Source organism: Perca flavescens, chromosome 10 (assembly GCF_004354835.1).
Source record: "Perca flavescens isolate YP-PL-M2 chromosome 10, PFLA_1.0, whole genome shotgun sequence".
Taxonomy (NCBI): Eukaryota; Metazoa; Chordata; class Actinopteri; order Perciformes; family Percidae; genus Perca; species Perca flavescens.
In genome coordinates this window covers 19,415,144-19,678,785 of record NC_041340.1, presented here as the reverse complement: position 1 = coordinate 19,678,785, position 263,642 = coordinate 19,415,144, and the positions used below count along the sequence as shown (strand labels likewise).

The 263,642-nt window shown below is 41.1% G+C and overlaps 32 protein-coding genes, 1 long non-coding RNA gene and 7 pseudogenes across 36 annotated transcripts; 39 read left to right on the top strand and 1 right to left on the bottom strand.

The window, feature by feature from the left end:
- The first annotated feature begins 35,611 nt into the window (after positions 1-35,611).
- On the top strand, positions 35,612-41,882 carry si:ch73-233f7.1 (protocadherin beta-15). 2 transcript variants are annotated; one of them, XM_028589391.1, is made up of 5 exons: positions 35,612-37,930; positions 38,021-38,134; positions 40,659-40,717; positions 40,912-41,039; positions 41,459-41,882. In XM_028589391.1, the coding sequence occupies exons 1-5, from the start codon at positions 35,612-35,614 to the stop codon at positions 41,773-41,775; spliced, it is 2,937 nt and encodes a 978-aa protein (XP_028445192.1). In that variant the 3' UTR covers positions 41,776-41,882. The 2 variants fall into 2 exon arrangements, with proteins under 2 accessions (XP_028445192.1, XP_028445191.1); XM_028589390.1 differs by having other exon boundaries at positions 35,612-38,134.
- Positions 41,883-46,549: 4,667 nt separating this feature from the next.
- pcdhb (protocadherin b) lies at positions 46,550-48,989 on the top strand. The gene is given in 2 exon segments (XM_028588793.1): positions 46,550-48,240; positions 48,242-48,989. Coding segments are annotated over 2 exon segments (2,439 nt in total).
- Positions 48,990-49,407: 418 nt separating this feature from the next.
- On the top strand, positions 49,408-52,109 carry LOC114562414 (protocadherin alpha-C2-like). Its single transcript, XM_028588792.1, has 2 exons — positions 49,408-51,822; positions 52,038-52,109. The coding sequence occupies exons 1-2, from the start codon at positions 49,408-49,410 to the stop codon at positions 52,107-52,109; spliced, it is 2,487 nt and encodes an 828-aa protein (XP_028444593.1).
- A 209-nt stretch (positions 52,110-52,318) lies between these two features.
- On the top strand, positions 52,319-54,775 carry LOC114562413 (protocadherin alpha-C2-like). Its single transcript, XM_028588791.1, has one exon. It carries the CDS (start codon positions 52,319-52,321, stop codon positions 54,773-54,775), a length of 2,457 nt encoding a protein of 818 aa, XP_028444592.1.
- A 407-nt stretch (positions 54,776-55,182) lies between these two features.
- On the top strand, positions 55,183-60,497 carry LOC114562412 (protocadherin beta-16-like). The gene is made up of 2 exons (XM_028588790.1): positions 55,183-57,597; positions 59,145-60,497. Exons 1-2 carry the CDS (start codon positions 55,183-55,185, stop codon positions 60,495-60,497), a joined length of 3,768 nt encoding a protein of 1,255 aa, XP_028444591.1.
- A 1,040-nt stretch (positions 60,498-61,537) lies between these two features.
- LOC114562411 (protocadherin alpha-C2-like) lies at positions 61,538-64,109 on the top strand (annotated as a pseudogene).
- Positions 64,110-64,484: 375 nt separating this feature from the next.
- Positions 64,485-66,935, top strand: LOC114562410 (protocadherin alpha-C2-like). The gene has a single exon (XM_028588789.1). It carries the CDS (start codon positions 64,485-64,487, stop codon positions 66,933-66,935), a length of 2,451 nt encoding a protein of 816 aa, XP_028444590.1.
- A 4,261-nt stretch (positions 66,936-71,196) lies between these two features.
- On the top strand, positions 71,197-80,216 carry LOC114562657 (protocadherin alpha-C2-like; annotated as a pseudogene).
- Positions 80,217-84,801: 4,585 nt separating this feature from the next.
- Positions 84,802-87,174, top strand: LOC114563171 (protocadherin alpha-8-like). The gene has a single exon (XM_028589994.1). The coding sequence runs from the start codon at positions 84,802-84,804 to the stop codon at positions 87,172-87,174; it is 2,373 nt and encodes a 790-aa protein (XP_028445795.1).
- Positions 87,175-88,230: 1,056 nt separating this feature from the next.
- Positions 88,231-90,597, top strand: LOC114562409 (protocadherin alpha-8-like). Its single transcript, XM_028588788.1, has one exon. The coding sequence runs from the start codon at positions 88,231-88,233 to the stop codon at positions 90,595-90,597; it is 2,367 nt and encodes a 788-aa protein (XP_028444589.1).
- A 2,112-nt stretch (positions 90,598-92,709) lies between these two features.
- Positions 92,710-95,076, top strand: LOC114562408 (protocadherin alpha-8-like). The gene has a single exon (XM_028588786.1). It carries the CDS (start codon positions 92,710-92,712, stop codon positions 95,074-95,076), a length of 2,367 nt encoding a protein of 788 aa, XP_028444587.1.
- Positions 95,077-96,020: 944 nt separating this feature from the next.
- Positions 96,021-98,481, top strand: LOC114562407 (protocadherin gamma-C3-like). The gene is made up of 2 exons (XM_028588785.1): positions 96,021-98,372; positions 98,473-98,481. Exons 1-2 carry the CDS (start codon positions 96,021-96,023, stop codon positions 98,479-98,481), a joined length of 2,361 nt encoding a protein of 786 aa, XP_028444586.1.
- Positions 98,482-99,471: 990 nt separating this feature from the next.
- On the top strand, positions 99,472-101,927 carry LOC114563141 (protocadherin alpha-3-like). The gene has a single exon (XM_028589949.1). The coding sequence runs from the start codon at positions 99,472-99,474 to the stop codon at positions 101,836-101,838; it is 2,367 nt and encodes a 788-aa protein (XP_028445750.1). The 3' UTR covers positions 101,839-101,927.
- A 940-nt stretch (positions 101,928-102,867) lies between these two features.
- LOC114562406 (protocadherin alpha-8-like) lies at positions 102,868-105,234 on the top strand. Its single transcript, XM_028588784.1, has one exon. It carries the CDS (start codon positions 102,868-102,870, stop codon positions 105,232-105,234), a length of 2,367 nt encoding a protein of 788 aa, XP_028444585.1.
- Positions 105,235-106,319: 1,085 nt separating this feature from the next.
- LOC114562404 (protocadherin Fat 4-like) lies at positions 106,320-112,253 on the top strand (annotated as a pseudogene).
- An 898-nt stretch (positions 112,254-113,151) lies between these two features.
- On the top strand, positions 113,152-115,517 carry LOC114562403 (protocadherin alpha-8-like). The gene has a single exon (XM_028588782.1). It carries the CDS (start codon positions 113,152-113,154, stop codon positions 115,501-115,503), a length of 2,352 nt encoding a protein of 783 aa, XP_028444583.1. The 3' UTR covers positions 115,504-115,517.
- A 617-nt stretch (positions 115,518-116,134) lies between these two features.
- On the top strand, positions 116,135-118,501 carry LOC114562402 (protocadherin alpha-3-like). Its single transcript, XM_028588781.1, has one exon. It carries the CDS (start codon positions 116,135-116,137, stop codon positions 118,499-118,501), a length of 2,367 nt encoding a protein of 788 aa, XP_028444582.1.
- A 1,175-nt stretch (positions 118,502-119,676) lies between these two features.
- On the top strand, positions 119,677-122,034 carry LOC114563167 (protocadherin alpha-8-like). Its single transcript, XM_028589987.1, has one exon. It carries the CDS (start codon positions 119,677-119,679, stop codon positions 122,032-122,034), a length of 2,358 nt encoding a protein of 785 aa, XP_028445788.1.
- Positions 122,035-123,094: 1,060 nt separating this feature from the next.
- Positions 123,095-125,458, top strand: LOC114562401 (protocadherin alpha-8-like). Its single transcript, XM_028588780.1, has one exon. It carries the CDS (start codon positions 123,095-123,097, stop codon positions 125,456-125,458), a length of 2,364 nt encoding a protein of 787 aa, XP_028444581.1.
- Positions 125,459-126,074: 616 nt separating this feature from the next.
- LOC114562400 (protocadherin alpha-8-like) lies at positions 126,075-128,450 on the top strand. The gene has a single exon (XM_028588779.1). The coding sequence runs from the start codon at positions 126,075-126,077 to the stop codon at positions 128,448-128,450; it is 2,376 nt and encodes a 791-aa protein (XP_028444580.1).
- Positions 128,451-128,873: 423 nt separating this feature from the next.
- LOC114562399 (protocadherin alpha-3-like) lies at positions 128,874-131,560 on the top strand. The gene is made up of 2 exons (XM_028588778.1): positions 128,874-131,237; positions 131,528-131,560. The coding sequence occupies exons 1-2, from the start codon at positions 128,880-128,882 to the stop codon at positions 131,558-131,560; spliced, it is 2,391 nt and encodes a 796-aa protein (XP_028444579.1). The 5' UTR covers positions 128,874-128,879.
- A 549-nt stretch (positions 131,561-132,109) lies between these two features.
- Positions 132,110-134,526, top strand: LOC114562398 (protocadherin alpha-7-like). Its single transcript, XM_028588777.1, has 2 exons — positions 132,110-134,470; positions 134,518-134,526. The coding sequence occupies exons 1-2, from the start codon at positions 132,110-132,112 to the stop codon at positions 134,524-134,526; spliced, it is 2,370 nt and encodes a 789-aa protein (XP_028444578.1).
- A 715-nt stretch (positions 134,527-135,241) lies between these two features.
- Positions 135,242-138,017, top strand: LOC114562397 (protocadherin alpha-3-like). Its single transcript, XM_028588775.1, has 2 exons — positions 135,242-137,548; positions 137,937-138,017. The coding sequence occupies exons 1-2, from the start codon at positions 135,242-135,244 to the stop codon at positions 138,015-138,017; spliced, it is 2,388 nt and encodes a 795-aa protein (XP_028444576.1).
- Positions 138,018-138,827: 810 nt separating this feature from the next.
- LOC114562396 (protocadherin alpha-8-like) lies at positions 138,828-141,429 on the top strand. Its single transcript, XM_028588774.1, has 2 exons — positions 138,828-141,185; positions 141,409-141,429. The coding sequence occupies exons 1-2, from the start codon at positions 138,828-138,830 to the stop codon at positions 141,427-141,429; spliced, it is 2,379 nt and encodes a 792-aa protein (XP_028444575.1).
- Positions 141,430-142,661: 1,232 nt separating this feature from the next.
- Positions 142,662-145,037, top strand: LOC114562395 (protocadherin alpha-8-like). The gene has a single exon (XM_028588773.1). It carries the CDS (start codon positions 142,662-142,664, stop codon positions 145,035-145,037), a length of 2,376 nt encoding a protein of 791 aa, XP_028444574.1.
- Positions 145,038-146,032: 995 nt separating this feature from the next.
- Positions 146,033-148,408, top strand: LOC114562393 (protocadherin alpha-8-like). Its single transcript, XM_028588772.1, has one exon. It carries the CDS (start codon positions 146,033-146,035, stop codon positions 148,406-148,408), a length of 2,376 nt encoding a protein of 791 aa, XP_028444573.1.
- Positions 148,409-149,800: 1,392 nt separating this feature from the next.
- LOC114563421 (protocadherin alpha-3-like) lies at positions 149,801-163,765 on the top strand. Its single transcript, XM_028590292.1, has 2 exons — positions 149,801-152,158; positions 162,146-163,765. Exons 1-2 carry the CDS (start codon positions 149,801-149,803, stop codon positions 162,161-162,163), a joined length of 2,376 nt encoding a protein of 791 aa, XP_028446093.1. The 3' UTR covers positions 162,164-163,765.
- On the top strand, positions 152,677-155,053 carry LOC114563283 (protocadherin gamma-A11-like; annotated as a pseudogene).
- LOC114563422 (uncharacterized) lies at positions 155,335-156,095 on the bottom strand. The gene is made up of 2 exons (XR_003693611.1): positions 155,849-156,095; positions 155,335-155,419 (listed from the first exon to the last, which is right to left on the bottom strand). It is a non-coding gene; the product is annotated as an uncharacterized LOC114563422 (long non-coding RNA).
- A 9,122-nt stretch (positions 163,766-172,887) lies between the features above and the next one.
- Positions 172,888-175,370, top strand: LOC114562392 (protocadherin alpha-3-like). The gene has a single exon (XM_028588771.1). The coding sequence runs from the start codon at positions 172,983-172,985 to the stop codon at positions 175,368-175,370; it is 2,388 nt and encodes a 795-aa protein (XP_028444572.1). The 5' UTR covers positions 172,888-172,982.
- Positions 175,371-176,192: 822 nt separating this feature from the next.
- On the top strand, positions 176,193-179,767 carry LOC114562391 (protocadherin alpha-10 pseudogene; annotated as a pseudogene).
- A 323-nt stretch (positions 179,768-180,090) lies between these two features.
- Positions 180,091-183,097, top strand: LOC114562390 (protocadherin alpha-10 pseudogene; annotated as a pseudogene).
- Positions 183,098-183,300: 203 nt separating this feature from the next.
- Positions 183,301-196,079, top strand: LOC114562389 (cadherin-related tumor suppressor-like). The gene is made up of 6 exons (XM_028588770.1): positions 183,301-185,791; positions 186,702-189,182; positions 190,026-190,029; positions 190,137-192,550; positions 192,725-192,732; positions 193,673-196,079. Exons 1-6 carry the CDS (start codon positions 183,410-183,412, stop codon positions 196,077-196,079), a joined length of 9,696 nt encoding a protein of 3,231 aa, XP_028444571.1. The 5' UTR covers positions 183,301-183,409.
- Positions 196,080-196,729: 650 nt separating this feature from the next.
- On the top strand, positions 196,730-201,981 carry LOC114562388 (protocadherin alpha-3-like). The gene is made up of 3 exons (XM_028588769.1): positions 196,730-199,246; positions 200,694-200,831; positions 201,970-201,981. The coding sequence occupies exons 1-3, from the start codon at positions 196,877-196,879 to the stop codon at positions 201,979-201,981; spliced, it is 2,520 nt and encodes an 839-aa protein (XP_028444570.1). The 5' UTR covers positions 196,730-196,876.
- A 1,986-nt stretch (positions 201,982-203,967) lies between these two features.
- LOC114562387 (protocadherin alpha-2-like) lies at positions 203,968-206,463 on the top strand. Its single transcript, XM_028588768.1, has one exon. The coding sequence runs from the start codon at positions 204,064-204,066 to the stop codon at positions 206,461-206,463; it is 2,400 nt and encodes a 799-aa protein (XP_028444569.1). The 5' UTR covers positions 203,968-204,063.
- A 513-nt stretch (positions 206,464-206,976) lies between these two features.
- LOC114563420 (protocadherin alpha-C2) lies at positions 206,977-262,009 on the top strand. Of its 3 annotated transcripts, none has more exons than XM_028590290.1 (4): positions 206,977-209,473; positions 246,146-246,210; positions 249,220-249,305; positions 258,861-262,009. In XM_028590290.1, the coding sequence occupies exons 1-4, from the start codon at positions 207,095-207,097 to the stop codon at positions 259,166-259,168; spliced, it is 2,838 nt and encodes a 945-aa protein (XP_028446091.1). In that variant the 5' UTR covers positions 206,977-207,094; the 3' UTR covers positions 259,169-262,009. The 3 variants fall into 3 exon arrangements, with proteins under 3 accessions (XP_028446091.1, XP_028446092.1, XP_028446089.1); XM_028590291.1 differs by lacking the exon at positions 206,977-209,473 and adding an exon at positions 210,297-212,774; XM_028590288.1 differs by lacking the exon at positions 206,977-209,473 and adding an exon at positions 240,035-242,898.
- LOC114563282 (protocadherin alpha-5 pseudogene) lies at positions 213,444-216,035 on the top strand (annotated as a pseudogene).
- On the top strand, positions 216,880-220,078 carry LOC114563281 (protocadherin alpha-2-like). Its single transcript, XM_028590128.1, has 2 exons — positions 216,880-219,356; positions 220,031-220,078. The coding sequence occupies exons 1-2, from the start codon at positions 216,978-216,980 to the stop codon at positions 220,076-220,078; spliced, it is 2,427 nt and encodes an 808-aa protein (XP_028445929.1). The 5' UTR covers positions 216,880-216,977.
- LOC114563279 (protocadherin alpha-3-like) lies at positions 220,203-222,590 on the top strand. The gene has a single exon (XM_028590125.1). The coding sequence runs from the start codon at positions 220,203-220,205 to the stop codon at positions 222,588-222,590; it is 2,388 nt and encodes a 795-aa protein (XP_028445926.1).
- LOC114563278 (protocadherin alpha-5-like) lies at positions 223,708-237,680 on the top strand. Its single transcript, XM_028590124.1, has 4 exons — positions 223,708-223,807; positions 225,019-225,629; positions 226,256-228,640; positions 237,516-237,680. The coding sequence occupies exons 1-4, from the start codon at positions 223,708-223,710 to the stop codon at positions 237,678-237,680; spliced, it is 3,261 nt and encodes a 1,086-aa protein (XP_028445925.1).
- Positions 262,010-263,642: the final 1,633 nt, after the last annotated feature.

The following is a 263,642-nucleotide window of genomic DNA, read 5'->3' as shown; positions in this document are numbered from 1 at the left end:
ACAAAGACACCTGCCTCAGTCAAGTGAACATCTGTCTAGCGTACGTCTTGCCCTCCATTATCTCCCCTGAAGATAACCTTACCCCTGCAGCCTCAGTGGCCCCGGACTCAGGGTGGAGGGCAGTGCACTCACACACCCTTCAGAGCCGCACCGCTTTCAAGTGATGTATTTTGACTCCCCATTTCATAACTTTTAAGTTAAACCTTAAGAGGGAGAAATGAAACGGAGAATGAGAGACAGTCGGGAGGGCGGTATGTAAGCACGGATACGGATCCAAAACGAACATTTCTCAGGGATTTCGGCAGCAACGCCCGCTCTGCGCTCCCAAAACTCCCTCTCACCGCCGCACAACCGCAGACGGTCAGCCAAGCCAACACAACACTCCAGCCATACCTTTCATTCACACACAGACAGACAGACAGACAGACAGACAGACAGACACACACATATACACACACACACACACACACACACACACACACACACACACACACACACACACACACACACACACACACACACACACACACACACACACACACACACACACACACACTGCACAGAGAGAGTGAATAGAGTAAAAGAGAGAGAGAAAGAGTCATCAGGGACAGTTATCTTGGCTCCAAGTGTAAGCTTATTCTTTTCAACATTGTACTTTCAAATCACCTACCAACCCCCCCCCCACACACACACACACACACACACACACACAAACACACACACACACACACACACACACACACACACACACACACTGGACAGGGTTGAGCTGGGCTGGGTATGGGTACTGTGGTTGAATGCCTTTCCAGTCATGCTCCATAGACAAGCCTCTGGCCTTCTTTCCTACTACTGGCTCTCTGTGTCTTTGCACCTGTGTCTGTGCTTTTTCGCTGCTCACCGCACTGCTGCAAGGGACACAAGTGTAAATGTTGTGGCGAGGGATTTGAACCACATTCTGGTGATGAGGAATGAGGCCCGTCTGGTACTCTTAAGCCCAGATGAAAGGGTTCAGAACAGGGACTATAGCACATCTTGGTACAATGGTGGAGTAAGAAAAAGCAGACAGAATAGCTCAACTCCATTCACATTGTACACAAAAGCCTGATTTAACAGTAGTAGTGGATTTGCAGATATAGTAGATTTTCCAAAAGGATCCTGATGCTGAGATGATCTTCCCATTGTAAATCTGGCAAATGTATGTTACACTAGGATTCTTCTGGGAAACAAGACTTAGTGTATCTGGCTCAGCAGTATGAACATGTGTTGTGGTTGAAATACAAAAAGAAAATAAAGGACACAATTAAACTGAGCCCCATTCACATCTGGAGTCACAGACAGTTATAATAACATATTGTTCATACCTCAATTGTAACTGTGATTGGTTGCTCACTAAACAAACGTGCAGCAAGTCTCAGAAATTACTTATAGCTTGCTTTTTCTGTGGAGTTTTGTGCAGAAATGTTACCTGGGTTTGGAAATCACATTTCACGTACCTTATCCAAAAAAGAACAAAGTTAGGGGGAAATATTTTTTTTAAACCAACCAGGCACACAAGGCCTTTTCTTCCTCCCTCTCTCCTTCTGTCACATCACTCTTTCTTTTTAATTTTCTGTCCTCCCTATCTGTCTTTTTAATCTCCCCGGCTGTTTTTTATCTGCTCACTCTGTCCCTCCCTCTGTTTGCAGCCAGCATATTGATTGCCCATGTCTTTGCCTCTGCAGCTCCTGCCTATTGATCCCTAGCTAAGACACACACACATACACACACACACACACACACACACACACACACACACACACAACTTGTGTGCACAACACACATCCTAGAAACACATGGATGTCCCCTTTCTGTTTCTCCGCCCTCAAAAATCTTATTTTTATGAAGACCAACTTTGCCACACACATTATTCATAAATGCACACATGCATGCACTCACATGTGCACAAACACACACAAAGAGACACACAGCAGGACACCTATTTTTTTGCATATACCCTCTGTTGTGTTGAATAGATTTGGCATTGATGGACGTTATGCCTTTGTGCTCCTCTCTCGACTCATTAAAGTGAATGAGAGCCTTGTGTGTGTGTGTGTGTGTGTGTGTGTGTGTGTGTGTGTGTGTTTGTGGGGCCCTAGCTGCTGTAGGTCTGGGCCCAGCAGCTTTTACTTTGTATCTCTCTCTCTCTCTTTGATTGGGCCTGTAGGGTTCTTCATCCAGGGAGCCTGGTCAATATGGCCATTCTGTCTAGCAATTAACATCGATCAGTGCTCGTCAATACCGTCAACACCCAGACAAAGACCCAGGGTGCATTGCGTGTGCTTGCCCTTTCTCTATCACAGCCCAACAAATCCCCAAACAGCACTCTCATTATATGAGAGCATTCTGGCCTGACCCCAAGGTCATCGTGGATGAGAGGCATGGTGTGCTGGACTCTATGTTATGGGTGACTGGAGTGGAACCTAATGCAGAGCTCAGAGCGTTCTGAGCCACGGGCCAGTTGTTGGCTCATTATGACAGTTGTGTGTGTGTGGTGTGTGTGTGTGTGTGTGTGTTTGTGTGTGTGTGTAGAGGTGTGGGTGAGGAGTCAAGTTTAGATATTCCTTGGTTTGGATGTAGTCAAATACAAGTTGGCAGACAGGCAATATCATCCCCCCGCTGTGTACTCTTAAGTGTTAGACACTGAGAAAACTTTGAACAGTATAAATGCAATCCATCATTCTGGTGACACACAGATTTGGAGTTTTCAGATGTGTCAAGTGTAGTGGATTGTGTCAAATTAGCTGTGTCTATGAGGTATTGGCTGTATATGTTTGGATGGGAGGAGGGACCAGGGAAGCAGGCCTGTGTATATGTGGGATCTCTGGAGGGAGAGAGGCTTTTGGCTTTGATTAATACCTGCAGACATGGGCCTTAAACTTCACATCAGATGTTGAGATGTCAGGCTAACATCGGTTTCTGGGATAGATATCCCTACTCTGTTAATCACCGGCCAAGTTTAAACTGTTCCCCAATGTGTAAATGTATGAGACACTTAATAAAGGCCCTTTGATGACAGGGGGGCCCATGCAAAGTCAAGGAATGCGTACAGTGTGCTGGGCTTTGAAATGAGAACCTGTTCGCCACTTGTCCGCGTCTGCGAGATGAGAGAATCGACAGCTGCAACTAAGTGAGAGCAGAAATTAATTAGCGGAGAGTCGTTTGTGCGATAGTGAGCCGCGGTTGAGATGAAGAGAAAAGCAAAATATTGTTTTTATTAGCAGCGATGTTGGTGGTGCACAGCCTGCTCCCTTCTCCTGCAAGATTAATCCAGTGAGTATGAACGTTTACTCTCCTCCGATGCACAATCCATTGCAGCTGTTGTCTCTATACATAACACAGCTGAAGCACTGGAATAACTTTACTTTGACACTTTCAAGTTGGACGGTTTGATGCTGCTTTGGACTCGTGTCAGGGTAATTATTCATGTAATCTAGCTTGTCATTGTAAGGCCAAAGCCTGGTTTTGCAGAGTGAATCAGGTAGTTGTGTTCTTTGGGCTACACCTGCCTTCTTAGCGTGATACATGATACAATTTTCATTATGGAAGTTTTTCAGTGGCTTCAGGAGCTTATTGTCATTGTTGTGAATGAGGTTTGCCAAAATATCTAATAATACAAAACATCTGTGATTAACTACATGCAAAATACTGACTTCAAATCCAACATTTGAAATCCAGCAGCTAGATTGTCTCATCTTCATCTCGGTGCCATCTGGCAAGGCCGCTTGCTGAAGTTTGGACAGTTTGCATTGATGAGATGGTTCATAAAAATCATAAAGACATCAAACTTGGAAGGAGCAATCTTCATGCACCTGGATCATATATCCGCATCATCAGGAACTCATGACAGAACCTTAGGAAGGGGCAAACAATTCAAGAACCTCTGACCATCCCAATGAAATTATTAGGCACCTAAATCTAAATATTTTATTTTACTTTACACAAAACTAAAGATAAAATGTTACAACACTGCAGGGTAAACACAAAAAGTCCTGTGCGATTGAGATTTACTGCAGCAGTGGCACTGTATGCTGTCTGACACTGATTGGCAGGGGCTGTTTAGTGCGCTATGTGAGGATGTAGAGAAGAAGAAAAAGATAATTGCTTTTGACCAATGAGGTTGTACATAAATATGCAACACTCAGCGACTGGGTTGATGTTTGTGTAATTATGGTCCTTGTGGTTGTGTGTGTTTGTTTGAGTGAGAGTGTCATGACCCTCAGTGACAGAATGTGCACAGCTGAGTATGTGGAGTTTGTGGCTATAGTTTAAATGGTTACAAGTATATGCAAATATTGCATCAACAAGGGTATGCACAAAGTTGTGTAGGCATGTGTTTCATGCACGGGTGTGTGTTAAAGAGAAAGAGAGAGAGAGAGAGAGAGAGAGAGAGAGAGAGAGTTATCCTGCGCTCGCCATGCATAGTGATGTGAATTGCAGCTGTGGCTTGTGTTGGACGCTGCTCCAGCATGTTTTTTTTTCTTCCTGTTTCATGTTCAAGCACTCTGCGATGGAATCCATGATCATGGTAACCTTCACTCCTGTCATCTTTTCTGTTCATCTCTTCCACACTCCTCCCTTCTCTCCTCCTCCCCCTCATCCACTAAGTGCCCTTTACTCTTCCATCCTCCTCTCTGCTCTCCTTTGTGCTGCTTCTGCTCCCTCTCACTGTGTCCATTTCTCTCATTCTGTTTTTTTTCCCCTCTTTCTGCCCCTTTAGCCTTGCCACCGGGCAGAGGAGGAACTGTAATGTTTATGAAACCCTTTAATGTGCTATGTAATTACCCTGGCAACACCTCCCATCATTACTCATGCCAATAAAGCACCTTCAAATTGACATGTCAGAGTGGGAGAGCAAGAGACAGAGAGAGAGAGAGGGACATAGCACACGCACTTTCCATCATTCACCCCCCCACCCCCATTAATCTTTCCTCCTTTCTTGTCTTTCCTCAGTCTCCATTTGTTCATCTGTTTTGTCGTTTCTTTCATTCTTTCCAGCCACAGCTCCTTCCTCTCCTTCTGCATCCCCTTCTCTCCAGCTCACTGTGACTTCTGCCAGATGCCCAGGTGGTGGTCAATTACAGCACAACTCCTTTTGGAATAACAAAAGCATTCTTAAACTTGCTCCAGTGAGCCTATTTTAGGAAGACTTCTCTGTATGTTGGAAACTGGGTGAATGGGCTTGAAGGAGAGTAAGAGAGAGAGACAGAGGGTGTGTGTGTGTGTGTGTGTGTGTGTGTGTGGGGGGGCATTATAAAAAAATCTTACTTTTCTTTATTTCTTACTGAAAGAGTGTAAATGACAGCTACAGGAGTAGCCTGAATGGTGCATTCCTAACACAACTTGTTGTGAGTAATGCAGAAATGTTTGTTAATGTTAAAAACTTCCATATGAAATTAACACATACTCACATCCTCTTACAGTAGTCCCTCCCTTTCCACTACACCCACCCATGCTAGTCCTCAGGTCACGTACCTCCCACTTAGACAGCTGAGGCCCTGGCCCTTCTTGTGTTAGCACTTATGCTAAGTCCCAGAGCTTTTCTCTATCTTCACTGCGAATGCTCAAACCCCATTTGCTGCCTTAACATTGGGCTCTTACTGTAATACCCTTTGCTCACCTCTGTTCATCTGTGGTTGTAGCCTCTTATTCGTCCTCTGTCCTTGCAAAATCCTCATTTATAAGACAAATATTATAACGAATTAAGCAGCAAAACAATGGGTGGGTGTCTGCCTGACGTCAGCCTGCATTTCATTAGCAATCGCTAGGCTAACGCGTTCCATATGGAGGAGCCTGCAGGGTAGCCCCCTGCTGCCCAGCCTCAGCCGAGCCCAGCCCAGCATGGCCCAGCTCGACTTGGTTGCCACGGTCTGCCCCCACCCTCAGTCAGCCCCAAGTTAGGACCCCATCCGGGCCCCTGCCATTATGTCATCTTTAATTTGGACTTGTCACACATCACCTGACACCTACCCCCGTCATGCTGTAACCTTTTGTCCCGTTGGAGCGAAAAAGCACTCCGGAGGCTTTCTCCCTCTCCTTTTCTCTCCCACTTTGCCTGTTGTTTTATTCTCCCTTTTCTTCTCATTCTTTCTCTTTCTCTCACGCTCTTTCCCCCTTGCTCACACTCTCTCTGTTGGCTTCTGTCACTTCCTCCCTTTTCTCGCTTCAACCTCTCACTACATGTACACCCACCTGCCTTTCCACTCTGCCCTTTGTCATTCAGACTTAAGTTAAATATGTGAGTTTACATGTGTGTGTGTTATGAGCAGAGGAAACAACCAAAAAAAAGATTCAGACAGGAATCTGATGACACCTCAGCTCAGTTACCGTTTTCCCAGACCCCCGACAGATGAGCTGAATGACAGTGATATATGGGAAGTGACAGTCAGAGGGAACGTAAAGTGCTCTGGAAAGAGCTAAATTATAGCACATGTCAGGATTCTGGAGTCAGACTGGTGTGTTGGACAGAGCTTTGGACTTCTGGAGAGCGGCAGGGCCGTGTGGCTGTCTCCTGTGATGGAAATATGGAATGTGACGGATCTCTGGAATTTAATAGAAGTAGAAGGACAAAGATGGAAGCACAGAGAAAAGGTTGAGAGGAAACATTCATGATCAAGCATGAATTTATGTGCTCAATGTGCACCGAAACAAAGGTGGATATGCATGTGCAATACAGGTGTGATGTGTGCAGGTACTTGTGAGCGTGGCTTGGTGTTTGTGTGTTTGCACGCTTGCCCTTTCCTGGCGTGTGTAATCATGTGTTCTTTATGGCCCATGTGCACTGGTGTTTGTGGGTTGCTGTACGCACCCATGTGAGTTGATGGGTGTCTCTGGTAGCTGTCCCTCATCACTGGTCTGTTCCCCCAGGTCTCTGCTGTTGGCTTTACTCTGCTCTCCTGTTCTGCCATATGCTTTGTGTGCTCAATTCTATTCTATTTTATTGCTGAAAGTATGACTAACTAGAGCAATTATACAGATAATTGTTGGCTTTGACTGGTTTGAAGCTCAAAGTTGGATGATTAAATTCATGAGTTCTGAAAGCTCTATTTTTATATCTTGCAAGTAATAACTCCCCATTGCTTCTGCAATACAAAAATGAATAAATCAAGCAGTGACAGCTGGTGGACAACCACTTGGTTAAAATGATTCTCTTCAGCTCAATGGCCTGTATTCAGCTTGGATAGAGGAAAATAATTTTTTTTTATGAAGGAACTATTTTGTACCCAAATGATCTGGTGGGAAATGCGCTGACCAAAGTAAAAGGAAATTTCAAAGGCTATAAATACCTAATCAACTACATGTTGGATAAAACACTGAAAATGGAAAAGGAACAGAGAAACTCATAATATACACAACTAAATTATCTACATTGAAATTAATTTGTATTGTGCAAAGCCAAGAGAATATTCCCACACATTTTCAAAGGTTGCACAGCAGTTAAGAAGCTACTCGAGCCTCGTCGCTTTATGAACATTCCTATAAAACTGATAATTGTCATTTTCTATACAGACAAGTGACAAGTTAAAGAAACCTGAATAAACGAATGGAGAAACATAATGGATGCAGATGTTTTCACAGAGGGCACGAGGGGTCACTGAATGGTTTGATGAGCATGAAAATTATGTGAATCAAATGCTATGGCTTTTATAGTCACAATCTCAACACAATGAAATACCTGAGTGAGGTATGAATGAAAAAATCTTTTGGTAGAACAGTGTTCATCCCTCCAGTAGAGTTTAGAGTCTGAAACAGCTTCAATGCCAACTATTTCATACATTTTCAGTGCTGAATAAAATATATTAAACCCAAAATGATTTTTTTTTTTGCTTCAGTATTCAATCAAGTGGAGTGATATCGTATGCATCTTTTAATACACAGTTTCCTGTACTCTGCATGACAGATAATACAAAAGTTAATTCTTGACTTGGAAATGGTAGTTTGACAAAACAATCTTTACTCAAGGTCCACTCACTTAATTGTTCTGGTGCTTTCATTCAAATCTCAGAGTTGTACACTTCCTCAATAGATAGAGTTTGCCTGACATGAATATATCATTAGGTGACAAAGACCATATCTGAACAGCGACATGAGTTACGGTCTCACTTGAACAACAACCACTTGAAGACTGAAGTTCCAGAAAGAGGTGAGAACTGAGCCATCTCCATCTGATGAAGAAGACCATGAGATGTGGTTGAAAGTTCTATAAAAAGTTAAGTGGACCTTGAGTTGAGATTTTTTTGTAAAATTGTAATTGTTTGAACAAGAACAGAATAATTAGAATTTTAGGATTATGTGTGGCAGAGAGGATGCAGGGAGGTGTTTTTACTTTAAGGTCACTGACTTTGTTGTTGTGTTGAACAGACAGAGGACTGTGTCTTCTGTGACAAAAATCACAATCTCTACATCAACACTTCAGGTTCTGAAGTGTTTTAGTAGATCACTAAAACATGAAGTTTTCACTTTTGTTTTTATTCTGCAATGTAAACCGCGTCGACGTAGTGGAATTGTAGCACTTGAGCTCTTTTTTTAACCAATAACTGTCACATTATGTGAGCTGTACTTTTAACATGCAGCTAAAATCACAATGCCTGCACTTTCAAAGTAGTGAGTCTGGCTTATAAAATGACAGTGGTGGAGTGGTAAATACCAGAGTGACAACATCAGACATTTGTTTAGTGAGTTTGGAGTGTCTGGTTGTGCGGTATGCTCAGTAGCAGTGTGTTTTCAGTGTCGTATGTGTGTGTATGTGTTTGAAATCATGGTTTGTTCATATGAGGGCAGTTTACAATTTGTGTGTGTGTGTGTGTAGACCGTGTCAGTAGCTTGTGTGTCCAGTAGCATGGTGTGTGTGTTGGCTCTCTGTGGGGTTGTTGGTTGCTCATGCTGGTTGGAAGTTTATGATCAGTATTTTCCGGCTTGCATGACTTAGCGTGTGAAAATCCATTCACACCCAAAACACACACACAAACACACACACACACACACACACACACACACACACACACACACACACACACACACACACACACACACACACACAAATGGTGTGGATCTTGATGATATTCCATGGTGTGTTCGTTACTGTATGGTAGTCTTGGTAGCGGTACAATGTGGGGGTAGCCAGGGTGTGTGTGTAACTTTGTGTGTTTGTGAGTGCAGCTGCATGTCAGTGTGTGTGGAATGAGTGTAAAAGACATCAGACACCACCGTTAATGGGCTTAATCAATGACAGATGAAATTCCTGTTGTTTTTCTCACCGCAGCACTGTCTGCTCCAATAGAAACAAGGCACAGAATGTGCAGAGAGACTGATGGGGATGACTGAGGTTGGAAGTCTCACTTACACTCACACACACTCACACACACACACACACACACACACACACACACACACACACACACACACACACACACACAAGTGCTGCGAGGAAAGGTTCTACATTGGCATGGACCTGCCTGCATTTTGCTTCGCCACAGAGTTTACGAATTGCATGAAATATGCATATCACAAATAAACTATGCATACAGTGGTCTTTGACTTTGTTACAGACATACGTCCACACTCTTACACACATACTTGCCAAAGTCCTTTCTGTGCTCCAGCTGGGGACCCAGCTGCAGTGATGTCATTGCTTGCTGCCACTTTGCTGATTGTGACTCTTATTGAAAGCAGAGCACTTTGATTTGGCTTCAAGAGCGGTCACTGTGCGCACGCATACACACAATACACAACCACTAAAATAGATTGCACGCATTATGCACATACGTACATGTACGGTTCATACCATCAGCATATTTTGAGCCCACACACACACACACACACACACACACACACACACACACACACACACACACACACACACACACACACAGTGCTTGGATCATAGTGGCCACAGCACTTCAACAGAACTTTTCCAAAGTAGACAAACAGCTTGAATACTCAGTAGATGAGATGGAAAGCAGGATGAGAGGGGAGGAAAGCAAAAAGGTTGTGCCCCTGAAGACTTGATCCAGAAAGAGAGAAAGAAAAGAGAGAGAGAGGGAAAAAGTGAGGGAGAGATGGGAACGCAGCATTGACAGTTTGCTTTGAGAGCAGAGATAAGAGAGATGAAGTTACGCAATGAGGGAATGTCTCCTTCGCCTCTCCAGCTATCCCCAAACACATCTATCTCCCTCACACATGTATGTTTATTCACACAAACACCTTTCACACAGCATGCAAACAAACAAACACACACTCATAACTGTGGGCAGATTTATGTACAGACATACACACACCAAATAATCTTTGCCAGAACCGTTTTCTTAACTATCAAGATCTGATATGAAACATCATTCTCCTCTTAACCTCCCCAACAGTCACACATGCACACACTGACAAAATCAGTTACAAGACTATGTAAAAGTCTTGCCAGTGTAAAAAGCTTCAAACATATGAGAACAGTTCTGAACAGTTTCCCCATATTATCGTCCATCTGGAATTGTCCCAGCACCCCCTTTTTCCTCCTGCGCTGGCCTTCGCTCTGTGTCCTCACTGCCAGTGGCACAATCTCAAGTTCTCAACCCTCCATCAACTCCTCCACCACCCCCCGAGACCTTTTTACCCATTCATGTCCCTAGACCCTATTCGTTTGCCTTTCTAAACCTTTTTGCCCTGTCCCCTTCACGTCCCCCCTTTCTCTCCCAACTTCCCCCTCCCCTCCTTTCTCCTCTGCCTTGTATACACTCGTCTGTTGGCATGTCCTCTGTCTTTCCAGCCTTTGAAGGCTTTTCAGGCTGCTAATAAAAGACAGGTCCCCACCACAACAAAAGGGCTCAGCGCTGCCTTTGAATAAACAGTTTATTTCGCTTTTTTTCTCTCCCCCCCCCCCTTTCACTCTTGGCTAAGGGGGAAATATGTGCACTTGCTATGTTTTTTTTTCATGTGATCACAATGCTCTGTAACAGATTAACAGAAGACGAGGGAGGGAGAGAGAGAGGGATAAAAAAAAGCTGGAAGAAGGAACAGAAAGAGAGCAGGTAACTGTGGCAACCTTGGCCTTCAGAGTAGAGCTGTGTGTGTGTGTGTGTGTGTGTGTGTGTGTGTGTGTGTGTGTGTGTGTGTGTGTGTGTGTGTGTGTGTGTGTGTGTGCTGTCTGTCAGTCAATCTGGTTGTCTGTATCTCCGTGCTGACTCGGCCCATATTGTTTAGGGGTCGTGGGACACATGCTCACCTCCCATCTCAGCATCTTATCTTCGGAGCAGGGCAGCACACTCCTATAAGCACCTGTAGTCTGCACTCTAAGGTAAACTCCCCAAACCACATTAGGCCTGTGTACACTGGCAACACCTGGCTTTTCCCAAGGGGATTTGAATAAACATGTAGTTGAAGAGAGACCTGTTTTGTTGAATAAACTGGAACAACCTGGCTTTGAATCTGAGCGTAATCCACCAAATCCAGGGGATTCACGTCAAAGTAAAGTTGACAATTTGTCCTGTTTACAGTGTTTTCTACATTTCTACCTCTGTATTTATCTGTGTAGAAATGACTTATAAGGCATATTTGAAAAGGTGTACCCCCCCTCCTACCTCCCTCCCGAATGTAAATAAGGAACTGGACCAAGAGTGGCTGTTTGCTGGAAAGACACTCTGCTACTGATTGGAGATCCAACAGCCGGGCCAGGCTGGGCAGGGCAAAGTGCTCCCTCCAGCAGACCTGGACAAACATAAACAGCTCAAAATATTTGAAATATATGAGGTGAACCTTAATTTGTCTCATCAGACACTTTCACAACCTCAATGTGGACGGAAATCACTTGAAAGATACATTTATTAAGCACTTCTAATGTGTGTTTTCAAGTGCTCAGAGTGAATTCAGCTACTTTCTTGCCCGGGTGTATTTCCCTGCTTGTTTCAGCCCAACCCACACAAGCCACAGCCAGACTGTAACACAACCAAATGCTGCACTGGACCAAACCACAGCTCGCAACTCCACATCCACCAGGAATTTCTCTCTCTCAACCTGTAACTCCTTCCGGCTCATTCTTTTCTTGTTCGTCCACCACTCCTCCCTCTGTCCTCTTCTGTTGTTCGCCTACCTTTTGCCTTTTTACTCCCTCCTCTGTTCTGCTCTTTGACTCTTTCTTTCTTTTTTTGGTACTGGCAGGCTGTGTTGCCGCAGCCCCAGAGCTCAAAGTAAATAAATGGTCATTTTTCGGCCTCTTTCTCTTGGAAGAAAAATATCAGCGAGAGGAGCATGTGTGTAAAGGTTTGTGTTAACTGTGCACATATGTGTGTGTGTGTATTCATCCGCCAGTGTGTGCATATCTGTGTATATATGTGTGTGTATGTGTGCATGTGTGTATGAGGCAGCAAACCACAGGCTTATTGGAGCTATTAGAGAGCTGACTGAGCAGCACAGCATAGCAGCACCAGATGGGCAACTAGGAGTAGACACAAACACACACACACACACACACACACACACACACACACGCGCACACAAAACACAAACTATGTACACAGACACATGGTGCACATTAATATTGACAGACAAATTATTAATACATACAATACACACGTGCATAAACAGACTTTGAAATGTATGCAAACAAATTGATTACACACGTACACTTGCACACAGCTAGCATGCACAGCTGCCACATACTCTGGAGCCCCATGATGCTCTTGATGAATGATGGACGGAGTGAGAGTGAAGACGGGTGACACCAGAGAGCATCCCTTCATCTCTGTCACCCAGCTAATCCCCCTATCCTCTCATCATTACGTCACTTTGCCTCTCGCCAGACACCCCCTCTCCAAACCCTCATCCTGCTCTGTGCGTCAGTCGCTTACTCTTTCCCTTCTCCGTTTGCCTACTTTCCTCGATTAGATCCGTCTCTCTCTCTTTCCCTTTTTCTCTCCCCTCATTCCCCAATGCTCACTCTCCTTGGTTTGGTTCTAATTTATTTTTTTTAATTTTTTTTTTTAAATGGAACTTCGGTTTATGTTTTTGATTTTTACACTGAAATACTGTACCATCTGTGCAAGTACTGTAACACTACAATTTTAAAATCCTCAAAGTTGTGCATTCAAAGTTCAAGTCAAGTTAAGTAAAAGCACAGAAGTCTTATTACCAAAGTGAACTTAACATATCAAAAGTAAAATCCTTGATTATGCAGAACGTTTCACTATTCACTAACTATTCAAGTATAATATTATTAAATAAATGCAATTATTGGATTATTATTTCCAATTTACTAACATATAGCAGCATTTTAATGCTGAAGCTGGTTATGGTGAAGTTAATTTGATGCACTTTATACAATTTGGGGCTGTTAAATCTTTAACAATGAGTCATATTTTATAAACTGGTGGTATATTTTGAATATAAAAACTTAATTTGCAAAGTAACATAAAGTTGCAAGATAAATGTAGTCAGTTAAAAAAGGACAGTATTGTACAAAGTAAGTAAGTAAGTACAAAGTCACATAAAATACTATTATATTATTACTTCACATGCACCCTCACTCATGGACCTGCACAAATATGTGTATCTATGGACACCTAATGTACTGTATGTATGCATAAGGATCATTGTAAAGGGCCTAAAACATAACGTATCCTCCTTTTCAAATTGTCTTTAACATTCCTCTGCCTTCTTATTATTCAAATAATTTGTATCTGCTACAGCTGTATGCTTTATTGCAACCTGTTTTGTGAAATGTATCTTACTTGCATAGTATTAGGGATAACCTGTCCAAAAAGCCCTTTATATTTATTACCAGTGTTTTGAATCCCACAAAATATTACAGCTTACACTTATCAGCTTCCCAAAGGTCATAGTAGTTTTTCTAGAATTTCTTATTTTCCCTGCAATGTTCCCTTTGCATCTCCCTCTTGGCCAGCAGGAATGTACTACAAGCTCCAGCGTTACCCCTAACATTCTCCCATTTGTTATCCATCAGGCTCGGCACAGTTATTGGAACGTTGCAGTCGTGCTTCCCGTGGCGTGGATGCGGCCGGCGGGCACGTTCTTGGGGTTGCAGTAAAACAAGCGTCTAATGGCACCCCCTGTAACCACAGCAAAGGGGGGGCACGCGTCACCAGCGCTAACCCAGGAAATGCTTTGGTTGGCCACAGGGTAATTGGGACTGTCCCATGTAATTTGGGCGGAGAGGCAGGCAAGTTTGGCCGGCACTCCTGCACTTGTCTCTCCCTGGCTGTTGGTCAACCACACAACACCACATAAATGACAAAGGGATGGAGGGAGGGGAGGAGGAGAGATGGAGAGATAAGAGATAAGGGTGGGTTTAGGGAAATTGGGAGAATGAGTGAAGACAGAATACTGAGAGGCTGCATGGAAAGAAATCAGTGAATAGAAAGCAGAGGGAAACTGTAGAGATTGAGGGAGTGGATTAGCAGTGTGTGTGCATGTGCATGTGTGTCTTTAAAGGAGTGTCACAGCGAGTAGAGAAAGTGAAGTGTGGTGTGTGTATGGTGGGCATTATTTTCCCCCAGGTTCTCCTACGCTGAGGCGGATGGAAAATAGGAAAGGGGAGCAGGGGGAAATTCAGCTTAGTCAGGTCTTCTGCTCCAGCAGTGTACTCATCGCAGTGTGTGTGTGTTTTCTCTGTCTGTCAGGTCCTCTTCACAAGCAGCGCTCACTTTAAGTGGGACAGACAGCTCGAAGACTTAAGAGTTCAGTGTTCGAGTCTGAAACCACAGGTGTGTCTTTGTGTGCACACCTACTGTGTGTGTGTGTGTGTGTGTGTGTGTGTGTGTGTGTGTGTGTGTGTGTGTGTGTGTGTGTGTGTGTGTGTGTGTGTGTGTGTATACATTTTCTGTGGGTACACATTTCTGTTTTGGTGTGAGTAGGTTTAACTGTGTTGATCATGCATCTGTGTTTTTTTCTACATGTTTGTGTTTGTATGTGGTACTATACATGTGACTGGCTATACGGTGTTGAGTGTGTGTGTGTGTGCGCGTACCTATTTGAGTTTAACCTTGCTAAACACACGACAGTGTGCAGTAGAGTGTCTGTAATCTATTGTGTTTGTAGTGGCTGCTGTGTCATACCTGTCTGTCTCTGCAGATCTTTTGGTATTAGTGGAATTAGATGGCTTGTTCCGTATGTTGTCTCCGTGTGTGTGTTCTGTCTGCCTATTTGTCTGTGTTTTCTTGGCTTGCTTGTGTGTGTTTGAGTGCATGAGCAGGAATATGTCTGCGCTCCGCTTATGTTTATGTGTGTGTGAGCGTGCATATTGAAATGTGCAAGAATGTGAGTGTGTGTTGCAGGCTATGGGGTCACCGGCAGGTCCTCATCTCCTCAGACCAGACCAGACGATGAGGAGGGGAAGCGGCTTGGTGCGGTGCAGAGCGCAGCGGTGTGCTGTGTAGCAGTCTCCAATCTGGGACATGGCCTTGGGCTGCGACTAAATGAAAAATGAAACAGTGCAGCAGTGGGGCCTTAAATGTTTGTAAATCGGAGACTGGCTAAACCGTGCTAAACACAAACACACACACACACACACACACACACACACACACACACACACACACACACACACACACACACAGAGCAGACTCCAAACAGATCTCCCACAGAACAGCACCCTCTGACCTGCTTTCCTGGCCTGGTTCTGGCCCGAATCCAAACCTTGTCAGGTACACACCAAAGGCGATTTCTCCACCAGTGGCCTGCCTTGGGTTTATTTTCCTGTTAAAGGCTGCTTTGTTTTCATGATTAATCAGAGTGAAGGGTTCTTAATTGAATGCATTTTTAACTTCAATAAACAAAATATTTAGCAAGTGTTGTCGTTCTTTGCCCCAGATTCTTGCGTAACAGTGATACTGTATGTTTAACAAAGCACAAATGCTGTATCAGCCTGGAAACATAGGTCTACATTACAGAGGGAAAAAGACAAGGAGGGAGAGAGACTTTTTAAGAATGTCCCCACCTTTGGTTCAGCCACAACACACACATCCTCATCCAGCCAGGGCCAAAGGCTGGCCGAGCCCAAGAAACACTCTGACCTCTCTCTGGGCAATGCTGAACTATTCAGCTGGTATCATGTTTTCTTTGTGACATTTGGGTTCTGCTCTCCACATATGGCTGTGGGGGGATTTAGGGTAATACAGGAATAAACTTAAGTGAACACAGGGGAAGAAGGGATGAGGAGGTGTAAAAGGCGATGAACAGTAGATGAGACAAAATGGGGTGAGGGGGAGAGGGTCCTACCATAAACAGAGTGAGTATGAGGTACAATTTGCGCTAGGGACCAAGAGAATTTTAAGCCTTTTTTGCTGCAGTTGAGGTTAAGAGTTATTTCAATTCAGGAAGGACTCGCCAAGACAAAACAATTCCAGTTTTCCTGCACCAGTACAGCAGACAGCGTCAAACCTCTGCACAGCTGGGAAAGTCCAATCTGACTCATTTGTGGATTCCATTCAAAGTCTATGCATCTGCAGATGGAGAAATACTGCTGCAGTTTAAATAAGACTGGAATAGTGAAATACAACACCATGCAGCCCATCCTTTCCCTTCATCCATTTCAACACTTAGCCCAATGAACAGTAGCTACCAACCAAATGTCAATCATGTGTGACCCCAATCACATAACCGACTGACATTGAATTGCTTTTCCTCTTTTTAAAAAGTAATTTAAAGAGTCTTTAATGTACTGAGAGTGATAGCTTAGAGAGTATTAGAGAATCAAGTAGAGAGATGTGGCAATAACCTCAGTTATGTTTTGAGATTTATTAATTTCCAACAACAAGTCTCAACACCCATAATGTTTGTTATTTATGTGAAGAAAAGGCATTATCATCTTTTAGCCTTGCATATAATTCAGTTATTTTTTGGGAAAGAAAGGCTTCAGTAACAGTTGCGTGAGATAAAAAAGAAAGCAGCAGTCATGGCTGGGACACAATTCAATATAACTACAGATGACACTCTTTCAACTATGTGTGCTCTCATCCATCCATCTATCCATCCATCCATCCATCCGTGAAGTCTGCGCTCTTCCTTGTCTCCTTTACTCCTCTCTTTGCACTCTCATCCCTCCTTCCTGCTCCCTCATTCTATGTCCTCTTCCTCTTTCATCTCAGGCCAGACATGCCCAACTGTAGCCAATTAGCATTTTCTCCCTCTCCTTTTCTCTTCTCCCCCCCCTTTTCTTCCCCTCTGTTTTTGCCCTCTCTTCTCTCCTCTCTCTGTTTGTTGTGTAAATTAGATTTGGGGGCTCTAGACAGATTTTGTACTGTTTAAGCTCCCGCTTTCTTCTGCTCTCTTTCTCTTAACATGAATAAACCTGCTGGCAATTAAATATTTATGGAACTGGCATGCCCCCATTTATCCCATCTCTCTCTCTCTCTCCCAACCGCTCTCCCTATCCATTCACCTCTAACTTGCTTTTATCCCGCTCTGTCACTCTCTCTTTCTCGGGTTTTCGCTCTGACGCTTACATTGTCTTCTGCCTCCTCTCCTTTTAACACCTGCTACACAGGTCGTCAAGTCCCTGCACTCATCCACTGCATCCTTTAGTCCTCCACATCTTTCTCTCTCTCTCTCTCTCTGGGTGGAATAGGGGAATGATTAGTGAGAACACATTCAGATTTTCCTTCCATGTGTCGTGCCAGTGAAACGCCCGTGTGCCCGCAGCATTTGGGACAGCTGTGCCAGGGAAGAAGTGGTGTTTAAGTGTGTGTGTGTATGTGTGTGTGTATGTGTGTGTGGGCATGCATGAGAGTGTGTTTGTGTGTTACATACAGTAAGCAGCACTTGCATAATATAAATGAGGAACTGTACACATCACAGATGTTTGTGTACCGATTGTGGTTTATCAAGGTGTGTTTAGATGCATGTGAGTGTCTGTAGGCTATGTGTTTTCAGTCGTGGGAAATGTAATTCTGCTCTCGCAGCCCAGATGTGCTGTATGGTGCTATGAAACCTGACCCCCCCCACCCCCCACCCCGCCTCCTTCCTCCCTTGTCCTCCAAACCCGCCCAGAACTCTGCGTTAAGACACATGTGGAAACAATTCAGTCAATGCCCTGAGCAGGGTAGCCCTCACACACACAAACAGACGTATACACACACTTCACTCATACACTCACACACACATACACATACACACACAAGATACAACATACTCATTTCACACTCAACCCTCTCATATACTATGCGCAGACATACACACGCCCAGCCTATGCTCACATGTTGCTCTCATCTATCCCCTGTTGAGGTGCTCATTGCATGGCATTTGACAGTGTGTTAACTCTACTGTCATCCTAAACTGCTATCAGGTTGTCTACACTCAATCAGTAAGTCATGTGTATCCCTGGAAAAGCTCAGGGTTTATGGAGGAGGTGAGCAGGGGGTTACACTTTCAGAACAATATGTGCAAAAGGTAGAGTTGTAGATTTTTGTAGATGTTGTAATGCTAGCCAATAATGCTATATTAGCCTGTAATGCCAGTGTGTTGTCTGCTGTACAATCAGATGTGATATGAAGAAGGAGAAAAGATTCGATTATTTCTTGGATTCCCACTCTTACTGACGTACACATATTTTCATTTCTGAATACAAATATGAAGAATTCCTCATTTTTACCCAACTTTTAGATTTAGCAGGGTAAAAATATATTCTTCACCCTGCTGACTGAGGGTATGTTGATTGATTGTATGTTAGGACTGGCTGTTTACAATCTTGTATTTGCCTTTAAGTCTTATTATCTAACTGTAGTCACTAGTCATTATGAAAGTACGGAACTCTTGCTTACCCTTCGAACTGCTCTTGACTCATCATGTTTTTTGTATCAATACTGATCAGCAAATAGCGTTTGTTATGCACACTGACAGTGGCAAACTGTCAACAACACTACTAGAATTTGGTTTAGTTGCAGCAATAACCACCAGACACGTTCCCATTGTGGCTGTACTGAGGAGCACTGACTTCAATATATCCCTCAAATAAACTAGTCCCTGTTCATCACAACACCCAAAAGCCCTTGTGATGTCACGATGCATTCTGGAATGCCACTATGACATTAAGATCATTTTGTTCAATTCAGTGATTCCAGTTCTCTAAGAATAACTGTTTTTAGTACTCACTATTATGATTGTTTTCGCTAATATTTTAAGTGACATCCACCTTACTGAAGTGTATATCTACTACATCCTGGCTATGATAATATCGTTTCAGCCTAGACTGAACTCAGCTGATATCACTTTTCATCCATTTTCAACAACCAAACTGTGCAACTATGAGTGTCTCTTGGTCTGCATTTCTTGTAGATTGACTTTGAGCATGCAGAAATTTGACTAAAATGGCATGCTTATGTAAAACTTATACTTAGTTATAACTTGCTAAAATTATCTTGAGAAGAACTGCTGATACAGTAATATGAGTTGACAAAAGTACTGTTTTAAGTAAAAACTAACTATTTTCATTACACAAGGTAATATTTTTAACAGAGCTTATGTATATATGATTCAAACTTACATGATTTCTGTCATGTAAATAAATAAATAACAATCAAAATAAAAAATTTAAAAATCAATAATAATTACAATCATGAGACAAAAGCCAGTTTACCATCACTGCTTATTTTTCTTTTCTTGATATGGGCATTGGTGTGGCTCCAGGTGAAGCTAAAGTAAATGGAGCAAATTGCAACCACCACAGTGGAGTGTGATAATCAGAGATAATCACACAAATCAATCAAGCAAATATACCCTCCAAATAATTATGAATGGTATTAGTAACATCTGTGGTTTTACCAGTATGAGTCAAAATGTCTGCAATGGAAAAGTCTGATAGTGATCAAGAAAAAGGGACCTAAAGATAACACAATTTTTTTACCATTTAATTGGAATTGCTTTGCAACAAAGAGTTTGGGTCCAGTTTATTACCCATCAGCTACTGACATTAGCAAGCCCTGCAACATTAAATAAACATGAATCCATTAACATTCAAATTTGTAACTAAATGGTCTGTATATATATATATATATATATATATATATATATATATATATATATATATATATATATATATATATATATATATATATATATATATATATATATAAGGGCTTTCATGGAGCCAGCATCTAGTGGTGTTTACAGGGAATGCACCTCGAGGCACTTTTGCTACAAGATCCAGCTGTGGTGGTTGCTGCTTGACGCTGATGCAGTGTTTGTGGATACTGAAAAGAGTACCAGTACACTCAATACGTAACAAGTATAACTGTACTTTGCGCCTTTCACCTGCAGGGTATGGTCACACAATTTGAAATGTGATTATCAGAATGTGAGAAAGTGTGTGTGTCAGATCAGGAGAGAGCAAAGGCGGCGCAGTTTTTGATATAAAGTGCAGAAACAAGCCCATTTCAGTAATTTAATATTTCACTGCCTACACATCTGGAGCTGCATGTAAAAATGGAAAATAGAGGGGTGGGATATAAGACTGACATGGAGAGAGGGAGGAAGAAAGAGGAGAGAAAAAATACACCCTCCTCTCCAGCACACACATTCATAGCCTTCACTCACTCACTGCTCACACTATGACCACATGCCCGTCTGCGCACACACACTTTTGACGATAACACAGGATGCATACTTGCTGCATGCATATACTTCTTGTCTTTCTTTCGTTTTCTTTCTCCTTCTCAATCAGTATTTTTTTTTTTTAAGCAAACACACATACACACACACCCCTCTGGGGTGACTGGTGTTGTAAGTTGGCGTGAGTGTGTAGGTGATCTGGGTGTGATTACTGCTTGGCTCTCAGACAGCTCTGATGATGACATTCAGTGCTTTGAGCTCCTCTGGCCTGGGCCCGCTCCAAACACAACCAGGCAGCACACTCTCTCTACCTCGCAACCATGCACTACATACACACACACACACACACACACACACACACACACACACACACACACACACAGTGTATTGTACCTAATGTTCAGCTGCACATTCAGGTTCTGGTTCGGGAGTGTGAAGTCCAGAGACAACAAAAACATGTTAGCTGTGTACTTTGTGCTCCTTTTTGTCAAATGATGTGCATCTCTTTGTGTTTAAAGGTGAGATGTGATTTCAATAGTCAGGTCACCATCTCTATCGTACACACACTCTTTATGCTCATCACTGTTATGTTGTTTACAGCCCAAGAATAAGTGCAACCTGCTCTTGAGTCTGCTGCTGCTCCTCAAATCTCTTCTATCTGTCTGTGTTGTCACCGACTCTGTCTGTATTCCATTTGCTCCAAGTGTCTGTTTGCCTCATTTAAATGCCAAGCTTAGGGAGCAGCTGTGTGTTGAATCGTTGCTATCAAGACTGAGTCAACATAGGGACACACACATTGCACACACAATACAACACAACACACTACACCACACCACACCACACCACACACACATATCGCACACACACACACACACACACACACACACACACACACACACACACACACACACACACACACACACACACACACACACACACACACACACACACACAGTTGTGGGGCTTCATGCCCAGATTGTGTTAATCCTCTCTGTCCTCCACATATTTCTCTACACTCATCAACGTCAATGCCGCTTTGATGAAGACCCACACACGCGCACACACACACACACACACACGCACACACACACACACACACACACACTACTCTCCATCATTATCATTGTTACAGCTGGAGAAGAGTCAGCGCTTTTGTTTGTAATTACAGGGGTTTGAAGTGAAGCATTTTCAAGAAGAGAGAAGAGGATAGATGGAAAAGGGAAAAAAAGAAAGAGTAGGTCAGAAAAAAACAAACCAGCATGTCTGTGACATATTAGTCACATTTTACCGTAATTGTTGTTCGACCCCATCCCACACTTGTAAAAAAAAGAAGAAAAAAGAAATACTTTGGGAATGTGTTTTGCAGTGGATGGCTTCCAAGGTTTGTCTGGTGTGTTCTATACAAAGGGCAAACGGAGCTTTGTGGCTGGCTGGTATGGCTTTAAAAACATTACAGCTATGGGTAGAGGCCTGTTCCGCTTCCTAAGCCTGCGGCTTCAGTTAGGATTGACCCCATCAAAGCAGAATAGATTGTACCATTTGTTGAGGTACTAAAGAGTCTTCAACTGTAGTCTTTCAGTTTCCCTAAAATCAAAACGAATCCCTCAGTGCAAAACCCAAGATAAAGGAAACATGAAACCAACTTCATTCCCTTCAATCTGGATATATGGTGATAAGCCAACCTGAGGATCGTAAAGAAAGAAAAAAACAATTGATTGATGATTGATTGATTTACTTTTCAACAGACCAATCGACAACATCAATAAGAGCAAGCCCGTCTGTCAGAAGCACAAGCTTGTTTGACTGAGGCACAAAACTGTTCAAAAACAACACTGCTGAATGATGACACACAGCAACATCCACACAGCCTGTAGCGATCCCTCAGGGTTCATAAAACACAAGCCTCATTAAAGCCCCACGCCCCCACTGTGACGAGCAAGCAGAGGTCACAGTTCAGGGATAAGGGTCGGCATAAGTAAAATCAGAGGATGAGGCAGACTTACTGTAGTAAACAATACTTTTCCGTCCTACCCAAATTTTATTTTTGTGCTCTGGATATTTAATGATGTCAGTTTTTGCATCTGGTGAGCTCTTCCGTCTCTTTGATCCCTTGTTTCTTAGACAATTCACACACACACACACCTATCCCACCTTAATCACACGTATTTCTGGCAACATTTTGTGCACAGGCAGATTTCTATGAAAGGAAAAACTGGTTATGCAAAAGCACTCACGCCTAAACCATATGTACAAAATGCGCAAACACACTTGCACACATCCTCACATACAACTGCTTTCAAACTCAAAGTGCTTGGGGAGGTGTGTGATCCATGTACGTCCTCTCCTGACTCCCAGTGTTGCCCAACAGGGAGTGTTTGTGTGGTATCCAAGGGCAACGGCTAGAGAGGGTGGGGGAGGCTGATGTAGAGAAGCAGGGCTGCAGCCACACTTTTTACTCTGGTTTGTTTGCATGTCTGATTGCTGTATGTGTGTGTGCCTGCAGAGCATGCAGGTGGGCTTATGCAAGATGTCATTGTGTGGCTATGTTTGTGTATGGCTGTGTGCACATGTGTATTTGTGCATACATGTGTGCCTAAGCAGTGTGTGGAAAGTGTTGTTGTCTACAGGCTAACTGTTACTGACAAGCACACACTGACTACTGGAGTCAAAAAGTTAAACGCACTCTATGCTCTTTTCTCTCCCCCGAGGCTCCCTCGTTCTGCCTCTCTAACTTTCTCTCCTCCCATTTTTATTTTCTATATTTTTCTCTCTGTCACACTCTCCTGCTTTTTCTCTCTCCCTGACAATTTCTTTCTTTTGCTCCCTCCTCCCTCCCTCCATCTCTGATGATTTTAGCAGAGGTGTGACTCATTGGGCATCAAGCCACAATGTCAGGTAGTTAGGGGAGGGCAGGGATGAGGTGGAGAGAGAGAGAAAAAGAGAGAGAGAGAAAGAAAGAAAGAGAGAGAGAGAGAGAGAGAGAGAGAGAGAGAGAGAGAAAGCGAGAATGAGAGGGGGAAGGAGAGTTATTTTATAAGTAGTGAGGTAAGGGGGGGTAAGAGATATGCAAAATGGAGTGGAATGTGCAAGAGGAAAAGAGTGAGAGTAAAAGTGGGAGATCATGGAGAGGGAGGGGTGTAGAGTCAGCACAAGGAAAACATAAAAAAGGAGGGAAATGAATAATTTCTGCAAATGGTTTCCGTCACGATTTACTTTTTTCCTCGTTGCATGTTTTCTCGATTGCTGCTCATGTTTTGGCCATGGAGCGCACTGTGAGCTGACCAATGTGTTTATGTGCAAACCTGTTCATGGGCAGGCCTCCACTCATGCCTTTTTATGCTTTAAAGTAGCTAATTACCGAGGGGGTCATTAATATACGCACGTCTCCCAATAAAAAGACCTGGAAATAGGGAAGTGGAGAAAGGAGGGATGGTTGGGAGAAGGGAGCAAAAGATAAAGAGAGAAGGGAAGGAAGAAAAGGAAGGGAAGTGGAGGTATAAGACAAAAGAGAAGTGCTGTGATTATGAAGATTTGGAATGGAGAGAGGGTTACACAGGCACAGGCTTGTCAATCAACTGTCTTTGTGGCCCCTACGGCAGGGGCTCTCCACTCTCATCTCAGCATTGGCACTCGTCCACAGTACACACACACACACACATACATGCACGCGCACACACAGACACACACACACACACACACACACACACACACACACACACACACACACAAACAGGCTGATAATATGAACATTCTTGTATTTTCTTTCTTGTGATGAGACATTGTACTGAATGATTTTGTTTAATATGCCCAATGGTTCAGGTCACCCTGAGGACATACATACACATGTGCACACACACATGCACATCCACACAAACAAACTCACACACACTTGAGCTTTGACTTCTGTCCTCAGTAGACACTGCATTTGTGCCAGCGCCATGTCTCTGTCTCCTCTCTGTCTCCCTTTTCCCTTCCTTTTTTCCTTCCTCTTGTTTTTCTTATCTTGTTGAAAATCACAAGAAATTATATACGTTTAATGATTAAATGGGATTGTATTGAAAAATGTCACTGATTGAGACCAAAACATTCCCATGATGTTTGCAATGTTTCAGGTATAGCTGAACTCAACTCCCTGGAGCTTCTCTCAATAATGCTGCCTTCAAATCACTTTATCTTACTGAACTCACCACTCAGAAAAAGAAATGCCACTGTTTGTCTATCTCTGTTTTACTTTGGACAGAACACAAGGAAGCATGGGTAGACAAAAAGACAGCTTTGCATAACTTAAGATCCATTTCAGCTTGTTTTCAATGTGCAAATACAACCTGATGTGTACTCACTCAATCAAAACTACAATTTTACTGTGGTGCTGGTATTACATCTTGGCATGCTAAAGCACATCATATGATTAATTGGAGACAGGCCTGATCCATCCAGTGTATTTCAGCAGTGGTGACAGAGGCATGGGGAAGATCAAAGTCATCCTGATAGATTGCTATCGCCACTCCCACCTGTTCCCTCTGGAATTTCCTCTCTTCCCAGCATGTGTGCATGCGCGTGCATGTCTGTTATGTCTATCAGACTGTTTGTGTTTCTGCATGTGTGCCTAAGTTTGCATTTGTTACCAGGTGGACCTGGACCTGTGTGTGAGTCTTTGTGCATGTGTGATTGAGTGTGTGTGTGTGTGTGTAGTCTGTTTCAACACGTCTACAACTTGCGGGAATCTTATAATCTGGAGCTGGAATATGTGCTCATGTCTGTGTCTGTCTAGCCCTGCTCCACCTCTCTCTTGCTTTCTTTCTATTTTTCTCTCACTCTCTCTTTTCTCTCACCATTTGACAGCTCTAATAAGTTCAGTAGATCAGGTTACACCCCTCGATACATGCCAACTTCTCCCTGTTTTTCTGCACTCCCTCTAATTCTGTCTTCTTGCTTCTCTCTTTTGCCCATTTCATAAAAATGCTTTGTCTCACTAACATACACTTTCTCACGAACATGAGGACACAGACACACACATGCATTTACAGGGAGTGAGACACTGTACATGCACGCACTGTCTCTAAAGGCCTCTCAGGTTGCTGACATTTTCCATTTTTGCGCATATAAAGTAATAATAATAATAATATTAGTGGGTGTGACAGAGCAAGGGTCCATTTACTGCCACTGCCAGCCTCCTATAAATATCCCCCTTCTTCGGGGGAATTGGAGAAGCAGCAGAGACCTTCAGTTTACACAGCTGAGGAGCATGTGGACGAAACCCTCTATTCTCTCTCTTTCCCTCTTTTTCCTCCCTCTCCTTTCCCCTATCCCCGCTCTTCATTTTTCTATCACTTCACCACTTCTGCTACTGTGTGTCTCTAACATTTTTGTGTTTTCTTTGTATGTATTCTCTTATCTCCTCTCACCTGCCTTCCTCCCCCCATGATTTCTTGAACCTAACTCTTTATCTCACCATTCCTCTCACCCTTACATCTCTTTTTCTTTGTCTGCTCTGATAGATATTTTGGTGACACATTAGACAGAGTTCAGCAGGTTATTATGGAAACTGTGGAGAGTGATGAGGTGAAGCTAATTGCAGATGGAAGTCACCCTTCCTTTTATCACATCTCTGTGTTTTGTTGTCTCTTCACTTCCCTTTGCCCTCTGTCTCCCTCTGTCTCACCTCCACACACACACACACACACACACACACACACACACACACACACACACACACACACACACACACACACACACACACACACACACACACACACACACACACACACACACGGAAAACATAAAAATATATAATTTATGTATAACATAGGCTATAGGCCTAAATATCATTATGGCAAGAGCGTTCTTCATCATATATGTGGGCCTAAATCCATGTGTATCTTTCAGACAGACAGAGAGATAGGTGGAAATTGTACTTTGGCTCGTCTTTTATTGGTCTTTAGCTCCTCCTAGTGGATCGTATGTGTCAACGTGATAACCCGCCTATTCCTCTCCTAAGAAGATGACGTCATTCAAAACTCGATCCGGGCATGCCGTGAATTTGCCCGGTTTCACTTTGCGGAATATGCCGAGCAATATAAATAAAAGACACATTGGCAGTAGACAGTCAGAATCAGTCACGAATAGGTATTTCGTAAAAATAATAAAATAAAGGAGATTCAGTAGGAATAAATGCCTTTTCTAAAGTCTTGATTTTGGTTTCTTTATTATTGTGGCGCAATTAATAAGATGATCCTCTACTGAATAGCTCTGCTGATTTTTTATGAATCATCAGTCAGGTATTACAACAGACCAAAGCTGTGGTCGCGTTACCTATTCAGCACATGTCGGTCCGTTTCCAGCCGCGTCATCCCTACTTTTTAATTTCACTTTTCTGTTTCTTTGTAAATGTGCTCGTGTTTATTCAACATTCACGCATTGCTTGCTTTTGAATTGAACTTAGAAAACAGACTATCATCGGCATGTCCAGTAACTTGCTTCATTATTTATAGAAGCTGTATTCTTAATCCCGTTGCATCGGTTTAGCTCAATGGTTACTCTGGATACTTCTGTTATGCTCTTTATCTCAGGAATACAAGCTAAAACCCCTATTATCCCAATAAAAAGTTATATACGCGAAGAAATAATCTACTATGATTGTGTTATGGTATTTTAGGATCTTAAACCCACACTATGAACCACCACGTGACGTTTGTGCTTTGCCCAGAATTATATAGCCTACTCCGAATCTGATTTAGAAAAATATATATAAATAATTGCGATTTATCCTCCAAAACCCCTTTAGAAATAACATGTCACTTTAGTTTGTGCTATGGACGTGTTGGTTAAGGTTGAGAGCAGCTCAGACACACTTGTCTCCAGTAGAAGTCGCTGTATAGCCCAACATGTTACCGTTGATTTAACCTGGATTTAACCTCCTTTAAAGTGAGGTAGCTCAGTCTATCAATTGGTTAAAGTCAAAATGTAGGCTATTATATTATTTACTGAAATATAAGGTAGCTAAAACGATCAGACTTTATAAAATTAGCTGATTATTTGAAGCACTTAAACCGATTTGTAAGCAGTCCATTCTGATTCTCTAAGCTGTCTGGCAAAGTCCTGTTTTCCAGTTGTTATAAGCCCACTGTTATTACATAGGCCTACTCTGACACAATAATAAATAAATAAATTAACAAGTTTTATAACGGGCGAGGCTGGTAACACTTTACAATAAGGTACACAAAAAAATAGGTAGTTAATGATTAGTTACTGTTTTTGAAAAGGGTACTTACCCTTTTTCAGAAGGGTACTTACCCTTTTTCAGAAGGGTAACAAATGGTTAGTTACCCATTTTCAAAAGGGTAGTTACCCTTTTTCAGAAGGGTAGTTACCCTTTTTCAGAATGGTAACGAATGGTTAGTTACCCTTTTTCAAAAGGGTAGTTACCCTTTTTCAGAATGGTAACGAATGGTTAGTTACCCTTTTTCAAAAGGGTAGTTACCCTTTTTCAGAAGGGTAGTTACCCTTTTTGAAAAGAGTAGTTACCCTTTTTCAAAAGGGTAGTTACCCTTTTTCAGAAGGGTAACGAATGGTTAGTTACCGTTTTTCAAAAGGGTAGTTACACTTTTTGAAAAGGGTAGTTACCCATTTTCAGAAGGGTAGTTACCCTTTTTGAGAATGGTAACGAATGGTTAGTTACCCTTTTTCAAAAGGGTAGTTACCCTTTTTCAGAAGGGTAGTTACCCTTTTGAAAAGAGTAGTTACCCTTTTTCAAAGGGTAGTTACCCTTTTCAGAAGGGTAACGAATGGTTAGTTACCGTTTTTCAAAAGGGTAGTTACACTTTTTGAAAAGGGTAGTTACCCATTTTCAGAAGGGTAGTTACCCTTTTTGAAAAGAGTAGTTACCCTTTTTCAGAAGGGTAGTTACCCTTTTTCAAAAGGGTAGTTACCCTTTTTTCAGAAGGGTAACGAATGGTTAGTTACCCTTTTTGAAAAGGGTAGTTACACTTTTTGAAAAGGTTAGTTACCCTTTTTCAGAAGGGTAACGATAGGTTAGTTACCGTTTTTCAAAAGGGTAGTTACACTTTTTGAAAAGGGTAGTTACCCATTTTCAGAAGGGTAGTTACCCTTTTTGAAAAGAGTAGTTACCCTTTTTCAGAAGGGTAGTTACCCTTTTTCAAAAGGGTAGTTACCCTTTTTTCAGAAGGGTAACGAATGGTTAGTTACCCTTTTTGAAAAGGGTAGTTACACTTTTTGAAAAGGTTAGTTACCCTTTTTCAGAAGGGTAACGAATGGTTAGTTACCTTTTTTCAGAAGGGTAGTTACCCTTTCTGAAAAGGGTAGTTACCCTTTTTCAGAAGGGTAACGAATGGTTAGTTACCCTTTTTTTTTCAAGGGTAGTTACCCTTTTCAGAAGGGTAGTTACCCTTTTTGAAAAGAGTAGTTACCCTTTTTCAAAAGGGTAGTTACCCTTTTTGAAAAGGGTAGTTACCCTTTTTCAGAAGGGTAACGAATGGTTAGTTACCGTTTTTCAAAAGGGTAGTTACACTTTTTGAAAAGGGTAGTTACCCATTTTCAGAAGGGTAGTTACCCTTTTTGAAAAGAGTAGTTACCCTTTTTCAGAAGGGTAGTTACCCATTTTCAAAAGGGTAGTTACCCTTTTTTCAGAAGGGTAACGAATGGTTAGTTACCCTTTTTGAAAAGGGTAGTTACACTTTTTGAAAAGGTTAGTTACCCTTTTTCAGAAGGGTAACGAATGGTTAGTTACCTTTTTTCAGAAGGGTAGTTACCCTTTCTGAAAAGGGTAGTTACCCTTTTTCAGAAGGGTAACGAATGGTTAGTTACCCTTTTTCAAAGGGTAGTTACCCTTTTCAGAAGGGTAGTTACCCTTTTGAAAAGAGTAGTTACCCTTTTTCAAAAGGGTAGTTACCCTTTTTGAAAAGGGTAGTTACCCTTTTTCAGAAGGGTAACGAATGGTTAGTTACCGTTTTTCAAAAGGGTAGTTACACTTTTTGAAAAGGGTAGTTACCCATTTTCAGAAGGGTAGTTACCCTTTTTGAAAAGAGTAGTTACCCTTTTTCAGAAGGGTAGTTACCCTTTTTCAAAAAGGTAGTTACCCTTTTTTCAGAAGGGTAACGAATGGTTAGTTACCCTTTTTGAAAAGGGTAGTTACACTTTTTGAAAAGGTTAGTTACCCTTTTTCAGAAGGGTAACGAATGGTTAGTTACCGTTTTTCAAAAGGGTAGTTACACTTTTTGAAAAGGGTAGTTACCCATTTTCAGAAGGGTAGTTACCCTTTTTGAAAAGAGTAGTTACCCTTTTCAGAAGGGTAGTTACCCTTTTTCAAAGGGTAGTTACCCTTTTTCAGAAGGGTAACGAATGGTTAGTTACCCTTTTTGAAAAGGGTAGTTACACTTTTGAAAAGGTTAGTTACCCTTTTTCAGAAGGGTAACGAATGGTTAGTTACCGTTTTCAAAAGGGTAGTTACACTTTTTTGAAAGGGTAGTTACCCATTTTCAGAAGGGTAGTTACCCTTTTTGAAAAGAGTAGTTACCCTTTTTCAGAAGGGTAGTTACCCTTTTTCAAAAGGGTAGTTACCCTTTTTTCAGAAGGGTAACGAATGGTTAGTTACCCTTTTTGAAAAGGGTAGTTACACTTTTTGAAAAGGTTAGTTACCCTTTTTCAGAAGGGTAACGAATGGTTAGTTACCTTTTTTCAGAAGGGTAGTTACCCTTTCTGAAAAGGGTAGTTACCCTTTTTCAGAAGGGTAACGAATGGTTAGTTACCCTTTTTCAAAAGGGTAGTTACCCTTTTTCAGAAGGGTAGTTACCCTTTTTGAAAAGAGTAGTTACCCTTTTTCAAAAGGGTAGTTACCCTTTTTGAAAAGGGTAGTTACCCTTTTTCAGAAGGGTAACGAATGGTTAGTTACCGTTTTCAAAAGGGTGGTTACACTTTTTGAAAAGGGTAGTTACCCATTTTCAGAAGGGTAGTTACCCTTTTTGAAAGAGTAGTTACCCTTTTCAGAAGGGTAGTTACCCATTTTCAAAGGGTAGTTACCCTTTTTCAGAAGGGTAACGAATGGTTAGTTACCCTTTTTGAAAAGGGTAGTTACACTTTTGAAAAGGTTAGTTACCCTTTTTCAGAAGGGTAACGAATGGTTAGTTACCTTTTTTCAGAAGGGTAGTTACCCTTTCTGAAAAGGGTAGTTACCCTTTTTCAGAAGGGTAACGAATGGTTAGTTACCCTTTTTCAAAAGGGTAGTTACCCTTTTTCAGAAGGGTAGTTACCCTTTTTGAAAAGAGTAGTTACCCTTTTTCAAAAGGGTAGTTACCCTTTTTGAAAAGGGTAGTTACCCTTTTTCAGAAGGGTAACGAATGGTTAGTTACCGTTTTTCAAAAGGGTAGTTACACTTTTTGAAAAGGGTAGTTACCCATTTTCAGAAGGGTAGTTACCCTTTTTGAAAAGAGTAGTTACCCTTTTTCAGAAGGGTAGTTACCCTTTTTCAAAAAGGTAGTTACCCTTTTTTCAGAAGGGTAACGAATGGTTAGTTACCCTTTTTGAAAAGGGTAGTTACACTTTTTGAAAAGGTTAGTTACCCTTTTTCAGAAGGGTAACGAATGGTTAGTTACCGTTTTTCAAAAGGGTAGTTACACTTTTGAAAAGGGTAGTTACCCATTTTCAGAAGGGTAGTTACCCTTTTTGAAAAGAGTAGTTACCCTTTTTCAGAAGGGTAGTTACCCATTTTCAAAAGGGTAGTTACCCTTTTTTCAGAAGGGTAACGAATGGTTAGTTACCCTTTTGAAAAGGGTAGTTACACTTTTTGAAAAGGTTAGTTACCCTTTTTCAGAAGGGTAACGAATGGTTAGTTACCTTTTTTCAGAAGGGTAGTTACCCTTTCTGAAAAGGGTAGTTACCCTTTTTCAGAAGGGTAACGAATGGTTAGTTACCCTTTTTCAAAAGGGTAGTTAGTCTTTTTGAAAAGGGTAGTTAGTCTTTTTGAAAAGGGTAACTAACCATTCGTTACCCTTCTGAAAAAGGGTAACTACCCTTCTGAAAAAGGGTAACTACCCTTTCAAAAACAGAAACTAATCATTAACTACCTATTTTTTTGTATACCTTATTGTAAAGTGTTACCGGTAAAACTTTGAAGGATAGCTGCCCGGTTACTCAGGTTACTGGATCAGACAATACAATTGATTACAGTAGAAATACTGAATTGTGTTTTGGCCATAGTAGATGTTATGCCGATCAACATCCGGTAGATGGTGCACTAAGACCACAGATTAAAAAGAAAAAAGAAAAAAAAGACCCAAAACACTACAGGCAATAAATAACGGTCTCTGATGGGGACAAAGTGTCAACGGCAGAGAATTAATTGACAAATCCTGATTTGTGCTTCGGGAAATGTCAATTAATTAGCTTTTAATGCGTTTTTGCCCCGATTTTCTTTTTTAATATTAAGTGCTTGTAAGAGGCATGTTCTGGGAGGGGACCCCTTCAGGGGTTGTTATATTATCTATTTATTCACATAAATTGATCTAGCCTGCTGTGTAGACTAATTGTCACATCCAGCACCGGTATCACACTTCATCCTCACTCTCTCAGCAAAACACCCCAGATGCTCAACTCATTTTGTAGTCATATGTACTGTATGTATAAATGCCCTGCTGTTTAAAGTGTATTGTATATCGGATTGGGTTGGATTGGGTATATTTTCCCAAATGAGCCTGATGAAGACTATAGGCCGAAACACATTGGTTTCAACAATGAAGCCCCATGAACTGGTGGTTGATGAGTGGAGTTGATATTATGACATGTGTTTATGTTTAAAAGTCCTGACTCAAACTATAGTGGTTAAATAAGCAGGCCATGATGTAAGTTTAAAACTCAACATTATGAAGGGCAGCTGTATGTTGTTATGTATGGAATGGCAGACTATAATTGCATTGTGTTTTATATGGATGACAGTTGGTGCCTTAGTAATCCTCTCTTTAGTGGCTGAGCAAAAAAATAAAAAAATATATAACATATTTTGTGTGTGGATATTTCTGTTATAAGTGTCACTTGCTTGTAAAATAGATTGGATACATTCTAATCTATACATGTTTGTGTTGTCTTATATTTGTTTAGTTGTATGTCTATATGTATCTTACTCTAAATGTGTCCTCTGCACGCTGCACTTTGATTATGACTTTATTGATAAGGTAAAAGAAACGAAACTTTTGTTTTTATACTATGCCTTTTTTAATGGGGCCCTTCAATTGCTCAGCACCCTGTTGCTGTGATGCCACTGAGATTACAATAGCCGTTCTGATTTCCACACATTGTTACACTGTCGGGCAGTACCCAGTAGATGGCGCCACACGATCACAAACGAAGTGAAATTAATCAGTTGGCCTCGCATGTGCACATTTGCCCACTTCTTACTTTTGAAGATGAAAACATGAAAAGTTTCCTACCATTAATCCTTTACCATCCATGATCCACCAGGTGGCTGTTGAGTGGTAGTTCAGAGAAAGTAATGGCTGTCTTTCTGTCGGACAATGGGGTGAGCGAGGCGATAGGGGCGGGTGAGACCGGCTTAATGCTGCGTGTAATGCATGTTAATGTAACAGGCACCGAGGGACCGCTGGCCGGAGTGCTTTGGGATTATTTATCACAAAACATTTGCATTCTTCCGTCGGAGAACGGTTGATCCCGGATAGCTGCCCACTAATCCTTCACTCCGTTAATTAAAAAGAACAGGAAAGCAATGGAACTGGTGGTGGTGATTTTTTTCTTTTCCAGAAATGTAATCATTTCTGGAGAAGCTTAACCATCTGCTTGAGGTTAAGTCTGCAAGCAGATTGTGTTTTCTGCTTATTTAAACCTGAGGATTTTGGTTTTTTTTCCTGAAAAGGGGAGGGTGTTGCACTTCGGGGGCTGCTTACGAGACAGGTCGGAGGACACTTTTTTGTGCCAAGGGGAAAGTATAAGTGATACTTATTATTTAACATCGTTTTCCATCATGAGCACTTAAATCATTTAATAGTATGCCGTTTCTATCAAGAAATAAGTCGTGACCTCAGTTATTAACCTTTAAATACCAGACTGAGCATGAAGTAGGCCTATACAGAAACCACATCCCACCCCCATTCCCTGAATCCTAAAGTTATTATTCTCTTAAAAGAGAAATGTCAGAAACAACCACTCTCCAATCTGAATTATTATTCCCACTACCCCCGTTTGATTTAGTTTTCAAGGGAAAATATCACAACAACAATAGACATCAACGACGCTTGGTTTCCCTAAATATTGTCACAGAGGAGCAACCATTAACACAATTTTCGACAGAGGTTTTGGGTGCAGTTGGTCAGAAACTGTAGCGTCTAGTGTACAATAAAAGGCTGACCCTGGGAAGTAGAAATGTTTGTTTCTTGTTATTTCTCTCTCATCTCCCGCTTTCCTCATCTTTTTTGGTAGCTAACAAGCTCAGCGCTGCCCGGAGGCCAAGGCTGTGTCGTCAGTCCCAAAAAGAGACTTTCAGATTTCAAGCCACGGTTTTACATTAGGATGCCACTCGTGTCTGTCTGGAGACGAACCCGAATTCACAAAGGCATCCTTTGGTTTCTCTCTCTCTCTTTTCCCTGTCTTTGCTGTGGTTCAGTGGTTTTCTAACTGACCAGGATTAACAGAAAAAGATTAGATCTGAACAAACATGTGCCGCACTCTAAAGAGGCCCGAGTTGTCCTCTTTGTCCTATAAAAACTACACTGCTCAGTGGTAGTACTTTAATCTACTGAAGGCACTTATTACAGTCAACGATTTTAGTCCTCGAAAACAGCATTCATGTTCTCCTCTTTCTGTCACCTGAAACTGTAAACACATCACCTATGGGATATTTATCTAATCCCAACTATAATACCTGATTAGAGACAAGTATGATTACAGCTTTATGACATAGCTTTTACGTTGATTATGTTGATACATGTTCAGACCTACTTAAGTAAATTAAAGTCGTGTAACGCGCATTTGTATGAGAGTATCGCTTTGATTGTCACTGTATTAATTTAAGCTGCAGCATGTAGCTCACACTCGTTTAAATACTGATTGAAATTGAATATCCTGACCCATCAAAGGTTGTTTTTGTTAAACCCAATTTCGTGTGTGATGATTAATGAATGGGACTGTTTTTGCAATGTGGGCATTCATCTTCAAAGAGCTCTCATTAAAAAGCATATAATTCCAGGAGCCTACTGGCAGTGGCCACTGGCCCATTCGTATGTTGACGAGTTGGGGGTGAGAATGTGTTGCAAGGCACAGCGAATGAGCGCTTAGGCTAGTAGCTATAATGGAGGTTACAACAAATCAAGGTAAAATAATGTTGGCTACCACTGCCATCCTGGGCCTGTAGGGCAAGTGGTCACCATGACAAATCCTTGTCCATCCTCATCTGTTAAATGCAGCCTAGAAAACGACACCCACAACACAATTTGTCCCCTAATCCAAATCTAGCTCTGGCGTCTGGTGTCAAATGTACGCCTTGTCGTCTCTTTAGTGGGTCAGAGGAACAGAGACGAGGATGTGAAAGGGTTAAATGTCTCCAGTAATTAGAGTCGCACTTCGCGTCAGCGTCCTCCAATAAGGAGCTGCGAGAAGCTACGTCCACCCACCCACCCACCCTCTCTCTCTCTCTCTCTCACACACACACACACACACACACACACACACGCCTACCCACCAGCTCCTCCGAGTGTCTAATACACAGGAAAATCAAAGCGCGCGCCTCCCCCGTTCACACACCACCGGTGTTGCGCGTGGAGCACAACACACAGAGAGAGAGAGAGAGAGAGAGAAAGAGAGAGAGAGGTGCTTTCACTTTCTTCACCTCTCCCGTCCACTAAGCTTAACTATCCAGTAAACTTATCTGTGCATATAGGTGTTACAAACTTAGATCTGAAGATTTTTTTTATTTGGGACAGTCTGTGCGTTTGTATTTACTTTTTAGCTACAGTTGAATGGCTTTATGAGGCGAAAGATGTCTGGGTGAGGTGATTTTACGCACGCCGCTGAAATGGATCACAGACTCCCCAAAGGCAGTTGGGTACCGATGACTGGGCTGGTTGTATGTCTGCTTCTGTGTGCGTGTGTAGTGGACCTGGTTCTTGCGCAAATTCGGTACTCCATTCCAGAAGAGCTGGAGCATGGAGCTTTTGTGGGCAACATCGCCGAAGACCTGGGCTTGGATGTGGCCAAGCTGTCAGCCCGCCGGTTTCGTATAGTCTCCGGCGCAAAGAGGCAGTATTTAGAAGTGAACTTGGAGAATGGTATTCTCTTCGTCAACGAAAAGATAGACAGAGAGGAGCTGTGTGAACGAAGCCCGAACTGTTTTTTACACTTACAAGTGGTCATTGAAAATCCATTAGAACTGTACAGAGTGGAAGTGGAGATTTTAGATGTGAATGACAACTCCCCCAGTTTCCCATGGAGCGAGTTTAATCTTGACATCACAGAGTCGGCTGCGCCAGGCTCTTGTTTCCCGTTAGAGAGCGCACAGGACCAGGACGTGGGAACCAACTCTCTGCGCTCCTACCAGCTAAGCGCAAACGAGCACTTTGTACTGAATATCCAAACGCGCAATGATGGCAGCAAGTTTGCGGAGCTCGTGCTGGACACCCCACTGGACCGGGAACAGCAGAAAAAGCACGAAATGGTTTTGACTGCCTTTGACGGTGGGTCACCGGAACGCTCTGGGACAGCACTGATAACTATTACAGTGTTAGACGCAAACGATAACGTGCCCGTATTTGACCGATCAGTGTACCGGGCGAGTCTGGTGGAGAACGCACCAAGGGGGACTCTGGTGCTGAAGCTGAACGCCACAGACCTGGATGAGGGCTCGAATGGGGAGGTGACCTACGCGTTTAGCGGGCACGCACCCCTCAAGGTGCGCGAACTGTTCAGCGTGGACCCGTACACGGGTGAAATCCGAGTGAAGGGCATTGTGGACTATGAGAAAGCCAGCGTATATGAGCTGTATGTGCAGGCAAAAGACAGGGGACCGTCGGCTGTGGCTGTACACAGCAAAGTGCTGGTAGACATCCTAGATGTGAATGACAACGCGCCCGAAGTCATCCTCACATCAGTGTCCACTCCTGTCCAAGAAGACGCGCCACCGGGCACGGTGATAGCTGTTATCAGTGTAATGGATCGGGACTCGGGAGAGAACGGAAACGTTGACTGCCAGATTCCGAGCAACGTCCCCTTTCAGCTCCATTCATCTTTTAAAAACTATTATACTCTGGTTACAAGCGAGTTTCTGGACAGGGAAACTGTGTCAGAGTACAACATCACTCTCACAGCCCGAGATTTGGGCTCTCCTTCGCTCTCTACCAGGAAAACTATCCTTGTTCAAGTATCAGACATTAATGACAACCCCCCGCGATTCTCTCAACCTTCATACACAGTTTATGTGACCGAGAATAATGCCCCGGGCGCTTCCATTTGCTCTGTAACAGCATTCGACCCCGATTCTAATCAGAACGCCTATCTGTCTTATTCTATTCTCGAGGGTCAGATTCAGGGCATGCCCGTGTCCACTTATGTCTCAATCAACTCTGACAATGGCAATATCTACGCACTGCGCTCTTTTGATTATGAGCAACTTAGAAACTTTCAGATTCTGGTACAGGCGCAGGACGCTGGTTTTCCCCCTCTCGCCAGTAATATAACAGTCAACGTCTTTGTCTTGGACCAGAACGACAATGCACCTGTTATTGTATCCCCGCTGCCTAAAAACGGCACCGTGGCCACAGAGGTGGTTCCGCGGTCAGTAGATGCTGGGTATCTGGTTACCAAAATAACAGCGTTAGACGCGGACGCAGGGCAAAACTCCCGGCTGTCCTATCAGGTGTTGCAGGCTACAGACCCAGGGCTGTTCAGTGTGGCGCTGTACACGGGCGAAATCAGGACTATTCGCCGGCTAGTGGAAAAAGACGCAACAAGGCAAAGACTGGTAATATTAGTCAAGGACAATGGGCAACCGCCGCTCTCCGCCACGGTCTCCATTGTCCTCACAGTGGTGGACAGCGTGCCTGAGTCGCTGTCAGATTTCGGAGACCTCACACTCAGCCCACAGCCCGCCTCAAACCTCGCTCTCTACTTGATCGTGTCACTGAGCACAATATCTTTAATATTCCTTGTGGCTATTATCGTGCTGGCTGTGGTCAAGTGCTACAAGGACAGGGAGACCATCAGCGGGTACAACCTCCCCCCGTTCGCCTGCTGCTGCTGCGGGGGGTTTCAGCCCGATCCGCCTCCGGAGGTGTTCAAAAAATCCAACCTCAACCTGCAGATTTCATCCGCGGCCAAAGTGCCCACGAACTGTATGGAGGTGAATGGAAACAGCAGTCTCTCTCAGTCATATTGTTATAAAGTCTGCCTGACTCCCGAATCTGCCAAAAGTGACTTTATGTTTCTGAAGCCGTGCAGCCCCGGCAGCACGCCGAGGAACAACGAAGCGAAGAGCGCAGAAAACTCGTGGAACGCGCAAAGCCGGAGCGCATCTGTGAACAACGGAGCAACTACTCCCAATGAGGTACAGTGAAATCAGCGTATAGTACAAGACGCGAGAGCTTATGTTCATTTAAATGCGTCTGTTTCACTCACTGCCACAACAAAACCCATCTCAGTTTTCTATCTGATAAGTATCTAGACTGTGACATTCTTCCATGAAGGTCAAATTACGCATGCCAGACAGATTTAAACTCAACTTGAGCAAAGCAAAACCAGGGTTCTTCTCTTCTCTCTCTTCTTAGTAAGTGTGTTACACAGCATGTTGTCTCGACTGTTTTTATAATTATGGCAATAATGTATCCTATTGTGCAGCCATAGTAATGTTTTGCACCAGGGAAATGAAATGAGACGATGTGAGATAACATTTTAATTGACATGGATAATGAAAGTGTAAAGCCCTATCTTGCAAGGAGCATATTCTGTGGGCATACCGTGTCTTATCTCTGAAGTGAGATTTCAATTACTGTGTGAGAGAAAGAGGAGATGTAGTTCAAGTTGTGCGTTGTTCAGTCTGGGTAACATTTGCAGGTGTCTTCAACGACACGTTTTCGCAAATTAATTACACGTGGAAAAAGCTTTGAAGAATAATTAATGAACTTAATTATAATAGGTTGTGACCTGGGAGATTAATATATCCTCCAGTGTCATTGACACGTGCTTTTCATGCAGTGAGGGGGCACACACCTGCTTCCAGCACATGTACCTGAGTTTAAACAAAAAGTCAAGGTTATATATAGGGCGGACAAGGTGAATGACAGTTATCTGAAATCCTCTGCTTGGGTTCAGACTATTCTTTTTTTACCAGTCGGGTTTGCGACAAACCTTCTTGTCCTCAAACTAACAATATAGGACAGATAACCTCACTAACTATGCCTCAAGGGCACAAGCACGGCTGGACCATTATACTACACACAATGTGGCATATTCGCAAAGGGGGGAGGGGGGCTGTCCATTATTGATGAAAAATGGCAAATGGACGGTTTTGGGAAGACAGGGGAGGACATCGAGAGGGGAGGGGGCAAGGAGAAGAAGGGGTTGCAAAGACATGACTGGAATGAGACGTGGGCCGCCTGTAGATCGGCCCCGACGTTGTCCTCTGAATGCGAGGAGAGAGAGAGAGAGAGAGAGAGAGAGAGAGAGAGAGAGAGAGAGAGAGAGAGAGAGATGTGGCTTCATATTTGTCGAGCAAGGGTGGGGAAGACAGGAGGGGGGGCATAGAGGTAGGGAAGGAAGGAGACAAGGCGAACGAGAATTTACAGAGGGAGGATGTCTACACTAGTGTTTTCTAATTCTAATAGACGGGGCAGTAGATCGTAAATATGTGCGTATTGCTTATTGTGGCCTCACTGTTTTCATCAAAACGCAGAGCGACAAAGACTCAGGGCCATGGTACCAGACTTTACCAGACAGACTGAGAAATGTCAGTCCAGTCACTGGCACATGCACCTCTGGCCACAAGAGGGATTTCGAGGTCACAGTGATTGTTCTGCCTGCAGCTATGCTCCTTCAGGACAATGTGTCCTTCCTGTCGTTAATTGGTTCCCGTAATTCACCCGGTGGTGTCCCTCAGCGTACCCATATGAGTCGTCGTAAGGTCGTCAGTGACACATTAAACCTCAAAGACAAATCTCAATGAAACAATTTGAGCATTACGCAAAGCAAGTACATAGGCCTGCTTAAGTTGATGAATTGAAGGTGAAAAGAGAGATTAAACACACATTCAAGCGTAGGACAGGTGCGTGTACGTGTATGCGTGCGGCTGTGTTTAGCTGTCTTGGGTTGTGTATACAGCTGCAAGGACCTCAAACTTTTCAAGGCTCTCTGTGAGACTTTTAATTAAAAACCTTGCTCGAGGAGCATCAGGCAAATATTAATGTAAAAATGATGCATAAAATCCACAAAACAATGACGTGTGTAATTTTCTTAATTTCCTCCCTGGCACGGTTTCCTTTGAAGATCAAAATCATGTTTCGTTTCATCCCGGTGGGGTTCTAATTGGTTTTGTGCGTAGTTGGCGGGACGTGTATTTTGAATAATAATACGCTTACGTCGCATTCTCCATGTTAACAACTTTTAAGGGAATTAATAGAGCGTGGAATCCATACTATGAGACTCAGAGCCGGAATAAATATGTCTCGGGTGCTCTCATTCACCTCTCACGCTGTGCCACAGACGATAAAAGCAAAATTAAGTGACAGGCGAGTTGTAGCTGAAGGCAACAGCATCTCCGCTCTTAAAAATGCTATTCTGCCAAACATCCACAGGGCGGCAGCCGCGATCCATTTAAAAAGAGTCATGTCTCCATTTCAGGACAAGCACAAAGATAGACCGATCCTCATGTCAATTATCACTGACCTCTACTGATCCAAGGGGATAGAATGAACAGGCGTCGTTTGTTATCAAGACCGGTTTGATTGAAACTTATTTTGAAGAAAGACATTTCTCAAACTAGACTTGGACAGTGACACTGCATTGCATGTGACTTTACATGGGGATTTTGTATTTTCTTTTTGAAATTTAATGATGTCATGCTATTTTTCCTGCAGCTGAAGCAGCCAAACACAGACTGGACTCTCACAAAGAATCAAAACTCCTCCATTAAAAGGTACAATATTTTAACTTTGACCTTTGCTCTTTTTCAACCCAGATTAAAGCAATTGTACTAAAGCATACAATGCTCACATAATGAGCTGAAGTATAAAGCCTGTATAAAGATCACTTATGTTAGAATGGATATAGATATTGCATTTACATATGAGTAAAGTACGTTGTCATTACAGACTGGTATCTTGTTTGCAGTTATAACTCTATCAACATGGATGGCACCCTCATGCGTAAGGCAATGCATGCAGACCCAGAAAACTATGTCACGTCCATGGGGCCTGGACAGTACTGGACTTGGGGTACTCACATGAGAGGGATGAAAGGTAAAGAGAGGCCAAAGAGTGGCCCACAAACAACTTTCTTCAACACTTTAGGGTTACGTATACATTTACAGTATGTTATGTACACACAAACACAAGTATTCTATACAACACAGCACACATCCATGCGTTTGTGTAATATCTGTTTTCTTTTGTTTTTACCTTAATTGGTTCGTTGGTATATACTTAATTTATCTCCACTACCACTAACAGAAGCAGGGCTATATTCATACCCCATCATTATAGCTCTGTTTTGTATTTTTGTTGCTTATGTCATTGTTTACTGTCCTGACTGCGAAGCACTTAACTTTGTTTTAGAAAAGCGCTATGCAAATGAATATAACACTCCAGCCGTAAGTCAATATTGAATAATTAAGTAGCTGCTTTTCCTCTCCTTTCTTCTTATCTATGTCATACTACAGACTATAAGATGTCTCCTTCAACCAGTGGGGTCCCCTCTCGCCCCTGGACTCCTCGGTGCACACCTCCTCCACAACAGCAGCAGCCATCAATCCCACCCCACCCTCACCCGCATCCTCCCCCACACCCACCACCTGACTACCACCACAACGTGTACATCCCTGGGACACCATCAGGATTTTGCACCCTGAGGCCTGCAGCACCCCGAAGCGAGCTGGATGTCCACAATTCCTTCTCTACCTTTGGCAAGAAGCGACGTCTTCAGATGTCCCCCCAGGGAGAGGCTGCGATTATAAATAATGACCTGTACAATGACTGACTTTTCAATGACTTTCTGAATGGATGATTAAAATGACGGATAACCTCATATGAATAGGAAGAGACCATTCAGTACATACATTTATGAACAAATGATTTACAAGTGGGATGAAAAATACAGAGCATTTGCAAAAGAGAAATAATGAATAAACAATCCATTATGGCTGAATGGAAATGAAGTCTGATGGCTATTTATGTGACATGCAACTGTAACATGGTCAATATGTGTCTGCCTATTATTATTATTATTATTATTATTATTACTATCATTATTATTTAGACAATCAAACTGGAGCAGCAATTACATCCAAAATGTTTTGAAAAAGCATTAGTGGACAATAATTTTGCACATCCTTATGAATTTATATTTTTGATTTTATGAAAAGAAAAGGTGTTTTCTTTTTTGGATGTTTGTTTGCTAACATAGTTTTTGTGAATATGACACATAGTAGGATAATGTATATGCAAGCTGCAACATGATGCAGACAACTGTAAAGAGGGGAGGTTCCCCACACATGTACTGTATACATTTATGAAAATAAAGTATTTTTTTCATATGGTCTTCCTTATGTCTCTTGAACATGCTAATTCATAAAACTCAAGGCCTAACCCAACCCATGCTTACTGATACATGCACGCACTCAAACACAGATTCGGTCGATCTACATTCATAAAGCATTTAAATGTGAGCTCCAGATCTATGTTTAATTAGCTTGAGTCAATTATTTTGGGGTAAAAAAGTTCCACAGCTCCTCTTACAAGGGTGGAAAGCTTTTCGCCTTGGTAAGCTGTTTTCCACAGCGAGGAATAAACATAGTAAAATGCTAACATATGCTAATTGGAGTGCTTGCATTTCCATTTGCCCGCAGAGAATAGTGAGGTTCATTAACTGAACAAACAGAACCTCCTATCTCTCTCTCTCTCTCTCTCTCTCTCTCTCTCTCTCTATCTCTCTCGAAATATCACTTTAATTAAGACCACAGACATGAATACAAGCATCAGGGGAAGGGGGGCTCAGCTCAAATGCCACACCTGGATGTGAGCTTGAGGGTCTGTGACTTCTCTTTCTGTGCCCTTTTACATCTTACTTCTCAGGGAATTAGTTTCTATCATCAACAGATGAGAGCTGGCCACTGGCCAGAAATGAGCAGGATAATTAGGTCGTCGTATGGCTCAGATTGAAAATAATTCAGTTAATAAGGAAACGGGTGTCCGTAGAAAGCATGGAGGGGAGCAGGCTAACCTTCTCTACGGTAAGGTGATCCATAGGGACGGATGAAGGGGCAGCCACATTTAGGTCAGCTTGGCTTACTTTCAGATGAGTGAGGAATAAAGCTCTGTTCTAAAAATAGAGGTGTAGGATTATTCTTACTCTCTGCAGCAAGAAAGTTAAAGTTAAACAAATAGTTATTTTAGGATCATTAAACAAAACATATTCAGAATCATCAAATACATGTGTCCTATATGTCATCACCTGAAGACCAAACCAATAGGCTCACGCAAACTTCGGTATCTAATAAACTCCGTGTTTGGTGAACTACTGTAACTTCCCATCCTTTAACCATGTTGGTCATTTGCATTGGGAGCTGTCCATGGTCATGGTGCTGAAATAGTTTTGACCAAGTTGTCCTTTCCAAGCCAGCTGCAATTGCATCAGACGTCCACCAGAGGGCGCATATGATACTATTCAATGAAGACTGGTGCAGAATGTTGGATTTAATGTTATGGAGGCGAATTAGCGTTTCCTAGGATGGCCAAGGAATGTCCTGCCCTACTCTGCCTTACTCTGCCTCTGATTGGCTTACCCTGGTATTCTTACCCTAAACCTAACCAATCCAACCAACGATGGCAACGAGTACTATCAGCACTAGTTTGAGGCAGAGTAGGGCGTTAGGGAGTTATTGACCACATTCAGGTGTACTTAGGTTTTTTATCAAAATACTGGATGTAATTGTATTCATCCATGATTCACACCCAGTCACAATTAATGTGCCTATGATGAGCATTTGCACCATCTGGCTTAGCAACAGATTTCTCCAGCAGATGGCATCATTGAGTAAGAATCATTGCACACCAACGTTGATTCATTTTACATTGAAAACTCAGGGTGTGTGGGGCTGGGAGGTAACAATGACGTAAGCCAAAACACTGTCAGAGAAAAAAAACAAAAGGGAGCTTGGCTGAATTATTATTATGAATATGGCAGAGTGGAAGCAGAAGGGGCAGAGAAATAGTTAGCTCTCTCTTTTTGGGACAGACACACAGATTGAAACCACAAGCAACAGTAGTCAGTAGTATTATGAAAGCTCTGTTTCTGATCTCACTTTAATATATGAAAATATAGCAGACAAATGTATACACAATTTACATCTTGCAAATGAATATCCTGAAAACGTGTGCAAATACAGACTTGGTGTGTGTGTGTGTGTGTGTGTGTGTGTGTGTGTGTGTGTGTGTGTGTGGAAAGCTACAGGTGTTAAAAGGTGTGCTAAATGTTTGTGTTTAAGGTATACAAGAGTTTACAGATTCACAACCTTTGCCTTACACAGACAACAGAGGCTCTGATTGGCTTCACTGACATAAGAACAACTTTCCCAGATGCTATTAGCCAACAGTATGATTAATGATTTTAGCTAAGCCACTATAGCACAACCTGGTGCTTTGTTGCCACCAAATGACATAAGAAGGTAATACAAATTGGGTTGAAGATTAAGAGTTTGTTTTATTTGTAATTCATTTTATTTCAGTAAATGTGTTAACTATTCTCAACCCATTATTATTATTTTTTATTATGTATTATTTCAGGACAATGCACATTTGATGAGCATGTACAGCAGTACACATAAAAGTGCCAGATTGCAGCCCAAGGGCTAATGTCCATCTGTAGTCCATTAGGCAGGTAGAAATTACAATAAAAAGGACAAAAGATATACAGTAGTAACATTTGCTATATAAAACAGAGTAAAACAGGACGAAGGAAAAGAAAAACAGGACAATTCATTAGTAAATGTTAAAACAGAGACACAATTCATAAATATGCTCTACTGAGCTATTACGGTACAGCATACAAGTAGAGGTGACCCACGCTTGGTTAGCTCTAAGACAAAATATTTACAGTAATAACATTTGTTATATAAAACAGGGAGAAACAGAATGAAAGAAAAACAAAGAAACAAGACAATTTATTAGAAAGTGTTAAGACGGAGACGCAATTATTAGTACACTCTACTGGGCTAATATGGTACAGCATGCAGTCAGAGGTGATTGCACGTTTGGTTAGTTCTAAGCCACACCTTTACCTGGCTTTTAAAGGTGGCCAGAGTTGGACATTCCCTTATAGTTGGGGGTAGTGTGTTCCATAATGCACTACCTTTAATAGATAGTGCATTATGGCTGAAAGAGGTTTTTCTAAAAGGAACCTCACAGTCCCTGTTTACAACAGCTCTAGTAATCCGAGTCTGTCTGTATTTAATAAATTCTTGAATGGGGGTGGCGCCCATTAATTAAGCATATTGAGGAAAATTTTAAACTTTATTTCAGTTCAATTTTTTATTGTAACCACTTTCTTTGTTTTTGTAGCCTGTGTTATCTCCAGTTGGATTAAAAGCAGCCAATTTAGACAATTTTAATTTTCTGTGGGTCCTTTGTTTCAATGTTTATAAATGTGCACACCCAGCAGCAGAGAAAATCCCAAGACAGAGAAATACAATCAAACAGTATAAAATAGTTACTTAAAATGCAATATATCTCCCCCAGTTTTAAGAAAACAACACCGAGCAAGCGATTCAGGTAAATGTAATTAGACAAAGCTGTAGAAAAGCTATGCATTGCAGCAGAGGGTTTGGCCTAACTGGACAGGAACACCTTACAATATACGATTTAATATGATAACCCTGCAATCAATAATTAAATATTTTGGAAAGCTTATAATATTTACTTTTTTGAGATTGTGATATAGGTGTTGCTTAAGCTCGCAGTAGGTTTTGATTCTATAGGTTGTGGTGTTATTGAATTACATCATATTGTAGGTGTTCCTTTTAGTTTTTCTACCACAATATGAGTGGTGAGTGGGTTTTTGTGTTTGAGGGGAAAACAAACCTTCTGAATACCAGCTCTACATTTCTAGTACTAAGTAATGACTTAAAAAGCTGAAAGAGACAAGTTAAATGATAGTCACACTGTATACATAGTTGTAGCAAATATACAGAGAAGTTGATGCAGCAACTTCATTTCTGTTATGATCCCTCACATCTCATAGTAAATGAGTTTTACTCTTGGGGAGGCCTTATGCTGCAGACATATAGCAGCATAGTATGCAATCCATGGCAACATGGTAAAATACAGTGCAGTTTTAGTACGCCTTTAAACTGAACCTGCTATTGTTTGTCAGAAAGTACAGGGGTAGCCCTTCCACAAAAAATAAATAAAATACATGAGTAAATCCTGCTGTATGTCACTGTCCTGTGAGAGCATATTTTGGCCAGTTCTTGGGCAACAAAGCTGATTCTAACTGCATAGTTACTGCACTATGTACAGTCTCTGTCACATGGTGTCACTGTTGACCACTAAAGCATAATGCGTCTCCCTTCTGGTAGCCATGACACACCCATTTGTAAAGGGTATAGGACACAGCTTTCTGGAATATGTGCTTTTTATGCTTGAATTAACAGCACGACCCTAAGACATGTTCTAAGATGTTTTTTTTTCTGATCTTAAAGATCAACAAAAACAACACGGTTTTAGAATCTGGATTATTGTTCCCTGTAGACGAAATTATGAATTGTTGGGCTACTGTCTTTGTCTTGTATGCAGTATGGCCCAGCGCTTTGTCTGTGACACGGTACTCCATAGAGGAGGAGATGGAAAGGGGCTCTGTTGTGGCTAATCTCGCTGCGGATTTGGGACTTGAGCCTGGAGGTTTGGCACAACGAGAGGTAAAACTTGACATTTTCCATAACAAAAAATATCTAGATGTCAACAAAAAGACAGGGGAGTTGTATATCGTGGAAAAGATGGACAGGGAATATCTTTGTCCGACAAAAACCACCTCCTGTTTTCTGAAGCTTGATGTTATAATAGAAAGCCCCTTACGTATCTTCAACATTGAACTTGGAATAACGGACATAAATGATAACGCTCCACATTTTCGACGAGACAGAGTGGAGCTCGACGTTTCAGAATCGGCAACACCGGGAGAGAGATTCTCCCTGCCTAATGGAGTGGATCCAGATGTTGGGATAAATACAATTAAAACATACAAACTTAGTGTCAGTGAACATTTCACCATCGAAATTCAGACGGGCAGTGACGGAACTCAATATGTAGATTTGGTGTTGACTAAGTCTTTAGACAGAGAAGAGAATGCTGTTCATAATTTAGTACTGACTGCTGTGGACGGCGGGGTCCCTGTGCGCTCCGGCACTGCCAATATTATTGTTAGAGTACAAGATACAAACGATAATCCTCCTCGGTTTGACAAGCAGACTTACACTATTAATATGACAGAAAATTCCCCTATGGGGACCTTAGTGATGAAGCTTAACGCTACAGATCTCGACGAGGGTCCAAATTCGGAGATAGTGTACTCATTCACCCTTTACACGTCGGAAAAAACACAAGACGTATTTGCATTGAATCCAAACACAGGGGAGATAACTGTGAAAGGTACTATTGACTATGAAGATATGAAATTGTATGAGCTGCACATTGAGGCCAGAGACAAAGGGACACATCCCTTGCTGGGGCAGTGTAAAGTAGTCGTCCACGTGACGGATATGAACGACAATTATCCAGAAATTACCATACAGTCGGTAAAAAACACAGTGGAGGAGAACATCCCAGTAGGAAGTGTCATTGCTCTGGTAGGCATAAGTGACAGAGACACTGGTGATAATGGTAACGTGAGCCTATCGATAAATCAGCCTATGCACTTTATTCTAAACAAATCATCAGATAGACCCTTGCATTACAAGCTCATAGTTTCTGAACCCTTGGATCGAGAATCAGTACCTGAATATGACATCACACTGATTGTTTCAGATGCAGGCACGCCGCCTTTAACTGATAACGAAACAATCACTGTGCATCTATTAGATGTCAATGACAACGCGCCACAGTTCCCTCAGTCATTTTATACCATACGCGTAATGGAGAATAACGCACCTGGGGCCTTGCTCAGTTCCCTCACTGCGTTTGACCCTGACCTCCATGAAAACCAGTACCTAGTTTACTTCATCCTAGAGAAGGAGATAGCCAACACCTCCATGTCCATGCTGTTCTCCATCAATCCAGAGAACGGTAATCTTTACGCACTAAAAACGTTTGACTATGAGATCGAGAAGGAGTTTCTTTTCCACATCGAGGCCAGAGACTCTGGCTCTCCTCCACTCAGCAGTAACGTGACGGTCCACATCATCATTGTGGACCAGAACGACAACGCTCCGGTTATTGTCTCTCCGTGGCGCGCACGGCTCGGTGGTGGAGGAAAAGATCCCCAGATCCACCGATAAAGGCTCTCTGGTTGCCAAGGTGATAGCCTTAGACACCGACTCGGTGCACAACTCTCGGATTACCTACCAGTTTCTCCAGGTGACTGACGCCACCTTGTTCAGTCTGGACCAGTACAACGGAGAGATCCGGACTATGAGGATGTTCAGTTACAGAGACCCGCGCCACCAGCGACTGGTTGTTGTTGCCAAGGACAACGGGGAGCCTGCTCTCTCTGCTACAGTCACCATCAAGCTGTCCACAGTGGAGACTGTCGTTAAGGCCTACTCTGACATGACGGAGGTGCCTCTGGAATATGACATCTTTTCAGACCTAAACCTGTATTTGGTCATCGGTCTGGGCTCGGTGTCGTTTCTCCTGCTGATCACCATATTGGTCACCATCGTGCTCAAGTGTCAGAAACCCAAGCCCAGCAAAGCGGCTCCTCCCTGCAGGAACAGTGTGATCAGTGAGAGGAACTCCACCATCGCAGATTCCACTCTGGTCTCCAACGATGCCTACTGGTACAGTCTGTTTCTAGCAGAGACCAGGAAAGGAAAGCTGGTGGTTAGACAGCCTGTGCCAAAGGGCTCCAGATACATCGTGTCCAGTTTACCAAGGGGAACAGGACTGACAGACACTAGTGACTCAGCAGCCTCCACTCTGCAGGTAATTGACCAATGTTCACGTGTTTCTATCTTTATCATGTACTGTATCAATATTAGGTGACATTTTCTTAAACATTTTAGACATTTCGAGATTACAAATTTGAATCAGTCTGACGATTTTTTTCAGTAATATCTGCAAAAAAAGTCATTTTAAATCCACATAAAATCTATGAAATGCATTTCTTATGGGCTTCACGTCATCCATATAGTCTTTCAAAATACAAAGGTGGCGCTGTTTTCTTAATCAAAGAACGGCACATGAACGCCATGACATCAGGGCAGACCGTGAAACAACCGGAGATCTCCGTGGTGCTGAAACTCCACTCCAAAAACACAGTTTCCCTTTTTAGCGCAGAAAACAATACTCTGGAAAAAACAGCGAGAATATGTTTAGGATGAAGGCCGTGCCGTTGCAGCAAAATTCAATAATACTGGAAACCTACATTCTATCGTTTAAAGCGCGGTGAACCCACACAACAATGAGATCCTTTGTAACAATGCAGTCTTGCAAAAGGTACGTGCTGTTCGCTATTCTTATTCTTTGGTTTTTCGTTCACAATATTTCGACATCAGTGACTCATTATTCAATACCCGAGGAGATGAAAGAAGGATCAGTCGTCGCTAACCTTGCTACCGATCTCAGCCTGGATGTTAAAACACTGAATCAGAGGAAGATGCGTCTTGACATCATTGCAAATAAGAAATACCTGGATGTGAACAAAGAGACTGGTGAACTGTATATTGTTGAGAAGATTGACAGGGAATACATTTGCACTACAAAGTCATTAGCGTCTTGTTATCTCAGACTGGAGGTAATATTAGAAAATCCACTACGAATTTTTAATATAGAAGTAGAGATTTTGGATATGAACGACAACGCCCCACAATTTCGACGAGACGCCATACATCTAGATATATCTGAAGCAACGCCGAAAGGGGAGAGATTCTCTCTCAGTAATGCAGTTGATCCGGATGTTGGAAGCAATTCAGTGAAAACATACCATCTGACTGAAAGTGAACATTTTAATATTGAAGTTCAGACTGGCAGAGAGGGGTCAAAGATGGCCGATTTGATCTTGAAAAAGACTTTAGATCGGGAGCAGCAGGCTGTTCATAATTTAATACTCACAGCTGTAGATGGAGGCACACCTGCTCGTTCTGGCACTGCAAGTATTATTGTGCATGTTTCCGACACAAATGACAACGCTCCTAATTTTGAAAAAGTAAATTACAGTTTAGAAATAATGGAAAATTCTCCCATAGGAAGCCTTGTTGTTCATCTCAATGCAACAGACTTAGATGAGGGGTCAAATTCTGATATTACCTACTCATATAGTCTATATACGTCAGAGAAAACGCAGGAAACATTTAATTTGAATCCTTCCACTGGTGAAATTACTGTCAAAGGAATGTTGAATTATGAGGATTTCAGGATTTATGATATGGAAGTTATAGCTACTGATAAAGGAGCGAATAGTTTATCAGGACAATGTACTATAAAGATTATGGTTGAAGACATGAACGACAACCATCCAGAATTATCTATTAAATCATTTCAGAGTCCAGTCAATGAAAACATAGAGTTAGACACAGTAATAGCAGTAGTTAGTGTCAGTGATAAAGACTCAGGTGACAATGGAGTGGTTGATCTTCATATTCCAGATAATATGCCTTTCAAACTGAGGGAGTCCTCTGATAACTATTATGAATTAGTAGTGTCAGAGCCATTAGACCGTGAGAAGGTTCCAGAATATGACATCACGTTCACTGTGACAGACAGAGGTTCTCCTCCTTTATCTGACAATGAAACTATGACGTTAGAGCTGCTGGATGTTAATGACAATGTCCCACAGTTCCCTCAGTCATTTTATACCATACGCGTAATGGAGAATAACGCACCTGGGGCCTTGCTCAGTTCCCTCACTGCGTTTGACCCTGACCTCCATGAAAACCAGTACCTAGTTTACTTCATCCTAGAGAAGGAGATAGCCAACACCTCTATGTCCATGCTGTTCTCCATCAATCCAGAGAACGGTAATCTTTACGCACTAAAAACGTTTGACTATGAGATCGAGAAGGAGTTTCTTTTCCACATCGAGGCCAGAGACTCTGGCTCTCCTCCACTCAGCAGTAACGTGACGGTCCACATCATCATTGTGGACCAGAACGACAACGCTCCGGTTATTGTCTCTCCGTGGCGCGCGCACGGCTCGGTGGTGGAGGAAAAGATCCCCAGATCCACCGATAAAGGCTCTCTGGTTGCCAAGGTGATAGCCTTAGACACCGACTCGGTGCACAACTCTCGGATTACCTACCAGTTTCTCCAGGTGACTGACGCCACCTTGTTCAGTCTGGACCAGTACAACGGAGAGATCCGGACTATGAGGATGTTCAGTTACAGAGACCCGCGCCACCAGCGACTGGTTGTTGTTGCCAAGGACAACGGGGAGCCTGCTCTCTCTGCTACAGTCACCATCAAGCTGTCCACAGTGGAGACTGTCGTTAAGGCCTACTCTGACATGACGGAGGTGCCTCTGGAATATGACATCTTTTCAGACCTAAACCTGTATTTGGTCATCGGTCTGGGCTCGGTGTCGTTTCTCCTGCTGATCACCATATTGGTCACCATCGTGCTCAAGTGTCAGAAACCCAAGCCCAGCAAAGCGGCTCCTCCCTGCAGGAACAGTGTGATCAGTGAGAGGAACTCCACCATCGCAGATTCCACTCTGGTCTCCAACGATGCCTACTGGTACAGTCTGTTTCTAGCAGAGACCAGGAAAGGAAAGCTGGTGGTTAGACAGCCTGTGCCAAAGGGCTCCAGATACATCGTGTCCAGTTTACCAAGAGGCACAGGACTGACAGACACTAGTGACTCAGCAGCCTCCACTCTGCAGGTAGGAGCCCAATGTTCGCATTCCTTTCTCAAATTATGCTATTTAAGTTTCCTATGTAAAATGTTTATAGTTCCAACGTTTAGTCACTCAGACAAATTGATAAACTGCGTTTCTTTTGGCAACATATGCAGCGGTTTATAATCTTCAACTCATTTCTGAGTTAAACCTACTTCGAATCTTTTTAGCACATATGTCTCAACTGCAAGGTCTTATAGTATGCAAAGAGTGGCGCTGTTTACTCGAAAAAACACCAGGCCATGAACGCCATGACGGTGAACCTTTGTTAGTGGGGTAGAGGTTGAAAAACAAACAGCTCCGTGGTGCTGAAACTCGCACGAATAAAAAGCAGCACCATTTAACTCTGAAATCCGAAGAAACTTTTTGGGGATTTAAATCGCAGGAGAACGTTTTCATCGAGGTCATAACAGCAATTGTACAGACCATTAGAAACATGCATTAGATCGGCTGAAGTGCTTCGAACGTTAAACACACAACAATGGGGACCGTTGTTACCATGCAGTCACACAAAAGGTACGTGGCGCTCATTAGTCTTTTTTCAATCGTGTATCTTATATCTGCATCAGTGACTCATTATTCAATACCAGAGGAGATGAAAGAAGGATCAGTCGTTGCTAACCTTGCTACCGATCTCAGCCTGGATGTTAAAACACTGAATCAGAGGAAGATGCGTCTTGACATTATCGGCAATAAAAAATATGTGGATGTGAACAAAGAGACTGGGGAACTGTACATTGTTGAGAAGATTGATAGGGAACATTGCCCAACCAAGATGTCAGCATCGTGCTATCTTAAACTAGAAGTAATACTTGAGAATCCATTAAGAATCTTTAATATAGAACTGGAGATTTTGGATATTAACGACAACGCCCCGCAATTCCGAAGAGATGCAATTCATTTAGATATATCTGAAGCAACGCCCGTTGGAGAGAGATTTTCGTTAAGCAATGCAGTGGACCCTGATATTGGAACCAATTCAGTAAAAACGTACAATTTGACTAAAAGTGAACATTTTAACCTTGAGGTTCAGACTGGCAGAGATGGATCGAAGTTTGCCGATTTGATCTTGAAAAAGACTTTAGATCGGGAGAAGCAGGCTGTTCATAATTTAATACTCACAGCTGTAGATGGAGGCACACCTGCTCGTTCTGGCACTGCCAGTGTAATTGTACGTGTTTTGGACACAAATGACAATGCACCAACATTTGACAAAGTTAGTTTGAGTGTAGAAATTATGGAAAATTCTCCCATAGGAAGCCTTGTTACTCATCTCAATGCAACAGACTTAGATGAGGGGTCAAATTCTGATATTACCTACTCATACAGTTTATATACGTCAGAGAAAACGCAAGAAACATTTAATTTGAATCCTTCCACTGGTGAAATTACTGTTAAAGGATTGTTAAATTATGAGGATTTCAGGATTTATGATATGGAAGTTATAGCTACTGACAAAGGAGCCAATAGTTTATCAGGACAATGTACTATAAAGATTCTGGTTGAAGACATGAACGACAACCATCCAGAAATATCTATTAAATCATTTCAGAGTCCAGTCAATGAAAACATAGAGTTAGACACAGTAATAGCAGTAGTTAGTGTCAGTGACAAAGACTCAGGTGACAATGGAGTGGTTGATCTTCATATTCCAGATAATATGCCTTTCAAACTGAGGGACTCCTCTGATAACTATTATGAATTAGTAGTGTCAGAGCCATTAGATCGTGAGAAGGTTCCAGAATATGACATCACGTTCACTGTGACTGACAGAGGTTCTCCTCCTTTATCTGACAATGAAACTATGACGTTAGAGCTGCTGGATGTTAATGACAATGTCCCACAGTTCCCTCAGTCATTTTATACCATACGCGTAATGGAGAATAACGCACCTGGGGCCTTGCTCAGTTCCCTCACTGCGTTTGACCCTGACCTCCATGAAAACCAGTACCTAGTTTACTTCATCCTAGAGAAGGAGATAGCCAACACCTCTATGTCCATGCTGTTCTCCATCAATCCAGAGAACGGTAATCTTTACGCACTAAAAACGTTTGACTATGAGATCGAGAAGGAGTTTCTTTTCCACATCGAGGCCAGAGACTCTGGCTCTCCTCCACTCAGCAGTAACGTGACGGTCCACATCATCATTGTGGACCAGAACGACAACGCTCCGGTTATTGTCTCTCCGTGGCGCGCGCACGGCTCGGTGGTGGAGGAAAAGATCCCCAGATCCACCGATAAAGGCTCTCTGGTTGCCAAGGTGATCGCCTTAGACACCGACTCGGTGCACAACTCTCGGATTACCTACCAGTTTCTCCAGGTGACTGACGCCACCTTGTTCAGTCTGGACCAGTACAACGGAGAGATCCGGACTATGAGGATGTTCAGTTACAGAGACCCGCGCCACCAGCGACTGGTTGTTGTTGCCAAGGACAACGGGGAGCCTGCTCTCTCTGCTACAGTCACCATCAAGCTGTCCACAGTGGAGACTGTCGTTAAGGCCTACTCTGACATGACTGAGGTGCCTCTGGAATATGACATATTTTCAGACCTAAACCTGTATTTGGTCATCGGTCTGGGCTCGGTGTCGTTTCTCCTGCTGATCACCATATTGGTCACCATAGTGGTCAAGTGTCAGAAACCCAAGCCCAGCAAAGCGGCTCCTCCCTGCAGGAACAGTGTGATCAGTGAGAGGAACTCCACCATCGCAGATTCCACTCTGGTCTCCAACGATGCCTACTGGTACAGTCTGTTTCTAGCAGAGACCAGGAAAGGAAAGCTGGTGGTTAGACAGCCTGTGCCAAAGGGCTCCAGATACATCGTGTCCAGTTTACCAAGAGGCACAGGACTGACAGACACTAGTGACTCAGCAGCTTCTACTCTGCAGGTAAATAGTCCTATGTTCACGTGTTTCTATCTTATCATGTGTCAATATTAAGACAATTTTATTTCACAATTTAGACATTTCAAGATTACAAATCTTTCACAGTCTGACGATTCATTTCAGCAATATCAGCAAAAAGGTAATTTTAAATCCACATGAAATGCATTTTAATGTGCTTCACGTTAACCACAAAATATAAAGGTGGCGCTGTTTTCTCAATGAAAGAACGGTACATGAACGCCATGACAGTGAATCGCCGTCATCAGGGCAGCTCATGAAACAACCGGAGAGCTCCGTGGTGCTGAAACTCCACTCCATAAACGCAGCTTTCCTTTTAGCGTGGAAAAATCCTCTGGAATAAAACTGCTTAAATATGTTTGGGATTAAGGGCTTTACAGCTAAATTCAATATTAGTGGAAACCTACATTCTATCGTTTAAAGCGCGGTGAACCCACACAACAATGAGGTCCTTTGTAACAAAGCAGTCTTGCAAAAGGTACGTGTTGTTAGGTATTCTTATTCTTTTGTCTTTCGTTCACAATATTTCGACATCTGTGACTCATTATTCAATACCCGAGGAGATGAAAGAAGGATCAGTCGTCGCTAACCTTGCTACCGATCTCAGCCTGGATGTTAAAACACTGAATCAGAGGAAGATGCGTCTTGATATCATTGCAAATAAGAAATACCTGAATGTGAACAAAGAGACTGGTGAACTGTATATTGTTGAGAAGATTGACAGGGAAAATATCTGCACTACCAAGTCATCAGCGTCTTGCTATCTCAAACTGGAAATAATACTAGAAAACCCAGTACGAATATTTAACATAGAAGTAGAGATTTTGGATATGAACGACAACGCCCCACAATTTCGACGAGACGTCATACATTTAGATATATCTGAAGCAACGCCGAAAGGGGAGAGATTCTCTCTCAGCAATGCAGTTGATCCGGATGTTGGAAGCAATTCAGTGAAAACATACCATCTGACTGAAAGTGAACATTTTAATATTGAAGTTCAGACTGGCAGAGATGGGTCTAAGTTTGCCGATTTGATCTTGAAAAAGACTTTAGATCGGGAGCAGCAGGCTGTTCATAATTTAATACTCACAGCTGTAGATGGAGGCACACCTGCTCGTTCTGGCACTGCCAGTGTAATTGTACGTGTTTTGGACACAAATGACAATGCACCTACTTTTGACAAAGTTAATTTGAGTGTAAAAATAATGGAAAATTCTCCCATAGGAAGCCTTGTTACTCATCTCAATGCAACAGACTTAGATGAGGGGTCAAATTCTGATGTAACGTACTCATATAGTCTATATACGTCAGAGAAAACGCAAGAAACATTTAATTTGAATCCTTCCACTGGTGAAATTACTGTTAAAGGATTGTTAAATTATGAGGATTTCAGGATTTATGATATGGAAGTTATAGCTACTGATAAAGGAGCAAATAGTTTATCAGGACAATGTACTATGAAGATTATGGTTGAAGACATGAACGACAACCATCCAGAATTATCTATTAAATCATTTCAGAGTCCAGTCAATGAAAACATAGAGTTAGACACAGTGATAGCAGTAGTTAGTGTCAGTGATAAAGACTCAGGTGACAATGGAGTGGTTGATCTTCATATTCCAGATAATATGCCTTTCAAACTGAGGGAGTCCTCTGATAACTATTATGAATTAGTAGTGTCAGAGCCATTAGATCGTGAGAAGGTTCCAGAATATGACATCACGTTCACTGTGACAGACAGAGGTTCTCCTCCTTTATCTGACAATGAAACTATGACGTTAGAGCTGCTGGATGTTAATGACAATGTCCCACAGTTCCCTCAGTCATTTTATACCATACGCGTAATGGAGAATAACGCACCTGGGGCCTTGCTCAGTTCCCTCACTGCGTTTGACCCTGACCTCCATGAAAACCAGTACCTAGTTTACTTCATCCTAGAGAAGGAGATAGCCAACACCTCCATGTCCATGCTGTTCTCCATCAATCCAGAGAACGGTAATCTTTACGCACTAAAAACGTTTGACTATGAGATCGAGAAGGAGTTTCTTTTCCACATCGAGGCCAGAGACTCTGGCTCTCCTCCACTCAGCAGTAACGTGACGGTCCACATCATCATTGTGGACCAGAACGACAACGCTCCGGTTATTGTCTCTCCGTGGCGCGCGCACGGCTCGGTGGTGGAGGAAAAGATCCCCAGATCCACCGATAAAGGCTCTCTGGTTGCCAAGGTGATCGCCTTAGACACCGACTCGGTGCACAACTCTCGGATTACCTACCAGTTTCTCCAGGTGACTGACGCCACCTTGTTCAGTCTGGACCAGTACAACGGAGAGATCCGGACTATGAGGATGTTCAGTTACAGAGACCCGCGCCACCAGCGACTGGTTGTTGTTGCCAAGGACAACGGGGAGCCTGCTCTCTCTGCTACAGTCACCATCAAGCTGTCCACAGTGGAGACTGTCGTTAAGGCCTACTCTGACATGACGGAGGTGCCTCTGGAATATGACATCTTTTCAGACCTAAACCTGTATTTGGTCATCGGTCTGGGCTCGGTGTCGTTTCTCCTGCTGATCACCATATTGGTCACCATCGTGCTCAAGTGTCAGAAACCCAAGCCCAGCAAAGCGGCTCCTCCCTGCAGGAACAGTGTGATCAGTGAGAGGAACTCCACCATCGCAGATTCCACTCTGGTCTCCAACGATGCCTACTGGTACAGTCTGTTTCTAGCAGAGACCAGGAAAGGAAAGCTGGTGGTTAGACAGCCTGTGCCAAAGGGCTCCAGATACATCGTGTCCAGTTTACCAAGAGGCACAGGACTGACAGACACTAGTGACTCAGCAGCTTCTACTCTGCAGGTAAATAGTCCTATGTTCACGTATTTCTATCTTAGCATGTGTCAATATTAAGAACATTTTATTTCACAATTTAGACATTTCAAGATTACAAATCTTTCACAGTCTGACGATTCATTTCAGCAATATCAGCAAAAAGGTAATTTTAAATCTACATGAAATGTATGAAATGCATTTTAATGTGCTTCACGTTAACCACAAAATATAAAGGTGGCGCTGTTTTCTCAATGAAAGAACGGTACATGAACGCCATGACAGTGAATCGCCGTCATCAGGGCAGCTCGTGAAACAACCGGAGAGCTCCGTGGTGCTGAAACTCCACTCCAAAAACGCAGCTTTCCTTTTAGCGTGGAAAAATCCTCTGGAATAAAACTGCGTGAATATGTTTGGGATTAAGGGCTTTACAGCTAAATTCAATATTAGTGGAAACCTACATTCTATCGTTTAAAGCGCGGTGAACCCACACAACAATGAGATCCTTTGTAACAATGCAGTCTTGCAAAAGGTACGTGTTGTTAGGTATTCTTATTCTTTTGTCTTTCGTTCACAATATTTCGACATCAGTGACTCATTATTCAATACCCGAGGAGATGAAAGAAGGATCAGTCGTCGCTAACCTTGCTACCGATCTCAGCCTGGATGTTAAAACACTGAATCAGAGGAAGATGCGTCTTGACATCATTGCAAATAAGAAATACCTGAATGTGAACAAAGAGACTGGTGAACTGTATATTGTTGAGAAGATTGACAGGGAAAATATTTGCCCTACAAAGTCATTAGCGTCTTGCTATCTCCGACTGGAAATAATACTAGAAAACCCAGTACGAATATTTAACATAGAAGTAGAGATTTTGGATATGAACGACAACGCCCCACAATTTCGACGAGACGTCATACATTTAGATATATCTGAAGCAACGCCGAAAGGGGAGAGATTCTCTCTCAGCAATGCAGTTGATCCGGATGTTGGAAGCAATTCAGTGAAAACATACCATCTGACTGAAAGTGAACATTTTAATATTGAAGTTCAGACTAGCAGAGAGGGGTCAAAGATGGCCGATTTGATCTTGAAAAAGACTTTAGATCGGGAGCAGCAGGCTGTTCATAATTTAATACTCACAGCTGTAGATGGAGGCACACCTGCTCGTTCTGGCACTGCCAGTGTAATTGTTCGTGTTTTGGACACAAATGACAATGCACCTACTTTTGACAAAGTTAATTTGAGTGTAAAAATAATGGAAAATTCTCCCATAGGAAGCCTTGTTGTTCATCTCAATGCAACAGACTTAGATGAGGGGTCAAATTCTGATATTACCTACTCATATAGTCTATATACGTCAGAGAAAACGCAGGAAACATTTAATTTGAATCCTTCCACTGGTGAAATTACTGTCAAAGGAATGTTAAATTATGAGGATTTCAGGATTTATGATATGGAAGTTATAGCTACTGATAAAGGAGCGAATAGTTTATCAGGACAATGTACTATAAAGATTATGGTTGAAGACATGAACGACAACCATCCAGAATTATCTATTAAATCATTTCAGAGTCCAGTCAATGAAAACATAGAGTTAGACACAGTAATAGCAGTAGTTAGTGTCAGTGATAAAGACTCAGGTGACAATGGAGTGGTTGATCTTCATATTCCAGATAATATGCCTTTCAAACTGAGGGAGTCCTCTGATAACTATTATGAATTAGTAGTGTCAGAGCCATTAGACCGTGAGAAGGTTCCAGAATATGACATCACGTTCACTGTGACAGACAGAGGTTCTCCTCCTTTATCTGACAATGAAACTATGACGTTAGAGCTTCTGGATGTTAATGACAATGTCCCACAGTTCCCTCAGTCATTTTATACCATACGCGTAATGGAGAATAACGCACCTGGGGCCTTGCTCAGTTCCCTCACTGCGTTTGACCCTGACCTCCATGAAAACCAGTACCTAGTTTACTTCATCCTAGAGAAGGAGATAGCCAACACCTCTATGTCCATGCTGTTCTCCATCAATCCAGAGAACGGTAATCTTTACGCACTAAAAACGTTTGACTATGAGATCGAGAAGGAGTTTCTTTTCCACATCGAGGCCAGAGACTCTGGCTCTCCTCCACTCAGCAGTAACGTGACGGTCCACATCACCATTGTGGACCAGAACGACAACGCTCCGGTTATTGTCTCTCCGTGGCGCGCGCACGGCTCGGTGGTGGAGGAAAAGATCCCCAGATCCACCGATAAAGGCTCTCTGGTTGCCAAGGTGATAGCCTTAGACACCGACTCGGTGCACAACTCTCGGATTACCTACCAGTTTCTCCAGGTGACTGACGCCACCTTGTTCAGTCTGGACCAGTACAACGGAGAGATCCGGACTATGAGGATGTTCAGTTACAGAGACCCGCGCCACCAGCGACTGGTTGTTGTTGCCAAGGACAACGGGGAGCCTGCTCTCTCTGCTACAGTCACCATCAAGCTGTCCACAGTGGAGACTGTCGTTAAGGCCTACTCTGACATGACGGAGGTGCCTCTGGAATATGACATCTTTTCAGACCTAAACCTGTATTTGGTCATCGGTCTGGGCTCGGTGTCGTTTCTCCTGCTGATCACCATATTGGTCACCATCGTGCTCAAGTGTCAGAAACCCAAGCCCAGCAAAGCGGCTCCTCCCTGCAGGAACAGTGTGATCAGTGAGAGGAACTCCACCATCGCAGATTCCACTCTGGTCTCCAACGATGCCTACTGGTACAGTCTGTTTCTAGCAGAGACCAGGAAAGGAAAGCTGGTGGTTAGACAGCCTGTGCCAAAGGGCTCCAGATACATCGTGTCCAGTTTACCAAGAGGCACAGGACTGACAGACACTAGTGACTCAGCAGCTTCTACTCTGCAGGTGAGAGTCGTTTGTTGATCCCATACCTGTACAGCTCTTACAAATATGCCAATTATTTGTTTTATTAACAGACACTATTTTAATACCAATATAGGAATACGTAATTTGCAAACGCCTTTAGGAAATTGTCTTAGAACAAATGCATATCAATTTAAGACATACATGCGCTCATATATTCTCCTTTATACAAGAGATTTTGACGTTTTCATTTTAATAGTAAAATGTATTTGCTGATTTAATTTATATAGTAATAGAAACCGTATTATATAAATACATTATCTTAGAGAGAACCACCCAGATATGTTTTGCCTCAACATTTAAAGGTACAATTTGTCATTGTCGTTCTTTACAAGTTATTAACCAGGGGTTTCACATGGCAATGCAAGACTAAATGCAATTAGCCAACAAAAACGCAAAATTATCTTAGACAGAAGAACATAATTTGATTCTAAACGTGTTAAAACGGCAAACAACCAACTTAAGACAAAACGAAAAAGTTTAAGAAAAAGAAAACTAAAACTGACCATAATCCATACCAGCAGCACAAGACGATTAAAAGAACTTCCCTGATGTAAATAATATGTTATGGTTTGAGTTTGAGTCGTGGTATTTTTTTTTTATTTGATTTGATTTATTAGACAGTAACAGAAATAAATGCATAACAAGATACCATCACAGTGACATTGTACATTTATCAGAACTGTCGAGGATAACACAAGAAAGTTACAAACTTATTTCCATTGTGGTCCTACACAACAGTAATTTAAATCTTCATATAACAAACGCTGATGAGAGGTACTCCTTCCTGCACGCAGCGTCGCTGTTCCCCAGTCATATGCTCTTGTGACATCACGGTCGCCCAGGCAGTCATCATTTAAGGGAAACGGAGAAAACGACGAATGGACAGCTCCTGGTGCTGAGTGAATTTGGATCTGATGGATCTCTCAGTGTCTCTACTGGCATTCCTTTTAGGAATTTGACTGAAGCTTCACAGTTGTGCTACATGTTGTGCGGAATAATTTAGACCACGTTGAAGAAAACAAAGATCTGGGGTAACAATGGAAGGCTGGGTCTGTTCTCAATATTGGAAAAGGTATGTGTCGACAATTCTTCTTTTTGTTGCCACCTTAAATTCCACGTCGGCTGTATCACACTATTCTGTTCCCGAAGAACTCGAAGAAGACTCTGTCGTCGCAAATCTAGCTGGGGATTTGGGACTAGATGTGAAGACATTAGTCGAACGGAAAATGCGCATAGAGATTATTGCCAATCGGAAATATCTGGACGTGAACAAAGAAACAGGGGAGCTTTACATTGTTGAAAGAATTGACAGAGAGTCCCTATGTCCCGCCAAGACATCCTGTTATCTGAAAATGGAAGCAATAATTGAAAACCCAAAACGAATATTTTATATTGAATTAGAGATAATGGACATAAATGACAACGCACCTCATTTTCGAAGAGACACGATAGATTTAGACATTTCAGAGGCTACGCAGGCTGGTGAGCGCTTTTCTGTGAGTAATGCAGTTGACCCAGACGTTGGTTCAAACTCTGTGAAAACATACCATTTGAGCGAAAGTGATTATTTCACAATAGAAATTCAGACTGGAAGAGATGGATCCAAATTTGCTGATTTAATCCTGAAACAGACATTGGACCGAGAGCAGCAGGCTGTTCATAATTTAATACTTACAGCTGTAGATGGCGGTATGCCATCTCGTTCTGGTACTGCCAGCATTATTGTTCATGTTTTAGACACAAATGACAACGCCCCTACATTTGAAGAAGAGAGCTACCAAATCAGTGTAATGGAAAATTCTCCGATCGGAAGTCTTGTTATTCATCTCAATGCGACGGACTTAGATAAAGGGACAAATTCTGATTTGATATACTCATACAGTTTATATACATCGGAGAAAACGCAAGAAACGTTTAATTTAAATCCCAACACGGGTGAGATTACTGTAAAAGGAGTGTTAAATTATGAAGATTTTAAGATTTATGATATGGAAGTTATAGCTACTGATAAAGGAGCCAACACTTTATCAGGACAATGTAAACTCAAAATTATCGTCGAGGACATGAATGACAACCATCCAGAATTATCTATTAAATCATTTCAGAGTCCAGTCAATGAAAACATAGAGTTACACACAGTGATAGCAGTAGTTAGTGTCAGTGATAAAGACTCAGGTGACAATGGAGTGGTTGATCTTCATATTCCAGATAATATGCCTTTCAAACTGAGGGAGTCCTCTGATAACTATTATGAATTAGTAGTGTCAGAGCCATTAGATCGTGAGAAGGTTCCAGAATATGACATCACGTTCACTGTGACAGACAGAGGTTCTCCTCCTTTATCTGACAATGAAACTATGACGTTAGAGCTGCTGGATGTTAATGACAATGTCCCACAGTTCCCTCAGTCATTTTATACCATACGCGTAATGGAGAATAACGCACCTGGGGCCTTGCTCAGTTCCCTCACTGCGTTTGACCCTGACCTCCATGAAAACCAGTACCTAGTTTACTTCATCCTAGAGAAGGAGATAGCCAACACCTCCATGTCCATGCTGTTCTCCATCAATCCAGAGAACGGTAATCTTTACGCACTAAAAACTTTTGACTATGAGATCGAGAAGGAGTTTCTTTTCCACATCGAGGCCAGAGACTCTGGCTCTCCTCCACTCAGCAGTAACGTGACGGTCCACATCATCATTGTGGACCAGAACGACAACGCTCCGGTTATTGTCTCTCCGTGGCGCGCGCACGGCTCGGTGGTGGAGGAAAAGATCCCCAGATCCACCGATAAAGGCTCTCTGGTTGCCAAGGTGATAGCCTTAGACACCGACTCGGTGCACAACTCTCGGATTACCTACCAGTTTCTCCAGGTGACTGACGCCACCTTGTTCAGTCTGGACCAGTACAACGGAGAGATCCGGACTATGAGGATGTTCAGTTACAGAGACCCGCGCCACCAGCGACTGGTTGTTGTTGCCAAGGACAACGGGGAGCCTGCTCTCTCTGCTACAGTCACCATCAAGCTGTCCACAGTGGAGACTGTCGTTAAGGCCTACTCTGACATGACGGAGGTGCCTCTGGAATATGACATCTTTTCGGACCTAAACCTGTATTTGGTCATCGGTCTGGGCTCGGTGTCGTTTCTCCTGCTGATCACCATATTGGTCACCATCGTGCTCAAGTGTCAGAAACCCAAGCCCAGCAAAGCGGCTCCTCCCTGCAGGAACAGTGTGATCAGTGAGAGGAACTCCACCATCGCAGATTCCACTCTGGTCTCCAACGATGCCTACTGGTACAGTCTGTTTCTAGCAGAGACCAGGAAAGGAAAGCTGGTGGTTAGACAGCCTGTGCCAAAGGGCTCCAGATACATCGTGTCCAGTTTACCAAGAGGCACAGGACTGACAGACACTAGTGACTCAGCAGCTTCCACTCTGCAGGTATGACCAAAGTTAAACATTTCTCCTCTACATTCTAGTGTTATTTATCTTGTAACTTGCCATTTAACATAGTATGAGTATTTCAGACTATAACGTCACTAAAAATGTTGAGAAAGAAATAACCAACATAATTCCTTTCAACAAAAGGTGCAGCAGTCACTCGTCTTGAGGTCACCTTTAAAATTTAAAACGTGTTTTTTTAAGATACCTCATTTCAAATAAACCATCCCGCAATTTGCAAAGTGTGGCGCTGTTCACTCGATAAAACAGTAACCAATGGTCGCCATGACAGAGAATCACTGTAAAAATATCAGAGCTTCAAACCGCCGGACAGCTCCGTGGTGCTGAATCTTACATTAAAAACGAAAAAGGCCGACTTCGCAGTTCTACACTTTAAAACACTGTCGGAGTTACACATTTTCATTAATCGGGTTGGATGGAGAATTTAATGGCAACGTTGTAAATCTGTGGATATATGCTTTGTAACGACTGGCGTGCTATACGTGCGGTGAACAGAATAACAATGATGCGGCCTGATGTAACAATGCAGGCACGGAGAAGGTACGTGGTGCTTGCGATTTTCTTTTCTTTCGTAAATCATGTTACGGCCTCAGTCACTCATTATTCCATACCAGAGGAGATGAAAGAAGGATCAGTCGTCGCTAACCTTGCTACCGATCTCAGCCTGGATGTTAAAACACTGAATCAGAGGAAGATGCGTCTTGACCTCATCGCCAATAAGAAATATCTGGATGTGAACAAAGAGACTGGTGAACTTTATGTTGTTGAGAAAATTGACAGGGAATATCTTTGTACCAAAACGCTGACATTGTGCTACTTGAAAATGGAAGTAATACTTGAAAATCCCTTACGAATATTTAATATAGAACTAGAAATTCTAGATATGAACGACAACGCCCCACAGTTTCGAAGAGACGCCATACATTTAGATATATCTGAAGCAACGCCAAAAGGGGAGAGATTTTCATTGAGCAACGCTGTTGACCCTGATGTTGGAAGCAATTCAGTAAAAACGTACCACCTAACTGAAAGTGAACATTTTACTATTGAAGTTCAGACTGGAAGAGATGGTTCAAAATTTGCCGATTTGATCTTAAAAAAGACTTTAGATCGGGAGCAGCAGGCTGTTCATAATTTAATACTCACAGCTGTAGATGGAGGCACACCTGCTCGTTCTGGCACTGCAAGTGTAATTGTGCATGTTTCCGACACAAATGACAACGCTCCTACTTTTGAAAAATTAAATTACAGTGTAGAAATAATGGAAAATTCTCCCATTGGAAGCCTTGTTGTTCATCTCAATGCAACAGACTTAGATGAGGGGTCAAATTCTGATGTAACGTACTCATATAGTCTATATACGTCAGAGAAAACGCAAGAAACATTTAATTTGAATCCTTCCACTGGTGAAATTACTGTTAAAGGAATGTTAAATTATGAGGATTTCAGGATTTATGATATGGAAGTTATAGCTACTGATAAAGGAGCAAATAGTTTATCAGGACAATGTACTATGAAGATTATGGTTGAAGACATGAACGACAACCATCCAGAATTATCTATTAAATCATTTCAGAGTCCAGTCAATGAAAACATAGAGTTAGACACAGTGATAGCAGTAGTTAGTGTCAGTGATAAAGACTCAGGTGACAATGGAGTGGTTGATCTTCATATTCCAGATAATATGCCTTTCAAACTGAGGGAGTCCTCTGATAACTATTATGAATTAGTAGTGTCAGAGCCATTAGACCGTGAGAAGGTTCCAGAATATGACATCACGTTCACTGTGACAGACAGAGGTTCTCCTCCTTTATCTGACAATGAAACTATGACGTTAGAGCTGCTGGATGTTAATGACAATGTCCCACAGTTCCCTCAGTCATTTTATACCATACGCGTAATGGAGAATAACGCACCTGGGGCCTTGCTCAGTTCCCTCACTGCGTTTGACCCTGACCTCCATGAAAACCAGTACCTAGTTTACTTCATCCTAGAGAAGGAGATATCCAACACCTCCATGTCCATGCTGTTCTCCATCAATCCAGAGAACGGTAATCTTTACGCACTAAAAACGTTTGACTATGAGATCGAGAAAGAGTTTCTTTTCCACATCGAGGCCAGAGACTCTGGCTCTCCTCCACTCAGCAGTAACGTGACGGTCCACATCATCATTGTGGACCAGAACGACAACGCTCCGGTTATTGTCTCTCCGTGGCGCGCGCACGGCTCGGTGGTGGAGGAAAAGATCCCCAGATCCACCGATAAAGGCTCTCTGGTTGCCAAGGTGATTGCCTTAGACACCGACTCGGTGCACAACTCTCGGATTACCTACCAGTTTCTCCAGGTGACTGACGCCACCTTGTTCAGTCTGGACCAGTACAACGGAGAGATCCGGACTATGAGGATGTTCAGTTACAGAGACCCGCGCCACCAGCGACTGGTTGTTGTTGCCAAGGACAACGGGGAGCCTGCTCTCTCTGCTACAGTCACCATCAAGCTGTCCACAGTGGAGACTGTCGTTAAGGCCTACTCTGACATGACGGAGGTGCCTCTGGAATATGACATCTTTTCAGACCTAAACCTGTATTTGGTCATCGGTCTGGGCTCGGTGTCGTTTCTCCTGCTGATCACCATATTGGTCACCATCGTGCTCAAGTGTCAGAAACCCAAGCCCAGCAAAGCGGCTCCTCCCTGCAGGAACAGTGTGATCAGTGAGAGGAACTCCACCATCGCAGATTCCACTCTGGTCTCCAACGATGCCTACTGGTACAGTCTGTTTCTAGCAGAGACCAGGAAAGGAAAGCTGGTGGTTAGACAGCCTGTGCCAAAGGGCTCCAGATACATCGTGTCCAGTTTACCAAGAGGCACAGGACTGACAGACACTAGTGACTCAGCAGCTTCCACTCTGCAGGTATTGGAAAAATATCTATTTGACACGTGTTACACACAGATGCACTTCGTGAATGTCTATTAAGTCCACTCAAAAGTGACCATTGCAGCCACTTGTCATATCAGCGCTTGATCATTTTACTTTCCTCTTCCCTTATTTTTACGATATTACGCCTAAAATGAACCACGTATCAAAAGTAAAAATGTAATATTGCACATTGGTCTTCAGACACTTGCTGGAAGCTGGCTTCCACAAGAAATCTCTATAACATTTTATCAAATGTAACAAGTAAATCTATACTCTCTTTATTGACAGATGTGTCTTGCTATTTCAGCTTAGATATTTCTGCATACATTCTGGGAGGATAATTGAGGCTAGATGTGGGGCAAACGGATACTATATTCAATAAAAGTAACTGTCAGCAGAAATTATTGATGATACACCAGGTTGCATTGCAACACGGTCTCACGGCAGTTCGTGAAATGGTCAAGTTATTTATGTTTGGCGTTGTTTTTACGCAGAGATACCCGTGCGTAAAACTCGCAAAACACGAAGGAAAGATGATACTCTGATACATACTCTATGCCTTTACAATCACTTAAAAACAAGACGTGAAACAAAACAAAAACAAACAAAACGTCTAAAAAGTTTTCCAAATTTATAATGAACGGAAACTAAATAATACTTGACAGGTTTTAAGAATTTCACCTCCCATCCATGAAATAAAAGTTTAGAAATCAGAAATACAAACCTTTACCAATATTTCCAGTTCGTTAAACTGTCATAAAAATCCACTCACACTTTTCATTAATTCAAAATAAGATTATTTGTTTTAAAAAGTTGCAAAGGCTCACACAAGACTAATTTCGTCGCTGCTCTCCACGAAAACACACTCACTGATGATGTCATCGTTCTCACGATAGTTTATTGGATGAGAGACAGTCAGACATTGCATTACACGGAAGCCACTCTCGGTCTCAGCGTAAAGAAGCGTTTCATTTTTTGAGATCCTCGTCTCGTTTGCTCTTTCAACGAGAGAACGGTGTATCCACATTTCAGGTCATAATAAGACTATAACGACATCTGCACGATGGCGCATCAGATCCAACTGTTGTTCGGGAGAGGGTACGTTTTCGTATTTCTCTTTCTTTCTGCCATCATGAACACGGTATCTACCGTCACCCATTATTCTGTTCCCGAAGAAATGGAGGAAGGTTCTGTCGTTGCTAATTTAGCAACTGATTTGGGATTAGACGTGAAGACGCTAAAGGGAAGGAAAATGCGCGTAGACGTTGTAGGCAATAAGAAATATATCGATATCAACAAAGACACAGGAGAGCTCTTTATCTTTGAAAGGATAGACAGAGAGTTGTTATGCCCCTTGAAGACAACTACATCGTGCTTTCTAAGATTAGACGCTACAATTGAAAATCCAATACGAATGTTTAATATCGAGGTGGAAATCACGGATATTAACGACAACGCTCCTCATTTTCGACGGGGGACGATGCACCTGGATATCTCTGAATCAAGCCCAGTTGGAGAAAGATTCTCATTGAACAATGCTGCAGATCCAGATGTTGGAACGAATTCTGTGAAAAATTACCATCTGAGCTCAAGTGAACATTTCTCCATTGAAATTCAGACAGGGCGAGATGGGACAAAGTTTGCTGACTTGATTCTGAAAAAAGCTTTAGATAGAGAGCAGCAGGCTGTTCATAATCTAATACTCACTGCTGTGGACGGTGGAGTTCCCACGCGCTCAGGTACAGCCAGCATCATTGTTCGCGTGCTTGATGTGAACGACAACGCCCCTTCATTTGACAAAGACATATATATCGTAGATGTAATGGAGAACTCCCCGATTGGCAGTCTAGTAGTAAAACTAAACGCCACTGATTTAGATGAAGGCTCAAATTCCGACATTGCTTATTCATATAGTTTGTATACATCAGAGAGAACACAACAGATGTTTAACTTGAATCCAGAAAATGGCGAAATCAGAGTGAAAGAGATGATAAATTATGAAGATTTAAAGCTTTATGAAATGGAGGTGATTGCCAGTGATAAGGGGCCTAACTCCTTATCTGGACAGTGTAAACTGACAATACAGGTGACAGATATGAATGACAACCACCCAGAAATATCTATCAAATCATTTCAAAGTCCAATAAAAGAAAATGAACCAATAGACACAGTGATAGCAGTAGTTAGTGTCAGTGATAAAGACTCCGGTGACAATGGAGTGGTTGATCTTCATATTCCAGATAATATGCCTTTCAAACTGAGAGAGTCCTCTGATAACTATTATGAATTAGTAGTGTCAGAGCCATTAGATCGTGAGAAGGTTCCAGAATATGACATCACGTTCACTGTGACAGACCGAGGTTCTCCTCCTTTATCTGACAATGAAACTATGACGTTAGAGCTGCTGGATGTTAATGACAATGTCCCACAGTTCCCTCAGTCATTTTATACCATACGCGTAATGGAGAATAACGCACCTGGGGCCTTGCTCAGTTCCCTCACTGCGTTTGACCCTGACCTCCATGAAAACCAGTACCTAGTTTACTTCATCCTAGAGAAGGAGATAGCCAACACCTCCATGTCCATGCTGTTCTCCATCAATCCAGAGAACGGTAATCTTTACGCACTAAAAACGTTTGACTATGAGATCGAGAAGGAGTTTCTTTTCCACATCGAGGCCAGAGACTCTGGCTCTCCTCCACTCAGCAGTAACGTGACGGTCCACATCATCATTGTGGACCAGAACGACAACGCCCGGTTATTGTCTCTCCGTGGCGCGCGCGGCTCGGGTGGTGGAGGAAAAGATCCCCAGATCCACCGATAAAGGCTCTCTGGTTGCCAAGGTGATCGCCTTAGACACCGACTCGGTGCACAACTCTCGGATTACCTACCAGTTTCTCCAGGTGACTGACGCCAACTTGTTCAGTCTGGACCAGTACAACGGAGAGATCCGGACTATGAGGATGTTCAGTTACAGAGACCCGCGCCACCAGCGACTGGTTGTTGTTGCCAAGGACAACGGGGAGCCTGCTCTCTCTGCTACAGTCACCATCAAGCTGTCCACAGTGGAGACTGTCGTTAAGGCCTACTCTGACATGACTGAGGTGCCTCTGGAATATGACATCTTTTCAGACCTAAACCTGTATTTGGTCATCGGTCTGGGCTCGGTGTCGTTTCTCCTGCTGATCACCATATTGGTCACCATCGTGCTCAAGTGTCAGAAACCCAAGCCCAGCAAAGCGGCTCCTCCCTGCAGGAACAGTGTGATCAGTGAGAGGAACTCCACCATCGCAGATTCCACTCTGGTCTCCAACGATGCCTACTGGTACAGTCTGTTTCTAGCAGAGACCAGGAAAGGAAAGCTGGTGGTTAGACAGCCTGTGCCAAAGGGCTCCAGATACATCGTGTCCAGTTTACCAAGAGGCACAGGACTGACAGACACTAGTGACTCAGCAGCTTCCACTCTGCAGGTATGGGACAAATATCTATTTGACACGTGTTACACACAGATGTACTTCGTAAATGTCCACCAAGTCCACTGAAAAGTGACCATTGCAGCCACTTGTCATATTAGCGCTTGATAATTTGACTATATTCATTTATTGTAAGTTATACGCGGAAAATGAACCATGCATTACATGTAAAAATGTAATTGTGCACATTGAAAACGTGTTAGATAAGTCTTCATACACTTGCTGGAATCTGGCTTCTAGAAAAATCTATACTAAAATAATAAGCTATACTTTTTCTTAATCTTTAGATTTTTATCTCTGCCTGAATCTTTTTGCATAACCCCCTGGGAGGAGAAACTTTCTAGATGTGGGACACCCGGATACTATATTAAATAAAAAGTAACTGTCAGTATCAAATACACACACGGTCACTTTGGATTCATTATGTTTGGCATTGTTTTTACGCACAGACACCCGTGCGTAAAACTTGCAGAACATGAAGCAACAGATGATACTCTGATACATACTCTATACTTTTAGAAACACTGTGAACACATTTAACAAATAAAAAACAAAACGTGTATTAAGTTATGCAAATAAAGAGCGGAAACTGAAAACTACTTAACAGCTTTTTAGAATTTCACCTCCCATCCAGGGAATACCAAAATAGAAATCAGAAATGAAAACTTTATCAAAAGACTTATTTCCAGTTTGTTAAACTGTGATAAAAACCTACTCACACGCTGCTTTAGTTCAAAACAAGATTACATATTTGTTTTAAAAAGTTGCAAAGGCTCACACAACACTAATTTCGTCGCTGCTCTCCACGAAAACACACTCACTGATGATGTCATCGTTCTCACGATAGTTTATTGGAGGACAGACAGTCAGACATTGCATTACACGGAAGCCACTCTCGGTCTCAGCGTAAAGAAGCGTTTCATTTTTTGAGATCCTCGTCTCGTTTGCTCTTTCAACGAGAGAACGGTGTATCCACATTTCAGTACATAATAAGGCTATAACGACATCTGCACGATGGCGCATCAGATTCGACTGTTGTTCGGGAGAGGGTACGTTTCCGTATTTCTCTTTCTTTCTACCATTATGAACACGGTATCTACCGTCACCCATTATTCTGTTCCCGAAGAAATGGAGGAAGGTTCTGTCGTTGCTAATTTAGCAACTGATTTGGGATTAGACGTGAAGACGCTAAAGGGAAGGAAAATGCGCGTAGACGTTGTAGGCAATAAGAAATATATCGATATCAACAAAGACACAGGAGAGCTCTTTATCTTTGAAAGGATAGACAGAGAGTTGTTATGCCCCTTGAAGACGTGCTTTCTGAAATTAGACGCTACAATTGAAAATCCAATACGAATGTTTAATATCGAGGTGGAAATCACGGATATTAACGACAACGCTCCTCATTTTCGACGGGGGACGATGCACCTGGATATCTCTGAATCAAGCCCCGTTGGAGAGAGATTCTCATTGAACAATGCTGCAGATCCAGATGTTGGAACAAATTCTGTGAAAAATTACCATCTGAGCTCAAGTGAACATTTCTCCATTGAAATTCAGACAGGGCGAGATGGGACAAAGTTTGCTGACTTGATTCTGAAAAAAGCTTTAGATAGAGAGCAGCAGGCTGTTCATAATCTAATACTCACTGCTGTGGACGGTGGAGTTCCCACGCGCTCAGGTACAGCCAGCATCATTGTTCGCGTGCTTGATGTGAACGACAACGCCCCTTCATTTGACAAAGACATATATATCGTAGATGTAATGGAGAACTCCCCGATTGGCAGTCTAGTAGTAAAACTAAACGCCACTGATTTAGATGAAGGCTCAAATTCCGACATTGCTTATTCATATAGTTTGTATACATCAGAGAGAACACAACAGATGTTTAACTTGAATCCAGAAAATGGCGAAATCAGAGTGAAAGAGATGATAAATTATGAAGATTTAAAGCTTTATGAAATGGAGGTGATTGCCAGTGATAAGGGGCCTAACTCCTTATCTGGACAGTGTAAACTGACAATACAGGTGACAGATATGAATGACAACCACCCAGAAATATCTATCAAATCATTTCAAAGTCCAATAAAAGAAAATGAACCAATAGACACAGTGATAGCAGTAGTTAGTGTCAGTGATAAAGACTCCGGTGACAATGGAGTGGTTGATCTTCATATTCCAGATAATATGCCTTTCAAACTGAGAGAGTCCTCTGATAACTATTATGAATTAGTAGTGTCAGAGCCATTAGATCGTGAGAAGGTTCCAGAATATGACATCACGTTCACTGTGACAGACAGAGGTTCTCCTCCTTTATCTGACAATGAAACTATGACGTTAGAGCTTCTGGATGTTAATGACAATGTCCCACAGTTCCCTCAGTCATTTTATACCATACGCGTAATGGAGAATAACGCACCTGGGGCCTTGCTCAGTTCCCTCACTGCATTTGACCCTGACCTCCATGAAAACCAGTACCTAGTTTACTTCATCCTAGAGAAGGAGATAGCCAACACCTCCATGTCCATGCTGTTCTCCATCAATCCAGAGAACGGTAATCTTTACGCACTAAAAAACGTTTGACTATGAGATCGAGAAGGAGTTTCTTTTCCACATCGAGGCCAGAGACTCTGGCTCTCCTCCACTCAGCAGTAACGTGACGGTCCACATCATCATTGTGGACCAGAACGACAACGCCCGGTTATTGTCTCTCCGTGGCGACGCGGGCTCGGTGGTGGAGGAAAAGATCCCCAGATCCACCGATAAAGGCTCTCTGGTTGCCAAGGTGATCGCCTTAGACACCGACTCGGTGCACAACTCTCGGATTACCTACCAGTTTCTCCAGGTGACTGACGCCACCTTGTTCAGTCTGGACCAGTACAACGGAGAGATCCGGACTATGAGGATGTTCAGTTACAGAGACCCGCGCCACCAGCGACTGGTTGTTGTTGCCAAGGACAACGGGAGCCTGCGCTCTCTGCTACAGTCACCATCAAGCTGTCCACAGTGGAGACTGTCGTTAAGGCCTACTCTGACATGACGGAGGTGCCTCTGGAATATGACATCTTTTCAGACCTAAACCTGTATTTGGTCATCGGTCTGGGCTCGGTGTCGTTTCTCCTGCTGATCACCATATTGGTCACCATCGTGCTCAAGTGTCAGAAACCCAAGCCCAGCAAAGCGGCTCCTCCCTGCAGGAACAGTGTGATCAGTGAGAGGAACTCCACCATCGCAGATTCCACTCTGGTCTCCAACGATGCCTACTGGTACAGTCTGTTTCTAGCAGAGACCAGGAAAGGAAAGCTGGTGGTTAGGCAGCCTGTGCCAAAGGGTTCCAGATACATCGTGTCCAGTTTACCAAGAGGCACAGGACTGACAGACACTAGTGACTCAGCAGCTTCTACTCTGCAGGTACAGATGACCTTTAAATAAACCCTTATTCCTAACTTTACTTTTGTGAAGAAAAATATCTGGCCTCCATGAGGATCTTAATTCTAAATACAACAATTAATTAATGTATTTAATGTATGAGGCCACATACATTAAGCAAAACAACAATAAAATAACTAAATCAGTATAAAAGCTGGGCATCGATGCACAGTATAAGCATGTGTAATGTATTGTTTTATCCCTGTTATCTGTTTAAGGATACTCTGTGGCTTCAATTTTCGTATGTGTGTGTGACTTGTTTACACATTGGTTTGCGGTTAAATACCGTTTCGCTCAATCTCTCTATATGATACTATAAAAATTCAGTGTAAAACATATAAATTATTCAACAGGTACTTACTAATAATGAACATAAAAGACTCCCAATAAAACCTTTTACATTAAACCAAGGGAGAAGCCAAACCTTTGTTAAAGATGTTAAAACATCCATTAGAAAATGGAAGTAGAACTAATATACTACATTTTTCATTTAAATAGATAGCAAAAAAAATGGTTACATGAGGTCACACCTCTGCTTCATAAAATATCCTGCAGCTGTTTAAAGTTTTGCTGTCATTTTACAGCGCGGCATTTGCTCAAAAAGGCTTTTCATCTGAAACTGCTTCAGAGTAATTTCTGTGTGACTTCGGTTTGTGACGTATGTATCAGTGAAATGTATTCACTGCAAATAAAAACACAATCAAGTCTAAAGAAAGACATAAATGTTATATCCCGAGCTAGCTTAACACTATTTTTCAAACCGTGAAAGTCTGTGAGTAAGGATTCTTTGAACTAATAATCTGGTCACTGTCATGCATGGCCCTCTATTTGTCTTCAAATATCTGAAATGAAAGTGCTGATTGCTATGTAATAATGTTTAAAGTGCCTTTTTTCCAGTGTCAGCGTCATTTGATTATTCTTTTTTTTTAAATAATTATTTGTATTATTTCCATCAAGAAGTAATACATATACCAGCATATTGTGTAATTTCATACTTCAATCAGAATACAACTCCTACTAGTAACAGTATTCCTCTACTCCACATTTTTGACGCACAAACCCAAACACGCACCCACCCACACATACACACTTGGTTTCCAGCTCTCAATCACCATACCTACAGTGGGGGAAATAAGTATTTGACCCCTTGCTGATTTTGCAGGTTTGCCCACTTACAAAGAATGCAAAAATCTACAATTTTAATCATATGTACATTCTAACAGTGAAAGACAGAATCCCAAAGAAAATTCCAGAAAATCACATCATATGAATTTATTAAAATTGATAACCATCTGATGAGGAAAAACAAGTATTTGACCCCCTGGACAAACACCATGATAATATTTTGTAGAAAAGCCATTATTGGCCAGCACAGATGTCAAACGGTTTTTATAGTTGGTGACAAGGTTTGTGCACATTTCGGCAGGGATGTTGGCCCACTCCTCCCTGCAGACAGCCTCCAAATCATTCAGGTTCCGAGGTTGTCGCCTGGCAACTCAATTTTAAGCTCCCTCCAAAGATTTTCAATCGGATTCAGGTCTGGAGACTGGCTAGGCCACTCCAGAACCTTGATGTGCTTCTTCTTCAGCCACTCTTTTGTTGCTTTGGCGGTGTGCTTAGGGTCGTTGTCGTGCTGAAACACCCATCCTCGACCCATCTTCAGCTCTCTCACTGAGGGAAGGAGATGTCGGTCCAGAATTCCACGATACATGGCCCCGTCCATCCTCCCCTCAATACGATGGAGTTGTCCCGTCCCCTTGGCTGAAAAGCACCCCCAAAGCATGATGTTGCCACCCCCATGCTTGACGGTGGGGATGGTGTTCTTTGGGTTGTACTCGGTGTTCTTTGCCCTCCAAACACGACGAGTTGAGTTGAGGCCAAAAAGTTCTATTTTGGTCTCATCTGACCACATCACCTTCTTCCAGGCCTCTTCTGAGTCGTCCAGGTGGTGAATGGCGAACTTCATGCGGGCCTGTACATGTTTCTTCTTGAGCAGGGGGACCTTGCGTGCGCTGCAGGATTTCAATCCATGACGGCGTAGTGTGTTACCAACCGTTTCTTTTGTAACTGTGGTCCCAGCTGCCTTCAGTTGATTCATCAGTTCCCCCCTTGTGGTTTTGGGATGATTCCTCACCGTTCGTATGATCAGGGACACCCCACGAGGCAAGATCTTGTGTGGAGGCCCAGACCGAGGAGGTTGGCGGTGGTGTGGTGCTTCTTCCATTTCCTGATAACTGCACCGACAGTTGATCTTTTCTCTCAAGTTGCTTTCTGATTCTCTTGTAGCCCATCCCAGCCTTGTGCAGATCAACAATCTTGTCCCTGATGTCCGTAGAAAGCTCTTTGGTCTTGCCCATGGTAGTGATGTTGGATGCTGGTTGTTTGGGTGTTCACAGGTGTCTTTTATACAGGTAACGAGGTGAGGCAGGTATATTTGATGTAGATAATTGGTTCGGATTGGGGCTGTGTCTTAAAGAAAGACTAACTGGCTTGTAGGAGCCAGAATACTTGCTGTTTGTCCAGGGGGTCAAATACTTGTTTTTCCTCATCAGATGGTTATCAATTTTAATAAATTCATATGATGTGATTTTCTGGAATTTTCTTTGGGATTCTGTCTTTCACTGTTAGAATGTACATATGATTAAAATTGTAGATTTTTGCATTCTTTGTAAGTGGGCAAACCTGCAAAATCAGCAAGGGGTCAAATACTTATTTCCCCCACTGTAGTTCTTATTTCTTAGCCATTACATTTACAACGCTTCATATATGTCCTGCCACACCTTCTTGAATTGTTGCCTTTTGTTCCGGTCTTCAAACATAGATTTTTCTATAGTTAAATAATATTTCATTAGTCCCTTCCATTGCTGTAGCGACGGGGGCCTCTGTATCCTTCCAATATTGTAAAATTATTTTTTTATATACCAAAGAGGAGAAAAGGACCATCCATCCAATGGGGTATTTTAGCTTGTCTGTATTTTGGAAGATACTGCTCAAGACTGTGAATTCAATTTAGATTTTACAAGTGTTGGTCATCCATTTTTGGATCTCTAACCAACCTTTACAAACCTTCTCACATTCCCAGAAAGCATGTATTATTGTCTACTTGTGTATACCACATTTTACACAAACGGGGGAGAAAGAGGCATCAAATTTATTTATTTTTGATTTAGTGTAGTCATGAGCTTGTATTTTATGAGATGCAGATTATCATTGGTGGTAATGGTGTTGGTTATATTTAGGCAATCTTTCCAGGTTATATCAGAGTTATTTATTTTAAGATCTTTGTTCCAACCCTCATATTTTTGGAGAGAATAATTATATGCCTGTGCTTCTAAAAAGTGTTTGTACACTTTCCCTATTCATTTCTTGTTTTCTCCCAAGTTTAGGAATAGCCTCTGAGTAGCTGAGGGTTCTGTAGACCTATTATAGTTCAAGTCAAAGTTATCTGTTATCCAGCTATTTAATTGAAGATATCTAAAAAGTTCCTTATTAATTAAATTTAATTATATTACCAATTGTTCAAATGGCTTTATACTGATATGAGAAGTAATATCTCCAGTAGTTGTTATTCCTTTGTCACTCCATGATCTCCACTTCAGCTACTCCTTCTGTATGGTGATGGAGATGGATCATTTGATTATTCAATGCTGTCTATCTATCTATCTATCTATCTATCTATCTATCTATCTGATGGTAAGTATTCTGCTATAAAAATGAACAATAAAGCTAAATGTAAAACTGCCCACTTTAATAGAACAGAATGTAACAAGCAGCAGTATCTGTTATAAAGGGTCACAAACCATGCTTAGTCGGTGGTATTTTTTAAAGATAACATGTCATTCATTGTGCGTCAACGCCAACTCTGTGATCACTGGATACATACACAAATAATTATTTTTTTGTGCTTGCAATGGCCTGACCATTAAATTGCTTGTTTTGTTTTTCTCCCCACTCTAAAGTACCCTAAATGAGGAAAGTCCACTCTGCAGCTGGAGGTATGCAGGAGTCTCACACCAGATGCCCTTTTATGAATGATGTTACAGAACTTAGTGTTTGAATGGCTTTTTTGTGTTTGTTTTGTTTTCAGTGGATGTTTTTAAAATTATTTTGTCCTTTTTAGTTTATCTTGGAGAAGGAGATTTTTTAATTGCAAAGGGTCACTCAGTTGGCATCAAATGCAGCTGGTCAAATCTCCTGTGTTAACCTCTTCATGCCTACATTTTGGTATCCGTTACTCATTTTACAGCCTCATCACTAAATCCCACTAAAATGTGTCTATGCAATCTAACTACCAAAGTAATTAACACTACTTCTGTCAGTACTTCAGAATCATGTCCCCTCTCAAAGTTTTTTAAACAATTTGACAGAGCCTAAAAATATGGCTTGGATGATCAGGATTGACCTCAGGGGACAAAGACAAAGTAATCATAATACTGTATACTGAGTCTGACACTCACTGTGGTCAGTTTTGCAGACAAAGGCAAACATTTTGGTCCAAATGACGTAGTATTGAAACATTATTCCTGTCCTAGTCATCAATTTTGGTAAAACAAAGTGAGAGTCAAGTATAGCCACTCCCTGCACACACCTGTATCCTAGGCTCATAGAGCATTACTCTTTAAACACAAAATGATAACATCAACATGCTGCTCTGCCTAAAGGTAATTGATCACAGTTCTAAAAACTTTTTTACTTCAACTAACAAATGTTGCCATTTGCTGGCTTTGCTTTTTTTTCACAATCTGGCTTTTGCTGTTTCTATACATGACAAGAAAAACTGTCTTTAATTGAATCACTGTGTTCTCAAAAGGATCCTGTGCATGTGTAGATTAATTTGTGTTCATCCCCTACTGACCCACCCCTAATAGATTATAAGTATATCCTAATTTTGAATGTTTATTGGAATTGGACAGTGCTATTGTATGATTGGGTAGTTATACTGTAAGTGTTACTGAATGACACGTTGAATTTCTGCTGTCTGCTGTAGTGTGAATTGTGACCTAATTCTTTGTGCAGGAGAGGCGCAAAGTGAAACCAGTCAGCCAGTTGCCTAGCAACCACTCTCCTTCACATAATTTTGGAGCATGGTATTCATTGATAGACCCGCCACCTCACCACTACATGTTCAAGGATCTGCCCAACCCCTCCACCCACTCTATCTTCTGCCTGAAGCCCCTGTCTGAATGACAGACATCGACTGCATGAGATATGTCAGTTTGGCCAGTCACAAGGCTGTCCGTACTGTGGTTCATTTCTAGATGTATAATTGTCTTTTCTCATTGGCAGGGTTCCACCAGCAGCAGCAGCGGTTCGACATAACACCCCTCCAGCTGCGTACTGGATTGACCCTGACAGGAGCGCTTCACAGAGGAAAGGAAAAAACTCTACCCATAACATAACCCCACATCCATCCTGCTCAGTCTGATCTGTGTTTCCTCACAATCTGTAGTTGTCATGCTATAACACCGAATGGACTATGGTGGCTAATTATGGACACAACCCTCCTCCTTTCTTTCTTTAAGCACATGAAAAGCCAATCAACAATGCCTCTATGTCCATTCAATATGCATGGCTTCAACCACACTACAAGACTTTCATACAAAAAAATTCAAGAGGAGATACTTGCAAAGAAGAAGACTGAGAAGAAGAAAAATTGCACCTGTGGATTTTTAAAGAAGCCTCAACAAGGACTATTAAGAGTGGACATGGAAATGTTGAAATGCCTTTAAGAGACAGTTTTCTCTCTCTAAAAATGAAACACATGTTGGATATTACATTTGTAACCTCTGTGTTTGTCTTGCTCCATAACAGCATTGATGTATAACAATAACTTAACTGAGAAGTAACACAGCACAATTAACTAAATGTCAGAAAAGCAACAACGTAGAATTTTAAAGTATGTAAACAAAAGGGAATCAGTATTTTATAAGTGTGGTAGCTTTTAGTCATTTTAAGTTTTGTACTTGACTTTGTGCTTTATATGTGAGCTAGGCCTAAATATATGAATGAGAGTGCTGAGAGATTAAGTTAAGGAAACCAGTACATTAAACAGATACAATTGAGGCCTTCAGCCATTATGTATCTGCCTTTCAGTTGTTTCTGCATGAGATAATCAAAGTACTTGAATAGCTTTAGATATTTTATAATATTGCAAAATCCATTTTCTGTAGTTAGGCCTTACTGTTTTATTTTTAAAAACCATATGTAAGATTCAATTTCAATGACCACAATGAAGAAGTACAACAGCATAATTTGTTTGTCCCAGTGGACAAAGAAATTATGCTGTTGTACTTCTTCATTCCAGTTTCCATCTATGGATTCAGAAAGTTAAGTGTACTCTCAGCTTAAATGTAAGTTAACAGTGTGCTTCAATATTATGCTCACATGGACATTTCTGGATAATAAGAGTCTATGGGATTAAACTGAACACAGTGAGTTCTTGAGAATGGTTGGATTACTCTGTCCTTATGACTACTGTATATACATCACATGTACTTTCACTTTTTTTATAGCCAAACTCTGGATGTTACTTAATTCCAATGTCTTCTGAGATTGTGTAACAAGTTGAAAATTCACGTCATGACTTAATGTTTACTTTACAATAGTGAAATCCTGAATACTGCTCGTGTGTTACTGACTACTGTATGTATCTGCATATGCAACACACAAATAGTGATATAGATATGACTGACATCTATACATCTGAATCTATAAATATGCTTTTCTTTTTCAATACCAATGCTAACATTTTTAAGGTGAACAAAAACAGTGGAACTCCTGTGCCATCAGATTTATGGGCCAACTAGTATGTGCAACACTAAAATACATTGTGTTGTCACATAACTCTTTAGCACAGTTCACATCGCATTACTTGTATAAAGTTGTAATGTTTTACAGGCAAACATATACAATAAGTGCTTTTTGTGGTACAGTGGTACCTTTATGGTGCAGTATGTAGTAACTTGTGTAATGTGAGCTTATTGTATGCTATGGTTTGGTATGTATGATCTATTAAATACAACAACAAACTAAATGGTGAACTTCTAAATCTCGTGAGTTTTGCATCAAAAGGCATAACACTCCTTTGGGGCTGCTCCATTATTGTAAAAGGAAGTTTAGTTTTAGTTTATAAAGCAGGTCCACCTTTAGTGAATCTACACTTAAAGAACATTTGTATTGACACCCTGATGTATATTATCAAGGATCACTGTTACTAAGTTAAAGGCTTACTTTACTTAATCATAATGCCTCTCCGACCCTTGTCAGCTAGTTAACCAACTTGCTTAAGTTTTACATCACTTGATATATCAGTTAATCAAAAAAACATTTAGCTAATTTCTAAAACAATTCACAGGCACTACGACAGTACCACTCCGTATGATTTTCCTGCCTGAGTCACTTTATGGAACAGTAATTTGCTTGAATGCACATTGCAGAACAGTTTATGGAAATGGTAATGATGGAAATGTGTTGATTTTGCTGATTCAGAGGGCTCACATAGTGATTCGATTAAGGGACAGCTGTACTGCAAGCTTGCGTTATCAACTCTTAAGACTTACTGTACCTGTGGCACATTACACACAAAAACCTTTCTGATAAGTATAACTAAGGGTTCCTACCAGATTTAAATGAACCTTTTAGTGTTTCATATTTAGGTTCTGTGAGACATAAATAATAAACACAAACAGGAAACTATGAAAAATAGTGTATTGATGATGCAGAATTGTACCAATAGTACATGAATTACTGGTCTATGCCATCTCATTACTTAACTGTTGCATCCTACAAAGTTGGATTCAAAGTGCAGTATGATAATGACAAAACATCTGCAAGGCAACTTCAATAATATCAAATTCGGCATAATTAGACTGTTATTATCTTCACCTTCTATAACTATTTTAGTAAAATAATCAATTGGCTTTAGTTAAAAAGGTCTCTTTTTATCTGAAAAAAATAAAGAGTAACAATCCACACAGGCTGAAAATTCTGTTTGTGCTTCGGTTGAAGTAGAACACTCTCCCCCAAAAAATAAATGACCACTAAATCACATAAATATCATGCTTTGTATGCATGTTGTTTAACATCAAACAAACCCTTGCACTTTTCTAAGAACAAGTTACCTGATACACGATAATATTTTACAAATTCTAACATATTTTCATTTCTCTAATTCACTTGCAGGCATGTAAGGCAGTGTTGATTAGAAGACTGTTTCCTCAAAAGCTTTAAACTATTAAAAAGAGATCATGTCACTGTCTTCAGCAAAACATGTTTTGTCTGTGTGTCCTTGTTTATGTGCAGAAAGAACACATTTGAACATTTTAAGGACTGTTTTTCAGTAATACTAATCCAGGAGGCAATACTCTCTACTCTCTCTACTCTACTTTCGGTAAAAGGCATTTGAGTCATTATGTATTCTTATTTTATATCTATCTATATCCATTTCTCAACCGATTGAGGATCACTAAGGCTTGCAGATCACTACATAAAGGTCAAGGGTTCTAGTCCAGGCTTTTTTTTCTAATACAAGCATAATTTTTTATTTTTATTTTAAGATTATTTTTAGGCATTTATTATATAGGACAGCTGAAGATGTGAAAGGGGAGAGAGAGGGGGAATGACCTGCAGCAAAGGGCCACAGGTCAGAGTTGAACCTGCGGCTGCTGTGACAAGGACTGAGCCTTTGTACATGGGGCGCACGCTCTACCAGGTGAGCTATCCAGGCACCCTGCAAGCATCATTTTTTAATTGAGTGAATGATTTTCTAAAACATTTCAAGTAATTCAAGTGCACAATATGTGTGGGTCAAAACATGAGGGGCCAGGCAATTGAGGACGCCCATGACAATACCTCTCGAATGTACTATGGCAGACAATGTATGTTAGCAGGATTTTTTTTATGAGGGTGGAATGAGAGTGTCTGTCTCTGTGTCTGACCTCATCTCCCCAGAGAGATGATATCATGTGTGAGCAGGAGAGCTTGAAATTCAGGCCCACACATGATGAGCTATTTTGATTTAATATCCCTCACCCTAACATTTCAGTAGCACATTTTAGCATTTCAGATGTGTGTGTGTGTGTGTGTGTGTGTGTGTGTGTGTGTGTGTGTGTGTGTGTGTCTTTGTAAAAACAAAAATAAAGGTTTTATTTGGGATTGTTGTGATACAATTGTGTTTGTTTGGAGCAAAGTGAAATGAAAAAAAGCTTGAGATCAGAGACATTTTTCAGTTTCACCACTTGACACTGAGAGGAGACTGTCACACTGTCTGTTGTCTGCTGCCTGGTCCACTGGCAGACTAGCACACTGATACACAACAACGCACCAATGCGGAACAAAACACTAGAACAACCACCAGCTGGCACTAGGAGGCTATCAAATGTGCATCATACATCATACCACATGTATTTTTATCTGGGGTCTCATTTGCTATGCATAATTTTAGTTATACTGAAGGGGACAATGGGATTTTAAGAGTGATATATTATGTGTTTTTCCACTGATACTGATAAGGTATTAATGGATACAGCTCACTTTCTTTGTCTGCAGCATTCACAGCTCCTGCATCCCTCCCCCTCTGCTTCCTTCCTTCCTGCGCACTGCTTGCTTTCAGCACCATGGACAGTGGAGCTGCGTTGCCATGGTAACGTGCTGTCTGTTCGCTGGAGGTCGCGGCGAGCTCTGAAGCTGCGTGCAATTTAATATTCTGACATGCCCCCCCCTCCACTTCATCCGCAGCATGCAGACATTATCTGAGCATCCTCTGTCAAATATTATCGCTACCTCTGCCTACCAAGGGCTGATAATAATAGGAAATGAGATGCTCTGGAACAGTCTGGTAGCATTGATGCAGCATGAGGGGAAACGATGGAGGCAGAAATGGGAGTAGGTGTTGCACAATGCGGCAGCGCTCGTGCACGCGCACGTATACGTTTGGCCTAATTCCAGAAGCAATACGTAGCGTTAGTATGTGGGAGGGGTGCGGAGATTCGGATTTTACTGTGTAGGTCACTTTGTTTCCTAGCTGCTGGTAGTGTGATTGTTATTTCATATTATGATTTATTCTGGATATTACCCTGCACTGCAGCAGCATGGAGCACACGGTACAATTGCATATGAACCACAATGTACAGCAGACATACAAATGGGTTCATCATAGCTGCATTTGCAGGTTTAATCCATGAGATGTCACTGCTCACCTCTTCAACAGGAGAAAGATTGTGGGAGTGTGCTGAGTAGACCACACAGAGGAGAATGTGACAGCTTCCTAAATTAGAACCCACACGATAGAGAATTAAATAACGTTCTATTTTACACATTTTAGTAATACCTTTTTAAGAAGAAAAAAATATCTAAACAATAAAATTGCTGCCGTGCATTCATTTTCTAATTGTTCACGTTCATTTCGACACAATTAGTTGCCAATAGTTATTCTCTGAAATATGTGTAGAAAAATTAAAATTAGTATTTACTTTCTTAAAAAATAATGGGAGGTCGTGTATCTACTGTGGCAACATTACATATTGGCTGGCTAATTGTGGGAAACGGACATTGCACTATAACAGGTAACGAAAATAAAACAATAAATTAACATCTTGAAATATGATATTTGAGACATTTCGGAACCAAGGCAGCCTTTAACACAGTTTTTTTTTAAATGACCTTTTTTCACAACTTCAACTCCCTACTTGTGTAAATGCAGATGTGGGGAAGAAATTCAGCAAAGCCACACACGCACTGTAGCCTAAACTGGAAGAAACCTTATCGTCACCGCACCAGAGTGAAAGTGACAATGGGTGGTGCTGTTACACTATATATCACCACAGTGTCTGTGTGTGAGGGGGGATCTTTTTTACATGTGCATTCAGTAACGACTCAAAGAGACGGGTTGAAAGACCGGACTAAACAGCCTTCATTCAGAATGGTGGTTCCCGCAGACCATTATTGTTTATTATCCGTGAGAGAATACTAAAAAATCCATAACAATTTTGTTGACAGATTTAAGACTATTTTTTTCTCCAGAAATGGCGATAACGGACATCAAAGGACAATGGCTGGATGTGTGGATTTATTTTTGTCTGGCCCTGCTGATTGTCACTAATTTGAAAGGAATCTCTGCTCAGATACGATATTCAATTCAAGAAGAAGTCAAATTAGGCACGGCAGTTGGAAATGTGGCCAAAGACCTTGGATTAGATGTGGGACGATTGACGGATAGGAATCTTCGTGTCATTTCAGGAACAAAGCAGGATTTGTTTAAGGTAAATCCGAGAGATGGAGTTTTGTTAGTCAACGAGAGAATAGACAGGGAGGAGCTGTGTGTAAAAACGGCTCCATGCATCACAAATCTGAAAGCAGTTGTAGAAAATCCTCTCGAGATGCACCAAATAATAGTTGAAATACTCGATGTAAACGACAATTCTCCGAGATTTCCAGAAGAAAACTACACATTAGAGGTGCTAGAGTCCGCCATAGTTGGTTCTCGATTTCAAATGGAAGGAGCACACGACTTGGATGCTGGTTTGAATTCCTTACAATCATATAAGCTCAACCATAACCAGTATTTTCGCCTGGAAACCGACGAATTTGGGGAGGATGGAAAGGTTCCATTTCTCATCTTACAGCGACCTTTGGATAGAGAACACCTCGCTCAACACTGGTTACTCTTAACAGCTAATGATGGAGGTAAACCTTCAAAATCGGGTACTATTAATATCACTGTCATTGTGTCTGATGTAAATGACAACTCACCCAAGTGTGATAAACAGAAATACACCATAACAATAAAGGAAAACGCACCTGCAGGGACATTTCTGCTGACAGTAAATGCATCAGACTCAGATGAGGGGATGAACAGTTTGATTGAATATTCTTTACGGAGTAAACTTAGAAAACTCTCATCTGAACCGTTTGATTTAAATAGGAGCACTGGTACACTTACATTGAAAGAAGGCCTTGATTACGAGGAAAAGCAAGTCTATGAAATCAAGGTACTGGCTGCGGACAAAGGTGCTGTGTCTCTCTCCACACACTGCAACGTTGTTGTTAGAGTGGAAGACGTGAACGATAATAAACCCGAAATAGACATCACATCCCTTTCAAGTCGCATTTCAGAGGATGCACCTCCTGGCACGGTGGTGGCGTTGATGGATGTGACGGACCTTGACTCAGGTGTGAACGGACAGGTGGTCTGCAGTGTGCCCGGCCATTTACCTTTTGACTTAAATCCATCCCCGGACGGACAATCATACTCTTTGGTCACAAAGGACTACCTAGATAAGGAAACCATGCATATATATAATATTACAATATTGGCTAAGGATTTAGGGAGCCCCGCCCTGTCATCTACGAAGGTAGTACAGGTAGATGTGCTAGATGTTAATGACAATAGTCCTTTGTTCACTGAAAGCCCATATACTTTTTATGTGCCTGAAAACAACAAAGCTGGAATTTCAATTTTTTCAGTGAGCGCGGGAGATGCTGATGAAGGCGAAAATGCGGCAGTCACATATTCACTCGACCGGAAGATTCCAGGGCCCACTGCAACTTCTTTTTTGAATATAAATGAAGCCGATGGCACCATTTCCGCACTAAAAAGTTTTGACTTTGAAACACTGAAAACATTCCAGTTCCAAGTTGTTGCCACAGATTCTGGAACTCCGTCACTAAGCAGCAACGTCACAGTGAACGTGTTCATTCTGGATCAGAACGACAACGCTCCAGTCATCCTGTATCCAGTCAGCTCTAACGGTTCTGCTGAAGGTGTGGAGGAGATTCCCCGCAATGTGAACGCAGGACACTTGGTGACTAAAGTCAGAGCCTATGACGCTGATATAGGATATAACGGCTGGTTACTGTTTTCACTGCAGGACGTTACTGACCACAGTCTCTTTGGTTTGGACCGCTATACAGGACAGATCAGAACACTTCGCTCATTCACAGAGACAGACGAGGCTGAGCATAAACTGGTCATACTGGTGAAAGACAATGGGAACGTTTCACTCTCAGCAACAGCTACTGTGCTTGTCAAAGTTGTGGAGCCCAAAGAGGCTTTTGCTGCTTCTGATGTTAAAAGTGCAACAAACGATGAGGAGGAGAATAATGTGACTTTTTACCTGATGATAACTTTGGGCTCAGTTTCAACACTTTTTCTCATCAGTATCATCGGGCTGATTGCAATGCAGTGCTCCAAAACCACAGACTATACTTCTAAATATCTACAAGAGACTAATTATGATGGGACACTGTGTCACAGCATCCAGTACAGATCTGGAGACAAACGGTACATGCTAGTAGGACCCAGAATGAGTATAGGATCTACTATAGTTCCGGGCAGCCATGCGAATACTCTAGTGCTCCCTGACAGGAGAGGGACATCTGGAGAGGTAAGACTTTAAAAACGTGTAATACAATATGTTTACAAGCATACAATTCTGTGTTTTTGCTTTGCTTAAAGTTTGCTTCTCGTTGTGTCTTAAAAACATTTTGCACAGAGAAAAGTACAAAATATAAGTTGCAATACACTCAAATATTTCTTGCACGAGTTTGTTTGACATTCTATTGTATTTTTGTCTCTTTAATCATAGGAAGTGTTCCTTTACATAGGGATGTAAAAATGCAAGTTATTGCAAACTTTTGGATGTGGCATAACTCCGTCTATAACAGCCACTAAAAGCCAGTCTCTCTTCATAAACATATAAGCTTATAATCATGATGAATACTAATCAATTTGAAACACATACAAGCTCATTCGTTGTCCCTAATTATGACCGCTGTCCATGGTGCTGAAATGAAACTGGTACCGTTTTCCAGCTAAACAGAGCAATTCTAGACTGCATTTGGGGATTTGTGGGTGGGGAGTTTTTGAATGTTAGGTCGCAGAACATTAAAAACTCTCAGCATTCAGATATCAGATGTAAACGGCAACAGTCCGCATTTCGACCAAACCCCTTCAGAGTTTTATCTTGTAAAAAAATAACATTGTTGTTCATACAGAACATAGTGCACAACCAAGTTGAATTAAATTAAATTTACGTAATAAGCATTATTTTTTAGAAGACTGTTAACTGTAGTATTTTGCGTTTTTTTTCCCAACGTATCAAGAGTAATTCGATGTACATTTTATTTGCCACATAAAGTGAACAACTTGATGATGTGTCTACATGCTTTAAATTGGGTAGATGCATTTTTAAATTAGAGTATAACAGTCTTAGTCCTACTTTCTCAATGACCTCTAGATGTCAGTATTACATTGGTAAACCAAAGGAAATCTCGTCCCTCCCCTCATAAAGCTTTCGTTTGCCCCCTGAGAAAAAGCAGAAAAAAAGATTTGAATAGAGCTCGCCACTCGACCGAATTGTACTGTGCTATATGTAAATATGCACGCAGTGGGTTTGATATAGACTTTTATTGCCGTTACGGATTTTTGTGTATTAATGTGTTGTTGGAAAACAATGGCGATCGAAAGACACACTAGAAGAAGGTTCTGCTCATGGATTGCTTTTCATTTGGCTCTAGTGTTGTTCGTCGGAATACGGGCTTTGGCAGAAATAAGATACTCTATTCCAGAGGAGGTAAACGATGGAACTGCTGTTGGAAATGTTGCGAAGGATCTTGGCCTTGATATCACCTCTTTGTTTGGCCGACGATTCCGCGTTGTTTCTGAATCTAAGGATGCATTTTTTGAGGTAAACCAGAACAATGGGGCTCTGTATGTCCATAAGAAAATCGACAGAGAGGAGCTCTGTCAGGGCAGCGGTGCCTGCGTAATGGAGCTAAAAGTGATAGTCGAAAACCCGTTGGAAATACACTACGTAATTGTAGAAATTACTGATGTAAATGATCACTCTCCTAGCTTTCCAGAGAACGAACAAAGATTTGAAATAGCTGAGCACACACTACCAGGAAGGCGATTTCAACTGCACACTGCTCGTGACCCCGATGCTGGAATTAACTCTATTCGTACATACACTTTGACGGTCAATGAACATTTTGAAGTAGAAATCCGTCAAAGCGATGAGGATAAAATACCGTTTTTAGTGCTGAAGAAATCGTTAGACAGAGAACAAAAGGACAAACACACACTACTGGTTACAGCAGTTGATGGAGGCAAACCTCCAAGATCAGGGACACTAAATGTTTCCATTATTGTTCTTGACAGTAATGATAACCGTCCGATATTTAGTCAGGAGATTTATCAAATTGAAATACAAGAAAATGTTCCAGTCGGTACTTCAATATTTCAAATGAATGCGACAGATCCCGATGAAGGCACCAATAGCGAAATTGAGTACAGCCTCGGAAATACTCTGAAGAAAAAAGTCTATGACATTTTTGAATTGGACAAATTAACCGGAGAGATTAGAGTTAAAGGAGCAGTGGACTATGAAGAAAACGACGTTTATAAACTGGATGTTGAGACATCCGATAAAGGAACACCTCCACTGACAGGTGAGTGTAGAGTTATTATAAAGATAAAGGACGTTAATGATAATCCACCGGAAATAGAAGTGACATCACTGTCAAATACAGTGTCTGAAGACTCAAAACCTGGCACAATGATTTCTCTTATCAGTTTCAAGGATAAAGACTCTGATGTCAATGGAAAAATTATGTCGATCATAACCTCCGACGTGCCATTTGAGTTAAAGCCCTCCTATAAGGAGAACATTTATTCAGTTGTCACGAAGGGATTTTTGGATCGAGAGGAGGTGTCACATTATGAAATAACAATAAAAGCCACCGATTGTGGTGAACCTCCCTTATCTACTTTCAAGACCCTCAGTATTCAGATATCAGACGTAAATGACAACAGTCCACATTTCGACCGAAATCCATTACAGTTTTATCTGGTAGAAAATAACGTTGCTGGAGGGTCGATATTCTCTGTAAGCGCAACGGACAATGATTTGAATGACAATGCAGCTATTTCATATCATATAGAGAGAGGAGGGAGTCAAAATGACATAATGTCTTTTCTCAATATACATTCTGATAATGGACACATTTCAGCACTAAAGAGTTTTGACTTTGAAACACTGAAAACGTTCCAGTTCCAAGTTGTTGCCACAGATTCTGGAACTCCGTCACTAAGCAGCAACGTCACAGTGAACGTGTTCATTCTGGATCAGAACGACAACGCTCCAGTCATCCTGTATCCAGTCAGCTCTAACGGTTCTGCTGAAGGTGTGGAGGAGATTCCCCGCAATGTGAACGCAGGACACTTGGTGACTAAAGTCAGAGCCTATGACGCTGATATAGGATATAACGGCTGGTTACTGTTTTCACTGCAGGACGTTACTGACCACAGTCTCTTTGGTTTGGACCGCTATACAGGACAGATCAGAACACTTCGCTCATTCACAGAGACAGACGAGGCTGAGCATAAACTGGTCATACTGGTGAAAGACAATGGGAACGTTTCACTCTCAGCAACAGCTACTGTGCTTGTCAAAGTTGTGGAGCCCAAAGAGGCTTTTGCTGCTTCTGATGTTAAAAGTGCAACAAACGATGAGGAGGAGAATAATGTGACTTTTTACCTGATGATAACTTTGGGCTCAGTTTCAACACTTTTTCTCATCAGTATCATCGTGCTGATTGCAATGCAGTGCTCCAAAACCACAGACTATACTTCTAAATATCTGCAAGAGACTAATTATGATGGGACACTGTGTCACAGCATCCAGTACAGATCTGGAGACAAACGGTACATGCTAGTAGGACCCAGAATGAGTATAGGATCTACTATAGTCCCGGGCAGCCATGCAAACACACTAGTGCTCCCTGACAGGAGAAGGACATCTGGAGAGGTAAGACTTTAAAAACAAAGTTTTATACAATGTTTTAAAGCATACGATTATTAGTTTGTGCTTTACTAAAAGTTAGATTTTTATCGTGCCTCTAAAGCCTTTGCCACAGAGAAAGTACAAAACATAACTCGCAACAAACCCAAAAATGTCTTAAGGCTATGTTCATACTTGGTGTCTTTTTGACAAGATAAAGTTGACTAGGGAGCTGTTGTAGTTAAAAAAATAAAATAAAAAAAAGCTGGCAGCGTTTTGGTTCCAATATGCACCCGAGAGCGTCTTTTGTTGCTATAAGACAGCCCGGTCTCATGGAAGTTCGTGTAAATGTGACGTTATTTGAATCTATTGATTCGTGTTCACGGAGACGTTTTTGTCGGTTTTTACATGGTGGACAACACGAAAATGTAAAGTAATGTATTTCAATGGGAAGCATATTTTGTGGCCACAGCACGAAATTGTAGGGAGTAATATAAAAAGCCGAAAATCCGCGTAGGGAGGTGTGTCGGGGTGGTGGATGGGTCAAACAACACAGGACTTTTACCCGGCTTATGGAGCGACCTTTTCGGCCGCCTCCCGGCGTCCTTTCCCCGAGAAAATAATGTGACATTTACACGTAAAAAATAATGTGACATTTACACGTAAAAAAACGAGAAAAACGTCTCCGTGAACAAGAATCAATAGATTAAGAATAACGTGGACATTTACACGAACTGCCGTGAGACCGGGTTGCATAAGAACAGCTACTGTATCCTAGAGCGCCATGTGCTAAAGTTAGATAAAAAAAAAAGCGGTGAGAAAGAGAGAGAGAGAGAGAGAGAGAGAGAGAGAGAGAGAGAGAGAGAGAGAGAGAGAGAAGAGAAAGAGCGGTACCGGTACATTGAAGAAAGCGAGTTCCCTGTACAGGGACTACCCGGTCATATCATATAACTGGCTGTGCTCCGACTCCATTTTTCATTGTTGTTATGGAAACGAAAGGTCTGGCTGCTCCGCTTGTCATCGGTCGGCTGTCAAAACGCGCTTGACGTAGGGCGTTTCTTTTCTTTTTTTTTTTAAAAGTTGAACTTTTTTCAACATCATAAAGACGCCCTGAGCTGCAGAAAAAAAGTCGGCGGTGGCGTTTCAAAAAGCGCTCACGACTTTCTTGAAAACATGGTTTACTCCATATGATAATAATGTAGCAGCTTAAACAAAGACGCCAAATGTGAACACGTGTGTGTTGCTTTTTTGTACGGTTTCTAATAGGTTTATTTGAGTTAATATTATCTTTACTTCATTGTTCATCATACAAAGCGCTTGTTAACATAGAAATGGATGTAAAACTGCAAGTTAATGTAGCCAAATATTTGATGTGGGAAGACAGCATCGTCCATAACAGTCAGTCTGTGATCTCTGCTCTCAGTGTTTTTGGCTTTTGTTCAGGCACATACGCACTCAAAACCATGATGGATACTAATCAATGCGAAATACATAAAATAGCTAATTCTTTGTAAAGAGGGCAGTCTTTCCCATGATTACGGCAGCTGTCCATGGTGTTGATATTGGCATGTTCCTGTTTTCGTTCCAAAAAGAGTAGTTTGCATTTGGGAATATGTGAGACGTGAGTTTTCTAACAAAACGTTTCAATATGTTGCAGTGTTTCTGTTGAGTTGTTTGGCAGTATGCATGGCTTTTGATATTAGAGGGAAAGGCTGGGCGACTACTGGTTTGCTGTCCATGGTGCTGAAACGTAAGGACATGCCAAACGTTATTGCAATGTTAAAGAAACACAATAAATATTATGTTTTAATGTGAATGAATAAGCTCCTAGTATGTGCATGTCATCTAAAAGAATGCATCACTTCAAACTTTGCATATGTGGTATGTAATATGTAGTAAAATTTGTTCTTAGAAATTACCTCTGGGTGTCACTATTAGGCTACATCGGGAAACCAGAGACGACTTTGTCCCTCCCCTTTCAATGCTTTTGTTTCCTGCTGAATAGAGCAAGTAAGGTGTTTGAATCAAGCACACCAGCCGACGAAGTCACGCTTAATATTTTTGCAAATATGCGATATTCAGCGTGTTGGACATAAATAACTGTTTGTCGAAGTAACCGGATCCTGTCTGCATATGTGTTGTTGGATAACGATGGGGACCGATACAAAAACTCGGACAAAGGACTGCTCCTGGTTTGCTTTTTATTTGGCTCTACTGCTGCTGTTCGGAAAACAGGCTTTGGCTCAGATAAGATACTCTATTCCAGAGGAGGTACAAGAGGGAACTGTTGTTGGAAATGTTGCGAAGGATCTTGGCCTTGAAATCACCTCTTTGATTGCTCGACGGTTCCGTGTTGTGTCTGGAAGTAAGGACGCTATCTTTGAAGTAAACCAGAATAATGGGGCTCTGTACGTCCACCAGCATATTGACAGAGAGGAGCTCTGTCAGGGCAGCGGTACATGTCTAATGGAGCTTAAAATCCTTGTTGAGACCCCGTTGGAAATACACTATGTAATTGTAGAAATCACTGATGTAAATGATCACTCTCCTAGTTTCCCTGAAAGAGAACAACGATTTGAAATAGCTGAACACACACTGCCAGGAAGGCGATTTCAACTGCACACTGCTCGTGATCCCGATGCTGGAATTAACTCTATTCGTACATACACTTTGACGTCTAATGAACATTTTGAAGTAGATATCCGTCAAAGCGATGCGGGTAAGATACCGTTTTTAGTGCTGAAGAAATCGTTAGATAGAGAACAAAAGGACAAACACACACTACTGGTTACAGCAGTTGATGGAGGCAAACCTCCAAGATCAGGGACACTAAATGTTTCCATTATTGTTCTTGACAGTAATGATAACCGTCCGATATTTAGTCAGGAGATTTATCAAATTGAAATACAAGAAAACCTTTTAATAGGCACTTCAATATTTCAAATGAATGCAACGGATCTCGATGAAGACAATAATGGGGAAATTGAGTACAGTCTCGGAAAAACATTGATGCGAAAAGTGTATGATATTTTTGATTTGGATAAATTAACTGGAGAAATTAGAGTTAATGGAGTAGTGGACTATGAAGAAAACGACGTAAATGAACTTAACATTGAGGCATCCGATAAAGGAACACCTCCACTGACAGGTGAGTGTAGAGTTATTATAAAGATAAAGGACGTTAATGATAATCCACCGGAAATAGAAGTGACATCACTGTCAAATACAGTGTCTGAAGACTCAAAACCTGGCACAGTTATTTCACTACTTAGTGTGACAGATAAAGACTCTGGTATCAATGGAAAAATAATATCGAGCATAACCTCAGACGTGCCTTTTGAATTAAAGCCCTCCTATAAGGAGAACATTTATTCAGTTGTTACAAAGGGATTTTTGGATCGAGAGGAGGTGTCACATTATGAAATAACAATAAAAGCCACCGATTGTGGTGAACCTCCCTTATCGACTTTCAAGACCCTCAGTATTCAGATATCAGATGTAAATGACAACAGTCCACATTTCGACCAAAATCCATTACAGTTTTATCTGGTAGAAAATAACGTTGCTAGAAATTTTATTTTTTCTGTAAGCGCAACAGACAATGATTTAAATGACAATGCAGCTATTTCATATCATATAGTGAGAGGAGGGCATCAAAATGACATGTCTTTCCTAAATGTAAATTCTGATAATGGTCACATTTCCGCACTAAAAAGTTTTGACTTTGAAACACTGAAAACATTCCAGTTCCAAGTTGTTGCCACAGATTCTGGAACTCCGTCACTAAGCAGCAACGTCACAGTGAACGTGTTCATTCTGGATCAGAACGACAACGCTCCAGTCATCCTGTATCCAGTCAGCTCTAACGGTTCTGCTGAAGGTGTGGAGGAGATTCCCCGCAATGTGAACGCAGGACACTTGGTGACTAAAGTCAGAGCCTATGACGCTGATATAGGATATAACGGCTGGTTACTGTTTTCACTGCAGGACGTTACTGACCACAGTCTCTTTGGTTTGGACCGCTATACAGGACAGATCAGAACACTTCGCTCATTCACAGAGACAGACGAGGCTGAGCATAAACTGGTCATACTGGTGAAAGACAATGGGAACGTTTCACTCTCAGCAACAGCTACTGTGCTTGTCAAAGTTGTGGAGCCCAAAGAGGCTTTTGCTGCTTCTGATGTTAAAAGTGCAACAAACGATGAGGAGGAGAATAATGTGACTTTTTACCTGATGATAACTTTGGGCTCAGTTTCAACACTTTTTCTCATCAGTATCATCGTGCTGATTGCAATGCAGTGCTCCAAAACCACAGACTATACTTCTAAATATCTACAAGAGACTAATTATGATGGGACACTGTGTCACAGCATCCAGTACAGATCTGGAGACAAACGGTACATGCTAGTAGGACCCAGAATGAGTATAGGATCTACTATAGTCCCGGGCAGCCATGCGAATACACTAGTGCTGCCTGACAGGAGAGGGACATCTGGAGAGGTAAATATTTTTTAAATTATTCACACTATTAAATTGCAGGCAATACGTTACAGAAGAAGATACATATTGTCATTACTTGGTTTTCGATACTGCTGGTGTGGAACTGTGCTGCCCATGGTGCTGAAATTCAGTTTTTTGTGTACATTTTTTTGGCATTACAATTAATGGCAGGTAGACCTAAGTGAATTACCCCTGTTCGATCACCGGTGTTCTGAATACAGTTTGTATTAGTTAAGTATCCTTATGTCCAGCCCCACGTTTTGTTTTATTCTAAGTGACTTAATAGTGTTTACAAAATAGTGCTGTGGAGCAGATTTACAATGTGTGCCTCCTGTTCTATCATGCCTCAATTACTTTACTCCCGACATCATTTGAAGTCGACGAGGTCACATGTCGTTTAACAATGCATGCAACTGCAGGTGTTATTGTTTGTCTTCATCAATTGTCCAATAACTGCATACCTGAGTTGCACGCTTATTGGGCGTTTTTGCGAAACATATACATTTTGTTACACTTTCTGGAGGCGGCAGACTTAAGCATGCTCCACAGAGGGAGACCATGGGTGACGTTTTAATCAACTCATTGTATGTCCTTTAGCGCTGGATTATGGGCATCATGAAGGCATATAGACGTCGATTGTATTAGAGAAGAATGTAGTGAAGTAAAATACTTAGAATGATGTCGTATTATAGCCCACTGGTCACATGGTGTCAGTGTGGCATAGATAATGGCTGTGCTGCTCATTCAGCACAGGCCCTGCCCATCTCTGGATCATGTCTTATGGAGGTGGTATGCTGACGGAGTACACACTGTAGGCTATAGCAATATGAATAGTAGTTAATATTTATATGTAAAAGCTTATGTTTGAGAATCGTGAAATGGATCTAATCATACTTGGTCGATAAGCAACTGAATCACTGTATTTGCCTAAAAGAAAGCCTTTATTTTTTTGCTTCAAAATGGGAGAACGAGGACAAAGGCACCGAGTGAACTGCTGGTGGGTTGCCGGGATTTTGTTGCTGTGCTTTGGGAAACGAATCTGGGCTCAGCTTAGATACTCTGTTCCAGAAGAAGTACAAGTGGGATACCCTGTTGGAAATATTGCCAAGGATTTAGGGCTTGACCTTAGCACTTTGACAGACAGGCGGTTTCGTATTGTTTCGGGACCCAACCATGCTCTGTTTCAGTTAAATCAAAACACTGGAGTGTTGTATATTGGAAAAATTACGGACCGCGAAGAGCTATGCGATGGAATCAAAGTTTGTTTGATAAACCTGAAAATTGTTGTAGAAAGCCCACTGGAAATACATTACGTTGGCGTTGAAATAACAGATGTTAATGACCATTCACCGACTTTTCCAGAAAACGAACAACGACTGGAAATAGCAGAGCATACTCCTCCAGGTACTCGTTTCCAAATTCATGCAGCTAGAGACCCTGATGTCGGTACACAGTCAGTCCGGTTATATAAGTTGAGCTCAAATGATTTTTTTGATACTGAAATCAGAGACAGCGAAGAGGACAAGATACCGTTTTTAGTGCTTAAAAAGTATTTAGATAGGGAGCAAAAGGCAGAACACCGTTTGGTGTTAACGGCTCTTGATGGAGGCAGTCCGTCGAAATCTGGGAGCCTTAATTTAATTATTACCGTGCTAGATGCAAATGATAATCGCCCTGTGTTCAGCAAAGATATATATACCGTTTCATTAAATGAAAATGCCCCGATAGGAACTCTTGTTATACAATTAAACGCTACAGATTTAGATGATGGTTTAAACAGCGAAATTGAATACACGTTTGAAAAAACACAAAAGAAAAAAGTGCATGACACATTTGAATTAGATAGCGTCACTGGTGAGATTCGAGTGAAAGGAATAGTGGACTTTGAGGACACAGAAATTTACAGACTAGATCTGCAGGCTTCAGATAAAGGCCATCTACCTTGGACGGCCGAAAGTAGAGTTGTGATAAACATAAAAGATGTGAACGATAATCAGCCAGACATTGAAGTAACATCATTGTCCAATGTAGTCCCGGAGGATACAAAGCCTGGCACTGTTATCTCCCTCATCAGTGTTACGGACAGAGATTCTGGGGTTAATGGAAAAGTTATTTGCAAAATTTTGGACAATGTTCCGTTTGATTTGACGCCATCCATTGAAGAAAACATGTACTCTCTTGTCACAAAGGGGCGTTTAGACCGAGAAATTGTGTCCCATTATGACATCACAATAACAGCTACTGATTGTGGTGAACCTTCACTTTCCGCTGTTAAAACCTTGAGTGTTCAGGTGTCAGATGTAAATGACAACAGACCACTTTTCAGTCAGAATCCATTTGAACTTTATTTGGTAGAAAACAATGCCCCGGGGGCATCAATATTTTCTGTAAGTGCTGCTGATAATGATCTGAATGAAAATGCAGCAATAGCATACCACATTGTGAGAGGTAATGGGCTGCATCGTGATATAACATCTTTCCTAAATGTAAATTCAGACAATGGACAGATTTCCGCGCTAAAAAGTTTTGACTTTGAAACACTGAAAACATTCCAGTTCCAAGTTGTTGCCACAGATTCTGGAACTCCGTCACTAAGCAGCAACGTCACAGTGAACGTGTTCATTCTGGATCAGAACGACAACGCTCCAGTCATCCTGTATCCAGTCAGCTCTAACGGTTCTGCTGAAGGTGTGGAGGAGATTCCCCGCAATGTGAACGCAGGACACTTGGTGACTAAAGTCAGAGCCTATGACGCTGATATAGGATATAACGGCTGGTTACTGTTTTCACTGCAGGACGTTACTGACCACAGTCTCTTTGGTTTGGACCGCTATACAGGACAGATCAGAACACTTCGCTCATTCACAGAGACAGACGAGGCTGAGCATAAACTGGTCATACTGGTGAAAGACAATGGGAACGTTTCACTCTCAGCAACAGCTACTGTGCTTGTCAAAGTTGTGGAGCCCAAAGAGGCTTTTGCTGCTTCTGATGTTAAAAGTGCAACAAAGGATGAGGAGGAGAATAATGTGACTTTTTACCTGATGATAACTTTGGGCTCAGTTTCAACACTTTTTCTCATCAGTATCATCGGGCTGATTGCAATGCAGTGCTCCAAAACCACAGACTATACTTCTAAATATCTGCAAGAGACTAATTATGATGGGACACTGTGTCACAGCATCCAGTACAGATCTGGAGACAAACGGTACATGCTAGTAGGACCCAGAATGAGTATAGGATCTACTATAGTCCCGGGCAGCCATGCGAATACACTAGTGCTCCCTGACAGGAGAGGGACATCTGGAGAGGTAAGACATTTAAAGCAAACGCCAACAAATACTGCTCTTTGCTTGGTTGTGATTGCTGTGCGTGGTGCTGAAACGCTTTGGCTTTTCTGTTTCTGTTAAGAGACTTTGAGGAATCCTTGCTCTGTTTAAAAATACTTTGTCAGTTTGTGTTTGACAGTCGTGTCTCTAAATTCTAACCAATAATGTATTGGGAGGTATGAAGTTAGCAGTGGTGGTACGTAACTAAGTGCATAAACTCAAGTAGGCTACTGTAATTAAGTACAGATTTGAGGTACTTAACTCCACTACATTAATCTGACAGCTTTAGTTGCTAGTTACTTTAAAAAATAAGCTTTTTGCACACAAAACACATGTCGTTTATAAAATACGATGTTTTATTATAAATTCAACTACCCAACAATATATAGACCTAAGTCCAGCTGAAATGATTAGACGATTAAACACAGAACTGTTTTGATTGTTTCCAGTTTCTAAATGTGAGGATTTTTCTGCATTGAGTACTTTTACTTTTAACACTTTAAGTACATTTTCCTGATGATACATACATCATTTTACTTAAGTAATGTTTTCATTGCGAGTATTTTTACTGTGTGATATTAGTTCTTAAGCAAAGCATCTGAATACTTCTGCCACTACTGGAAGTTGGTGGTGTTTCTTTTGGGCTATATTGTTTAAATACTATGCTACATATGCAAATACAATAGAGAGAAAGAGAGAGAGAGAGAGAGAGAGAGAGAGAAGGGGGTGTCCAATTTTGTTTTGCTGTATAAAACATAGTACTGTTGCAGAAGATACACTAATTTCATGACAAGAATATTTGGACAAAATATATACAGTATATCCTTGAATGTGTAGTATTTTACGTTAATTTAATGACCTTCGGGTGTCACTGTTACATTGGGAAACGATAGAAGACTTTGTCTGTCCCCTCAAAAAGCTTTTGTTTGCCATCTAGTGACGGGCAGGCATTTGAATCAAGCACGCCAGACGCTGGATTCAGGTTGTACAATTTGTAATCATGCGATATACAACGGGTTGGATATAAATATTTTTTGACGCAGTAACTCCTTTCATTATTTTACACTAAGTTGGAGTAACGATGGGGAGAGACAAACAAAGTCGAACGAGGGAGAAGTGTTTGTTTATCTTTCATATAGGGCTACTGCTTTTTTTCGGAAAACAGGCTTTTGCTCAGATAAGGTACTCTATTCCAGAGGAGGTGAAAGAAGGATCTGCTGTTGGAAATGTTGCGAAGGATCTTGGCCTCGAAATCACCTCGTTAAGTGACCGACGGTTCCGTGTTGTGTCTGGATCAAAGGAGACATTTTTTGAGGTAAACCCGGACAATGGGGCTCTGTACGTCCATAAGAAAATCGACAGAGAGGAGCTCTGTCAGGGCAGTGGTGCATGTCTAATGGAGCTTAAAATCCTTGTTGAAAACCCGTTGGAAATGCACTACGTAATTGTAGAAATCACTGATGTAAATGATCACTCTCCTAGTTTCCCTGAAAGAGAACAACGATTTGAAATAGGTGAACAAACACTACCAGGAAAGCGATTTCAACTGCACACTGCTCGTGACCCCGATGCTGGAATTAACTCTATTTGTACATACACTTTGACAGCAAATAACCATTTTGAAGTAGATATCCGTCAAAGCGATGAGGATAAAATACCGTTTTTAGTGCTGAAGAAATCGTTAGACAGAGAACAAAAGGACAAACACACACTACAAGTTACAGCAGTTGATGGAGGCAAACCTCCAAGATCAGGGACACTAAATGTTTCCATTATTGTTCTTGACAGCAATGATAATCGTCCAATATTTAGTCAGGAGATTTATCAAATTGAAATACAAGAAAACGTTCCAGTCGGTATTTCAATATTTCAAATGAATGCGACAGATCCCGATGAAGGCACCAATAGCGAAATTGAGTACAGCCTCGGAAAAACTCTGAAGAAAAAAGTCTATGACATTTTTGAGTTGGACAAATTAACCGGAAAGATTAGAGTTAAAGGAGCAGTGGACTATGAAGAAAACGACGTTTATAAACTGGATGTTGAGGCATCCGATAAAGGAACACCTCCACTGACAGGTGAGTGTAGAGTTATTATAAAGATAAAGGACGTTAATGATAATCCACCGGAAATAGAAGTGACATCACTGTCAAATACAGTGTCTGAAGACTCAAAACCTGGCACAGTTATTTCACTACTTAGTGTGACGGATAAAGACTCTGGTGTCAATGGAAATATAATATCGAGCATAACCTCAGACGTGCCATTTGAGTTAAAGCCCTCCTATAAGGAGAACATTTATTCAGTTGTTACGAAGGGATTTTTGGATCGAGAGGAGGTGTCACATTATGAAATAACAATAAAAGCCACCGATTGTGGTGAACCTCCCTTATCGACTTTTAAAACTCTCGACATTCAGATATCAGATGTAAATGACAACAGTCCACATTTCGACCAAAATCCATTACAGTTTTATCTGGTAGAAAATAACGTTGCTGGAGGGTCGATATTCTCTGTAAGCGCAACGGACAATGATTTGAATGACAATGCAGCTATTTCATATCATATAGTGAGAGGAGGGAGTCAAAATGACATAATGTCTTTTCTCAATATACATTCTGATAACGGACACATTTCCGCACTAAAGAGTTTTGACTTTGAAACACTGAAAACGTTCCAGTTCCAAGTTGTTGCCACAGATTCTGGAACTCCGTCACTAAGCAGCAACGTCACAGTGAACGTGTTCATTCTGGATCAGAACGACAACGCTCCAGTCATCCTGTATCCAGTCAGCTCTAACGGTTCTGCTGAAGGTGTGGAGGAGATTCCCCGCAATGTGAACGCAGGACACTTGGTGACTAAAGTCAGAGCCTATGACGCTGATATAGGATATAACGGCTGGTTACTGTTTTCACTGCAGGACGTTACTGACCACAGTCTCTTTGGTTTGGACCGCTATACAGGACAGATCAGAACACTTCGCTCATTCACAGAGACAGACGAGGCTGAGCATAAACTGGTCATACTGGTGAAAGACAATGGGAACGTTTCACTCTCAGCAACAGCTACTGTGCTTGTCAAAGTTGTGGAGCCCAAAGAGGCTTTTGCTGCTTCTGATGTTAAAAGTGCAACAAACGATGAGGAGGAGAATAATGTGACTTTTTACCTGATGATAACTTTGGGCTCAGTTTCAACACTTTTTCTCATCAGTATCATCGTGCTGATTGCAATGCAGTGCTCCAAAACCACAGACTATACTTCTAAATATCTACAAGAGACTAATTATGATGGGACACTGTGTCACAGCATCCAGTACAGATCTGGAGACAAACGGTACATGCTAGTAGGACCCAGAATGAGTATAGGATCTACTATAGTCCCGGGCAGCCATGCGAATACACTAGTGCTGCCTGACAGGAGAGGGACATCTGGAGAGGTAAGACTTTAAAAACAAGCATACAATTATTTCTCAGTGCTTTAATCAAAGTTTGCTTCTCATCATGTCTCTCAAGCTGTTACTACAGAGAAAAGTACCAAATATAACTCGCAACAAACTCAATTATGTCTTACGTGTTTTGCTTTTTTGTACGGATTCTACTAGGTTTGTTTAAGTTAATATTATCTTTTATTTCTTGTATCATGCAAAGTGCATGCTAAGATATAAAAGGATATAAAAATGCAACTCAATGTAGCAAAGATATTTGATGTGGCAAGATAGCACCGTCTATAACACTCACTGTGCTTACTACTCTCAGTGGTGTGTATCTTGTTAAAATATATACATATCATAACCATGTTGAAAATTAACACATTTGAAATACAAAAAAGAGTTCATTCTTTGTATAGAGGACAGTATTTCCAGTGATTACGGCAGCTGTCCATGGTGTTGAAATTAAAATGTGCCCGTTTTCTAGCTGTATTCGGGAAAATGTGAGAATTGAGTTTTCTAACGAAACGTGTGAATATGTTGCAGTGTTTCTCTTGAGTTTTTTGGCATTATGCATGGGCATAGTTTTGTTAATACTTCACTTTTGATATTATAGGGAAAGGTTGGGCGACTACTTGTGTTTTCTGTCCATGGTGCTGAAACGCATGGACATGTCAAACAGTAATGCAATGTTAAATAAACACAATAAATATTATTTTTAAGATATTAAAATAAGCATATTGGTACACTGCATCTGCAAGAATGCATCACTTCAAACATTGTATTGTATTCACTATGTAGTAAAGTTTGTTCTTAGAAATTACCTCTGGGTGTCACTATTACATCGGGAAACCAGAGACGACTTTGTCCCTCCCCTTTCAATGCTTTTGTTTCCTGCTGAATAGAGCAAGTAAGGTGTTTGAATCAAGCACACCAGCCGATGAAATCACGCTTAGGATTTTGCAAATATGCGATATTCAACGTGTTGGACATAAATAACTGTTTGTCGAAGTAACCGGATCCTGTCTGCATATGTGTTGTTGGATAACGATGGGGACCGATACAAAAAATCGGACAAAGGACTGCTCCTGGTTTGCTTTTTATTTGGCTCTACTGCTGCTGTTCGGAAAACAGGCTTTGGCTCAGATAAGATACTCTATTCCAGAGGAGGTACAAGAGGGAACTGTTGTTGGAAATGTTGCGAAGGATCTTGGCCTTGAAATCACCTCTTTGATTGCTCGACGGTTCCGTGTTGTGTCTGGAAGTAAGGACGCTATCTTTGAAGTAAACCAGAATAATGGGGCTCTGTACGTCCACCAGCATATTGACAGAGAGGAGCTCTGTCAGGGCAGCGGTGCATGTCTAATGGAGCTTAAAATCCTTGTTGAGACCCCGTTGGAAATACACTACGTAATTGTAGAAATCACTGATGTAAATGATCACTCTCCTAGTTTCCCTGAAAGAGAACAACGATTTGAAATAGCTGAGCACACACTGCCAGGAAGGCGATTTCAACTGCACACTGCTCGTGACCCCGATGCTGGAATTAACTCTATTCGTACATACACTTTGACAGCAAATGATCATTTTGAAGTAAATATCCGTCAAAGCGATGCGGGTAAGATACCGTTTTTAGTGCTGAAGAAATCGTTAGACAGAGAACAAAAGGACACACACACACTACTGGTTACAGCAGTTGATGGAGGCAAACCTCCAAGATCAGGGACACTAAATGTTTCCATTATTGTTCTTGACAGTAATGATAATCGTCCGATATTTAGTCAGGAGATTTATCAAATTTCAATAGAAGAAAACGTTGCAGTCGGCACTTCAATATTTCAAATGAATGCAACGGATCCCGATGAAGACACTAATGGAGAAGTTGAATACAGCCTCGGAAATACCTTGAAGCGGCAAGTGTATGATATTTTTGATTTGGATAAATTAACCGGAGAGATTAGAGTTAAAGGAGTAGTGGACTATGAAGAAAACGACATATATGAACTTGACATTGAGGCATCCGATAAAGGAACACCTCCACTGACAGGTGAGTGCAGAGTCATTATAAAGATAAAGGACGTTAATGACAATCCACCGGAAATAGAAGTGACATCACTGTCAAATACAGTGTCTGAAGACTCAAAACCTGGCACAGTCATTTCACTACTTAGTGTGACGGATAAAGACTCTGGTGTCAATGGAAAAATTATTTCATACATATCGAATGACGTGCCTTTTGAATTAAAGCCCTCCTATAAGGAGAACACGTACTCAGTTGTTACAAAGGGATTTTTGGATCGAGAGGAGGTGTCACATTATGAAATAACAATAAAAGCCACCGATTGTGGTGAACCTCCCTTATCGAGTTTTAAAACTCTCGACATTCAGATATCAGATGTAAATGACAACAGTCCACATTTCGACCAAAATCCATTACAGTTTTATCTGGTAGAAAATAACGTTGCTGGAGGGTCGATATTCTCTGTAAGCGCAACGGACAAAGACGTGAATGACAATGCAGCTATTTCATATCATATAGTTAGAGGAGGGAGTCAAAATGACATAATGTCATTTCTCAACATAAACTCTGAAACTGGAGATATTTTGGCACTAAAAAGTTTTGACTTTGAAACACTGAAAACGTTCCAGTTCCAAGTTGTTGCCACAGATTCTGGAACTCCGTCACTAAGCAGCAACGTCACAGTGAACGTGTTCATTCTGGATCAGAACGACAACGCTCCAGTCATCCTGTATCCAGTCAGCTCTAACGGTTCTGCTGAAGGTGTGGAGGAGATTCCCCGCAATGTGAACGCAGGACACTTGGTGACTAAAGTCAGAGCCTATGACGCTGATATAGGATATAACGGCTGGTTACTGTTTTCACTGCAGGACGTTACTGACCACAGTCTCTTTGGTTTGGACCGCTATACAGGACAGATCAGAACACTTCGCTCATTCACAGAGACAGACGAGGCTGAGCATAAACTGGTCATACTGGTGAAAGACAATGGGAACGTTTCACTCTCAGCAACAGCTACTGTGCTTGTCAAAGTTGTGGAGCCCAAAGAGGCTTTTGCTGCTTCTGATGTTAAAAGTGCAACAAAGGATGAGGAGGAGAATAATGTGACTTTTTACCTGATGATAACTTTGGGCTCAGTTTCAACACTTTTTCTCATCAGTATCATCGTGCTGATTGCAATGCAGTGCTCCAAAACCACAGACTATACTTCTAAATATCTACAAGAGACTAATTATGATGGGACATTGTGTCACAGCATCCAGTACAGATCTGGAGACAAACGGTACATGCTAGTAGGACCCAGAATGAGTATAGGATCTACTATAGTCCCGGGCAGCCATGCAAACACACTAGTGCTCCCTGACAGGAGAGGGACATCTGGAGAGGTAAGACTTTAAAAACAAACTGTTATACAATATTTTTACAAGCATACAATTCTTTGTCTGTGCTTTGCTCAATGTTTTCTTTTCATCAGGTCTCTAAAGAAAAGAAAAGTACCAAATATAACTGGCAACAAACTCAATTATGTCTTAAGTGTGTTGCTTTTTTGTACGGATTCTACTAGGTTTGTTTAAGTTAATATTATACTTTATTTCTCGTATCATACAAAGTGCGTGTTAACATAGGAAGGGATGTAAAAAAGGCAAGTCAATGAAGAAAATATTTGTATGTGGCAAGATAGCTCCGTCCATAAGTGCAACTGTGCTCTCTACTCTGTGTTTGTATATACACTTCATAATCATGATGAAAACTAACACATTTGAAATACATAAAAAATAGTTAATTATTTATAAAGAGGACAGTATTTCCACTAACTATGACTGCTGTCCATTGTGCTTAAATGAACATGTTCTGGGTTACAGCCAAAATTGTTATTCTAATCTGTATTTGGGAATTTGCAGGACAGTGAGTTTTTGAAAGTTAAGCCTCAGACCATTACAACTTCTAACCAATAACTGACTGAAAGGTTTGAATATGTGACAGGGTTTCTGTTGGGTTGTTTGGGAAATAAATGCATGGAGTTGTTTTAATACTGAGCTTCTTTTGTTATAGAGGGAAAGGATGTGCACTAGTTGTGTTTCCTGTACATGGTGCTGACACGCATGGACAAGTCAAACAGTAATGCGATGTTAAAGAAACACAATGATTATTATGTTTAAGGTGAATCAATAAGCCTCTTGGCAGGTAAATCGCATCTAAAAGAATACATCACTTCATAATTTGGATATGTAGAGTAAAGTTTGTTCTTAGAAATTACCTCTGGGTGTCAGTATTACATCGGGAAACCAGAGACGACTTTGTCCCTCCCCTTTCAATGCTTTTGTTTCCTGCTGAATAGAGCAAGTAAGGTGTTTGAATCAAGCACACCAGCCGATGAAATCACGCTTAGCATTTTGTAAAATGCGATATTCAGCGTGTTGGACATAAATAACTGTTTGTCGAAGTAACCGGATCCTGTCTGCATATGTGTTGTTGGATAACGATGGGGACCGATACAAAAAATCGGACAAAGGACTGCTCCTGGTTTGCTTTTTATTTGGCTCTACTGCTGCTGTTCGGAAAACAGGCTTTGGCTCAGATAAGATACTCTATTCCAGAGGAGGTACAAGAGGGAACTGTTGTTGGAAATGTTGCGAAGGATCTTGGCCTTGAAATCACCTCTTTGATTGCTCGACGGTTCCGTGTTGTGTCTGGAAGTAAGGACGCTATCTTTGAAGTAAACCAGAATAATGGGGCTCTGTACGTCCACCAGCATATTGACAGAGAGGAGCTCTGTCAGGGCAGCGGTGCATGTCTAATGGAGCTTAAAATCCTTGTTGAGACCCCGTTGGAAATACACTACGTAATTGTAGAAATCACTGATGTAAATGATCACTCTCCTAGTTTCCCTGAAAAACGACAGACGTTTGAAATAGCTGAACAAACATTACCCGGAAAGCGATTTCAACTGCACACTGCTCGTGACCCCGATGCTGGAATTAACTCTATTCGTACATACACTTTAACGTCAAATAACCATTTTGAAGTAGATATTCGTCAAAGCGATGAGGATAAAATACCGTTTTTAGTGCTGAAGAAATCGTTAGACAGAGAACAAAAGGACACACACACACTACTGGTTACAGCAGTTGATGGAGGCAAACCTCCAAGATCAGGGACACTAAATGTTTCCATTATTGTTCTTGATATTAATGATAACCGTCCAATATTTAGTCAGGAGATTTACCAAATTGAAATACAAGAAAACGTTTCAATCGGCACTTCAATATTTAGAATGAATGCAACGGATCCCGATGAAGGCACTAATGGGGAAATTGAATACGGCCTTGGTAAAACATTGAGGCGAAAAATATATGACATTTTTGATTTGGATAAATTAACTGGAGAAATTAAAATTAAAGGAGTAGTGGACTATGAAGAAAATGACGTTTACAAACTCGACATTGAAGCATCAGATAAAGCAACATCACCATTAACAGGTGAGTGTAGGGTCGTTATAAAAATCCTAGATATCAACGACAATCCACCGGAAATAGAAGTGACATCATTGTCAAATACAGTGTCTGAAGACTCAAAACCTGGCACAGTCATTTCACTACTTAGTGTGACGGATAAAGACTCTGGTGTCAATGGAAAAATAATATCGATCATAACCTCAGACGTGCCTTTTGAATTAAAGCCCTCCTATAAGGAGAACATTTATTCAGTTGTCACGAAGGGATTTTTGGATCGAGAGGAGGTGTCACATTATGAAATAACAATAAAAGCCACCGATTGTGGTGAACCTCCCTTATCGACTTTTAAAACTCTCGACATTGAGATATCAGATGTAAATGACAACAGTCCACATTTCGACCAAAATCCATTACAGTTTTATCTGGTAGAAAATAACGTTGCTGGAAATTTTATTTTTTCTGTAAGCGCAAAGGACAATGATGCAAATGACAATGCAGCTATTTCATATCATATAGTGAGAGAAGGGAGTCAGAATAGCATAATGTCTTTCCTAAATGTAAATTCTGATAACGGACACATTTCAGCACTAAAAGGTTTTGACTTTGAAACACTGAAAACATTCCAGTTCCAAGTTGTTGCCACAGATTCTGGAACTCCGTCACTAAGCAGCAACGTCACAGTGAACGTGTTCATTCTGGATCAGAACGACAACGCTCCAGTCATCCTGTATCCAGTCAGCTCTAACGGTTCTGCTGAAGGTGTGGAGGAGATTCCCCGCAATGTGAACGCAGGACACTTGGTGACTAAAGTCAGAGCCTATGACGCTGATATAGGATATAACGGCTGGTTACTGTTTTCACTGCAGGACGTTACTGACCACAGTCTCTTTGGTTTGGACCGCTATACAGGACAGATCAGAACACTTCGCTCATTCACAGAGACAGACGAGGCTGAGCATAAACTGGTCATACTGGTGAAAGACAATGGGAACGTTTCACTCTCAGCAACAGCTACTGTGCTTGTCAAAGTTGTGGAGCCCAAAGAGGCTTTTGCTGCTTCTGATGTTAAAAGTGCAACAAAGGATGAGGAGGAGAATAATGTGACTTTTTACCTGATGATAACTTTGGGCTCAGTTTCAACACTTTTTCTCATCAGTATCATCGTGCTGATTGCAATGCAGTGCTCCAAAACCACAGACTATACTTCTAAATATCTACAAGAGACTAATTATGATGGGACACTGTGTCACAGCATCCAGTACAGATCTGGAGACAAACGGTACATGCTAGTAGGACCCAGAATGAGTATAGGATCTACTATAGTCCCGGGCAGCCATGCGAATACACTAGTGCTCCCTGACAGGAGAGGGACATCTGGAGAGGTAAGAAAACAAAGTGTTATGCAACATTTTTTTACAAGCATACAATTCTTTGTCTGTGCTTTGCTCAATGTTTTCTTTTCATCAGGTCTCTAAAGAAAAGAAAAGTACCAAATATAACTGGCAACAAACTCAATTATGTCTTAAGTGTGTTGCTTTTTTGTACGGATTCTACTAGGTTTGTTTAAGTTAATATTATACTTTATTTCTCGTATCATACAAAGTGCGTGTTAACATAGGAAGGGATGTAAAAAAGGCAAGTCAATGAAGAAAATATTTGTATGTGGCAAGATAGCTCCGTCCATAAGTGCAACTGTGCTCTCTACTCTGTGTTTGTATATACACTTCATAATCATGATGAAAACTAACACATTTGAAATACATAAAAATAGTTAATTATTTATAAAGAGGACAGTATTTCCACTAACTATGACTGCTGTCCATTGTGCTTAAATGAACATGTTCTGGGTTACAGCCAAAATTGTTATTCTAATCTGTATTTGGGAATTTGCAGGACAGTGAGTTTTTGAAAGTTAAGCCTCAGACCATTACAACTTCTAACCAATAACTGACTGAAAGGTTTGAATATGTGACAGGGTTTCTGTTGGGTTGTTTGGGAAATAAATGCATGGAGTTGTTTTAATACTGAGCTTCTTTTGTTATAGAGGGAAAGGATGTGCACTAGTTGTGTTTCCTGTACATGGTGCTGACACGCATGGACAAGTCAAACAGTAATGCGATGTTAAAGAAACACAATGATTATTATGTTTAAGGTGAATCAATAAGCCTCTTGGCAGGTAAATCGCATCTAAAAGAATACATCACTTCATAATTTGGATATGTAGAGTAAAGTTTGTTCTTAGAAATTACCTCTGGGTGTCAGTATTACATCGGGAAACCAGAGACGACTTTGTCCCTCCCCTTTCAATGCTTTTTGTTTCCTGCTGAATAGAGCAAGTAAGGTGTTTGAATCAAGCACACCAGCCGATGAAATCACGCTTAGCATTTTGTAAAATGCGATATTCAGCGTGTTGGACATAAATAACTGTTTGTCGAAGTAACCGGATCCTGTCTGCATATGTGTTGTTGGATAACGATGGGGACCGATACAAAAAAATCGGACAAAGGACTGCTCCTGGTTTGCTTTTTATTTGGCTCTACTGCTGCTGTTCGGAAAACAGGCTTTGGCTCAGATAAGATACTCTATTCCAGAGGAGGTACAAGAGGGAACTGTTGTTGGAAATGTTGCGAAGGATCTTGGCCTTGAAATCACCTCTTTGATTGCTCGACGGTTCCGTGTTGTGTCTGGAAGTAAGGACGCTATCTTTGAAGTAAACCAGAATAATGGGGCTCTGTACGTCCACCAGCATATTGACAGAGAGGAGCTCTGTCAGGGCAGCGGTGCATGTCTAATGGAGCTTAAAATCCTTGTTGAGACCCCGTTGGAAATACACTACGTAATTGTAGAAATCACTGATGTAAATGATCACTCTCCTAGTTTCCCTGAAAACGACAGACGTTTGAAATAGCTGAACAAACATTACCCGAAAAGCGATTTCAACTGCACACTGCTCGTGACCCCGATGCTGGAATTAACTCTATTCGTACATACACTTTAACGTCAAATAACCATTTTGAAGTAGATATTCGTCAAAGCGATGAGGATAAAATACCGTTTTTAGTGCTGAAGAAATCGTTAGACAGAGAACAAAAGGACACACACACACTACTGGTTACAGCAGTTGATGGAGGCAAACCTCAAGATCAGGGACACTAAATGTTTCCATTATTGTTCTTGATATTAATGATAACCGTCCAATATTTAGTCAGGAGATTTACCAAATTGAAATACAAGAAAACGTTTCAATCGGCACTTCAATATTTAGAATGAATGCAACGGATCCCGATGAAGGCACTAATGGGGAAATTGAATACGGCCTTGGTAAAACATTGAGGCGAAAAATATATGACATTTTTGATTTGGATAAATTAACTGGAGAAATTAAAATTAAAGGAGTAGTGGACTATGAAGAAAATGACGTTTACAAACTCGACATTGAAGCATCAGATAAAGCAACATCACCATTAACAGGTGAGTGTAGGGTCGTTATAAAAATCCTAGATATCAACGACAATCCACCGGAAATAGAAGTGACATCATTGTCAAATACAGTGTCTGAAGACTCAAAACCTGGCACAGTCATTTCACTACTTAGTGTGACGGATAAAGACTCTGGTGTCAATGGAAAAATAATATCGATCATAACCTCAGACGTGCCTTTTGAATTAAAGCCCTCCTATAAGGAGAACATTTATTCAGTTGTCACGAAGGGATATTTGGATCGAGAGGAGGTGTCACATTATGAAATAACAATAAAAGCCACCGATTGTGGTGAACCTCCCTTATCGACTTTTAAAACTCTCGACATTGAGATATCAGATGTAAATGACAACAGTCCACATTTCGACCAAAATCCATTACAGTTTTATCTGGTAGAAAATAACGTTGCTGGAAATTTTATTTTTTCTGTAAGCGCAAAGGACAATGATGCAAATGACAATGCAGCTATTTCATATCATATAGTGAGAGAAGGGAGTCAGAATAGCATAATGTCTTTCCTAAATGTAAATTCTGATAACGGACACATTTCAGCACTAAAAGGTTTTGACTTTGAAACACTGAAAACATTCCAGTTCCAAGTTGTTGCCACAGATTCTGGAACTCCGTCACTAAGCAGCAACGTCACAGTGAACGTGTTCATTCTGGATCAGAACGACAACGCTCCAGTCATCCTGTATCCAGTCAGCTCTAACGGTTCTGCTGAAGGTGTGGAGGAGATTCCCCGCAATGTGAACGCAGGACACTTGGTGACTAAAGTCAGAGCCTATGACGCTGATATAGGATATAACGGCTGGTTACTGTTTTCACTGCAGGACGTTACTGACCACAGTCTCTTTGGTTTGGACCGCTATACAGGACAGATCAGAACACTTCGCTCATTCACAGAGACAGACGAGGCTGAGCATAAACTGGTCATACTGGTGAAAGACAATGGGAACGTTTCACTCTCAGCAACAGCTACTGTGCTTGTCAAAGTTGTGGAGCCCAAAGAGGCTTTTGCTGCTTCTGATGTTAAAAAAGTGCAACAAACGATGAGGAGGAGAATAATGTGACTTTTTACCTGATGATAACTTTGGGCTCAGTTTCAACACTTTTTCTCATCAGTATCATCGTGCTGATTGCAATGCAGTGCTCCAAAACCACAGACTATACTTCTAAATATCTACAAGAGACTAATTATGATGGGACACTGTGTCACAGCATCCAGTACAGATCTGGAGACAAACGGTACATGCTAGTAGGACCCAGAATGAGTATAGGATCTACTATAGTCCCGGGCAGCCATGCGAATACACTAGTGCTCCCTGACAGGAGAGGGACATCTGGAGAGGTAAGAAAACAAAGTGTTATGCAACATTTTTTTACAAGCATACAATTCTTTGTCTGTGCTTTGCTCAAAGTTTGCTTTTCATCAGGTCTCTAAAGCCTTTACTACAGAGAAAAGTATGAAATATAACTAGCATCCAACTCAAAAATGTCTTAAGTGTGTTGCTTGTTTTGTACAGATTATACTAGGTTTGTTTGAGTTAATTGTATGTTTTATTCTCGTTTATCATACAACGTGCTTGTTGACATAGAAAGGGATGTAAAAAGGCAAGTCAATGAAGAAAAATGTTGGATGTGGCAAGATAGCTCCGTCTATAACGGCCACTGTGCTCTCTACTCTCAATGTTTGTGCATCTTGTTCACTGATATACATATAATAACCATGATGAAAACTAACACACTTGAAATACATTAAAAAAAGAGTTCATTCGTATTTCCACTGATTGTGACCGCTGTCCATGGTGCTGAAATTAACCTATATTTGCACGTAGAGAGTTTTTGGAAGTTAGGCTTCAGGCCATTACAATTTCTAACCAATAATGAAAGGTTTGTATATGTAACAGGGTTTATTTTGAGTTGTTTGGGCAGTATGCATGGACGTAGTTGTTTTAATACTGAACTACTTTTTAAAGAGGGAAAGGATGTGCACTACTTGTGTTTGCAGTCCATGGTGCTGACGCATGGACATGTCAAACAGTAATGCGATGTTAAAGAAGCAGAAAAGTTAAAGGTGAATGCATAAGCCTCTTGGTAGGTACATGGCATCTAAAAGAATGCAACACTTCAAATTTTGCATATGTAATATGTAGTAAAGTTTGTTCTTAGAAATTACCTCTGGGTGTCACTATTACATCGGGAAACCATAGACGACTTTGTCCCTCCCCTTTCAATGCTTTTCTTTCCTGCTATTTAGAGCAAGTAAGGTGTTTAAATCAAGCACACCAGCCGATCACGCTTAGGATTTTACAATATACGATATTCAGCGTTTGGACTATAAAAACTGCTTGTCGAAGCATATGTTGTTGGATAACGATGGGGACCGATACAAAAACTCGGTTTGCTTTTTATTTGGCTCTACTGCTGGTGTTCGGAAAACAGGCTTTGGCTCAGATAAGATACTCTATTCCGGAGGAGGTTCAAGAGGGAACTGTTGTTGGAAATGTTGCGAAGGATCTTGGCCTTGAAATCACCTCTTTGATTGCTCGACGGTTCCGTGTTGTGTCTGGAAGTAAGGACGCTATCTTTGAAGTAAACCAGAATAATGGGGCTCTGTACGTCCACCAGCATATTGACAGAGAGGAGCTCTGTCAGGGCAGCGGTGCATGTCTAATGGAGCTTAAAATCCTTGTCGAAAACCCGTTGGAAATACACTACGTAATTGTAGAAATCACTGATGTAAATGATCACTCTCCTAGTTTCCCTGAAAGAGAACAACGATTTGAAATAGCTGAGCACACACTGCCAGGAAGGCGATTTCAACTGCACACTGCTCGTGATCCCGATGCTGGAATTAACTCTATTCGTACATACACTTTGACAGCAAATGATCATTTTGAAGTAAATATCCGTCAAAGCGATGAGGATAAAATACCGTTTTTAGTGCTGAAGAAATCGTTAGACAGAGAACAAAAGGACAAACACACACTACTGGTTACAGCAGTTGATGGAGACAAACCTCCAAGATCAGGGACACTAAATGTTTCCATTATTGTTCTTGACAGTAATGATAATCGTCCGATATTTAGTCAGGAGATTTATCAAATAGAAATATATGAAAATGCTCCAATGGGCACTTCAATATTTCAAATGAATGCAACGGATTCCGATGAAGGCACCAATGGCATAGTTGAGTACAGCCTCGGAAAAACCTTGAGGCGAAAAATCTCTGACATTTTTGAATTGGACAAATTAACCGGCGAAATTAAAATTAGAGGAGTAGTGGACTATGAAGAAAACGACGTATATAAACTGGATGTTGAGGCATCAGATAAAGCAACACTACCACTGATAGGTGAGTGCAGAGTCATTATACAAATAATAGACGTCAACGACAATGCACCGGAAATAGAAGTGACATCATTGTCAAATACAGTGTCTGAAGATTTAAAGCCGGGAACGGTTATTTCCCTCATCAGTGTGGCGGATAAAGACTCCGATACAAATGGCAAAATTATTACAAGCATAACCTCAGACGTGCCTTTTGAATTAAAGCCCTCCTATAAGGAGAACATTTATTCAGTTGTCACGAAGGGATTTTTGGATCGAGAGGAGGTGTCACATTATGAAATAACAATAAAAGCCACCGATTGTGGTGAACCTCCCTTATCGACTTTTAAAACTCTCGATATTCAGATATCAGATGTAAATGACAACAGTCCACATTTCGACCAAACCCCCTTAGAGTTTTATCTGGTAGAAAATAATGTTCCCGGAAATTTTATTTTTTCTGTAAGCGCAACAGACAATGATTTGAATGACAATGCAGCTATTTCATATCATATAGTGAGAGGAGGGCATCAAAATGACATAATGTCTTTCCTAAATGTAAATTCTGATAACGGACACATTTCAGCACTAAAAAGTTTTGACTTTGAAACAATGAAGACATTCCAGTTCCAAGTTGTTGCCACAGATTCTGGAACTCCGTCACTAAGCAGCAACGTCACAGTGAACGTGTTCATTCTGGATCAGAACGACAACGCTCCAGTCATCCTGTATCCTGTCAGCTCTAACGGTTCTGCTGAAGGTGTGGAGGAGATTCCCCGCAATGTGAACGCAGGACACTTGGTGACTAAAGTCAGAGCCTATGACGCTGATATAGGATATAACGGCTGGTTACTGTTTTCACTGCAGGACGTTACTGACCACAGTCTCTTTGGTTTGGACCGCTATACAGGACAGATCAGAACACTTCGCTCATTCACAGAGACAGACGAGGCTGAGCATAAACTGGTCATACTGGTGAAAGACAATGGGAACGTTTCACTCTCAGCAACAGCTACTGTGCTTGTCAAAGTTGTGGAGCCCAAAGAGGCTTTTGCTGCTTCTGATGTTAAAAGTGCAACAAAGGATGAGGAGGAGAATAATGTGACTTTTTACCTGATTATAACTTTGGGCTCAGTTTCAACACTTTTTCTCATCAGTATCATCGTGCTGATTGCAATGCAGTGCTCGAAAACCACAGACTATACTTCTAAATATCTACAAGAGACTAATTATGATGGGACACTGTGTCACAGCATCCAGTACAGATCTGGAGACAAACGGTACATGCTAGTAGGACCCAGAATGAGTATAGGATCTACTATAGTCCCGGGCAGCCATGCGAATACACTAGTGCTGCCTGACAGAAGGTCCGCAATTTCAGAGGTAAGATATGTTTAAATATTGTTTATCATGCTGGTGTGTAGAAGCACATTAATATAAACATAAAGGGCCTTAAATATCAGTGACAGTGAACACATTCTTAGTCAATGAGGTGGTTTAATAAATATCACCATACATAAAAAAATATTACTTACTACGCATTTGTTTAAGCTAGTTATGCTATAAGGGTTGAACACTTGTGTTTTGATGAAGTCGTAGAATTTCACTTCCAAATAAAATGATCTAAATGATTATACAAAATCATAATTAATCATTTTTTAATTGTGAGCCTAACTGGCTTGTTGTCATGTGATATGGTCAGTGAATCGCCTCTTCGTGTACAGTGTTTGGTTGTAAGATTGTGTTGTAGAAGTTGACTAAATCAATTTGTGTGATAGAATCGCATGGTGGCACTAAACAACCAGAAATACGCATTACAGTAGTTCACCATCCATGGGTCTCTGGGACTGCCTCTGAATCATTCAGAAGGGTAGACCATTTTCCTCCGAATGTAATTTGTTCTAACGATTTTGTCGTCCAGACAACCGAGCGCATTATAAAACGGTGTTTTTTTGTTCTCAATTAATGGATATGTAAACAGTCTGTAGATCACTTGGTATTTACTGGATTTATCAACTGTCCATAAGCAATGGAACAAAGCGGAACGGACTCCTGGCGACAAGAAAGCAAATGGGTGGTCCTCGTGCTGGCTTTTAATTTGATGTTCGGCAATGCATCTGGACAGATAAGATATTCTATATCGGAAGAGATCAAAGAGGGGACTGCTGTTGGGAATATAGCAAAGGATCTGGGAATAGATTCTAATATATTAAAAGCAAGGGGATTTCGTATCGTTTCTGGCTCCAGTGAACCCCTTTTCCAGGTAAACCAAGATGATGGGATTTTATACGTAAATCGGAATATTGACCGTGAGGAAATATGCCAGCGGACCAATGTATGTTTGATAAACCTTAAATCCGTGCTAGAGAACCCACTGGAGATCCATTATGTTGCTGTGGAAGTGTTAGACGTAAATGACCATTCGCCTTCTTTCCCGGAGAACAACAAAAGGCTAGAGATTTCAGAGTCCACCTTACCGGGAACCAGATTTCAGTTGCATGCTGCTCTCGATCCAGATGGTGGTGTGAATTCCGTTCAACAGTATAGGCTAAGTCCTAATAATAATTTTCGTCTAGAAGTGAAAGATAGCGGGAAAGATGGCAAAGTGCCTGTTTTACAGATACAAAGCCCGTTAGACAGAGAGACCTCTAGCAGCCACAAACTACTGCTCACAGCCCTGGATGGGGGTAAACCTCCTAAATCAGGGACTATGGAGATATCTATAGACATATTAGATGTGAACGACAATGCGCCAGTTTTTACAAAAGATGTCTATTCTGCAGAGATAAATGAGGATTCGCCAATTGGAACAATAGTCATAAGAGTAAATGCCACAGATATAGACGACGGATTAAATGGAGAGGTTAGCTATTCTTTTGGTAATGTGAACAGTAAGGTGCGCGAACTGTTTGATGTCGACCCGAACACAGGTGAAATAACTGTGAAAGGACAATTAAACTATGAAGTGGATGACAGTTACGAGATTAATATCCAGGCATCTGACAGTGGTGCTGTTCCGTTTAGAACTGAAAAAAGTGTTACCGTAAATATTAAAGACATAAATGACAATGCACCTGTAATCGAGGTAACGTCACTGTCGAACACAATTTCAGAGGATTCCAGACCAGGAACAACGGTAGCACTTCTTAGCATTACCGATTCGGACTCTGGAGTAAACGGGAAAATTATAAGCTTTGCAAAAGGCGATGTCCCTTTCACACTAACGCCATCAATACAGGACAACATGTACGCTGTCGTGACAAAGTCGCAGCTTGACAGGGAAAATAAATCGATTTATGATGTAACAGTAATCGCAAAAGATGCAGGCGAACCAGCCTTAACGTCTGTAAAGACATTAAGAGTTGTTGTTTCTGACGTTAACGATAACAGCCCAGAGTTTTCAATAAGCCGATATCATTTTTATGTCACTGAAAATAACCCTCCCGGAATGTCGGTGTTTTATTTAACTGCGTCTGATCGTGACGAAGGAGATAATGCTCTTATTTCGTACAAAATTCTAAGAGATGCAGTTTATGCAAATACAGTGACGTCATTTCTCAGCATAAACTCTGAAACTGGAGATATTTCGGCGCTAAAAAGTTTTGACTTTGAAACAATGAAGACATTCCAGTTCCAAGTTGTTGCCACAGATTCTGGAACTCCGTCACTAAGCAGCAACGTCACAGTGAACGTGTTCATTCTGGATCAGAACGACAACGCTCCAGTCATCCTGTATCCAGTCAGCTCTAACGGTTCTGCTGAAGGTGTGGAGGAGATTCCCCGCAATGTGAACGCAGGACACTTGGTGACTAAAGTCAGAGCCTATGACGCTGATATAGGATATAACGGCTGGTTACTGTTTTCACTGCAGGACGTTACTGACCACAGTCTCTTTGGTTTGGACCGCTATACAGGACAGATCAGAACACTTCGCTCATTCACAGAGACAGACGAGGCTGAGCATAAACTGGTCATACTGGTGAAAGACAATGGGAACGTTTCACTCTCAGCAACAGCTACTGTGCTTGTCAAAGTTGTGGAGCCCAAAGAGGCTTTTGCTGCTTCTGATGTTAAAAGTGCAACAAAGGATGAGGAGGAGAATAATGTGACTTTTTACCTGATGATAACTTTGGGCTCAGTTTCAACACTTTTTCTCATCAGTATCATCGTGCTGATTGCAATGCAGTGCTCCAAAACCACAGACTATACTTCTAAATATCTACAAGAGACTAATTATGATGGGACACTGTGTCACAGCATCCAGTACAGATCTGGAGACAAACGGTACATGCTAGTAGGACCCAGAATGAGTATAGGATCTACTATAGTCCCGGGCAGCCATGCGAATACACTAGTGCTGCCTGACAGGAGAACAGCCACAGAGGTAAGACTTTAAAATGCAGCAAGTGTGGCATTTTCTATTCATATATATATATATATATATCACATTGTTTGAGGTTTGTGGAATTTTGGTGTCTTATTCAGCATGTTCAAACTACCTTCAGACATGTTTGTCACACGTTATTGTGTGTTCTGTTTTCAAAAGGACAGATGTGAGTTCATCAGCTTACTATATTGTTGGATTCAGCTTCCTGCTTCTGTTTTTAAGTTCTTCTGTATGATGCACAATTTTCTCTTAGCTCCTTTAATCCCTGGAATCTCTTATACACACCCATACACTAGTCATTATGAACACTATAGGTATTTCTATACAATGATCCATCTTTCCAGGTGAATGAACTGAAAAAGCTAATCCCTTCCGTGATTCTATTCTCTTTTTGTGCAATGAGCTTTTCCACCACCATATAAAATTTTATTAAAAATCAAAACAATGTCTGCATACACTGACATGCTCTTGGTTATTTGTGTTGGTAGTATTTATGATCATTCTGCAATAGGCATTCATAATTTAGGACACAAATAATGTGGTTAAGACAGATAAAACCTGCTAGTCTGCTTGGAATCGCTATCCATGGAGCTGAAATGCATTGACTTTACTATTTTCCAGCAAGAATATGAGCTAAGAAAAAAAAATACAATTGGGTTAGTAATTTTTTCTGACACTTCATGTATGTTCCAATTTAGAGAGTATTAGCTATTTGGATTATTTCTGAATATGGAGTTTCACTGATTTCTATAGAATATGATAGAAAAATATGATATAATAGAAAAATAGCATGTAGCCTACATAGCTCTATGCCCTGTCCATAGCATTACGCGTTTGTGATCATATTCGTTGTCCAAAACCTGCTTTATCTCCGTTTTTGTTATATCTCCAAGTGGATTTGCTGACCAAATTATATACCCTGGAATACTATTTTAACGACTTTAAATGGTTTAAAATGTTGCCCTCTTGGTGTCACTGTTACACCAATAAGGCCATAAAGGACTCAGCCCCTCCCCGAAAAAAGCTTTTGTTTGGTACTAACAGCAGAGGATACATTAGATGTAAGGGTGCGAGTTGGATGATATGGTGTGGTGTGCATTCTAAACATGGGAAACTAAACGTACGGGTAGATTTGATTTGCTGCAGAAACTGCCTCCTGTGTGTGTATTTGTTGTTGGACAACAATGGGGAGTAAAAGACGATCTCGCTCAAGTGACTTTTGTTGGTTTGCTTTTCGTTTTTCCTTACTGCTGATTTTCGGAAAGCAGGCTCTGGCTGAATTGAGATACTCTATTCCAGAGGAGATGAGAGAAGGAACCGTTGTTGGAAATGTTGCTAAGGATCTTGGTCTGGACAAAACCTCTTTAATTGATCGACGATTTCGTGTTGTGTCAGGATCAAAGGACGCTTTTTTCGAGGTAAACCCGGACAATGGTGCCTTACAGGTCCGTAAAAAGATCGACAGAGAGGAGCTGTGTCACGGTAGTGGTGCGTGTCTAATGGAGCTGAAAATCCTTGTTGAAGACCCTTTGGAAATGCACCATGTTGTTGTAGAAATTACGGATGTAAATGATCACTCCCCCAGTTTTTCTGAAAAGGAACAGCAATTTCAAATATTTGAACATGCAGCTCCGGGAACGCGATTCGATCTGCACGCAGCCCGTGATCCGGATGCTGGAAGTAATTCTATTCGTACATATACATTAACATCAAATGATCACTTTGAAATAGATGTTAGCCAAAGTGATGAGGACAAAATGCCATTTTTAGTGCTGAAAAAGTCCTTAGACAGAGAACAAAAGAATAAACACGTGCTATTTGTTACAGCAGTTGATGGAGGTAAACCTCACAGATCAGGGACACTAAATGTTTCCATTATTGTTCTTGATATTAATGATAATCGTCCAATGTTTAGTCAGGATACTTACCAAATAGAAATATATGAAAACGTCCCAGTTGGTACTACTGTTACAAGAGTGAATGCAACAGATCCAGATGAAGGGACCAATGGAGAAATAGAGTACAGCCTTAGCAAAACATTAGCACGTAAAATCTACGAGATATTTGAATTAGATAGTTTAAGTGGACAACTTAAATTGAAAGGAGTCGTGGATTTTGAAGAATCAGAGATTTATAAACTAGATGTCCAGGCATCTGACAAAGGAACGCATCCATTAATGAGCAGGTGTAAAGTGATAATAAAGATAAAAGACGTAAATGATAATCCACCGGAAATAGAAGTCACATCACTGTCAAATACAGTGTCTGAAGACTCAAAGCCTGGCACAGTTATTTCACTTATTAGTGTGACGGATAAAGACTCTGGTGTCAATGGAAAAATAATATCACGCATTACGGAGGAAGTGCCATTTGAGTTAAAGCCCTCCTATAAGGAGAACATTTATTCAGTTGTCACGAAGGGATTTTTGGATCGAGAGGAGGTGTCAAATTATGAAATAACAATAAAAGCCACCGATTGTGGTGAACCTCCCTTATCGACTTTTAAAACTCTCAACATTCAGATATCAGATGTAAATGACAACAGTCCACACTTTTCTCAAAATCCATTACATTTTTATCTTGTAGAAAATAACGCTGCTGGAACATCAATATTTTCTGTAAGTGCAACTGACTACGATGTCAATGACAATGCATTTATTTCATATCATATTGCCAGAGAAAATGATCTAACATATTTCCTAAATATAAATTCTGAAAATGGACACATTTCAGCGCTAAAAAGTTTTGACTTTGAAACACTGAAGACTTTCCAGTTCCAAGTTGTCGCCACAGATTCTGGAACTCCGTCACTAAGCAGCAACGTCACAGTGAACGTGTTCATTCTGGATCAGAACGACAACGCTCCAGTCATCCTGTATCCAGTCAGCTCTAACGGTTCTGCTGAAGGTGTGGAGGAGATTCCCCGCAATGTGAACGCAGGACACTTGGTGACTAAAGTCAGAGCCTATGACGCTGATATAGGATATAACGGCTGGTTACTGTTTTCACTGCAGGACGTTACTGACCACAGTCTCTTTGGTTTGGACCGCTATACAGGACAGATCAGAACACTTCGCTCATTCACAGAGACAGACGAGGCTGAGCATAAACTGGTCATACTGGTGAAAGACAATGGGAACGTTTCACTCTCAGCAACAGCTACTGTGCTTGTCAAAGTTGTGGAGCCCAAAGAGGCTTTTGCTGCTTCTGATGTTAACAGTGCAACAAAGGATGAGGAGGAGAATAATGTGACTTTTTACCTGATGATAACTTTGGGCTCAGTTTCAACACTTTTTCTCATCAGTATCATCGTGCTGATTGCAATGCAGTGCTCCAAAACCACAGACTATACTTCTAAATATCTGCAAGAGACTAATTATGATGGGACACTGTGTCACAGCATCCAGTACAGATCTGGAGACAAACGGTACATGCTAGTAGGACCCAGAATGAGTATAGGATCTACTATAGTCCCGGGCAGCCATGCAAACACACTAGTGCTCCCTGACAGGAGAGGGACATCTGGAGAGGTAAGAGTTTAATGTAACAAGTGTTGTGTTTTTTTGTTCAGATGCATATCCCATTATTTGAGGTTCATGGACTTGTTGTCTTATTCAGCTTGTTTAAATGCTTACATAAGGGTATGAGACAGATATTGAGTTTTCTGTTTCCAAAAGAAACAATGTGAGTTTGTATGCTTATTATAATGCTGGCCTCAGCTTCCTGCTTCTGTTTGCAAAAGCTTCTGCCTGATGCACGACTTTCTCATTATGAACACCAGAGGTGTTCCTGAAATAAATTATCCTTCTTTCCCAGTGAGAAAATAAACAAAGTAAATGGGTTACTTAATGGTAGCCTCATTTTGGGAACATGGGAGCAAAGAGCTTCATCACCAACCATCTAAAATTGTAATACAATTCTGAACAATGCCTGCTTACACTAATATAGTTAGTTTTGTGTTGGCAGTATTTATCACGATTGTGCAAAATGTATAATAACAGACACATAATAATTATGCTTGGAATCACTATCCATGGTGCTAAAATACACTGACTTTACTTTTCTGTACTATGTAGAATCAGGAATATGAGCAAAGCAAACAACAAAAACAAAAAAACAATAACATATAAACATTTTTAGTATTTCTGAGCTTGGCATTTCACTAATTCATACAGTTAGCTTGTTATGTATGTAGCAGAGAGAACAAATATGTATATAGCTCTAAGGATAGAGCCCATCCATTAAATTGCAAGGTTTGGATCATGTTGTAATTTCACAACCTGCTTTATCGCCTCTTCTGTTTAAACATCTTAAGGTGAATTTTCTGATTCAAGTGTACAGGTCTTGCCATTTTAAGGACTTTAAATCGTCTAAAATGCTGCCCTCTTGGTGTCACTGTTACATCAAAAAGCCCATAAAAGACTCAGTCCCTCCCATAAGAAAGCTTTTGTTTGGCACACACAGCAGAGGATACATCTGATTTGAGCGTGCGAGTTGGTTGAGACAGTGTTTTGCGTTTTCTAAACAAACAATACTAACTTGGCTGATATGCACATTTGATTTGCTGCAGAAACAGGTGTGTGTGTGTGTTGTTGGATAACGATGGCGAGCGAAAGACGATGTCGATCAAGTATATATTTTTTGCTTGGTTTTCATTTGTCCTTACTGCTGATTTTCGGAAAGCAGGCTCTGGCTGAATTGAGATACTCTATTCCAGAGGAGATGAGAGAAGGAACCGTTGTTGGAAATGTTGCTAAGGATCTTGGTCTGGACAAAACCTCTTTAATTGATCGACGATTTCGTGTTGTGTCAGGATCAAAGGACGCTTTTTTCGAGGTAAACCCGGACAATGGTGCCTTACAGGTCCGTAAAAAGATCGACAGAGAGGAGCTGTGTTACGGTAGTGGTGCGTGTCTAATGGAGCTGAAAATCCTTGTTGAAGACCCTTTGGAAATACACTATGTAGTTGTAGAAATTACGGATGTAAATGATCACTCCCCCAGTTTTTCTGAAAAGGAACAGCAATTTCAAATATTTGAACATGCAGCTCCGGGAACGCGATTCGATCTGCACGCAGCCCGTGATCCGGATGCTGGAAGTAATTCTATTCGTACATATACATTAACATCAAATGATCACTTTGAAATAGATGTTAGCCAAAGTGATGAGGACAAAATGCCATTTTTAGTGCTGAAAAAGTCCTTAGACAGAGAACAAAAGAATAAACACGTGCTATTTGTTACAGCAGTTGATGGAGGTAAACCTCACAGATCAGGGACACTAAATGTTTCCATTATTGTTCTTGATATTAATGATAATCGTCCAATGTTTAGTCAGGATACTTACCAAATAGAAATATATGAAAACGTCCCAGTTGGTACTACTGTTACAAGAGTGAATGCAACAGATCCAGATGAAGGGACCAATGGAGAAATAGAGTACAGCCTTAGTAAAACATTAGCACGTAAAATCTACGAGATATTTGAATTAGATAGTTTAAGTGGACAACTTAAATTGAAAGGAGTCGTGGATTTTGAGGAATCAGAGATTTATAAACTAGATGTCCAGGCATCTGACAAAGGAACGCCTCCATTAATGAGCAGGTGTAAAGTGATAATAAAGATAAAAGACGTAAATGATAATCCACCGGAAATAGAAGTCACATCACTGTCAAATACAGTGTCTGAAGACTCAAAGCCTGGCACAGTTATTTCACTTATTAGTGTGACGGATAAAGACTCTGGTGTCAATGGAAAAATAATATCACGCATTACCGAGGAAGTGCCATTTGAGTTAAAGCCTTCTTTTAAGGAAAACACATATTCAGTTGTCACGAAGGGATTTTTGGATCGAGAGGAGGTGTCAAATTATGAAATAACAATAAAAGCCACCGATTGTGGTGAACCTCCCTTATCGACTTTTAAAACTCTCAACATTCAGATATCAGATGTCAATGACAACAGTCCACACTTTTCTCAAAATCCATTACATTTTTATCTTGTAGAAAATAACATTGCTGGAGGGTCGATATTCTCTGTAAGCGCAAAGGACAATGATGCAAATGACAATGCAGCCATTTCATATCATATTGCTAGAGAGAATGATTTAACAACCTTCCTGAATGTAAATTCTGATAATGGACACATCACCACGCTAAAGAGTTTTGACTTTGAAACACTGAAGACATTCCAGTTCCAAGTTGTTGCCACAGATTCTGGAACTCCGTCACTAAGCAGCAACGTCACAGTGAACGTGTTCATTCTGGATCAGAACGACAACGCTCCAGTCATCCTGTATCCAGTCAGCTCTAACGGTTCTGCTGAAGGTGTGGAGGAGATTCCCCGCAATGTGAACGCAGGACACTTGGTGACTAAAGTCAGAGCCTATGACGCTGATATAGGATATAACGGCTGGTTACTGTTTTCACTGCAGGACGTTACTGACCACAGTCTCTTTGGTTTGGACCGCTATACAGGACAGATCAGAACACTTCGCTCATTCACAGAGACAGACGAGGCTGAGCATAAACTGGTCATACTGGTGAAAGACAATGGGAACGTTTCACTCTCAGCAACAGCTACTGTGCTTGTCAAAGTTGTGGAGCCCAAAGAGGCTTTTGCTGCTTCTGATGTTAAAAGTGCAACAAACGATGAGGAGGAGAATAATGTGACTTTTTACCTGATGATAACTTTGGGCTCAGTTTCAACACTTTTTCTCATCAGTATCATCGTGCTGATTGCAATGCAGTGCTCTAAAACCACAGACTATACTTCTAAATATCTACAAGAGACTAATTATGATGGGACACTGTGTCACAGCATCCAGTACAGATCTGGAGACAAACGGTACATGCTAGTAGGACCCAGAATGAGTATAGGATCTACTATAGTCCCGGGCAGCCATGCGAATACACTAGTGCTCCCTGACAGGAGAGGGACATCTGGAGAGGTAAACTGGTTTATATGACTCTATGATAAACTTTGTTTAGCGTTTAATTCTAAATATGTCTCTTTATTATTATATTATATATGTATATATATATATATATATATATATACTTTTTTTTGTAGCTGAGGTACTAGCACAAATACACAATTTTTGTTTTGTGAGATGTGTTTTGGGGGTTTGGGGAATTACTCAACAGACGAGTCTGAGTGGTAATAGCGCTATCCATTGGGCTGAATCCGCTGTCCGTGTGTTTTATAAAGGCATGAATTATGTACACTGCATCTTTCTTAAAGACCTCGCCTGGCTCGCCGGTATTGTTTTAAAAGCGCTACACCTTAAATGTGTTATGTTTGTGTAGAAACAAACCGAGTGGAAAGTGATCACATGGTGTCAGTATGTTAGCAGAAAAGAGATTCAAGAGAAGCCTTTTGTCAAAAATATGGTTCCTCCCATTGTGGGATGGGTTTTCGCATTTCAGTACTGGATACATCCTGTACTCTCACAGCGAATATTCAGTATCCGTGATTTGGATTATACACTGGAAAGTGTACATATTATTTTAGGTACATCTATTTTTCTTTTGATGAATGAGTCGTTATACTGAGTCATCGGGATACATTTTTAATTTCTAGTTATGGAGCAGAAAGGACGTGGAACATCGAGAGCGCAATGGCGGTGGATCGCTTTCATTGTTTCAATAATTTTGATGTGGAGCAGAGCTTCGGGGCAGTTAAGATATTCCATCGCTGAGGAAGTTGAAGAAAGAACTGTTGTTGGGAATATAGCGAAGGACTTGGGATTGGAGAAGAACACACTGAAAGAAAGAGGATGCCGCATTGTTGAGGGTTCCACTGAGTCATTTTTTCATGTAAACCAGAACGACGGGTTATTGTACGTTGACCGAATCATTGACAGGGAGAAGGTTTGTGAGCGGAGTAGTGTGTGCTTGATCAACTTAAAAACGGTGCTGGAAAACCCTCTCGAAATTCATTATGTGACTGTAGAGGTGCTGGATGTGAACGACCATTCTCCTACCTTTTCAACGAAAGAGTCACGTCTCGAAATTTCAGAGTCAGTTTTACCAGGTTTGCGCCTCCAGCTGCAAGCAGCACACGACCCTGATGTTGGTCCGTTTTCAATCCAGGAGTATAAACTAGGTCCTAGTGATCATTTTCGTTTAGAAGTCAAAGATCGTGGAAAAGATGGAAAGATACCGATTTTAGTTTTACTGAAGACGCTGGATAGGGAAACAAAGAAAAATCATAAATTGCTTCTTACAGCTATTGATGGAGGGAAACCAAGTAAATCTGGAAGAGCTGAAATTACAGTTGACGTTTTAGACGTCAATGATAATATGCCAGTATTCAACGAAGACACATACTCTGTACGTTTGGATGAGAATGCTCCCATTGGCACAACAATTATAAAAGTAAATGCTTCTGATTTAGATGACGGATCTAATGGCGAGATTGCGTATTCATTAGGAAAAAATGTAAACAGCAGAATACGTGAACTTTTTCGTGTAGATCCAACTACAGGTGACATTATTGTTCAAGATCTGATAGACTTTGAATTAGAGGAAAGTTATGAAATTGATATACAGGCGTCTGATAAAGGATCAGCTCCTTTGAGGACAGACAAAAGTGTGTTGGTGAATATTGTTGATATGAATGATAACGCCCCTCATATAGAGGTTACATCATTTTCAAGGGCAATACCAGAAGATGCAAGACTGGGAACCACTGTGGCATTAATCAGTGTTCTTGATAAAGACTCTGGTCTTAACGGGAAAGTGATTTGCTCCTTTAGTAAAGATGTTCCTTTCATAATATCACCTTCAACACAAGACAACATGTATTCTATAGTCACAAAATCGCCCTTGGATAGAGAAAAGCAGTCCATATATGATGTTACAATTGTTGCAAAAGACGCAGGTGTTCCTTCGTTGTCTTCTGAAAAAGGCATTAGTATTGTTGTATCAGATGTGAATGATAACAGTCCCGAGTTTTTAGCCAGCCCTTACACATATTATGTTATGGAGAACAACTCTCCAGGAGCTTCAGTGTTTTCTGTGAGGGCATCAGACCACGACGAGGGTGATAATTCTCGTATTTTATATCATATTTTGAGAGCTGGAAAAGAGAATAACAAACTCCAATCATTCAGTCTTAACATAAACTCTGAAACTGGAGACATTATGGCGCTGAAAAGTTTTGACTTTGAAACACTGAAAACGTTCCAGTTCCAAGTTGTTGCCACAGATTCTGGAACTCCGTCACTAAGCAGCAACGTCACAGTGAACGTGTTCATTCTGGATCAGAACGACAACGCTCCAGTCATCCTGTATCCAGTCAGCTCTAACGGTTCTGCTGAAGGTGTGGAGGAGGTTCCCCGCAATGTGAACGCAGGACACTTGGTGACTAAAGTCAGAGCCTATGACGCTGATATAGGATATAACGGCTGGTTACTGTTTTCACTGCAGGACGTTACTGACCACAGTCTCTTTGGTTTGGACCGCTATACAGGACAGATCAGAACACTTCGCTCATTCACAGAGACAGACGAGGCTGAGCATAAACTGGTCATACTGGTGAAAGACAATGGGAACGTTTCACTCTCAGCAACAGCTACTGTGCTTGTCAAAGTTGTGGAGCCCAAAGAGGCTTTTGCTGCTTCTGATGTTAAAAGTGCAACAAAGGATGACGAGGAGAATAATGTGACTTTTTACCTGATGATAACTTTGGGCTCAGTTTCAACACTTTTTCTCATCAGTATCATCGTGCTGATTGCAATGCAGTGCTCCAAAACCACAGACTATACTTCTAAATATCTACAAGAGACTAATTATGATGGGACACTGTGTCACAGCATCCAGTACAGATCTGGAGACAAACGGTACATGCTAGTAGGACCCAGAATGAGTATAGGATCTACTATAGTCCCGGGCAGCCATGCGAATACTCTGGTGATGCCTGACAGGAGAGGGACATCTGGAGAGGTGAGTAAATAGTTATATTGCATATACTTGCTAATTTAAGGATCCCCTTTGTCATCACCGTCCTCAATCATGGTGCTGAAAATGGATTTAGCCCACATGATGAACTGTTTTATTCAAAACAATTGAACACATACAGTGACATTTAGTAGTAATCTGTATAACGTGATGAAATGCATTATTGCAGACATTCACAGGGTGGCAGTACCTTATCAGTATAAAGCCTTATAGCGTCTTAGCGCAGGATACACATGAGTCCGCCCCTACTACGTTCAGACTGGTTAGACAACATTTAGCTGGCAGACTTGGATTAGGCCTCCGTGACTGTTTTTTGCAAAATACATTCTAAGGAGACATAAATATAGTTTGTGCGGTGATGGAAACGCAAATATAGATAAGTGGACAATGTTGGACGCGTTTGGATTTGTACTTTTACCTCAAAACATGAAACAAAGAGGACGGGAGGCATGGCGACAGCGATCGAATTTAATCGCCGTTTTGTTTTTGCTTATATTTTTCAGTGTAACCTCAGCACAGTTGAGATACTCTATAGCCGAAGAGCTCAAAGAGGGAAGCTTTGTTGGAAATATAGCTAAAGATTTGGGAATTGACATGAATTTAATGAAGCAGAGGGGATTTCGTATTATGTCTGGCTCGACTGAACCTCTTTTCAAGGTAAATGAGAATGACGGGATCCTTTATGCGAACCATAAAATAGACCGGGAGGAAGTATGTAAGGAGAGCAGTGTATGTTTAATTAACCTTAAAACTGTTCTCGAAAACCCACTAGAAGTTCATTATGTCACCGTGGAGATAACAGATTTAAACGACCACTCTCCCACATTTCCAGAGAAAACAAAGAGGCTAGAGATCTCAGAGTCTGCGTTGCCAGGGGCACGATATCAGTTGCAAAATGCACACGACCCGGATGGTGGAACAAACTCCGTCCAGCAGTATAAAATCAGTCAGAATGATCATTTTCGTTTAGAGATTAAGGACCGCGGCAGAGATGGCAAAACTCCAATTTTACAATTACAGAGGCAGCTTGACAGAGAGGCCAAACGTAGTCATAAATTGGTGTTGACTGCTATAGACGGCGGAAATCCCACAAAGACAGGCACAGTTGAAATATACATAGATGTTCTAGATGTTAATGACAATATGCCAGTGTTCACCAAAGACACATATTCCGCCGTGCTACAAGAGAACGCCCCAGCTGGCACAACAGTCATCCAAGTTAATGCAACAGATCTGGACGACGGTCCCAATGGGGAAGTGGTTTATTCATTCGGCAGTGATGTAAAAGGTAAAATTCGAGAGCTGTTTGATATCGATTCTGTTACTGGGGAGATCATTGTGAAAGGTCGTGTAGACTTTGAGGAACAGGACAGCTATGACATTGATATACAGGCATCTGACAAGGGAAGCATTCCATTCAGAACAGATAAAAGTGTCATCATTAAAATTGGAGATACAAACGATAATCCTCCTGAAATAGAAGTGGCATCGTTGTCAAGTGCCGTTTCAGAGGACTCTAGACCAGGAACAACCGTAGCGCTTATCAGCATTACTGATTTAGACTCTGCATTGAATGGCAAAATAATCAGCTATGTAGCCGAAGACAGCCCGTTTACATTAACCCCTTCAATACAAGATAACATGTTCGCTGTTGTCACTAAGTCACAGCTTGACAGGGAACAGCAATCAATATATGATATTACAATAATCGCTAAAGACGTAGGTGAACCAGCCTTAACATCAGAAAAGACTATACGCGTGTTTGTATCAGATATTAATGACAATAGTCCCATGTTTTCTGTGAGCCCCTATAGTTTTTACATCACCGAAAATAACCTCGCAGGGGCCTCTTTGTTTTCTGTAAGAGCCTCTGATCGCGACGAGGGAGATAATGCGCTTATTTCGTATCATATTCTCAGGAATGCAGGTTATGAAAATAAAGTCACATCATTTCTTAATATCAACTCTGAAACTGGAGATATTTTGGCGCTAAAAGGTTTTGACTTTGAAACACTCAAAACATTCCAGTTCCAAGTTGTTGCCACAGATTCTGGAACTCCGTCACTAAGCAGCAACGTCACAGTGAACGTGTTCATTCTGGATCAGAACGACAACGCTCCAGTCATCCTGTATCCAGTCAGCTCTAACGGTTCTGCTGAAGGTGTGGAGGAGATTCCCCGCAATGTGAACGCAGGACACTTGGTGACTAAAGTCAGAGCCTATGACGCTGATATAGGATATAACGGCTGGTTACTGTTTTCACTGCAGGACGTTACTGACCACAGTCTCTTTGGTTTGGACCGCTATACAGGACAGATCAGAACACTTCGCTCATTCACAGAGACAGACGAGGCTGAGCATAAACTGGTCATACTGGTGAAAGACAATGGGAACGTTTCACTCTCAGCAACAGCTACTGTGCTTGTCAAAGTTGTGGAGCCCAAAGAGGCTTTTGCTGCTTCTGATGTTAAAAGTGCAACAAAGGATGAGGAGGAGAATAATGTGACTTTTTACCTGATGATAACTTTGGGCTCAGTTTCAACACTTTTTCTCATCAGTATCATCGTGCTGATTGCAATGCAGTGCTCCAAAACCACAGACTATACTTCTAAATATCTACAAGAGACTAATTATGATGGGACACTGTGTCACAGCATCCAGTACAGATCTGGAGACAAACGGTACATGCTAGTAGGACCCAGAATGAGTATAGGATCTACTATAGTCCCGGGCAACCATGCAAATACTCTTATGGTCCCAGACAGGAGGCCTGCGTCTGAAGAGGTAAGAGCAATAGTTTGTTCGTTCTGTCCTGTAACTTTTTAGAGCTAATTTTGTGTGAATAACATTAGCTCCGATTTATGAATTATCATGTAATACTGTAGCTTGCTGTGTTCCTGGTTTGTATTTGGGAGATCGAATTGATTGATGTCCAAGGTTATGAAGCAAGACTAATTTCTACATGGCAAACACTCCGATACTGTTAATGGGAAGAGAATGATTTCATAAGTATGTTTACAAAGGCAATCGAAGTGATCTTCATGTGGTGTACGTCTAATACGCTCGTGGTTTAGGTGAGTGCAGGCTGTCGCTGTCCGTGGTGCTGAAACATTCTCAAGCAAGTCCCTCTTTTTTGGCACAATTTGAGGCATGGCAATAACCGGTAATATAATGTAAAGTAAGAGTTATGTCTCCACGCACTGTCTCTTAATTGAAGGCGGCATCTTTGCCTGAACTTGTCCCAACTTGGCTTTATAAGTGGGAATATGGCAGGCCGCTTGTCTTCATTGTTAAAAACTCTTTTTCGTGCAAAGTCCACCTTTTAATACATTGTTGCTATTTAAAATTTAAATACAGTACTGCAGTGTGATTCTCTATCACTTGGTGTCAGTATAGTAACAAATAATGCTTTCATAGGTTTTCGTCATAGCCACGAGACCCATCCCCTTCCTCTTTAGAGTCTAAAACCATCACTGACAGAACCGTATACGTGCTGACGGCTGGAATACACAATTTAGCGTTAAAAAAATATCTAATGCTCTGTTGGAGAATGGTTGGATTATGACAACGAATGTGACGAAGGAAGTGCATGTTAGAATATGATTATAGATATTTGAAAGCTTTTTATTTTATTTTAAATGTTTCATCTTCACGTCATGGAACAAAGACGCCGCCAAACATGGAGTAAGCAGACAAAGTGGGTTTCCTATATGATGGTTTTGGTTACGTTTTGGAGCAGAGCTTCAGGACAATTCCGATATTCCATCTCCGAGGAAGCGAAAGAAGGAACTGCTGTTGGAAATATAGCTAAGGATTTAGGTGTTGATAAGACCACACTGAAGGACAGAGGGTACCGTATTGTCTACGGCACGACAGAGCCTCCTTTTCGAGTAAACCAGGATGATGGTATCTTGTATGTAAACCGGAAAATTGACAGAGAGGAAGTGTGCGACCGAAGTAAGGTTTGTCTAATCGACTTTAAAGCTGTGTTAGAAAACCCCCTGGAGGTGCACTATGTAGCAGTGGAGATTCTGGATGTAAACGACCACGCACCAAGCTTCCCCGAAAGAGAAAAGATTTTAGAAATTTCTGAATCTGCATTACCAGGAGCAAGATTCCAGTTACAAGCTGCGCGTGATGCTGATAGTGGTTCATTATCCGTTCAGCAGTATAAGTTAAGTCTGAATGAACATTTTCGCTTGGAAGTGAAAGATCGTGGTGAGGACCGTAAAACTCCTAGTTTAATTCTTCAAAAGCCACTTGATAGAGAATCTGCCAAGACCCATGCATTACTTCTGACAGCCATTGATGGAGGTAAACCTCCACGATCCGGTAACATGACAATAATTGTTGATGTTTCCGATGTCAATGATAACCCCCCAGTTTTCACCCGGGATTCATATACAGTGCAGCTAGAAGAAAATTCTCCTTTTGGTACAACTGTAATCCAAGTTAATGCAACTGATTTGGATGAAGGTTCAAATGGTGAAGTTGTATATTCATTTGGAAATGATGTGGATGCACGGGCCCGTTCACGTTTTAATTTAAATTCAATGACTGGAGTAATTACCGTAGCAGGGGCCATAGATTTTGAAGAATGTAGCAGATACGAAATTGATATCCAGGCATCCGACAAAGGTGCGGCTACACTAGCTACGGAAAAAAGCGTTATTATACACATTGTTGATGTAAACGACAATGCACCAGAGATTGAGGTCACATCTTTTTCTCGTGCGCTCCCGGAAGATTCGAAACCAGGAACCACAGTAGCCTTAATTAGTGTTAAAGATTCGGACTCTGGTCTCAACGGAAAAGTTATGTGTTACATAAGCCAAGATATTCCTTTCATGCTCACTCCATCTTTACAAAATAACATGTATTCTCTGGTAACAAAATTGCTTTTGGATCGAGAACAGCAATCGCAATATATTGTCACAATTGTAGGTAAAGACGCAGGTGTACCATCTTTATCGTCAGAAAAAACTATACACATTGATGTGTCAGATGTAAATGACAACAACCCAGTGTTTTCACAGAACCCATATAATTTCTACATAACTGAAAATAACAACCCGGGAGCATCTATTTTATCAGTGACATCCCATGATGATGACGAGGGCAGTAATGCTGTTATTTCATATCTTATATTAAGGGACACAGGCGGAGACCATTTGTTTACCTCTTTTATAAATGTTAACAGTGAAACTGGAGATATTTTGGCGCTGAAAAGTTTTGACTTTGAAACTCTGAAAACGTTCCAGTTCCAAGTTGTTGCCACAGATTCTGGAACTCCGTCACTAAGCAGCAACGTCACAGTGAACGTGTTCATTCTGGATCAGAACGACAACGCTCCAGTCATCCTGTATCCAGTCAGCTCTAACGGTTCTGCTGAAGGTGTGGAGGAGATTCCCCGCAATGTGAACGCAGGACACTTGGTGACTAAAGTCAGAGCCTATGACGCTGATATAGGATATAACGGCTGGTTACTGTTTTCACTGCAGGACGTTACTGACCACAGTCTCTTTGGTTTGGACCGCTATACAGGACAGATCAGAACACTTCGCTCATTCACAGAGACAGACGAGGCTGAGCATAAACTGGTCATACTGGTGAAAGACAATGGGAACGTTTCACTCTCAGCAACAGCTACTGTGCTTGTCAAAGTTGTGGAGCCCAAAGAGGCTTTTGCTGCTTCTGATGTTAAAAGTGCAACAAAGGATGAGGAGGAGAATAATGTGACTTTTTACCTGATGATAACTTTGGGCTCAGTTTCAACACTTTTTCTCATCAGTATCATCGTGCTGATTGCAATGCAGTGCTCCAAAACCACAGACTATACTTCTAAATATCTACAAGAGACTAATTATGATGGGACACTGTGTCACAGCATCCAGTACAGATCTGGAGACAAACGGTACATGCTAGTAGGACCCAGAATGAGTATAGGATCTACTATAGTCCCGGGCAGCCATGCAAACACACTAGTGCTCCCTGACAGGAGAGGGGCATCTGGAGAGGTAAGATTAATGTTTTTGATGTTTTCATTTCCCCGCCCCCTACATAGCCTAATTAACACTTGGTGTGAAAAGCTTTTTTAAAAGGACCATTTAGCAGTGATTTTTTTCCTCTATAACTAGCAGAAGAACTACCACCTTTTATGTGTTTTGCTTTGTAGCCTACAACATACGTTCGTTCTGATCGTGGGTCACTTGCTAATCACATAATGGTGCTTGTATGGTATGTTATTTTACAATGTATTGACTGCTGTGGTGATGAGTGTTAGAGTGATTTCCTCAAATGGATGTATTGCTTTATTATGCCGGAAATGCAAAGAGAAAGATCAAGGTTACAACATGTGCTTAAGCCTTTTCTCTCTGTCAAAAGTCAAAGCATATATATATGTCTCAATACTCTGAACATTGAAGATTGTCTTCGATGTGTTAACTGACCACTACTGTAATCTAATAACAATTCCAACGCTTGGTGTCAGTGTAGTTTAGTGATTCTGTGCATCTGGCAGCACTTTACGTCACGAGCTTTATTTGGAGCGAGCCCTTGCATTTTACTCAAACAGCATACTTGAGCGCAAGCTCGCTATTGGCAGCAGCCATTGTTTCATTTTCAGCCGTTTTGTAAAAAAAACAAACAGACGTTGGTCATTAAGAAACATAGCGGATTAAGTTTAATTTATATAACGACGTAGTTAAGGGACTGTTCTTTATCGCCTTCGGGTCATGGAACAAAGAGGAAGCAAAGCATGGAGGGAGCTACAGTTTTGGTTTGCCTTCATGCTTATTCTGGATATTTCATGTAGCGGAGCTTCTGCACAGATCAGATATTCAGTATCGGAGGAGGTTCAAGATGAAACCGTCGTAGGGAATATAGCTAAGGATTTGGGGCTAGATAAGAGTACACTAAAGGACAGAGGATATCGCATTGTAGCAGGCTCAACTGAACCCCTGTTTCAAGTGAATCAAGATAACGGTATATTGTATGTGAAAAGAAGAATAGACAGAGAGGAGGTGTGCGAACGGATAAGCCCATGTTTGATCAATCTGAAAACCGTGCTAGAAAACCCGCTGGAGATCCATTACGTGGCAGTGGAAATACTGGATATCAATGATCACTCGCCTGCTTTTACAGAGAAAGAGAAAAGGCTTGAGATCTCTGAGTCGGCCTTACCAGGAGCGAGATTTCAACTACAAGCTGCGCGCGACCCCGATGTAAGCCAGTTCTCCATTCAGCAATATAGGCTCAGCCATAACGAATATTTTAGATTAGAAGTGAAGGATAGAGGCGAGGACCGTAAAGTACCATTTTTAGTTCTGCAGAAGCACTTAGATAGAGAAACAGTTGGAAAACTTAAGCTACGTCTAACAGCCGTTGATGGAGGAAAACCATTGAAGTCTGGCGCTATAGAAATTATTGTGGATGTACTTGATGTTAATGACAACTCCCCGGTGTTTACCAAAGAGTTTTATTCTGCCACACTCAAAGAAAACGTTCCCGTTGGCACTGTGGTGATACAGGTAAATGCAACCGATTTGGACGAGGGTGCAAATAGTGAAATTATATATTCATTTGGTAACGAAGTTGATACAAAATTAATGGATGTCTTTAGTATAGACGAAAACACTGGTGAAATTAAAGTAACCGGTAAGATAGACTTCGAGAAATGTAAAAGTTATGAAATTGACATTCAGGCGTCCGATAAGGGACAAGTTCCTCTAACAACAGACAAAAGTGTTATGATAAATATTATTGATGTTAATGATAATGCACCTGAGATAGAAGTGACATCATTTTCTAGCTCTATCAAGGAGGATTCAAAGATAGGAACTACAGTGGCTCTGATTAGTGTGAGTGATTTAGACTCTGGAATCAATGGTAAAGTCATTTGCACAATCAAAGAAGAAGTGCCTTTTACTTTATCTCCATCATTACAAGAAAACATGTACGCTGTTGTAACCAGGTCACAGTTGGACAGGGAAAATGTTTCCCAATTTGATGTCACAATTATTGCGAAAGACACAGGTGATCCGTTATTTTCAACTGAAAAGACCATAAGCGTCGTAGTATCAGATGTAAATGACAACAGTCCAGAGTTTTCATCAAGCCCCTATGTATTTTATATTACCGAGAACAACAGCCCCGGAGCATCAGTATTTTCAGTAAAAGCTTCTGACCGTGATGAAAGTGATAACGCTCTCATTTTATATCACATTTTCAGAGAAACAAGTGGAGATAATACATTGATCTCATTTTTAAATATCAACTCTGAAACTGGAGATATTTTGGCGCTGAAAGGTTTCGACTTTGAAACACTGAAAACTTTCCAGTTCCAAGTTGTTGCCACAGATTCTGGAACTCCGTCACTAAGCAGCAACGTCACAGTGAACGTGTTCATTCTGGATCAGAACGACAACGCTCCAGTCATCCTGTATCCAGTCAGCTCTAACGGTTCTGCTGAAGGTGTGGAGGAGATTCCCCGCAATGTGAACGCAGGACACTTGGTGACTAAAGTCAGAGCCTATGACGCTGATATAGGATATAACGGCTGGTTACTGTTTTCACTGCAGGACGTTACTGACCACAGTCTCTTTGGTTTGGACCGCTATACAGGACAGATCAGAACACTTCGCTCATTCACAGAGACAGACGAGGCTGAGCATAAACTGGTCATACTGGTGAAAGACAATGGGAACGTTTCACTCTCAGCAACAGCTACTGTGCTTGTCAAAGTTGTGGAGCCCAAAGAGGCTTTTGCTGCTTCTGATGTTAAAAGTGCAACAAAGGATGAGGAGGAGAATAATGTGACTTTTTACCTGATGATAACTTTGGGCTCAGTTTCAACACTTTTTCTCATCAGTATCATCGTGCTGATTGCAATGCAGTGCTCCAAAACCACAGACTATACTTCTAAATATCTACAAGAGACTAATTATGATGGGACACTGTGTCACAGCATCCAGTACAGATCTGGAGACAAACGGTACATGCTAGTAGGACCCAGAATGAGTATAGGATCTACTATAGTCCCGGGCAGCCATGCAAACACACTAGTGCTGCCTGACGGGAGAGGGGCATCTGGAGAGGTAAGACATTATAAGATTTCTTTTTTTTCCTAAATAGTTATTCTATTGAAAATTAAGTTAGGTTAGGATGACATAACCAGAGAAAGAGCATTTTATATAACAATTCTGGACGTCACTTGGTTTGTCACTAGTTTGAAAAACCCAATCAATAACCTTCAAAAATGCTTTTGCGCACTGTCTGCATTTTCTCTTGGACGAGTGATGAACACTTGTGGATTGTTTTTTTCAATGTCGTTTTTTTACAAAGTTTACAACTCGTTTTTATCACCACTTAATTGCCTCCTGTCTTAGCTGCTTTTAATATATTCGTTTTTTTACACTTTGGGTATATTTCTTAGCTGATGTATGTTACAGTTCTGTTCATGATATTCGTGCGTAATGTCATGAGGTGAACGCGAACAATGAGGGCGAACAGGTTTCAGTCACACGACTGCGCTGCATCAGAATCAGAATCAGCTTTAAAGGCTAAGTAAGTCGGAACACATTCAATAATTTTGACCCCGGCTTTTTGTTGCTCTCAAAGTACTGTACATACACCATACACAGTCATAGACATAATAACACCTGTCAGGAAAGGTACAGGAACAGTATGATTGCTCTGCAAAAAAATGTCCATCGTTAACAAATAAACTTGAAATGGAATGATAAAATCACCAAACATATTTAGACAGAAGTAAAGTTAGTTCTTATCCCTGTCCATGGTGCTGAACCCAAGGACTAAACCACACATGGATTTATCTCAAAGTTTGAATTAATTCTACTTGCTCTATCACACAAAGATATTCTCACGTGTTATGCAGAATCCTCAGACATTTTGAGAAGCTTCGCTGTGTATCTTTATTGAAAGGAGGTATTGGTTGACATTGAGCTGCCACAGCATCTATTTTTATCCACTTGACTACTTGACCCTTGTTAAATTAATAAATAAATCAAAAAACACAACAAATCAAAAAACAAACTACAATTCTGTTAAACGTGGTACTACCATTTGAATTTCTGCAGTGAGAATTTAGATCGCATGGTGTCAGTGTAATAGCAAAACGAAGCAGTACACGAGCTTATCATCATGGCATTTTGGTTCCACCTCTTTATAGTTATCAACTCGACATTTTCGCAGGCGTTTTTCAGCTTCCTGCTGTCTTTGGAAACACTATATTTGCACTCATGTCTGTCGGTGTAGGAAGAGGATCAATATTTTTACACATGGAAGATTTGGATGTTGTCATTATAATGCAGTAATTGTTTTTGTGAGGAATTGTTGACGATTTCGGGTTTCACCATGGAACAAAGAAGATACGAGAGACGAAGTGCGCGAGGATATTTGTTCGGCTGTGTGGTTGCTGTGCTTTTGTGGAGCACGGCCTGGGCGCAATTAAGATACTCCATCTCTGAGGAAGTAAACGAAGGAACGGTGGTTGGAAATATAGCGAAAGATCTGGGATTAGATAAAAGCACGCTGATCGACAGGAAGTATCGGATTGTTTCTAGTAATGCGGATCCCCTTTTCCATGTAAATCAGAACAATGGTGTCCTGTATGTGAGCAGAAAGATTGACAGGGAAGAGGTGTGCGCGCAGAGCAATACGTGCTTAATGAATCTAAAAACCGTGCTAGAAAACCCACTGGAGGTGCACTACGTAGGGGTTGAAATTCTGGATATAAATGACCATTCTCCCAGTTTCCCAGATGAAGAAAAAACGCTGGAGATGTCAGAGTCTGTATTACCCGGAGTACGTATTCCGCTTCAACACGCACGAGATCCAGACGGTGGTCATTTCTCTGTGCAGCAATATAAACTCAGCCCAAACGACCACTTCCGTTTGGAAGTTAAGGATAAGGGAGAAGATGGTAAAATACCTGTATTAATCGTACAGAAATCTTTAGATAGGGAGTCAGCGGGAAGCCACTCGTTAGTGCTGACTGCACTGGATGGAGGGAAACCTCCGAAATCTGGCGAGACGAATATTTTAGTAAAAGTTTTGGATATAAATGATAACGCGCCTGTTTTCTCTAAAGATGTTTATTCTGTGATGCTCGATGAAAACGCTCCAGTAGGAACAACAGTCATACAAGTGAATGCAACCGATTTAGATGAAGGACCGAACGGAGAAGTGGTTTACTCATTCAGCAGTATTGTGAATCGTAAGTTATTAAAGCTGTTTGATATCAATCCATCAACAGGGGAGATACTTGTAAAAAGTTTGGTAGATTATGAGGAGAAGGAAAAATATGAGATTGAAATTCAGGCATCAGATAAAGGTCTGGCTCCTCTAGCAACCCAAAAAAGCGTCATTATCAAGATAGTTGACGTTAATGATAATGCACCTGAAATTGAGGTTACTTCCTTTTCAAGCTCCATCCCTGAAGATTCCAGACCAGGCACTACAGTTGCCCTTATCAGTGTTAATGACTTGGACTCTGGTCTCAATGGAAAAGTTATTTGCTCCATAGGTGAAGATGTTCCTTTTGCTTTATCCCCATCTTTACAAGACAAAATGTATTCCTTAATGACCAGATCGCCTCTGGACAGAGAGAAACAGTCACATTATGACCTGACAATAACTGCAAAAGATGCTGGTCACCCTTCATTATCATCTGAAAAGACAATAAGCGTTGTGGTGTCAGATGTGAATGACAACAGTCCAGAGTTTTCACTGAGTCCATATACTTTCTATGTCACTGAAGCTAATGAGCCAGGTACCTCTGTGTTTTCTGTTAAAGCATTTGATCGTGATGAGAACGACAATGCACTTGTTTCCTATCATATTCTCAGAGATGGAAGCGAAGAAAATAAAGTGACTTCATTTCTCAACATAAACTCTGAAACTGGAGACATTTTGGCGCTAAAAAGTTTTGACTTTGAAACACTGAAGACTTTCCAGTTCCAAGTTGTTGCCACAGATTCTGGAACTCCGTCACTAAGCAGCAACGTCACAGTGAACGTGTTCATTCTGGATCAGAACGACAACGCTCCAGTCATCCTGTATCCAGTCAGCTCTAACGGTTCTGCTGAAGGTGTGGAGGAGATTCCCCGCAATGTGAACGCAGGACACTTGGTGACTAAAGTCAGAGCCTATGACGCTGATATAGGATATAACGGCTGGTTACTGTTTTCACTGCAGGACGTTACTGACCACAGTCTCTTTGGTTTGGACCGCTATACAGGACAGATCAGAACACTTCGCTCATTCACAGAGACAGACGAGGCTGAGCATAAACTGGTCATACTGGTGAAAGACAATGGGAACGTTTCACTCTCAGCAACAGCTACTGTGCTTGTCAAAGTCGTGGAGCCCAAAGAGGCTTTTGCTGCTTCTGATGTTAAAAGTGCAACAAAGGATGAGGAGGAGAATAATGTGACTTTTTACCTGATGATAACTTTGGGCTCAGTTTCAACACTTTTTCTCATCAGTATCGTCGTGCTGATTGCAATGCAGTGCTCCAAAACCACAGACTATACTTCTAAATATCTACAAGAGACTAATTATGATGGGACACTGTGTCACAGCATCCAGTACAGATCTGGAGACAAACGGTACATGCTAGTAGGACCCAGAATGAGTATAGGATCTACGATAGTCCCGGGCAGCCATGCGAATACACTGGTGCTCCCTGACAGGAGAGGGACACCTGGAGAGGTAAGATTAATGTTTTTGATGTTTTCATTTCCCCGCCCCCTACATAGCCTAATTAACACTTGGTGTGAAAAGCTTTTTTAAAAGGACCATTTAGCAGTGATTTTTTTCCTCTATAACTAGCAGAAGAACTACCACCTTTTATGTGTTTTGCTTTGTAGCCTACAACATACGTTCGTTCAACATAAGTTTTCGTTCAACATAAGTTTTTTGTGTTCCTAAATAGTTATTCTTTGATGCAAATTAACCTAAACTGGGATGACATAACCAGAGAAAGAGCATTTTATATAACAATTCTGGACGTCGCTTAGTTGGTCACTACTTTGAAAAACCCAATCAATAACCTTAAAAAATACTTGATTTTGCGCACTGTCTGCATTTCCTCGTGGAGGAGCGATGAACACTTGTGGATTGTTGTTTTTTTTACAATGTTAAGTTGTTTTATCATTAATTCATTTCATCCTGTCTTTGCTGCTTTTAATAAAAAAAAATTTTTTACACTTTAGGTATATTTCTTAGCTGATGTATGTTACAGTTCAGTTCATGTTACTCGCGCGTAATGTCATGAAATGAACCTGCATAAAGCAAAGAGAGCGAATTGATTTCAGACACACGAGAGCGTTACATCAGAATCAGAATCAGCTTTAATGGTTAAGTAATGAACACATTCAAGGACTTTGACTCTGGCTTTTTGTTGCTCTCAAAGTACATACACACCATAGACAAAACATAATAAAGCCCGTCTGGAAAGGCTCGGGAACATTATGGCTGCTCGGCAAATAATGTCCATCGTTAACAAATAAACTTGAAATGGAATGATACTATTACCAAATGTCTGACAGAAGTAAAATTAGTTGTTACCCCTGTCCGTGGTACTGAACGTAAGGACTCTCGTTGCCCAGCATGCTTTGTTTAAACCACACATGATTTTATCTCAAAGTTTTAATTCATTCCACTTGATCTATTACATACTGTACATATATTCGTATGTGTTATGCAGAATCCTCAGACATTTTGAGAAGCTTCGCTGTGTATCTTTATTGAAAGGAGGTACTGGTTGACATTGAGCTGCCATAGCATCTATTTTTATCCACTTGACTACTTGACCATTGTTAAATTAATAAATAAATTAAAAAAAACAACAAATCAAAAAACAAACTACCATTCTGTTAAACGTGGTACTACCATTTGAATTTCTGCAGTGAGAATTTAGATCGCATGGTGTCAGTGTAATAGCAAAACGAAGCAGTACACGAGTTTATCATCATGGCATTTTGGTTCCACCTCTTTATAGTTATCAACTCGACATTTTCGCAGGCGTTTTTCAGCTTCCTGCTGTCTTTGGAAACACTATATTTACACTCATGTCTGTCGGTGTAGGAAGAGGATCAATATTTTTACACATGGGAGATTTGGATTTTGTCATTATAATGCAGTAATTGCTTTTGTGAGGAATTATTGACGATTTCGGGTTTCACCATGGAACAAAGAAGATACGAGAGACGAAGTGCGCAAGGATATTTGTTCGGCTGTGTGGTTGCTGTGCTTTTGTGGAGCACGGCCTGGGCGCAATTAAGATACTCCATCTCTGAGGAAGTAAACGAAGGAACGGTGGTTGGAAATATAGCGAAAGATCTGGGATTAGATAAAAGCACGCTGATCGACAGGAAGTATCGGATTGTTTCTAGTAATGCGGATCCCCTTTTCCATGTAAATCAGAACAATGGTGTCCTGTATGTGAGCAGAAAGATTGACAGGGAAGAGGTGTGCGCGCAGAGCAATACGTGCTTAATGAATCTAAAAACCGTGCTAGAAAACCCACTGGAGGTGCACTACATAGGGGTTGAAATTCTGGATATAAATGACCATTCTCCCAGTTTCCCAGAGAAAGAGAAAACGTTGGAAATTTCGGAGTCCGTGTTGCCTGGAGCACGGTTTCAGCTAAAACCTTCACGTGATCGAGACAGTGGTCATTTCTCTGTGCAACAATATAAACTCAGCCAAAACGATCACTTCCGTTTGGAAGTTAGGGATAAAGGAGAAGATGGTAAAATACCTATATTGGTTTTGCAAAAGTCTTTGGATAGAGAAGCAGCAGGAAGTAACTCATTAGTGCTGACGGCGGTGGATGGAGGGGAACCTCCGAAATCTGGTACTATGAATATTCTAGTAAAAGTTTTGGATGTAAATGATAACGTGCCTGTATTCTCTAAGGACATTTACTCTGTTACACTGTATGAAAATGTTCAAGTAGGCACAACAGTCATAGAAGTGAATGCAACTGATTTAGATGAAGGTCAGAATGGAGAAGTGTATTATTCATTTGGTAACAGCGTGAGTAATACATTATTTAAGCTTTTTTATATCAATCCATCAACAGGTGAGATAATTGTCTCAGGTCTCATTGACTATGAGCAAAAAGACAAATATGAAATTGAAATTGAAGCATCAGATAAAGGTGTTGCTCCTCTTACAACAGAGAAAAGTGTTGTTATCCAGATAGTTGACATTAATGATAATGCACCTGAAATTGAGGTTACTTCCTTTTCAAGCTCCATCCCTGAAGATTTCAGACCAGGCACTACAGTTGCCCTTATCAGTGTTAATGACTTGGACTCTGGTCTCAATGGAAAAGTTATTTGCTCCATAGATGAAGATGTTCCTTTCGCTTTATCCCCATCTTTACAAGACCAGATGTATTCATTAGTAACAAAATCGCCTCTGGACAGAGAGAAACAGACACATTATGACCTGACAATAACTGCAAAAGACGCAGGACAACCTTCATTATCATCTGATAAGACAATAAGCGTTGTGGTGTCAGATGTGAATGACAACAGTCCAGAGTTTTCACTGAGTCCATATACTTTCTATGTCACCGAAGGCAACGATCCAGGAACATCGGTATTTTCTGTTAAAGCATTTGATCGTGATGAGAACGACAATGCACTTGTTTCCTATCATATTCTCAGAGATGGAAGCAAAGAAAATAGAGTGACTTCATTTCTCAACATAAACTCTGAAACTGGAGATATTTTGGCACTAAAAAGTTTTGACTTTGAAACACTGAAAACTTTTCAGTTCCAAGTTGTTGCCACAGATTCTGGAACTCCGTCACTAAGCAGCAACGTCACAGTGAACGTGTTCATTCTGGATCAGAACGACAACGCTCCAGTCATCTTGTATCCAGTCAGCTCTAACGGTTCTGCTGAAGGTGTGGAGGAGATTCCCCGCAATGTGAACGCAGGACACTTGGTGACTAAAGTCAGAGCCTATGACGCTGATATAGGATATAACGGCTGGTTACTGTTTTCACTGCAGGACGTTACTGACCACAGTCTCTTTGGTTTGGACCGCTATACAGGACAGATCAGAACACTTCGCTCATTCACAGAGACCGACGAGGCTGAGCATAAACTGGTCATACTGGTGAAAGACAATGGGAACGTTTCACTCTCAGCAACAGCTACTGTGCTTGTCAAAGTTGTGGAGCCCAAAGAGGCTTTTGCTGCTTCTGATGTTAAAAGTGCAACAAAGGATGAGGAGGAGAATAATGTGACTTTTTACCTGATGATAACTTTGGGCTCAGTTTCAACACTTTTTCTCATCAGTATCATCGTGCTGATTGCAATGCAGTGCTCCAAAACCACAGACTATACTTCTAAATATCTACAAGAGACTAATTATGATGGGACACTGTGTCACAGCATCCAGTACAGATCTGGAGACAAACGGTACATGCTAGTAGGACCCAGAATGAGTATAGGATCTACTATAGTTCCGGGCAGCCATGCGAATACACTAGTGCTGCCTGACAGGAGAGGGCCATCTGGAGAGGTAAGACAAGTTTTTTGAAAACCCTGAGCTGTTTCCACTGGCAGCCTTATAATTTGTTTGTTCATTAATTAGTCAATTTTCTACTCTACTGCATATACTGTATGTGTACTGTTTGTCCGACAATATAATATAGTTTTAAGAAGTAAGACATTTAACTGGTACTCTTTGGTTTCAACTGCAATTTTGATCATAGATTTAATTATAACAACAGCTATTAATATAGATTGACTATTTGCTTACTTATCGATTTTTATGTCGTAGTCTCCTTCTTTTTCACTATATTCTGAAAAAACACATACCAGTATTACAACATACTTTGATTTAATCGAAGAACAGTTCAGTGTCGAACATTCTGCACTTTCACTTAGATCATGATCTGATTTGAGCTTTCTGAGCTTCTGCGATGTAATCTAAAAGCACACATAGGGTTGGGCCGAATTTTAGCGTTATTCGCTGTCCATGGTTAACCATACTTGTTTTGTTTGTGAATATCAAACGAACCAAACATAAGTTATTACTGGTATATTGAAGCATCCAACATGTTGGGAGAATTTGATGTTCCCATCTCCATTCAAAGGAATATTAGTTTTGTGTTTACTGTTTAAATCATCTTAAGAAGGCATGTCCTTATCTGAGGCACTGTCACTCACAAACTCTACGTACAGGGCTAAAGTAAATAAATACAAAACCTTTCCATTTTGCTATACAAAAAAAATAGCTGTAGTAACTTTGTTTTCATTGTAGTGAGCAATTAGATCGCATGGTGTCAGTATGTTAGCAAAAGACGGATCTAATCCATCGTCACTGCATTTTGGTTCCACCTCTTTATAGGCTCTCACTTCGATACTATCAGAATCGCTTGGCAGCTTACTGCTGTATATAAATACATGTTGTCCCGTGTTTTTAGCGTTTTTAAACAGAGTGAACATTTGCATATGTCGGATGTGTTGGATTAATTCCCTACAACACGGTTATTAATCCCGTGAGGAATCCACAACAATTTGTTTTCAATCATGGAACAAAGAGGATGCGAGGCAAGAAGGGCGAGAAGACAATGTGTCGGCTGTGTGGTTGCTGTGCTTTTGTGGAGCGTGGCCTCGGCGCAATTAAGATACTCCATCTCTGAGGAAGTTAACGAAGGAACTGTGGTTGGAAATATAGCAAAGGATTTGGGATTAGATAAAAGCACGCTGAAAGACAGGAAGTATCGGATTGTTTCTACTGCGATAGAACCTCTTTTCCGTGTAGATCAGAACGACGGCATCCTGTACGTAAGCCAAAAGATTGATAGGGAAGAGGTGTGCGAGCGAAGCAGTTTATGTTTGATGAATCTGAAAACTGTACTGGAAAACCCACTGGAGGTCCACTATGTGGGAGTGGAGGTTCTGGATATAAATGACCATTCTCCCAGTTTCCCAGAGAAAGACAAAACGCTGGAGATTTCTGAGTCCGTGTTACCTGGAGTACGTATTCCGTTAAAAGCATCACGCGATCCAGACGGTGGTCCTTTTTCTGTTCAGCAGTATAAACTTAGCCCCAATGATCACTTCCGTTTGGAAGTTAAGGATAAGGGAGAAGATGGTAAAATACCTATATTAATTGTGCAAAAATCGTTGGATAGAGAGTCAGCAGTAAGCCACTCATTAGTGCTGACTGCACTGGATGGAGGGAAACCTCCGAAATCAGGCGAGATGAATATTCTAGTAAATGTTTTAGATGTTAATGATAACGTGCCTGTTTTCTCTAAAGATGTTTATTCTGTGATGCTCGATGAAAACGCTCCAGTAGGTACAACAGTCATACAAGTGAATGCAACCGATTTAGATGACGGAGCAAACGGAGATGTGATTTATTCATTCAGCAACAGTGTGAGTCATAGATTATTAAAGCTGTTTGATATCAATCCATCAACAGGTGAAATAGTTGTGAAAGGTTTGATAGATTATGAGGAGAAGGAAAAATATGAGATTGAAATTCAGGCATCAGATAAAGGTATGGCTCCTTTAGAGACTCAAAAAAGCGTCATTATCAAGATAGTTGACGTAAATGATAATGCACCTGAAATTGAGGTTACTTCCTTTTCAAGCTCAATCCCTGAAGATTCCAGACCAGGCACTACAGTTGCCCTTATCAGTGTTAATGACTTGGACTCTGGTCTCAATGGAAAAGTTATTTGCTCCATAGGTGAAGATGTTCCTTTCGCTTTATCCCCATCTTTACAAGACAAAATGTATTCCTTAGTGACCAGATCGCCTCTGGACAGAGAGAAACAGTCACATTATATTATAACAGTAGTTGCAAAAGATGCTGGTCACCCTTCATTATCATCTGAAAAGACAATAAGCGTTGTGGTGTCAGATGTGAATGACAACAGTCCAGAGTTTTCACTGAGTCCATATACTTTCTATGTCACTGAAGCTAATGAGCCAGGTACCTCTGTATTTTCTGTTAAAGCATTTGATCGTGATGAGAACGACAATGCACTTGTTTCCTATCATATTCTCAGAGATGGAAGCAAAGAAAATGAAGTGACTTCATTTCTCAACATAAACTCTGAAACTGGAGACATTTTGGCGCTGAAAAGTTTTGACTTTGAAACACTGAAAACGTTCCAGTTCCAAGTTGTTGCCACAGATTCTGGAACTCCGTCACTAAGCAGCAACGTCACAGTGAACGTGTTCATTCTGGATCAGAACGACAACGCTCCAGTCATCCTGTATCCAGTCAGCTCTAACGGTTCTGCTGAAGGTGTGGAGGAGATTCCCCGCAATGTGAACGCAGGACACTTGGTGACTAAAGTCAGAGCCTATGACGCTGATATAGGATATAACGGCTGGTTACTGTTTTCACTGCAGGACGTTACTGACCACAGTCTCTTTGGTTTGGACCGCTATACAGGACAGATCAGAACACTTCGCTCATTCACAGAGACAGACGAGGCTGAGCATAAACTGGTCATACTAGTGAAAGATAATGGGAACGTTTCACTCTCAGCAACAGCTACTGTGCTTGTCAAAGTTGTGGAGCCCAAAGAGGCTTTTGCTGCTTCTGATGTTAAAAGTGCAACAAAGGATGAGGAGGAGAATAATGTGACTTTTTACCTGATGATAACTTTGGGCTCAGTTTCCACACTTTTTCTCATCAGTATCATCATGCTGATTGCAATGCAGTGCTCCAAAACCACAGACTATACTTCTAAATATCTACAAGAGACTAATTATGATGGGACACTGTGTCACAGCATCCAGTACAGATCTGGAGACAAACGGTACATGCTAGTAGGACCCAGAATGAGTATAGGATCTACTATAGTCCCGGGCAGCCATGCGAATACACTAGTGCTCCCTGACAGGAGAGGGGCATCTGGAGAGGTAAGACAAGTTTTGTGAAAACCCTGACCTGTTTCCGCTGGCAGCCTTATAATTTGTTTGTTCATTAATTAGTTCAGTCAATCATTTACTGCATATATACTGCATGTGTACGGTTTGTTTGGAATTGTGATATAGTTTAGTGAAGTAGGACACTAGACTGGTACCCTTTGGTTTTCAGCTGCAATTTTGATCATACAGTATGCAGGCAGATCTGTAAGCATTGTTATATAGCTAATTTGTTAATAGCCTATAGGTTGATGTATATGCTTACTCATCCATTTGTCCTTCTCTCACTATTTTCTGACAAACAAATGTCTTTTTTTTGCTGTCCATGGTACTGATATGTTTTGCTCTGGTGTTCTGATACATGTTAATACATAACGATGTAAGATACATTAATTAATACTTACAATATTACAACTTCCCGCCTTTAATTTTTACAAAGATATGCAGTAACTCCATGGCAATCTGAATACACACATTTAAACAGGTTAACATCAAATAACATTGGATTGTTTACTACACTAACACTTTTACACTTCTATGGAGAAATAGGCTCTGCTTTTGAAGGTGCCCCTGCATTCATTGCAGCACCTGTCACTAAATAGCATTTTAATTCCGTGTTGCTTAATTTCAACTGCTACCTGTATCACAGAATTGACTTGCCTTCGTGCGTAATCCATAGTGGTGACATTTTAGAACAATGAACGAATTTAAGTCAAATATGTTTTAGAACAAATATAATTTCTGATGTTAAAACACAGCATCTCCATCTAGATGACAAATACAATGCTGTTTTCTTGTTGTTGAATAGGAGATACAGTATTTGTCGATGCAGTTTTAACAATTATCTATTCTGACGCCTCCGACTGCAGTAGGAAGTGTTGCTGTCCGTGGTGCTGAACTTTTTTTTTTTTTTTTTAAACGCAGCAATTTCTCTTTGCACATAAATAAGGACCTGGTAGAGGTCTAGACTCTTCGAAATAATAGCTGTTTTTTTTTAAATAATTTTTGTGACTCGAGTTCAGGGGTTCATAAAAATGACTGTTGACGCAAATCTTTGTAAATATATTCACAAGCGGTTTGTTTCTTTTACCTAGTGTTTTCGTTGCTGTGTGAACTTTTAATTTGACCATGTTTTCAGCCTAACAGTGGTGTAATAACTTTCTGGATCGCATGGTGTCGGTATAATGGTCAATAGCGTCAGCAGAGCTTTTCGTCGTCACCATTAGGTCCAATCCTGTATTTTGGCATTACGAGTAAAGGGCTTGAACACGAAACTAGCTCTATACAATTCCCAGGCCTGTCTTGGCGATGGAGCGCAGTTTGCATAGGAATAAGGCTGATTGTTATTTTTTGACCATACAGTTATAGATCCCGGAATTATTCTCTTTTTTTTGTCTGTACATAATGGAACAAAGCGGACGCCAGGCGTGGGTAGAGCGATGGAGATGCGTCGCATACATGGTGGCTTTGGTGACGTTATGGAACAAAGCCTCAGCTCAGATCAGATATTCCATCTCCGAAGAGGTAAAAGAAGGAAGTGTTGTTGGAAACATTGCGAAAGACTTAGGAATTGATAAGGCCACGCTGAAAGATAGAGAGTATCGTATTGTTGGCAGTTCAACAGAACCCCTTTTTCGTTTGAATAAGGACGACGGTATTCTGTATGTAAGTAGGAAAGTAGACAGGGAAGAGATCTGTGAACGAAGCAACACCTGTATAATCAACATTAAAACCGTGCTAGAAAATCCTCTGGAAATCCATTACGTGGCCATAGAGGTGATGGATATAAACGACCACTCCCCCGTCTTTCAAGAGAAAGAGAAGCGACTGGAGATATTTGAATCGACATTACCGGGAGCACGGTTCCAGCTTCAACCTGCACGCGACCCTGATGGTGGTCAGTTTACTGTTCAGCAGTATAAACTCAGCCACAATGAACACTTTCGTTTGGAAGTTAAGGAGAGGGGCGAAGACCGTAAGATGCCCTTTCTGATTTTACAAAAGCAGTTAGACAGAGAGGCTATGGGAGAACACAAGCTTCTGCTTACAGCTATTGATGGTGGGAAGCCGGCGATGTCTGGAACAATAGAAATAGTAATTGTGGTGCTCGATGTTAATGACAATTCACCCGTTTTTACAAAAGATGTATATTCTACCATTTTAAATGAAAACGCGCACCCTGGTACGTTAGTTATTCAGGTTAATGCGACTGACTTGGATGAGGGTGCAAACAGCGAAATTGTTTACACATTTGGTAAAGAAGTGGATATATACTTGCAAAAACTATTTCACATAGACCCAAGGACGGGTGAAATTAAAGTGATCGGTATAATTGATTTTGAAGAAAATAAGAGTTATGAAATTGATATACATGCTTCAGACATGGGCACTATCCCTCTTTCCACAGACAAAACTGTGATAATAAAGGTAATAGACCTAAACGATAATCCCCCAGAGATTGAAATTACATCATTTTCGAAATCAGTTCCAGAAGATTCTAGAATTGGAACAACAGTAGCTTTGATCAGCGTCAATGATTTGGATTCAGGCGCCAATGGGAAGGTTTCCTGCTTTATACGCGAGGACGTTCCTTTCGCTACATCTCCATCCCTGCAAGATAATATGTACGCAATAGTGACCAAATTACAACTTAACAGAGAAAAAAAATCTTCTTATGAACTGACAGTTGTTGCAAAGGACACTGGTGAGCCATCGCTCTCATCTGAAAAGACAATAAGTGTGGTTGTATCAGATGTGAACGATAACAGACCACAGTTTTCAGTGAGCCCATATACGTTCTATATTACTGAAAACAATGACCTAATAGCACCAGTATTTTCAGTTAGGGCATCTGACCTTGATGATAGTGCTAATGCACATATTTCATATCACATTCAGAGGGACAGCAGTGGAGAAAATGTTGCTCTGTTTTTAAATATCAACTCTGAAACTGGAGATATTTTGGCACTAAAAAGTTTTGACTTTGAAACACTGAAAACTTTCCAGTTCCAAGTTGTTGCCACAGATTCTGGAACTCCGTCACTAAGCAGCAACGTCACAGTGAACGTGTTCATTCTGGATCAGAATGACAACGCTCCAGTCATCCTGTATCCAGTCAGCTCTAACGGTTCTGCTGAAGGTGTGGAGGAGATTCCCCGCAATGTGAACGCAGGACACTTGGTGACTAAAGTCAGAGCCTATGACGCTGATATAGGATATAACGGCTGGTTACTGTTTTCACTGCAGGACGTTACTGACCACAGTCTCTTTGGTTTGGACCGCTATACAGGACAGATCAGAACACTTCGCTCATTCACAGAGACAGACGAGGCTGAGCATAAACTGGTCATACTGGTGAAAGACAATGGGAACGTTTCACTCTCAGCAACAGCTACTGTGCTTGTCAAAGTTGTGGAGCCCAAAGAGGCTTTTGCTGCTTCTGATGTTAAAAGTGCAACAAAGGATGAGGAGGAGAATAATGTGACTTTTTACCTGATGATAACTTTGGGCTCAGTTTCAACACTTTTTCTCATCAGTATCATCGTGCTGATTGCAATGCAGTGCTCCAAAACCACAGACTATACTTCTAAATATCTACAAGAGACTAATTATGATGGGACACTGTGTCACAGCATCCAGTACAGATCTGGAGACAAACGGTACATGCTAGTAGGACCAAGAATGAGTATAGGATCTACTATAGTCCCGGGCAGCCATGCGAATACACTAGTGCTCCCTGACAGGAGAGGGACATCTGGAGAGGTAAGACATTTTATCGTGAAAACCCTGGCTTGTTATACACAATAAATTGATTAATGGAAGTAATTATTATTTTGTATCATATTATTCATAATTTAGGTATACTTATCCAATCAATATCACGTGTAATTATGGTAGATTGTCTTGTCATAACATTAATTTTGAAATGGTATGAGTTCACTTTTTTTTCCTTTTGCAACCTCAGCAGGCAATTACAAATACTTAATTACTGCGAACGTCACATAAAAAAGACGATTTTTCATTGAAAGTGTGTCTGCATTGTAACTTCAGCTCGCATGGTGTCACTGCTTGTGGAAGTGAACGACTCGTTCAACATCCTCTGCGTCAGTTGTTTGGTGCTATTTCGCGAAGGTGCACTTGTGCTTTAGGGCGATGGCTTCAAATATTTGACTCGTTCACCAACATTTTTCTAATATCGGGCAGTTGTTATTTCTACAAAATGTTTGTTCCTGTGTAGACTCACATTTGGATTTCTAATATTTGTTTCGTTTTAATCCAATATGGCACGGCGAGGGTGCACAGCATGGTTGGAGCGCCTCATCGTTCTCATTGTTTGTTTGAATCTTACTTTTAATTTTACTTCGGCACAACTACGATACTCTATTCGCGAAGAGCTTACGGTGGGTGCTGTTGTTGGGAATATCGCTAAAGATTTGGGGCTGGATATAGGTGCTTTGAATGCTAGAGGATTTCGCATCGTTTCTGGATCGACCGAACCCCTGTTTCAACTGAACAACAATGGCATCTTACATGTTAACGGGAAAATTGACAGAGAAGAAGTGTGCGAACGGATCAGTACCTGCATTATCAACATAAAGACTGTGCTGGAGAATCCGTTAGAGGTGCATTACGTCGCCATTGAGGTTTTGGATGTTAACGACCACTCTCCCACCTTCTCTGAAAACGAGACGCGTTTAGAGATCTCAGAATCTGCTTTACCTGGGGCACGATTTCAGCTACAAGGCGCCTATGATCCAGACAGTGACATGTATTCTATTCAACTGTATAAGCTCAGTCAAAATGACCATTTTCGACTGGAGGTTAAAGATAGAGGAGAAGATGGGAAAATTCCTGTTTTGTTTTTGCATAAACCGCTGGACAAAGAAACCGCGAGAAGTCATAGATTACTGCTGACAGCCGTTGATGGGGGGAAGCCTGCTAGATCAGGAGATATGACTATTATCGTTGATGTTTTAGATGTAAATGACAATATGCCAGTTTTTGCCAAAGATTCATATGCTGCGGTGTTGAGGGAAAATTCACCTATTGGCACAACTATAATGCAAGTAAATGCCACAGATTTAGATGATGGTTTGAATGGGGAGGTGGTTTATTCGTTCGGTAATAATGTAAATAATAAATTACGTAAACTTTTTGAAGTTGACGCTAATACTGGTGAAATCATTGTTAAAGGACTGATCGATTTTGAAGCAAAAGACAGGTATGAAATTGACATTAAAGCTTCTGATAAAGGATCAGTCCCCCTAGCAACAGAAAAAAGTGTTATCATAACTATTGTGGATCTGAATGACAATGCACCTGAGATTGAGGTGACATCCTTTTCAAGTGCAATTCCTGAGGACTCCAAACCTGGAACGACAGTAGCGTTGATAAGTGTGAATGATAATGATTCAGGTTTAAATGGAAAAGTAATCTGTTATGTAAGTGAGGATGTACCTTTTACATTAACACCATCTTTACAAGACAATATGTTCTCTATAGTCACCAAATCTCTGCTGGATAGAGAGCATCAGTCCAAATATGATGTAACAATAATTGCTAAAGATGCTGGTGACAAACCTTTGTCATCTCATAGGACAATAAGTGTGACTGTATCAGATGTGAATGACAACAGTCCAGAGTTTTCAACGAATCCGTACACGTTTTATGTTATTGAGAACAATGTAGCAGGAGCCTCTTTATTTTCAGTGAGTGCTTATGATTGTGATGAGGGTGATAATGCTCTCATATCATATAACATTATGAGACATGGGGATGAACACAGAACCATCACTTCATTTCTCAACATAAACTCTGAAACTGGAGACATTTTGGCGCTAAAAAGTTTTGACTTTGAAACACTGAAAACATTCCAGTTCCAAGTTGTTGCCACAGATTCTGGAACTCCGTCACTAAGCAGCAACGTCACAGTGAACGTGTTCATTCTGGATCAGAACGACAACGCTCCAGTCATCCTGTATCCAGTCAGCTCTAACGGTTCTGCTGAAGGTGTGGAGGAGATTCCCCGCAATGTGAACGCAGGACACTTGGTGACTAAAGTCAGAGCCTATGACGCTGATATAGGATATAACGGCTGGTTACTGTTTTCACTGCAGGACGTTACTGACCACAGTCTCTTTGGTTTGGACCGCTATACAGGACAGATCAGAACACTTCGGCTCATTCACAGAGACAGACGAGGCTGAGCATAAACTGGTCATACTGGTGAAAGACAATGGGAACGTTTCACTCTCAGCAACAGCTACTGTGCTTGTCAAAGTTGTGGAGCCCAAAGAGGCTTTTGCTGCTTCTGATGTTAAAAGTGCAACAAACTATGAGGAGGAGAATAATGTGACTTTTTACCTGATGATAACTTTGGGCTCAGTTTCAACACTTTTTCTCATCAGTATCATCGTGCTGATTGCAATGCAGTGCTCCAAAACCACAGACTATACTTCTAAATATCTACAAGAGACTAATTATGATGGGACACTGTGTCACAGCATCCAGTACAGATCTGGAGACAAACGGTACATGCTAGTAGGACCCAGAATGAGTATAGGATCTACTATAGTCCCGGGCAGCCATGCGAATACTCTAGTGCTCCCTGACAGGAGAGGGACATCTGGAGAGGTAAGAAAGATCACTTCATTTTAAGGCAGTTCTGGTATAAATACTGTTGATAGATGAGATGCAGATATCAGATGATTTAAGTGAGCCAAAAGTATTGAATCACACCACCTATTCAGAATAGCTGGCTTCAGATGAACCACAAACATAAAATGCATCACTCAGGGGAATGAGGAGGTTGTATGTTATGAAACTGAAGAGTTAAGTTGTTGTTGTTACAGGGGGTGTAGAATTGTATCTTTGGCTTGGGTTTAGGAATTGAGCATCACCATGGTACATCGGTCAGAATGTATGAAGGACAACAGTTGTTTCCGTTTAAGCCATTTATTTACACTCTGCACATATTCAGGGCAAAGGCAGATGATGAGGCTTGACGGTTTTGTGTGGTTTTTTCTATAAATGACAAACAGAGAAACACAAATTACAATACAGTTAATCAACATGTAACTACTAACTTAACAATTAAATACCTAAACAAACAATACGTACAAGTACTCTTACCCGAGGGGGTGAGGGGTAGGCCTACCACTACTTAAATTATAGAGCACTATATAACAAACATTAATCAGACAATTACCTAAGACATTTAACTCAATAAGGTTAAGGATACTTGTATTTCCTAAGAGGCTACAACTAACAAATCATGTGCACTGCGCACTTACACACAATATTATTTCTGTAGTATCGAGGCAAACAAGTAGGACGACGATTCAGCATTTAACTATACCTACGTACATACACATACACACTGGTCAAACATTAATCACATCCACTTCCAAATAACCATTAAAGTAAAACATATGAGGGAGGAAGTAAACTCACTTATTTACGCACGACCGTAGGATTTGTGCCTGAATTGTGAGGACAGCGCGCCCCCACATGCTGCCCCACACCGCTGTCTCATGTTGCTGACAGCCAGAACAAAGGAAGTAGGTGGTACTTATAGACTAAGCCATAATTGGTAGTGAGTGAAGTCAGGTGTGTTTGAACCATGATTGGGAATGAATGAAGTCAGGTGAGAATGGTTGAGTCCCTGCCATGAGTGGGCCAGTGAAATAGTATGGCTCTATTCTACAGGGGGCGTACGGTTGGTACTCACACAGCCCAGACTGTTAATTATATTAGTGAATAACACATTGTACTTCAGTTAGTATGCTGTGTTTGTAGCTTGATGCTGGCTGTCCTCATGTACTTAAAATAAAATTAATTTCAAGAAATGATACAACCTTATAAAATATATTGACCTTTGTGGGCTATGTAAAACAGGATGTTGTGGATCGCTGTGGAACATTGGTCAAATTAGTGAAGATGTTTCTGTAAATAGCAAAACATCCCTCCTTGTGACACTGAAGACACTGCTTTCCAGAGAAGAGAGCCAAAGCAAACTCTTCCTTTTTTCCTTAAGAAAATGAATGCCTCTAAACTGTTGTATTGTGTTTGTCTAGTATTTAATCACATCTGACTTTTTTCAGACCTTTGAGAACTTTGTATTGTGCACTGACCAACTTTGACTATTAATCATTTTAACTGTAATGTGTCTGTTTCAGACCATGGTTGGTTGTGTCATAGTAAATTATCAACTGGCTGTGAAACATAATACATGCATAATGTGAGCTGTTTGTAGTTAAACCTTGTGAATAGGGAGAAATAGGGAAATGTTTAAGTTCAGTTAAAAAAAGTGAAGTTTTGTTTATTGCAGTAACCGCTGTCCCTTTGTGTTAGCTAATTCTTAAATTTTGAAGCAATTTCCCAACATCTGCAATGTTTGAGATGCTGCATCTGATCCTCCATTGACTTTTTTTAGTATCCATATCATTTGAAAAGGCATATTATTTATCAGAAGAGTACAGAAATTGTAGTCAGTGTATTTTACATGCTTGTACATGTATACTTTTTTGCTCTATCAATTAGTGTTGTTACATGTGTGTAAAGGGAGTGACTGACTGGCTAACAGAGTTACTCGAGGTCTGTGCTCACTGATGTAGTTGAGGTGATTCAGTGGTCCATAAATGGCTGCAGCTACGACAGAGAGAGGGGGAGAGAGGTAGCCTGTGGCTGGTGTGCAGTGAATCACAATGTACAGCCAGTCAGGTGGCGCTGGGACATTTTGCTTCAGCAGGGATCTTCATTCCGTAAGGACTGCAAAGCAGCAATAGATACAGTATATTTGTACTATTTTTAATTTGATCAACTTCATCAAAAAAATACTACAGTGATGGAAAATATTGAAGATATAACAATTTATATACACTATATACATTTTTCAGATTCTGCGCATTTGATCTTGTTTGACTGACTGAAAAATAGGTCATATTTTATCACATGTGTGTAGGTTTGCATGCTAGGCTTCTGGGCTGATTCTCTGTAGAACACTGTGTGTTGCCCATAGCAACACACGAGAAGATCCACCTCTCTAAGTCTACTGGTTTCCACAGACTAGCATGCGCTCGGTGGTCTTAGCAACAGCAGCAGAAGAGGATGAAGGGAGGGAGAGGGGGAGAGAGAGAGAGCAGTAGAGGAGGGGGGAGGGGAAGTGGCTTTTGTATGGCTCATCTATAGACATCTCACAATATTTAATGAAAATTGGTTTATTTAAATAGAAACACATGGATTATATTAGTGAAATCTGCATTGTGAATCCGGCAACAGATGGTGCAGATATTGAAGCAATAGTGAAGGCAGGAACAGTTGAGCTTGTAATTAGATATTTTATAGTATGGAGATAATCTTCCCTCTCAAACAACTGGGTCAACCTTAGATTTCCTACCTAAAAAAAAAGACTGTCAGAAAAATATACATAAACATATTTTAAACTGTCGGTATATTTGTCATTGTTGAAAGCTGAATGGATATTTTGACCTACTAAGCAGCATGTAAAATAAAGCAGTCAACCAGAGTGGAATATATATATATATGCAAGAAGAGAAATGCTCCGTTCAGATTCAGAATAGGGCAGCAGCTCAGATTCATGAAGTAGAGGCTAAAAACACTTCTCTGAACTTCCTTTGTCCAGTGTTATTTAGTGCACTTCTAGATAGCAAAAACTGCCTCTCTTTGTGCATATTTATTTGCATGTTTGTGTGTGAGATAAAAGTGTGTGGGGCATCATGTGTTTTGCAAAACAGCAACAGTGGTTAAGCTGTGCCTGGACAGCAGATGCCCAGAAAAAAGATTTATTGATGTAATTAAAAATGTGTGCATCTCATTAAACCTAAAAAGTGCAGGTGTCATGCCAGTGGATCACATTGGTTATCTCTGGTTACACCGTGAGCTGGAGTTGTGAGAAAGTGTTGAGTTGTTGTATATCACTGCACTCTTGTTCCTTTGCCATGGCATTTTTTTGGGGAAAGAACAAAATGATGGGAGAGTAGGAGTGGATGAATTACAAGTAGGGTCATAAACTGCATTTAGAATGCAAGCACATGTGCCTTGGTCTTATGAACATTGTGTTTGATTATACAAATTGTTTTAGCCTTGTTTTTTAAAGATTATTTTTTGGGGCTTTTCCCTTTATTTTTGAAAGTGGATAGACCAGAAAGGGGAAGAGAGATGGGGGATGACATGCAGCAAAGGGCAGCAGGTCGGATTTGAACCCTGCGCCGCTGCAGGACTCAGCCAACATGGGGAGAATGCTCTTACTGGGTGAGCTAGAGGTCACCCCTGTTTTAGCCTTGTTGACAACAAGCAGGTGCTAACACAAGTTACTACATTTAAAAATGTACTTCTGTTCTTGATTTTGATTTAAAACATGACTCTACAACAGGAGACTGTAATCTATCATAGGATACTACCAGTACATTTTCATTCTGTGTGCTTTCTTTGGCAGAGGTGTGGCCACTTGCTCCAGTGGCTTTGTCAGTCTGCTTGGCTGGCTCAGCAGATCTGTGCAATTGTGTTTGCATGCTTAGTGTCTGCACTGAAAATCATTCACAGTGCAATGACCCTTGTGTTTTTGTGTATGTGCATGTTGTCTTTCTTAAGTGGGTGAGAGCATGTTCCTCATTAAACTACATTCAGTGTCAAAGGGAGAGGGGAAGAGAACAAGCTAAATGACAGAGAGAGAGAGAGAGAGAGAGAGAGAGAGGGGGGGGGGGGGGGGACAGCTGTTACAGCAAGACTGTATGTATGTACTGTTATGTCAGCAGCTAGAAAGAATTGGCTTTATTCTACATGGCTGCTCTTCTGCATTCATACAAAAATGCTTTCTCCAAAGCAAACTCTCCTCCCTGTGTTCCATCCTTTCCTTTGCTTTCTAAGTTTTTTCTCCCTTAACTCCTTACCAACATTGTGGCAAAAATGTTTTCTGTTGTATTATCTTCTTTCATTTCACTGTCAATTCTCGACTCCCCCTACAAACTGTATACCCCATAGTTTGCCTTTTCTTTTTTAGATACTGCAATGTAAATGTTACTCTGTATGATATAATTAATTTGCAGTACTCCCTGTTCTATTCTGCCTCTATCTCTGTTCCGTTTCATGTAGTTTTTCATTTCTCCATGTTGGCAGCTTCCCTCTCTGTCTCCTCACGATTTCTCTCCTCCTTCTTTACCCTCCATATTGATATCACCCCTCCCCCATCACACTCTTGGCCTCCTTTTCTCGCTTTTATGTCTCTTTCCTTCGTTTCCTCTTTCATATGCCACCCTTTTTTGTCTCCCTATCATTTTCTGTCTTTCTTTCTGTAGTCTTTCTCCTCTCTCGTTCTGTCACATGCTTTTCAGCTCTGTTGCTGTGCTTCATGCCTGTAGGGTTGTGGCTGTGGATGCTGCATGTGCTGTTGTGTGTCAGTAGGGCACATTCTCTCTTATTGCAACAGCTTTGTTGGAGGATGGCACAACTCACATTGAGGTCAGCAGCAGTGATGGTAATCTAATTTACACACACAGTCGGTTACAACGAAAACAGCTACTATCTTTATGTTCACGCACGCTTGTGCTCATAGACACACATGCACAACAACACAGCTGCACATACTCACAAATGCCTAATCCACTTTATTGAAAGGCACTTTCACAGAAGGGGGCTGGATGGATAGAGGGAAAGACATGCAGAGAGCAAGAAAACAGAGCACATGCAGAACATGCATCTTTGGTAATATACTGTATATTGACTCGCAGAGATAAGTAAAGACACATCCACTGTGAGATAATTAGGCACTGTCCCAAAAAAGCATTGTGCTTTGCAAACTTTACATTTACAGTATACTCTGTTCTTGTGCCTTTGTGTGAAACATCTTTCTTTTAATTTATATCTCTCCTCTAAACCTTACTTTCCTTTGTTTCCTGAGATCAGTCATTTAAAGTCATTTACTGTACACTTGAATTGAATGATTACTGAGATAAGTCCTCCCACCATTTCACTATTAAATTATGTTCCTTTCCACTCTCTTTTCCTTTGTTGCAGATTCCAATTAGTAAAAACAATCACAAACATTTAATATGGCTAACAAGCACCATGCATGATTTAAAACTTTGATGAAGCTGAACTGCGGAGGCAGATAATCAGCCACGTATATAATGTTCATCACCACTTTATCATTTAACATCCCTCCCAGCACTATATTTTATCACCAGTCACTTACAGTTGACAAGGTTGACTCGAGAGTTAGTTTTCACTAATTAAGCTGATGAGTGAATGTGAATGGAGAAAGAGAGGTGGTATATAAAGTTTGATTTTTGTTGACTATTATAATGGCATTGTGTTAATTAATTAAGAAATAATAATAATAATGTTTTAGGTTCTATTGTATTGTTCCACATTAGCTGCATGCGGTCCAGATGCTGCTAAACAGTTTGTTATCCGGGCTGATACTAGATGTAATGCCCCTGTTTGCTTGAGTGCAGGGGAGTGTGAGTGTTTTTGTCAGTGTTTCCTCTCTGCGGACCATTCAGGTGATTTGGTGTTGGTGAATCAGGAGGTTGCAATTGTGAATTTCAGCAAGCACAGGCACTGCTGCAGTGCAGCTTATACAGTATATGGTCAATAACAGTCAGTACAACCCTCTGAAGTGCTATACTTTGAATGCAGTGTGGCAAAGAAAGGTTGGACAAAGTTTCTCAGTATTATAGCATTTACATGTGACTTTAACTTTGAGTTTTATATATAAAAGTTTAAAATCCTGCACTTTTATAGAAACTGATACCAGTTGTTATCTATTATGTGTGACACTGACACAGATTTCAACTGTACAGAAAACCCTTTCTTCTCTACTGACAATGAGTAACAACACGACATGCAGATGTACTAAATATTTGCACTGGTTTACCAGGGCAAAATCAGAGTCAGTGGGCCAAAAATTGCATTGCAGGCTGCATTCTAAGCTGTGGGCCAAGACTCCCTGGCACAGCTCCTTTCGCTTGTCATTTGTCCTAGAACACGATGAGACTGGTTCGGACCAGCCTAGTCACTTCTCTTAAGAAAATGGGTCAAAGCTGGTTCTTCCTTGTTGATACACAGACATGACAGTTTTATTTGTGAGCATGTACAGCAAGTCTGACCTGGTTGCCTTCATATCATAGCAAATAGTAAGGAATCTGTAAATATATTTCTGTCTCACTACTATCACCTTCATGCCTGGTATTGTGTGAGTATGGCTGACCCTTTCTTCTCTCCACCACTCGGTTGTATAAGCTCTTAGTTTCATAACGTCTCAGTCCATTGACTCATTGCTGTGTGGATGAGTCCTATAGGTTGGACCATGCCATTCTCACTTTAGAATCACTCCACTGCAGCTGAATCAAGGCCTTTCTCCAGGGTGCTAACCATGTCTACGTCTATGCACATTAACAACATTGCACTAATGAAAACCATTTATGCACACTATCTTCATGTGTCATATTAAACCCATACATGATGAGCTTATCTTATAATATCTAGTGCTACATTATGTGATGTGCTCTCTGACTTATTTTTGAATTAACTGATCTTTTAACAATGTAATAATTCACCAGCAATAATATTAATACAATAACAGCGTTAAACAACATATAGGCATACCTATAATCATATATATCTGTCTGTTTGTCTGATGTAACAACCAGTGCTTGATAGCTTTGATAGCTTAAGTGCAGTTAGACCAGTGCTATGTTTAAATATTTTTTTTTTTTTCTGAATCAACAGAGGTCAGAACAGATGTAGGTCTGCACTGCACTTGGCATCTGTATGAGCTACAGCCACAACATCTGCTGCTGTGCTTAGGTCATCACTGCATGCCTGGAGGATTGAACTGACTGAGCGGGCAGAGCAAGGCTACATGCAAGACAGACAGCTATTAAGTGGAAAAAAGCGCCCAGTGATCTAGATTTATTGGGATGGGGTTGTGATCTCTGATTGATAGAATGTATGGGTGAGGAAAATCCAGAGTCAGCTGTTTAGACATTGGATGCAGTCGTAGTAAGAGGATTGCCTTCTTAGAGCAATACATCTGCACTGCTCACTGTGGAGTAGACGGGATATAAGGCCACAGTTGCCATACACTTGTCTGATTAAATACCGTATGTTGTATTAATTTCTGGCCATGCATGGATGGGATCAGATGTTGGCTGTTAGATGGATCCAGTCTCTAGCTGAAGGGTTCCTCTCCCCCCTGTGGTTATTTGCCACTGTCATATCCCCACTAAGCATCTTGGGTAATTACTATGCCTTTATTTAGCAATTGCATTCTTATTTCTCTGGATGTTCCCTGTTTGGGTATTCACAACAAGAACATTCTATAGTCAAGCTTATGTGTGTTTATGACTTCTTTAATGTTTAGTGCTACACCACAGTATTGATAACTTCATTTTCTTTTAATGCTTTTTTACATGGTTAGCAGGAGTGCAACTAGAATTCCACTAGAATGTGTGTGTCTGTTCAGTTACAAGGCTGTAACTAAAACAACATTGTCTGAAAAATAATACAGAAAAAACTTTGTATATATTTGTGAGTATTAATTAATTGTATATTGAGTTCATTGAGTGGTCTGATCAAACTGGGCATAACCTTCCTTTGTGATCTAATCGTGATATTTGTGTCATGCAAAAAGCATATTGTCACTGTGTTTATTTCATAATTTAACTTTAGTTCACATGGCCCTCTAGGAAGACTTTGCATCTCTTGAACTGTAAGGCATTTTCAAAAAAAAGCAATTAGGTCAGCTCAGATAAACAAACAGTAAATTATTTTTTATTTTTTCTTAAAAGTTCAAATGTTTAAGGTGTGAGTTTTCACCAGATGTCAGTGATAAACAGCCTTTTTCTAAAAGCATGAAAATGTGGTCAAAATTGTATCATAAAGAATTATAAATCATTTACTGTCCTGATATCAAGCGTGTGTGATGCCACTGACTGTAGATAGAGAAAATGCCTGTTTTAACACTAATTAAAGCTACATGTACAGGCTGAAACGTCTTATCCACTTTCTTCTTATTTTTAAAATGGTCCGACCGTCATTCGGCTCCTTCTGGTCATCCCTGAGGGTGTGAAACATTGAGCTGTTCTGTACAGTGGGTGAGTCATCCCATCATGTAGATTTTCATTTTGTGAAGTTGGTCTGCTGTGTTTTATTTTTAGGTGAACCATCTGTAATGGGAACATGAAATCAGGATTCATGGTCTTTGGCATTCATCATGATGGCTATTATTCCATCATGATATTAGGGAGATTTGGTTATGTGATGCCCTGTAGCAAAACAGACTTGAGTTGTGTCCATGCTTGTTTAGATGTGTACTGATCGCTAAATATTCTTCCATGTTTCCCGCCATCTTAGTGGGTGCAGTCTATGAATAAAACAATGAAACATGGGTGTGGAAGAGGAGTGTTAATGCTGTAAACCTGACTCATATCCCTCTCTCTCCTCCCACCGACTGGCTCCCTCTTCCCCTGCCTTTGTTCTCGTTATCACTACCCCACTTTGCTCCAGCCTGGTGTGCTTTCCTTCTCGTCTTCACATTGTACTGGTTTCTTTTCATTTTCTTGTTTTTTCAGTACATATCTTTTTTTTCATATCACTTCTTCTATCTCATTCTTAGACATAATCTTTTTCTCTGATTTGCTTCATCCCTCTCCTCTTCCTGCACATCCTGATTTCATCTAGCTGGTGCTCTCTCTTATGCCCCCTCCTGTTTCTTCATGTAATTACAAGCTGATAGACTATGGCTGACACCATTTGTAGGCTGTGTTACTCTCTCTATCGGTCTCTCTCACCTTTCTTTTTCATTTAAATCTTTTTTTCTTAGTTTCGTTGTTAATTGCAATTGGAAAATATAGCTTTGTCCATTAGTCTTTATTCCATCATGCTTTCTCCGTTCTTCTCTATCTTTCTGACCACAGAGACAGCCTCTCCTCTTTACACTACCTCTTCTCTCTGTAGAAACTGGAGCAGTGAATAGAGCTGAATATGTCAGAGCACCTTCTCTTTCCCTCAGCCTTATGACTGCAGCAAAAGCAGAGGAATGAGACACACTACCAAACCTTAGTCTGGCTCTTCACAGTCTCAGGCATACAGCCAAAGACAATAATCTGAACCTATTCTCTGTTACTGTGTACGTGTCCTGTATATGAACCAAGAGTGGCTATTTTGGCCATTTGTCGTTGAACTGACTTGGCCTTAACAATTGTCAATGGCTACTTTATACGCAGTGTGAGAACTGTCAGACATAGCGATAAAGCATGGTTTTGTTCTCAAGGCTTTTCAAGAGGTACTTTCACCCTCCTATTTTCCTTACAAATGTGTCTGCGGGTTTTCACATTTAAATGTTCCATTTGAACTGAACATATATAACCGATTATAAGAAAACCAACGTGACTCAATGAACTCTTGCTTTGTTGTACTGTATAAAACCACTCCACATGGTGCGGATAAATGGGGGATTTCTGTAAGATAAGGCTGATTGTGCACCATATTCACTTTATGATACACGTTGTCCTGTATTGTTAACTGACTCTAGACAGTGCTCATCTCATCGTGTCTCACTAAAAGATGAAGCTCTGCTGGTTCCTGCTGTACAGCCTTGGGCCTAATGCTGTGGCTTCAGGTTGCACTATTAGTGATCATGATTACTAGTGACAATTACACATTGTTTTCAAGAAACCGTAAACATATTGCAGTGAATAATCTGGAACTAAAAATAACATAAATGTTCAGATACAGGAGAATTGTTTTATTGCGTGCTTTCTTGTTACTTTGTTTTTCAAAGATGATATATGTAAAATTGCTTGCATTGAGATTCTGCCTTTTCCTGCATTTTAACAGTGGTTTTGGTCATTCAAAGACTGATTAGCTATTCAAAGTGTCACACGTCACACTGTCAGGGTAATTGCAGATATAACAAATGCCCAATTAAATGCTTAATTTCATTGTATGGATCATTATGGGGACATGACATTATGATGTATTTGTAATCAGTTGTACGCTTTCTGAGTTTGTGTCTCTCATCTCACGTAGCTTTTAACCTACAGTCCAGCTCTCAGTGCTTTGCTGTTAGTGTGTCACATCACATGTTTAGTCTGAAGGTTTAGATATCAGCAGGGTTTAACAGCAGATTATATGATACATCGAATAGAAAAACTAAATATTTCATGTACACCAAAACTAAATTGTCCACAGTAGACACTGGGTTAGATAATCTATGCATCACATTACAGATAATGAATGAAGTCAGAATCTGCTTAATGTGAGTAGAAGAGCAAAACTGAGCGGAGACAACAAAGGCGTTAAAAACATGATACCAAAATAACAAGGAGTTTGGTCTGCTTGTTTACAGACTACTGTAAGAAGGGTCTATGCGATAAGACTGGAGTATAATTGTTCCCTAAGCCCTTGTTTACTCCCTAATGTTCATCTTAATCCTGATTCACTTTGCTTTGTCCTCTAACTGAAAACTAAAGTAGTAAACTGTGCTCATGTTGCTTCTTATGGAGCAAAGATATTCAATGTATGAAGAATAAGAAAAGAATAACACAGTGACCAGTAAAATAGAAATACATGCACAATGTAATGTAATCTTGCAGTAAACATCGCCTTTGTGAACCCAGAATATTAGATCTCCATGTACTGTATGGAAAGTAATTATTCATCATACCAAATGCTTGAAATCACAAAAGATTATCCGTGTTCCTTCAGGTGTTTTAAATAGGAACTTCTTGTCAAAGCCTTCTTTCCATTCTGCCACTGCTGTCAGAATCCCCAGTTGCCCTGGATTAAGGCTTCTGCAAAGTGTGTAAAGTAATAATTCTACTATGTTGCTCTTCTAATGGGATTAGGTGGAATCATCTTAATGATGCCTTGAAGAGAAGCTTTGAAAAGGCAACAGCACAGAAAGTTGGCTGGGATGCCCCTCACCCGTAAATTCTCGACTAATGTCCAGGCTGCTTTTTTTCCCCCTTTTTCTATGTTATTGTTGAGCCTTTGCTTTGGCCTGATTGGAGGTGATTATTAACCGTAATCAATTTTTTTTTTTATTCTGTCGCCTCCTAGATTCATTCAATGTATTTATTGTCAGTGTCAATATATTCCAGAAAATATGTGAGAAGGGTGTTTATTTTAACTTAATCATCTTTTGGAAGCTGTAGTTTGAGGTGCTGGTGTATTGTATTGCATTATATCGAGAGGTGTTTAATGTTTACTTCAAAACCAAATAAGGTTAACAAAATATTAGAAATACATCAGAATATTGCAATACAGTTCAACAGCATCACAATCTACAGGACCCAAAAGACCTTTAAGATCAAACACCTCTCTAAAATAGTTTCACCAAAGCTGAACATTACAACCATCATAAAGGCAGGAGTCATTGCAGGTATGTTGCATCAGTGTGTATTAGTTTTAGTCAGGTGTTCCTGATAAACTGGCAATTGAATCGTATACTACCTCTACCTCTCTCTCTATATACACGCACACACATGTGCACACATGCGCGCGCGCACACACACACACACACACACACACACACACACACACACACGGTGCACTTAACATCTTCACCACATTATGATAAGCTTCTGTTGCTACACATACCAGGACAATGTCCATGTAGCTGTTTAAGTTTTGATGCTGATGAGAGTGGAAGACGGTGTTTGCTATTCTTGGAGACCGGCAGCAACAGAGCTGAAGCTGAAATGATATAGGCAAGTCATTATTTTATAAATAGTTATCTTCATTTTTATGTGGAAAGCGGAGCAACCTCACTAAACAATTTCAGCTGTTTCAACCATCAGATTCTCTGCAGGCCAGCACTCTCCTTTATTATTCAGACCTTTTTTTAAAGAAATGGGCCAAGCACCCATGCAGGCCTGCTCCTGCAGCACTGCCTGCTGCATATTCAGTACTGCATGACTGATAAGAAACTAAAAATAGGCATTACATAGTGCTAAATTGATAAATACAGGTAGAATTTGCTGATGCACGGAAAATGTAAATGAGACACCAAAGTGTGGATAATCTGTGCTTTACATTTGCCAATATGCAATTGCCCTACACATGCAAGTAATGTAAACTATATATGCAAGTGCTCTATAAAGGATACAGCATATTCTGCATTATCTTTAATGGTGGCTGATGAAATTATATCTCTGTCTGTCCCTCTTCGTTTTGATATATATCAGGCTGGATGGGAATGTGCAGGTATTGTTTGATAGATCCACATCTCCTTTCCCATCTGGGAGAGTTGACATTTTAATTTCCGCAGGCAGAGAAAATGTGTGGCAGACACCAAGGCTGCTAGTGTATCTGTAACACTGATACACTTTTTGGAGTGGGTGAGCGTGCTAATCTAATATAAGGCTTTATAGCATTGCATGCCTCTGACATCAGTTTGTGTCTGGCTGTGCATGTGGAAACTGCTTTAGAGAACAAAGAAAAGGGTGGAAAAGCTCCCTCTGGTGGCAAAACGTGGAAATGACATGCCACTTCTTTTGTGCCTTACATGTGTCTGTGTGTCCATACATTCAATTATTTAGCATGTGACCACTCTGTATGTGGCAGTCTATTGACTGGTATTGTTATTGAGGTTCTGTGTCAGTATTGATCCATGGATAGTTGGTCTTGTCCCATTTTACATTCTGATTAAAGCCAAACAGTCCATGCCCTCTTCCCCAGTGAACTGTTTGATTGACAAATCTAGGTTAGCCAGGCCTGACTATAAAGATAGATTTATTCTTAATCCCACCAAAAATGTTTGATTCAGGCTGTTTCTGTGTGTGAGTGGGAAACAGATAAATGAGAATAGGACAGAAAGCAAGGGTACATGGAGGGTGTGTGTCCTCTATCACATTAAAGGCTTGTATAAAATGGGTAAATATGCACAATGTGGAAAATATATATAAACATTTCAATCTAATATCACTCATATTTTTTTGTTTGTATGGTTGTGGATAGTGAAAAATAAATGCCCTGTCCTTGGCATATGTACTGAGTGCTCATAAAGAGGGGTGCGGAGGAGGGGGGTGCAGGGAGGGGCACAGACAGGGGCTGCATCTGCATCACCATGGATACAAGAGGGGAGATAGTGAATCTATTATGGGTGCACCCTGTGAAAGCAGAGCTCTATCAGACACTGACATTGTCTCTAGGCACAGTGTTGAGCCAATCAGAGTGTCCATTACATTCACATTGATTCTAGCTGACCAATCAGATTTCCAAGCTACATTTGCTTTTATCAAAGCTTGTTGTGCATCCCGTTTTATTTACAGTTTTGATTAATGATCTGTCATTGCAATACAAACCCCTGTGCCTCTGCTTTCACAACCTGTTTGCTGGATTAATGTTTTTTTTTCTTTTTCTTAACAAGTTAACAAACACACTGTTTCTCTTTTTTTGTCTCTCTGACCAGTTCAATATTTCGCTGTCACATGACTCTTAAACACAAAAACACATGCAAATCACACAAATCCTGACAATTACTTCCTGCAGTTAAACTCCACAAAAAGACACTAATGCTGTATTACTACGAATTATTGTGAATTCACCGTTACAGGTGCAATAACACACCCTGTCTCTGTTGAAATGTGTATGCAAGGCTTCATTATGCTGAGGATATTTTGGCTTTTATGAACAGAGGGCCCTTTACACTACAGATCATCTGTAAACTGACACAATTTATCAATGTTTGTATATTTAAATTAAGCAATGGTTAGCGTTCGTGCATTGATGGATAGCATAAAACACCACAAAGTACTGAAAATAAAATGTATTAGCAATATAGGTGTACTGAGTTAAAATCTAAAGTATACTGTCCTATCTCCCTGATTGGACAATGACAGCTAATGACAACATCAAATAGAACAATCACTTCAGCAACAATAGCAAGCTGTTTCTCCTGCCTGTTGTTTTACAGTAGAGTAACTGATTATGTGATTTTTGGGCATTGTGCCATCCCTTTCCAAATGAGTGAACACTGTTTTGGTGTGCCTCTAGTTTTATCTCAAGGGTATGTGCATGTCTGCATTTGGGCATGCTCCATATTGCTGTGTCCTGGTTTTCATTGTGTACCGGCTCATGTTTCCCTGGCCCCGCCCCTGTCCTACTTACTCCAGAAACCAGTGGAGGCAAGCACAGATTTAGAAATAAATGATTAAGTGCTATTTGGATTAAATACTAAGTGATGTATCTTCCCTTCACCTCTCTCCCTATCTATCCATAACAGATTATATTATGGATCATACCTTTGTGTAACTTTTCATGTGTAGCTGTATGTGTTCATACAAGTAAGAGTCTAGCCTTCTAGGTGTATATAAGGTACTCATTGTGTCTGTGCACAGCTAGGGATCATGATTTAAAATACAAAATCCCCAAAAAACAATTTTTTTAATGTTTCATATGGTAGCTAGGGAGGTAAATCTCCAATTTTAGAACATACCCCCTCATGAAAAGCAAGTATATCCCTGTCTATTTTTAGACATCTTTATCTTCCCAAGTGCCATTTGCCTTCCTCCCCACTTCATTTGAGTTCCTCTTCTGCAATATCAATTCCTATGTCCTGTTTCTATTACATTAAGCCAGTCTTGTTACCTCTTTATCTCCATACACCTCTGCGTTATCAGAGAATATAAGTCATTACAGCACTGCAATTGGGTGTGGCACTGTTTCTAAAATAAAGTGATGCATGAGTAATATCAGAGCTGTTTATCAGAGAATCACCAGATAATTAGAACCTAATCAATTAGACACTTCAGCACACAAAGAAAAAGCATAAAATAAAATAGATCTTAACAAGAAGCATGATATAGTACGGGAGGGTTGGTACTGAGTAAAGCAGGAAACGTGCGCAAGGAGTAGGTTGCCCCCTTGTGCCGTGATGAGCTCTACTCCACACAAAAATAGTACAATGACATCAGTTTCTCATCACATGAAGCAGGATGTAGTGTGCACACTGCAGGAGTGGGGGTGGTCCCCAGAGTCTTGGCCCAGAGAGGGTACTGTGGGTTGGGCATGGCTGACTGCAAAGGTCAGGCTCTCTGTGGGGCTGTGGGGGTGGAAAGAGAAGTGAGCACTGCTGTTAAAGTGAATCTGTCATAATGAATATGCAACTGCAGTGCTACATTATCAATGCATGAGCAGCCCAACAGCAACTGCGGACAGCCTAGTGTGTTATGCATACAAGTGGGGTTTGAGAGGTGTGTGTGTGTGTGTGTGTGTGTGTGTGTGTGTGTTTCTGCGCCTGTCACAGTGTCATCCGATTCATTCAGTGAGATTAGAAGGGCTACGTGAAAGTGAACTGTTTAGATAAAAATCTAGAAGTGAGTAGGAAGTCCAGTGAATTACTTTTTATACTATTCAGTGCCTTTGGAAAAAAAATAAACCCATAGGCTTCTGCATTAGTGAGGGTGTGTGTGTTGGTTTGTGCACACATGCATCATGTCTGTGCCTGAGATGGCGTTGCTATGGAGACAAGAGAGCTGTGCAGAAGGAGAGAAGAAAGGGGGGAGAGACTCGCCTTGGAGCATGTTCAGATAGCACCCTTCCCCCATCAACTCACACACAGATGAACAGTACAGTACACACCCTTATAACACACACTCATAAGCACACACACAGCTGATGGTTATGCAAAGGACTATCATAAAATTGTTAGTATGGAGGAGATATAGAAGATAATTTGGTAACTATATGTGGTGGCAGCCCTTTAATAATGCAGTAAACACGTGTAACACTGCTGCCGACTGCTTCCGCCCATGCCACCCCCTCCTTTCACCTACTGCTCACTCTGCCCCTTTAATCACACTGCATACTGTTTCTCCTTTTAACTTCATCACGTGATAGGTAAACCACAGACAGAGAAGCAGGTTAAAAGGCACACATGCATCCAACTACTAGATTTATTATGCACAGCTCCCTGTGTTTAGGGAGTAAACTGTGTGTTTTCTTAACCACCATTTATTTACAATTAATTATTCAGCAAATTAAATTATCATATTCTCAGGAATGTGACTTTTATTAATGCATACAGAGTTCATATATAAAAACTGAAATACTGTCTTCATGAGGACATGGTTAATTTAATCAACTAAAACTTTATCAATGAAAACTGCACATGTGTATCTGCCTCTGTGTGTATGGGTTTGCATATTATTATTATATACTTTTTCTACATTTGTGCATACATAGCTATTAATGGATTAATTGACCACTCTGCAGATGCTTCCCAGAGGAGCTGTATTTGGCATTGGAAGAGGAGGTGTTGTGTGTTCAGCATCTTTTATGTCTCCATGACACAATCAGTGTTTTGCCCTCCAATTGGATTCAGAACTACAGCCTCTGATATCATTCACAAACTGTGTGAGGGCAATGCAGTACTATGTTTGCTTGGGGACTGTAAATGTAGATACTACTGTAGCTGTTCATTATTTCTTGGAAGGTTGTGACTGGTACTAGTAAAGGGGTTTTAATAAACATTTAAATGGCTTGCTCACATCTGAAGCTTACAAAACAAGGTCACACAAAGCAGAATCCCTGGTACAATAAAGATACGTTCTCTTTGATTTTATTAGAAAATTAATCCAGACTAAAGTCCTGTAAGGTCGGTGCAGTATAGACCGTGACCTACGTGTGTGTGTGTGTGTGTGTGTGTGTGTGTGTGTGTGTGTGTGTCCTACATGTACATTCATTCAATGTCCTTGTATTGTACATACAATTTTTAATTGCATTACATTAGGAAAATTGAGCGCACAGGTCTTCTTTTGTGAGCTATTATTATTATTGCATTTTTGGGTTAGCGGATGACTGCAGCTCAGTGTGTGATGGTTATTAATATTTTCAAATCAAATCATGTTTCCTGGAAATAGGACAAGAATTTCTGAACCCCAGGCTTAATCCTGGGATTACAGACAAGGGAATGTCCATAAACTCATGACTACTGTCTCTTTTGAAATGTGGAGGAACACTAAATTACACCAAAATACAATAAGAAAATGTATAATTTATTTCTAAAAATGTTTGCCAGTTTTGAAAATGTTTGTTATGACTGAAATCATTATTTGTACAAATATGTAGTAAATTGATACCATATTTAAAAAGATGTGTGTGTGAACAGACTATATATGAAGGAGTTCTGACACAGTCACACACATCAGGACAAGCAGAGGCTTTATATACAAAGCCATTGTGTGCTGTCCATGGTGCTGAAATGCAATTTTGAGATTTTATTTGATTTAGGCTATTCAGCAGCACATATATTTATCTATATTTTATGGCGTGACGTGGCTGTGTTCACTGCTCTCTGCATGCTGTCTATTTCACCACGTGGCGCCACTGTTGATCCATCAGAGACAGCGGTACTCTCTGATACAACGAGGCCCCTCCCGTTTTCAGGCGATTGGGACATTTCTTCATTCTTTGTTAGAGGGAGAACGGTGAAACAAACACAGAATTATCAGATTATATTCAAAGCTCACCTCGGTTGATCGTTTCCATAGGCTACTGCCTGCAACTTCTGACCCTGACTGGAAGTCATATTCATGTTTTGTTCATACTGGACAGAAATATGTCTTCGCCTTGTAGATGGAGCTTTTTCAGGATATATCTATGGTTCTTTCTACTGGATTGTTACTGGGAAACGGTGTCTGGGCAGCTCTCCTATTCCGTCTCAGAGGAGGTAAACCCGGGGACTCCTGTTGGAAATATCGCTAAGGACCTGAACCTTAATTCACAGGACTTGGAATCCCGTATCTTTCAAATTGTTACTGCATCAAAGAGAAAATTCTTCGAGGTAAATCTAAAGACTGGTGTTCTGTATGTCAGTGAGAGAATAGACAGAGAGGAGCTTTGCACAGATGAACTTAAATGTTCAGTAAGTGTAGAAGCCGTCATAAATAACCCTTTAAAGCTTTACCGTATTGACGTAGACATTTTAGATGTAAATGACAATGCCCCATTGTTTACGACCAAATTGCAACATTTGTACATCGCAGAGAGTACTTTACCAGGAGTGAAATTCGCATTATCTGAAGCAACTGATGCAGATGTGGGGAGAAACGGAGTCAGTACTTACAAAATAAGCCAAAATGAGCATTTCTCTTTGGCAGTGCACAAAGCAGGCGACAGCGTGTCTGCTGAGTTAGTGCTGCAGAAAGCTTTAGACCGAGAGAAGCAGCCTGTGATCACAGTGACACTAACTGCTGTAGATGGAGGGAGTCCTCCGAAATCAGGCACCTCACAGCTCGTTATCAATGTTCTAGACATTAACGATAACATTCCGATATTTAGCAAAACGTTGTACAAGACAAACATTCCCGAAAATACGCCACTGGGCACAATAGTAATCGCTGTGAACGCCACCGATGCAGATGAGGGCCTGAACAGTGAGATTGTGTATTCACTGAGAAGCAAAGATCAAGATCACGTACTTAATATCTTTGAAATTGAAAGTCAGACGGGTGTCATTAAGGTAAAAGGCAATATAGACTTTGAAGAAAAAAAGGCTTTTGAGATACGTGTAGAGGCTAGTGATAAAGGGCAGCCTCCGATGTCTGCTCACTGTAAAGTGCTGGTAGAACTCGTGGACGTGAATGATAATGCTCCGGAGATCACTGTGACATCACTACATACCACCGTCAAAGAAGACGCTAATGTAGGCACCGTAGTTGCTCTAGTGTCAGTCCTCGATAAGGATGGTGGCAAAAACGGTGATGTAAAAATTCAAATTGAAAATGAGGTTCCTCTCAAACTCGAAACAAACTACAAAAATTATTATTCGTTGTTAGTGGACGGGCCCTTGGACAGAGAGAGTGTCTCTAACTACAATGTCACCATAGTCGCCACTGATAAGGGAACACCTTCCCTCTCCGGCACGAGTGTACTATCTATACACGTTTCTGATGTAAATGATAATGCACCTCTGTTCCCAGAGCCCCTAATTAATGTATTCGTAAAGGAGAACAGTCAAGTGGGAGAAATTATTAAAACAGTGACTGCCACTGATGCTGACATTGACCAGAACAGTCAGGTGAGCTATTCTTTTTATAAAGAAAGCAGTAGCCCATTATCTACAATGATAAACATCAACTCAGAGACTGGAGATATAGTTAGCCTGCAGTCTTTTAACTACGAAGAGTTAAAAACGTTTCAGTTTAAAGTTCAGGCCACAGACTCTGGTGTTCCTCCGCTCAGCAGCAACGTGACTGTGAACGTTTTAATCCTGGATGAAAATGACAATAATCCAACAATTCTGGCGCCCTATTCTGAGCACGGCTCCGTTAACAGTGAGAGCATCCCCTATTCTGCTGAAGCGGGATACTTTGTGGCAAAGATCAGGGCTGTAGACGCAGACTCTGGATACAATGCTCTGCTTTCTTATCACCTGTCTGAGCCCAAAGGAAACAACCTCTTCCGGATCGGAACCAGCACCGGAGAAATCAGGACTAAGAGGAGAATGAGTGACAATGACCTGAAAACTCACCCCTTGGTGGTGTTGGTTTCTGATAACGGAGAACCCTCCCTGTCAGCTACTGTGTCTATTGATGTGGTGGTGGTTGAAAGCACAGCTGACATCCAGACTCAGTTCAGACACGTGCCCATAAAGGAGGAGAGCTTCTCTGATTTAAACCTGTATCTGCTGATCGCCATCGTGTCGGTGTCAGTGATCTTTCTGCTGAGTCTCATCAGTTTAATAGCTGTCAGATGCCACAGGACAGACGGCAGTTTCAGCAGATACAGCGCCCCAATGATCACCACCCACCCTGACGGGAGCTGGTCTTACTCTAAATCTACTCAGCAGTATGACGTGTGTTTCAGCTCAGATACGCTGAAGAGTGACGTAGTGGTTTTCCCCGCACCGTTTCCGCCTGTTGATGCCGAGCTGATCAGTATTAACGGAGGAGACACTTTTACCAGAACTCAGACTTTACCCAGCACAGACAAGGTAAGAGATTAAAAACATTAAGAACTCGTTGCTGCGCTTTTTCTATGTAGAGAATTAGTTCCGATATAGTGCAGTTTAATTTAGCCTACGTTATTTTTTAAAGAGAGATGCTAGGTAGCATCAAGAAACCGTCATGACCTTTACACAGACTATCCTTTGTTTTAAATTCGAAGTGAATTAATATCAAGTAAAAACAATAGTAGTTTGTAGTTTGATATTGTAGGATGTAGCTTACTTGTCATTTGTTGATGGTGCAGGTGTTTCAGGTGTTGTTTGGCTGCAGATTCGCATTCTTTTTGTGGGTCGCTATCCGTGGTGCTGAACTCCACTTTATAAACTTGCTTTCAATTTCCACAACATGATGCAAAACCAAACCGTGTTGAAGTCCACAATGTTTTAAAATGTATTTACACATGTCTTCGGCAATAACTGTTGAACAATATGTAACATGTTCCATAATTTACCTTCAAGAAAACTTTCTATTTAAGATTTGCAGTCACTCTGCTCTACACTTTTAAAAAGTCAGTGCATTTCTGTATTTACCACAACAAATAACTCAATGTCACTGCTGCAAGGCATTTAAATCAGAATGTCAGTTAATTTAAAAAAAAGAAAAAGAAACAAGAACCCTTTAGTAAAACAATATTAGTTTCAGTAATAAGTGGCTTCAAGTTCTTGTTAATTATTTTACCTTTTATTTTCGCAATTCCTTCATGTTTAAGGAGAAGTCAGAATGTATAAATTTTTCGAAGAATGTTGTGTTTGATGTAGCTGTATTCATGACATATGTCCACAAGGGGACACTGTAGACCATCACATTTGGACGATCTCTTTGGTGGCTAAGGGCTCCTCCCAGATTCAGCGGATGATGTTTCTGTGGGCTTTGTTACAAAGAGAGGTCGGACGACAAAGAACAGTTGTCTTGATGGTCGCGGACATGCCGACATTTTTTATTGGAATATATCTTTTCTGATCTTGATCTCTTTGTTGTGACGTATTGTCCAGATTTGCCTAGATGGTCCTTCTCGATGTATGGAATAATGCATTTGCCGAGCAGAAGGAGCTCTGTGTGGATATCTCTCTTGGTCGTGCTGCTGGATTGTTACTGGGAAGCGGTGTCTGGGCAGCTCTCTTACTCCGTCTCAGAGGAGGTAAATCTGGGGACTGTTGTCGGAAATATCGCTAAAGATCTGAACATCAATGTCCAGGATTTGGAGTCCCGCATGTTTCAGATCGTTGCAGGATCAAAGAGAAAATATCTCGAGGTAAACGTAAAGACTGGTGTCCTGTACGTTAATGAGAGAATAGATCGAGAGGAACTCTGCGGCGATGAACCAAAATGTTCCCTCAGTGTAGAAGCAGTTATTAATAACCCTTTAAAACTGTACCGGATTGAAATAATCATTTTAGATGTGAATGATAATTCCCCGTCATTCCTCAGCACGTCGCAGATAATTAACATAACTGAGAATACAGCAGCAGGGGCTAAATTCCCTCTGCATCCAGCTCACGATGCAGATGTCGGTAAAAATACTGTAAATAGCTACAAGCTTAGCCAAAATGAACACTTCTCTCTCGCTACACATAAAGGAGAGAGTGTTACCGCCGAATTACTGCTACAGAAAGTTTTAGACAGAGAAAAACAGTCTGTGATCCGACTCATACTGACTGCCATTGATGGAGGCACTCCTGCTAAATCTGGCAGTATGACTATAATAGTGAATGTATTGGACATTAATGATAATCCTCCTGTATTCAACCAAACTCTCTATAAAGCCAGTGTGTATGAGAACGCTAAGATAGGAACATCGATAATAACATTAAATGCGACTGATTTGGATGCAGGCCCAAATGGACAGGTAGTATATTCGTTCAGTGAAGTAGGCCGAGGTAAACAAACTGATCTGTTTGCTATCGATGAAAAAACTGGGACTGTAACAAATAAAAATAATATAGATTTTGAAGACAATAATGCTTTTGAAATTCGAGTACAAGCCAGTGATGGGGCAGTTTTTCCGATGACATCACATGCCAAATTATTGATTGAAGTTTTAGACGTCAATGATAATGCCCCTGAAATTTCAGTTACTTCACTGTTGAACACCGTGAAGGAGGATGCGTCTATTGGCGCCGCCATTGCGCTTGTTTCAGTATTTGATAAAGACGGAGGTAAAAATGGGATGATGAACTGTAAAATTTCCAATCATGTTCCTTTTAAATTGGAGTCCAATTATAAGAATTACTACTCGTTGGTGGTGGACGGTCCTCTTGACAGAGAGAGCGCATCTCAATACAATATCACCATCACAGCGACTGATGAGGGCAGCCCACCTCTCTCCACCACGAGCGTTATTAATGTGCACGTCTCAGATGTGAATGATAATACACCTATGTTCACAGAAAACATAATCAATGTATATGTGAAAGAAAACAGTCCAGTAGGAGCAGTTTTAAAAAAGGTTTCAGCAACTGATGCAGACATCGATCAAAACGGTCAGGTGAGCTATTCATTTTTACAAAGTAACAGTAACTCATTGCCACTCTCGACTATGGTAAACATCAACTCAGAGACTGGAGATATAGTCAGCCTGCAGTCTTTTAACTACGAAGAGTTAAACACGTTTCAGTTTAAAGTTCAGGCCACAGACTCTGGTGTTCCTCCGCTCAGCAGCAACGTGACTGTGAACGTTTTAATCCTGGATGAAAATGACAATATTCCAACAATTCTGGCGCCCTATTCCGAGCACGGCTCCGTTAACAGTGAGAGCATCCCCTATTCTGCTGAAGCGGGATACTTTGTGGCAAAGATCAGGGCTGTAGACGCAGACTCTGGATACAATGCGCTGCTTTCTTATCACCTGTCTGAGCCTAAAGGAAACAACCTCTTCCGGATCGGAACCAGCACCGGAGAAATCAGGACTAAGAGGAGAATGAGTGACAATGACCTGAAAACTCACCCCTTGGTGGTGTTGGTTTCTGATAACGGAGAACCCTCCCTGTCAGCTACTGTGTCTATTGATGTGGTGGTGGTTGAAAGCACAGCTGACATCCAGACTCAGTTCAGACACGTGCCCATAAAGGAGGAGAGCTTCTCTGATTTAAACCTGTATCTGCTGATCGCCATCGTGTCGGTGTCAGTGATCTTTCTGCTGAGTCTCATCAGTTTAATAGCGGTCAGATGCCACAGGACAGACGGCAGTTTCAGCAGGTACAGCGCCCCAATGATCACCACCCACCCTGACGGGAGCTGGTCTTACTCTAAATCTACTCAGCAGTATGACGTGTGTTTCAGCTCAGACACGCTGAAGAGTGACGTAGTGGTTTTCCCCGCACCGTTTCCGCCTGTAGATGCTGAGCTGATCAGTATTAACGGAGGAGACACTTTTACCAGAACTCAGACTTTACCCAGCACAGACAAGGTAAGAACAATATGGCTTTGCCTAATTAGGCATGTTGTTTTACTACAGTTATGTCGAGAATTGTGTTGGAGTTGATGCAGTTTCACTTAAAAATACTTTCCAAACAATGATGTGCCATGTCACTAAGTCCGTAGGTTATTACACAATAAAAGCTACTTCGGCATTCAGATTGATTTACTGTATACATATTCTATTGAGTATGTTTATGAAAGCATGTCTTAAATGTGGGATTTCTGATCTCAACCATTACTTGCTGCAGGTTTGGTTTTTTATCAGTGGTGCTGAACGCACGTTTCAGATCTTGTTTTGTTTTAGTGCTGGGCAAGATATCGATATTATATCGATATTGTGATATGAGACTAGATATCGTCTTAGATTTTGGATATCGTAATATCGTGAGATGACAGTGTTGTCTCTTACTGGTTTTAAAGGCTGCATTACAGTAAAGTGATGTACTTTTCTGAACTTATCAGACTGTTCCAGCTGTTCTATTATTTGCCTTTTCCCCACTTAGACATTATGTCCACATTACTGATGAATATTCATCTAAAATCTAAGTGTGAAGATATTTTGTTAAAGCACCAATTGTCAACCCTAGAATATCGCTGCGATATCGCTATCGAGGTATTTGGTCAAGAATATGTGATATCTCATTTTCTCCTATCGCCCAGCCCTATTTTGTTTCTAAACCACAGGACAAAAGAAAACAAATTGGCTTATTAATGAGAATAATTGCAACCCTGTCTCCTAGAAATTAAGTTTATATAATTTGTATATACTTGACAATATAATTTTTCTACATAATATATTACATAATTTATCAGCAAATTGAGTGTGAATATGCCATTAGTCAAAAGAGAATAGGAAAGTGGTGTGAAAGTGGGTTTTTTTTGTGTACTTACTAAACTAAAATATCTTCCTCGAACATAAACATAACTTCTGTAACCTCAACAGCTAACTCGTCAAGTATTAAACGAGTGTCTAAAATAGTTCAAATTACAAAAAAAATACAAAAAGGTATACACTTTAAATTTAAAGGACGTGTAATCATATAGGCAGTTTTGCTGACTCTTCCTTGAGATATGGAACGGCTTAGCTACATGTTCAAGGGGAAAGTCAGGATGCAAGCGTCTTACTAAATTTGTAATGGGTTATGTTGACTGTAGTTCGTGCAAGTGTCCACATGGGGACATTGTAGACCATCACATTTAGACTTTCTCTTTGGTGGATCGGGGCTCCTCCCTTTCAAATGAAGATGATGTATCTCGGGTGATTGAAACAAAGAGACTTCGAGGGCATAAGAGAACGGTACGATGACCATACTCTTATTGTAGTGTAAATATGCCGAAAACTCATTTCGTGTATTTGGTTATTCTGCTTAGTTTCTTGATTTGAGTGATGTTATTGGCCGAATCTTTCTATGCATTTTCTCGATGTATGGAATAATGCATTTGCCGAGCAGAAGGAGCTCTGTGTGGATATCTCTCTTGGTCGTGCTGCTGGATTGTTACTGGGAAGCGGTGTCTGGGCAGCTCTCTTACTCCGTCTCAGAGGAGGTAAATCTGGGGACTGTTGTCGGAAATATCGCTAAAGATCTGAACATCAATGTCCAGGATTTGGAGTCCCGCATGTTTCAGATCGTTGCAGGATCAAAGAGAAAATATCTCGAGGTAAACCTAAAGACTGGTGTCCTGTACGTTAATGAGAGAATAGATCGAGAGGAACTCTGCGGCGATGAACCAAAATGTTCCCTCAGTGTAGAAGCAGTTATTAATAACCCTTTAAAACTGTACCGGATTGAAATAATCATTTTAGATGTGAATGATAATTCCCCGTCATTCCTCAGCACATCTCAATTAATGAACATTACAGAGAGTACAGCAGCAGGGGCTAAATTCCCTCTGCATCCAGCTCACGATGCAGATGTCGGTAAAAATACTGTAAATAGCTACAAGCTTAGCCAAAATGAACACTTCTCTCTCGCTACACATAAAGGAGAGAGTGTAACTCCCGAATTACTGCTACAGAAAGTTTTAGACAGAGAAAAACAGTCTGTGATCCGACTTACACTGACTGCTATTGATGGAGGGACTCCTGCTAAATCTGGCACTATGGTAATTATAATTAATGTATTGGACAGTAATGATAATCATCCTGTATTCAGCCAAACACTCTATAAAGCCAGTGTGTATGAGAACGCTAAGATAGGAACATCGATAATAACATTAAATGCGACTGATTTGGATGCAGGCCCAAATGGACAAGTATTTTATACCTTCAGTGCAGGAGGCCGAGGGAAACAAACTGATCTGTTTGCTATAGATGAAAAAACTGGGACCGTAACAAATAAAAAGAATATAGATTTTGAAGAGAATAATGCTTTTGAGATTCGAGTCCAAGCCAGTGATGGAGCTTCATCTCCTCTCACTTCAAATGCCAAACTATTGATTGAAGTTTTAGACGTCAATGACAATGCCCCTGAAATTTCAGTTACTTCACTGTTGAACACCGTGAAGGAGGATGCGTCTGTTGGCGCCGCCATTGCGCTTGTTTCAGTATTTGATAAAGACGGAGGTAAAAATGGGATGATGAACTGTAACATTTTCAATCATGTTCCTTTTAAATTGGAGTCCAATTATAAGAATTACTACTCGTTGGTGGTGGACGGTCCTCTTGACAGAGAGAGCGCATCTCAATACAATATCACCATCACAGCGACTGATGAGGGCAGCCCACCTCTCTCCACCACGAGCGTTATTAATGTGCACGTCTCAGATGTGAATGATAATACACCTATGTTCACAGAAAACATAATCAATGTATATGTGAAAGAAAACAGTCCAGTAGGAGCAGTTTTAAAAAAGGTTTCAGCAATTGACGCAGACATCGATCAAAACGGTCAGGTGAGCTATTCATTTTTACAAAGTAACAGTAACTCATTGCCACTCTCGACTATGATAAACATCAACTCAGAGACTGGAGATATAGTCAGCCTGCAGTCTTTTAACTACGAAGAGTTAAAAACGTTTCAGTTTAAAGTTCAGGCCACAGACTCTGGTGTTCCTCCGCTCAGCAGCAACGTGACTGTGAACGTTTTAATCCTGGATGAAAATGACAATATTCCAACAATTCTCGCGCCCTATTCCGAGCACGGCTCCGTTAACAGTGAGAGCATCCCCTATTCTGCTGAACCGGGATACTTTGTGGCAAAGATCAGGGCTGTAGACGCAGACTCAGGATACAATGCGCTGCTTTCTTATCACCTTTCTGAGCCCAAAGGAAACAACCTCTTCCGGATCGGAACCAGCACCGGAGAAATCAGAACTAAGAGGAGAATGAGTGACAATGACCTGAAAACTCACCCCTTGGTGGTGTTGGTTTCTGATAACGGAGAACCCTCCCTGTCAGCTACTGTGTCTATTGATGTGGTGGTGGTTGAAAGCACAGCTGACATCCAGACTCAGTTCAGACACGTGCCCATAAAGGAGGAGAGCTTCTCTGATTTAAACCTGTATCTGCTGATCGCCATCGTGTCGGTGTCAGTGATCTTTCTGCTGAGTCTCATCAGTTTAATAGCTGTCAGATGCCACAGGACAGACGGCAGTTTCAGCAGGTACAGCGCCCCAATGATCACCACCCACCCTGACGGGAGCTGGTCTTACTCTAAATCTACTCAGCAGTATGACGTGTGTTTCAGCTCAGACACGCTGAAGAGTGACGTAGTGGTTTTCCCCGCACCGTTTCCGCCTGTAGATGCTGATCTGATCAGTATTAACGGAGGAGACACTTTTACCAGAACTCAGACTTTACCCAACACAGACAAGGTAAGAAAAAGCAACACGTTTCAGTGCTAGTTTTTCAGGGCTGTGTCTGAGAAAATGTCCTGCCGTGTTCATTTTTTCTTATGTATGAAAAGGAAATTACTTTGTAATAACTTTCTGTTTATGTATATGTGTTTTCAAATGTGCATCCTTACATACACTAAAGTAATGGTAATATTGAAGAGTAGCCTAAGCCTCTCATTAATTCTTCCGAGAGCGTTGCAGTATGTTTATGTCGTTGTCCATGGTGCTGGAATAAGCGCCACAATGTGGTGTGTGCGGTCTGGAGGGTATATTCACTGGAGTTTTCTTACAATAATCTGTCTCTTGATACATGACGTATAACTTTAATTCATAGACTTAAAGAGATATGAACAAATGCATTATTGTTTATTTTTCTTACTGTATTTGCATGTTTTTGTTCTAACACAAATCTGTAAATATCGGAATTAGACAGTTTTTGTGTCTACTGTGATGTGTGACTTCTTGTTAGCTCTAGGTTGACATGAAAGTTCAGAAGAATGTTGGTGATTTATCTGTTTTTAGTGGTAAATGTAGTTATTTCAAACGACCACACGAGGACATTGTAGACCATCACATTTTGATGTTCATCTTGGTTGCTTCAGGCTCCTCCCAGATTCAGAGCATGCTGATGTTTCTCGGGGCTTTGTTACAAAGGGCGCAGTGGAAGAATGGATTGCGTGGACATCATTTACTCCCTAAGAGAGACGAAACTGGATTCTGGCACTTTGCTTTCATCCTGAATTTTTGAGACTAGAATCCATATTCGCTGTTCACGTTGGATACAAATATGTCGACGCGGACTTTATGGAGCACTTTGGGGATTTGTATAGTCGTTGTTATTTTGGATTGTTGCTGGGAAGCGGTATTTGGACAGCTCTCTTACTCTGTATCAGAGGAGGTAAACCAGGGGACATCTGTGGGAAATCTTGCTAAAGATCTAAACCTTAATGTTCACGACTTGGAAGCACGTATGTTTCAGATTGTAAGCGGATCAAATAGAAAATATTTCGACGTAAATCTGAAAACTGGTGTTCTATATGTCAATGAAAGAATCGACCGCGAGGAGCTGTGTGCGAAGGCTACAAAATGTACTGTCGATGTAGAGGCCGTAATTAACAATCCACTAAAGCTTTACCGTTTGGAGGTAGATATAGTCGATATAAACGATAATGCGCCATATTTCCCTGAGAATTTGCAGTCTCTTAACATTGCTGAAAGTACTGTGCAAGGAGGGAAATTTGGATTCATAGGGGCATCGGATCTCGATGTTGGTAAGAATAGTGTTAGTACATACAAGATAAGTCCAAATGATTATTTTTCTTTAGAGATTCACAAAGGCGGAGAGGCTGTGGCTGCCGAGCTTGTGCTTCAGAAAGCTTTAGACCGAGAAAAACAACGCACTGTAAGACTCACAGTAACAGCAGTCGACGGAGGAAATCCACCTAAATCAGGAACGTCTCAGATCATTATCAATGTTTTAGACAATAACGACAACGCTCCGGTTTTCAGCAGTTCTTTATACAAGGCACGGATTTCTGAGAATTTAGCAGTAGGCAAAACTGTTATAATTCTGAATGCAACAGACGCAGATGAGGGATTAAATGCTGAAATAGAATATTCATTGAGAAGTAGAGGTCAGGATCGTGTTTTAGATTTATTTCAAATTGATTCTAAAACAGGTGCAATTTTAATCAAAGGTAAGATCGACTATGAAGAACATCCTGCGTTTGAGATTCATGCACAGGCTAATGACAAAGGCCAGCCTCCGATGTCGGCTCATTGTAAGGTGCTGGTAGAAGTGGTGGACCTAAATGACAACGCTCCTGAGATCACTGTGACGTCAATATTAAACACAGTGAAAGAGGACACAGAAGTTGGTACTGCTATAGCACTTGTCTCTGTACTGGACAAAGATGGTGGAAAAAACGGTGTAGTAAAAGCGGTCATTCTGAATGAGAGCCCCTTCAAATTAGACACAAATTATAAAAACTATTATTCGTTAGTAGTTGATGGTCCACTTGACAGAGAAACGATGGCCGAGTACAATGTCGTCATCGTCGCAACTGATGAAGGGACTCCACCTCTCTCCAGCACCAACATAGTGACAGTTCATGTTTCTGACGTCAATGATAACCCGCCTCGCTTCTCAGAGTCACTGATTAATGTTTATGTGAAAGAGAACAGTCCAGTAGGAGCAGTTATTAAAACGGTGACTGCAGTTGATGTCGATATCAGTCAAAACGGTCAGGTTAGCTATTCTTTTTTACAAAGTAACAGTAACTCAGTACCGCTGTCTACAATGGTAAACATCAACTCAGAGACTGGAGATATAGTCAGCCTGCAGTCTTTTAACTACGAGGAGTTAAAAACGTTTCAGTTTAAAGTTCAGGCCACAGACTCTGGTGTTCCTCCGCTCAGCAGCAACGTGACTGTGAACGTTTTAATCCTGGATGAAAATGACAATAATCCAACAATTCTCGCGCCCTATTCTGAGCAGGGCTCCGTTAACAGTGAGAGCATCCCCTATTCTGCTGAAGCGGGATACTTTGTGGCAAAGATCAGGGCTGTAGACGCAGACTCTGGATACAATGCGCTGCTTTCTTATCACCTGTCTGAGCCCAAAGGAAACAACCTCTTCCGGATCGGAACCAGCACCGGAGAAATCAGGACTAAGAGGAGAATGAGTGACAATGACCTGAAAACTCACCCCTTGGTGGTGTTGGTTTCTGATAACGGAGAACCCTCCCTGTCAGCTACTGTGTCTATTGATGTGGTGGTGGTTGAAAGCACAGCTGACATCCAGACTCAGTTCAGACACGTGCCCATAAAGGAGGAGAGCTTCTCTGATTTAAACCTGTATCTGCTGATCGCCATCGTGTCGGTGTCAGTGATCTTTCTGCTGAGTCTCATCAGTTTAATAGCTGTCAGATGCCACAGGACAGACGGCAGTTTCAGCAGGTACAGCGCCCCAATGATCACCACCCACCCTGACGGGAGCTGGTCTTACTCTAAATCTACTCAGCAGTATGACGTGTGTTTCAGCTCAGACACGCTGAAAAGTGACGTAGTGGTTTTCCCCGCACCGTTTCCGCCTGTTGATGCTGAGCTGATCAGTATTAACGGAGGAGACACTTTTACCAGAACTCAGACTTTACCCAGCACAGACAAGGTAAGAGATTAAAAACATTAAGAACACGTTCCTGCGCTTTTTCTATGTAGAGAATTAGTTACGATATAGTGCAATTTTATTTAGCCTGTTATTTTTTAAAGAGAGATGCTAGGTAGCATCAAGAAACCGTCATGACCTTTACACAGACTATCCTGTTTAATGAAAAAGGGAATTAACATCAAGTGAAAACAATAGTAGTTTGTAGTTTGACATTGTAGGATGTAGCTTTCTTGTCATTTGTTGATGATTTTTGAATTTCAGGTGTTCGATGCAGATTCGCATTCTTTTTGTGGGTTGCTATCCGTGGTGCTGAATTCCACTTTATAAACCAAACCAAACCGTGTTGAAGTCCACAATGTTTTTAACTATATTTACACGTCTCCGGCAATAACTGTTGAACAATATGTAACATGTTCCATAATTTACCTTCAAGAAAACTTTCTATTTCATATTTGCAGTCACTCTGCTCTACAGTTTTAAAAAGTCAGTGCATTTCTGTATTTACCACAACAAATAACTCAATGTCACTGCTGCAAGGCATTTCATTAGAATTTCAGTTAATTTAAAAAAAAGAAAAAGGAAAAAATTGCTGTATAATAAAGAACCCTTTAGTAAAACAATATTGGTTTCAGTAATCAGTGGCTTAACGTTCTTGATTGTTATTTTACCTTTTTATTTTTGCAATTCCTTCATGTTTAAGGAGAAGTAAGAGTGTATAGTTTTTTCAAATGTGTTTGATGTAGCTGTATTCATGATATATGTCCACACGGGGACACTGTAGACCATCACATTTGGACGATCTCTTTGGTGGCTAAGGGCTCCTCCCAGATTCAGCGGATGATGTTTCTGTGGGCTTTGTTACAAAGAGAGGTCGAACGACAAAGAACAGTTGTCTTGATGGTCGCGGACATGCCAACATTTTTTATTGGAATATATCTTTCCAGATCTTGATCTCTTTGTTGTAACATATAGTACAGATTTGCCTACATGTTCCTTCTCGATGTATGGAATAATGCATTTGCCGAGCAGAAGGAGCTCTGTGTGGATATCTCTCTTGGTCGTGCTGCTGGATTGTTACTGGGAAGCGGTGTCTGGGCAGCTCTCTTACTCCGTCTCAGAGGAGGTAAATCTGGGGACTGTTGTCGGAAACATCGCTAAAGATCTGAACATCAATGTCCAGGATTTGGAGTCCCGCTTGTTTCAGATCGTTGCAGGATCAAAGAGAAAATATCTCGAGGTAAACCTAAAGACTGGTGTCCTGTACGTTAATGAGAGAATAGATCGAGAGGAACTCTGCGGCGATGAACCAAAATGTTCGCTCAGTGTAGAAGCAGTTATTAATAACCCTTTAAAACTGTACCGGATTGAAATAATCATTTTAGATGTGAATGATAATTCCCCGTCATTCCTCAGCACATCTCAATTAATGAACATTACAGAGAGTACAGCAGCAGGGGCTAAATTCCCTCTGCATCCAGCTCACGATGCAGATGTCGGTAAAAATACTGTAAATAGCTACAAGCTTAGCCAAAATGAACACTTCTCTCTCGCTACACATAAAGGAGAGAGTGTTACCGCCGAATTACTGCTTCAGAAAGTTTTAGACAGAGAAAAACAGTCTGTGATCCGACTCGTACTGACTGCCATTGATGGAGGCACTCCTGCTAAATCTGGCAGTATGACTATAATAGTAAATGTATTGGACATTAATGATAATCCTCCTGTATTCAACCAAACTCTCTATAAAGCCAGTATGTATGAGAACGCTAAGATAGGAACATCGATAATAACATTAAATGCGACTGATTTGGATGCAGGCCCAAATGGACAGGTAGTATATTCGTTCAGTGAAGTAGGCCGAGGTAAACAAACTGATCTGTTTGCTATCGATGAAAAAACTGGGACTGTAACAAATAAAAAGAATATCGACTTTGAAGAGAATAATGCGTTTGAGATTAGAGTACAAGCCAGTGATGGAGCTTCATCTCCTCTCACCTCAAATGCCAAATTATTGATTGAAGTTTTAGACGTCAATGACAATGCCCCTGAAATTTCAGTTACTTCACTGTTGAACACCGTGAAGGAGGATGCGTCTACTGGCGCCGCCATTGCGCTTGTTTCAGTATTTGATAAAGACGGAGGTAAAAATGGGATGATGAACTGTAAAATTTCCAATCATTTTCCTTTTAAATTGGAATCCAATTATAAGAATTACTACTCGTTGGTGGTGGACGGTCCTCTTGACAGAGAGAGCGCATCTCAATACAATATCACCATCACAGCGACTGATGAGGGCAGCCCACCTCTCGCCACCACGAGCGTTATTAATGTGCACGTCTCAGATGTGAATGATAATACACCTATGTTCACAGAAAACATAATCAATGTATATGTGAAAGAAAACAGTCCAGTAGGAGCAGTTTTAAAAAAGGTTTCAGCAATTGACGCAGACATCGATCAAAACGGTCAGGTGAGCTATTCATTTTTACAAAGTAACAGTAACTCATTGCCACTCTCGACTATGATAAACATCAACTCAGAGACTGGAGATATAGTCAGCCTGCAGTCTTTTAACTACGAAGAGTTAAACACGTTTCAGTTTAAAGTTCAGGCCACAGACTCTGGTGTTCCTCCGCTCAGCAGCAACGTGACTGTGAACGTTTTAATCCTGGATGAAAATGACAATAATCCAACAATTCTCGCGCCCTATTCCGAGCACGGCTCCGTTAACAGTGAGAACATCCCCTATTCTGCTGAAGCGGGATACTTTGTGGCAAAGATCAGGGCTGTAGACGCAGACTCTGGATACAATGCTCTGCTTTCTTATCACCTGTCTGAGCCCAAAGGAAACAACCTCTTCCGGATCGGAACCAGCACCGGAGAAATCAGGACTAAGAGGAGAATGAGTGACAATGACCTGAAAACTCACCCCTTGGTGGTGTTGGTTTCTGATAACGGAGAACCCTCCCTGTCAGCTACTGTGTCTATTGATGTGGTGGTGGTTGAAAGCACAGCTGACATCCAGACTCAGTTCAGACACGTGCCCATAAAGGAGGAGAGCTTCTCTGATTTAAACCTGTATCTGCTGATCGCCATCGTGTCGGTGTCAGTGATCTTTCTGCTGAGTCTCATCAGTTTAATAGCTGTCAGATGCCACAGGACAGACGGCAGTTTCAGCAGGTACAGCGCCCCAATGATCACCACCCACCCTGACGGGAGCTGGTCTTACTCTAAATCTACTCAGCAGTATGACGTGTGTTTCAGCTCAGACACGCTGAAGAGTGACGTAGTGGTTTTCCCCGCACCGTTTCCGCCTGTTGATGCTGAGCTGATCAGTATTAACGGAGGAGACACTTTTACCAGAACTCAGACTTTACCTAACACTGACAAGGTAAGAGATTAAAAACATTAAGTACTCGTTGCTGCGCTTTTTCTATGTATAGAATTAGTTCCGATATAGTGCAGTTTTATTTAGCCTACGTTATTTTTTAAAGAGAGATGCTAGGTAGCATCAAGAAACCGTCATGACCTTTACACAGACTATCCTTTGTTTTAAATTCGAAGTGAATTAATATCAAGTAAAAACAATAGTAGTTTGTAGTTTGATATTGTAGGATGTAGCTTGCCTGTAATTTGTTGATGGTTTTCGAATTTCAGGTGTTGTTTGGATGCAGATTCGCATTATTTTTGTGTGTCGCTATCCGTGGTGCTGAACAAAACCAAACCGTGTTGAAGTCCACAATGTTTTAAAATGTATTTACACGTCTTCGGCAATAACTGTTGAACAATATGTTACAGATTTCATAATTTCTCTTCAAGAAAACTTTCTATTTCATATTTACAGTCATTTTACTCTACAGTTTTAAAAAGTCAGTGCATTTCTGTATTTACCACAACAAATTGAAGGCATTTAATTAGAATGTCAGTTAATTTAAAAAAAAAAGAAGAAGAAAAGGCTGTATAACAAAGAACCCTTTAGTAAAACAATATTAGTTTCAGTAATCAGTGGCTTAACGTTCTAGTTTATTATTTGACCTTTTTATTTTTGCAATTCCTTCATGTTTAAGGAGAAGTAAGAGTGTATAGTTTTTTTCAAATGTTGTGTTTGATGTAGCAGTATTCATGACATATGTCCACACGGGGACACTGTAGACCATCACATTTGGAAGATCTCTTTGGTTGCTAAGGGCTCCTCCCAGATTCAGCGGATGTTTCTGTGGGCTTTGTTACAAAGAGAGGTCGAACGACAAAAAACGGTTGTCTTGATGGTCGCGGACATGCCGACATTTTTTATTGGAATATATCTTTCCTGATCTTGATCTCTTTGTTGTGACGTATTGTCCAGATTTGCCTACATGTTCCTTCGCGATGTATGGAATAATGCATTTGCCGAGCAGAAGGAGCTCTGTGTGGATATCTCTCTTGGTCGTGCTGCTGGATTGTTACTGGGAAGCGGTGTCTGGGCAGCTCTCTTACTCCGTCTCAGAGGAGGTAAATCTGGGGACTGTTGTCGGAAATATCGCTAAAGATCTGAACATCAATGTCCAGGATTTGGAGTCCCGCATGTTTCAGATCGTTGCAGGATCAAAGAGAAAATATCTCGAGGTAAACCTAAAGACTGGTGTCCTGTACGTTAATGAGAGAATAGATCGAGAGGAACTCTGCGGCGATGAACCAAAATGTTCGCTAAGTGTAGAAGCAGTTATTAATAACCCTTTAAAACTGTACCGGATTGAAATAATAATGTTAGATGTGAATGATAATTTCCCGTCATTCCTCAGCACGTCGCAGATAATTAACATTAGTGAGAATATAGCAATAGGGGCTAAATTCCCTCTGCATCCAGCTCACGATGCAGATGTCGGTAAAAATACTGTAAATAGCTACAAGCTTAGCCAAAATGAACACTTCTCTCTCGCTACACATAAAGGAGAGAGTGTAACTCCCGAATTACTGCTTCAGAAAGTTTTAGACAGAGAAAAACAGTCTGTGATCCGACTCGTACTGACTGCCATTGATGGAGGGACTCCTGCTAAATCTGGCAGTATGACTATAATAGTGAATGTATTGGACATTAATGATAATCCTCCTGTATTCAACCAAACACTCTATAAAGCCAGTGTGTATGAGAACGCTAAGATAGGAACATCGATAATAACATTAAATGCGACTGATTTGGATGCAGGCCCAAATGGACAGGTAGTATATTCGTTCAGTGAAGTAGGCCGAGGTAAACAAACTGATCTGTTTGCTATCGATGAAAAAACTGGGACTGTAACAAATAAAAAGAATATCGACTTTGAAGAGAATAATGCTTTTGAGATTAGAGTACAAGCCAGTGATGGAGCTTCCTCGCCGATGACATCACATGCCAAATTATTGATTGAAGTTTTAGACGTCAATGACAATGCCCCTGAAATTTCAGTTACTTCACTGTTGAACACCGTGAAGGAGGATGCGTCTGTTGGCGCCGCCATTGCGCTTGTTTCAGTATTTGATAAAGACGGAGGTAAAAATGGGATGATGAACTGTAAAATGTCCAATCATGTTCCTTTTAAATTGGAGTCCAATTATAAGAATTACTACTCGTTGGTGGTGGACGGTCCTCTTGACAGAGAGAGCGCATCTCAATACAATATCACCATCACAGCGACTGATGAGGGCAGCCCACCTCTCTCCACCACGAGCGTTATTAATGTGCACGTCTCAGATGTGAATGATAATACACCTATGTTCACAGAAAGCATAATCAATGTATATGTGAAAGAAAACAGTCCAGTAGGAGCAGTTTTAAAAAAGGTTTCAGCAATTGATGCAGACATCGATCAAAACGGTCAGGTGAGCTATTCATTTTTACAAAGTAACAGTAACTCATTGCCACTCTCGACTATGATAAACATCAACTCAGAGACTGGAGATATAGTCAGCCTGCAGTCTTTTAACTACGAAGAGTTAAACACGTTTCAGTTTAAAGTTCAGGCCACAGACTCTGGTGTTCCTCCGCTCAGCAGCAACGTGACTGTGAACGTTTTAATCCTGGATGAAAATGACAATAATCCAACAATTCTCGCGCCCTATTCCGAGCACGGCTCCGTTAACAGTGAGAACATCCCCTATTCTGCTGAAGCGGGATACTTTGTGGCAAAGATCAGGGCTGTAGACGCAGACTCTGGATACAATGCTCTGCTTTCTTATCACCTGTCTGAGCCCAAAGGAAACAACCTCTTCCGGATCGGAACCAGCACCGGAGAAATCAGGACTAAGAGGAGAATGAGTGACAATGACCTGAAAACTCACCCCTTGGTGGTGTTGGTTTCTGATAACGGAGAACCCTCCCTGTCAGCTACTGTGTCTATTGATGTGGTGGTGGTTGAAAGCACAGCTGACATCCAGACTCAGTTCAGACACGTGCCCATAAAGGAGGAGAGCTTCTCTGATTTAAACCTGTATCTGCTGATCGCCATCGTGTCGGTGTCAGTGATCTTTCTGCTGAGTCTCATCAGTTTAATAGCTGTCAGATGCCACAGGACAGACGGCAGTTTCAGCAGGTACAGCGCCCCAATGATCACCACCCACCCTGACGGGAGCTGGTCTTACTCTAAATCTACTCAGCAGTATGACGTGTGTTTCAGCTCAGACACGCTGAAGAGTGACGTAGTGGTTTTCCCCGCACCGTTTCCGCCTGTTGATGCCGAGCTGATCAGTATTAACGGTGGAGACACTTTTACCAGAACTCAGACTTTACCCAACACAGACAAGGTAAGAAAACCTTGAAAAGGGTACATGTATTCATATACTTCTGAGAGCTGAGGCTCAAAGCATGGCCCTTCCGCGTTTTTCTTTTGTTATATACGAAAGTGAAATTATTTTTTAAGAACTTTCCACGTTTTATTCATAAATGTGTTTGTTTTGCTTTGGACTTTCTGTTGAAAGGTAGAGTGGTACATGAGCCAGAGTAATGCAAGTATTTGAAGTTCATAAGTCTCTCACACTATACAGAAAGTGCATGTGTCCATGGTGCTGAAATAAGCACCACCGTATGCAGGCCAGTATGCAGTTCGGGGTCCAGAGAGTGCAACGCGGAAAATGTGTCTAATGTAAAAATGGTGATGTGATTTCAAGCCATTATATACATACAGTATATTTGGATTTGATGACAATTAGCCTATTATTGACTAATTAAGAGTACAAACCCGTTTCATAACAGTTAGGGAAGATCTTTCAATATCTTATTTCATTACCTTAATTCCCTTTAATTTGTATTAATTTTTTGAAAATAAGGAATATTGCAATTTTTATGTTCTGTCAGTTTCAGCCATCTTTGTATATTGTGCGTTTGTGTATGTTTTACTCATAATGTACGTCGCGTTTTACTTGTAGCTTCAAAGCCAGGCTATCAGTTAACAGGTGAAGGACTATTGGTATGGATAGAAATGGGGATTTTTAAGTTAGGGAATTGTCGAAATACGTTAATTATGTTGAAATTGTTAAACACATTTATATTACAATTTATATTTGTTATTGTAAACAATTCTCCGTTTACACAGTTGGTTAGTCGTTCCATTTTTGTTGTCAGAGGTTGAATGCAGTCATTTCTTTTCAACACATGGGGACACTGCAGACCATGACATTTGTACGTTATTTCAGGAGGCACTATGTAGACTCCTCCCAGAAAAAAGGGGGTGATGACGATGTTTCTCTGGGCTTTGTTACAAAGAGACGCAGGGAGAGAGAGAAAAGGATGAAAACGTTTTCCAGCTGTCTGATTAGAATACGAGGAACAGGAAGGTCTACTTCACTTTTAATATGACTATTTGACTGTATTGCTTGCACTGGGATTTATGCCTTTTTTGGGATGGATGCAATTATGTATTTCTCAAGCAGAACGAGTCTTTTTCGGATATATCTTGTGGCCGTGCTGCTAAATTATTGCTGGGAAGCGGTGTATGGACAGCTCTCCTACTCTGTCTCAGAGGAGGTAATCCCGGGGACTTCTGTTGGAAATATCGCCAAGGATCTAAATATCAATGTCCAGGATTTAGAGTCTCGTATGTTTCAGGTTGTTGCTGGATCAAAGAGAAAGTATTTCGATGTAAATCTGAAAACTGGTGTTCTTTATGTCAATGAAAGAATAGACCATGAGGAGCTGTGTCCGAAGGCTACAAAATGTACCGTCAATGTAGAGGCCGTGATCAACAATCCACTTAAGCTTTACCGTTTAGAGATAACTATAATAGATATAAATGATAATGCCCCCGTTTTCTCAGAGCAATTGCAGTCACTTAACATTGCAGAAAGTACTTTACCGGGAGTGAAATTTGGACTAATTGAGGCATCGGACTTGGATGTTGGGAAGAACGGAGTTAATACATACAAGCTTAGTAATAATGGTTACTTTTCTTTAGAAATCCACAAAGGGGGAGACAGCGTGTCTGCTGAATTAGTACTGCATAAATCTTTAGACCGAGAACACGACTCTGTAATAAAACTTACACTAACTGCAGTTGATGGAGGAAATCCATCCAGATCGGGAACCTCACAAATTATTATCAACGTTTTGGATACTAACGACAACAATCCTGTTTTTAGTAGATCTTTGTACAAAATTCAAATATTTGAAAACTTGCCACCAGGGTCGATTGTGATAAGTCTTAATGCAACAGACGCAGATGAGGGTTTAAACAGTGAAATAGAATACTCGTTGAGAAAAAAAGGTCAGGATCGTGTTTTAGATTTATTTCAAATTGATTCTAAAACAGGTGCAATTTTAATCAAAGGTAAGATCGACTATGAAGAACATCCTGCGTTTGAGATTCATGCACAGGCTAGTGACAAAGGCCAGCCTCCGATGTCGGCTCATTGTAAGGTGCTGGTAGAAGTGGTGGACCTAAATGACAACGCTCCTGAGATCACTGTGACGTCACTATTAAACACAGTGAAAGAGGACACAGAAGTTGGTACTGCTATAGCACTTGTCTCTGTACTGGACAAAGATGGTGGAAAAAACGGTGTAGTAAAAGCGGTCATTCTGAATGAGAGCCCCTTCAAATTAGACACAAATTATAAAAACTATTATTCGTTAGTAGTTGATGGTCCACTTGACAGAGAAACGATGGCCGAGTACAATGTCGTCATCGTCGCAACTGATGAAGGGACTCCACCTCTCTCCAGCACCAACATAGTGACAGTTCATGTTTCTGACGTCAATGATAACCCGCCTCGCTTCTCAGAGCCACTGATTAATGTTTATGTGAAAGAGAACAGTCCAGTAGGAGCAGTTATTAAAACGGTGACTGCAGTTGATGTCGATATCAGTCAAAACGGTCAGGTTAGCTATTCTTTTTTACAAAGTAACAGTAACTCAGTACCGCTGTCTACAATAGTAAACATCAACTCTGAGACTGGAGATATAGTCAACCTGCAGTCTTTTAACTACGAGGAGTTAAAAACGTTTCAGTTTAAAGTTCAGGCCACAGACTCTGGTGTTCCTCCGCTCAGCAGCAACGTGACTGTGAACGTTTTAATCCTGGATGAAAATGACAATAATCCAACAATTCTCGCGCCCTATTCTGAGCACGGCTCCGTTAACAGTGAGAGCATCCCCTATTCTGCTGAAGCGGGATACTTTGTGGCAAAGATCAGGGCTGTAGACGCAGACTCTGGATACAATGCTCTGCTTTCTTATCACCTGTCTGAGCCCAAAGGAAACAACCTCTTCCGGATCGGAACCAGCACCGGAGAAATCAGGACTAAGAGGAGAATGAGTGACAATGACCTGAAAACTCACCCCTTGGTGGTGTTGGTTTCTGATAACGGAGAACCCTCCCTTTCAGCTACTGTGTCTATTGATGTGGTGGTGGTTGAAAGCACAATTGACATCCAGACTCAGTTCAGACACGTGCCCATAAAGGAGGAGAGCTTCTCTGATTTAAACCTGTATCTGCTGATCGCCATCGTGTCGGTGTCAGTGATCTTTCTGCTGAGTCTCATCAGTTTAATAGCTGTCAGATGCCACAGGACAGACGGCAGTTTCAGCAGGTACAGCGCCCCAATGATCACCACCCACCCTGACGGGAGCTGGTCTTACTCTAAATCTACTCAGCAGTATGACGTGTGTTTCAGCTCAGACACGCTGAAGAGTGACGTAGTGGTTTTCCCCGCACCGTTTCCGCCTGTTGATGCTGAGCTGATCAGTATTAACGGAGGAGATACTTTTACCAGAACTCAGACTTTACCCAACACAGACAAGGTATGGTTCGTCACTGAAGCGCTTTCAGTTTGCAATTGACATGATTTACATATTTTGCTACGATAACTGTGCATACACAAGTCAACAAAACCTGAAAACAAAGTAATAAAAGTAGTAATAGCTCCCCAGTTGACAAACAATTGTTCAAAAACAGGATTGTTTGATAGTGTTGCCTCTACACAGCTCATTAGTACACTGGATCCATACAGTTTATAGCCTTTGTGTACAGCGCTCTCCGTGGTGCTTACATAAAGTCAACATTTGGAAGCTCTATCTACATTAAAATTATACACTTGTATTATTTAAGGGATTCGTTGGCTAATTAGTTAATTGGTTATTTTACGTAAAGAGTTCAGTTTTGCTCGACAATCCCTAAACTTAAGTTAGCTTACTTTGTGCATACACACTGCATCACGGGAGCTTTGTTGTAACCTTGAATGGCGCCTTAAGTTGATAGATTTACATTTGAAAACGAATTATATGTTATAGAAAATACTATTTATTTTGTTTGCAAACACGAAAGTCAATTAACAGTATGTGCCAACGCTTTTAATAACTCATATTTTATAATACTGCAAATCATTGGGCTGTTACTTACATTGACTTATCTGTCATTTACCACATGATGTCGCTGGAGACCACAGATATGATTGTTACAATATGTGTAAAACTCCTCCCTGCACGGGAAACCTAAAACAGCCATTGGTCAGCCATCAGTTTAGAGAGACACGGGATTGTACTGTGGGGAGAAGGGCTGCTGCTGCCGATTTGTGTTCATGACGGATGTATACACTGGAAATACATGAAAAGCGGAATTCAGTGTTTATTGTACAGCGATGGGAAACGAGGAATATGCCTGGATTCATATTGTTGCGCTGCTGTGTCTTTGTGACTCGTCTGCTTCGCAATTATCCTACTCCATTTCCGAGGAGGCGAACAAAGGCACCGTGGTGGGGAATATCGCAAAGGATTTGCACCTTAATGTACAATATCTAGAAACCAGGGATCTAAGTATTGTTTCGAGTTACAGTAAGAAATATTTTGACGTGAATTTGCGGACGGGGAACCTCTTTGTTGACGAGAGGATAGACAGAGAAGAGATTTGTCCAAACACGGCACAATGCTCCCTGAGGATACAGGCTGTTTTAAGCAATCCAATGAATGTACACCGCATCGAGGTCAGTGTTTTAGACATAAATGATAACTCGCCAGCATTTATTGAACAGTCCTTTTCGTTAAACATCTCCGAATCAATGTCACCGGGAGAACGATATCTTCTCCCAATAGCAGTAGACGCAGACATAGGCAGCAACTCAGTGAAGACTTACAAGCTGAGCCAAAATGAATATTTCTCGCTTGATGTGCAGAGCGGAGGAGAACACGGTGTGTCTGCTGAGTTAGTACTTCAGAAAGCTTTAGATCGAGAGAAACAGCCAGTTCTTAAACTTATTCTGACCGCTGTAGATGGAGGAAACTCCGTTAGATCAGGTACATTGCAGATAAATGTAAATGTATTAGATGTGAATGATAATACACCAATTTTCAGCAAATCGCTTTACAAAATACGTGTGCGTGAAAATATGGCACAAGGAACAGTGATAATAAAGTTAAATGCAACTGATTTAGACGAAGGCACGAACAGTAAGATCCTGTATTCCTTTATCAAAAGAGGAAATATTGATCCATCAAATATGTTTAATCTAAATTCAGAAACAGGAGAAATCACTGTGAAGGGCACATTAGATTATGAAGAGACGTCTGCTTATGAGGTAAGAGTCCAAGCAATGGATCAAGGCACCTATCCTCGTAGTGCACATGCTAAACTGCTGATAGAGATAATTGATGTGAATGACAATGCCCCAGAAATATCGGTGACGTCACTCATGACCCCAGTAAAAGAAGATGCAGAACTGGGGTCAATAGTTGCTTTAGTTACAGTGAGCGATAAAGATGGAGGAAACAGTGGTGTAACTAACTGTAAGGTAGTTGGGTCTGTTCCCTTTAAACTGAAGTCCAACTACAAAAATGACTATTCATTAGTAGTAGATGGACCACTGGACAGAGAAAACACTTCTCTTTACAATGTCACCATTACAGCCACAGATGAAGGGAGTCCACCTCTGTCCAGTATCAGGGTCATTACTGTTCATGTTTCCGATGTCAATGATAATGCACCTAGATTTATGGAACCTGTGATTAATGTTTTTGTGAAAGAAAATAGTGCAATAGGCTCCGTTATTTCTACAATAAATGCCTTTGATCCGGATTTGGAAAATAATGCAAAACTGACTTACAAATTGTTGGATAGTTATCCAAAAAATATTCCTGTTTCATCAGTTGTAAACATCAACTCAGAGACTGGAGATATAGTCAGCCTGCAGTCTTTTAACTACGAGGAGTTAAAAACGTTTCAGTTTAAAGTTCAGGCCACAGACTCTGGTGTTCCTCCGCTCAGCAGCAACGTGACTGTGAACGTTTTAATTCTGGATGAAAATGACAATAATCCAACAATTCTGGCGCCCTATTCTGAGCACGGCTCCGTTAACAGTGAGAGCATCCCCTATTCTGCTGAAGCGGGATACTTTGTGGCAAAGATCAGGGCCGTAGACGCAGACTCTGGATACAATGCTCTGCTTTCTTATCACCTGTCTGAGCCCAAAGGAAACAACCTCTTCCGGATCGGAACCAGCACCGGAGAAATCAGGACTAAGAGGAGAATGAGTGACAATGACCTGAAAACTCACCCCTTGGTGGTGTTGGTTTCTGATAACGGAGAACCCTCCCTGTCAGCTACTGTGTCTATTGATGTGGTGGTGGTTGAAAGCACAGCTGACATCCAGACTCAGTTCAGACACGTGCCCATAAAGGAGGAGAGCTTCTCTGATTTAAACCTGTATCTGCTGATCGCCATCGTGTCGGTGTCAGTGATCTTTCTGCTGAGTCTCATCAGTTTAATAGCTGTCAGATGCCACAGGACAGACGGCAGTTTCAGCAGGTACAGCGCCCCAATGATCACCACCCACCCTGACGGGAGCTGGTCTTACTCTAAATCTACTCAGCAGTATGACGTGTGTTTCAGCTCAGACACGCTGAAGAGTGACGTAGTGGTTTTCCCCGCACCGTTTCCGCCTGTAGATGCTGAGCTGATCAGTATTAACGGAGGAGACACTTTTACCAGAACTCAGACTTTACCTAAAACAGACAAGGTAAGAACATTGGCAGTAACTACGTCTTATTATTGCCCTTCATTCATGTTGATATTCAACAGTGAAATTATACTTGTTACAATAATTAAGGGATTTGTGCAACAAGCTTTTATTGGAATTTATTTAAAGTTTGAGTTAATATAAAATTCATTGAGGTTGTTGTCTTATGTTGATCTAGGCCTGCTCTTCAGATGTTGTTGAATCCCCCCCTCTTTTGCCTGCTAACTCTGCATTTAAATGTGTATGCTGCTGTCCGTGGTGCTGAACACACATTTCTGAATGTGTTCTGCCTGCAATCCCCATGGCATATGGAAAATATACTGAATATAAATATAGCCATGTTCAATTGTGCAGTATATTTGCAGGCGTACATGTTAATGTTAAGAATAGACTGTGGAAAGAAAGCGGTACTAAATACATGATTTTATCTTATTCTCTAACCGTCATCTGCATCTTTGCAATAACTTATTTTCCTGTTACAATTTCCAGTGCGTTGTCAACAAAATGTCAGCCCATGACTATTCACTCAAAATGTCAAGTCAGGGCTTGTTTGACATGTTTATTTCTTTATATATATATGTGTATGTTGTGTGTGTGTATATATATATATATAATTGTTGAAGAGCGACTTGAAAATAATTTGTAATACCTGTTGCGACAGAAATGGGAATCCTTTACTTCCATATATAACTTCAGGTTTTCTACTGCCAATACAAATATTTCGCCTATTATGATACAAATTGTTTTTTCATTTCTTGAGATATGTCCGAAAAACGTAAATTACTCTATTTTAACTTTAAATATAGCCTATGCTTGACTGTTGTCAGACGTGCAGCCTTAATGTCGGCGTTGAATATCCGTTGACAGTATTTGAAATTTCCATAATTTAATAAATCAATATCACAGCAAATTGTTTACCACAAGGATTGTAAATCTGCATTCAATGGTACTGTAAATAGTGTAAGGCTGTCCATGTACTTCGAAACACATTGCGTGTTTTAATATATCCAAATCCTTACAATAACTTAAAGTGCCGTTTGTAATTAAGTGGTTGTCCAGCGTTTCTCATAGAGGAACGGTATTTTATAGTTGTTTATAACGTGTGCTGTTAATCAAAGTTACCACACAGTGACGCTATAGACCGTAACACAGAAATGCCGAGGCTCCTCCCAGAGTAAAAACGGAATGACTGTGGATTTTCATCACAAAGAGACACGGGGAGAGAAGGGAGGGCATAATGGAGTCTCCGTCTTTAAGAATAAAAACATAGAAATAGTGTTGGCTAAAATATTGTCAAATCTCATCAGTCCACGGTAGAAACTCCATTGGATATATGCTTTGTTTTTTTTTCGGTGGAATGATGCATTCTCCGAGTAGCAGGAGGTCTATTGTTACATATCTGGTGCTGGTGCTGTTGGATTGTTTCTGGGAAGCGGCGTCTGTGCAGCTCTCATACTCCGTCTCAGAGGAGGTAAAACCGGGGAGTAATGTCGGAAACATCGCCAAGGATCTAAACCTCAATGTGCAGGATTTGGAGTCCCGTTTGTTTCAGGTTGTTCCAGGATCTAAGAGGAAATACTTCGAGGTAAATCTAAAGACCGGATTTCTGTATGTCAATGAGAGGATAGACCGAGAGGAGCTTTGTGCAGATGAACCCAAATGCACGGTTAGCGTAGAGGCAGTTATAAACAACCCATTAAAGCTTTACCGCGTAGAGATAGAAATTAAAGATGTGAATGACCATTCTCCGTCTTTTAACACCAAATCACAAATACTGGACATTGCAGAGAACACCTTGCCTGGATTTAGATTCGCGTTATCGGAGGCAAGCGATGCTGATGTGGGTAAAAACGGTGTTAGCGGGTATAAGCTCAGTCCAAACGAATACTTCAATCTTGCTACACACAAAAGAGGGGAGAGCATATCTCCGGAGTTAGTGCTGCAGAAAGCCCTAGACCGTGAGAAAAAGCCACATATACAGCTCATGTTAACTGCGGTAGACGGGGGAACTTCACCAAATTCAGGTTCATCAGAAATTGAAATTAATGTACTAGATACTAATGACAACGCACCAATGTTCAGCAGCACTCTTTATAAAGTTAAAACGTTTGAAAATATCCCGATTGGTACAGCGGTCTTCACCTTAAATGCGACCGACGCAGATGAAGGCACAAACAGTGAAATTGTATATTCTCTTCGTAGTAAGGATCAGGACCATATTTTGGATATTTTCAAAATTGACCCTGAAACGGGGATCATTTCAGTAAAAGGCAAAATCGATTATGAGGAAAGAAAAGCATTTGAGATCCGAGCAGAGGCGAGGGACAAAGGCCAGCCTCCGATGTCTGCTCATACTAAAGTGCTGGTAGAAGTAATTGATGTAAATGACAACGCTCCTGACATCACTGTGACGTCACTGCTTAACACAGTGAACGAGGATGCTGCTGTAGGTACTGCCATTGCACTTGTATCCGTTCTAGACAGAGACAGTGGTACAAACGGTGAGGTGAAATGTGAGATCTTAAATACGGTCCCGTTCAAACTGGACACGAATTACAAAAACTATTACTCGTTAGTGGTTGACGGACATTTAGACAGAGAGGTAACCCCTCAGTACAATGTAACAATTTCAGCTACCGATGAAGGGAGTCCTCCTCTTTCGAACATCAGTGTTATTACTGTTTATGTTTCTGATGTTAATGACAATGCCCCATGTTTTCCAGAAAATGAAATAAATATTTACATAAAAGAAAACAGCAAAGTAGGAAGAGTTATTAAAACAGTGACTGCAATTGATGCTGACGTCAGCAACAACGGTCAGGTTAGTTACTCATTTTTAGACAGTAATAGTAAATCTCTGCCCCTCCCCACAATGGTAAACATCAACTCAGAGACTGGAGATATAGTCAGCCTGCAGTCTTTTAACTACGAAGAGTTAAAAACGTTTCAGTTTAAAGTTCAGGCCACAGACTCTGGTGTTCCTCCGCTCAGCAGCAACGTGACTGTGAACGTTTTAATCCTGGATGAAAATGACAATAACCCAACAATTCTGGCGCCCTATTCTGAGCACGGCTCCGTTAACAGTGAGAGCATCCCCTATTCTGCTGAAGCGGGATACTTTGTGGCAAAGATCAGGGCTGTAGACGCAGACTCTGGATACAATGCGCTGCTTTCTTATCACCTGTCTGAGCCCAAAGGAAACAACCTCTTCCGGATCGGAACCAGCACCGGAGAAATCAGAACTAAGAGGAGAATGAGTGACAATGACCTGAAAACTCACCCCTTGGTGGTGTTGGTTTCTGATAACGGAGAACCCTCCCTGTCAGCTACTGTGTCTATTGACGTGGTGGTGGTTGAAAGCACAGCTGACATCCAGACTCAGTTCAGACACGTGCCCATAAAGGAGGAGAGCTTCTCTGATTTAAACCTGTATCTGCTGATCGCCATCGTGTCGGTGTCAGTGATCTTTCTGCTGAGTCTCATCAGTTTAATAGCTGTCAGATGCCACAGGACAGACGGCAGTTTCAGCAGGTACAGCGCCCCAATGGTCACCACCCACCCTGACGGGAGCTGGTCTTACTCTAAATCTACTCAGCAGTATGACGTGTGTTTCAGCTCAGACACGCTGAAGAGTGACGTAGTGGTTTTCCCCGCACCGTTTCCGCCTGTAGATGCTGAGCTGATCAGTATTAACGGAGGAGATACTTTTACCAGAACTCAGACTTTACCTAACACAGATAAGGTAAGCCATGCCTAATTTCATTACTCTAAAAAGGAGTGAATATTTTTAATCTTTGGGTGAACATTATGTGCGTTTCTTTTGTTAGATACAAATATACGAACATGTTGATAATAGCCATGCCCTGAGTTTGCTCAAAATCCTTCAAAAGCATCCACATTTATTTAAAATTCAATATATCACCTAACAGCTATTACAGCTATACAGCTATTAACAGCTATAAATATAACTATTCTATCTATCATTGTTAAGCATTTAACCATTTTAAATGGGCTCGTAACTTATTTGACAGTTATTTGTAGTCCATCTGATATAAAACCTGATTTTAACTGGTTTAATGGCGCGTGATGGTACTAGAAAGTTGGCAGGTGAATCAATGAGTTTTAATGATGTCGACAATGGTTTGTTTGATTGAATTACACATTAAGTGCAACGAAGTTGGTATCTTCTCACTGAGTTTTACGGTGTATTGGATACAGTACTCTGGAGACACTTGAGCAGTAGCACGAGTTACATTAAAACGGCATTGGGCCGCTGCCCATGGTGCTGAACAATTCTCTTTCTTCTGTTCTCTGTATTGAGAGATGCAGTGGAGGTGCTGTCCGTGGTGCTGCATTTGAATTCAGACACCATAACTACATAGATATCATGTTAACGAATGTTCTAAACTACATATTTCACAGATACATTTTGTTCTATGAGCAGTCTACCAGTTGAGCTCAAGTCATCGAATATCAACAAATATCAATTATATTAATGAATATGGTTTACTGTATCTTATAATAAACATATCCCCCTATGCTCCGAGCCATCTTTCTGTAATCAAAAGAGTCACTGGATGTCGCTAGAGACCAGGCTACAATCTTGTGTTCACCGTTTAGAAACTCCTCCTCTATCTATAACGGAAAAGAAAACGTCATCATCTGGGCAGTGCTGTGTGAAAATAGCGTACAGACGAGTGAAACCCTGAAGAGAGAGGACTCTAAGCGAGAATGGATACATAAAAACAGCTATTTTTCACTTTTCGTGGGCAGGCCAAAAAGAAAAAAACAGGATTCGTTGTTTTTGCCTCAACAGCATGGCTACTCGGGAACAATGGGATAATATTGGGGGTCTATTTTTCACTCTGCTTTGTCTCTGCGACTGGTCCGTGGCTCAGATATCGTACTCAATTTCAGAGGAGGTGGACAAAGGGACAGCGGTGGGAAATATCGCTAAGGATTTAAATCTCAATGTGCAGCAACTCCATTCCACGGGTCTTCAGATTACCTCTGGATATAAAACACCGTATTTTGACATTAATCATGAATCTGGAGTACTTTTCGTTAGCGAGAGGATAGATCGGGAGGAGCTTTGTCCTAATACGGTAAAGTGCTCTTTAAATATAGAGGCCATATTGAGTAACCCTCGCAGCCTCCATCGAATTGAAGTTGTTATAAATGATATTAATGACAATGCTCCATCTTTTCTGGAAGAAATAACTACAATAGATATGTCTGAATCTTCATATGTCGGAGAAAGGCATCCACTGCCGATAGCTCATGACGCAGATGTAGGTGCTAATTCGGTTAAGACTTACAAATTGAATGCGAATGATCATTTCTCTTTGGATATACAAAGCATTGGTGACCAGAGTGTGTCCGCAGAGTTAGTGCTGCAGAAAGCATTGGACCGAGAAAAACAGGCTGTGATTGAACTCATACTAACTGCGATAGATGGAGGACAACCTCCCAAAACGGGGACTTTACAGATACAAGTTAATGTACTGGATGTAAACGACAATTCACCCTTGTTCAGTAAATCTCTTTACAAGGTCCAAGTTGTTGAAAATACAAATATTGGCGCAACGTTATTAAAACTGACAGCTACTGATTTAGATGACAGTGTTAATAGTCAAATTGTATACTCTTTCACAGAAAGGGGACGTCTAAACCCTGACGACAAATTTGTCCTAAATGATGAAACTGGAGAAATTACTGTAAAAGGTAATATTGATTATGAGGAAAATCAAGCATACGAGATTCGTGTTCAAGCACGAGATAAAGGCAATCCTCCTCGCAGTGCACATAGCAAGGTTTTAGTCGAAGTTATTGATGTCAATGACAATGCTCCAGAAATCTCGGTTTCATCACTCATGAGTCCAGTAAAAGAGGACGCTGAAATAGGCACAGCTGTTGCTATGGTGACGATCACTGATAAAGATGGAGGTAAAAATGGTTTACCAAACTGTAAAATTACAGGTTCTGTGCCATTTAAATTAAAATCCAACTATAAGAACTATTATTCTTTGTTGGTTGACGGGCCTCTTGACAGAGAAAGTGTTTCCCTGTATAATGTATCAATTACAGCTGCAGATGAAGGAACCCCCTCTTTGTCGAGCACAACTGTCATTACTATTCACGTTTCTGATGTCAATGACAATCCTCCTCGATTCCTGGAACCTCGGATTAATGTTTATGTGAAAGAGAATAGTCCGATTGGAAATACAATTCATTTACTGACGACATTAGATTCAGATTTGAATGAAAACGCAAAAGCAACGTACCACTTAATAAACAGTTCTCCAAAGACCACACAGATAGCTTCAATGGTAAACATCAACTCAGAGACTGGAGATATAGTCAGCTTGCAGTCTTTTAACTATGAAGAGTTAAAAACGTTTCAGTTTAAAGTTCAGGCCACAGACTCTGGTGTTCCTCCGCTCAGCAGCAACGTGACTGTGAACGTTTTAATCCTGGATGAAAATGACAATAATCCAACAATTCTCGCGCCCTATTCTGAGCACGGCTCCGTTAACAGTGAGAGCATCCCCTATTCTGCTGAAGCGGGATACTTTGTGGCAAAGATCAGGGCTGTAGACGCAGACTCTGGATACAATGCGCTGATTTCTTATCACCTGTCTGAGCCCAAAGGAAACAACCTCTTCCGGATCGGAACCAGCACCGGAGAAATCAGGACTAAGAGGAGAATGAGTGACAATGACCTGAAAACTCACCCCTTGGTGGTGTTGGTTTCTGATAACGGAGAACCCTCCCTGTCAGCTACTGTGTCTATTGATGTGGTGGTGGTTGAAAGCACAGCTGACATCCAGACTCAGTTCAGACACGTGCCCATAAAGGAGGAGAGCTTCTCTGATTTAAACCTGTATCTGCTGATCGCCATCGTGTCGGTGTCAGTGATCTTTCTGCTGAGTCTCATCAGTTTAATAGCTGTCAGATGCCACAGGACAGACGGCAGTTTCAGCAGGTACAGCGCCCCAATGATCACCACCCACCCTGACGGGAGCTGGTCTTACTCTAAATCTACTCAGCAGTATGACGTGTGTTTCAGCTCAGACACGCTGAAGAGTGACGTAGTGGTTTTCCCCGCACCGTTTCCGCCTGTAGATGCTGAGCTGATCAGTATTAACGGAGGAGACACTTTTACCAGAACTCAGACTTTACCCAGCACAGACAAGGTAAGAATAATTTGCAACTGATTTAATATTAGGATTTTTTCTGGTAGTATTGACCAATTAAATCCAGGATGAATGGATTTTTATGTCACACTGTAAACAAAACTTTAGTGTGTGGCTTTCTGCACATTTTTTTATTTTGAAAACCTTAACTTGGTTTTGAAAAGTTGGGAACTTAAATATGCTGGATCCCATGGTGTACCAGATTGTAGAATGTTTGACGATGTTTTTTTCATCATTTTGTAAATTGAAATTACTTCTACTAAACCGGATTAACGTTGTTTTGATTTGGTAGCATTTCATTTGCCTTTTCACCAATAGAAAGAGCCTGTGAAAACATTTAGCCTCTCTTGGAAATAGCACCTTCTTTTCAATACAAATTATATCAATTTCGCCATATATCCACGTGGTGACGCTATAGACTGTAACATTGAGAGTTCCTATGTAGTAGTTTCACGCTCCTCCCAGTTTTAGATGACGATTTGTCTTCTCCAGGCTTTGTCACAACGAGAGAGACAGCGAACGGGCAGAGAAAAGATATGTTTCATCCATCTGTACAATCTATATTTGACGCAGTCTAAAGCTGTATTTTTTCATAGTTGTAAAATTCGTGTTTCCTTGCATTTGATGTGCTTTGAAATCTCCTCGTGGAATTATGCCTACACTGATGAGGACGTCTATTGTTTCATGTCTGGTGCTTGTGCTACTGGAGTGTTGCTGGGAAGCGGAGTCTGGGCAGCTCTCCTATTCCGTGTTCGAGGAATTGAATCCGGGGACTTCTGTAGGAAATATCGCAAAGGATCTAAACCTCAGCCTTCAGGATTTGGAATCTCGTATGTTTCAGATTGTTACTGGATCAAAAAGAAAATATTTCGAGGTAAACGTAAAGACTGGTGTTCTCTACGTTAATGAGAGAATAGACAGAGAGGAGCTCTGTGCGAAAGCACCAAAATGCACAGTCAGTGTAGAAGCTGTTATAAACAGTCCTTTGAAGCTGTATCGCTTAGAAATAAATATTCTAGATGTTAACGACAACGACCCGTTATTCACGGAAAAGTCTCAAACTGTAGACATAGCAGAGAATACTCTGCCTGGAATGAAATTTGCTTTGTCGGAGGCTATCGATGCAGATGTAGGTAAGAATACAGTTAATGCGTTTAAATTGACACCAGATGAATATTTTTCTCTCGCTACGATCAAAGGAGGAGAAAGCGTGTATGCCGAGTTAGTTTTACAGAAAACGCTGGATAGAGAGAAACAGCCTGTGATACATCTCACTGTGACTGCTATAGATGGAGGGACTCCACCGAGATCTGGCACGTCACAGGTCATTATTCACGTTTTAGACATAAATGATAATCCTCCAGTGTTTAGTAGTCCCTTGTACAAAACTAGTATTTTTGAAAACACGGCAATCGGGACAACTGTGATTACACTAAATGCAACCGACGCAGACGAGGGGATAAATGGTGAGATAGTGTATTCCTTAAGAAGTAAAGGGCAGGATCGTATATTAGAGATTTTTCATATTGATCCCATAACAGGTGCAATAATGCTCAAAGCTAATGTCGATTATGAGGAATATACAGCGTTCGAGATTCGTTCAGAAGCCAACGATAAAGCTCAGCCACCGATGTCTGCTCACTGTAAAGTGCTGGTAGAAGTAATTGATGTAAATGACAACGCTCCCGAGATCACTGTGACGTCATTGTTAAATACTGTAAAGGAGGACGCTGAAGTGGGTACTGCTGTTGCACTTGTATCCGTTCTAGACAGTGATGGCGGTAGAAACGGTGAAGTGAGATGTAAAATCTTAAATCAGGTTCCCTTTAAACTAGAGACAAATTATAAAAACTATTATTCTCTTGTTGTTGACGGGGCTCTTGACAGAGAAATTACCTCCAACTACAACGTCACCATATCAGCTACCGATGAAGGGAGTCCCCCTCTCTTCAACACCAGTGTTATTACTGTTCACGTTTCTGATGTAAATGACAACTCGCCTCGTTTTTCAGAACCCGTGGTTAATGTGTACGTGCAAGAAAACAGTAACGTTGGGGTAATCATTAAAACGGTATCTGCATCTGATGCTGACATTGACAAGAATGGCCAGGTTAGATATTCATTTTATGGCAGTAATAGTAACACAGTCTCCGTGTCTACAATGGTAAACGTCAACTCAGAGACTGGAGATATAGTCAGCCTGCAGTCTTTTAACTACGAGGAGTTAAAAACGTTTCAGTTTAAAGTTCAGGCCACAGACTCTGGTGTTCCTCCGCTCAGCAGCTACGTGACTGTGAACGTTTTAATTCTGGATGAAAATGACAATAATCCAACAATTCTGGCGCCCTATTCTGAGCACGGCTCCGTTAACAGTGAGAGCATCCCCTATTCTGCTGAAGCGGGATACTTTGTGGCAAAGATCAGGGCTGTAGACGCAGACTCTGGATACAATGCGCTGCTTTCTTATCACCTGTCTGAGCCCAAAGGAAACAACCTCTTCCGGATCGGAACCAGCACCGGAGAAATCAGAACTAAGAGGAGAATGAGTGACAATGACCTGAAAACTCACCCCTTGGTGGTGTTGGTTTCTGATAACGGAGAACCCTCCCTGTCAGCTACTGTGTCTATTGACGTGGTGGTGGTTGAAAGCACAGCTGACATCCAGACTCAGTTCAGACACGTGCCCATAAAGGAGGAGAGCTTCTCTGATTTAAACCTGTATCTGCTGATCGCCATCGTGTCGGTGTCAGTGATCTTTCTGCTGAGTCTCATCAGTTTAATAGCTGTCAGATGCCACAGGACAGACGGCAGTTTCAGCAGGTACAGCGCCCCAATGATCACCACCCACCCTGACGGGAGCTGGTCTTACTCTAAATCTACTCAGCAGTATGACGTGTGTTTCAGCTCAGACACGCTGAAGAGTGACGTAGTGGTTTTCCCCGCACCGTTTCCGCCTGTAGATGCTGAGCTGATCAGTATTAACGGAGGAGACACTTTTACCAGAACTCAGACTTTACCCAACACAGACAAGGTAAGAGCCATAAACAGCGAAAATGAAGCAGTGGAAATGTTTTCTTTCAAATATAGCTTTAGAAGGTTTAACTGAAGGTAAATGTGGTTCCGTTCAACATTGATGGTAGCAAATTATTATCTCAAGACGCTCTCCTTGGTGCTGATATCTCTCCGTGTGCCACAGTCTTCGGGACATGCTTAACTTCATGTCCTACTTACGGCTAACTGATATTACAAGTGCCATAGGTTGTCGGTGGGTCCTATAAAGCGGTAAAACATTTTAGAATGATACGGGCCTAGACATTTATCATTATCGATATCCACAACAAAAATGTTATAAGCTAAATAGAGGAATAAAATGAAGGGTCCTGTCGTATAACACTTATTTTTAGTGGTGGAAGCTCATTACTAAATATGTAAGAGCTAGGTACAGCCATATATCATTAGTCATTTAATTAATTCACTGTTCAATGTACAATTCACAATATATTATTGTCCCACTTTACAGTTATATATTATATTCTGATTAATTTGGTCTGTAGTTACTTGCCTTTTCTCTGTTCTTACTGATTTTTCTTTTGCAACAAAGAAAACATAATTCTTCACGGAATCCGATCATTAATACATTTTTGCTATATCCTTTAAGAAAAGACACTAACTCATGAGGTGTGGTTAGTAAAGAATCGACTGTGGTCTATCAAAAGGGACGCAAGATGTCGCTCGAGACCACACATTCAATTGCTTTCATTAATGAACAAAAACTCCTCCTCCGATGTCGGTGAAATAAGAAACAGCCTGTGCGTTTCGTAGGGGCTGGGTTAGTCAAACACGTTGTCTTTAAAGATGGTCCATAAATGAAGAGATCTTGGCTGTCTTGTGGATATTTTTCCGTTTTTGTGGCTGAATGACGTTTGTTTGCCTGAATTTCTAATTTAAACAAAAGGATGATTCGTCAACAGCATAGAGAGGCAGAATGGATGGTGTGCGCCATTCTTCTTTGTTTATCCGACTGGTCTGCAGCTCAGATTTCCTACTCTGTTTCCGAGGAGGTGGACAAAGGCACAGTGGTGGGGAACCTCGCAAATGATTTAAACATTCATATACAACAACTGGAGGAACGGGGATTTCGAATTGTATCGGGATACAGTAAGAACTATTTCGAGGCTAATTTGAGAACAGGAGCTTTGGTTGTTAACGACAGGATAGATCGTGAAGAGCTTTGTCCGAATCTACCTAAGTGTACCTTAAATATAGAGGGACTATTGAGCCATCCTATGAATATGTATCGCATTGAGGTCAGTATTGTGGACATCAATGATAATGCACCATCATTCCTCGAGCAAACCCATGTGTTTAATATCTCCGAGTCTTCTTCGACGGGAGAAAGGTATCCGCTCCCAATAGCTCAGGATGCAGACACCGGCAGTAATTCAGTGAAAACCTACAAGTTAAGTCCGAACGAGCATTTCTCTATAGATGTGAGTAGTGGAGGAGAGAGTGCGTCCGCTGAGTTAGTGCTGCAGAAGGCTTTAGACCGAGAGAAACAACCCACTATCAAAGTAACATTAACCGCTGTAGACGGAGGGAAACCTGCAAGGTCTGGCACTATGCACATTTTTGTGAATGTGATAGATGTTAATGATAACACGCCTTCGTTTAGCAAGTCGCTTTATAAGGTAAGAGTCAGCGAAAATGCCCCCATAGGTACAACAATATTGAAACTAAATGCAACGGATTTAGACGAAGGGTCAAATTCAGACATCCGATTTCAGTTAATGAGAAGAGGAAATGTGGACTCTCCTGAAAAATTCATTGTTAGTCCTGAAAGCGGTGAAATCACTGTGAAGGCTAAATTGGATTACGAAGAAAGCAATGCATATGAATTACGAGTACAAGCAACAGACCAGGGCGCTTCCCCTCGCACTGGTTATTCTAAAGTGCTGGTGGAGGTTGTCGATGTCAATGACAATGCACCAGAAATCTCTATAACTTCACTAATGAGTCCAGTAAAGGAAAGTGCTGAAATTGGAACAGTTGTTGCATTGGTGACTGTGACCGATAAAGATGGAGGGCAAAATGGCCTTACCACTTGTCAAATTAAAGACTCAGTCCCTTTTACATTAACGTCAAATTACAAAAACTATTACACTCTGATAGTTCACGGTCTCCTTGACAGAGAGATTGTGTCACAGTACAATGTAACAATCACTGCCACCGACGAAGGTAGTCCACCTCTTTCTAGCACAGCAGTAATTACTGTGCAAGTTTCAGATATTAATGATAACGCGCCTCGTTTCCCAGAAGGCAATATAAATATTTACGTTAAGGAGAATAGTAGAGTGGGAGATATTATTACAACAACAACTGCACAGGATGCAGACACAAATGAAAATGCTAAAGTAACTTATTCATTAATGGATACTTATCCGAAAGGTTTTCCAATTTCAACTGTTGTAAACATCAACTCAGAGACTGGAGATATAGTCAGCCTGCAGTCTTTTAACTACGAGGAGTTAAAAACGTTTCAGTTTAAAGTTCAGGCCACAGACTCTGGTGTTCCTCCGCTCAGCAGCAACGTGACTGTGAACGTTTTAATCCTGGATGAAAATGACAATAATCCAACAATTCTGGCGCCCTATTCTGAGCATGGCTCCGTTAACAGTGAGAGCATCCCCTATTCTGCTGAAGCGGGATACTTTGTGGCAAAGATCAGGGCTGTAGACGCAGACTCTGGATACAATGCTCTGCTTTCTTATCACCTGTCTGAGCCCAAAGGAAACAACCTCTTCCGGATTGGAACCAGCACCGGAGAAATCAGGACTAAGAGGAGAATGAGTGACAATGACCTGAAAACTCACCCCTTGGTGGTGTTGGTTTCTGATAACGGAGAACCCTCCCTGTCAGCTACTGTGTCTATTGACGTGGTGGTGGTTGAAAGCACAGCTGACATCCAGACTCAGTTCAGACACGTGCCCATAAAGGAGGAGAGCTTCTCTGATTTAAACCTGTATCTGCTGATCGGCATCGTGTCGGTGTCAGTGATCTTTCTGCTGAGTCTCATCAGTTTAATAGCTGTCAGATGCCACAGGACAGACGGCAGTTTCAGCAGGTACAGCGCCCCAATGATAACCACCCACCCTGACGGGAGCTGGTCTTACTCTAAATCTACTCAGCAGTATGACGTGTGTTTCAGCTCAGACACGCTGAAGAGTGACGTAGTGGTTTTCCCCGCACCGTTTCCGCCTGTAGATGCTGAGCTGATCAGTATAAACGGAGGAGATACTTTTACCAGAACTCAGACTTTACCCAACACAGACAAGGTATGGTTCTTCACTGAAGCGCTTTCAGTTTGCAATTGACATGATTTACATATTTTACTATGACACACAAGTCAACAAAACTTGAAAACAAAGTAATACAAGTAGTAATAACTCCCCAGTTGATATACACTTGTTCAAAAACAGGACTGTTTGATAGTGTTGCCTCTACACAGCTCATTAGTACACTGGATCCATACAGTTTATAGCATTGCTCTCCGTGGTGCTTACATAAAGTCAACATTTGGAAGCTCTATCTACATTAAAATTATACATTTGTATTATTTAAGGGATTCGTTGGCTAATTGGTTAATTGGTTATTTTACGTAAAGAGTTCCATTTTGCTCGACATTCCCTAAAATTAAGTTAGCTTACTTTGTGCATACACACTGCATCACGGGAGCTTTGTTGTAACCTTGAATGGCGCCTTAAGTTGATAGATTTACATTTGAAAACGAATTATATGTTATAGAAAATACTATTTATTTTGTTTCCAAACACGAAAGTCAATTAACAGTATGTGCCAACACTTTTAATAACTCATATTTTATAATACTGCAAATCATTGGGCTGTTACTTACATTGACTTATCTGTCATTTACCACATGATGTCGCTGGAGACCACAGATATGATTGTTACAATATGTGTAAAACTCCTCCCTGCACGGGAAACCTAAAACAGCCATTGGTCAGCCATCAGTTTAGAGAGACACGGGATTGTACTGTGGGGAGAAGGGCTGCTGCTGCCGATTTGTGTTTATGACGGATGTATACACTGGAAATACATGAAAAGCGGAATTCAGTGTTTATTGTACAGCGATGGGAAACGAGGAATATGCCTGGATTCATATTGTTGCGCTGCTGTGTCTTTGTGACTCGTCTGCTTCGCAATTATCCTACTCCATTTCCGAGGAGGCGAACAAAGGCACCGTGGTGGGGAATATCGCAAAGGATTTGCACCTTAATGTACAATATCTAGAAACCAGGGATCTAAGTATTGTTTCGAGTTACAGTAAGAAATATTTTGATGTGAATTTGCGGACGGGGAACCTCTTTGTTGACGAGAGGATAGACAGAGAAGAGATTTGTCCAAACACGGCACAATGCTCCCTGAGGATACAGGCTGTTTTAAGCAATCCAATGAATGTACACCGCATCGAGGTCAGTGTTTTAGACATAAATGATAACTCGCCAGCATTTATTGAACAGTCCTATTTGTTAAACATTTCCGAATCAATGTCACCGGGAGAACGATATCTTCTCCCAATAGCAGTGGACGCAGACATAGGCAGCAACTCAGTGAAGACTTACAAGCTGAGCCAAAATGAATATTTCTCGCTTGATGTGCAGAGCGGAGGAGAACACGGTGTGTCTGCTGAGTTAGTACTTCAGAAAGCTTTAGATCGAGAGAAACAGCCGGTTCTTAAACTTATTCTGACCGCTGTAGATGGAGGAAACTCCGCTAGATCAGGTACATTGCAGATAAATGTAAATGTAATAGATGCGAATGATAATACACCAATTTTCAGCAAATCGCTTTTCAAAATACGTGTGCGTGAAAATATGGCACAAGGAACAGTGATAATAAAGTTAAATGCAACCGATTTAGATGAGGGCATGAACAGTAAGATCCTGTATTCCTTTATCAAACGAGGAAATATTGATCCATCAAATATGTTTGATCTAAATTCAGAAACAGGAGAAATCACTGTGAAGGGCACATTAGATTATGAAGAGACGTCTGCTTATGAGGTAAGAGTCCAAGCAATGGATCAAGGCACCACTCCTCGTAGTGCACATGCTAAACTGCTGATAGAGATAATTGATGTGAATGACAATGCCCCAGAAATATCGGTGACGTCACTCATGACCCCAGTAAAAGAAGATGCAGAACTGGGGACAATAGTTGCTTTGGTTACAGTGAGTGATAAAGATGGAGGAAACAATGGTGTAACCAACTGTAAGGTAGTTGGGTCTGTTCCCTTTAAACTGAAGTCCAACTACAAAAATGACTATTCATTAGTAGTAGATGGACCACTGGACAGAGAAAACACTTCTCTTTACAATGTCACCATTACAGCCACAGATGAAGGGAGTCCACCTCTGTCCAGTATCAGGGTCATTACTGTTCATGTTTCCGATGTCAATGATAATGCACCTAGATTTATGGAGCCTGTGATTAATGTTTATGTGAAAGAAAATAGTGCAATAGGCTCCGTTATTTCTACAATAAATGCCTTTGATCCGGATTTGGACAATAATGCAAAACTGACTTACAAATTGTTAGATAGTTATCCAAAAAATATTCCTGTTTCATCAGTTGTAAACATCAACTCAGAGACTGGATATATAGTCAGCCTGCAGTCTTTTAACTATGAGGAGTTAAAAACGTTTCAGTTTAAAGTTCAGGCCACAGACTCTGGTGTTCCTCCGCTCAGCAGCAACGTGACTGTGAACGTTTTAATTCTGGATGAAAATGACAATAATCCAACAATTCTGGCGCCCTATTCTGAGCACGGCTCCGTTAACAGTGAGAGCATCCCCTATTCTGCTGAAGCGGGATACTTTGTGGCAAAGATCAGGGCTGTAGACGCAGACTCTGGATACAATGCGCTGCTTTCTTATCACCTGTCTGAGCCCAAAGGAAACAACCTTTTCCGGATCGGAACCAGCACCGGAGAAATCAGGACTAAGAGGAGAATGAGTGACAATGACCTGAAAACTCACCCCTTGGTGGTGTTGGTTTCTGATAACGGAGAACCCTCCCTGTCAGCTACTGTGTCTATTGACGTGGTGGTGGTTGAAAGCACAGCTGACATCCAGACTCAGTTCAGACACGTGCCCATAAAGGAGGAGAGCTTCTCTGATTTAAACCTGTATCTGCTGATCGCCATCGTGTCGGTGTCAGTGATCTTTCTGCTGAGTCTCATCAGCTTAATAGCTGTCAGATGCCACAGGACAGACGGCAGTTTCAGCAGGTACAGCGCCCCAATGATCACCACCCACCCTGACGGGAGCTGGTCTTACTCTAAATCTACTCAGCAGTATGACGTGTGTTTCAGCTCAGACACGCTGAAGAGTGACGTAGTGGTTTTCCCCGCACCGTTTCCGCCTGTAGATGCTGAGCTGATCAGTATTAACGGAGGAGACACTTTTACCAGAACTCAGACTTTACCCAACAAAGACAAGGTAGGCCATCTGTGCTCAATGCTTCACACCAATGCTATCATAAAAAATATAATGCAATTTACCTGCTGCTTATGAGTCTCACGATGTACAGTATTTCGACCATAACGTGTATCGCTTTCAGAATTTGTTCCATATGTTCTCCACCTTAAAATACCTAGCTTCAATCATTTTTTACATAGACAGCTCGTGTATTAAAGTGGGACGATTAAACTAGTTTAATGCAAATATTTAAATAGAGCTCTCCTTGGTGCTGAACAATGTTTTTGTGCTATTTAGCTGCAAAATCCGCTGATTTTTTTGTCTGTTGAAAGCATGTCATTATTGATTACATCGATCTAAGCTGTTCTTTACATCATTTTTAACAATCGATAAGGTGCTGAGTTTGCAACCTCGGTATATAGCTGGTATCATTCTGCTGTGATCAAACATTTGCAATGCCTCCTGATACTGAATGTAGTGAAAAGGCGCTGTCAGTGGTGTTTGACTTTGTGTTGTCAATATGTTGTTTCGGGAAAGTCCTGTTGAATCAAACTGGTTTCTTTAATTTATCATTTACTCAAATCATGGAACATTTTGAGAATGGAAATTACACTCGAAAACAAATTCGAAGTTATTTCCTATCTGTATATGTTGTATTATTTGTACTTCATACAATAGCTAGTTTAGACAGTATTTAGCTTGAGGGTTGTCACTCTACATATTAATATAAATGTTTAAACCTCACCATTTATGTCATTTATAATATTTGAAATATATAACTATATGATACACTGGTTTGTATTTGCTTACCTATCATTCACCACATGATGTCGCATGAGACCATGGACAGAATGTGTTTGTATGTCCAAAACTCCTCCTTCCTGGAAGGGAAAAAATGAAATCGTCATCGGCCATTATTATACCCGCGGAAGGTGCTGTGACGAGAAGGGCAGGAGCTTCCCCACAACTGTATTTCTTTGGACGGACTTATCCGAGGATAAATGATCGATAGGGTTCAGTTCTTTTGTTGCACCAACAATGTATATTCGACTACAAAAGGAATACGTCTGGATTCGCATTGTTGTGTTTCTTTGTCTTTGTGACTGGTCTGCTTCGCAGTTATCCTACTCGATTTCTGAGGAGGTGAACAAAGGCACCGTAGTGGGGAATATTGCAAAGGATTTAAACCTCAATTTACAGGAACTAGAGACCAGGGATCTACGTATTGTTTCGAGTTACAGTAAGACGTATTTTGACGTGAATTTGCGGACCGGGAACCTCTTTGTGGACGAGAGGATAGACAGAGAAGAGATTTGCCCTAATGTGGTAAAATGCTCCATCAAAATACAAGCAGTTTTAAACAATCCAATGACTGCACAACGAGTAGAGGTTAATGTTTTAGATATAAACGATAATTCGCCTGCTTTTATTGAAAAAACGCATTCTTTGAATATTTCAGAATCATCTTTAACTGGAGAACGATATCTTCTCCCAATAGCAGTGGACGCAGACATAGGCAGCAACTCAGTGAAGACTTACAAGCTGAGCCAAAATGAATATTTCTCGCTTGATGTGCAGAGCGGAGGAGAACACGGTGTGTCTGCTGAGTTAGTACTTCAGAAAGCTTTAGATCGAGAAAAACAGCCGGTGATCACACTTCTCTTGACGGCTATAGATGGAGGTAAACCGCCCAGATCGGGGTCATTACAAATACATGTTAATGTATTAGATGTTAATGATAATATACCAATTTTTAGCAAATCGCTGTATAAAGTACGTGTATCTGAAAATACTGCACATGGAGCAGTGGTAATAAAGTTAAATGCAACCGATTTAGATGAGGGCATGAACAGTAAAATCCTGTATTCATTGATCAAACGAGGAAATATTGATCCATCAAATATGTTTGATCTAAATTCAGAAACAGGAGAAATCACTGTGAAGGGCACATTAGATTATGAAGAGACGTCTGCTTATGAGGTAAGAGTCCAAGCAATGGATCAAGGCACCACTCCTCGTAGTGGACATGCTAAACTGCTGATAGAGATAATTGATGTGAATGACAATGCCCCAGAAATATCGGTGACGTCACTCATGACCCCAGTAAAAGAAGATGCAGAACTGGGGACAATAGTTGCTTTGGTTACAGTGAGTGATAAAGATGGAGGAAACAATGGTGTAACCAACTGTAAGGTAGTTGGGTCTGTTCCCTTTAAACTGAAGTCCAACTACAAAAATGACTATTCATTAGTAGTAGATGGACCACTGGACAGAGAAAACACTTCTCTTTACAATGTCACCATTACAGCCACAGATGAAGGGAGTCCACCTCTGTCCAGTATCAGGGTCATTACTGTTCATGTTTCCGATGTCAATGATAATGCACCTAGATTTATGGAGCCTGTGATTAATGTTTATGTGAAAGAAAATAGTGCAATAGGCTCCGTTATTTCTACAATAAATGCCTTTGATCCGGATTTGGACAATAATGCAAAACTGACTTACAAATTGTTGGATAGTTATCCAAAAAATATTCCTGTTTCATCAGTTGTAAACATCAACTCAGAGACTGGAGATATAGTCAGCCTGCAGTCTTTTAACTATGAGGAGTTAAAAACGTTTCAGTTTAAAGTTCAGGCCACAGACTCTGGTGTTCCTCCGCTCAGCAGCAACGTGACTGTGAACGTTTTAATTCTGGATGAAAATGACAATAATCCAACAATTCTCGCGCCCTATTCTGAGCACGGCTCCGTTAACAGTGAGAGCATCCCCTATTCTGCTGAAGCGGGATACTTTGTGGCAAAGATCAGGGCTGTAGACGCAGACTCTGGATACAATGCGCTGCTTTCTTATCACCTGTCTGAGCCCAAAGGAAACAACCTCTTCCGGATCGGAACCAGCACCGGAGAAATCAGGACTAAGAGGAGAATGAGTGACAATGACCTGAAAACTCACCCCTTGGTGGTGTTGGTTTCTGATAACGGAGAACCCTCCCTGTCAGCTACTGTGTCTATTGACGTGGTGGTGGTTGAAAGCACAGCTGACATCCAGACTCAGTTCAGACACGTGCCAATAAAGGAGGAGAGCTTCTCTGATTTAAACCTGTATCTGCTGATCGCCATCGTGTCGGTGTCAGTGATCTTTCTGCTGAGTCTCATCAGTTTAATAGCTGTCAGATGCCACAGGACAGACGGCAGTTTCAGCAGGTACAGCGCCCCAATGATCACCACCCACCCTGACGGGAGCTGGTCTTACTCTAAATCTACTCAGCAGTATGACGTGTGTTTCAGCTCAGACACGCTGAAGAGTGACGTAGTGGTTTTCCCCGCACCGTTTCCGCCTGTAGATGCTGAGCTCATCAGTATCAACGGAGGAGACACTTTTACCAGAACTCAGACTTTACCCAGCACAGACAAGGTGAGTTGTTTGCAGCCTTTCACTCCTCTCTTCTTGCTTTGACATTACTTGCAACCATGACAGACAGTCAGAAATCCCCATTTAAGAATGTCCCTTTTACATACATGGAAATACATTTGCATTTAAACAGAAAACAAGCTTCGCATGAATTGTAAAATAGTGGGCATATCTGCAAGTAGGATTGTAGGGTACTTTCCGTGGTGCTGAAAACATTACTGGTGTCTTCTTCGTCGTCTTGGGCTCACAATTCAAAAGCTCTGGCATGTCATGCTATCACTCCTGGTTTCATTTACTAAGGCTGTCAATTCGTACATTTATTAACGCTTGAAAATCAATTGTTTTACTGATCATTATTACATGGTGAACTGTCTTCAAATTGTAAACATGACAGTGTTATTGACGCTTGTTATTAACCTGTCTTCATGGGAAATATTTTCGATGCCTTGGAACTCATATATTTCCAACAAGTTTGATTTATCTTTTCCATGTGTAACAAACATTTCAGATTGTTCTCACTGTCATTTTCTGCAGTAATCTGTGACTATTTAGCCGGATTTTGTCTTCTTTACACAACTAGTTAAAGCAAACGGGTGCAACTCGACCATTTTAATTTCTAAATTTTGACGCGTGGGGTCGCTGATGACCACATGTTTTTGTGAGCTCGGTGTTTTCAGTCTCCTCCTTTCCGTGTGAAGCGTCAGCAGACTGCGAGTGCTTTGTGAGAGGAAAACGAGTGGCGATGAAAAGAAGAGTACAGGATTGTATGGGATTATAAATGCTGTCCGATCGAGTGGCGTTTTATGGATGCATATATTTTGTATCGCGTCACTTTCTTTGAAAGCAGCGATGGGCAGTAGTAGTAGGAGTAGCGGACTACTCCGCTGGCTGTTCATCCTGTTTTTATCTGACTGGTCTGCTGCTCAGATATCCTACTCGGTTTCCGAGGAGGTGGACAAAGGGACTGTGGTAGGGAATCTTGCAAAGGATTTAAATGTCAACGTTCGGGAGCTGCAAACGAGGAATCTGAATATCGTGTCTGGGTACAGTAAGAAATATTTCGAGACGGATTTTAAAACGGGGGATCTTTATGTAAATGAGCGAATAGACCGCGAGGAGCTTTGTCCAACCACGATCAAATGCACGCTAAACTTAGAGGCTATACTGAGTAATCCTATGGTACTCCACCGCATTGAGGTGGTAATTGTTGATTTAAATGACAACGCACCGGCCTTCGTCGAGAAGTCATATTCACTTAACATATCTGAATTATCACCTACGGGCGAACACTTTTTGCTTCCCTTGGCTCTTGATGCAGATACGGGAAGCCATTCAGTAAAGACGTACAGGCTGAGTTCAAATGAATACTTCTCACTAGATGTACAGAGCGGCGGAGAACAAAGTGTATCCGCTGAATTAGTGCTACTAAAAGCTTTAGATCGTGAAAAAGAAGCCGTTATTAAACTAACGCTGACCGCTGTAGATGGTGGAAAGCCACCTAAAACCGGAACCTTACAAATACATGTAAATGTTCTGGATGCCAATGATAACACGCCGTCATTTAGTAAAACCCTTTACAAGGCACGGGTAAATGAAAACGCGCCAGCTGGATCATTAGTGATTCAACTAAGTGCCACGGATTTAGACGAAGGAGACAACGGGAGGCTCACTTATTCTTTTGTCAAGCGTGGAAACTTCAATCCTGCAGATGTGTTTTTCATTAATGCCGAAACTGGGGAGATCACTGTAAAGGGTAATTTGGATTACGAAGCACAGTCAGCATATGAGATTCATGTTCAAGCAAGAGACCAAGGGGGTTTGGCTCGAAGTGCAAATGGAAAGCTGCTGGTGGAGCTAGTTGATGCGAACGACAATGTCCCAGAAATTGTGGTGACGTCACTCATGAACCCGGTTAAAGAAGATGCTGAAATAGGAAGCGTTGTCGCATTAGTGACGGTGACTGATACAGATGGAGGAAAAAACGGCCAGGCTCGCTGTACCCTTATCGGGTCTGCACCTTTTAAGCTAACTTCCAATTATAAAAATTATTACTCTTTAGTTGTAGATGGACCTCTTGATAGAGAAGGACACTCTTTTTATAGTGTCACGATTATGGCTGCTGATGAAGGGACCCCACCTCTATCCAGCACCAACGTTATTACTGTTCAGGTTTCTGATGTAAACGATAACGCGCCTCGTTTCCTTGAACCCGTGATTAATATTTATGTAAAAGAAAACAGTCCCGTTGGAGCTAGTATCTATACGATAACTGCAGTCGATTCTGACATAAATGAAAACGCGAAAGTAACATACTCATTAGATGGTGATTCAAAAACTATTTCGCTAACTTCAGTTGTAAACATCAACTCAGAGACTGGAGATATAGTCAGCCTGCAGTCTTTTAACTACGAGGAGTTAAAAACGTTTCAGTTTAAAGTTCAGGCCACAGACTCTGGTGTTCCTCCGCTCAGCAGCAACGTGACTGTGAACGTTTTAATCCTGGATGAAAATGACAATAATCCAACAATTCTGGCGCCCTATTCTGAGCATGGCTCCGTTAACAGTGAGAGCATCCCCTATTCTGCTGAAGCGGGATACTTTGTGGCAAAGATCAGGGCTGTAGACGCAGACTCTGGATACAATGCTCTGCTTTCTTATCACCTGTCTGAGCCCAAAGGAAACAACCTCTTCCGGATCGGAACCAGCACCGGAGAAATCAGGACTAAGAGGAGAATGAGTGACAATGACCTGAAAACTCACCCTTTGGTGGTGTTGGTTTCTGATAACGGAGAACCCTCCCTGTCAGCTACTGTGTCTATTGATGTGGTGGTGGTTGAAAGCACAGCTGACATCCAGACTCAGTTCAGACACGTGCCCATAAAGGAGGAGAGCTTCTCTGATTTAAACCTGTATCTGCTGATCGCCATCGTGTCGGTGTCAGTGATCTTTCTGCTGAGTCTCATCAGTTTAATAGCTGTCAGATGCCACAGGACAGACGGCAGTTTCAGCAGGTACAGCGCCCCAATGATCACCACCCACCCTGACGGGAGCTGGTCTTACTCTAAATCTACTCAGCAGTATGACGTGTGTTTCAGTTCAGACACGCTGAAGAGTGACGTAGTGGTTTTCCCCGCACCGTTTCCGCCTGTAGATGCTGAGCTGATCAGTATTAACGGAGGAGACACTTTTACCAGAACTCAGACTTTACCCAGCACAGACAAGGTGAGTTGTTTGTAACCCAAGAGTAGTTTGCTGATTGTTAGTGATATTAATTGTATGTATGTTTGAGAAAGCAACTCGATACAAAGTATTACTTTAGCGGATATAAATCATCAATCACCTGACAGATTTTTTTCCTCTAGAAAATCCATTCACTAGTATGATGCTGGATGTTGGGGAGTTCATGTGGGATATTCTTCGAAATAGTTGCTGAATAACAGTATTTTAAGCTCAGAAATAATTGATTAAGTTCGATCTCTGTCATACTGCTGACCAGCGGGGACGCTGTCCATGGTGCTGAACTCTGGATTGTGTTTTCGCGTGCACGAAAAAGGCTGCCTTATATTATATCATATTATCAACATAAAATCAATATTTTGCCACTGAAATAGATGTATCTACTACTTTGACCTTCTGCACAAATATAGGCTATATTTAAGCATATCATATTCATGTCTTCATATATTAGCACCAAAATAACTGTTGGTGTCGCTCGAGACCACACTATTCTGTGGCTGCTTTTTTCCCAGACTCCTCCTCTCCGTACGAAGCATCAGCAGTCCACAGTGCTTTGTCAGAAAACACACAAACGGTTACAGGACAGCAAAGGCTTCGTCTGTTATTTACCTTAAGTGCGGACATGTTTGAAAATGATTATTTCTTTCATTCTGTGGCAGCGATGGGACGTAGAGGACTAACAGTCACGGTCTGGATACAAATAATAGCGTTGCTTTGTTTGTGTGATGGGTCTACAGCGCAGCTCTCGTTCTCCGTTTCCGAGGAGGTTGACAAAGGAACGGTCGTGGGAAATCTCGCTAAGGATTTACAAATGAATGTTCACGAATTGGAAAAACGGGATGTACGAGTTGTATCTGGGAATTCTCAGAAATATTTCGACGTCGATTTAAAAACGGGTGCTCTATACGTTTGCGATAGGATTGATCGTGAAGAGCTCTGTCCAAATACGGCAAAATGTTCCCTGAATATAGAAGCCATTCTGAGCCACCCGATGCATCTGCATCGCATAGAGGTACAGATTACTGACATTAACGATAATGCACCATTTTTTCGTGAAAAGGAGAAGACTTTCAACATTTTGGAATCTTCTTTTACCGGGGAGAGATATTTACTCCCAATGGCAAACGACGCAGACACGGGCGGTAACTCGGTTAAGAGTTACAAGCTGAGTCCAAATGAGTATTTCTCACTGGACGTACAGAGCGGCGGACAGCACAGTGAGTCTGCTGAGCTAGTGCTACAGAAATCTTTAGACAGAGAGAAACAGTCTGTTATCCACCTTATTTTAACTGCTCTGGACGGAGGAAAACCTGCCCGGTCAGGGACATTAAACATAGTTGTTAATGTTATAGATGTAAACGACAATGTTCCTGTATTCAGTCAACCTCTGTATAAGGCCCAGGTCACTGAAAATGCACCATTTCAGACATCCATACTTACAGTAACTGCTACAGATTTTGATGAAGGAATAAACGGTGAGATTATATATTCATTTATTGAGAGAGGAAATTTCAATCCTGAAGTTTTGTTCTCAATAAACCCAGACACAGGGGAAATAACTGTAACAGGAAAAGTAGACTATGAAGAGAATACAGCATATGATATCCGTGTACAGGCAAGAGATAAGGGTATGCCTTCTCGAAGTGTGCATGGTAAAGTGTTAGTGGAAGTAACTGATGTTAATGACAATATACCTGAAATCATTATCACCTCTCTTATGAGCCCAGTTAAAGAGGATGCTGAGGTAGGGACAGTGGTCGCCTTGGTGACTGTGACTGACAAAGATGGGGGTAATAATGGTCTCACTTCTGCTACAATTCTCGGGTCGGTGCCTTTTAAACTCAAGCTAAACTACAAAAGTTATTATTCATTAGCAGTCGATGGACCCCTTGACAGAGAGAGTTTTTCTCAATATAATGTTACCGTCATAGCTACTGATGAAGGCACTCCACCTCTCTCCATCACCAGTGTTATTCCAGTTTACATTTCTGATGTGAATGACAACGCCCCGTTATTCTCAGAATCTGTGATTAATGTATATGTGAAGGAGAATAGTGCAGTGGGAGCTACTATCTTTACTATAACGGCAGTTGATCGTGATATAGAAGAAAATGCAAAAGTAACGTATTCTTCATTAGATGGCATTTCAAAAATTATTCCGCTAAATTCTGTTGTAAACATCAACTCAGAGACTGGAGATATAGTCAGCCTGCAGTCTTTTAATTACGAGGAGTTAAAAACATTTCAGTTTAAAGTTCAGGCCACAGACTCTGGTGTTCCTCCGCTCAGCAGCAACGTGACTGTGAACGTTTTAATTCTGGATGAAAATGACAATAATCCAACAATTCTGGCGCCCTATTCTGAGCATGGCTCCGTTAACAGTGAGAGCATCCCCTATTCTGCTGAAGCGGGATACTTTGTGGCAAAGATCAGGGCCGTGAGACAGACTCTGGATACAATGCTCTGCTTTCTTATCACCTGTCTGAGCCCAAAGGAAACAACCTCTTCCGGATCGGAACCAGCACCGGAGAAATCAGGACTAAGAGGAGAATGAGTGACAATGACCTGAAAACTCACCCCTTGGTGGTGTTGGTTTCTGATAACGGAGAACCCTCCCTGTCAGCTACTGTGTCTATTGATGTGGTGGTGGTTGAAAGCACAGCTGACATCCAGACTCAGTTCAGACACGTGCCCATAAAGGAGGAGAGCTTCTCTGATTTAAACCTGTATCTGCTGATCGCCATCGTGTCGGTGTCAGTGATCTTTCTGCTGAGTCTCATCAGTTTAATAGCTGTCAGATGCCACAGGACAGACGGCAGTTTCAGCAGGTACAGCGCCCCAATGATCACCACCCACCCTGACGGGAGCTGGTCTTACTCTAAATCTACTCAGCAGTATGACGTGTGTTTCAGCTCAGACACGCTGAAGAGTGACGTAGTGGTTTTCCCCGCACCGTTTCCACCTGTAGATGCTGAGCTTATCAGTATTAACGGAGGAGACACTTTTACCAGAACTCAGACTTTACCCAGCACAGACAAGGTAAGGGTGATGGCACATGGAAATCACAGGGGATTGTGAGTGATTTAAGGCTTTACTTTTTCACATCATGTGATTTGATTCCTAAAGCAGGTAACTGTTTAAGGACCACAATGAAAATAAGTCTTAGACTTGTGTTGTCCTCGACAATAGTGTACTTGTGTGTGATCTAATGTACTTCTTCTCATTATGCAAATTTAACCTGTTGGTCAGTTACTTTAATTTGCATCATGCAACACTTTCCAACATTTAAAAAAAAAATATTAGCCTATTAGCCTGTCTATTATGGCTACCTAGTCTTGCTAGAATGCCATGTGCTCTTGTTGCTTTTCCTGTGACTTTAAGACGCTTAAGATGTAATTACTTTAATTAAGCTTAAGATTTAATACTTCATCAATTAATCTTTTCTTCCCTCTGACTTCAAAATGACCACTAGATGTCGCTATCAGCTCAAAGAGTTAAAACACTATCTGTGCGACGGTCCTCCCCTTCCGTTTAATAGAGGTGTTAGTAATTCTTTGTTCATCGTAGCAGTAAAGAACATCCTCACTGTATGAAGGGCTCCGATCTGGATCTATATGGGCAATGGTACCGCTGGAGTGATTTTTTTCGAATTACTTGTTTAGCAGCCTATGGGCAGAATGCAACAAGGAAATATTTTTCGGATGTGGATTTATTTATTGTTCCATGTATCTCACATATGGAGTCTCGCAGCAGCACAGATTGTGTATTCTGTTACGGAGGAATCGAGCCCGGGTACCACTGTGGGGAATTTGGCGAAAGACTTGCATCTAGATGTACAAGAATTGGAAACTAGGGGTTTTCAGATTTCAGGACCTAATACGAGATATTTCGAAGCAAATGTTAAGACTGGGATACTTTTGGTGAAAGACAGAATAGATCGAGAGGAGCTCTGCTCTCGTAATGTGAAGTGTTCTCTGGAAGTGGAAGCCATTGTGAACTCTCCGCTGAATCTCTATCGCTTTGAGGTTAAAATTTTGGATATTAACGACAATGCACCCGCATTTCGGATACCGGCAATTGTTTTGAACGTGTCCGAGTCAGCATTTCCTGGTGAAAGATTTACATTAGCAAAGGCCTTCGATGCAGATGTCGGCAGTTATTCGGTTAAGGGCTACAAGCTGAGTCAAAATGAACATTTCACCCTGGATGTACAGAATGGTGGAGAGGCGACTATATCTGCTGAAATGGTGCTGCAGAAAGCCTTAGACCGTGAGAAACAGACAGTTATCAAACTAACACTGACCGCTGTAGATGGAGGGAAACCTCCTAAATCAGGCACGTTACATATCACAGTTAATGTGCAAGATGTAAATGATAATATTCCGATTTTTGACAAGCCGCTGTACAAAGCCACATTGCTCGAGAACACGCCGCATGGTGCCACCGTAATTTCGGTGCATGCTCAGGATTTAGATGAGGGTCCTAATGGAGAAATACTGTATTCTTTTATAAATCACGACAGTGATAATGATATTGACAAATTTGCCATTAATCCAGTAACGGGGGAGATTACGGTAAATGGTGAATTGGATCACGAAAAAAGCAATGCAGTTGAAATACGTGTCCAAGCGAAAGACAAAGGCGCAAATGCAAGAGCATCTCATTGTAAAGTACTCGTTGAAATCACGGATGTTAATGATAATCCACCAGAAATATCAGTAACATCCTTAGTCAACGTAGTGAGGGAAGACGCACCCCTAGACACAATGGTTGGACTTATAACAGTGAGAGATAACGACTCAAATAAAAATGGCGTTGTTCAGGTTAGAATAGTTGATTCAGTGCCGTTTACAATTAAGAACACGTATAAAAATCATTATTCTTTGGTCGTAAACGGAATTCTAGACAGAGAACGAGCTTCTCAATATAATGTGACAATAACAGCGACTGACGAAGGGGTTCCGCCTCTTTCCAGTACAAGCGTTATTACAGTCCACGTGTCTGATGTCAATGACAACGCACCTCATTTTAAAGAGCCTGTAATAAACATTTTCGTCAAAGAGAACAGTCCCGTGGGGGCTGTTATCTATACTATGACTGCAGATGATCCGGATGTAGACGAAAATGCAAAAATAACGTTTTCAGTAAATAATAATCATAAAAACAATTTAATAGGATCAGTTATAAACATCAACTCAGATACTGGAGATATAGTCAGCCTGCAGTCTTTTAACTACGAGGAGTTAAAGACGTTTCAGTTTAAAGTTCAGGCCACAGACTCTGGTGTTCCTCCGCTCAGCAGCAACGTCACTGTGAACGTTTTAATTCTGGATGAAAATGACAATAATCCAACAATTCTCGCGCCCTATTCTGAGCACGGCTCCGTTAACAGTGAGAGCATCCCATATTCTGCTGAAGCGGGATACTTTGTGGCAAAGATCAGGGCTGTAGACGCAGACTCTGGATACAATGCGCTGCTTTCTTATCACCTGTCTGAGCCCAAAGGAAACAACCTCTTCCGGATCGGAACCAGCACCGGAGAAATCAGAACTAAGAGGAGAATGAGTGACAATGACCTGAAAACTCACCCCTTGGTGGTGTTGGTTTCTGATAACGGAGAACCCTCCCTGTCAGCTACTGTGTCTATTGATGTGGTGGTGGTTGAAAGCACAATTGACATCCAGACTCAGTTCAGACACGTGCCCATAAAGGAGGAGAGCTTCTCTGATTTAAACCTGTATCTGCTGATCGCCATCGTGTCGGTGTCAGTGATCTTTCTGCTGAGTCTCATCAGTTTAATAGCTGTCAGATGCCACAGGACAGACGGCAGTTTCAGCAGATACAGCGCCCCAATGATCACCACCCACCCTGACGGGAGCTGGTCTTACTCTAAATCTACTCAGCAGTATGACGTGTGTTTCAGCTCAGATACGCTGAAGAGTGACGTAGTGGTTTTCCCCGCACCGTTTCCGCCTGTAGATGCTGAGCTGATAAGTATTAACGGAGGAGACACTTTTACCAGAACTCAGACTTTACCCAATAAAGAAAAGGTAAGATGTAACATATTACCTCTGCTGGTCTGTGGAAGAAGTGTTTCCTATTATTTGTTTCAGTACCCTACTTTTTCTTCCTTCCCTGACCGCTTTTGGTGTTAGCACTATCCATGGTCCTGAAATCGCGGGGGCCTGTTAGAGCGTCTTTGTCACAACAGCGCGCTTGTTATCCCACAGCACAAAACAGTGTTGGGTAGTGCTGCCAAAAACTATTATATAACTATTATCATAACTAAATTAGATTTTTTTTCAATTTTTCATTTAATATCAAAACCTAATAAAGTAAAACTAGGCATGAAAATTACGTATATAATGAAGTATCTACAAAACAACTTGTGAGTAATGTCATGAAAAACAACAGTTCAGCATTTCTGGCAGCAACAGAATTCATTAACAACTACTCATTGTAAAGGTTAAATGAATGATAATGTGTACTTCAGTTCAGTTTAGTTTCTTCATAAAACAGTTAAGTACACTCCTAAAACATAATGGTTATATGTGAAATGGCCCACCTTAAGTTATCGGAAGCTTGAGAATAGAGACCCAGACACTAACACCTAACCAAAGACTGTAAGAACTAACTACCCTCACCCAAACTACTAAATGGTCCCAAGACATGTAATCCCATCAGTGTAAACATATGGCAAGTGGAAATAACAGTACAATTTAAATGGATGTTTGAGTAGAATAACTAGTTTAGAAGTCCCCAGCCATTTAGGTTATTCAAGCTTGAACATACTTTAGTAGTATTCTGCTGCCTTAAGCTCTTTTTGAAAGCAAACACAGAAAAAAATGTTTTTTGGTGTTTTCAATCTCATTCCATACCTGTGGATCTCAACAAACCACACTACACTTCGTACATTTAAGATTACGTAAGGGTAAAAACGTTTACCCTAGTCGTATTTGCGAGGGAAAGTAAATGAGAATAATGTCACAAAGTCATTGAGTATTTTATTAATAGTAATAATAATAATAATTTACATTTATATAGCTTTATCATAGACACTCAAAGCGATTCGGGGGGCTACTCTCTACCACCACCAATACTAAAACCATATTTACAACACTATACAAGATAGATATAGATAGATAGATAGATAGATAGATAGATACAGTAGATAGATAGATAGACAGATACTTTATCATTGCCATGCAACAGTGGCAATTATTTTGAAATAGCAAGGTAGCTCATATCCAGTGCAAAAGAAAAAGAAGCTCAGTTGCCCAGCATATCAAGTAGCCCAACAGACACACAGTACAATGATTAATGTACCAGTCCAAACAAGTCCAGTTCGGGTTCAGACCAGTGCCTGCAGAGCAATACAGCTCAGTATATAGGAATAGCCATCTTGAGATTCAGTACTCACCGTCAGTAGACTTGAAATGTGTTTCCGAAATTGCTGTCAGCCACAGGGAGGACAGCAGTTGTTAGCTAGTCAACTTGGATTCACTGCGGTTAGCATGGATTCGAATGGCGACCAATTCCCTGCAAAAAAAGGGTACATGTGTATTAAAAAGGAATAGCAACTTATCAAACCACGCATGTATCACCACACTTCTGTAACGTTAATTTCAACGGTAGAAACATTGATTTTGCTAACTCAGTAGGTTGTGACAAGTTTCTGCCCTGAGAAGTTTGGCGCGCTAATAGCTCAAGATATGTATGTCCCATTAAAGTTGCTAAACGCTCGTATGTTGAAAACCTACTGACCGCAGATAAGTTGAACTGCTTAGCAACCGGTCAGGCGAAATAAGTTGATGATATGCGGGTGTTAATGTAACAGAAACGCAGCTTTGTCTCATATTGTCCAAAATCCTCATCTTCTTCGCTCACTGGCGATGTGGTGGTCAGAAGGTTCTGCGCTCAGTGCTGCCACTGATGGCTTGAAGCTGTATTGCAACCATTCTGATATTATTACGTTAGCTGTCGGCCACAAGCGAGGACATTTTGGACTTCACATGGGGTGTATTGTTTTGCATGAAAATCACCCAAGTCGATCCGGGTAAGTGTTGATTTTGTTACATTACAACCGCCAGTTTCTATCGACTGTTGAGGTTGAGGTCACCTGTGATTAACGTTTGGCTAATTACAAACCCTGCTTCTTTTATGTGAATGAACTCATGGCTAGGTTGGAAAACCAGAAGTAAACAGAGATAGTGACCATGCTTTTTGATGACCTATGACTTGGTTTCTTTTTGTGCTTAGTGAAACCAATAAGTAGCCTGAATGTTTCTTGATGAAGGGCTTCTGTGGCATTACACATAGGGAATTATTGACAGCAGCTATGTTTGACGTTTTGTTTTGCTTTAGTTTAGATGTTTAGACTACACGTTTGACCTGTTTCTGTCTCGGTGCTCTATTCAGTTATACGCATTTGTCCTAGTTCTGCATTCAAACTGTATGTTATCAGGTGTCAGTGCACTGTCTCACTCACAAATTAACTTTAGGCCTAGCTCTTGACTATCTATCTATCTATATTTCTCTATTTCTCTATTTCTCTAATTTATATAGCCTAATCACAAGGCAAATCTATTATAAAAAGAGGTACCACTCCATATCCGATTGAGCTTTTCTTTGTATTTTGTTCATAGTTTGTGTTAGAGGCATTTCACATACACACAGGAGTTTTCTTCAGTTATTCTGGCTCATTATTTTTTTTAGCTCAGGTTGAAATTTGGAGGGGTATGCTGGAAATGATATGAGGTCACCAAACTCAGTGCATTCATAGGCCTTTTTCACAGCAGATATTTTGAGTTGTCATACTAGGAAAAGCACAAGTGTTACTGATAACATTAACGATTGCTTTGTTCTGTTCAAGTGTTCCTTAAAAGTGTGACAGTGTGAGCCGAGGCATGCACAGTACCAGAACCCTGAACCTGTAGCAGCTAAATGGAATTCAGCTAGCACAAATGTGTTATTACCTGTGCTTACTATGTTCATGTCAAAATGTCATCTGTGAAGAAGGCCTATAAGAATGATTATGGTGTAATTTATCCCACCTCATCAGGTACAACAGGAATGTGAGGGCGATGTCAAGCAAGCACATTTTTCTATGCCCACACTGTTGTAAGAGTTGGTCTAAGCAAAATAACCCACCTTTTTGGGTGGATTATGGATGTGAAGGGTCGATAGCTCTTCAGCCTTCTCTAATCTGGAATAATCTACCGTGTTTGTCTGCCTTTGATATTGCTCACTCATATTTTTTTCTATTCCAGCAATTGAATGTGTTTCTCCTGAGATGTATCCATCAGCTTCTCTTGAGTCACACATTATCCTTAGTCCTATTCACCATTACAGCTTTTAATTCTCTACTGCTTTTACTTATATTTCTGCATTCTACCCAGAGCAATTGCTTACATACTTCTTGTTGTTGTTTAAGTAACATTTCCCTTAAAAATCCACTGCTGTAATATTGGCTTATGTTTTTAAGTTATTATGCTATGCCCATTTGTCTTTCTATTATAGCTGTTAGGAATTGCACTTCAAGACCCCAATGCATACTGTTGTAATAATGTTATACTTAGTGTGTGATAGTGAACTTCTAATAATAGATTACCACCATGAGGAAGTTTCACTTTTAGCCAAGCCATATTTTTTACTTTCAATATAAATTAATAGTGAGCCTGGGGAATTATATGTTCCTTTGATGTTGTTTTTTCTGACCCTGCTCTCAAAATACAACTGCTTGAAACATATTTTTTTATTAAAATAACGTTCACATCCTCAGAATTCCTTTATTTTTTTCTTAATCTTGCCTGCTCTGTTTTCCCATTTTATTGCTCTGCAATATCAAGACATTTTCCTTTTTCTCTTCCTCCTACTGCTCCATGCTGCCGGATCACTTTCCCCTCCCCCTCTCCTTCACCAGCTCTCCTGAGAAGGGGAGCAGCTGAGAGAACTAACAGGGAATTAACGTCCATCTCTGCAGACGTGTGTTATCAGATTTAGAACGCTGTAAACACGATCTAATATATTTTCATTAACATCCCTAATGTTTGTACAGAGTATAGAGGCAACCTTGATCCGCTCATGCCCAGTAGGCCTAGGACAGAGGCGCCGCTTGTATTCTGTTTTGGTTGAATTTGTCAGTGTTTAAATCTAGCTTTTCATGTACATTTGTGTGGCATTCGTGCAGGCCTATTTAATGATGTTGTAATTGCTCCTTACTGCTGGAGTGTGTTCAGATATTCCCGGTGAAGCTCACAGTACATTGTGGTGGTGGATTTATGATGCTTTAGAGTCAGACGATGTGACCTCATTTTAGGGAGTGGCCCAGAACAAACAAGCATGGAATAATCTGTCAAAACTCCGTTCGTTTGGTTAGTTTCGTGTGAAGGAGACTGAAACCGGGCTTTCTGCGCTCTCAAGCAGACTTTACATATTGCAGGCGATGCGAATGGGCTGTGTGAAACTCATACTCTTAAATGGGTCAGCGTGTGGTTTAAAAATGGCAGCGCGCTACATCCGCCATCTGAATGAACCTGTGTGGTAGTTGCCTGCCTATCTCTCCGATACAGGCTCTGCTATACTGTATGTACAAGCTATCCATACCGTGGTTCCTGAAACAATGCCTAAAGCTGTCTCTGCGTAAAAGGCGTTCAGTATGTGTTCTGTATGCTCCAGCTCACTGTGAATGTGAGTGAGTGAGTGAGGGAGAGAGAGGGGGGGGAGGGGCAGGTAATTTTCCGCTACTTGCAGCAGCAGCAGCAGCAGCAGCAGGGAGCTTCAGTACCGATCGAGGTATCAGCTCTGCTCGGCTCAGCTCTCCCTCCTTCTCTGCTCTGCGGCTGGGCGGGGCCGACAACACCTAGTGTCAATCACAGCCAAACCGGTTGGGCGGGGCAAAGGACCAGGGTGGATGAGGAGGAGAGGCTTTTATCCATGCAGCCATCAGAACATCATGTGTCTGTGTCGATGTGTTGTGTTACAGGATATTTTTATGGAGCTGCAAGACTGTTCTTTTTTCTTCTCCATAGGGCAGATATTGCCTGCTGTGTGATTTGTAGAACTACGATAATAATAAAATATTGCACACAAAGAGCTATTGGGAGAGCTAAAGCTTTTTGGCAGTATGTATAAGATGATGACTTTTATGATGGGGTTTAGAGTGTGTATTCGGTAAAAGCTTCTAACTCTGTCTCCCGGTGCTGCATTAAATTATTGATTCTACAGTACATTATCGTGGTTGAGGCATACAACTAAGTGGTTCACAGCTCATAGATTGTAGTCCTACAGTTATGATGTAACATTCACCTAAGTCATATTGGTGGAGTACACAGATGGGTTTGACAGATGGGCCAAAGGCATGACGTATTAATGTCCTTACCTCACCAGTTTTAATCCAAGGTGACATAGCAGCAGAGTGATTCACAGAAAATATATTAACTCTTCTTTATTTATCTCCCTGTCTCTCTGTCTGTCACACACACCTCTCATGTAGCACTTCCTGTTTTTCTCCTTTACAAGGGTGTGTCCTTGTGTGTGAGTGAGGTTAGCGCTGCTTTCTGTGGTTACCATGGAGACTGTACTGAGCCATAATGAAATGATGAACTAGTCTTGTTTCCAGGGAGCTGCCAGTATGTACCCGCCCCCACCCAGACATCAGTCCCAGCATGTGCTTCACTATAGATGCAAGCAGGAAGGAAACAGGGTGGACACAATGGGGGGCAGGGGAGATGGAGAGAGACAAAGAGAAAGATGCCAACCAAAGACGTGGAGCATCTTGAGCAGAAATGCCAAGTCAGACGAAGGGTAAAGGAAGTGAGAAAGCGAGGGAGAAGTGCGTGTGATTAGAAAAATCAGTTCTAAAAAGGGAGAGGGTTTTAGGGAAAGTCACAAATACAGCAGCACACACTCAAGCCTTGAGCATGATATAGTGAGAAAACTGGAGCTTCTGAGGAGGAGATGGACAAAAAACACATTAAATACATGCCCCGCAGCTGAGTGAGAATATCACAGGCTTACAATTGGTCACAGATAAAAGGAAGAACTTATCACTACCCCTTCCCTTCTCCCCCACTTCATCCAACCCGTCCTCCATCTGTACTCCCTCTTAGTGGCATCGGGATGTTGTTGCCGCCATTAGATCAGCTTTGTCATGCTCCGAACCACGGGTTCCATCCTTTCCCATCCGGCAAGTATACAAAGCCAGGGCATCCTAAGAGGGAAGTATCCAAAGCCTGCCTGCGTTTTCTGATAGCTTTGTTCAGTGCCACAACAAGAATCTGTTTAATGTATGCACAGGCTGAACCAGGACAACCAAGGAACTGTTTAACCCTTACAGGGCCCCAGAGGGACGGATTTGGGCTGCTTTTAGTTCTCTCAGGCCCTTTATTTTTGAAAGCAACGTACACGAGGGATAAGCACAAACAAACATACCCAAAGAATGCCTCCTCTATCCGCTTACTGTGTTTCCACCTGAGTAAAAGGATTGTGGTTACCATGGGACTTTTGTTCTCTGAGATTTAAAGATGGGAAAGTTATTGTGCGTAGAGAAAAGTATGATGAGAAGAAGGTATGAGAACACCACTTTGTCATAGTGTTATAACCCTATTTACTAAATAATACCATTCTCCAGTCTGTATTGCTAATATAATTTAAGTATTTTGAGTTTTGTATTTCTACGCATTTGTCATTTCATTTGAAGGAGTGATACAGATAAAATGAGCTTATCTGTAAAAGAATGTTGTTTATTCACTTTTTTGGTAAGGGAGACAAAATGCTTAAGTTCAACTGGCTTTGTTCTATGTAGGCTGTCACCATTTTGCACTTGAATCCTTATTTTACGTGCGTGTGATGTGTATCCAGTACATATATGTAAAATGTATAGTTACTGTTTTGATAAATACTTGCTCTTGTAGCGATTACAGATTGTAGATTCTATCTGTATCCTTTATACTGCTCTTTCTCGTCTCACCTCTGGAGGGTGTCTTGCCGTACATCATTGTGGTCACTATATTGAAAGTGACTGCCACTGCAGTCTGACGTCTGTGCACTCCTTCTTTCTTTCTCTCCCTCTCTCTCTCTTAAACACACACACACACTCATGGCTGGGATTAGGTTTTAGTGCTTTGGCTTAATGAGAAAGCCTGTATGGATGGGCAGTAGGGTGGTGATCACGTGTCCAACCCTTGTACTACTGCTTCAGTCCAACAGAGGGACCAATTTCACTGTCTCACCCACCTCTGCTCCCTCTTGCTCAGTCAGCCTCTCCCACCCATACAGTATAATTAAATTTGCAGTGCCAGTAGCATGGCCTCCTCTTTTTCTACTGAGGCATAATTCCAAATATACAGCGATTCTGAGACTTTTACTGGAGATACTGTATTGTTTTATACACAGTTTATATTTTGGTTTCAGTAGAAGAGATAACCAAAGCACAACATTGTTAACATGATAGGCTGGTGATTGTCCCTCAAGAAATGTATTTTGACTTTATAAATCCCATGATCACTCCCACCAAGGGTAGCTTCGATCTTTAACATACATAATGGTGAGACAGTTGTTTAGAATGCTGCTTTCTGCTGTCTCTTCTAAGAAAAGGTCTGTTTTGTCAGTTTCAGTACATCTTTTTTTTTATTTAGCCAAATTTGAAAGTACATTTCCTGACACCACAGACGCTGCTGCCCACCTACACAACAGCCTGCAGACATTTAGTCTATTTTTTTTTTGCTCACATTCTCTTTAAACTAACATAAAGAAAAAGGAGAATAGGATCTGTGCCTTTAAAATGTGACCAGTATACCAACGCTATCCAAAATGACCAAAGCTTTATGACATTTTGAATAACATTGATATGAAAACTTTCAGCTAGCAGTTTCTGATTATGGACCTGAATAAAAAGGTGTTCCCTCTCCATCTAAATGCTTTAAAATAAAGCATATAATGAACTTTCTCTGTGAACCTGTATAGGTATAGTCAGTATCACCTCTGCATGGGCCTATATTCCCTGCAGTCAATGCATTGGTTTATCAAAGCCCTTGATGGCTGTTTCCTGCCATTTAAGAAAAAAAGGATGCTCCGGCATTCATTCAGACACAATCATTTTGTCCTTGGATAGCATTTGTGTATTTATAGTATATATATATATATATATATATGTGTGTGTGTGTGTGTGTGTGTGTGTGTGTGTGTGTGTGTGCCTACAGGAACAAATGCCCTTTATTTTTGCATGACTGCCTCTGTTTAAATGTGTGTTGACTGAGGGAGTGATGTAAGGAGTCCTGCTTCATGATAGCCCAGCTGTGACCCGTTTTTCTGTGGATCTCTGCTGTCATCTGACTCACTAAAATGGGGGAATTCCAGATGAAAGACTCTGAGGGGAAGTAATATGAATGGCTTTTAGAGCGGCCGCTTACAGTATTAATGAGGTTGAGTCTTAGTGAAGAGAATGTTATTAATATGGTGGCCATCATGCATAATTGATGCAATGGGGGTGTTAATATTCTGGCAGAGGGAATGAACAAAAAGAGTCTCTATTTTTTTATTTGAATTATTTCTTATTCTCATATATATATATATATATATATATATATATATATATATATATATATATATATATATATATATATATATATATATAAATAAAAAAAATATATAAATTAATTAAATATATATAAAAAAAAACTGGCTTTATACATGTAGGCCTCAGGCCTGTGATATATATATATATATATATATATATATATATATATATATATATATATATATATATATATATATATATTATATATATATATATATATATATATATATATATGTGTGTGTGTGATATATATATATATATATATATATATATATATATATATATATACATGTATAAAGACACAGTTTTTTTTTTCTCACCCACTGTTTTTTGTTTTTGTCTATCAGTCCGCAAAAGGCATGGGCATGGGTTTCCACTTAAGACCCCATTATGCCCCTCAACCAGTCATCAGCTGGAACAGCGGATGTCTGACAGAGGCGCAGCTGGAGACTCTCCAGAGTGGAGAGAGTAGGCAAGAGACGATTGGGAAAAGTGAGAATATAGAGGGATAGGAAGGGTGGTTGAGAAAACAAAAGATGTCAAGGTCAGGTAAATTAATTGATGAGGAGGGGGAACGAAGTTCTGACAACCTGTATTGTTTTAAGACAAGATGCAGTAAACATAAACACCAATTAGCTCTTTGAAATCTGTGTTTGTGGATGCGTAACAGGCGTCTGTCTGAGGTGGAATAATAGTGATAGCTTTATCTGCAGCACCCTTGAGTGAAAAATGAAATAATCCACAGCTCAGCGGCATGCAATTATCGCTAAAACAGATGTAATTGAAATAAGTATGAGAGAGCTGTAACATCAACACAGAGGAGAGGAGGAGAATGAGAGAGAAAGGTGCAAAGGTCAGGTGTAAATCCAGATCTGTTTGTTGTCAACAAGATAAGCGTTGCCTGTTTTCATTTTTGTGTCATTGCCAAACACAGAGGTCCACATATCCCACCGGAAAATCTGCTAAATGTCACGCTTCACATGGCAGACCATACATGTAGAACCATCAGAGACCGCTGAAAGGACCCAGTTGAAAGAAACTGTGTTATCACTGCTGCTCAGTGGGAGAGAAGTAGGCCTAAATGCCAAACCCTTTTTTACTGATGAGTACAACATGTACACTTCTGTATGATATTGATAGAGTAAGAGATGAACTATACCACAAATTGAGTCTTTTATAAATGCACTGTGTGTACAGTAGATAGGATTGGTGTATGTAGCTATAATTTGTCTTCCTTCGACGGAGATTTGGCTGCTTCTATAACTCCCCATTTTGCCACCTCCTCTTCGTCGCCTTGTAGTGTGAAGAGTCACTCTGTATCTACCCATCCACTAGCAGCATCCGAGTGAGTCACTGTCTTCTCCCTGTCTCCTGGGATGCCAAGCGCTGTTATCGCCGTGGGCAGACTGGGCGTGGGTGAGAGTGGCAGCGCACCAGGAGAGAAAAAAAATATTATGTGGGCGGTAGTGGATGCTCATCTTGGCCCAGTGGCCGGGGACAATCAGGAAGGCTCAGGGTCTCACAAGGCCACATCTTCACAGCATATAACTTGTTTAAAGAGTGGCGATAGATCCCATCAACACAGTTTTAATGTCGGTGGCTTATTGATGCATTGTTGTTGATCCTCAGATAACAACGATGCATTGAGGACCTATTATTGTGAAACTTGTGAACACTGAATTGCTGTTGATTATGATTTCTGCAGTCGTCACTGCTAAGTTAAAATTGAATAGTGTCAAAAGATCTTCCATTTCTCTGCCATGTTGATTGCATTAATCCAATTAACTTGAATGGAATTTGAATTTAATTGAGGTACATGGGTTTTGAGGCCAGAGTATTTAGAAGAAAGCCAGAGCAATAGGATTTGGGTGTTAATGTCACCACCTGCTACACACATGCGCTGTTCAGACCATCTGCAGGATCCAGCATCAAAACGTACGAGTGGGATCTCATAATGGTATTTGTTACCTGAAACTGAAACAAAAGTATCGATATGTGATGGGATTTGGTCGCTGTAGGCTAATGCATCTTCTAATATATGAAGTCAATAATTAAGGATATAAAGCCGATGGCCGAGGGAAATGTGTGGATGTGTGCAAAATCCCTCCAAAAGGCTGTTCTTTGTGCAAAACTCTTAATTTGCAAAGTAACGAGTAACTAAAGCTGTCAGATGAATGTAGTGGAGTATAAAATACAATATTTCCCTCTGAAATGTAGTGGAGTAGAAAGTAGCATGAAAAGAAAAGACTCATGTAAAGTACAAGTACCTCAATTACAAGTACTTGAGTAAATGTACTTAGTTACATTCCACCACATATTAATGCTGAACATTAGGTTGCTTGGAGTTGCTACACTAAAGCCAATTCACTGGAGCTTTGTTACAGTTGGTTTATTTGTTTATTTATTTTTTTCCTTTTATTTTCAAAATATGGTCTACATGTATCAGACATCTGCTTTTCTGTTTGGCTCGAGGGTCCCTGAGTAATTGTGGGTTTCCATCAGTGAGGAAATTTAATCGCGAGGCTGGTTCATAAATCAGTTTAACGGCGCACAATGAAAAGGGCGGTGGCACCGACAAAAACAGGGGAAACGACTATGTCGAAATCCTTTCCCTGAAATCAGTGTGCAGAATCAGATGACATTGGCCGCTCCGTGTACGGAGTCCAGATTTCTACATAGATACAACTCCAGAATCGTTTTGTCTTTTGTGTTTTTATTTGTATTAGATGTGCTCGATGATTTTTTTTTTTTTTTTTTTTTGCGGAAATGCTGAAATGCAGCCAGCATCGTTTGAGCGAGCGGCTCCCCCTCCCCTTTTGCCCACAGACACCATCGCAGGCAGAGAGAGAGAAAGAGAAAGAGAGAGAGAGGCAGCATCAGTGAAAGCAGTCAGCCTTGCCTGTAGGATAGAGAAAATAAAAAATAAAAAACAGCACCCAGCACAGCACAGACAAAGGAAAACATGGATGCAAAGGGGAAAATTCCCTTTAAACAGGCACCAGAGAGGATGCGGTGGTCGTCCTGCACATAGTCGGAGTTATGCACGGATTATTCCCTTGTTTTTAATGAGGCGGGTGGGCACGCACAGCAAGCTGAAAAGGCGGAAATATTTCTCAACCCGTCTGCAAATTCTGCCTGCCTGCAATGGCTGTGACTGCGCGATGCTGTTACAGTGTAAACGAGAATGTGCCTTTTTCTTTATATTTGGTTATTTTTGTAATCAGTGGCCTTACAAATGCACAAATTCGATACTCCATTCCGGAGGAGCTGGAGAACGGGGCATTGGTCGGTGACATTGTCCGGGATTTGGGTCTGGACCTGAGAAAACTTTCCACGCGACGAATCAGAATCACATCGGACAGTGGACGGAGATATTTTACCATACATCACAAAACCGGGAAGCTGGTGGTGAGTGACCGCATTGACCGAGAGACCGTTTGTGAATTCAGTGGCACCTGTTCACGCAACCTGGAGGTGGTATTAGAGAATCCACTGGAGGTGCACAACGTGGAGGTGGAGATTTTGGACGTGAACGATAACGCGCCGCAATTCCCTAGAGATGAATATCAGCTTGAGTTGTCGGAGTCCGCTCTCACTGGGTCGCGCTTCCACATCGAGGGAGCTCAGGATGCAGATGATGGCTCCAACTCTGTGAAGCAGTACCGCCTCAGCCCAAACGACCACCTCACACTGGACTCCATTAAGCCCTTTTCTAATAATAAGCACATCGAGTTTATTCTCAAAAAGCCCTTCGACCGCGAGCAGATGCCCTCTCATCAGCTAATCCTGACAGCAATGGATGGGGGCACCCCACAGCGAACTGGCACGGCCAAAATTAATGTACGCATACTTGATGCCAATGACAATGTACCTGCGTTTGACAGCTCCGTGTACAAAGTAAAACTGTACGAAAACTCTCCAAAGGGCGCACTTGTAATCAAGTTAAATGCAACAGACCCAGATGAAGGCTCAAATGGGGAAGTGTTTTACTCCTTCAGCAGTTACACACCAGAAAGAGTCAGACAGATGTTTTCCATGGACACAGTAACAGGGGAAATTAGGGTAAAAAACAATATAGACTATGAGGAGACAAACTCATATGAAATGTACATACAGGCGATGGACAAGGGGGCATCTCCTGTAGCAGTTCACTGTAAAGTAGTTGTAGAAGTTTTAGATGTCAATGACAACATTCCTGAGATTGTACTGTCTTCACTCTCCAGCCCTGTACGTGAAGATGCCCGGGCTGACACGGTTGTAGCATTGATCAGTGTGAATGACCGTGACTCTGGACCAAATAAACAAGTTAGCCTGGAGATCATGCCCAATTTGCCTTTTAAGATCAAGTCTTTCCGGAACCACTATACCATCGTCACATCCGCTTTCCTGGACCGTGAAACCATCTCATCCTACAATGTCACTGTCAACGCTGTGGATGGAGGCACCCAACCCCTGTCATCTCAAATGACTTTTAAGGTGGACGTTGCAGACGTGAATGACAACCCACCTCGTTTTGAACAGACATCATATACTGTTTATGTTACAGAGAACAATGCTCCCGGTGCACCTCTGTGTGTTGTTAAGGCCACTGATGCTGATGCTGCAGAAAATGCACGCATCACCTATACTGTCCTGAATGACAACAACCATGGTATTCCTGTAGCCAGCTACGTCAGCATCAAACCTGATAAAGGTGAAGCATATGCCCTGCGAGCCTTCGACTTTGAAAAGCTGAGAGAGTTTCACTTTCAGATTAAAGCCCAGGACAATGGTGTGCCTCCCCTTAGCCGTGTGGCCACAGTGTATGTTTACATTATGGATCAGAATGACCATGTGCCCAGGATAGTCTACTCACCTGCTAATGGGAGCCGCACCACAGTGACGCTGATGAAAAACGCTGAAGCAGGAGTGTTGGTTAGCAAGGTGACAGCGTGGGATGGCGATGCAGGACAGAATGCTTGGCTGCTCTATGCCCTGGAGCAGACCAACACAGACCTTGACCTGTTCAAGGTGCATGAGTACACAGGTGAGATCCGCACAACAAGGCGCGTAATTGAGGAGAACTCCACCTCCTTCGTTCTGACAGTGCTAGTGCACGATAACGGCTTACCGCCACTCTCCTCCACGGCCACCATCTATGTGCACGTGATGGAGCTGCCACCGAAGTTGACCCCTGACCCCAAGCGCATCATCAGGCCCAACAGCCCCCTAATGTTTTCCAATGTCACCCTCTATCTTATCATTGCCCTGAGTGCCACAACCTTCGTGTTCCTGGTCACCATCTTTGTGCTGGCCATTGTGCGTTGTCATGCCTACTGCACCCAGCCTGGCTCCTGCTCCCCATGTTGCATATCCAAGAAGAGTGCTCCAGAGGGGGGCACCTCAGCTGGTGGTGGTGGGGGTGGAGGAAGAGCTGCAGGTGGAGGTGGTGGAGGTGGCGGAGGGGGTGGAGGAGGCGGAGGTGGAGGGCAACCAAACGACAATGTGGCCCTGCGACGTGACCTCAAAGTGGAACCGCATTATATTGAAGTGCGGGGAAATGGGTCTATGACCAAAACATACTGTTACAAGACATGCCTGACCGCCACGTCAGGAAGTGACACTTTTATGTTCTACAACACGGGACGACCGCACAGTGGCACCTGGGGCTCAAGCTACGTCACCAGCCACAGTGGACAGAGCCAGTTATTTGTACGCCGTCTCAGTATGCCAGATGCAACTGCCATTCAGGTGTGTGTCTGGTGTGATCTCTGTGATTTGTTATTTTTAGATTTCCTTATTAACAGTAAATGACACACAAAGCACAAGTCATAAAAGGAAAATTCTCAGAGAGTTTTGGTTCAGGTTTCGCTCTAGGGTGGTGTTCTTGCAATAGGATTGCAGTTGACATTTATGGTTCATGAGCTGTTAAAGCTTTTGTATGAGATACAACCATTTTGTTTGTGCTATTACCTTCACTGGTCTTCACATTAGTTGCCATTTAGTGTCTTTAGCAAGCGTGGAACACATAAATACTAGTTGTTTGGTGATTCAGTGTATGATGTTAAAGTGCACCTGTCCTCCACAGTTCTGCGGAAAGCTGTAATCAAAATATATTTCAAGAACCATCTCTCTCGCTCTCTTGGTCTCTTTCTCTGCACCCTGTTACTTACTCTCTTTTCAAAACAAGCCAGTGGATTTAAACTTGTTCACCTATGACCCCACACAGCCATTGTTATTTGTCTTATGTGTGCTGTGAGCTACACTATTCAAGTCCAGTAGGTCCAGAGGGCATTCAGTGGCCATCTCTATAGAGATGGAGAGTCTGGGAAATAGTACAGCCTTCGCCAGCTACAAGGGCCACCAGTCCCACTGCACCAAAATATCCTCTTCTGGTCACGTACCTCTGTGGTACTAAACAGTGAGCCAGAGTTTGGGAGATCGGTGAAGAATGAGGCAGAGACTGTGTCTGAGGATCATGTAGATTAGAGCCTTATTGTATGTATTTTTTCCCCATGTAAAAGGTTGCACATGGTTGTTTGCATAATTTGTGGTTGTAGTAAAACAAACCGTATTATTAGGATAAAACAAACATTATTTGTTTTGTACATGATCGTGTTTGCCCCGGAACCTCTCTGAGTTGGTCTATGCAGTGCAGAAAAGGATATAAGAGAATAAGTGACGAAAAGAGAAATAAAGAAATATTAAAGTTAATTGTTCTGTTGTCACTTGACATGTTTCTCATTAAATTGCAGTCATGTTTGTTCTTGCTGTGTAATTAATTGGCAACGATGTGTTTCATATTACTGGGCATGGATTGGCTGGCTCCGCGCCGATGAGGCGGGGGATGAAAGATGATTGGACACAGTGTTGATGGCGGAGGTGTGAGCTCTGTATCCATGCTAGAAGTGTTCACTCAGGGTGAGAGGGAAGAATTGGAAAAAAGGCGAGAAAAGGGTTGAGTGGCTAAACAAAAATCTTTCTTTATTCTCTGATTTACAAAGTACAGCCAGACAAGGAAATGAATACAGTAAAAACCAATGGTATTTTTTCCTATCCACCTAATGTGGTGTCTCCCTTTCAAATGATGAAACAGAATGCATAACTTTTCTCATCCTCCGTATGAGTCAGATTTGTTTTTGTTTGTCTGTTTACATTTATTGCATTAACTGGTAACATTCTAGTTGTATGTATGTATACCATTGGGAGTTTATCAGACAATGGGCATGTTTAGGTTCCAGATAGTTGTATCTAATGTGTGTGTTTCCATTTACACACATAAACACTATACAACCTCTCCCTTCAGCCACTTCCATGCCGCAACAGGGGAAACGATTAGCAAAGCCGTTAAGTCCCATTTGTGGACAATCTGGTCTTATTTTAATGTTTTTTTTGTTTCACTCTCTTTTCCTTTCAATATTAACCTAAACTATCGATCTAGCCAATGATTGCTTTTTGAGGAGTGATTGTCTTTAAATAATCAAGTGCACCCTTAGTTTTCAGAATGGATAAGTGTCTCCCATGCTGCACTGCTCTGTATCCCTGTAGACATTCTTCTCTGTTTGAATGAGTCCAGGAGGAATACCAGGCTTCTCTCATTAAGACCAAATATTGGATTTCAAGGGTGATGAATGTCCACTGCAAACTCATAGAGGTCAATGCAGCTTCAGCAGCAAGTGAACATCTGTCATATTTGAAAGGAAGTGGAATTGCAAATGGGTCTCTTATGAACTGCACGGCCAAGCACGGAGAATTTAGTGTTAGTCAGATTGGTTTATCTCTGTCAGTGGTTTAGGTTGAGGTTCAAGAAAATATAATCTCATCTCAGTTAAATGATCAGGTTAACAGCACATTTTGCTGCACCACTGCTGAATTTTAGTTTAACCACATTTTGTCAGGTTTTACAATGTTGTATTGTAATATGTTTCTGATAATCAAATTCACTAGCATTGAAATCTCTTATTAGGATGTCACAAATGAATTGCATCACTTGCAGACAGGCAGAGGTTGCAGTGGTGTCCCTTTGTGTCTTTCTGTTGTGTTGTGGTGTGTCTGAGTCTAAATGCAGGGCCGAGGGGGTTAATCTGATATCTTCCCCCATCCCTCCTCCACCTGTGACCTTCACAGGAGTGAAATGAAAGAGGGCGTTGGATGGAGGGTAAAATGTAGACTGAGCTCTGCACCGTTACCATGGTGAGATGTGTCAGACTGACTCAGGCAGACTGTTTGCCAGTGACACTCAAGGTTTTGATCAGAGTTAAGAGGATAAAACAGGGAGAAAGAACTCAACAGCACAGGAGGGGGGTTGGTGAATATACAGAGACAGAGTTAGAGGAAGTGAGGGTGGTATGGTAAAAGGAAAAATACAGCAGACGATGCAGGTCTTTCAGAAACCATTATCTAGCATCAGCGAAAAACATTTTGATATTTCAGTAATTTTGTGAAGACTGATTTACACACTTAAAAATATTGGAAATATTCTAACAGAGAATGTAGAGGAAGGGATGGGGGAATTAGGTAGAGACAGCTGTAGCTTTAGCTTTATTGAGCTTTACTGTAGCTTGAATTGAGTCTATTATCAGCACTATGGTAATGGTCTTGTCCCCGAACAGCCTGGTCTGAGTGGACCAACCCTGGGCGTGTAGCCTCAGGGCAAATGCATCACAGTACCAGGGTCAGTGGGCTGCTGGGGTGAAATCTCTCAAAGTCATTTTTTTTTTCAGAGGACATGGATGGAAATAGGGAGGGAATGGGGGAGGAGGAGAGGGTGTGGGGATGGGAGGAGTGCACCTGCAAGCTTTAATTCATCACTCACTTCTCTCCAAAGGCAGGGGCAAGCTGTCACTGCTATGACTGTGTCTGTGTGTGCGACTGAGTTTGTGTGTTGTTGTGTGTGCGTGATGCACATGCACTAGCAGTTCTCTCCATGACTTATTAATGAGACAGTATTGGCTTTCGCCTGTACTTAACACTCAATTCCTTTCCTTCTCTCTTGCAGCCCAAAGGGCCAGGTGCAGACTGGAGATATTCGGCCTCCCTGAGAGCAGGAGGTGTGATGCAGAGGTAAGCATCCCATTTTGTTTCACTTTGCAGTAAGTATCTCATCGTATCTCACCAGCCACTGATCTTAAGCACCACCCATTCTTCGTTAAGACTGATTGCTACCTCAGATGGTTTTGAACAAAGTTTAATTTAGCCATCTAACACAAGTGTATAGTTGATTGTGGGAGTCATGTAACATATCCTCAAATAATCTACAGAAATGGCTTCAGTATGCCATTGAGGCATACTGTACATTTAAGATGTGAAGTCATACAAACTGAAAATAAAGTAAAATGTAAGGCAAAGTCAATCTTCGGTCAGTTCAAAGGGAGAAGCCCTGTCATCCTGCAGTGGAGACCAAATATAATAATTTCATACAGTGTAGTAATTCTCTAAATCCGTTTTAGTTTGTGGAAATGGAATTTAAAATATATCTACATGTAATGACATGGCCACCAGGAAGACATATATAAATGTCTCCAAAGCCCTACCAATCTTTGTTCCACATAGCCAGATGAGGCATTCATTGGCCTATTCCAGTAAAGATGTCTGAGATCATCTTTGCTGCCAGCTGTTGCTCAGCTGTGATCACAGTGCTGAGGGAAAAGATGTGGCATAATTACCATCTTGTTTTACCCACTTACATTTACATTTCCCAATGTACATTAGTATATACAGTTAAAGTGCATTGTGAGAAAACCCCAGTTTATCTAAATTTTAATAAACAGAAAGTATTACTCTTATAATGATCATTGAAAGTAATTGAATGTGAATTATCAGAAAAGCGACACAGTGAGGAGAAATGGGGTTTGAAATGGCTCTCTCAATATTGCCATAGACAGATGGGGAACTGACAGGAGGGCAAAGTAAGCAGATACAGGGTCAGTGATGGATGAAGGGCAGGTAGTCAGGTGGAAAGACATTGGGACAACTGCATGACAACGCCAAAGATCAGATTACCCATAAGACACTGGGCTGTTACCTGCTGTGGGATCAGATGGACCCGACCAAATCAAGGGTGATGCTAATAAGATGACACCGTAATTACAAAAAGTCACAGGCTTAATGAGTTAGCCATGATATCTAGCTACCTATCATATCTGTAATCTATCCACTTCCTATAGATAGATATGGCATATATGGATCAATTTAAAACACTAGCCTTGAACAGACAACAACTGGCTTTCCAATTCCTATGTCAGAGAAATTATAAGTAGTATTTCTCCGTAACACCCAAAGCCATAATAATAAGTCTTTCACAGCTCCAAATAAAAATCATTCATCTGTCGCTGCTCATTGACATGAGTCTCCTGAGGCCCAAGTGTTTATGTACTGTATGTGTTATATCATTTGTATACTGTGTACACATACTGTATATATGTGTTCATATGTGCACTCTGATGTCCATGTCAGATAAATAACTGTGTACCATCTGAGTATCATTGATGTTACACAGATTCACTCACACAGTAATTACAGCAGGGATTAATGAGCGTTGATGTGCTTGTGTGATCCAGTCTAACATATTAAATCTTTCCTGTGACTCTACCTCTGATGTGTTTTAAGTTGACTATCCCCCATTGCTGGGGCTTCACTGAATGTTCATCTGTAATCAGAGCTTGTATAAGAGATTTTGGATATCACACCCCAACACCATATAATGGCACTGACCTATTTCATTTAATCTCTGGTAAAATGCACATTACATTTTTAGGAGATTGCGTCTAGGTTAATTTTGCAATCACTGTAGTTATGATTTGAAACAAATAATTTTTTTTATTCTCAGAAACTATAATTATTGGAAAAAGTGTGTGTGTGTGTGTGTGTGTTTGTTTGTGTTTGTTTACAGACAGCAGGACTGGCATTAGCTAAAAAGTGTGTTATCAGCCTAGTGTCTGCCATTACTATTTCATCAGTGTACCTTGATGGGTTAGGGTTAGGGGTTGTCTTTAGCATTACTAAACTGCAGATTTATACTGCCTGGTTCCCAAGATCTTTCATAAAGAATGAAAGTTCCTTGTTTTCGAGAAGTAAAGCTATTATTGATGCCTTAGATGCACACAAATTTCCAGGAAGAAAGACCTGCTCACAGAGACCTCCAGTAAAGGTTTTAACTTCTAAAGACCTAGTTATTCACCCAGGGACGGTTGGGAGAAGAGTAGACAGGTAGATTTAAGTGGAGCAGCAGCAGGTAGCGATTGAGAGTCAGAGTAGTGGTTTTTGAATAACAATTTGAGTATGTTACTGTATCTAAATTATCTCTTGAACATTTAAACAAAATTAAGTCAAGAAGTCATTAATCTGCTGCTAATACCCAGTAGTTTGAAGGTAACCTTTAAATGGGTGGTGCAGCCAAATAACAGACAAATAATGTCATATTATGGTTAGATTAATGGCTCATGGCTCGGCTGTTACTGTATGTTTCTATAATTTGGGTGAAATTACCCTTTAAGAGAGGTTCTGCCCTCCTTGCTTGAAACGTATAAGAAAGTAGTACACCTGGATTTTCATGACTAAAATCTTATTTTCAGAGCCAGAAAATATAATTCTCCTCTTTTTAGAGATTAGGTAGAAGCAGTGAGAGAGAACTTTGGTTTGTAGCAGAATTTCTGTTGCTATTGTTCAGCACTACTGAGAGTGTGGTGTTGTAGATGGGAGGGTGATGAAATCCCACAGAGAAATGTAAGAGCGGCCATCTGTAATCTATAATCCAGAGAATATCAGAAAAATGTAGGGTGAATACTTTAATCCTAATCTGTGTGTTACATTTTTTAACCCCCACACACAGAGCACAAAGGTTTGAATTTGTAATACTGTGTATTATAGGAAACATATGGAGACGAGATAATTAAATATTTGTGATCTTATATTTAAGTCACGTGAAACAATCATAACGTAGAGCTTCACAAAGTTTATGTGTGGATTCCTTCTGTTGTGCAGTTTAATTTAGCATGGTATAGTGTATATAGTATGTATAGGTGAGATAATACCTTTCCAGAGTGTAATATGTGCATGTTGTTTGTTTTTCAGCTCAGTGCACATGGAAGAGTCCTCAGTAATGCAAGGAGCCCAGGGTGTCCTTGTTCAGAACTGGCCCACTGCATCCAGCGCCGCTGGTAAGAATCAGTCATGCAACTTTCACTTACAACAATCAGAACTATTTTAAATTGTCCACAGTTCAATTTTGTTTTTTACATAAATTAAGAGGTCTGCTTGGCACAGTCTAGTCCTAAAGGTCTAAAATAGTGACCACCATCTAAAATATAGTTTAATGGATATCTGTGCAACACATTCCATGACACAGAGTCAGAGAAAAAACAGCTAAGAATATCTTATACCAACAACTGTACATTTCTCAAGCGCGTACCAAACCACGAGAGAGTAATACAATGAGGAATACAGAAATATCAGCTACGAGATCGCCCCGACCCACTCATACCACTTCCCACTGCTGCAGGGAGAGGAAATGACAGAATGCTATGTAGGCGTGGATGGATATCTCTGCTCTCTGTATCATGAAGGGAAACAAAACAGAGAAAATGAGGGCAAGAGAGGCAATAGGTGATTAGATTATCTGCAAGATGTTTACAGAGGCATAAGCCACAGGAGACAAACATTAGAGAAGAATAATAAAACACAATTCCATTTTCACATCTGTTAATGTGGATCTCTTTTATTCTCTAGCTCTCACAAAGACCAAGAATAGGGGTTTGGTGATGTCGGCAACACATATTATAAATGTTCCATATTTTAAAATATTTGTAAGCCTATAATAATCTTATATAACATATAGACATTTAAAACGTGTCTGTGCATTCCATAATTGAGCATTACATTCAACAAACAGTTGAATGCTTTGTAGTGATAGATTTTAATATTGCTCTCTTTAAGGGCACAATATTTTAAAGAATTTAAGCCATCAGGCATTTCCATTGCAAGACAGCCTATACAATTGCAAATATGAGTCATATTCATAGTGTTGTTCAAAACAAAATAGTAATTATTGGCAGTGCCTTTGCTGTGAAGCATCTGCAGGCCAGTGACATGCACATGGAAGTGTCAACTTAGTTTGTTGCTTGATAACCATTACATCTAAATTTAACATTTGACACCATTTGATAGAACAGACTCACATGTAGAGTCTCCATCCCGCTCACAAAGATTGGTGTATTATCCTTATTATGTTAATAAATGATGACAGGAAAGAGTCACACTCAGTGGCAAGTAGTGACCACATTTATAGACAACAACACATTTTTGGCCATCTGGCCTTTCTCAGGCTAGAAAAAACTTCACAGAGGCTCCACAAAGGACTGCAAGGAGCTCATTAGAAAACACTGCTAGACGAATCGCAAGAAGAGGAACACTGGAGCAAAACAAAACTCTAAATGACAACTCACTGCTAGATGACATTTCACGGACATAGTCATGTTTCTAATGTCATTGCATATGGTGCCATATTCCCTGCCCTGAACCAAGATGTATGACCAAAGAAGCACTGCATACACTGTGTCAGCGCCCAACGTGTATTTCTTTCTTTTATGACTTCCCTCATGATGACAGGGAAGTGGGGTCAAAAAAGGATAAAGAGTTAAGTAGAGAAAAGAGTGGCCTGGTAGAGAAAAATGAAACAGGAGGCAGGTGAGATAACTAGGCAGGAGTATGTACAATGAGAGGACTGGAGCAAGGACGACAGTGTAATTAAGTTTAGATAAAGAGGTGATTTGTAATTAAGAAAGTGGAGATGGCTTGGCCTGGTGTCTTCCAAAGACAGAAGGCGGTGGGCTGGGCAGGCAAACAAACCACACACACACACACACACACACACACACACACACTAACTACTTTCTCTTCCTGTCCACACACACACAGCCTCCACCACTCTGCTATCGATTTGTTGCCTAGGCTGAGGACTTACAGCCTGCAGGCACTTCAAAACATGAGAGATAGAAAGACGGAGAGGGAAAGGGAGATAGAGACAACAGAACAGGCAGTAGCGACGTCTTCAGATTGGGTCACTGGTAACAAGATCAGCTGGTGAGGACTTAAGGTGGTCTAATTAAGCTGTGGCAGTTCAAGAACAACACGTCCACACGCTACCTTGCTTTGCCTCAGGGCTGACTGTCCCTTCTTTATCTCATTGTTAGAAATGTTGAAAATGGAAATATTAGCTGAGGGCTATGTTAGCTTCAGGTCAAATGTTAGGGTTGGATTAAGGATAATTCTGGTTTAAGAGTGTCAGATAACATGAAAATAATTTATTTCTAGAGCTCCCTGACTGGAGGACAAGATTGGGAAAGATTTGTGTTCTGACTTTGAAGTTGGTTCTGTTCATCATGGAAATTGAGATATTGATTCAATGTGACCTGTCACATCACTATGAGTCACAGGCTGTGCTATTTATAACTAAATCATCTTGTTTGCAGGCTGTGGTCCTTAGTTGGAGAGCAGGAGTATATCAGAGTTTGGTTTGTTGAGGCAATTGTTTCAGCCTGGGTGCTGTATCTACAGGGTGATGTTTTACCATACAGTCTATTTTTTGCTTCAATGTGAGACACGCAGGTACAGCCGACAACACCCCTGTTTCTTCCCTCTCTGATTTAGAGCGTGTGGATTTGTGTGTTTGTGTCGTTGCATCTCGTTTAGTGTTTTCGTGTGTATGTGCATGTGTGCTTGGCTGTGCTTCTGAGTGTTTTGGCTGTCTGCTCTGTGTGCTGCTCCTGCTGTGACAGATGGAGCGCAGCCCACACCCAGATTAACAGACCCACATTAATGAAATCAGGGTTCTGCTTGCTGTCTAACTCTCTCACCCTATCTGTTTCTCACTCCCTCTATGTCTTCCTCCTCTGTCTCTCCCACTATTTCACAACTATTTTTCTAAACCAAGGACCCATAGATAGAACTGTAGTTTACAAAGCGAGGGATTGAAAAGTCACAATAGAATAAGCAATAAAGGATAAGGTGGAGAGGAAGGTAGAGATGTGATGAACATAAACTGTTTGGGAGGGAGTGGCGATGAGTAAATCAGAGTGATCAACTGTACCAAAGTCTGCAGAGGAAAGAGAGGAAGCTGTATGAGGCTGCTGTTGCTAGGGGAGAGTGGTTAGACTAGACAGAGAGAGAAGGGGGCAGAGAGAGAGAGAGCTTGCAGCATTATTCTTCATCAGCACAAGCACTGTCACCATGACTCCTACCAATGTCCTACTGCTTCACTGGAGGATGTTGTTTCCACGGCAACCATTCATGGCTGCTGATATTGGCAGGAGAGAGAGGAAGGGATGGGGCTGTTATGAAGAGTGGGGTGCAAACATATGGTGTGGGACAAAAGGTGCTGAAGGAGAGGGAAGAAGGGGGAAAGAAAAAAAAACTGGCATCAGGTGAAGGACAAGAAAATGGGATGCAAGACAAAATGCATGTACATAAACAATAGCTAAAACAGACCGGGTGTTAAGTTAAATGAAGGAGGGATGTGTTTGGAAAGTGAGAGTTGGGGTAAGAGGTGTAAAGGAGAGAGTAACCGAAGGAGAGTCACCTGCATTCATGGGGCGGTGGTGTACTGCAGAGATAGATGCAGGTTTACTGTTTTTTGTATCACCCCAGATCACACGTGCACACACATACACACTGAAACATATACACAGAGGAAGAGAGCAAGACAGATTTGATTAGAGTTAACAGTAATCAACTGTAGCGGGCACTTGTCAAGGGAAAAACAGACTCATGGGTGGAGGCAAAATGCTAAAAGAAAAAGGTGGACAAGAGGAGATTCTACTGATGATTAATCCTTCATTTTCTCTTTCAATAACTCTGGGCTTGACCATATATCTGCTATGTAGCATATACGACCATGGCCTCATGCATTTACATTTACTGTATCTTTGTTGGTCTCATCAGCAAGGGTAGGTGTAGTAGTGTAGTGTAGAGTACTGGATATGAACAGACACAAAGAGGTAGGCGAAGAAGAGATACAAACAGACAAACAGTTTATTCAGTTCAAACCTATATATATTATTTTAGAGCTGCAGTCTTAAGGTGTACTTGATATGAAAAGAGTATTGGCACAATCAGTAAGGCAAGGTAGACTAGTCTAGAAGATGCTGGAGACTGTTTCTAAATCCCTCTGCCCCATCTGTTTCCTCTTCTCGACTTCAGTTATTTTCTTTCTTTTATTGTCACTCTGTTTTTTTGTTCCCATCCTGCATTCTCTGAGTCTTTATATATCTTGCCAGCTCTCTCCCTCTCTTTGTCTCTGGAGAATAAATCAATTTCTACTTCTCCATTTATTTTATTTTTATTATAGCACCTACACATACTGACATATACACACAGATACACAGACAACAAGTCAAACTCTCACACATACCCATCTACATTCAGTGTTATTTTTATTTTGTTAAGCCCTGTCACTTGGGATTGCTTGTGTCCACCATCTGCCACATGAGCCAGCTGGGAGCAGACCGTAAGGTGCTCAACCTGGCATGAACACAAACACACACACACACGCACACATACACAAATTGTACACTCTAATATGCATATAGAGGTATAATTGCTTTTTAAAACCCACAACCAGCCATCATTATTGTATGATTACCCACAACAGTTTTCATTCTTTCTTTCTTTATTTAATTTACTGTTAGCAGATTGGGGAATATATGGAAATTTATGCAGGCACAAAATGTATTCTTGTATCACTACCCAGGCATAGCAGTAAAAAACACAGACACATGAATAAGAATTAGGTTTTGAATAGACAGCAACATCACATTTAGTTTTTATCAAAATGCTCATTGCACAGCACACTTACAAACACAGGTGCTATCTTGAAGAAGGGTGTGGTCCGAGCTGACTGTTTGCTATCATAACAATCACAGATTTCTCTACCACTGCAGTGTGAAAAAAAGAAAGAATTGCACCTTCAGGATCTTTTAATCCTTTCTTTCCCTCCTCCCACCCTCCGTTTTTGTGGTGAGCATCGTGTTTCATATCTGCATCCCTGCACTTCCTGGCCCCTTTTCTTCTTCTTCATCCTCCTCCTCTTCTTCCTCAGCTCGTTATGTAACACTGCGCTTCTGCCCAACTGGCCGATGGTAGGGCGAGACAAGGGGATGAATAAAGTAGACGTGGCAAAATGGAGCTTGGGTGATTTAAGTGACTGTGAAAACCTTGGGTGGCAACAGGAGAGCGATGGGACATTCACATGCAGAGATGCTAGGGCGAGACAAGGGGAGAGATCAAACTCATGGGAGGATATGGAGAAAATCACAGTCTGTAATGCAAAATTATTGATTACAGTGGCCTGTGTCGCGCTAGCATTTCCATTGCAAGGGTTTCAAATGCTACTAGTTACAGATGCATGGAGAGAGTAATACAGCTGGGGGCATCACTATAAAACAAATAACCCATCCTTGTGTCTAATGTGCCTGGTAGTTATCATTGATGGACAAGCAGTTTAATACGCAACCACATTAACGTTACCATAAACATTGATTGGCAATGATTAAGACTTGTCAATAACTAGGAGGGACTGGTATTAGCTGGCTGAGTTTTCACGCAAGATTAGTTAAAAGGTCAGGGGAAATGAGCAATAGAGAGAGACAGAGAGAGGGTGGCAAGGAAAATAGAAGGAGGGAGGTTGTGCAAAATGAACAGAGAAGAGAGAAAGTTTTGCTCTGCAACAGCCTTTGACAAATCAGATTGAAGCAATGGCTGTGTGGAGATCAGTGTTGGGCGAGGGAAGTCTGCTACCGTCGTGAAGGAAGAGATGCAGAGAAGAGGCAGGGAGCAAATAAAGTGAGGAAAGACATACAGTATAAGGGGACAAAAAAAAATGGGGTTATATATATATATATATATATATATATATATATATATATATATATATATATATATATATATATATAGGGGGAATGGATATGTATCACAGGTCAAATCCCATATTGTCAACGTTGTCTGTAACATCAAAATTACATATGTTGTGGATTTGATTTATTTGACATTTTAAAACAAATATATTATAGGTCATACATACATTGCACTATATTGCCGAGGATAGACACAATAAAGTTAAATATATAACTTATTTACATTGTGGTCCTCCTCCCTTGTTAGAAATGTTCATTTAAAAAGTACAAAAAGTAGCTCCCAAAGCAGCAAAGACTTATGATGTGACCTTTTCAGTTGCACCAGAGTTTAACACAACCAGACTACAGTGTGTCCCAGGATTTGTCCTTTTTTAAAATACAGCATAAGACATTGACCCTTTCAAGAGACTTACCCTGCCCTGCTTTGCTTTACCCTTTTCCATCTGTCTGCTCTTAGCATGACTCATCACTCTCCGGGGTGTTGTTTTGTTTGTGAATGCAAGTTTGCATGGGGGCACTGGTGTGTCAAGTTCCCACATTGAGTTAGACAGGTAATTTCTTTGAGGCAAGAGAGTGGACACTTTAGAGCAAAGCATTGCCAGCTCCTTTTTTATATTTAGTATTTTTTTTGCTTCTTTTTCTTTTGAGATAATAGAATCAGGGTCATGTCTCTGCTTTGGGAGGCAGATGAGGATTTATCAACTGGGGGAAAGACTCACTTTGTAAATATATGTGACTCTACCTGTCTCTGTGTCTACATGTGGAGGAGCAGTGACTGGATTTAGCTTGTACTGTCTTAATCTTCTCAGTCTCTTTATCAAATTCAGTCTTCTCTCTGCAGCTGTGTTGTCGCAGTCGGTGAAAGCATGAGGGCTTTTAGGGGGATAGTGAGGTGAAACAATTCAAATACATGACCCACTTAATTCTTGTACGGCGGTCCCAGTTTGATTTCTTCAATATAGCTGAGGGAATTAAACATGATGTTAAGAATGACAAATCAGACTAGGGCTGCAACTATATATATATATATATATATATATATATATATATATATATATATATATATATATATATATATATATATATATATATATATTGGACAACCTCCCAATTACTTCCCCAATTATCAGTTAGTTTGCTTGGTCTATAAAATGTGGGAAAACGGTGAATAGTAATCACCACAATTTCCTCAAGGCAAGGCAGCTTTATTTGTATAGCACATTTTAACAAAAAGGCCATTCAAAGTGCTTTACATAAAACATTAAAGAACAGGAAAAAACTGTTAAAATATAAGAATATAAGAATAAAAAGTTAAGGCAGTCTTCAAATTGCTTGATTTGTCCAACCAACAGTCGAAAACCCCGAACTATTCAATTTGCAGTGTTATTTATTAATTAACTTATCATCTCAGCTCCAATTCAGACAGAATCAGTATATGTTAAAGCTCACGCTTTAAAACAAATTTGATTTAAAGCTGTTTCCTTGCAGAAGGAGAAGCTTTACAGCAGTGTGTGCCTCTATGACTGATTAGGATTGTATGCCAAGCAGGAGACATCATGTTTGTCATGGATTTACTCCATGAATCCTTCATTGTGAGCAGATCTCACCGAGAGCTGGTAATTGAAAATGGTAAAATATAGAAAGAAAAACAAGTAGGAAGAGTAAGTGAAATATGAATTAAAAGCAGGGATAGCAATTGAAGAGGGAAACAGATTGGAATACATTATATCTGAAAAGTGAACTAATAAACTCCATCATCTCACAAATTAAAGTTTATAAATGCTAATAACTTGTGACTAAATTAGTTTTGATAATTTGTATTAACAATGCAGTGCAGTATTGTAACAGCCAAACAAACATATTAACTGCATATGAGGCTCTTGTTCTGTCTGTCATTTAAAGGAGAATTTATTTATATCCCTAATGTCACTTTGACCACTATCTCTTGTATCACCCAGGTCATCATAACTGAATAAAATTCAGCTTACACCTGACAGTACATATATAGTATAGTCAGAACTACTTTTGCATTCTTTATGTCCAGCTATATTTAGGATGGCAGTTATTTCTTTGTAAGACATGCAGCATGAAGAAAGCTTAAACCAAACATAGAGTGTATATTTTGAGGCTGGCTGGGTAATAGTGCAGTAAGAGAAGATTGGAAGATGGTATTCTCTGCCCTGGGTACTGCATGAGGTCAGGCTTCCTCTTCTAGACACTGTTCCTTCTGGTTGGATGGATCCCTGCTCAGTTAATCTCCCCTTTGGATAGAACTCAGAAAAGAAGTGAGATAAATAAAAGGAATATGTGAGGCAAGTAGGTCATTGCTGTGAGGAAAGAACCAAAGTGCCGGGGTCTTTTGCTGGTAGACTGAGCTTAGTTTTGTTATAGTCATAAATATAATGACGCATGCCCACACAATGAAGTAAAGGCGTGATCTTTTCTTGATTCATGGTCAGGTTGGTTGATAATGCCCTGTTAAATACAGTTACACCTGCCAATTACTGGATACAGATGTGTTTGCTTTGTGTCCAAAACAGTTCAGTTAAATTCCACTAAAATACTTTATTACCTTTCTTAGGCCTTAACATAATGATGAAGGGTTTAAAGTTTCATCAAACAGTGCCACAGATATTAGCTTTGGCCAGGAGGGAGCCTTTGATTCATTGCCCACTTAGCAGTTTCTTCTTGGAAACCTCCCATTCAGCTCCACCAACTCCCACCTTGTATAGCATGTCATGGCCTTTCCTCAAGGAATGCCACTTGTTATTGACCATTTGGATTTTTACAGTGGCTGCAGTGGATGTTCGTGATCTCTCCTTGTAGTCAAAGTTTTAACACAGTAGGCCTGATTTATGTATGCAGCATGTAGTGCAGGGGAGATTTTTGTTTTAAGGTCAGCCAGTAGGACTGCCTCCTGCAGGCACGTTCTGTGAGCTAAAAAAAAAAAGCAGAATGTAGTGATACTAAATAGAGATACTTGTAGACCATAAATAATATTTTTTATAGAAAGGTTTGTGGAACTAATGTAGTAGGAGTTATTACATGATGCACAGAAGGAAAGATTGCTTATAAAAAATACAAGCCACCATAATGTACTGGTCATCCTAGGGACGTGTTTGCTTTGGTGCAGTAGCAGCTCATTGAACTACAAGTTCCACTTTAAATATCCTGTATTCTTTATAACTCTGTGCTAATTTTTTTAAATTTAAGAATCACATGTTTTTAGAAAGAATGTGAGATTACTACAATATAGCTATTAATAAATAAATAAATAAATACAATATCTATAAATATTTCTAAAACAAAAGTTGTGTGCTCATTAGACGTTACAATTGCCACTTTACTATATAAACCTGCTCATATTTGCACCTGCCCTTCAGTAGACTGATGATTTTCAAAATAAAACTGACCTTGTATATTGGGCAAATGTGTGTAAATCCAGCAGAATGTGTTCCATCGACCTCCATTATGATATCTCCTCCAGTTATTTGTTCTATCCTCTCTTAAATTTGCATGCATGAAGGACAAACACAACCTGTATGTTAGATGACTGGCAAATTGTGCTGCTAAGCTGTTGTGTTTCATAAATAGCATTCATAACATTCATTTAGGTGCAGCATGCATCACAGATGAGGTGCAAAAGACTTAGTCAATCTCCCCTAGTGTCTGAAGAATTTAGCTTTTTACATTACAATTCGGAGTCTATGAAAATCATAACATTTGGACAGTTTAATAACCACATCTGTTTGAAGCAAATAGATAGCAAATAATTACCCATCATCCATATATTTATGTTTCTTTCAGATGCTGAAGGGGGAGAGGTGTCCCCCCCAATGGGTGCTGGTGTAGACAGCAACAGCTGGCACTTTCGCTATGGCCCCGGCGGTCCTGGTGCACCCCCACAGCACCTGAAACCCGGTGAGGTTCCCCCAGAAGCCTTCATCATCCCTGGCTCCCCTGCCATTATATCCATCAGACAGAACCAGGGAGGAGAGGACGACAAAAGTGATTTCATCACCTTTGGAAAGAAAGAGGAGGCCAAGAAAAAGAAGAAGAAGAAGAAGGAGAAGAAAGACAAAAAGGATAAGGGAAAGGATGATGGAGATGAGTAGAGAAGCAAAAAGAGAAAATAGCAAAGATGAAAAGGGCGCTGTTAAAACAGAGGTACCAACCAAAGTCCACTGGGCGAAAAAAAAATCTGAAAACTATTACAGATTTTCAAATTTCATTTTATTACCTATTTTCATTAATAATATTTTAAAGAACCTGGCCTTACCAAGATTTATTTTACCTTCAGTCCCTTACTAAGGTAAATTATCGATCTTGCCTTGATAAACAATAAAATGATTGATTTTGCTCCACGCCCCTATGTGCCTATACACCCTGAGTCTACTCAAGTCAGTCATCTTTTCCAATAAGAAGCGACCACTCTTTGCCCTCATCTTAAATTTTTTTCTCCTTTAACCCACTGGGCACGTTGGCACCTCTGTCTTATCCCCCCCCCTCAACTGATGTGTAAACCAATCTCCCTGAGAGAAGACAAATACTTTGTACAAGAACAACAAAAAGCTCTGTGCCAGCCAAGGAAAAGAAGAACGACAAAGAAGATTGAGAACGATGTATGCCATCTGGAGCTGGACACATACTACTTGTAAATAGCACATGAGAGGGTCACTGAAACTTAAGGCTTACATGACACTGCTGCAGATTCCTCTGATAATTACAACAGTGTTTCCTGAGATCTCAATGAAACCACATGCACACATACGCATGCTCACACATTCAAACATGCAAACGCAAATACACATACTTACCATGACAGAGTAGTCATGGAAAAGACTTGAGGCATAGAGAGAGGTAGAGAAATAAAAAAGGAGAGAAAATCAACTGACATCAAAGAAATGTGCTTAAAACTAGACACTGCAAGCTTTTTGCCCTGCAAAGTCGACTATGCGGTGCGCATGTGTACATCAACTCTCTCAAGATGGAAGCAGTATCCTTTGCAACCACTCTGTATTTGCTCACTGCATTTGAAAGACACAGAGAGCTTCATCTCCGCCAGAACCCCAACTGAGGAATGCAGAGAGCACCGGAAAGATGGAGAGATGGCAGGACACCTCACATTCTCCTGAGGATCACAGAAGGGAGAGTCCAGCTGAGCTGGCTTGTGACTCCGCTTTCAGTCAGTGGACTCTGATGAAACCTTACAGGATATTAGGACAGTCTCGAGATTTTGATAACACCTTCTCTTCTCCCCCTGCCGCAGCAAAAGCCTGATGCTTTCTGCTTTGAATGTTTGGTAGCAACCAGTCCTTACCTTGAGTTTACAACTGCTCACTTGCTTGTACTTGCCCCAAGCTGCCACAAGCCATCCTCTCCTCCCCCAACTGCCTTTTTCCCCACGGTCAACCATCCCAATGACTGCCTCTTCATGTGATGATGAAGTTTGTGAACTTGTTCTGTTCTTCATTTATTCTCTAAAGAGATTCACAATGACATATGCCTGCATTTTTTTCTGTTCTTCTTCGTAGCTTTGACTGCTTTTTGCGTGTCATGCCGACCCCCATTTATCCTCAGACCCTGCCCCTAACCCCCCGCTCAGGATCAATCCTGGGAATGGCCTACTCTGAACATTGTGGTGTGCTGAGAACAGCATGGAGTAATGTGGATGAGGCCTGGGGAAGCCCAGTCAGGGGTCTACACTCTGAACTCTTGTCAGATGTCTCTCTAAGTGCACAATGGTTCAGTGCTTTTAACTTGCAATTACTTACAGTACACAGTTCATTTTCTGTGTGTAGCCACTGATGAGAGGGGACCAGGTGGGATGAAGCGGATTTAAGGAGTGGAGGACTGGGATAAAGTGAGGAGAAAGGTGCCGTGGGCTGGCCCTCCACCTCCATGTACAAGAGAAGAGAGTTGTTCTCCAAATTGATTGTTTAAGATTGTTGAGTCACATATTAGCTTTCATCTACGCTGTAAAAGTAGCGTAGACTTTTCATGGATTGTCTCTGCATTAGTAATTAGACCTGCTAAAAAATATGGGCATCTATGGATTCCCATCCCACAACTATATCCCACCATTCCTCTCTCAGGAGGTTTTGAAAAAAGGGCAATCTCATGCCTCAAGACCTGCTTCTGTTGGTTCCCCTCACCTGCCTGTAACTTGTTGCCACGTCCCCAAAGTTTTGCGGCTCAGTATGACGTCACTCCATTAAGTGGCTGCTGCATGTACTGCTCTAAGGAAACACATACTATATAGAGAAATATATATATAAATAGATAGATGGCTATGATTTTATTCTTTTGTATTATCATTTTTCTTCATTATTCACACAGGAGATATTTGTATGTACTTCTGTCTGCCAAACATCTATGTACTACAATCTTCACGCTCCACAGATGTTGTATGGCATCCACTAAACCTCTTTAGATATTTGTAAATGCTTTAGTGTGATACCTTTCAACGCAAGTTTATTTTTATTTTTTACCAACTATGATTTTTCCTTTTGAAAACAAGCAAAGCAAGAAAAAAAGAAAAAAAAATCACTCTATGTCCAGCTTTGACATGATGATCTAACTAACACTGTAATATTGTAACTGAAATATGTATGATCCTATGATGAGCTATCACTTACTTCCCTTTCACTCTTAAAAAAATTACTGAAAAAAATGTGTATAAAAAGGTATATGTAGTGTATGCTTGTGTTTAGTGAGCGTTCATGCTGTCATTCTTTCCCAATGTATGGTGGTGAACTATGGTGGAAATGTGCTGTCCTAAATGGACTAGCCCAGATCTGTTGTAAAACCCTTTTTTGTACACCTGCTCATCAACTGTGACAGTGAAGTAGTGAATTTCATTTCTTTTCTGATTTGGTTTATTTTACCTAAATGGATACAGTGGTAGTGTGTTTTGTTTATAAATCACTAATAAAGTTTTCTTTCTTAAAAATAAATGTGAATGTATTGTCTTGTCATTGTGTGTGTGTGTGTGTGGTCTATTTACCTCTGAGTTTAAACTCTCATATCTGTTTCCCCCCAAGATGATATTTGGTTATATATTATGGGAAAATGGGCTTTCTACCCTAATCCTTCATGCAACTTTTAAACTTATATCTATTTATGTATTTTATTCTAGCATGACTGTTTGTGTTTTTAAAGTTGTGTTATGCCGTCAATGCTGAGCTCCTAAACTGCTTTTCATTGTCTGTAAAGCAATGACAAATAAACTATTCTATTCTATATTGGCTATAACACAAACAACACCAAATAACTAAAAGGGAATCAGCCAGCCTGTCTGCCTTTTTCTTTCTCTGTCATTTGAATTTATTACAATGAAGCAATACAGAGTAAGATTCAATTTCGATATTTCTTTTGTAAGTTGTTTAGGTTTTTATTAAAAAGCTAAGGTTTTTCATCTACATTTTGTTTAAATACTGTGTATTTTAATTAAAAGACGGCCTTATGTAGTGAAAGCCTTAATTAGAAATCAGTATTAATCTTTTACTTGTTTTACAGAGGAGGCTTGTATCTCAGGAGAGTTAGTAAGGGGTCAATGTAACACTCCAGAAGAGTGGGAAATAATGAATCCCTAAAAGGAAGAAAAAGTATGTCTCTTCACATCAGTGAGGGCAGGACTGACAAATTATCGGCTGCTCTCCTCTATCATATATGCTCACATCCCACTTCTTTCTCTGCACTGACAAGAACTCAGAGGAGAGACACAGGCAGAAAGACCTGCCCAGCATTGATGCCTCATTTCTCCTTGTTGAAAGCATAATATACAGTCTATGGTTGAAAGCCATGGTCACAGATTGTGCAAACTGTCCCTTGTGAAAAGAAGCTTTCAGAAACAATATAATTTAATAAAGTGGCTAAGTATATTACTTGTATCCCAGTGGGTGAGTGTAGAAAAAAAGATCACAATAGAGAGACAGCAGTCATGCTGGTCTAGATAAAATGCAGCATTGATAATCAATACTTTTATCCAGTCTAGGCAGCCAGCTCAATAATTTCCTAAAGGGTAGTTTAAAGCTCTAGGAACTACAGCATATTTCCCATTTTGTTTGTTTGGAATAAACAAACATTCAGACTTATCCATGGCTGAGTGTTAAATAGATGTGTGTGTGTGCATTGGTGTCTTTGATGCTGCTCTTGAAAAATATAAAGTTAATGAAGTCTCCCTGTCTCCAGTTTTGGCTTTCATCTTTCATCTAGAGAGAAGGGGTAGCAGTGACAGGGGCTCAAGAGTTCATGTTTTAAAAAGATTGCTTGTGAAAATGCCACGTCTTTGTTTTATTTTCTCCAAGAGACAGACAAAAACTGTCTCTATGGTTACAGCTATTTGGGGAATAATCTCTATGGCGACAGCCTTATATACTTAGCAAACAAGTGTTGAAACAGTGAGGTCTATGGGGTCAAGGTGTGTGTGTGTGTGTGTGTGTGTGTGTGTGTGTGTGGGGGGGGGGTCCTTTTATATGCCACAGACAGCACAGATGACTGGCTGCTGATTTGATGATGCAATACCACAAACAGTGTCTCCGACTTACATTTCACTGTTAAGAACAACAGATCCATGGAAGAACCCAA

Bases quoted from the DNA above. Each gene is read 5' to 3' on its own strand.
- si:ch73-233f7.1 (XM_028589390.1), top strand. From the start codon at position 35,612: ATGGATCACAGACTCCCCAAAGGCAGTTGGGTACCGATGACTGGGCTG. The intron at 38,135-40,658 runs GTACAGTGAAAT...TTTTTCCTGCAG, and splicing joins GAGCAACTACTCCCAATGAG to CTGAAGCAGCCAAACACAGA. The intron at 41,040-41,458 runs GTAAAGAGAGGC...GTCATACTACAG, and splicing joins TCACATGAGAGGGATGAAAG to ACTATAAGATGTCTCCTTCA.
- LOC114562414 (XM_028588792.1), top strand. From the start codon at position 49,408: ATGAGATCCTTTGTAACAATGCAGTCTTGCAAAAGGTACGTGCTGTTC. The intron at 51,823-52,037 runs GTAGGAGCCCAA...AAGGTCTTATAG, and splicing joins CAGCAGCCTCCACTCTGCAG to TATGCAAAGAGTGGCGCTGT.
- LOC114562413 (XM_028588791.1), top strand. From the start codon at position 52,319: ATGGGGACCGTTGTTACCATGCAGTCACACAAAAGGTACGTGGCGCTC.
- LOC114562412 (XM_028588790.1), top strand. From the start codon at position 55,183: ATGAGGTCCTTTGTAACAAAGCAGTCTTGCAAAAGGTACGTGTTGTTA. The intron at 57,598-59,144 runs GTAAATAGTCCT...AAATCATTTCAG, and splicing joins CAGCAGCTTCTACTCTGCAG to AGTCCAGTCAATGAAAACAT.
- LOC114562410 (XM_028588789.1), top strand. From the start codon at position 64,485: ATGCAGGCACGGAGAAGGTACGTGGTGCTTGCGATTTTCTTTTCTTTC.
- LOC114563171 (XM_028589994.1), top strand. From the start codon at position 84,802: ATGGCGATAACGGACATCAAAGGACAATGGCTGGATGTGTGGATTTAT.
- LOC114562409 (XM_028588788.1), top strand. From the start codon at position 88,231: ATGGCGATCGAAAGACACACTAGAAGAAGGTTCTGCTCATGGATTGCT.
- LOC114562408 (XM_028588786.1), top strand. From the start codon at position 92,710: ATGGGGACCGATACAAAAACTCGGACAAAGGACTGCTCCTGGTTTGCT.
- LOC114562407 (XM_028588785.1), top strand. From the start codon at position 96,021: ATGGGAGAACGAGGACAAAGGCACCGAGTGAACTGCTGGTGGGTTGCC.
- LOC114563141 (XM_028589949.1), top strand. From the start codon at position 99,472: ATGGGGAGAGACAAACAAAGTCGAACGAGGGAGAAGTGTTTGTTTATC.
- LOC114562406 (XM_028588784.1), top strand. From the start codon at position 102,868: ATGGGGACCGATACAAAAAATCGGACAAAGGACTGCTCCTGGTTTGCT.
- LOC114562403 (XM_028588782.1), top strand. From the start codon at position 113,152: ATGGGGACCGATACAAAAACTCGGTTTGCTTTTTATTTGGCTCTACTG.
- LOC114562402 (XM_028588781.1), top strand. From the start codon at position 116,135: ATGGAACAAAGCGGAACGGACTCCTGGCGACAAGAAAGCAAATGGGTG.
- LOC114563167 (XM_028589987.1), top strand. From the start codon at position 119,677: ATGGGGAGTAAAAGACGATCTCGCTCAAGTGACTTTTGTTGGTTTGCT.
- LOC114562401 (XM_028588780.1), top strand. From the start codon at position 123,095: ATGGCGAGCGAAAGACGATGTCGATCAAGTATATATTTTTTGCTTGGT.
- LOC114562400 (XM_028588779.1), top strand. From the start codon at position 126,075: ATGGAGCAGAAAGGACGTGGAACATCGAGAGCGCAATGGCGGTGGATC.
- LOC114562399 (XM_028588778.1), top strand. From the start codon at position 128,880: ATGAAACAAAGAGGACGGGAGGCATGGCGACAGCGATCGAATTTAATC. The intron at 131,238-131,527 runs GTAAGAGCAATA...CTCGTGGTTTAG, and splicing joins GGAGGCCTGCGTCTGAAGAG to GTGAGTGCAGGCTGTCGCTG.
- LOC114562398 (XM_028588777.1), top strand. From the start codon at position 132,110: ATGGAACAAAGACGCCGCCAAACATGGAGTAAGCAGACAAAGTGGGTT.
- LOC114562397 (XM_028588775.1), top strand. From the start codon at position 135,242: ATGCTTATTCTGGATATTTCATGTAGCGGAGCTTCTGCACAGATCAGA. The intron at 137,549-137,936 runs GTAAGACATTAT...TAATGTCATGAG, and splicing joins GGAGAGGGGCATCTGGAGAG to GTGAACGCGAACAATGAGGG.
- LOC114562396 (XM_028588774.1), top strand. From the start codon at position 138,828: ATGGAACAAAGAAGATACGAGAGACGAAGTGCGCGAGGATATTTGTTC. The intron at 141,186-141,408 runs GTAAGATTAATG...GTTCCTAAATAG, and splicing joins GGAGAGGGACACCTGGAGAG to TTATTCTTTGATGCAAATTA.
- LOC114562395 (XM_028588773.1), top strand. From the start codon at position 142,662: ATGGAACAAAGAAGATACGAGAGACGAAGTGCGCAAGGATATTTGTTC.
- LOC114562393 (XM_028588772.1), top strand. From the start codon at position 146,033: ATGGAACAAAGAGGATGCGAGGCAAGAAGGGCGAGAAGACAATGTGTC.
- LOC114563421 (XM_028590292.1), top strand. From the start codon at position 149,801: ATGGAACAAAGCGGACGCCAGGCGTGGGTAGAGCGATGGAGATGCGTC.
- LOC114562392 (XM_028588771.1), top strand. From the start codon at position 172,983: ATGTCTTCGCCTTGTAGATGGAGCTTTTTCAGGATATATCTATGGTTC.
- LOC114562389 (XM_028588770.1), top strand. From the start codon at position 183,410: ATGTCGACGCGGACTTTATGGAGCACTTTGGGGATTTGTATAGTCGTT. The intron at 185,792-186,701 runs GTAAGAGATTAA...TGGTCGCGGACA, and splicing joins CTTTACCCAGCACAGACAAG to TGCCAACATTTTTTATTGGA.
- LOC114562388 (XM_028588769.1), top strand. From the start codon at position 196,877: ATGGGAAACGAGGAATATGCCTGGATTCATATTGTTGCGCTGCTGTGT. The intron at 199,247-200,693 runs GTAAGAACATTG...GCGTCTGTGCAG, and splicing joins CTTTACCTAAAACAGACAAG to CTCTCATACTCCGTCTCAGA.
- LOC114562387 (XM_028588768.1), top strand. From the start codon at position 204,064: ATGGCTACTCGGGAACAATGGGATAATATTGGGGGTCTATTTTTCACT.
- LOC114563281 (XM_028590128.1), top strand. From the start codon at position 216,978: ATGTATATTCGACTACAAAAGGAATACGTCTGGATTCGCATTGTTGTG. The intron at 219,357-220,030 runs GTGAGTTGTTTG...CGGTGTTTTCAG, and splicing joins CTTTACCCAGCACAGACAAG to TCTCCTCCTTTCCGTGTGAA.
- LOC114563279 (XM_028590125.1), top strand. From the start codon at position 220,203: ATGGGCAGTAGTAGTAGGAGTAGCGGACTACTCCGCTGGCTGTTCATC.
- LOC114563278 (XM_028590124.1), top strand. From the start codon at position 223,708: ATGGCAAACGACGCAGACACGGGCGGTAACTCGGTTAAGAGTTACAAG. The intron at 225,630-226,255 runs GTAAGGGTGATG...CTTGTTTAGCAG, and splicing joins CTTTACCCAGCACAGACAAG to CCTATGGGCAGAATGCAACA. The intron at 228,641-237,515 runs GTAAGATGTAAC...TTTGTCTATCAG, and splicing joins CTTTACCCAATAAAGAAAAG to TCCGCAAAAGGCATGGGCAT.
- LOC114563420 (XM_028590288.1), top strand. From the start codon at position 240,313: ATGGCTGTGACTGCGCGATGCTGTTACAGTGTAAACGAGAATGTGCCT. The intron at 242,899-246,145 runs GTGTGTGTCTGG...TCTCTCTTGCAG, and splicing joins CAGATGCAACTGCCATTCAG to CCCAAAGGGCCAGGTGCAGA. The intron at 249,306-258,860 runs GTAAGAATCAGT...TGTTTCTTTCAG, and splicing joins CACTGCATCCAGCGCCGCTG to ATGCTGAAGGGGGAGAGGTG.